The following is a 273,872-nucleotide window of genomic DNA, read 5'->3' as shown; positions in this document are numbered from 1 at the left end:
AAATATATTCCTCCTAATATCGAGACCGAGCCATTTAGTACTTTCAGTACTTTGATTTCTGCTTATAGAAACATTTATGTGGGTCTCCAGTCGAATGAAACATGGAAAGATATTTTTTAATATGTTGTACAACGTTTTGTTTGACTCATTAATTGTTCACAACATTAAATATTTCATATTTATATACGGGTCTACATTATTATTTTAGATAAAAAAAAATTTGAATGTCAATTATATTCAACATTATATGTATAATATTCTTTATCAATTCTTCCCTATTCAAATAACTGACAGTGGCGTAGGAAGATGAAACGTAATGAGGGGGGGGGGGGGGGGGGGGGGGGGGGGGCAAAGGTCCTCAATATTTTGTAACCGCCCCCCCCCCCCCCCCCCCCACGCCGCACCTACAGGAGGAGATTAATAAGATTAATTCAACACACAACCATATATAGTTTATATACTTTTTTCATATATCATTAGATATAATCCTTGTAGTACACATTTATAGACAGTGGGGTCGCTAAAAGGAAATTAACGGATACGATAACTGGCCAAAATGGCGTGTGAGCGCCGAAGGCGCGTGATTTTGGGGTCTGGGGGTCTCCCCCGGGAAAAACATTACGATTTAGAATGGCTGAGATCAGTTTTACAATGTATTTTGATGATTTTGCGGGCGTCCGAAGGCGCGAGATTTTGGAGTTTGGGGGGTCCGGGGGTCTCCCCCGGGAAAAAAATTACGATTTTAGAATGGTTGAGATGAGTGTAACGATGTATTTTAGTGATTTTAAAGCGTTCTTACCATGGTAATTTTTCGATTTAAAGTAACCTGCATTTAGAAATGATAATTGTGATAATTGTGTCGTCATATCATTGTGCAGCCCTGCTCGATCTGAACATACCGGCTTCACACCATCGGCACATTGTTTTGTAACTCAAAATAATAATGAATTAATTGTCTTGTTAAGACATATAAACAAAGTAATTATTTTTTGAAATACAAATGCAGTACGTAGAATCCCCTAATGGACATTTTTAGTGTAGTTTATGTGTATTGAATTACTACTGTTAAAGGTTTGAACAATATGTGCTTGAACGTTTTAGGAAATGCGCCGCGCAGCGGAATTTTTTTTAGAATGAAGTACGAAAATTGTGCAGGAGGACCCTTTTTTCTTTCAAATATGCATTTTCAGAACATTTCAGTCGGCGAAAATGGGGGGGGGGGGCAAAAAGACATGTTTCCCCCCCTCGTCCTGGGGAACGGGGGGGGGGGGGGGGGGGGGGGGGCCCCCCCCCCCCCCCCCCCCCCCCCCCCCACCCCCCCGCCCCCGCTTCCTACGCCCCTGACTGATTACGACTAACAATTTGTTGTTGGGAGACATTTTTGCTGCGTCAAGCCAAGTATGAAAAAATGGCTAAAAATTACCATTTTGAGCTTAAAATCCTATTTTTTTTATTTCCTGCGTAAAATCACCACGTATATTGGATTATTTGGTCCTGATATGTATTTTAATGAGGAAAAACGGTATAAAGCTAGTATATTAATAATCCGAAATAAAAGGCCAAAATAAATTCAAAGTAAAATCAAAATCATTTCTATGGAATATATATTCAGCCACTATAGGGCCTTCTTCAGTCCGAAATAACACTATCCAATATATATGTATTTGTTGTTCCTTTGTGGTCATTTTGATACCTCATTTGTCTACTTCGGTTGAAAAAATGTCAATATTTTAAATATTTTTCAATTTTTAGTGAAATTCGAGATAGCGACCATCTTGATGACACTATAACCGGAAGTTCATGCCAACTTATGCAATGTTAACATTTTGATTTGTGATTTGTGGGTCTTTAGGGTTCAGAAATATATTGGTTCGGAGGTTTGGGGGTGGGGGTGCATGTGGGGCCATCCTAGCCCATGGCCTACCATTGAATGATTAGTTTTGTTTCCCAGTCTACTGTTGACAATTCACACTCTCATCTCCCTGCGATTATAAATTGAATGATATAGTGATTTAAACTGAAACTAACGCCAAAGAAAAGTTACAGATCCCGATCTGTTGAATTCAAGTTTACTAAACAAAAATCAACTATCCCCACACCAGCCTTATGCATCCTTCTCAAATGGCATGTTTCCTGATGCATGGAAAACAATGCCATAAGAATGATAGTAGTCACGGTAAAAGTTATCGCTCTATTTGTCTATTGGAAAAGGGATGGAGAGATATAACTTCAGAATAATTTGATAATTTGTTATACATGTATTTGTTAGTCCTTCGAACCTGTCTATCATAAATGCCTTTAATCATATAATCCGGCAGATATCCAGTGATTTCGCCCTTGTAATATTTTGCACATGTCACTAGTGTAATATGGTTTCGTCATGACAGAAATAATAAATTACGCCAGGAATTTTTTTTGAGGGCGGCAGGACAAAATGTCGGCCACCGCTGGATTTTAGCAATATATTTTGACGTGAGATTCTTCGAAATGAAGGTTGCTGTAGTTATGTGATAAAAAGTATCTTAGATTTGTGTTAATTTCATATGAGATTTTGTGAAACTCGCCTCGAAGTTATAATTTAAAACAAAAACTTCGTTTCATAAAATCTCATATGAAATGAACACTTATTTAATTTTTCCCTTTCTTGACAGAGTTTTCTCGCACCTCGGACAGGGAAATCTCACATGATACCCGGTGCTAGATTTTTCTATCTCGTCCGATCTGTCTGGTACCTTTACGCGAATTTTGGCGGAATTTTACGCCATTCATGTAACAGTCCGCGCATGTGACGTCAAACTCTTGAACCGGTGACGTCACAAGCGTCAGCTAGTCAATATTATTAGAAATATGTGCATTCAGTGATTTACCATGCATTGTTTGGTTGTTGTTTTTAATTATGAAACAGTATGTACCGATTGATCATCGTTTGTCTTTGATATAACCGAACTATAGTTTTATGCGGAATGACTGAAATCGAAGCGCAGATGTAATGGTTAATCGGCTTTGAACCAGGAGGCCCATGACGGGATAGTTTTACATTCGGAACGCGTATATAGATGGGTTTTGTTATATCTTAGAGGCACGAGAAAAAAAATCTATTACCTTTAAGTGATCGAGATCGGGTTATCTCAGTCTCGGGCTAAGATTTTGTAACATCCCAACCTCGGCTAACGCCTCGGTTGGGATTATGTTACAAAATCTTAGCCCTCGACTGAAATAACCCGATCTCGTTCACTTACAGGTAACAGATTTTATTAATCCCGTGGTTGCTAGGGGAAAGATAACTCTGTCTTGTACCGGGGTAGGGAAAAGACAGATCAATCGCGCTAGACAGTGACGTCATCAATACATGCGGCGACCATTTTTTCGCACATCGAAGTTCACCATTTCTCATGAGAGAAAAAGAATCAAACATGGGCCTGTCAGGTCGTCGGAGATTTCTTTCATACCTACGAGTGTAATACTGGCTGGTCTAGGACAATACACTCATGTCGCCTGAGGCTGTATTGCATGGCTACCCATCCAAAAAAGCCTCGTGACGTCATGGCGTTAACACAATCTCTATTTCCTCGGTTAAATTTTAACATTTTTTCCCCACAAATTTGACTTGTTTTACTATAAAAGATGCAAACAACAGAATTTGTGTTGAAAATATCACGTAGTTTTTCGTGTATGGAAAATTGACTTCGTCGTGGATTTCATCGCATTGATTTCAAAATGGCGGGATATTATAATTGTAATATCCCTCGGGATCACAAAATGTTGCAAAACCCTCGGCAAGCCTCGGGTTTTACTACATTTTGTGACCTTCGGGTAGAATATACCTTTCTACCACAATAGTCAGTGTTATTCAACTCTCAGGGTATCAAATAAACGATGCAGCTGTTGATTAACAATTTGTTTATACCACACGTGGTATAAACTCTGTACGCATTCTGATTGGCTGACACGGTGAACTTTGACCGAACTACGTCTTTCTGAGTGTCGTGTCATCATTTGTCAACGTCATCAATAATCGAGTGACGTCATGCTATGCTGTGATCGCCGCTTGACGCCAAAACTGCTGTTGGATAGCGTACTTATCCTCGTTGTATTTCTATCGGCTAAAAGCGAATATAATTGTGGTAGAAACAGGTCACACGACTCGTGGTTGTTGGATATGGAATTTATTCCACACTCGTAAGTTATTGTTTAAAAGTTACAAAAGACACTCGCTAAAGCTCGTGTCTTTTGTAACTTTTAAAAAATAACTCACTCGTGTGGAATAAATCCCATATCCAACAGCCACTCGTTGTGTAACCTCTATATCCTTCATATCCCATATCAAAGAGTCTCATAATTTCAACCCCCGTGAAAAATTTTGACCATCAACACTCGGCAATTATGCAAGCCTCGGGTTGACCAGCCAAAATCTTTCACTCGAGTTGAGATATTCCTTTCCACCTGACAGGCCCATGTAAGATTCTATTAGTCTTATATATATATACAATATAAACTTATCAATAATGGATTGACCGATAAAGTTATAAATTGTTTTAAAAAAACTGGCTATTTAATAGAAAACAAAAGGTTGTTATGGATAGGCCAGTTTGATTTGGTTTATATCAAAAGTGATGTTCCTCGGGGTTCTATTCTAGGAACTCTTTTATTTTTTCATATAATAATTAATTCATATAAGTGTTATTGTGAATGATATCTGTTCTATTATTGAATTATTTGCTGGTTTCCATCCTCAAAAACCTGAAAGTATGACTGTTTCTAGAATAGAAACTCCTGATATCCCGATTTTTATTTAGTCATAGTCGTACAGAAAATGTCTCATCATCATCATCATCATCAAACTTTATTTCCTCCAGGTGGAGATACAATATAAATCGACATGAAAAGAACAAAGAGAGAAGTTCAATTAGAATAAATTAAAGAGTAACAGGCAAGCCATTACTCTTTTGCGCGTATTTTTTTATCAAAGTCACTTTCATGGATGCAATAAACGCGAAGCGTTCAAGATGAACCGAGCCGATTTCATCAGGTATGTCTTTCTAGCAGCATCATCCATGAAAGGGATTCCTGCCATTTCGTCTAAAAGGGTTCCAGCAAATGAAAAGTCATATTTGCTTATGATAGTATTGAAGACACAGGGCCCAAATTTACTCTGGAATGATCACAGCTAGCACAGAAATGAACTATGGCGTCGTGGAAGGGCTGTAAAGGCACAAGACTGTAGTATTATAGGTGACTGATAATGTCAACGTGGAACACAAGGAGTAAATGACCTGAACATCCAATAAGGATGTTGCTGCTTGCAACATGACGTACGGTTTATAGGATGAATGACACAACCGAAACATCTCAAAATCTGAATCATTTGTCATACGGACTTTCAAGGCCGCGTTTTCGGTAGATGATATTGCGGTATTCACTATTGACTTCCATTTACATTTAGAGGGGAATGTATATGTCCTGAGGTACGTGTCAAGATATGAGAGTAGCTCGTATCTTTGAAGGACTCCAACGATATCTGGAAAGTATCCTTTGCCACAAGAAGATCCTGGTTTTACTACTTGTACATTCAAATAGGAATATAATCGTGCGGTGAAGATTTGCTTGATTAAAAACGACTGTTCTAAGGATATCAATTTCTGAGGAAACACAACTTTCTTCTGTCAATTTCGGCAGATATACGAAATAACCCAAGCATGGGCTCGATCATGTCCGATCTTGGTCGCCGGTGTGCACAAAGAATTAGTTTCGCTGCGTAGTGTTAGAAACGAGCTAGTTATGAAAGATCGCTCACACTCAACTGCACCCAATGTTCGCATCCATAGAGAACAGATGACAAAACCACTTTTTTGTACAAATTGTTCTTGACGAGCGGATTAATGAAATTGGATGGGCCAATGCCAATGATCGAGTGGATGGTTCTTCTTCCTTTACCACACGCTGCACGAACACGTTCCACGTTTTACATTCCGGCTGATACTAAAGTTCCAAGATGAACTTGAGATTAAGTTATACCTCTAGTTATATCGACAGAACCGAGCTCCCAATTGAGGTCGAGCTGGCGTGTGGTATTATTCCCGATTACAATAATTTTGCATTTCGTGCTATTGAATTCGAATTTCAACTTTTCACTGTAATCATGGCAAATATTCAGTAGACTTTGGAGTGAACGAGGCGACGTGCTTATCAGCGTAATGCCATCTGCCAACTTCGCTAGCCAAGGGTATTTAGCCGATTCTATGCTACTACAGCAGTAGCAGAGAATCGGCTAAATACCCTTGGCTAGCGTAGTTGGTCATCTGCAAGCGCTGAATTTCCAACATTTAGTGTTTCCACTTTCGCACCGTGGCTACTTTTTTCTAAACGTAAAAGTAGATTGTCGATAAATGTTTGGTATAAAAATGTGGACAATACTCCACCTTGCCTAACTCCCGATTCAATGGCGAACCACTTTGACGTCATTCCGTGCCACGTCTGAAACGTTGATGGACTTACAGATATAGTACATATCTTCAAATATAGCTTAAACTGGCATCAGACAAGATTGGCTGGTATCAGGAAAATTTACAGAAAATTCTTCTGTCAGTTATTTAAGGATGTACTCCCCTGAGAAGTCAAATTTTCTTGTTTTAAACCTTTTTTTCTCATAAACATTTTTTGAAATAGGAGTACATACCCTAAAAGAAAATGAAAAAAAAACCACCATATGTCTGCGTGCTCGTTTTTGAGCATTGTTACTCAAAGATGCCTAGTTGACAAAATATTGGATTTTATGGGAATTTTGCCGTTTTGACCACATACACGAGAGATTAAAGCCATAATTTCCTAATAAGGTGTTTGGTATGTATGGAGGTTTGTAGAATTAATTTTCCTGTAGTCTTCTTTAAAAATATACCAGTTTTAATTTATAAGACTAACATTGTTTTTCTCATAATAACAACATATGCTACCCCTACCCCTTGATGCTGAGCTAAAAAATATACCATTTTCAGTTATTTTTGCCAAATTAAACCCTTTATAGAAAAAAATCTGGTTTTAAGCTTCTGTTAATAAATATGTATTTTGCATATCAATAGGGTAAGGGTTGTTCTTTCTTAATCAGGCAGAAAAATGTGGGTTCCGTGTGCTATCTCAGTAAAAAATTGTAAAAACTGTGAAAAAAGACAATTTCAAAATGGCTGCCAAATGGGGCGGTTTTTTTAAATTCCCCGTATAAAAAATCACTAAAACAGATGTATTTTTTGGACAAAATTTGCAACTGGCAACTTGCTACAAATATTTATCAATGGTAGGGAATATTTGAAAATTTCATAACTTCTTTGATCTTTGTCGAAACGGGACTGAAACCTTAGAAGAATATATCCTTACAGAATGTATTTTTCAATGTTGAGGTTATGAGGGCATGCTGATAATGGAGCACGTGTAAATTATATAACAGCCGGGGTAACATAATTTATACTTTTCCTTAAAGACATACTTAATGTAAGAAAAACAGTCAATACATCTATGTTGTTTTTCGAAACTGTTAGATATTCAGTGTATGTTCAACGTAAGACAGCTGTTATGAAATATTGGTTAAAACTATTGAAAACAAACATTTGCATTCTGAAATCTTGTTATGATGCACTAGTCGAATTGAATAGCAGAAAACCTAATTGTAAAACGAATTGTGTCTATCATATTAAGCACGAACTTTGTAGTTTGGGATTTGGTAATGTTTGGAAAAATCGATGTGTTTTAAATGAAAATCATTTTTTTGCAAATATACCACCAACGTATTAATGATGTTTTTGTTCAAGAATTATATAGTGCGTTTGATGTATCTCCTAAATGTTATTTGTATAAACATATTGTTGATAATTTTTGTACACAGTTCTATTTAATTAAGCCTGTAAATCATAAATTCAAGAAGTTTTTAAGCCAATTCCGTATGCAATGTCATAGTCTTAATATCGAATCCGGACGTTATAATAATATTCCTAGAAATCAAAGGACTTGTTCATTATGTGATAAAAATGAAGTCGAAGATGAAGTACATTTTGTTCTTCTCAGTCCGGCATATTCTGAATTAAGAGAAAAATACATTAACAGATATTTTTATCATAGACCAAGCGTGCATAAGTTTATAGAATTATTCTCTAGTAAAGATGTTAAAATTTTGAATATGTTGGGTAACTTTTTGTTTCGTGCAACAGAGAAAAGAAAAACTCTGCTCACAATTAATTAAATGATAAAATTGCTTTTTATTTGCCGTCAGCATCAACGTGGGATCACGTTTTTTATACATATGTAGCTTATTAGCATATTGAAATATTGTCCTCCGCCATCTTATACTTGTATACATTGTATGTCATATTATAATGATAATAATTGTACTGTTCCCTATATGCTTGTTATGCATTTGGATGAAATAAAAAAAACTTGAACTTGAAACTTGAACACGTGCTCAAAAGTATCTCAGTCGCAACTCTATATGACGACTTCCTGAGTATTATAATATTGGATCTAGATCCATTCAAATTGTAGTTTAAGAGATCTCCGTTGCCCTGTACATCTAATCTTGCTGATAGTCCATGGTGTTTCTGTGGAAATTGTATAAAATGAAAATTCTCACTATTTGTTGCATTGCACAAATCACACAGCCGCACGCCAAAGTTTCGATACAAATTATCCTATGACCAAAATGTTATAATTGATAGTCACTCAATTTTTAATTCAAGATGATTCCAAAATGATAAATGATCAAAGTGGAGTCGTTTTGATTTACAGTGTAGGGCTATATCACTAACTTTCTACTATCTTTTCCATTTTGATTCTTTTATTATCATTTTTAATAGGATATAACATATTGACCTCCATTTTGTTTTCAATCAGTATATTTATAGGCCATGTAAAACAGATTACAGATGTATTGTCATTTAGTTTTACAACACGACCAGAAGGACTATGTATTCGTCATCTTTATGATATTTGTTTCTTATATCGTACATGTCGCCACTCAACGTTCAGCTGTACAAGAGTAGTGATTAATAGGTGTAGAAATCATAAATTTACATTATACACGAACATTATTTTACCTAAATAGAAACGTGTCCGTTAACTTTTATAACATTCATCAGAGCTTATTGAAATTATCAGTGGTATTACGAAAATGTGTTAAAATAATGATCCGTCTGCGTTATATATGCATACACCATATAAAGCCCGATGCCCTTTCCGTCGCCGCTCTTAAAATATTCATGAACACGTGTCCGTAACGAGAATTCCTCGTGACAAAAAGTCAAGCCATTATACAAATTAAATGATGATTAAAATATAATTTCTGAAAATGGCGTATCTTAGTATTAACCACTATAATTATACATTTTATTCAACATAACATAGGTCTTACTTGTTCGAGACTAGCAATACTGACATTTAGAGCAAACTGTTGTCAAAATGATGGAAATTGTAAGTGTCACAGAGAAGTTATTATTTTCTTGTTAATAAAACAATACACAGTAAGTCTGAAACCTATCTGTTTTTCTATGGCCATTAGCTTGAATCAAAGCTGAGCTGGCGTCTTGTTTTGTGGTATGAATACTATATTTACCTCGAACGTCTGGTGAGCGTTGTGACGTACTTGTCGTCTGCTCAGAACCGAGAACGCAGAAGACAAGCTATGGCTTACCAGCCTGCTGTCGGCTGGGTCCCAGCTCTATTGATTTTTACTAGCAGTTTTTTAAGTCCGCATAAATTGTGTATGTCTAACATAAGAGAAACCAGGTCTTAGTAAAAGGAAAATAGGTCAAAGGAGCCACGTCTTGTCTGAGAAGGGGAAATGTTGGTTCAGACCAGATCTACGTCATACTGTTATCGATCTCTTGCTTGGAACAGTGGAAACAGCGACATAACAAAATAATAGAACTTTGTCGTCATGCTGTTGTTTACACTCTTAGATGTCATAAGATGTCGACTCCTTTATTGTTATGGCCTCAATCAAACGTCAATATGACCAAGACAGAAGATAACGTAACATGGTATTTCAATGAATTATTTCACATCTGCTGTGAATAAATTATTTTATATCTGTGCAAATTGACTTGCATAATAAAAAGTTTTGTGTCCAATTTATCTTGTAAAATTTGTCAAGTTTCACGGCATCAATGAAAAATTCTGTATTTTTTTCACTGATATAATGAATGCGGTTTTTTGTGAGACATGTTGTTCCTTTTATATACTGGTTAAAACAGAACGCTAACTCTACCGAAACCCGTGGTTGATGTTTACTTGGCATAATGCAATTCTATACATTTGTTCAGTTTGTCCACGTTGCCGTTTTCTTTCCATCTGGGCCTACCCGGTAGTTTCATGAACATTCCTTAAAGATGCTCCACCGACGACAGAGAATAAATGATATTCATCCTTTGAACAATAATTGGTGTTTAATCATGTATATATATGTCTAATTAACACAAAAAATAACATGAATAATTTATTTCGCCTTTGGCGCATGCGGAATCATTACTTCATTCCATATAGGATATAGTGCAACGGAATTTTTTCGGGATGCAATTAATTATTTTTCATATTTTTAACCTGAAGTAAAATTAGAAGCTCAAACTTTTCAATGGTGGTAATGGTGTAAAGTAAGTAACTTTTGTAACTGAAGAAATATACTAAATCGTCTGCTTCTGTTTTTGATGGTTAAAAAATACCATTTGTCAGCGGTGGAGCATCTTTAACTTTAAGGAATTCCTTAACTTAAAATTCTCCATAGGAAAGCATTACAAAGGTTAAGGAAAAATCATTAAGTTAAGGAACCTTCCTTGAAATATGTAATGCTTTCCTATGGAAAATTTTAAGTTATGGAATTCCTTAAAGTTAAGGAATGTTCATGAAACTGGGCCTTGGGACAATGCTGCATGACATTTAAAACGCAAAGATTTGCTCTTAAATGTACATTTCATTCCTCATTTCAAATCGATAGACTATGGATAAAATGAAGTACGGATATATTAGCTAGTAGCGAAATTCTGAAATATTTTGTATCAATACCCGACACATTTGTTAATTCTGTATGCTAATTGTTATTAAATAATAATGACGCATTTCGTTTAAATATTTGTCATATCCTTGATGTGATGTAGATTGCTGTGACTCGGAGAACTCTTATTCTTCCGGAGCCTTTGGTTCGATCCTCTTCGTAACTTTTCAGATATTATGGTACCCCAAATCAAAAGTACATGTGTTGACAATGGTAAACGTAAGATGCTCTTTATATCATGTTGATTATTAACCCGCCTTAGTGTTAGCAAATGGTTGATGTAAATAATATCTGTTTTAAACTAGTTTTTGCTTCGATGATAATGTTAATATATATGCATAGATGATGTAATCATGTGTATGCAAAATGGTCGTCATCTGTACAGAGGTGAATGTTGAGGGACATGTATGTATAAAGCATGTGCATCTTACCGTTAATTGTCGTCGAATTTACATAAAGTATAGGTTGTTAAATGTGAGTTGTCACGTTGCCCCTTTCAATTAAAATACCAGAACAATGTAATTAATTGTGTAAGAAATGTCGAAATTCCGTCTCCATCTTACCTTGTTGTGGTAAAGACTTGTCAGTTAGCAGAAAACAAAGCAATATCAGATTGGTTTTTATACATTTTATGTCACAGAAGCACTCAAAATCGCGACACAGATTGTTCAAGTCATGGGCCAATAAATGTTGAATACTTACACGACAGAAACATACTAAAAAGTCAAATGGACGCAAGCAAATCTGGTCATTTCAACCTTAAAGCTTCAGGCGGTTATTTATTACCAATGGAAAATAAAGTAAATTATATCTTCATTACGATTGCTAACATTGACAGAAGTACAGTTTCAGCAACATAATCATTACATTTACATTTGTGACAAAATTAAAAATAAGAATATTCATACAATGGTTAATGAAATGTCTAACCATCATCCACAAAGAGCTAGCCATGACCTTACTGAAATGTCTAACCATCATCCACAAAGAGCTAGCCATGACCTTACTGAAATGTCTAACCATCATCCACAAAGAGCTAGCCATGACCTTACTGAAATGTCTAACCATCATCCACAAAGAGCTAGCCATGACCTTACTGAAATGCCTAACCATCATCCACAAAGAGCTAGCCATGACCTTACTGAAATGTCTAACCATCATCCACAAAGAGCTAGCCATGGCCTTACTGAAATGTCTAACCATCATCCAGAAAGAGCTAGCCATGACCTTACTGAAATGTCTAACCATCATCCACAAAGAGCTAGCAATGACCTTACAGAAATGTCTAACCATCATCCACAAAGAGCTAGCCATGACCTTACTGAAATGTCTAACCATCATCCACAAAGAGCTAGCCATGACCTTACTGAAATGTCTAACCATCATCCACAAAGAGCTAGCCATGACCTTACTGAAATGTCTAACCATCATCCACAAAGAGCTAGCCATGACCTTACTGAAATGTCTAACCATCATCCACAAAGAGCTAGCCATGACCTTACTGAAATGTCTAACCATCATCCACAAAGAGCTAGCCATGACCTTACTGAAATGTCTAACCATCATCCACAAAGAGCTAGCCATGACCTTACTGAAATGTCTAACCATCATCCACAAAGAGCTAGCCATGACCTTACTGAAATGTCTAACCAACATTCAGAGCATTCATTCGTTCATAGAACCATAAAAGAGTAAAGCTGTAAGTGCTACTATAATCACATATCGTATAAATATTCAACATCAAATGATCCTTTAACTTATAAAATAGTTCACATCTTCAATCACACACGCAGATATGCTGGGCCTAGTTCTCCAACCATAATTACAATAACATTTTCCGCTTTCCTGTGTATTTTCTCAGTAATGTATTTCTTTATCGTCATCTCTCGCTCCCTCCACCCGATGTACTTTCTCAGAAATGTCTTTATCGTCATATCTCGCTGCCTCCACCTGATGTCTTTTCTCTGTAATGTCTTTCTTTATCGTCCCCTTTCCCTCCCTCCACCTGATGTCCTTTCTCTGTAATGTCTTTATCGTCCCCTTTCCCTCCCTCCACCAGATGTCCTTTCTCTGTAATGTCTCTATCGTTCCCTTTCCATCCCTCCACCTGATGTACTTTCTCTGTAATGTCTTTACCGTCCCCTTTCCCTCCCTCCACCTGATGTCCTTTCTCTGTAATGTCTTTATCGTTCCCTTTCCCTCCCTCCATCCGATGTACTTTCTCTGTAATGTCTTTATCGTCCCCTTTCCCTCTCTCCACCCGATGTTCTCTCTGTAATGTCTTTCTTTATTGTCCTCTTTCCCTCCCTTCACCCGATGTACTTTCTCTGTAATGTCTTTATCGTCATCTATCGCTCCCTCCACCTGATTTCCTTTCTCTGTAATGCCTTTTTATTGTACTCTTTCGCTCCCTCCACCCGATCCATCACATGCTAATGTTCCCATCCTCTTCTTGCAAATTCAGCCTCTATTCTTCCTCCATTTTCTAACTATTTCCTTTTCTCCTCTATTACGGTTTTCCTTAACTTTCTTTTTTTCTCCTCCCTTTACCCTTGTTATGTCTTTTTCCTCCTCTTGTCCCTGTTCGTTTTTCTCCTCCCTTTACCTTTGTTATGTCTTTTTCCTCCTCTTGTCCCTGTTCGTTTTTCTCACTCCCTTTACCCATTATCTCATTACTTTTTTATCCCTTAACTTTTCTCGCTTCCGATCAATTCTCTTTTCTCTACTCTTTCCCCCTTTTTCTTTCCATTTTCTCTCATTCTCTTTCTCCTCCATTTCCCTTTTTCTTTGATCTCCTATATTTCTCTTATTTATTTCTCTGCTAGAGAACATTCATTATTAAAAAACCGTAAAGTTTCCAGATAGTGTCAAAATGTAATTATTGTTAACCATTCGTTTGACATATACAATATCGCAAAAAAAAATAATGTTAACCTTAGAACACAGAACATGACAATGAGCTATTACATATTATGTGTTGAAGAACTAGTCCGATTTCTGTTTAAACAAACGTATTTACAATTATATACTCTGTATACATGTCGAAGCATGGCTTCCCATGAGCAAAATGACACAAATAAAATGACAAAGATATATCATAATACTTAAATATGGTCACTTTTACATTTGTCTTTAATTATAAGATGGGTCTATACAGATGGTATGGAAACCTTAACGTAGCTTGTGTTCAATATTTGTAAGCTGGCGATCACCAACGTAAAGTCTACTGGAATTTAAAACGGAATGTTGTTACTTAGATTGCATCATAATCAATAAAACTCTTTAAAGTGTGAACATAATCATAGGTTTCAATGTATTCCGAATAGATACTTGTCTTAAAATTAAAGACTAGAATCGTTAACACATACGAGAACAATTAAAACATAAATATATATAATTATATAAACATTAATCTCCCAAGGTATACACTGGAAATAGAGGCAGCTATCAAGGCAAATACGAGCCCCTCACCCACATCCCATAACCCTCTGCCACTCCAAACATACTGTCTCCTTATCGACTCCATACCCTACCCAAACCTACCCTACCCCAAACCCCCAAACCTACCCTACCCAAACCTACCCCCAAAGCTACCCTACTCAAACCTACCCTACCCCAAACCTACTCACCCTTTACCCTTAGCTCCCTCCCTTAGCCAAACCCTATTTTGTCCCATTCCCACAACCCCGTCTAATCTCTGTATGCATATTACAAAAACACGTTTAATTTCCATCAAATTCCTATGGAAGAAATTCATCCTTTAGCTGTGGAAATGTTTGGCTGGAAAGCGTTTGGCCTTGATTCATGTAGTAACAAATACCCATGTATATATATACAAAAATCATGAAAATAATCGATTTGTCCATTTGCCTTTACTTAAATACAAGTATCTAAAGCGTTTCCGTATGATTCCGCCGCCTCACCAATACATTGTTATCAAACAACGGCATCTGAGAACCAGACAGCTACACAGTCTAGTACAATGTAGTACGGTAAAATCTACCCAGGATACTTATCAGCAGACAAGACGTGTGTGTGTGGTTCCTCGTCCAGGAACCAGCTAGAACACCGAACGCTGACATATATATAAACATCAAATCATCTTCCGCTTGACAGGACCGAGTAGCCAATATTGCACCCTCAACCCAAAGCTATCATAAAATGGGCAAGCGTCCAGAAAGTGTACTGTATCACATTTGCTGCCTTCTGGTGTATCCCTCTTTGACCTGAGCAGCGAAGGAAACACATGCTTAATATTAAAATTGATGAACGCTGGATTATCTTTACAATTTACATGTAGTTATGTAAGTCTATATACATGCACTTATACAAGTTATATAACTGAAAAATATCATGTATACATATATCTATGTGCAAATTATACGAGTTTGTCAAACCTGAGCCTCGCACAAGTTTATGTACAAGTCACTATCGTACGAAACTGTGGCTGTTGACTCTTTTTCCTGACTTGGCGGATCAAATAATTCTATCCGGACGTTATCCATGCTCTTTTTGAACTTCCGGTGTTCGCTGCGATGCTCGCCACGCTGTTCGCCGGAGCGAGATGAATTGCTCTCTGACTGGGCAGACTTACCCGTGTGGTTTGAATGTGTGCTATCACTAGGGAATTCCGATGTGTGAGCACAGCTTTGTGAAAGTTCTGAGCGTTCAAACCTGTCGCCCCGTCTATGGGAGTTAGACGATGAGCTGTCCGTCGCCTTGGAGGACAGCGAGGCGTGAGACACTTCGTTGAAATCGAGACGTAAACCTTCCTTCTCCTCTGTAATCTTAGATAGCAGTATCTGTCTGGGTCTCTCTTTTTCTTTGTGATGAATGAAACACTGCATTTGAATACGTCCTGTATCTTTGCCATTCTGTTTTAGACGTGAAGGTGACACAATGAACTGTACATTGTTAAGAGGCTTTGTAATCATAGCCTCAGTGAGGTCAAGGTCAAGTAATGCAGCAGCCTCGGCACTGTTCTTGCTGCACGTATTTTTCGCAATTTGGATAATTTCTTGGTTTGATTTATGCTTTTCAAACATTGGCATGAAAAAGAAGAGTAGTCCGCCTAGCAACATCGACACTCCAGAGAAAATATAACCAGCTTTTGGAGTGTCGTACGTTCTGTTGAGGTATACTGAAACAAAAGAAATCCCGGTAAATCTCTTATTTAGTCGTTTAAAGAAACCTTAGCAGTTATTAACTGTCTGATAATCTGTATTTTTACATTAATTTCTTCATATTTATTTACCCAAATCAACATGTTAACACAGCCAAAAGAAATAGAAGTGTCATCAAACACTTATTAATGTACGGTTACAATGAAAGACGAACAACAGCCAAAGGCATTTAAAACAAATGTCTTATAGTGTGCTTCTGATAACTATAACATGTTACTTGTGAATACTTGATATATGATTTATTTAATCCCATTTCCGTATCTCTCTATGGATTTTCTACTGATTTATATGGTATATCGTCAGCAATCATGAAATTACTGTACAGAAGATTAGTAGTACGCGTTAGATTACAATATAAAATTACACAAAGAAACTACAATACATCTACAAAGCTATGTCTGAGCTTACCTACGATGTCATCTAAGCAAATACGACCTTGCGACATACTTATTCGAAACAAGGCCATGATTCAACGAGATGGTCCCCAGAGAGTTACACTTACATGATATCCAAACATTCTTAAATCTTTGCAGATTTAGTTTCATCCACCAGGACTTATTAGAAAACTGATCATTTTTATAGACGAAGCGTCATACTTACACGAGATTGGCGATCCTATCAACACCGGGATACACTGTCCTACGGCTACAAAGGCCCAGGCCCTTTCCATTATTTTGAGCTTTACCAGTTCGTAAGTGTACATTTTGAGTGTGTAATGATAGCCTCCACAGAATATCCCGAACGCCCAGGCATACAGGGCGAAGGCATTGAAGTCTTTGGCCATGATGAGAAGAAGAGTGAGCACTCCACAGGCTATACATGAGGATTGACAGAGGTGGTGGGTGGATATTACACACTCCTTACTCTCCCGTATCACAATGTACCCGTGTATAAGACAGCCCAGCAGGAACCCCAGACCAAGGTACACGTTATACAATAGTAACATATCCTGATCGTAATGTTCAGACCCCGTCTTTATCTGAAAGAAGAACAAAATAAAAACACATATATATTGCTTATGTGTGAAAATATTTATTATCGTAATACCCTACAACCCCATAATTTGCAACTATTCCGACAATAATGTTCACCTTTCTCGGGTATCGTTAATTGTTTGATTTATTTAAGGACCAAGCGTTTCAAACAAACAGAAATATTTCTAGGTGTTATTTGCCTTTTCAGAATTGCTCCTCTTATACCATTAACCCATTACAGGGATGAAAATGTTCAGCCGATTTGCTGATTTTAGCCTTTTTGACTTTCAGAAAATAGGTTTCTGATTAGCGCAATAGGTAATTGTGACTCAAGATATAATACAGGCAACAAAATTTCATTTACCCTACATCGCAAGTTCTAACGAATAGGTACCGAATAAAAGATATTCTAATACCACCTATCTGACACCTACATGAAATGGTGACATGTTCTAGCAATGGAATGACTAGCATTTGTAGATAATCGATTGGATATTTCTGATCAAGAAAATTTTGGTTTATGGTTACTGTTAAACAATAAACAAAACAATAGTTACCATGACAACAAACGGTACATAGATGCCCAGGCCGACGATCCCTGTGATAAACATGAGAGCCTGGAGGGAGCGCATCCTAAGTGCAGAAAAGTCAAAATAGGATACACTGTGGCTATCCTCATGATCCCGCCGACCTTTCTTCTGGGACTTGATGTGGACGATAACCTTCCTCCGTGGGTGGTACATGGAGGCGGGGCGATACAAAGATCCCGCAAAGATAGTCAACACCAGGATACCAGCTAGGCACAGAAGGGCACTCCGCCATTCTAATTTTCTGGAAAAGAAATCATGACATTTATTTAACTTTTTTTTTCATTTACTTAGTCATTTGACCGGGTGGGTTGCCATGCTCGAGTTTAATGGGTGATATTTTCAGTTAAACACCACTGAAATATCAGTATTCCGTGACGAGATGTTGTGCTCTGTCACAGCTTCAGTGAGGTATTACCATAAAGGAAGCATAATGCGACAAGAGATCGGAGGTTCTACTGGATGTTTTTTTAATGTTGTTGGTAGGCCTAAGTCGGGTAACGTCATCTCCATAAGACCGGTCGAGAAGATGTCTTTTGGATGTTATCGGGAGTGCTGTACAACATGAAATATGCATGGTCTGTTTCTGTCTTGGTTTGGAACTGTAGAAATATTTGTGGTTAGCTGATGTCGCGACTTGCTTTCAATATATTCGTATTTTATTATCATCCACGAAGACAACATTTCTACACAGCGACTGTTTTATGTTCTACAGTACACTTCAGTGAGGCAGCACTATATAAGTCATACATGCAATCACTCCCAACTACTATCATACCTATTATCCCTATATCAACCTATATCTAAATCATCTTTATAACATTGGACAGGAAGTTCAACAATAGCACTTATAAATGTATGACACGACCTGCAGGGCTATAGTTGACAGTGTCATGGACCCATTGGTAAATTATAAGGGAGGTTTGTCAACCAATCACAATCAAAGACGAACGCAAGGTTGAGTATTTTTCAAAATACTTTGCTGTTTAATGAACAGTTCATTCATATTCAATATTCAAATATAGGGGCTTTTAGACGGACAATTTCCATTTGTATAGCAGATTCACTGCAGTATTTCGAAATGCTCAATTATGATTTATTTAGATCGGTAAATTTGTCACTCCATTATGTGAAAGAACAAAATGCGATACGTGCACACAGATAGGTGTGATAATTGTACAAGATAAACATATCTTAACCAAAACTCTACATTAAGCAGGACGCTGCATGTTGAATACTGCGGATCACTTCGTGAGATTATGACATGTAAGATTCTACAGTCGATCTCACTCCAGTCATCTAGTTGTTTCTCTCAGTGTTTTTTTATAAACACGACAAATCAATATCAAGGGTCCACAGAGGCTAGCGTTTCCTATAAATAGATGCATGCTTCTATTTTATCCTGATGCTTAAACTCGATGACGTCGCTATGTCGACAACAGTTAGTATCAAGAGATATTTTTCATGAGCTTTATTGGCATCAATGCGCTCATGGCACATTTTATAGGTATGTGCAATACAATGGACATAAAAGTACGAGTTCCCCATGGCCCTGATACTGCATATTCTAAGTGAATATATTCTGTTAATATAATACGATAAATATTTTTCAATTGAATTTGATATTTATTACAGCTGTTTGTTTTTTGACATAAAAAGGTAGTAAACATAGGTCCCGATAAACATAAAATGTCTGGTGTTTATATGGTTTCATACCTAAATCATTATAACATTATATTATTGATTTCATTTCATTTTTGATAAGATACATATCATCAATTATGAAGAGCCAAATAAAATAAAACAATTTATATCTGTTTTGAGACAAAATAGACAGGAGGTCCATGGGCCTTAACGGTCACCTAATATTTAATAGAAATTAGTTATGTAATTAACTAGCCAACTGATGTCTTTTGTTCACGAAATAGAAACATAAACATCCAATAGGTCTACATACAAAGTTTCATTAAACTTGGTGCATATTTACTCAAAACTCTGTAAGTTACTATTGAATCAAGCTGATGTTCTAAATCGTCCGAGATCTGTCCAATGTTAGTCTACATACAAAGTTTCATTAAGCTCAGTTCATATTTACTGAAGTTATCGTGTTTATAAGGTCCAATATTAATTATTAGTGCAAAGGGCAATAACTCCGTAATTTACCGTCGAATGTAGCCCTAGATCTTTCCAATGTTAGTCTACATATAAAGTTTCATTAAGCTCGATGAATATTTACTAAAGTTATTTCGTTCACAAGGACATATTTACGTACGTCGCACGACGGACGACGCACGACTCACGACGACGGACAAAAGACTATCGCAATAGGTCACCATGGCCTATGGTTAAGTGACCTAATAAAATTCAAGTGGTTAATACGGACGTAAAGAAGAGTTGGTAAGGAAATGTAGGATCCTACAGGAGGGGTATTACTTTAGTCCGTTTTACGGCCACTCACTGATAAGCAAAATATTATGCATGAAGACACATTATGGCCAGCTGTATATTGTATGCTATTCAGAATATCCGACTTTTACTGCACTCATGGTAATTTCAGAGGTCAAAGGCCAAAAGGGTGAAAATTCACATTTTCATTGTTTAAGTCCTGATTAATTAAATATTAGATTAGAGATAACATTTCTTGCAGGTTTTGCCTTTAAATATTGTGTTTGTGAAGTTCAGTTCATAAAACTGATGAAAAATTCAAAAAGTAGGTCACAGTGACCTAGTTAAGCATTTGTTCTATTTTAGCATTAATCATTTTAAAAAAAAATTGCTGAAAACTAGGATTTGATAGGTTGAAATTGATGTTTTAGTACTGCATAAGGATCTTGACATGATCTGCTGAAGATGATTACATCATAGAGTCACATTGGCTAGGTCACGTGCATAAATTAGGTCATATTCATGAATGGTATCATCTGTCATCACGTGCATAAATTAGGTCATATTCATGAATGGTATCATCTGTCAACTAAGCATATGTTGTTTTCCCATGTTTAAAGCAGAATTTTAAATCATTTAGACTTGTTTTATCACAAATTTTTAGACTTGTTTTATCACAAATTTTTAATTAATTAGGAGTTAAATAATGAAAATTTGAATTTTCACCCTTTGACCTCTGAAATTACCACGAGCGCAGAAAAAATCGGATATTCTGAATATCATACAATATGCAGCTGACCCAAATGTATCTTCATGCAAAATATTTTGCTTGTCACTGAGTAGCCGTAAAACGGCCTAAAACTTTCCCCCTCCAATTTAGTTGCTTCTTAGAACAACATGCGATTGCAGCAGAAGGTACAATTTCTTACGGACTATTAACATTTTTAGACATTTTTTCATCTAGGAAACGGCATTCCAGCGTATTAGATCATATGTGTCTCATTGAAATAACCACGTTATTATTATCCTTGCTGTTAATAGGACATTTAATAAACCAACCAAACTAGTTTGAAATCCAAAAATAAACTTTTGAGTTAGTAATAAAACATGTACTTACTTGTACAGATTCCTAAACAAAACGGACATTACAGCAGCGCCGAGGCCTGTACCGGAAATCATTATCATTTCCGCTAACTGTCGTTTCCGGCGGAAGTAACGCCCAACAACAATATTTGCAGAAGTTAGAGTAATTCCACTTCCCAATGAAAGCACGACACAATGACTGATAAATAACTGATCCATTTCTTTTGAGAAGGATAAAAACAAGCACCCTAAGGAGCAAATAAGGCCCCCAATGACGGCATACAGTCTAGGGCTTTTTCGTTGACAGATAGTAGCAATGATAGGCGAAAGGAAGAGCGTGATACTGACTCCGACACTCCCGAGCCATGCTGAAACAGATGAAATAAAAGACAAAAGTTAAAACATAGAGCATTATCATTAATTACTTACAATGTAGGTATCAAACAAATATAACGGATATCTTCAATTAAGCTATGGAATAAAAGTTGTTATTTACAAATTTTAATTCTATTTTGCTTCTGCCATTTTGCGTCTGTTGTTTACATAGGATGCAGTTATAATCCCACCGTTATGGCTCACTCCTCTCGTATCATTAGTGTGCAATGTCTGAATAAAAAAATGTTTAAAGCGAAGGCGTAAAGAGGTAGTTGTGTTTGTTTGTTGTTTTTTCTTTGATTGCTTTGTTTTGTTTTGTTGGGGTTTTATTCCGTTTCTCTTTTACAAAACCCATCAGGATTCTTTCTGGATGACCAAAAGCGTTAAGCAATCCTTTGTCGTATAGTCGGAAAAAACTGTCATAATATTCCTTATACTTTTTATACTTTCTATTTTTTCCTGCTTATACAACGTATCATGCATGCATAAAATGTCAATGAAGTTGGATAAAAGTAAGATCGATGGCACCGACGACCGTTTCTGCCATTGCCTTCTAGATATCGGAAATAAGATCTACACATAGAATCTGATAAACATTGTGAGAATGGGATATTATGAGCGACCAGATGCCGATCAAGTGGAGAAAGAAAACAATTGGTCTTGTAAAAAGTCTTAAGATTATGGTACAGTAAGGACATCAATGGCAATTTGTCGTTTCAAATTACTTTATATAGCATTTATTGCGCTTGGTTATTACAGAACAGAAACGGAATGGAGCAGTAGTGCACGAGTACCGGATGATCACTAAATCTATCGGTTGTGCATTTATTGGCGATACTAATTGTACATGAAATCAGCATACTATTGCAAATTAATTTGGGATAAATTGCATGGGAATTTGGCAAGAAATATACATTTAGCATACCAATTGTACGTGGATTTAGTATACCAAATGTATGTGGATTTAGCATTCTTGCCTAATCAATGGTATTTTTTTAAATTTCATTTCTGAATATTTATTGATAAATGTGATAACAACAGGACTTGTGCAACATGTCTAGAAAACAAAAGGCACATGGGTCTTAACGGTCTCCTGATATTTCATACATTTTTCATAAACAGTTATTTCATTTTACTAGCCAACGGTTGTCTTTTGTTCACGAATCAGGAACATAGATCTAATAGGTCTACTTACAAAATTTCATTAAGCGCGGTTTGTATTTACTCAAGTTATCGCGTTCACAAAGTCCAATAATAATCATTAGTGCAAAGAGCAATTACTCCGTATATTAACGTCAAATCACGCTGATTTTCGAACTCGTCCGAGATATTTCCAATGTCAGTCTACATACTAAGTTTCATTAAGCTCGGTTTAAATTTACTCAAGTTATCGCGCTCACAAGGAAATGTTAATGCACGACGCACGACGACGGACAAAAGACAATCGCAATAGGTCACCATGACCTATAATGCAATATTAATGATACATCTTTATGTCAATTATTATATTATCTACCTGAATTCGGTATGTATATGGATGTAAGCTGTTTGGTGGACTGACTAGAGTTTAATAGAGACATGCGATATGTACAACGATACTTATACTGCGTAGCATCACTCACATCCCCATGACAACAACTGTCAAATGTCCGTCAATTATCACCTTGTAAAAATGATAACGGTGTCTCGCTCTACACACCCCTGGCCAAACTGTGTGGCTGTCCGGTCTACTGTCCGGTCAGAAGCCTGATTTAGATAGGTTTAATAAGTAGATCTGAACCATCAGTGTTTAGCTTCGACCGATAACTTGATTTGGACGGTCAGATTTCAAATGAAGTGTCTGGCACCACTTGTATAAAACTTTCCTTATACAAGCGTGGTCTGGTAGTATCGACTCATATCCTATTGTAAACTACTGAGCATTCTATAAGCATGCACTGTACCTTGGGAATTGTGTTCAAACAGCCCCTGCCTGCATCGCCATGGGTTGTACTTGCCATCGCCATGGGTTGTACTTGCCATCGCCATGGGTTGTACTTGCCATCGCTATGGGTTGTACTTGCCATCGCCATGGGTTGTACTTGCCATCGCTATGGGTTGTACTTGCAATAAGTGCAGTAAGTTGATATAAAATGTATTGATCAAAATTTCCGATTCCGGTATAATTTTGCTGGAAAAGTCTATCAAAACCAGACCAAGCATGTGTGCCTGAGATATACAGCTGCACAATTACCAAATAAGATTATCTTTACCGTAAATAAACAATATTCCGTCACGTACTAAACTTTAACAAACATAGTGAGCTTAAATATGGCTTGATTATTTTTGTCTCTTCTACATGTCTGATTCCGAAGTTTCAAACTAGGGGGAGATGATCTAGTCAAGAAACTGCTGCGAAAGTTTTATCAACAACTCAGGGTCAGGTGGCCAGTCTCAATGTGCTATCTTTCATACATTACTCATAACAATATTGTTCATACCCCAATATCAGTATTTTCTACATATAAAAAACGCATTGTTTTGTGTTTACAAAGAATTACAAATGCGAAAAAATCAACAATATGATGTATGAATAAAGAATAAAAGCAATATGATGTATAGCAGTGTATATATATAATTCTACTAGACCTCAGTGATTTTCATTGATGGGATATCAACATTTCTTCAAACACACATCCATCAAACAGTCCTTTCTTAGCAGTTTATTCCATTTACTATATATTTGTTTGTTGAAAACTTCAATACGTCAAAAAATATGTTTCAGATCAACTCAGTAGTGCAAATAACATCGCCGTATAGCTAGCGAAAATGCATGTCAAATTTTAGCCAGTGTAAATACGTCAAAGTTTAGAATTAGTGCAATGGTTTTCAAAACTGCACTGACAAATATTCCGTGATTATATGACTGCAACATGAACATATCGTGTGTAATATGAGAGCGCACATCCTAGTGTCTGTCGGCGTCTTGGTACAAAAGGGTCGCGCTAACAGGCCATACTGGCGACAAATCGATAGAAAGCATCTTCAGATGGCGTGAGTCATGGCCTGCTCCTCAATTATGCATTTAAAGTTGTTACTCTTTTCACCTAAGCGCGAATTTCGAAACAAATTCGAGTGAAGTTGTTTCTGAACGACGCGTCTTTGGTATGTCTTAAAAGAATAACAAATACTTTTTCACATTTCCATACGTTAGACAGTAAACCGATCTGGGAGTATGATTTACCTCTATGCTTATTACATTGTACTTCGAAACAGTGCCCTGATTTGCGTTCCCAATCACCTGAATAGAAACAGTATGATTTGTAATCACGGTCTCCTGATCGTGCAGGTTCAGGTCATCTGACAGCCATACATGTACTTTTTCGAAGTAATTTGGCACTTCGGGGCTATACATGCTGATTTTCGAAGTAATTTGGCACTTCAGGGCTGTACTTGCTGAGTTTCGAAGTGATTTGGCACTTCAGGGCTGTACTTGCTGAGTTTCGAAGTCATTTGGCACTTCAGGGCTGTACTTGCTCAGTTTCGAAGTCATTTGGCACTTCAGGGCTGTACTCGCTGAGTTTCGAAGTCATTTCGCACTTCAGGGCTGTACATGCTCAGTTTCGAAGTCATTTGGCACTTCGGGGCTATACATGCTGAGTTTCGAAGTCATTTGGCACTTCAGGGCTGTACTTGCTGAGTTTCGAAGTCATTTGGCACTTCAAGGCTGTACATGCTCAGTTTCGAAGTCATTTGGCACTTCAGGGCTGTACCTGCTGAGTTTCGAAGTCATTTGGCACTTCAGGCCTGTACATGCTGAGTTTCGAAGTCATTTAGCACTTCAGGGCTGTACTTGCTGAGTTTCGAAGTCATTTGGCACTTCGGGGCTCTACTTGTTTAGTTTCGAAGTCATTTAGTACTTCACGGCTGTACTTGCTGAGTTTCGAAGTCATTTGGCACTTCAGGGCTTTACTTCCTGAGTTTCGAAGTCATTTGGCACTTCAGGGCTGTACATGCTCAGTTTCGAAGTCATTTAGCACTTCAGGGCTGTACTTGCTGAGTTTCGAAGTCATTTGGCACTTCAGGGCTGTACATGCTCAGTTTCGAAGTCATTTGGCACTTCAGGGCTGTACATGCTCAGTTTCGAAGTCATTTAGCACTTCAGGGCTGTACTTGCTGAGTTTCGAAGTCATTTGGCACTTCAGGGCTGTACATGCTCAGTTTCGAAGTCATTTGACACTTCAGGGCTGTACATGTTCAGTTTCGAAGTCATTTAGCACTTCAGGGCTGTACTTGCTGAGTTTCGAAGTCATTTGGCACTTCAGGGCTGTACTTGCTGAGTTTCGAAGTCATTTGGCACTTCAGGGCTGTACATGCTCAGTTTCGAAGTCATTTGGCACTTCAGGGCTGTATGACCAGAACCCGAACAACACACTAACCTTATCACAGAGATAGCAAGGCGAGCATCAATTACATGGAACCAAGCTACTAGTTTATTCTCTATTTTGCCTATTCGCTATAGGTAAAACCCGAGTCATCGAGTACGTTAATTAACCATAATCATTTATAATCAATTTCATCACTTGTTACCAAATACCATAACAAAGTACCAAATGAAACCCCCCTATCTCTCCAGTCACCACATTCATGTATATGTATTTTTACTCAATCCTGAGGTCCACTTGCTACAAATATCTCGCTCTCGTGTTTTGTGGGATTTTCATACCTTTCACACTACAAACATTGAACTTCGACCCTTCTTCTAGTGAAGTTTTCTTGTCTGTTTTCTACCTTACGCTTCCCTATTATTTAGCTCACCCGTTCAATAAACACTCGCCCATCTCCTCTCGTCATGCTTGTCTCTAGCGATGTCAAGCATGATGAGTCGATGTGATGGAACTCAAATGCACGACTTGAGAGACTCGTATCATCTTAAACGGAGACTAAACGCTACTGATGATATCTAGGTTAGTTGGTCACAGAATCGATCGATATTTCCACAAGATACGGAATTTTTAACGCCCTAGTATATATCAGTGTGCAGACTAGTCTGATCAGCTTTCAAATAAACGCCTGCTGACGAGGGTAACGAGAGAACTGTCGTCACACAACAGGCTATCCACGTATACATCTTCACAGCCAATCCAATGCTTGTTAAAATGTCGACAATAGGAAAAGAACTATGACGTTAATAACATCCAAATCAATGTGGTGAGTGCACCGTGCCTGTGACAGCTAGGCTATGTTAGATTAAACACACACAAAATAAAGAGAGGTCGGGAAAGAATGAAAACAGATTAAGGTAAAAATTAGTGGTATAGAGCAGAGGAAAATGTGTTTCCTTCGACGACGAAAAATTAAACAAAATCTCAACTAAAACTTTTGTATGGAACAGTCCATTTTGTTCCAGCAATATGCGCTTATTGTATGTATTAATTAATGGTACCAAAGCAAATACAATTTCCCCGTCCATTTTATTGTAGTATGCAGTGCTTAAAAATAGATATGCATAGCAATAAATAAACATATAACGATTTTCTTTACTTCTTCCAAAAGATGAACATTTTACGTTGCACTATTTCTGTGCAAAATAGCACGTCATCGCACCATCAGTTTATAAAACTGGTGGTGCGATGATGTTTGACCCAGAAACGTCCATTTGGTATCAAAGCTGTCAAACCAAGATAGAATGGCAACTTCACAAGTAACATGTTGATAATGCACCCTGTCGCTTCATCGATGACAGACAACTGGTAAATACAGGTTTCTATGGTTTTCAACTGGTCATTAGGTCAATATGCCCATACTGATTTAGTTACAATGACCAGTGACCACGAACTGGTCAACACCATATCGAGGTCCGGTAAAGTACGACCCTGAAATTCGTGACCTTTACTGACGTCTCCCTTTGTATTGGTTAGTCCGACCATGATGACGTCAATCGTGGCTATTTCTGATTCTTACAAAGTTCGTACATCAGATCACTTTGGTCTACAAGTTCACGTCTATTGCTCAGTATCATGATATACATCGCTTCAAAAGTTATATTAGTAAACATTTGGTATATGACTTTCAAAAGCTGTCTATTATGAGTGTTAATTACCTGTATGTGTGTACCCATAAGGACAGTTGTACCCATCCTCGCAGGAATTAGCTGGTACAGGGCTCATTTGCAGCTCATGTGTAACAGTGCGCCGTGTCTAAGTTCTGAAAAGCCGTTTTTATAACAACATGGTTGCCTTTCATTCTGTATTAGTGAACATGGCAGAGGAGGTTATCAGAAGGCAATAGATGGGAAATTATCGGAATTAATACGGCAAGAATGTCTTCGCGAGTTATTGAGGCTGTCATGTACGTCTCTCATTCTGTTTTGTCCTATCTAGGACAGAAATTTCATCAGACTGTCAAGATCGGGACGGCAAAAAAAAAGGAGCAGGAAAGGTCATGTCCTTGTTTATTACACTCGACGATATCCTCGCTTCAATAAAGTGATTCTTCGTCATCAATGGAGGTTGGGTAACAGGTTGTCTCTTCGTACAGTAGGCACAGACGACAGCATGCACTTCTCATCTCACACCTTTGTTCAACACGTCATTTTAAACTCATCCAGAACGTCTAGCAAACTCTCAAAATTACTTACAAAGGTATTCGTATATACTAGCATCATAATATACAAAGTAAACGCATATTCTAAATACAATGTAGTAAATCATCGATATGGTATACCAACATCACTACCACATCTACATCCTAACAATAAGACTGAAGACATCTATTTTAAGCAATGCAATGTCCAGTTGGTAGACTAAGGTCAGTTTGATCATCCCTCGACAACTGTTTGTTCCAAAACAGAGAAGAATTCTTGTTTGTGGTTGGTCATATTTAAAACATAAAAGAGTTCTCGTTTGTGGTTGGTCATATTTAAAACATAAATGAGTTCTCGTTTGTGGTTGGTCATATTCAAAACATAGAAGAGTTCTCGTATTTTTGTGGTTGGTCATATTTTAAAAAAAAATAGAAGAGTTCTCGTTTGTGGTTGGTCGTATTCAAAACATAGAAGAATTCTCGTTTTTTTTTTTTTTGTGGTTGGTCATATCCAAAACAAACAAAAATAGGTGGCAACGATATTTGGTTTATTATCGAAAAAGATATGTTCATGACGACGGCTCTTCTTTTTTAATCAATCAACCGAAAGCAATGACGTCATATTTACTGGACTTATTTAAGACAAAGAGATACGATCTTAAAGACGTGTTTGTAGTATCTTTATGGGGTATAATATATCGCAATCGTGTTTGTCTTATTTTGATTGGATACTAGAATCGTGGTTTCTATATTTAGGCAGACGCGGTAAGGATTATTTACTAAGTAAGCGTATCACCAGCATTGTATAAACAAGAGGATAAGTTAGAGCAATGACGTCATTGCTCGATGGCAGCCACAACAATATCGATCCGTTTGTTCTGAAGCATCAAGCGACCGGCATGGCCACCGATCGTGACTGTATTATCAAATCTAGATTACTGCCAAATATACATTTAGGCCAATAATGGCGTATTTCAATTAACAATAGAATAACAACTAAAAGTACTGTAACTCGTGTACCGTTGTGTTTCAGCACAGCTATGATGGAAATGTTTTGGTTTATTTAACACATTCGCATATGTAAACTCCAACCCAAATGCACATCAAAAGGAAAATCATGAAAAATATTGATATAGAATTGGTTCAACTCCCTTTAGGAAACTTGAGTTTTACTAGGCTTAGTATGCACGTGTAGCACCAAGAAGAAGAGACTATGAACAATGTTGAAAGTTATGAACTGTGATCCTAGAAATTCGCTTTCACCACCAGCTATGGCACAACAACTACAGTCATTTACAGCTGGTAAGCCTGCAACGAAACAAGCGTTAACCAAACAGCCACCTCCATAAGGATAGATACAGTCAAAGCCAAGGAAGAGTCATGGAAATTCAAATCTCCGCACCAACATTGCGACCCAATTACGAAATAAGGATTCAGATACAGACACAAAACAATCAATATTGACCGTAACTCCCAATTCGTCAGCATGTCATATGAATCAAGTGATTTGATATCAGATTACAAAATGTCAAAAAATTAATTTATACCTGTGTACGAACCTCGAGATAATCAGTAATATGTATCAATATAATAAAATATCGAACAGTGTTGCACAGCTGTTCCCCGCCTATAAAATTACACAGGGATTATATTATTATGATATATTCTAAAATGGGAATTCGCAAGAGTTTGGCATACCAAATTAATGAATTCATTAACTGAAGGCTTATGATAAAAAGAAGTAATTATTGTAATAGTTCTTTCAGTGCATTTGCAGTTGGATGTCTCTTCCTTCGCCGAATTCTATTCCAAAAAAAAAGAAAGGTTTTAGCAATATCGAAGTCACAAACTTTTTACGTGTATTAGCATGTGAGGTCACTCCAGTAAGTGCATGACGTCGTGCCGCCATGTAAATGTGGCGTGACTAGGATAACGTCTATAAATATCTATAGATTTTCATTTCTGTCATCATTCCATGTATTAAGTAAAGATAAGTTTGTAATGTTTAATCTACGATGACATGTTTACGTTTACAGTACAACCGGCCATGTGACTGGATGAAGTTTGTGAGATTGTCGTATTTATCTGCGGTAACAAAACGTGTTACGATAATTTTGGGTTTTAGCGGATAGCATCTTATTTACGCGATGTCGAGTTTACCTACATTACAGTCTTTAGAGATGCTCCACCGCTGACAAATGGTATTTTTTCACTATCAAAAACAGGAGCAGACGATTTAGTATTTTTCTTCAGTTACAAAAGTTACTTACTTTACACCATTACCACCATTGAAGAGTTTGAGCTTCTAATTTTACTTCAAGTTAAAAATATGAAAAATAATTAATTGCATCCGAAAAAATTCCGTGACACTATATCCAATATGGAATGAAGTACGGATTGCACATGCACCAAAGGCGAATTAAATTATTTCATATTACTTTTTGTGTTAATTAGGCATATACATTCACGATTAAACACCTATTATTGTTCAAATGATGAATATAGATCATCTTTAAGTGATGTTATTTGCCGTTTCAGGCATCGTAAATCTTGCAAACTTCAGACAGCCTTTTCCGCTACTACTATTGTGTTGCCAGTACCAGCACACGAACTCGGGGCATCTGATGCCCTCTGGTCAGTTGTGCCCCTGCAGTCGATGAGGTAATTCGTGTTCTCGGTCTCAGAACCGATAACCTAGGTCTACGCAACTCAGCCCCTATCTTCCCATGCAATAAATCTTATGTATTTGAGTGTGATGTCATAGTTAGGCTATTTATAGAACAGGGGTTTTACAGATTGTCTATTCAGTTTATTTACATTAGCAACTCTGTCAGGTCGTAGACTTACGGCTTCCAGGTAGTGTGGTACTACGATAGAGTTCAGTAGAAATAGAAATAGTAGTGATCTGTTGCGGGATCTTACTATAAAGGAAATAGTATTTATCTGTTCTAAGTGATGTATACCCGCACATACAAAAATGTATAATGAACCAAAACAAGATGGCGGACGCGATCGTGCAATACGTCTATTGAGATCTATACTACTGCATGTAGCTGTAATGTATTATAACTGTTAGATACTGTGCTGTGTGTAATCTGTAATCTCCTGGTTGTTGATATGGCCTGGGGGCCATGTAAATAACAATACAAATACTGAAACTTGATAAACTGAGTTTGTCAATTCTGTCACTGAGTGGTTGAACTTAAATATTGATAGCCTTTCTACCAAAGGCGGAATAGTGATACCTCGCTACCAGAGGTTTTACCTGTAGAAACCTTGTTACCAAAGGTGTTAAAGTAGTACCTCGCTACCATAGGTTTGAACCCGTACCGACCTTGTTGCCAAAGGTCATAGTGCATCTTGCATACCAGAGGACAATATTATTTAAGTAGACTCGAGCACGTTAAATTGTAGGCCCAGATTATTGGTTCTGAGATCGAGAAAACGACTTACCTTATCGATTGCAGGGGCGCAACTGACCCGAGGGCATCATATGCCCCCGATGCCCGCGTGCTGGTACTCCGTCACGCTGATTGGCTTACCAAAATAACCAAACCGGAAATATGATTCCCGGCCGCAGACATGCGCAACACAATAGTAAAAGCGGAAAAGGCTGTCTGAAGTTTGCAAGATTTACGATATCTAAAACGGCAAATAACATCATCGCGTAATATAGGTAAACTTGACATCACGTAGATAAGACACTATTCGATAAAACCTAGAATTATCGTAACACGTATTGTTACCGCGGGTAAATACGACAATCTCACAACTTCATCCAGTCACATGGCCGGTTGTACAACTGTAAACGTAAACATGTCATCGTAGATTAAAACATTACAACCTTATCTTTACTTAATACATGGAATGATGACAATAATAACAATCTATAGATATATGTACAATAGACGTAATCCTAGACACGCTACATATACTTTATACTACAGTAGTGGTGTAGTTTTCTCTTTGTTTTAATTTGTGAACATTTTACTGGTGATCTACTTTTTAATAACGATAAAGGAGTGGTAATGACTATATCTGCCTCCCCTCCCAATGTCTTCTTGGATTCATCACCATGAAGTTACCTAAGGAATCATCTATTTACATAACAGAACAGTATTGATCTGTACTATGGCTTCATCGTAAGGCAGACTGCAACTAGGATATAAAATATATCAATATCTAACAAAGTCAATAATATGCAAATGTAGTTTATCTCGAGCAACGTCATGTTGCATTAGCACAAAAAGTTTATGCTGGCAGAACAAATAAACCTGGTTCATTTAAGTAGTACAAAAGACCCAGAGGGCCTTTATCGTTCACCTGTTTTTTCTTTTTTAGTAATTCTGTAATTTATTAATAAGTGATTCAAAAATCACGAAGGCAAATTGACCCCACGATTTGTTTAATTTGAATCCAAACCATATAATGATGATATACATGTACTTACCATACGAATATGCTATCCAATACATATTTTCAGATAGGAAGTAATTTATATGAAAATAGTAGCCCAACCTTTTTGACCCTGCCTCTTAGGCCCCATCATTTGTACAATTTGAATCCCCACCCTATAAGGATGCTACCATTGCATTATGAGTGCTATGACATGCTTAGTTTCAGAAAAAAAGGTCATTTATATGGAAATAGCCGAATTGACCCCTTTTGACCCCGCCCCAACAGCCACCGGGGGGTCAGCCCAATTACTTTTTCAATTTTGAATCCCCTTCCTATAAGGATGCTACCATTGCATTATGAGTGCTATTATATGCTTAGTTTCAGAGAAGTCGTTTATATGAAAACAGCCAAATTGACCCATTTTGACCCCGCATATCAGGCCCCTGGGGTGTCAGTCCCATAATATGTACAATTTTGAATCCCCACCCAATAAGGATGCTACAATTGCATTTTGAGTTATCTCCCATGCTCAGTTGCAAAAAAATCATTTATATAGAAATAGCCAAATTGACCCCTTTTGATCCCGCCTCTCAGGCCCCCCAGGGGTCAACCCCATCATTTGTACAATTTTGAATCTCCCTTATAAGGATGCTACCATTGCATTATGAGTGCTATCCCATGCATGCTTAGTTTCAAAGAAAAAGTCGTTAATATGGAAATAGCCAAATTGACACCTTTTGACCCCACCCTTCAGGCCCCTGAAGGGTCAGCCGCATCATTTGTACAATTTTGAATCCCCATCCTAAAAGGATGTTACCATTGCATTATAGGTGCTATCCCATGCTTAGTGTCGGAGAAGAAGTCGTTTATATGGAATTAGTCAATTTGATCCCTATTGGCCCCGCTCATCAGGCCCCTGGAGGGTCAGCCCCATCATTTGTACAATTTTGAATCCCCATCCTTAAAGGATGTTACCATTGCATTATGGGTGCTATCCCATGCTTAGTGTCGGAGAAGAAGTCGTTTATATGGAATTAGTCAATTTGATCCCTTTTGGCCCCGCTCATCAGGGCCCTGAGGGGTCAGCCCCATCATTTGTACAATTTTGAATCGCCATCCTTAAAGGATGTTACCATTGCATTATGACTTTTCTCCCATGCTCAGTTGCAGAGAAGAAATCATTTATACAGAAATAGCCAAATTGACCCGTTTTGACTCCACTCCACATTACCTAGAATGTTGGCCATATTACCAGGAAGGTTAACCACATTACCTAGAAGGTTGGCATCATTACCTAGAAGGTTGACATCATAACCTAGAAGATTGGTCACATTATCTAGAAGGTTGGTCACAGTATCACATTGACCACAATACCTAGAAGGTAACCCACATTACCTAGAAGGTAGGCCACATTACCTAGAAGGTTGGCCACATTACCTAGAAGGTTGGCCACATTACCTAGAAGGTTGACCACATTATCTAGAAGGTTGACCACATTACCTAGAAGGTTGGCCACATTACCTAGAAGGTTGGCCACATCACCTAGAAGGTTGGCCACATCACCTAGAAGGTTGACCACATTATCTAGAAGGTTGACCACATTACCTAGAAGGTTGACCACATGGCCACATCACCTAGAAGGTTGGCCACATCACCTAGAAGGTTGACCACATTATCTAGAAGGTTGACCACATTACCTAGAAGGTTGGCCACATTACCTAGAAGGTTGGCCACATTACCTAGAAGGTTGGCCACATCACCTAGAAGGTTGACCACATTATCTAGAAGGTTGACCACATTACCTAGAAGGTTGGCCACATTACCTAGAAGGTTGGCCACATTACCTAGAAGGTTGACCACATTACCTAGAAGGTTGACCACATTACCTAGAAGGTTGACCACATTACCTAGAAGGGTAGCCACATTACCTAGAAGGTTGACCACATTACCTAGAAGGTTGGCCACATTACCTAGAAGGTAGCCACATAAACCTAGAAGTTCCTAGAGTTGACCACATTACCTAGAAGGTGCCACATTACCTACACATTACCTAAGGCACTACTAGAAGGTAGCTCTACCTGACCACAATTACCATAGAAGGTAGCCAGTTCCTAGAAGGTGCCACATACACACGAAGGTTAGCCACATACCTAGAAGGTTGACCACATTACCTAGAAGGCTGACCACATTACCTAGAAGATTGACCACATTACCTAGAAGGTTGACCACATTACATAGAAAGGTAGCCACATTACCTAGAAGGGTAGCCACATAACCTAGAAGGTTGACCACATTACCTAGAAGGGTAGCCACATTACCTAGAAGGTTGACCACATTACCTAGAAGGTCGGCCACATTACATAGAAGGGTAGCCACATTACCTAGAAGGGTAGTCACATTACCTAGAAGGTTGACCACATTACATAGAAGGTTGACCACATTACCTAGAAGGTTGACCACATTACCTAGAAGGTTGACCACATTACCTAGAAGGTTGGCCACATTACCTAGAAGGGTAGCAACATTACATAGAAGGTTGACCACATAACCTAGAAGGTTGGCCACATTACCTAGAAGGTTGACCATATTAACTAGAAGGGTAGCCACATTACCTAGAAGGTTGACCCCATTACCTAGAAGGTTGGCCACATAACCTAGAAGGTTGACCCCATTACCTAGAAGGTTGACCATATTAACTAGAAGGGTAGCCACATTACCTAGAAGGTTGACCCCATTACCTAGAAGGTTGGCCACATAACCTAGAAGGTTGGCCACATTACCTAGAAGGTTGACCCCATTACCTAGAAGGTTGGCCACATAACCTAGAAGGTTGGCCACATTACCTAGAAGGTTGACCATATTAACTAGAAGGGTAGCCACATTACCTAGAAGGTTGACCACATAACCTAGAAGGTTGACCACATAACCTAGAAGGTTGACCACATAACCTAGAAGGTTGGCCATATTACCTAGAAGATTGACCATATTAACTAGAAGGGTAGCCACATTACCTAGAAGGTTGACCCCATTACCTAGAAGGTTGGCCACATTACCTAGAAGGGTAGCCACATAACCTAGAAGGTTGGTCACATTACCTAGAAGGTTGGCCACATTACCTAGAAGGGTAGCAACATTATCTAGAAGGTTGACCCCATTACCTAGAAGGTTGGCCACATTACCTAGAAGGGTAGCCACATAACCTAGAAGGTTGGTCACATTACCTAGAAGGTTGGCCACATTACCTAGAAGGGTAGCAACATTATCTAGAAGGTTGACCACATTACCTAGAAGGTTGGCCACATTACCTAGAAGGGTAGCCACATAACCTAGAAGGTTGACCACATTACCTAGAAGGGTAGCCACATTACCTAGAAGGTTGACCACATTACCTAGAAGGGTAGCCACATTACCTAGAAGGTTGACCACATTACCTAGAAGGGTAGCCACATTACCTAGAAGGTTGACCACATTACCTAGAAGGTTGGCCACATTACCTAGAAGGGTAGCAACATTATCTAGAAGGTTGACCACATTACCTAGAAGGGTAGCCACATTATTTAGAAGGTTGACCACATAACCTAGAAGATTGGTCACATTATCTAGAAGGTTGGTCACATTACCTAGAAGGGTAGCAACAATACCTGGAAGGTTGACCCCATTACCTAGAAGGTTGGCCACATTACCTAGAAGGTTGGCCACATAACCTAGAAGGTTGACCACATTACCTAGAAGGCTGGCCACATTACCTAGAAGGTTAGCAACATTACCTAGAAGGTTGACCACATTACCTAGAAGGCTGACCACATTACCTAGAAGGCTGACCACATTACCACATTGGGCACATATTTTGGTTGAATTGCTTAGAAGGGGGACTATGCAGTCTAGTCAATTTAATTTGGTTAAACAACTTATGCGCGTTGGAATATTCAAAGTAAAAGACATTCGCGCGTAATTGGCGTAAATATATATAGCCCTCACGTGAACCACGTGTACAGCATGCCTTTAATAACTGTTGTAATCTTCGTCTGGATTAAAAATAGACACAATGGCGCCTAGGTGACATTACCAGATATAAACCTGACGAATCATGTTCTATCCACGTGTACACCACAACGGACAGTGAACCAGACTGATGTGAAGAGAACGGTCAGGAATCACCGCCAATTATACATGACAACAAATAATGGTGAACGCCAAAGGGTGTCCTATTTCACTTATGTAAAACTGTCTTCAATAACAACCAAAGGAACATGTGTCAACAGTGACGGCCATTAGAGCCGAGTAAGGTCGTTGTCGCCAAGCCAATGTAAGGACGTAGCTACAGTGACGAGTAAGGTCGTTGTCACCAAGTCTATGTAAGGACGCAACTACAGTGACGAGGAAAGTCGTTGTCACCAGTCTATGTAAGGACGTAACTACAGTGACGAGTAAGGTCGTTGTAACCAAGTCTATGTAAGGACGCAACTAAAGTGACGAGTAAGGTCGTTGTCACCAAGTCTATGTCAGGACGTAACTACAGTGACGAGTAAGGTCGTTGTCACCAAGTCTATGTAAGGACGTAACTACATTGACAAGTAAGGTCGTTGTCACCAAGTCTTTGTAAGGACGTAACTACAGTGACGAGTAAGGTCGTTGTCACCAAGTCTTTGTAAGGACGTAACTACAGTGACAAGTAAGGTCGTTGTCACCAAGTCTTTGTAAGGACGTAACTACAGTGACGAGTAAGGTCGTTGTCACCAAGTCTTTGTAAGGACGTAACTACAGTGACAAGTAAGGTCGTTGTCACCAAGTCTTTGTAAGGACGTAACTACAGTGACGAGTAAGGTCGTTGTCACCAAGTCTTTGTAAGGACGTAACTACAGTGACGAGTAAGGTCGTTGTCAGCAAGTCTATGTAAGGACGTAACTACAGTGACGAGTAAGGTCGTTGTCACCAAGTCTTTGCAAGGACGTAACTACTGTGACAAGTAAGGCCGTTGTCACCAAGTCTATGTCAGGCCGTAACTACACTGCTAGTAAGGTCGTTGTCACCAAGTCTATGTCAGGCCGTAACTACACTGCTAGTAAGGTCGTTGTCACCAAGTCTATGTAAGGACGTAACTACGGTGACGAGTAAGGTCGTTGTCACGAAGTATATGTAAGGACGTAACTACAGTGACGAGTAAGGTCGTTGTCACAAAGTCTATGTGAGGACGTAACTACACTGACGAGTAAGGTCGTTGTCACCAAGTCTATGTCAGGACGTAACTACAGTGACGAGGAAGGTCGTTGTCACCAAGTCTATGTAAGGTCGTAACTACAGTGACAAGTAAGGTCGTTGTCACCAAGTCTTTGTAAGGACGTAACTACAGTGACGAGTAAGGTCGTTGTCAGCAAGTCTTTGCAAGGACGTAACTACAGTGACGAGTAAGGTCGTTGTCACCAAGTCTATGTAAGGACGTAACTACAGTGACCTTATTGAGACGTGGATCGATTACACCACCTAGGGGATTCAGGCAAATAAACAATCGTCTTAAAGCTGGTGACACTATCAAGATAAACAAGGACATAAAGAAGTAAAATATTAAATTGTTACTTCATTTGCCTAGATAAACTTCTGATATCATTCAAGAACCAGAAAGTCCTTACTTGTTCATACCTTCAAACCATTAACCATCAATACCCTCTCACCATCACTGGCCTTACACCCATCAACACTCTCACCATCACTGGCCTTACACCCATCAACACATTCTGCCCTGCTGGAGGTAAAGAATTGTGCCTGCTTTCCTAACAGCATGATCGACAGAGGCGACACACTTCTGGTTCTGTCTTAAGTTGTATGTAACAGTAAAATGATATAATATTGTCCACATCTATATTCGGTAAAGCAGCGGAATGCCTGGAACATGTGACAATTTACACTGTAAGAACTGTATTGAACTTTTCATAATACTTATCCCGCACGCATATGTTAGTAAGTATTTGCAACCATGGATGTTACATTTTAGCCGAATCCAGATCATTTACAGCGCTTGTCAAGTTAACATTCCATTTTACCGATGAAACTCGTGTGTCTAGAATACCTCAAATCTCCACAATAGTCGAATAAGCTCAAGGCAAGTCTTTTAATAAGGAAGTCCTTTAACATATACTAGACTTTTAATATGGTTATCGTGAAAACAGTTTGTCTTTAATTTTCAGATCCAGGCCACTCATTGAGATTGTTATTTTTGCCTCTCTGTCGTTGTAAATGAACGTTTAACGAAAATGGTTCGGATGTAGCTCCAAACGACTTAATCGATACAACAAGAACACTGTAATTAAATATAATTTATTGGCGTATGAAATCCATGGCCACGGATATCGGTGAGTTACACAGCAGTATCAGAGTTGTATGTTGTCCGCGTTCTATATCGCAATGCTTGGCCTGGTTAGGTTTGATGTAATGTTGTGCATATCTATACAGTGTTTTATAATTACTCCTTATTATCCATGCTGTACATTCCTCTTATCATACGAAGCTTCCACCCGCTTTCAATTCTAGAAAACAACTACTGGTAATCCTTTTGTTAATTTATATCACTTTTTACCATACCATACGTAACAGAAAGTCGAATTAGCTCTATTATGTCCCTAACATCACTGACAGTTCTGTATAGGCTCTTTTCATATTTTTATGAAATAAAATTTGTTGAAATTGAAAAATGTTCAATGACCGTTAAATTGGCTAGAAATAACTTAAGTTGCCCCATGACTTAGTAAAAGCCAAATGGTGACGATTGTGTGTCGTGATAAGCACTGAGCACACTTATGTAGGATGTTTTAAAGAAAATCCAATAGATCGATTTTATATGGATGATAACATAACGGTATAGAGCTATATTGTTAACGTCTGAAAATGTTACATTGTTTACGTCTGAAAATGTTACATTGTTAACGTCTGAAAATGTTACATTGTTTACGTCTGAAAATGTCACATTGTTAACGTCTGAAAATGTTACATTGTTAACGTCTGAAAATGTTACATTGTTAACGTCTGAAAATGTTACATTGTTTAACGTCTGAAAATGTTACATTGTTAACGTCTGAAAATATGTTACATTGTTAACGTCTGAAATGTTACATTGTTACGTCTGAAAATGTTACATTGTTAACGTCTGAAAATGTTACATTGTTTACGTCTGAAAATGTTACATTGTTAACGTCTGAAAATGTTACATTGTTAACGTCTGAAAACATTGTTACGTCTGAAATGTTACATGTTAACGTCTGAAAACATTGTTACGTCTGAAATGTTACATTGTTAACGTCTGAAAATGTTACATTGTTAACGTCTGAAAATGTTTTTACAAATTGTTAACGTCTGAAAATGTTACATTGTTAACGTCTGAAAATGTTACATTGTTAACGTCTGAAAATGTTACATTGTTAACGTCTGAAAATGTTACATTGTTAACGTCTGAAAATGTTACATTGTTAACGTCTGAAAATGTTACATTGTTAACGTCTGAAAATGTTACATTGTTAACGTCTGAAAATGTTACATTGTTAACGTCTGAAAATGTTACATTGTTAACGTCTGAAAATGTTACATTGTTAACGTCTGAAAATGTTACATTGTTAACGTCTGAAAATGTTACATTGTTAACGTCTGAAAATGTTACATTGTTAACGTCTGAAAATGTTACATTGTTAACGTCTGAAAATGTTACATTGTTAACGTCTGAAAATGTTACATTGTTAACGTCTGAAAATGTTACATTGTTAACGTCTGAAAATGTTACATTGTTAACGTCTGAAAATGTTACATTGTTTAACGTCTGAAAATGTTACATTGTTAACGTCTGAAAATGTTACATTGTTAACGTCTGAAAATGTTACATTGTTAACGTCTGAAAATGTTACATTGTTAACGTCTGAAATGTTACATTGTTAACGTCTGAAAATGTTACATTGTTAACGTCTGAAAATGTTACATTGTTAACGTCTGAAAATGTTACATTGTTAACGTCTGAAAATGTTACATTGTTAACGTCTGAAAATGTTACATTGTTAACGTCTGAAAATGTTACATTGTTAACGTCTGAAAATGTTACATTGTTAACGTCTGAAAATGTTACATTGTTAACGTCTGAAAATGTTACATTGTTAACGTCTGAAAATGTTACATTGTTAACGTCTGAAAATGTTACATTGTTAACGTCTGAAAATGTTACATTGTTAACGTCTGAAAATGTTACATTGTTAACGTCTGAAAATGTTACATTGTTAACGTCTGAAAATGTTACATTGTTAACGTCTGAAAATGTTACATTGTTAACGTCTGAAAATGTTACATTGTTAATGTCTGAAAATGTTACATTGTTAACGTCTGAAAATGTTACATTGTTAACGTCTGAAAATGTTACATTGTTAACGTCTGAAAATGTTACATTGTTAACGTCTGAAAATGTTACATTGTTAACGTCTGAAAATGTTACATTGTTAACGTCTGAAAATGTTACATTGTTAACGTCTGAAAATGTTACATTGTTAACGTCTGAAATGTTACAAATGTTGTTACATTGTTAACGTCTGAAAATGTTACATTGTTAACGTCTGAAAATGTTACATTGTTAACGTCTGAAAATGTTACATTGTTAACGTCTGAAAATGTTACATTGTTAACGTCTGAAAATGTTACATTGTTAACGTCTGAAAATGTTACATTGTTAACGTCTGAAAATGTTACATTGTTAACGTCTGAAAATGTTACATTGTTAACGTCTGAAAATGTTACATTGTTAAAGTCTGAAAATGTTACATTGTTAACGTCTGAAAATGTTACATTGTTAACGTCTGAAAATGTTACATTGTTAACGTCTGAAAATGTTACATTGTTAACGTCTGAAAATGTTACATTGTTAACGTCTGAAAATGTTACATTGTTAACGTCTGAAAATGTTACATTGTTAACGTCTGAAAATGTTACATTGTTAACGTCTGAAAATGTTACATTGTTAACGTCTGAAATGTTACATTGTTTACGTCTGAAAATGTTACATTGTTAACGTCTGAAAATGTTACATTGTTAACGTCTGAAAATGTTACATTGTTAACGTCTGAAAATGTTACATTGTTAACGTCTGAAAATGTTACATTGTTAGTCTGAAAATGTTACATTGTTAACGTCTGAAAATGTTACATTGTTAACGTCTGAAAATGTTACATTGTTAACGTCTGAAAATGTTACATTGTTAACGTCTGAAAATGTTACATTGTTAACGTCTGAAAATGTTACATTGTTAACGTCTGAAAATGTTACATTGTTAACGTCTGAAAATGTTACATTGTTTACGTCTGAAAATGTTACATTGTTAACGTCTGAAAATGTTACAATTGTTAACGTCTGAAAATGTTACATTGTTACATTGTTAACGTCTGAAAATGTTACAATGTTAACGTCTGAAAATGTTTACATTGTTAACGTCTGAAAATGTTACATTGTTAACGTCTGAAAATGTTACATTGTTAACGTCTGAAAATGTTACATTGTTAACGTCTGAAAATGTTACATTGTTAACGTCTGAAAATGTTACATTGTTAACGTCCTGAAAATGTTACATTGTTAGTTGAACAGTCTAACGTCTGAAAATGTTACATTGTTAACGTCTGAAAATGTTACATTGTTAACGTCTGAAAATGTTACATTGTTAACGTCTGAAAATGTTACATTGTTAACGTCTGAAAATGTTACATTGTTAACGTCTGAAAATGTTACATGTTAACGTCTGAAAATGTTACATTGTTAACGTCTGAAAATGTTACATTGTTAACGTCTGAAAATGTTACATTGTTAACGTCCTGAAAATGTTACATTGTTAACGTCTGAAAATGTTACATTGTTACGTCTGAAAATGTTACATTGTTAACGTCTGAAAATGTTACATTGTTAACGCTGAAAATGTTACATCTGAAATGTTACATTGTTAACGTCTGAAAATGTTACATTGTTAACGTCTGAAAATGTTACATTGTTAACGTCTGAAATGTTACATTGTTAACGTCTGAAAATGTTACATTGTTAACGTCTGAAAATGTTACATTGTTAACGTCTGAAAATGTTACATTGTTAACGTCTGAAAATGTTACATTGTTAACGTCTGAAAATGTTACATTGTTAACGTCTGAAAATGTTACATTGTTAACGTCTGAAAATGTTACATTGTTAAAGTCTGAAATGTTACATTGTTAACGTCTGAAAATGTTACATTGTTAACGTCTGAAAATGTTACATTGTTAACGTCTGAAAATGTTACATTGTTAACGTCTGAAAATGTTACATTGTTAACGTCTGAAAATGTTACATTGTTAACGTCTGAAAATGTTACATTGTTAACGTCTGAAAATGTTACATGTTAACGTCTGAAATTTACATTGTTAACGTCTGAAAATGTTACATTGTTAACGTCTGAAAATGTTACATTGTTAACGTCTGAAAATGTTACATTGTTAACGTCTGAAATGTTACATTGTTAACGTCTGAAAATGTTACATTGTTAACGTCTGAAAATGTTACATTGTTAACGTCTGAAAATGTTACATTGTTAACGTCTGAAAATGTTACATTGTTAACGTCTGAAAATGTTACATTGTTAACGTCTGAAAATGTTACATTGTTAACGTCTGAAATGTTACATTGTTAACGTCTGAAAATGTTACATTGTTAACGTCTGAAAATGTTACATTGTTAACGTCTGAAAAATGTTACGTCTGACGTCTGAAAATGTTACATTGTTTACGTCTGAAAATGTTACATTGTTAACGTCTGAAAATGTTACATTGTTAACGTCTGAAAATGTTACATTGTTAACGTCTGAAAATGTTACATTGTTAACGTCTGAAAATGTTACATTGTTAACGTCTGAAAATGTTACATTGTTAACGTCTGAAAATGTTACATTGTTAACGTCTGAAAATGTTACATTGTTAACGTCTGAAAATGTTACATTGTTAACGTCTGAAAATGTTACATTGTTAACGTCTGAAAATGTTACATTGTTAACGTCTGAAAATGTTACATTGTTAACGTCTGAAAATGTTACATTGTTAACGTCTGAAAATGTTACATTGTTAACGTCTGAAAATGTTACATTGTTAACGTCTGAAAATGTTACATTGTTAACGTCTGAAAATGTTACATTGTTAACGTCTGAAAATGTTACATTGTTAACGTCTGAAAATGTTACATTGTTAACGTCTGAAAATGTTACATTGTTAACGTCTGAAAATGTTACATTGTTTACGTCTGAAAATGTTACATTGTTAACGTCTGAAAATGTTACATTGTTAACGTCTGAAAATGTTACATTGTTAACGTCTGAAAATGTTACATTGTTAACGTCTGAAAATGTTACATTGTTAACGTCTGAAAATGTTACATTGTTAACGTCTGAAAATGTTACATTGTTAACGTCTGAAAATGTTACATTGTTAACGTCTGAAAATGTTACATTGTTTACGTCTGAAAATGTTACATTGTTAACGTCTGAAAATGTTACATTGTTACAAATGTTACATTGTTAACGTCTGAAAATGTTACATTGTTAACGTCTGAAAATGTTACATTGTTAACGTCTGAAAATGTTACATTGTTAAACGTCTGAAAAATGTTACATTGTTAACGTCTGAAAAATGTTACATTGTTAACGTCTGAAAATGTTACATTGTTAACGTCTGAAAAATGTTACATTGTTAACGTCTGAAAATGTTACAAATTGTTAACGTCTGAATGAATTGTTAACGTTGAATGTTACATTGTTAACGTCTGAAAATGTTTACATTGTTAACGTCTGAAAATGTTACATTGTTTAACGTCTGAAAATGTTACATTGTTAACGTCTGAAAATGTTACATTGTTAACGTCTGAAAATGTTACATTGTTAACGTCTGAAAATGTTACATTGTTAACGTCTGAAAATGTTACATTGTTAACGTCTGAAAAATGTTACATTGTTAACGTCTGAAAAATGTTACATTGTTAACGTCTGTTGTTACATTGTTAACGTCTGACAAATGTTACATTGTTAACGTCTGAAAATGTTACATTGTTAACGTCTGAAAATGTTACATTGTTAACGTCTGAAAATGTTACATTGTTTAACGTCTGAAAATGTTACATTGTTAACGTCTGAAAATGTTACATTGTTAACGTCTGAAAATGTTACATTGTTAACGTCTGAAAAATGTTACATTGTTAACGTCTGAAAATGTTACATTGTTTAACGTCTGAAAATGTTACATTGTTAACGTCTGAAAATGTTACATCTGTTAACGTCTGAAAATGTTACATGTTAACGTCTGAAAATGTTACATTGGGTGTGTAACGTCTGAAAATGTTACATTGTTAACGTCTGAAAATGTTACATTGTTAACGTCTGAAAATGTTACATTGTTAACGTCTGAAAAATGTTTACATTGTTAACGTCTGAAAATGTTACATTGTTAACGTCTGAAAATGTTACATTGTTAACGTCTGAAAATGTTACATTGTTAACGTCTGAAATTGTTACATTGTTAACGTCTGAAAATGTTACATTGTTAACGTCTGAAAATGTTACATTGTTAACGTCTGAAAATGTTACATTGTTAACGTCTGAAAATGTTACATTGTTAACGTCTGAAAATGTTACATTGTTAACGTCTGAAAATGTTACATTGTTTACGTCTGAAAATGTTACATTGTTAACGTCTGAAAATGTTACATTGTTAACGTCTGAAAATGTTACATTGTTTACGTCTGAAAATGTTACATTGTTAACGTCTGAAAATGTTACATTGTTAACGTCCTGAAAATGTTACATTGTTAATTGTTTACGTCTGAAAATGTTACATTGTTAACGTCTGAAAATGTTACATTGTTAACGTCTGAAAATGTTACATTGTTAACGTCTGAAAATGTTACATTGTTAACGTCTGAAAATGTTACATTGTTAACGTCTGAAAATGTTACATTGTTAACGTCTGAAATGTTACATATGTTAACTGCTGAAAAAATGTTACATTGTTAACGTCTGAAAATGTTACATTGTTAACGTCTGAAAATGTTACATTGTTTACGTCTGAAAATTGTTACATTGTTAACGTCTGAAAATGTTACATTGTTAACGTCTGAAAATGTTACATTGTTAACGTCTGAAAATGTTACATTGTTTACGTCTGAAAATGTTACATTGTTAACGTCTGAAAATGTTACATTGTTAACGTCTGAAATGTTACATTGTTAACGTCTGAAAATGTTACATTGTTAACGTCTGAAAATGTTAAACGTCTAAACGTTACTTGTTTAACGTCTGAAAATGTTACATTGTTAACGTCTGAAAATGTTTGTACAAAATTGTTAACGTCTGAAAATGTTACATTGTTAACGTCTGAAAATGTTACATGTTAACGCCTAAAAAATGTCACATTGTTAACGTCTGAAAATGTTACTATTGTTAACGTCTGAAAATGTTACATTGTTAACGTCTGAAAATGTTACATTGTTAACGTCTGAAAATGTTACATTGTTAACGTCTGAGAAAATGTTACATTGTTTAAGTCTGAAAATGTTACATTGTTAACGTCTGAAAATGTTACATTGTTTAACGTCTGAAAATGTTACATTGTTTAAACGTCTGAAAATGTTACATTGTTAACGTCTGAAAATGTTACATTGTTAACGTCCTGAAAATGTTACATTGTTAACGTCTGAAAATGTTACATTGTTAACGTCTGAAAATGTTACATTGTTAACGTCTGAAAATGTTTACATTGTTAAAAGTCTGAAAATGTTACATTGTTAACGTCCTGAAAATGTTACATTGTTAACGTCTGAAAAACATGTTACATTGTTAAAGTCTGAAAATGTTACATTGTTAACGTCTGAAAATGTTACATTGTTAACGTCTGAAAATGTTACATTGTTAACGTCTGAAAATGTTACATTGTTAACGTCTGAAAATGTTACATTGTTAACGTCTGTTAAATGTTACATTGTTAACGTCTGAAAAATGTTACATTGTTAACGTCTGACAATGTTACATTGTTAAACGTCTGAAAATGTTACATTGTTAAACGTCTGAAATGAATACATTGTTAACGTCTGAAAATGTTACATTGTTAACGTCTGAAAATGTTACATTGTTAACGTCTGAAAATGTACATCATTCGTTAACCGTCCTGAAAATGTTACATTGTTAACGTCTGAAAATGTTACATTGTTTACGTCTGAAAATGTTACATTGTTAACGTCTGAAAATGTTACATTGTTAACGTCTGAAAATGTTACAATGTTAACGTCTGAAAATGTTACATTGTTAACGTCTGAAAATGTTACATTGTTAACGTCTGAAAATGTTACATTGTTAACGTCTGAAAATGTTACATTGTTAACGTCTGAAAATGTTACACTGTTAACGTCTGAAAATGTTTCATTGTTAACGTCTGAAAATGTTACATTGTTAACGTCTGAAAATGTTACATTGTTAACGTCTGAAAATGTTACATTGTTTTTACGTCTGAAAAACATTGGTTACGTCTGCGAAAATGTTATACATTGTTAAACGTCTGAAAATGTTACAAGTGTTAACGCCTGAAAATGTTACATTGTTAACGTCTGAAAATGTTACATTGTTAACGTCTGAAAATGTTACATTGTTAACGCCTGAAAATGTTTACATTGTTAACGTCTGAAAATGTTACATTGTTTAACGTCTGAAAAATGTTACATTGTTAATGCCTGAAAAATGTTTTACATTGTTGCCTGAAAATGTTACATTGTTAGTCTGAAAATGTTACATTGTTAACGTCTGAAAATGTTACATTGTTAACGCCTGAAAATGTTACATTGTTAATGCTCTTGAAAAATGTTACATTGTTAAAGTCTGAAATGTTTACATTTGTTAACGTCTGAAAATGTTACATTGTTAAACGTGAAAATGTTACTCATTGTTAACGTCTGAAAATGTTACATTGTTAACCGTCTGAAAAAGATGTTACAATTGTTAACGTCTGAAAATGTTACATTGTATAACGTCTGAAAATGTTACATTGTTAACGTCTGAAAAATGTTACATTGTTAAACGTCTGAATATGTTACATTGTTAACGTCTGAAAATGTTACATTGTTAACGTCTGAAAATGTTACATTGTTAACGTCTGACAATGTTACATTGTTAACGTCTGAAAATGTTACATGTTAAACGTGTTACTGAAAATGTTACATTGTTAACGTCTGAAAATGTTACATTGTTAACGTCTGAAAAATGTTACATTGTTAACGTCTGAAAATGTTACATTGTTAACCGTTGAACGTTCTGAAAATGTTACATTGTTTAACGTCTGAAAATGTTACATTGTTAACGTCTGAAATGTTACATGTTAACGTCTGAATTGTTACATTGTTAACGTCTGAAATGTTACAATGTTAACGTCTGAAATGTTACATTGTTAAAGTCTGAAAAATGTTACATTGTTAACGTCTGAAAATGTTACATTGTTTACGTCTGAAAAATGTTTACATGTTAACATCTGAAATGTTAATTGTTAACGTCTGAAAATGTTACATGTTAACGTCTGAAATGTTACATTGTTAACGTCTGAAAATGTTACATTGTTAACGTCTGAAATGTTACATTGTTAACGTCTGGAAAATGTTACAATGTTACACGTCTGAAAATGTTTACATTGTTAACGTCTGAAATGTTACATTGTTAAGTCTGAAATGTTACATTGGTTAACGTCTGAAATGTTACATTGTTAACGTCTGAAATGTTACATGTTATAGCGTCTGAAATGTTACATTGTTAACGTCTGAAAAGTTACATTGTTAAGTTGAAAATTTAACATTGTTAACGTCTGAAAATGTTACATTGTTAACGTCTGAAATGTTACATTGTTTTAATTGTTTTACGTCTGAAAATGTTACATTGTTAAACGTCTGAAATGTTACATTGTTAACGTCTGAAAATGTTACATTGTTTAACGTCTGAAATGTAACGTCTGTCACATGTTAAACGTCTGAAAATGTTACATTGTTGTTAACGTCTGAAATGTTACATTGTTAACGTCTGAAAATGTTACAATTGTTAACGTCTGAAAAATGTTACATTTGTTAACGTCTGAAAATAGTTACATTGTTAACGTCTGAAATGTTACATTGTTTAACGTCTGAAAATGTTACATTGTTTCTGAAAATGTTACATTGTTAACGTCTGAAAAATGTTACATTGTTAACGTCTGAAATGTTACATTGTTAACGTTGAAAATGTTACATTGTAGTACGCGTCTGACATGTCAACTGTCTGAAAATGTTTACATTGTTAAGTCGGAATCCAGAAATGTTTACATTGTATAACTGAAAATGTTACTTTGTTAAAGTCTGAAATGTTACATTGTTAACGTCTGAAAATGTTATCATTGTTAAACGTCTGAAAATGTTACTTTGTTAACGTCTGAAAATGTTACATTGTTAACGTCTGAAAACTGTTTAATTGTTAAGTCTAAAAATGTTACATTGTTAAACGTCTGGAAATGTCAGGAAAGAAATCCCCGAAATCTATCCGGGTCGTTGTTTTAATGGTCGGGGTCGAAATGTACCTTCCGGGGCTGAAAATTTTACATTGTGAAAATGTTGATGTTAACGCCTGAAAATGATGCTCTCCCTTGTGGCAGGGTTAAAGGGGATGCATTTGACCCCTTCGTCTACTGTGTGCCGTCTGAAAATGTTACAATGCTGCTGTGTTACGATATAAAAAACTGAAAAATGTTACACGACGTCTGAACCCTTGTTATATGATTGTGGTTCCCCTGTGTGCTAGCTTGCATTATATAACCGATCTCTCACAAACATGCCAATGTTTTCCTCCTCAGACTATACATACAATCATGGATAAATTTGTTGCCGTTGGTGTTGGTGGCGAGGCTGGAAAATCCATACTGACAATGTTATTGTTTTAATGTTGCACTGCCGCCAATGCTTTGTAACGAAGATGACGACAAGAATGATAAACTGACAATGATGACACGGAAACATGGACAACACACACGCTATCACTAAATATTGTTCCTTTTGATGTTGATGATGGTCCCTAGGTGTAATATGTTACATGTTCCTCGTGTTTGTTCCATCTCTCCTGTCGTCAATGTTACACACTGAAACTGATCCATTATCCAATGACACGGTGCTGTATTAATAAGTGTAAAATTACATGATATTTTACGGGGATTTACACTGTTAACGCAGTGGTGTGGGAGATCGATCAGGTGGTGGCCATTGTGCTATGAAAAACCATGTTGTGTGGTATGTACATGAGTTTGAAATTGTAGTGACGGACGGGCCTCGTACACGTCACACAATAGCCTGTGTTACCACTGGTAAATGTGGTAGTTAAGTCTAAAGCACGTTGGTTGTCATGGTAACGTGACGTAGCCAAATTTGCAATAATATATGAGATAAAAAAATTGTTAAAGTCTGTAAACCCACATAGACAGCTTCTGGCTACAATGAAAGCACGTGTGGCGCGACAATGTTTCGTCATATGGCTGTGTTAATGCTGAGTTACACTGTTAACTCTGTTACATGGTATAAGGGAAGCAACTTGTGCAATGGCATATATTACATTGTGAAGTCTGAAAATGACCTTTATTAAACAAAGAGAATGTTGTCTGTCTTGATAAAATCATGTGAATGTACAGTTAACTCAGTTAATACTCAAAGTTACTCCCTTCTCTCTCAATGTTCAGAAATACCTGGTACAGTCTGGTACATTGAATACACGTAAATGTCGTAATCGAAACAAGGAATGCGTCCCTGTAAAGCAATTGTTAACGAAAATTCATATCAGGGAATAGTAGTTGCTAGCATTGGACATAGTACTCAAACTGTATTCAGGGTACAATGTGATGTTACATGAAAGTTGAACAGCGTTTATCAACAACTTCTTACAATTCAATGGTCAATTATATGTATTGCTGATGTGACATCATACATGTGAAACTGTGAATGCCATCAGTACAGCGCAGGGAAGTCTGTCATTATATGTCAGGGAAAGTGTGAATGTGTCTGTCCTATCATCATACACTGAAAATACAATGGGAATACAGGGATAATGAATGCCATCTTACACAGGGGAATATTATATGTATGGGAATGATATGTGATACGTCATACAGGAATATGTATGTGATAATAAGTGAATATGCCTCGTCTGAATTACACAGGGAATTATATGTAAAATGTTTTCACGTCTATTTACATAATAATACGTGACGGTGGTGACCATCACATACATGTGTACATAATGTGTGTACTCACAATTAGAAACAAGGCCCTGTGGCCAGGCGGGATCACTGTCCAACAAGATAAACACACGTGCATGTCACAATCATTCAAGAAATACACATGTGTATATCACAATCATACAACTTCAAGAAAAGCACACATGCGCGCGATTGTCCTCCATAGAATACACATGTGACATATATGTGTATCTGTCATATAATGCATATAATCACTGTTACACAAGAAAAGCACATGTGATGTCACTTTCACATAAGGAATACACGTGGAAATAATATTACACAAAGAATACACGTGTGTTGGTCATTGTCACATAAGGAATTACACTGGCATCGCACTGTTTATATATTATATTATATGAACACAAAGTGTACGTCGACTCGTTGTCACTCATGCCATACGTAAGCACCATTTATATACGTGTGTGTGACATACTGACATAGTTACACAAGGTATACGCATCTTTATTTGGCTGATATTAATTAATTGCATACATACGTCTGTGTCACTGTGCAACAAACTGAGCACAATACTTACAAATCTGTCTCTATATATAATAAAAAAATGTATTGATATATGACTATTTCACTGTGACTACCATACACAATATAATTGTGTACTTCGAGTCACACATACGATTGACAGTTGCAATATCATACCTGTATTGATGGCATCTGCTCGATGTTTGAGTTCCTTCTGTTCCAATATACAGAGGTACAGTGTTCCAAAGGCGTAATGGAATCCATTGCACAAAATATTAACCAGAGTTGCGGCCCCTGTAACTACCCAGCCCCAACCGCCGTCAGGAAAGAAATCCCCGAAATCTATCCGGGTCGTTGTTTTATGGTCGGGGTCGAACCCGTCCTTCCGGGGCTGGGTTTTCATGGTGATGGAGACGCCACTGATGCTCTCCCTTGTGGCAGGGTTAAAGGGGATGCATTTGACCCCTTCGCTACTGGTGCCGCTTTCACTGCTGCTGTGGCGATATAAAGAAGACGACACCCTTGTTATATCGGCAGATTGTGGTTCCCCTGGTGTGCTAGCTTGCATTATATAACCGATCTCTCACAAACAGCCAATGTTTCCTCCTCAGACTACATACAATCATGGATAAAGCCGTTGGTGTTGGTGGCGAGGCTGGAAAATCCATACGACACTTTAATGCACTGCCGCCAATGCTTTGTAACGAAGATGACGACAAGAATGATACCGATGACACGGAACATGGACAACACACACGCTATCACTGTTCATTGTTCCTTTCGATGATGGTCCCTAGGTGTAACGGTCCTCGCTGTTCCATCTCTCCTGTCGTCAGTTACACTGATCCGTATCCACTGACACGGTGCTGTATTAATAAGTGTAAAATTACATGATATTTTACGGGGATTTACACTGGCAGTGGTGTGGGGAGATCGATCAGGTGGTGGCCGTGCTATACCGGTGTGTGGTATGTACATGAGTTTGTAGTGACGGACGGGCCTCGTACACCACACAATAGCCTGTGTTCCACTGGTAGTTAGTAAAGCACGTTGGTTGTCATGGTAACGTGACGTAGCCAAATTGCAATATATGAGACCCACATAGACAGCTTCTGGCTACAATGAGCACGTGTGGCGCGACAACTCGTCATATGGCTGCTGATGCTGAGACACTGCCTGTCACATGGTATAAGGGAAGCAACTCTTGCAATATAAACCATGACCTTTATTAAACTAGAGAATGTTGTCTTCTTGTCAGATCTAAGACTCCCTTACTCTCTATCAGATCCTGGTACAGTCTGGTAGTAGCAGTAAATCGAAACAAGGCCAGCTCCCTGTAATAGCAACCCGAAAATTCATATCAAGGTCGAGTAGTTGCTAGGGACCATAGTACAGAACTGTATTCAGGGTAAATAGATTAAGAAGTATTTTTTTCAGCGTTTATCAACAACTTCTTACAATTGGCGCCTATTCACTGACAACAGTCAAACCAGACGTCATGACTTCAAGAGAAAATGTTGTTAGACAAATCGTGAAGTCTTAATTTGTCTGGGAAAGTGAATGTCCAAAGTCTTCCTTACATGTACATAATAAAAATCTTCACTAAATGTCAATGGGATATATATATATATATATATATATAGATATGTTTGTAAGCAGATGTCACTCAGAGAAAAAATAGGAGCATAATATCTTATACGGCCAGGTCACAGGGCCTCGTTCCTAATGATGAGAATAGATATATATATAATACACGTAGGTCACGTCTATTTACATACATAATACGTGACGGTGGTGACCTATCTTACATGTATTTGTATCTCATCTTAGAAACAAGGCCCTGTGGCCAGGCGGGATTTCGAACTTGAGACCTTCCGATAATCTACCAATACAATTAAAACCTGGTCGTCGGTAATCGATCCGGTGCAGGTGTCCATTCCCGTTTCAGATTAGCTTCGAGGTCAGAATGGTCTTCACGACAGCTAATTCTGTAATCGGAAAGGCGTTTATGTGACTAAAGACGTCCTTGATGCGACCATATTGTCACATATTCTGGCTATTTCCCATTCGTTTCCCTCCATCAGTAATACTAAGAGAAGCAACTCTGGTAAGTATATCTTCAGAAGTCTCAGACGATATTTAAAGACCATGTGCTTAGAAGTGGTTCTCATAGCGACACACGCGCGCCATATACGATGTAGGTCAAAGTGGCCGGTGAAAAGAGAATTGAGGGAATTGAAGAGTATAACGTGCCGTCACGTTATCGTTTCTGGGCACGCGAAAAGATAGGAAATGGAGTAGGAAGAGCAACGTATATAGAGAAAGCATAGAGTGAGGAGTCGTCTGATATACCTATATATCTATTAATTTGGAAGACGACTCCTAGATCCTAAAAGGTCCTATCATGGCATCGTCTATCTGTAACTATAGCCCATCAAGAGCTGGGGGAAAGGAAGGAACCTAGCTTATCAATTTGGTATGTAGATTCTACAATTTTGAAGCCCATCTAATTTATCTATGTAAAAATATCTAAACTATATCTTTTACCTATACCTATCCTCTGGGCCGGCGTTATCACACCTACTCTTCATCGAAAGACCTCAGAGGGGTTTTTATCGCGCAAGGCTGGGCATCCTCACACGGGACACCATCCGATAGACTGTGGGCGAGTTCACTTGAAACTCTAGAGTTAACACAAGCGGTGCGTATGACGTAATTTGAACTTTGAACTCTACCCGTGTCTAACCCAGCTGAGACCCAGGGTTCGGAGAGTTTCTCTCGGAGTAGGCCAACGCGTTTTGTTCACGACTCTCGAACTAGGGTTTATAAATAGGGTTTTACGTCACTCAGCTCAACCCGCGAGTTTCACGTGAACTCGCCCTAAGTGTTAGTAGTTAGTGGTTGTCGTGCGCATGCTCGTGAGTTATTTTTGGTGTCCCTACATTTAAACAGAAACTATTAAACTTGCCAATGTCTCTGCTTTCTGTATAGCCATACCTTTCCTTCGACACATAATACTGTACATTCCGACGTTTTTAAAGTATGATTGTACATATCGTGACGTTAGTTTTGTGAGGGAGTAGAGAGTTTTAGTAGGGCGACTATGGGAAGTTATTATAGAAAGAGGAAGTTGAGCCGAAAGTGCATGTATGGGTATTTTGGAAAATAGATAGATAAATCATCCTAGGCTATATAGCGATTGTGATCTAGATCATTAACAAAAGAAGGTTAAAGTGACACCCGCTATACCAACATAAGCCACAAATCTTGGTCAATGCGACACCTTGGCCTTGAAACTCACAAAAATCCGACACAGTTTAGTTTGTGTCATTATGTTATAAACATGATGTGCATGAATGAGCCGTTACCTTCCTGACAATTATCTTTAAAGGATTTGTGCAGTCAAAAATGATAATTTCAGTTTATGCTCGAAATAGCTTTATTAATACGTGAAGAAACCTGTACGTGTCGCGCGCGACCGGAATAACCTGTAAGCCGTCGATATCGAGGTCAAATTTTCTGACCGCCCGATTATGCATATTTCTAGCCTTAAACCGGAAGTGACGTTATAATAGTCCGTGGCTTTATAGCTGTGCTATAACTGATGTGCTGTCACTTATATCGACGGTCACAGGAAAAGCCGATTAACTATTTTTTTATGATTACTTTTGAGGGAAGTTAATCGTACGATAGCTTTGGCTCGAATGTAAGTAACTAAAAGTGGGAAATTCGATGTTTCAAATACTCTAATTTATGCTCTAATTGCAGGTATCTTCGTGTAATTATGAAAGAAAGGATTTTTATTGGTCTTGGAGTTCAGTAACGAATAAGTTTTGATAATATAATATTTTTCTGTAGTCTGTATCATTGATACATTGTGAATTGCAAAGTTTGTGACTGTAAAATGAAATTGTATGTAACAATTAAAGAAATTCTTGATTATTAGTAAGCATCAAGGATATGGTGCTTAACGTACGTACACACCGATGATTGATCATTACAAACATTGTGCTGTGTGTTGCTAACCGAATCAATTGTGATACATTTATAATTCGTTTCGACATGTGGTAGACAGAATTTATTTTTGATTTTATAAAATATTGAGATATTAAGCAAAACAGACAAACTATTTTTTCAGACCGTGCGGTCGCTTTCAAATTTTGATCGGTATACGAGTAGATACACCGATATTGATAATTTATATTTGAACACTAAGTCTTGTGTTAAAAATTGAAGCGAAATGTCAGATTTTTTCATATGTAATGTCGGAGTAAAACAAAGTGAAAATTTATCTCCGATTTTATTTTCCTTGTATTTAAATGATTTAGAAAGTTTTTTAAGTGAAAATAATGTAAATCCATTGGAAGAAATTGAAACTGCATGCGTTACACACATTGGATAGTATCTGAAACTTTTTATTATCTTGTATGCCGACGATACTGTTCTGATGTCGGAATCAAGAGATGGTCTCCAAAAAGCTCTTGACAGTTTCCATAGATATTGCGAAACATGGAAGCTAAATGTAAATAAAACAAAAGTAGTGATTTTTGAAAACAAGAAAAGTAGAAGAACACATACATTTACTTTTAATAATGATAGGCTAAAAATTGAAGATTCCTACTCATATCTTGGTATCATATTCAATTATAATGGAAAATTTTGCAAAGCTAAAAATAAGTTAATAGAACAAGCGAATAAAGCACTTTATGCTCTATACAGGAAAATTCGAAATGTTTCTCTTCCGATTGATATCCAACTTAAATTGTTTGATTCACTTGTGGCTCCTATCTTACTGTATGGTTGCGAAATATGGGGATATGAAAATACTCAAATTATTGAAAAAATCCATATGCAATTTTGTAAAAATATCTTAAACTTAAGAAATAATACACCACATTTCATGGTATATGGCGAATTGGGACGATATCCATTAGGAATAGAAATTAAGATAAGAACTGCGACTTTCTGGCACAAGCTCATCACAGGGGGTGAAAAACTATCTAGTGTATTATATACTCTTGTTAATAAACTTCATTCACAAGGTCAAATTGAGTACAAATGGCTGGCTTCTGTTCTATTCCGGAATATTATTACAATTGCCCAAGTGAATCTAAAATGAAAGGTATGTTCTCAATATGTAATGTTGCACTTCTGAAAAAACTTGTCAAATTCATATCTAAATTGGAAACCCTATTAGTCTCTTAATAATGTATACTTTTTTTCTATATATTTCTTACTTTTATGTGTTTTGGTATGGATATATGTACAGATATATGCATATCACATACTTATACAAATATATCCATGTATGTGTGTTTGTACGTATATGTACGTGTTTATACTTGTTTCATACTTATATACATGTATGTGTGTTTGTACGTATGTGTACGTGTTTATACTTTTTTCATGCTTTTTTCACATGTATGTGTGCGTGGCCGTAGGATATGTATAGTGTATATGGGTGTATGTATGCATTGTATATAGGCCTATGTATCGTTCGGTAATGTAATGTGACATATGTATGTAATGTCTTTATGTATAAAAAGTGTGAATTGCAATGTAATGTATTCAGGTATTTTAATAAATGTAATGTTTGTATGTAATGTGTATAATACATGTAATGTAATGTATCTATGTAGAACAATGTATGTTTGTAATGTGTATAATATATGTAATGTAATGTATTTATGTAGAATAATGTATTTATGTAATGTGTATAATATATGTATGTTATGTGTATAATATATGTAATGTAATGTATTTATGTAGTTATGTAGAATAATGCATGAATGTAATGTGTATAATGTATGTAATGTAATGTATTTATGTAGTTATGTAGAATAATGCATGAATGTAATGTGTATAATGTATGTAATGTAATGTATTTTTGTAGTTATGAAGAATAATGTTTGTATGTAATGTGTATAATATATGTAATGTATGTAATGTATTTACACAGGTATGTAAAGTATGTACGAAAATATATTACATATTTATGTAAAGATGTATGTTATGTATATATGTAATGTATGTATTATTGCTAAACTTGTAGAACATTAATATGTAATTGATGTATCTCTGTTCTGTCATGTATTTCTTCGATTGACCTCCTGTTACACACAGATCGTGTGTTGATGACAAACAGTGGTAATGACAAACAAAGACAACCAGCAGGCAATATTAGACACTATAGAGGACATACAGTGTCGATCAATGAAACAGAACCTGGTATTCCATGGACTACGGGAAGACAAACACGAGGACACTGAAAGTAGACTGAAAGACTTTATCTACTATGAACTATGTGTCGAGAAAAACATTGAATTCACAAATGTCCATCATTTTGGCAGGCATGTATTTGGCAAATCGCGGCCGATCGTAGCAGTGTTTATGTACCAAAAAGACCTACAGCTAGTTCGAAAAAACGCACATTATCTTAAGGACACAAACTTTTGGATCAATGAGCAGTTCCTCAAAGCTGTAGAACAACGGCGTAGAGAGCTATACCCTATTCTGCGATCGCACAAAAGAGTAGGCCACCAAGTTAAACTTGTGAGAGACAAACTTTACATCGACAATCAACTGTATGATGGTCAAGAGACACCTAGTAGATCTTTTAGTGAAGTTGTTCTATCATCCAATGTTAACAATGGTAGAATTGTTAAAAAACGATCACGTGTTCCCTTTTCCCCATCTATGCACAATAATGCCCCGTTATCCAGTCGGCTACGTTTGTCATCTGATCGTGAGCCAGAACAGTCACGTGTGCCTCCTAGTACTCCTGGGCAACCAGTAGAGGAACGGAGGGTTAGCGAGGGTAACCTCGTCCAGGCCCAGTCAGGGCAGTCACGTGTGCCTCCTAGTACTCCTGGGCAACCAGTAGAGGAACGGAGGGTTAGCGAGGGTAACCTCGTCCTGGCCCAGTCAGGGCAGTCACGTGTGCCTCCTAGTACTCCTGGGCAACCAGTAGAGGAACGGAGGGTTAGCGAGGGTAACCTCGGCGAGGCCCAGTCAGGGCAGTCACGTGTGCCTCCTAGTACTCCTGGACAACCAGTTGAGGAACGGAGGATCATTGAGTCTCGTGAGTCTAGTACCCAGGACACCTCGAGCTCCCAGTCAGTAGGGGAACAGAGGTAGGACGGACAGGAGAGTGAGTTGTCGGTCCTGTCATGGAACATTGGTAAAGGGCTCATTAGTAAACTCACCGACGGAGATTTTTTAGAAATATTATATAAATATGATGTCATATGTCTGACTGAATGTTGGATAACGAGTAATGACGTAGTTGAGTTGAATGGATTTTGTACATATGTTTTTCCCAGACCTACTGGAAAAGGGGGTGGTGTTGTGCTTCTGCATAAAAACCATTTAAAAAATATGTTTTCTATAGTTGAAAATATTGTTGATTGTATATTTTGGGTAAGGATTTACTCTGGTAATAAGTCAATTTTTTTGTGTTTTTGTTATTTTCCTCCGGAAAATAGTATCTTTTATAATAGTTGTGATATTGATATATTCATGAGTCTAGAGGAGTCAATAAGCCGTTACAAAACAAATGGTAATGTGTATGTAGCCGGTGACTTAAATGCTCGCACAGGAACTAGGCCAGATTATATTGTAAATGATGGGCTTGATGATGAATTGTTTGATGATATGTTTTATAATAACGATTCAACTAGTTGTCCTCGTAGTAATATGGATAAACATGTGTAAATACATATGGTAGAAAATTACTTGCATTGTGTAAATCTACAAGCATGCGAATAGTTAATGGTCGTCATACAGGCGATAAAAATGGAAATTATACCTTTTGTAACAACAACGGAATGAGCCTAATTGATTATCTATTAGTTGATTGTGATTATATTTCAAATGATTTAAAATTTGGCACGGGCGAGTTCAATACTATGTCTGACCACTCACCGTTGAGTTTTTCCTTCAATATGTGTAACACTAATATAATTGATGACCGCAATAATGTCTTATGTAGTGGTAGTACAACAAAAACTGTGAGATGGAACAAAGACAATGTAGATAGTATATGCAATGACCTTCAACCAATAGTTCAAGACCTTCTTAATATATGTGATATGTCGTTAAATTCTCAAGAAAAAATTGATGAATGTGTAACCAAATTTTGTGGTGATATAAATCATGTTGTTTTACCAAACTGTAATGTTAGAAATACAAGTAATAAGAATCAATACCCGCAACAGTATAAAGGTGATAAAGAGGACAAACCATGGTTTACTGATGAATGTAAAAATAGATATAATGAGTATAAACGTGCATTATTTAATTTTAATGTTAACAAGACACATGATAATCATGCGGTTCTTATAAGTAAAAAACAAACTTACAAAAAGTTGGAATATAGACTTAAGCGGCAATACAAACGACAAGAAGGTGATATGGTAGAGTTTCTCAGAAAGAATAACCCCAAGAAATTCTATAAATATTTTTCAAAGCGTAAAAATCATGTATCTCAACCACATATTAGTATGGATGAATTTTTAGACTATTTTAGTAATATTAGTAGTAACATTGATACAGATGACACTAGTGACGAATTGTCGCATAACGATATAGATTCAACAAAATTTAATGAATTAGATGAACCATTTACTGAAGAGGAGATACATTTTGCAATTCGTAAAGAGATAAAAGTTGCAGTGAAGATCTAATTTTAAACGAATAATTCTTAGATTGTGAAGATATTTTGATACCTTGTATCAAGGACGTATATGAGAAGGATAAGTCACACTGGGTTTTGGGGAGTACAAGGCAGGAGCTTTTGTGTTTGTGCACTGACCGTGACGTTGGGCGACGGATGATTTTCCTTTGATATCCGCCGGCGCAGCCTTTGATGTAGCTTGCTGGTGCGAGGGTTACCGTCTTACTTTCTGAAGCGGGCCGTCATTTCATGAGCTGTCGTAATTTTTAACGAAAATTTAAGACATATCCTCTAAATCTTCTGTCCTTAAATCAAGTTATAAACGTTGTGATATTTAATAAACTTTACATTGGTGTTTCGTTTGACTCGATAAGACAAGTATTTGTTGAGAAAAACGGTTTTTATTCCCGGTTCATAGGCGTCTCGCGTCGTGTTTTAGTAATGTAAAGAGACAGTCACGAATCCTTCTCGCTTATAAATCCTTGCTTGTATACAAGGACGTATATAAGAAGGATAACTGCGTTTTGGGGAAGTCCAAGGCAGGCGCTTTTGTGTTTGTGCACTGACCGTGACGTTGGGCGACGACTGATTTTCCTTTGATATCCGCCGGCGCAGCCTTTGATGTAGCTTGCGGGTGCGATGGTTACCGTCTTACTTTCTGAAGCGGGGCCGTCATTTCATGAGCTGTCGATCCTTTTTAACGAAAATTTAAGACACATCCTCTAAATATTCCGTCTTTAAAGCAAGTAATATACGTCGTGAAATTTAATAAACTTTACAATGGTGTTTCATTTGACTCGATAAGACAAGTATTTGTTGAGAAAAACGGTTTTTATTCCCGGTTCATAGGCGTCTCGCGTGGAGTTTAGTAATGTAAAGAGACAGTCACGAATCCTTCTCACTTATAAATCCTTGCTTGTATATCAAAACTCTTTAGTAGAATTTTTGAATCCGGGTTCTTTCCAGAAGTGTGGTCACGTGGCTCCATTGTCCCAGTACATAAAAAGGTGATATAAATAATGTCAATAATTATAGAGGTATAACTTTAGTCAGTTGTATGGGAAAGCTATATACCGCAGTGTTAAACAGAAGGCTGATTAAGTGGGACAAGGATTTATAAGTGAGAAGGATTCGTGACTGTCTCTTTACATTACTAAACTCCACGCGAGACGCCTATGAACCGGGAATAAAAACCGTTTTTCTCAACAAATACTTGTCTTATCGAGTCAAATGAAACACCATTGTAAAGTTTATTAAATTTCACGACGTATATTACTTGCTTTAAAGACGTCCTTGAGTGGGATAAGGAAAATTCTGTTATAACTGATGCTCAATTTGGTTTTAAAGCTGGTCACTCAACAGTAGATGCAATATTCGTCCTTCAATCACTAATTAATAGAACTCTTAATAAAAAGAAACGTTTGTACTGTTGTTTCATTTATTATAAAAAGGCATTTGATCTCATTGATAGAGGGAAACTTTGGTGTTAACTTATAAAACACGGAGTTCAAGGAAAATTTTTAAAAATTATTAAGTCTCTCTATGAAAATGTAAAATCATGTGTGAAATACAATGGTCATATATCAGAATATTTTGATAGCAAAATCGGTCTCTTCCAAGGCGAAGTTCTCTCACCAATTTTATACAGTCTTTTTGTGAATGATTGTGAAATGAATTTTATAAAAGAAAGTTGTCAATCGGTTGAAATTGGTATGATATCCCTTTTTTATTTATGTACGCGGACGATACAGTGCTTATTGCAGAAAGTCCGCATGCTTTACAAACTATGTTGGATGCAATGTTTTTGTATAATAATGAATGGAAGCTAACACTTAATGTAGAAAAAACTAAAATTGTAGTTTTTAGAAATGGTGGTATTGTAAGACAAGAAGAAAAATGGTTTTACAACCATAAAGAAGTAGAAGTGGTAGATGATTTTAACTATCTAGGTATGTTTTTTAATTATAATGGTAAATTTAACAAAACTCAACAACATGTAGCTGAAAAGGGAAGAAAAGCATATTTTGCATTATCAAATAAATTAAAAAGTCATTGTTTTAACACCGAAACATTGTGTACAGTGTTTGACACTTACGTAAGTAGTGTATTAGGTTATGCATGTGAAGTATGGGGTTTTCATAGAGCACTTGAGGTTGAAAAAGTACATGTTACTTTTTGTAAAAGAATTCTAGGCGTCGGTAAAAACACTTGAAACGATCTTGAATACTATGAGTTAGGTAGATTGCCTATGCATATTATCCGGAAAATGAAAATATTGAAATACTGGGTAAAACTTAAAGAAACCGATAATTGTATATTAAAAGCATGTTATGAGCAAAGAATATTAGATAATGATGATTGGATCATGAATGTACAAGCCGAACTGAATAAGCTAGGATTGGGGTATTTGTGGAATAGTACGTATGAGAGTAATATTGTATATAAACTAATTGAACAAAAATTTTATGATGTATGTACTCAAGAAATTTTAAACAGGATACAAAATTCCTCAAAAGGAATTATATATCAACATCTAGTAGACAATTTTGGTTTACAATATTATTTAAAGAAACCCATTGATCAAAAGTATAAAAACAGTATTACAAGTATACGATTAAGTAGTCATAAGTTAAATATTGAAAGTGGTAGGTTTCAAAATGTAGCACGACCTAATAGAATCTGTACAGTTTGTAATACCAATGATATAGAAGATGAGTTTCACTTCATCCTTAAATGTCCTCTTTATACCCAACTACGAGTTAGATATCTGAAACCTTATTATTTTTATCATCCAAGTCTGTTCATACTTGTTCAATTACTCAGTGTAAATAATGTTAAAGTTTTAAATAATCTCGGAAAATTCTTAAAACTTGCATTCCAGAAACGCTCTCAGTCTCTTAAAGGGACTAAATCGCTAAAAAATCATGTAATAAAAGATAAAAAGAGTTATAGGACTAAAATTAATTGTAAAAGTTGTGTACTTTGTGTTAATAACAATAGTTAAAAGTTTGTATAACAATTTTGTTCAAAATGGAGAAAAACTGAAAATAAATAGGACCGACCTAGTCACTATTTCATATTATTATCTTTCGGCGAGTGTAGACAACTCCTATGTGCATGCGCGACGCGTGAACATTCCAAACATCCGATCGAAGGAAATTTCATCTGTCTAATGGACATATCTACTATCGACTGAAAACACAAATTTATCGACTACAGGTTCCTGATTACTGTGTTAATCTAATAAACGTTGAAACGTATGCAAAAGTTTTGTGAAGAGTTTCTAAGTGTAAATAATCCTATACTGTACAGGTTTTTGTAGCCATAAAGAAGGGTTTTCATTATATTATATGGTTTTATACTTGCTTCTACCATTATTTTATTTTCATTTGTCATGATATTATGTACTATTCCGCTAAACCTGCCAATATTATTAGGCTTTTAAAAAATGGCCTAATATATAGACTTTATAATAAGGAAAAAATGACGAAAAACTAATATTATAGGCATGTTTAGCGGACTAAGTAAGTACGTGTATTTCTTTTATCATTATATCAATATTTGACATTCCATATACATTGTATATCCTTAGTTATAATGTCTATCCGTCTAATGGGCATTCCCTATATATCTCTAGTTATAGTCTTTGTCCGTCTAATGGACTTTCCTTATATAGCCCTAGCTATAATATATATCCGTCTAATGGAAATTCCCTATATATCCTTAGTTATAGTGTCTATCCGTCTAATGGGCATTCCCTATATATACCTAGTTATAGTCTCTATCCGTCTAATGGACATTCCCCTATATGTCACTAGTTATATAACTTTTTTACACCCGATTTACTTAAAAAAAAATCAGCCTAACTATGTACTTTTATGTATTCAAAGCAAAAATATACCTTACATATACATTGTAGACCTATGTACATATATGTTTGCTTAATAATGTACATGTACACCTGTATTCATGTATAATATATACATAATTAACGGGTGAAAATACCTCTCACTTCTTGTCATATTTCCATCAAATACTCTAAAGCTTCATAGAACTATGCTGTTTTATTTGGCAATGTAGATACAGGGGCGTAGGAAGCGGGTGTGGGAGGTGGGGGCGGGGTTGGAGGGGGTCAGGGGGGGGGGGGCAAGGACGAGGGCATACATTTCTTGTTTTCGCCGACTGAAATGTTCTAAAATTGCACATTTGAAAGAAAAAAGGGTCCTCCTGCACATTTTCGTGAACTAGACTTAAAATGTCAATCAGGGGGTTCTACGTACTATTTAAAAAAATGTCTCTTAAAAGATTCATCTGTTTATATGACTTAGCAAAACAATTAATTCATTATTATTTTGTGTTAAACAACAATGTACCGATGGTGTGAAGCCAGTATGTTCAGATCGAGTTGCATATATATGACGGCATTCACAATTACCAATTCTTAATGCAGGTAAATTTAAATAAAAAAGTATTATGTTAAGAAAGCTTTAAAATCATTAAAATATATCGTAAAACTCATCACAGCCATTCTAAATCTAATATTTTACCCGGGGGAGACCCTCGGACCTCCTCAAACACCCAAATCTCGCGCCATCAGGCGCTCCCACATTCATCAAAATGCATCGTAAAATTCTAAATCGTAATATTTTTTTCTCGTAGGAGATTGCCACCCCCCCCCCACCCCCCCCCCCCCCCAACACCAAAATATCGCACCTTTGGCGCTTGCATGGCAATTTGCGTATTCATAAGTTTCCGTTTATCGACGCCTCTGTCTATAAATGTGTACAAGGATTCTACTCAACGATATATGAAAAAAGTTTATAAAGTATATATGGTTGTGTGTTGAATTAAAGAATCAATCTCCTCCTGCGGGTGCGGGGCGAGGAGGGGGGTCCAAATATTGAGGACCTTTGCACCCCCCCCCCCCCCCCCCCCCCCCCCCCCCCCCCCCCGCCACTTAGATTACGCTGTAAATGTATCGGCTATTACGCTTAATCAGGCCAATGTAACCGATAAAATATAAGTTGCCTCTTAGTGGTGTTATTACATCTATATCCATTAGCCGGATGAGATTTTCAGCGACCTCGATTCCGAACTCAATGATGCACTCGGTTCTTTCCGTTGTAAACATTCAATGCCGACAGATACAATTTCTTGTTGTGTTTGGCGATATTTTAACGTTGATAAACATTGCCAATAGTTCAAATTAAATGTTGTAATTTTGAAAACTTTCTAATTTCAGGTATAAGAACGTTTGAAGGAAGTCAAAAACCCTAAGAAATCTATGTAAATCTAATGATTTAGTAACTTTAATACACCGTAATTGTATAGTATCTGATGTATGATAATTGTGTACTAATGTTTGTGTTTTATTGTATACAATCACTCTCCTGTACATGTTTAAATTGTTCAATATGTATTAAAATTGTACTTTGTGTCTTATAAGCCGCAAGGCTTACGGAAATAAACAAATTGAATTGAATTGTGTCTGGAGTGAATAAAATGAATTGAATTGAATTGATATATAATTAGCCATGCCTTTGGTTTGTGGTTATGTAATACCTGAACCCGGATGTTGTTTACCTGTACACAACGCCTTTCATCGAACTCACCTGTAATTACCTGGCCGCGGGCAATTTGCGGTGGACTGTATCGGGTATTTGTTATTGTCTTACTGTCAATCAGGTTATGACATCAGATAATTGGATTGTAATTTGAATTATGGAAACCCCGTACATCTATGCTCTAGGTTTTTTTATTGTCACCTCCATTTTTAAATGAAGATGTAAAAGCAAATGGAAATGAAATATCCTTCATCATACCTAGGAATATATATTACATATATATTTATATGTCGTACACAGGAAAAACAATAACGGAAGTTTCGAATCTACATGTATAGTCATACACGAAGGGTTACAGCATTACCACACTAAATATACTTATTTAAATATCACTAAATATATTTTAAAAGGTACAATATATTATATCTATTTATAATGCCTGTATACAAGTATTTTCATTTTAACACTTTATGTGGTTACTTTTTGGATTATACGATAAATGTTCATATATCATACTATTTAAATCTCGGTATGATGTACAAAAGGATCGACAATGAATATACTGTTTTAAGGATTTAGTATAAGTTTGAAATAATGAATTTAAATCTACACTTACACTTTAATTTAGAAACATACAAATGTATATCAGAATTATCATTGATGTATTTCTGCTTTTTAGTAAACGTTATGGATAAAGTTTCTAAGATATAGATATACATATTATTTTCGGTATAAGTTCGGTACTGTTACTCAAATATGACATAACAGACAACCGTCCACATTTTATTTTTACTCAAAAACTTGTTATGGCAGAAGTTTGAAATAAAAGCACGCATTTTAGATATGTTCATGCTTATTTTTGTGATTTTACTCGTAAAAAGAAAGTGTTACATTATACTATTTTTATTACACAGAAATTTACATAATATGCTATCTTATTCTCAGTCCAGACTGATCAAGTTTCAAGTTTCTTTATTAGTTCTCTTTGACAAATACATTGTATAGAGATACATAATATATAAATATCAATTTCAAAAATTTAACAAATAGAAAATATGTACATATAAGGAAGGACAAATCATAAATTCTTTTGGAAAATAACCTTGATAAATTTACATAAATTTCTTAATGTTTTGATATTAACAGAATTCATAAGTAGTGAGAATTTTAGAATATTTGTTTGCGTATAGTAGTACTTGTTAATATATAACCTTCTTTCCAGCGTAAAAAAATGGACATTTTAGTAAATAATGAAATTCGTCACCAATATCGTTTGTATCACAAAAAGGACAAATTCTGTTTTGATATTCTATATTATTCCACCTACCAGTTTCAACAATAAATTTATGGTTTCTTGTTCTTAATTTACACATTAATAATCTTTCTTTATCATTCAATAATTCAAGATATTTTTCAAAATTACACTCTTTTTTATATATTCTATAGCATACTGACATTGAAGAATGAAAAACGTCATGATTCCATTTCTGTAAAAATTGGTCATAAAATATTTGTTTCACTTGCACTTTTATCCATTGTGGATTCAAGTTATTTTGCTGCAAGTTCCATATATATGTATATATATAAGACCACACTCATTTAAAATGTTTTGTATAAAAATTAAGTATGGAACTGCTCTGTTTTCGTTTGTAAATACGTGGTATAGCACATGATTCAATATAACATTCATTTTACTTTCTTTAGATATCATCATAGTCGACCAGTAGTTAATCATCTTTATTTTTATATCAATTATAAGTGGTCTTGTACCCAACTCTCCATAAACCATGTAGTTTGGTGTTTTTTTTCTTCAAACCAAGAAGTAGTTTACAAAATTTTAAATAAAATTGTTCAATAGATTGCATATTTGAAAAACCCTATATCTCACAACCATATAACAGAATTGGTTTCACTATTTTTTTCAAATAAATCAAAAATACACTTAGTCGATAGATTTAACTTTCTACCTTTTTTCAAAACATCATACATAGCAATTGATGCTTTTTTAGTATTCTGATTAATAGCGTCTTTAAACGAGGCTGTTTTTGAAAAAACAGTACCTAAATACAAATTATTCACACATTCAATAATTCGATTACAAAATTCACTAAAAATATCAAGCTGATCCGAACATTATTTTGATATCGCTATCAAATTGGACTAATTAATCTAAAGTTAGATATATATATATATGCTTGTTTGGATGTTTGAAATGGTGTAAATTAAATGTTTGGAAACTGAAAATATCTACATTATAAAGCTAGAATAACCATTTAATCGAAAAGCTCAAATCGTCGATCATCGAAAAGCTCAAATCGTCGACCTAACGTATACGTGTATGTGCTGTATACTAGGCTTACCTTGTGTAGCCGCGGACTACTGTTTTTTTCAAGTTTCAAGTTTTTTATTTTCCAAATGCAATACAGCATATAGGTTTTAGCCGCGGACTGCTGTGACACCACAAGACCACGTGACCGCCTAGCTCTCTGAACCGTAGTCGACGCGGTGTGTTCCCGCTACGCCTACATTCTATAACAATAGGTAAAAAGACAGTGGCAGTATGGGCAGTATAGGGATTTGTTCCTTTACGGCATCATGATCTTCTTATCAAAATTTATACATGTAAATCTTATTTTTACTGAATGCTCGATATATGTAAATGAAATTACGTTAAATCCCTTAGTCGCTGCCATCGGTTTTATTTCGTTTTTATTTTTATTTTGTTAACAAAAAAGTATAAGTTCTCCTTACGAAGGTAGTTTGCTGTCCATGTTATCAGAAAATAGACATTTTATAAAAATCTGTATATTTTGCCATGTGTTGCATCACTTATGAACTTCGTGTTCATTAAGGACTAAACAGTGTATGTATGGATTGTGTCTTTTTGACCCACGAAATACGTCTTTTTTAATTTGTTAAAGGTTGAAATTCAGGAATATCGAGTGAAAATTCCTTGATACAATAAATACAACGATTGTACAGCTTAAAAAAGCATTGTGGCTGTAGTTGTTATGGTAACCATCTTAAATATGCATAGATTATATAAAAACAGAAACTGGTTTTATAATTATTTGCTAGATTTTTCATACAGAAACTCCATTGGTGTCAAATAAGATACGAAAAATAAAATAGTTTTGTGAATAAATGCAATACTTTTGCGAATTAACGCTAAAAATGTTTGCGGAGAAATGTAATAATTGTGTATTGCGTTTAAAAGATTTGCGCTCATCTAAGAAGAGAACTCTTAGCTCGCAAAATTATTGCGCAAATGGGCTTCTGTAGTATGAAATACTATTAGCAAAGTCTGGATTGTCTAACGATGTTAAAATCAAAACCCTTTGGATCACTAAAAACTGAGACATTTGTAATTAACCACAAAATCTATCTCCATCTGTGTTATACGGTGTGATTTACTTGTTTCAAACAAATCCATCAATCCTGCATGTGGTTATCATCTGAAAACCATTATTTGGCGAGTTTTTTTAATTCCCGAAAGTATGGGAACTAAAATCATCTATTTTTAGTTAAAAGGGATAACATGTACATTGTAAGTAGTTTTAACTTTTCGAGACCATTTCAATCACAGACTGTGACAGATTTCCTCACCGATAAAAAAAACCCTCTGATAGTGTACGTCTAATATTTTTCGTCTGAAACATGTAAGATATATATTTTGTCGGCCTAATATAATGATTTAGAATATGTTTTTCTAAGTAAAATGTTTAGAATCTGTCTTGATTTAATGGCCGGAATCCAGATGTTGATTATTAATTGTATAACGATTATTAGGCATGTTTTTAGTTTACCTTCATATATATGATATGTTATATAAGGCAAACTGAAAAAAATTGTTTAACGGACTAGTGTAGGCCTAATGTACATGTCTACATAATTTAACACTGTAAACGACATGCGTTAGAATTATAACGGTAAGCAAATTACATTCATGAACATTGTAAAAAAAGTTATATATAACGTTAACGTAAAATAAAGTTACATGAATTAGTCCGCTAAATCTGCCTATACTATTAGAGTTTTTTTTTTTTTTTTGCCTCAGGTTTAGCGGACTATACATGAATATGCCACTATCAAATTGATTTGACCATGAAATATTTTGTCTCACAATTTATTTACTCGTATTTACTTTTTGCTACCATCCCATGTTCATAGGCATAAAACTCGACTGACAATATATGTCGATATGTGATAATTCAAATTCAATTATTTGCATTTTTACATCCACAAACAAGGATCGATAGCAAATTACAAAGATAATGTAATAAGAACAACTTATGCATTCAGCAAGCCCGCTTTCCTCAGTTCAAACGACTTTTTAATAAAGAGGCCTGCAGAAGTTGTGGTTCATTAGATGACAATAACTCTATTAAATTTTCATAGTCTGTGAACAGTAGAATTACTATTGAATTTAGATAAGAGCGTTTTTCTTTCAGTATAATTGGAGGATGAAGCTCGATGAAGTGAGCTTCCTCCTCTAAATATTGCAAAATTTGCATAACCGGTGCTGGCGAGGAATATTTTTTGTCCTAGCAGCGTCAATTTCTAGGTTGTGATTGCTGATCCGAAGTTTTGCCAACAATTTTCGATATTCAAAATTTTGCAAAGAAAGATAATATTCCTCTTTATTGTTTTGTTTAAGTTTACTGCATGTATAGACTATATAGAAATAGCTTATTACTACACTCTAAAGCTGCATTTTGCTTGAGAAAATAATTTCAAATCTGCCATGTATGAATCTTTTTAATGACCGTTTTAATCTGGCTTGTTCTTTCCTACTGAAGTTTCCCCTTTAAATAATGTCAATTAAATGTGATTTTATTTTCGTTGATAATACTTGATACGTATGAAAACCACGAATATGATCCACTTTCATTAATATTTTTACTGACATACAAAGCTTCTTATACAAGATTATTAGTGTCATCTTGTGATATTCTAGCCAAAGAACACAATGCTTGAGTATTAATGAAACAGTCTATAGTGTATACTGTCCTATTTCAGCCCTGGAAGCAACATTTACTGCATCTTTTCAACTCCATGGGCCATTTTGCAAATTCTAAATTTATTTGTTCAAATGGCATTTTATCTATTATTGAAAATTCGTCAAATGTTGAATTATTCACACAAGCTATTTTACTTGCATTTGCAATTTTACTGTAAAAGATATATTGACATGTGTATATTCTCAGATGAGTGCCCAAGTCTGTATAAGAGTTATCGCCCTTGTGAGACGTCATAGACTATTATGGGATAGAATTTGCACAAGAGATTGTAGACTCGGGCACTCTCAAACAAACCGAGAAATTCTAAAGAGGATAGCTTGGATTAACTACGTGGGTTTGTATATCATATTTTGAATATTTATTCTGTCATTTTTTACGAGAACAATAATTTGAATATATGACGAAAATAAGTACGACATTCGCATTCTGCCCGAATACTGCCCCGTGCTTTCTAATTTGCATAATTTATTCTTCAAAATACACTTCGAGTTCAGCAATGTTTGGCGCTATTTATCCATTCCGTGTGATAAACTTAAATAAACAGTGTTGGTTATTGATCAATAGACTTTAAAACTAATTAACTGTTTTTAATTAGTTGAAATATATATCACACATTGTCACTGCGTTGCCGCGGTCTTCATTGACCGGGGCGCCATTTTTGAAATAACAAACATGTTTCACACTGACAGAAGCTTGAACCTAACCTCGAGACCATTTCCATATTTCCTGGTAATATTTTAAACCCTACAACACCAAATGATTATTTCGTAATATGAGAGAATAGTTAAAAGTAATAACGCCACTCACCAGTGTATTTTAACCCCGGTTGACCTGATAATGCAGATTAAAACTTCAACTCATGATGGTAGGCCTAATGTTAGGGGGTTAACGTTCATGTAAAGGCTTTAACCAGTGATATTTTGCTAGCCTATAACACATTACTGTTCTGCAATTGAACAAAACTAACTTCATTAATTGTTGGTATGTACCCTGGCTAACTGTCAGTCTTACTAGCTGTGGATATGTAATTTGTGAAGCTGCCTGTAAATTTCAGTAAAAGAAGAGAAAAATGTATATTTTTGGAGGAGACATAGAACTCGTGTGAATTGCATTGATGGCACCAAATAAGCATGCTATAGTGTTCAGTAGTGACTATTCCAGGTACCCAAACAGTTTGTTTGGCAAAATCGGACCAGCGAATAGCGCAGGAGCCTATTGTTGTAAATGCAAATGGCTGCTTTAAATGGTGGATCAGAAATATAGCATATAAGAAGACATTTTAATTGATACAAGTGCTCTTATATACACTATAAGGTACTCTGAACATGACAAGAAGACTATTTACGAAAAAAATAGTTAAAATGTGGACTTTGAGGCTCTTTCCGGAAATTTGCATTTTTCGCCCCAAACAAATCGGTTGAACTTTTTTTTTCGTGAAGAGTCTTCTTTTCATGTTCAGAGTACCTTTTTGTGTCTATAAGAACATTTGTATCAATTGAGATGGCTTCTTATATGTGATATTTGTGATCCGCCATTCATAGCAGCCATTTGCATTTACTACAATTACTCCAACAATGTTAGAGGTATAGCACGACGAGACACTTTTGATCATTACGTTGTGTATCAGAAGTTTCTCAATATCGAGATCTAATATTATTGGATTATTACTACAATAGGCACCTGCGCTATTTGCTGGGCCGATTTTGCCAAACAAACTGTTGGAGTACCTGGCATATTCACAACTGAACACGATGGCATGATTATTTGGTCCCATCAATGCAATTCACACGAGTTCTATGTCTTCTCCAGAAATATACATTTTTCTCATATTTTACTGAATTTTACAAGCAGCTTCACAAATTACATATCCACATAGCCCGAGATACTCTGTCCCTGACACCAGACGTAGACATAAATGACAGATAGATGTCTGGTTTTGGGCCAGAGCGCAGTCCTATATCAAAACGCGGAATAAGCCGACACCGTTTGGTATCGGGCCAGGTCATCTCCGATTCAGACTGACCACTGAGAAGCACCACTAACCTTTGTCTATTCAACAAATGAATATTATATCTACCCAAATATAGCAATCCGTCAAGATTAAAGGTGATTTGCATACTACGAGAAAATGGCGACGATGACGAGGGAAATTTAAAGTTGTGAAAAAGAAACTACTGTGGTGACACATTAGAACGTGCATGCGTGATGAAATGGATGGCTATGAGTAGGTAAATTATTCATTTGTTGTAAAGACCAAGGTAAGTGACGATTCCGGGTGGTAATAATTTGTAAGTAGTCTAAATCGGAGATGACCTGGCCCGATACCAAACGGTGTCGGCTTATTCCACGTTTTGACATAGGACTGCGCTCTGGCCCTAAACCAGACATCTATCTGTCATAATGTCTAAGTCTTGTGTCGGGGCCAGAGTATCTCGGGCTAATATCCACAGTAAGACTGACAGTTAGCCAGGGTATATACCAACAATTAACGAAATTAGTTCTGTTCAATTGCAGCACAGTAATGAGTTTTAGGCTTGCAAAATATCACTGTTTAAAGCCTTTACATGAACCTTAACACGACGAGATGTCCCAACATAACAAAATAACTGGATTAATAAGCTAACATCGCAGTGCCTTCGCTATTGTTTAATGTATTATTGGTATACAAATGTATATTGCATAGTACAGTAGTCATGGTTTCATTTGTAAATAATTGTAAAGATTAAGGTGACGCTACCCAATTTGGAACGCTACCCAAAATGAAACACTTTTTAATGTGACACAGAATTTTCAATTTACAATCTAAACTAACAATAAAAGTCCTGAACAAAAATGATATGGTGACTAATAACTGTGACAATTGTAATATGTCATTTTCTTTTCAGTTGCTTATTATCTGTATCTAAAAATGAAAATAATGAAATTTTGAAAAACTCCGGGAAACAACTTCGTTTGACAACCCTAAAAACACCATATATTTTAAAATAAGAAAAATAAATGCTGAATGGAATATTTTTGAAAGACATTTTTTTTTTGTGACTTGAATAAACTAAAAAATGTTTGAACTTTAATGATTTAATGTTTAATGAATTCAAACATTTTTTATCATGCCTGGGCATTTATTAATCAAACTTTATTTAGGAGGTGTTCCATTTTGGGTACTCAAACCTGCTGAAACGCAGGGCTGGACCGGGCATGCTTCCAAGCTCTGTATTTATAAATATATGCACTGCTGACAAGTAAACAAATCATGAAATTAATGATAAAAGCATCTATTTGTGGAATGTTAAGAAATAATCTGGATTCAACCACATGTAAGAAAATTTTTACAATAATCTTCAAAAACTGTTCCAATTTGGGTAGCGTCACGTTAGATTGTGAGAGCATGCAGAGACATTGTATAATATGATAATCTAATATGATGTGGATAAAATATGATTCACTGTCGATAAATCTCACCTTCCATTATGATGATGATGTCACCAAAATCACATAAAAATATATGATGTCACAATCACAGGAAGATGGAACTATTCGACGGTTATAATCACACTTTATCCACATCGTATTGGGATCTCGAATACACCCCTGTATTACAGAAATTAGAAAGACACCAGTATTGAGAAGTGTCATATTTTTAGCCCACCATCAACAGATGATGGGCTATTCAAATTGCTTTTTGTCCGTGGTCTGTCATCCGTCCTTCTGTCCGTCCGTCCATCCATCCTTCCGTCCGTTAACAATTCTTGTTGCCGCTATTTCTCAGAAAGTACTGAAGGGATGTTTCTCAAATTTCATATGTGGGTTCCCCTAGGGCCCTAGTTGTGCATATTGTATTTTGGGACTAATCTGTCAACAAAATGGCCGCCAGGCAGCCATCTTGGATTTTGATAGTTAAAGTTTGTAACCGCTATTTCTCAGAATGTACTGAAGGGATCTTTCTCAAATTTCATATGTAAGTTCCCCTAGGGGCCTTGTTGTGCATATTGCATTTTGGGACCAAACGGTTAACAAGATGGCCGACAGGCCGCCATCTTGGATTTTGATAGTTTAAAGTTTGTTACCGCTATTTCTCAAAAAGTACCAATAGAATTCTTCTCAAATTTCATGAACAGGTTCCCTTAGGGCCCTAGTTGTGCATATTGCATTTTGGGACCGATCCATGAACAAGATGGCCGACAGGCCGCCATCTTGGATTTTGACAATTGAAGTTTGTTACAGTTATTTCTCAGAAAGTACTGAAGGGATCTGTCTCATATTGCATGTGCAGGTTCCCCTAGGGGTCTAGTTGTGCATATTGCATTTTCGGACAGATCGGTGAACAAGATGGCCGACAGGATGCCATCTTGGATTTTGATAGTTGAAGCTTGTTACCACTATTTCTTAGAAAGTACTGAAGGGATCTGTCTCAAATTTCATGTGCAGGTTCCCCTAGGTCCCTGGTTATGAAATTGCATTTTGGTACTGATCGGTGAACAAGATTGCCAACAGGACGCCATCTTGGATTTTGACAATTGAAGTTTTTTTCCGCTATGTCTAAGAATATACTGAAGGGATCTGTCTCTAATTGTATGTGCAGGTTCTTCTAGGGGTCTAGTTGTGCATATTGCATTTTAGGACCAATTGATGAACAAGATGGCCGACAGGTAGCCAACAGGACGCCATCTTGGATTTTGACAATTGAAGTTTTTTTCCGCTATTTCTCAGAATGTACTGAAGGGATCTTTCTCAAATTTCACATGTAAGTTCCCCTAGAGGCCTAGTTGTGCATATTGCATTTTGGGACAATCGGTTAACAAGACGGCCGACAGGCCGCCATCTTTGATTTTGATAGTTTAAAGTTTGTTACCGCTATTTCTCAAAAAGTACCAAAAGAATTCTTCTCAAATTTCATGTACAGGTTCCCTTAGGGCCCTAGTTGTGCATATTGCATTTTAGGACCGATCGGTGAATAAGATGGCCGACAGGTAGCCGTCTTGGATTTTGATAATTGAAGTTTGTTACTGTTATATATTTCAGAAAGTAGTCAAGGGATCTTTCTCAAATTTCATGTGTAGTAATATGTAGTAAAAGCTTGAAAAGCAGAGAAAAGATCCCTCTTTCCTTTGTCAGACAAAGATCGTTCTTAGGTGGGCGCCAAGATCCCTCTGGGATCTCTTGTTTAATGAAAGTTTAAGATACATGTAGTTCTTCTAAATTTTCCGTCCTTAAACCATTGACTAGAAATCGTGAAATTTATTAAAGATGCTCCACCGCTGACAAATGGTATTTTTTTCACTATCAAAAACAGGAGCAGACGATTTTGTATTTTTCTTCAGTTACAAAAGTTACTTACTTTACACCATTACCACCATTGAAAAGTTTGAGCTTCTAATTTTACTTCAAGTTTAAAACATGAAAAATAATTAATTGCATCCCGTAAAAATTCCGTGACACTTTATCTTATATGGAATGAAGTAATGATTGCGTATGCATCAAAGGCGAAATAAATTGTTTCATGTTTTTTTGTGTGTGTTAATTAGGCATACATATACACGATTAAACCCCAATTATTGTTCAAATGATGAATATCATTTATGCTCTGTTGGTGGTGGAGCAACTTTAAGCTTTACATTGCTGTTTCTTTTGACTCTATAAGACAAGTATTTGTTGAGAATAATGTTTTTTATTCCTGGTTCATAGGCGTCTCGCATGGTGTTAAGTAGTGTAAAGAGACAGTGACAAATCCTTCTTACTTATACATTCTTGATTATGACAATAAAATTTTTATTATATATATTCATGGGTTTGTTTTTCATCCAAATTTCGTTTGTACGTAGAAAATTTTTGCAGATTTCCAGCATACAAACTTTGGCAATTTCAAGAAAATCTGATGAAGATAGCATCATGATAGTAAATTGAAAATTTGTTGAAATGTTTGACATACAATGTAAATATATTACGTTTCTCAACACTTTTGTCCCTATATAGCTAACTGAGGACTTCAAAACATATAACAAATTAAAGCACCTGAAAATGAAAAGTTTTAAGTATAGACCAAAAAGAAATTATATGCAAATTAACATTGCATGTTTCAGGTTACATAACTGAAAAAAATAGTGAAGGTTGGTCGTGATTTTTTGTGATTTTATTTTTTTATTATTTTTTTTTAATACATGTACAGATGTACCTGAATTTGTTGAACAGCTGCATGTAGCTAGCTATAGTTAGACAAAAAGTACAAAGTTTTGGCTGGTATTTTCCAATATTAATTTAATATGTTTATAACTAATGTTACATTTATTTGTTTCAGATGAATGGAAGGAGTAATTCAGGACTTGGAAAACACAGAAACCATAACCATCAGCTTGGAAGATGCTGCTCAGATTATACTCCAGGAGCAGGGTATACCTATGGATGGATCGGGTACCGTACACATCCCTCCAGGCACCTACCATATCCTCACCCAGGATGGGGCACACATTTCCTCCGATGGCACCCTTCTGTCGGAAGGAGGAGCTATGGATGCTGTTGGCATAACTGTCATTCAATCTGGTGATGACATTGCTGGCAAGTTAAATTCAGATCAGAGTGAATTTCTCTTGGGGAAAATCAATGAAAGTAAACAAATGACTTCAGAATCATGAACAATTTTAGACTTAGCCAATCAAAAATGACTTAACTTTTTAGCCCACCATCATCAGATGGTGGGCTATTCAAATCGCCTTTCGTCCGTGGTCCGTCGTCCGTCCTTCCGTCCTTCCGTCCGTCCGTCCGTCCGTCCGTCCGTTAACAATTCTTGTTACCGCTAATTCTCAGAAAGTGCTGAAGGGATCTTTCTCAAATTTCATATGTAGGTTCCCCTAGGACTCTAGTTGTGCATATTGCATTTTGGGACCGATCGGTTAACAAGATGGCCGACAGGCGGCCATCTTGGATTTTGATAGTTAAAGTTTGTTACCGCTATTTTTCAAAAAGTGCTGAAGGGATCTTTCTCAAATTTCATATACAGGTTCCCCTAGGACCCTAGTTGTGCATATCACATTTTGGGACCGATCGGTGAACAAGATGGCCGACAGGTGGCCATCTTGGATTTTGACAGTTAAAGTTTGTTACCGCTATTACTCAAAAAGTACTGAAGGGATCTTTCTCAAATTTCATATATAGGTTTCCCTAGGGCCCTAGTTGTGCATATTGCATTTTGGAACCGATCGGTCAACAAGATGGCTTGGATTTTGATAGTTAAAGTTTGTTACCGCTATTTCTCAAAAAGTACTGAAGGTATCGTTAACAAATTTCATATGAAGGTTCCCCAAGGACCCTAGTTGTGCATATTGTTAATTGGGACCGATCGGTAAACAAGATGGCCGACCGACGGCCATATTGGATTTTGATTGTTAAAGTTTGTTACCACTATTTCTCAGAAAGTACTGAAGGGATCTTTCTCAAATTTTATGTGTAGGTTCCCCTTGTACCCTAGTTGTGCATAGTACCTTTTAGGACTGATGCATAATGCCTTCGGGACTGATCGGTAAACAAGATGGCCAACCGGCCGCCATCTTAGATTTCATTGTTGAAGTTTGTTACCACTATTTCTTAGAAAGTACTATAGCGATCTGTCTCAAATTTTATATGTCATGTGTTTGAAAAAGTTTGAAAAGCAGGGAAAAGATCCCTCTTTCCATTGTCAGACATAGATCTTTCTTTGGTGGGCGCCAAGATCCCTCTGGGATCTCTTGTGATAGTCTAAAGTTTGTTACCGCTATTTCTCAGAAAGTACTGAAAGAATTTTTCTCAAATTTCATGTACAGGTTCCCCTAGGGCCCTAGTTGTGCATATTGCATTTTGGGACCGATCGGTGAACAAGATGGCCGATAGGCCACCATCTTGGATTTTGACAATTGAAGTTTGTTACAGTTATTTCTCAGAAAGCACTGAAGAGATCTGTCTCAAAATGCATGTGCAGGTTCCCCTAGGGGCTTAGTTGTGCATATTGCATTTTGGGACCGATTGATGAACAAGATGGCCGACAGGCCGCCATCTTGGATTTTGATAGTTAAAGCTTGTTACCACTATTTCTCAGAAAGTACTCAAGGGATCTGTATCAAATTGCATGTGCAGGTTCCCCTAGGGGTCTAGTTGTGTATATTGCATTTTCGGACTGATCGGTGTACAAGATGGCCGACAGGACGCCATCTTGGATTTTGATAGTTGAAGCTTGTTACGACTATTTCTTAGAAAGTACTGAAGGGATCTGTCTCAAATTTCATGTGCAGTTTCCCCTAGGTCCCTGGTTATGCATATTGCATTTTGGTATCGATCGGTGAACAAGATGGCCGACAGGACGCAATCTTGGATTTTGACAATTGAAGTTTTTTTCCGCTATATCTAAGAATGTACTGAAGGGATCTGTCTCAAATTGTATGTGCAGGTTCTTCTAGGGGTTTTGTTGTGCATTTTGCATTTTAGGACCGATCGGTGAACAAGATGGCCGACAGGTAGCCATCTTGGATTTTGATAATTGAAGTTTGTTACTGTTATATATCTCAGAAAGTAGTCAAAGGATCTTTCTCAAATTTCATGTGTAGTAATATGTAGTAAAAGCTTGAAAAGCAGAGAAAAGATCCCTCTTTCCTTTGTCAGACAAAGATCGTTCTTAGGTGGGCGCCAAGATCCCTCTGGGATCTCTTGTTAGAATGTCATCTTTGATTGGCTAAGTCTTAACTTCAGACTTTTGGATTTAAGACTGTTTCATGATCTTGGGGCCTGATTTGTAAATCGTTTTTTTCAACTCAAGAACTAAAAGTCGAAATCGGATTTATTTGCTATAAAAGGGGTTAAAACATATGACATTCTTTAATACTCTTTATGTTTGTGTTCACTTCTAAATTTGATTATTTCATTTGAGGTTTTAATCTATAATTGTTTTGTATATGTATTTGAATGTAAAATATAAAATTTATTTGAATATGAATTTGTTTACCAGGATTTGGAACTGAGGCGTCTGTTTCTGGCGAGTTGACAGGGGGAGATGAAGCTTTGCAGGTACAAGCGATTGGGGATGGAACCGATCTGGAACAAGAGAACAGCACCATACAGTTAATAAACATCCAGCAGGCCGAGTCTGATGGTGGTGACCAGGTATACCAAGTATATAATCAGGAACAGCCTGTCACAACTCAGATCTTAGATCCTACATCTATCGTCACACAGACCCAAATATTACAGTCCCAAGCCAATCTTCTACAGTCATCGTCAGTCGCTCAAATACTACAGTCAGAAGCCAATCTGCTACAAACATCCTCAGTCCCTCAAGTATTACAGTCGGGGGTGAATCTGTTACAATCATCCTCTGTTGCTCAAGTTTTACAGTCTGAAGCCAATCTTCTGCAGTCATCCTCGGTTGCCCAAGTTTCACAGTCTGAGGTGAATCTTCTGCAGTCATCCGCAGTCACCCAAGTATTACAGCCGGAGGTAAACTTGTTGCCAACATCAACAATGGTATCACAGACACTGGAGTCTGAGACCAATCTACTGCAGCCGTCAACAATGGTGACAGAATCAGAGGTAGTGTTTAGTAGGTTATTGATTATCAGTCAGCTTGAAATATTGAGTAATTGTCGAAATTGCTCAGTTCTGTTATATTTTAGCTATACATAAGTTTATTCTAGATTTTCAGTCAAATTAATATCATGTGATATCTGATAACACTTACAAACCTTAGGATGATTTAGCTTTCTACATCTGATAACACTTACAAACCTTAGGATGATTTAGCTTTCTGCATCTGATAACACTTACAAACCTTAGGATGACTTAGCTTTCTACATCTGATAACACTTACAAACCTTAGGATGACTTAGCTTTCTACATCTGATAACACTTACAAACCTTAGGATGATTTAGCTTTCTACATCTGATAACACTTACAAACCTTAGGATGACTTAGCTTTCTACATCTGATAACACTTACAAACCTTAGGATGACTTAGCTTTCTACATCTGATAACACTTACAAACCTTTAGGAACTAGCTTTCTACATCTACGACTTAGGCTTTTCATCTGATAACATCATACTTAGATGACTTACTTCACTCATACTCTACATACTTAGTGACTTAGCTTTCTACATCTGATAACACTAACAAACCGTAGGATGACTTAGCTTTCTACATCTGATAACACTTACAAACCGTAGGATGACTTAGCTTTCTACATCTGATAACACTTACAAACCTTAGGATGACTTAGGTAACTTAGGATTTAGCTTTCATCTGATAACTCTTACATACCTTAGGATGACTTAGGCTTTCTACATCTGATAACACTTACAAACCTTAGGATGACTTAGCTTTCTACATCTGATAACACTTACAAACCTTAGGATGACTTAGCTTTCTACATCTGATAACACTTACAAACCTTAGGATGACTTAGGCTTAGGCTTTCTTCATCTGATAACTCTTACATACCTTAGGATGACTTAGGCTTTCTACATCTGATAACACTTACAAACCTTAGGATGTTAGCTTTCTACATCTGATAACACTTACAAACCATTAGGATACTTAGCTTTCATACATCTGATAAACTTACAAACCTTAGGATACTTAGCTTTCACATCTGAACAATTGATAACACTTAATCCTTAGATCACTTTTCTTATAACCTACAAACTGATAACATTACAACCAGGAACTTAGCTTTCTACATCTGATAACACTTACAAACTTAGGATGATTAGCTTTCTACATCTGATAAACTTACAACATTAGGATCACTTAGCTTTCTACATCTGATAAAACTTACAAACCTTAGGATGACTTAGCTTTCTACATCTGATAACACTTATAATCCTTAGGATCACTTAGCTTTCTACATCTGATAACACTTACAAACCGTAGGATGACTTAGCTTTCTACATCTGATAACACTTATAATCCTTAGGATCACTTAGCTTTCTACATCTGATAACACTTACAAACCGTAGGATGACTTAGCTTTCTACATCTGATAACTCTTACATACCTTAGGATGACTTAGCTTTCTACATCTGATAACACTTACAAACTTTAGGATGACTTAGCTTTCTACATCTGATAACACTTACAAACCTTAGGATGACTTAGGCTTTCTACATCTGATAACTCTTACATACCTTAGGATGACTTAGCTTTCTACATCTGATAACTCTTACATACCTTAGGATGACTTAGCTTTCTACATCTGATAACTCTTACATACCTTAGGATGACTTAGGCTTTCTACATCTGATAACTCTTACATACCTTAGGATGACTTAGCTTTCTACATCTGATAACACTTACAAACCTTAGGATGATTTAGCTTTCTACATCTGATAACACTTACAAACCTTAGGATGATTTAGCTTTCTACATCTGATAAGACTTACAATCCCTAGGATGAAATTCTGGAAATGGTAGAATCAAATACTTTTCATAAATAGAAAGGTCTTAAGGTCCTTTACAAAAAATTGTGAATTATATGACCCTGGGGTCTCTAGTTTCCCCCTGGGAGGGGGTTAAGTTTACTATAGTTTATATTGGGAAAACACATTTTTGCCTATTATTTGGTCATTTGTAATAGGAAATGAGTCAAATGTTGTCAGAATTATCAGTATGAGAAGGCCATTTAATCCTATTAACAAATTTTCAATTACTGACCCCCAGGGGCCTTAGGGGCGGGATCAAAATGGGTCAAATAGGCTAAAACTTCAAAAATCTTCTTCTGAAATTCTGGAAATGGTAGAATCAAATACTTTTCATAAATAGAAAGGTCTTAAGGTCCTTTACAAAAATTGTGAATTATATGACCCTGGGATCTCTAGTTTCCTCCCTGGGGAGGGGGTCAATTTTACTATAGTTTATATAGGGAAAACACATTTATGAGCATGTTTTGCTCAATTTTCATTGGAAACGAGTCAAACTTGGTTAGAATTATTAGCCTGAGATAGCATTTTCATATCATAACCATATTGGCCCAGGCCGACCCCCTGGGGGCAGAGAGGCGGGGCTAAAAAAGGGTCAAATAGGCTAAAACTTCAAAAATCTTCTTCTGAAATTCTGGAAATGGTAGAATCAAATACTTTTCTTAAATAGAAAGGTCTTAAGGTCCTTTACAAAAATTGTGAATTATATGACCCTGGGGTCTCACGTTTCCCCCTGGGGAGGGGGTCAAGTTTACAATTTTCATTGGAAACGAGTCAAACTTGGTTAGAATTATTAGCCTGAGATAGCATTTTAATATCATATCCATATTGGCCCAGGCCGACCCCCTGGGGGCAGAGAGGCGGGGTCAAAAAAGGTCAAATAGGCTAAAACTTCAAAAATATTCTTTTAAAATTCTGAAAATGGTATATTCAAATACACTCTATAGATGAAAAGGTCTTAAAGTTTGTTTATAAAAATTGTAAATTATATGACCCTGGGGTCTCCTGTTTCCCCTTGGGGAGGGGGTCAAGTTTACTATAGTTTATATAGGAAAAACACATTAATGAACATTTTTTGCTCAATTTTCATAGGAAAGAGTCAAACTTGGTTAGAATTATTAGCCTGAGATAGCATTTTAATATCATATCCACATTGGTCCTGGCCGACCCCCTGGGGGCAGAGGGGCGGGGCTAAAAAAGGGTAAAAATGATTAAAATTTCAAAAAATACCTCTAAGTTCACAGGTTTGATGGAAGCAAATACTCTTCATAGTCTAAAAAAACAAATTTATAAATCACTGACCAACTTCAAGGCCCAGCATATGGTGTTTATATGTCTTTAATTTGTTTCATTATTTGTTTCATTATATATTCTAACTCAGGTGACCGTTAAGGCCCATGGGCCTCTTGTTTATTTTTATTCATTTTGGTGATAAAAGTAGGTGGTGTGGTCATAAAAAATACATGAGGCAGAGCCTGAGAAACTCATAACTAATTTTTTTTGGCCTAATATATGAAGTAAACTTATGTCAGTGCAATGTTGATGTGGAGTCAGATACAATAAACAACATTTTCTATCAAGTGCATCTCTTTGATACCCCTACAGTAAGTTATCAACCTTCCTGAACCGTACCAGAATAAGGGTCTGATTGCCAATGCAGAATGAAATTTTATTGTTTGAATATTGTTATGGAGATTATATTTATTTTTTTCTGATACTTTGCTGCTCACCTTACGTCACGGTTACCAAAATATCACTTGTTACCATAAAAATGGTGAAATTTGGACTACAGTGAAATATGGACACCCGTTATAAAGGGAAGATCTGTATTTTAATCTGGTTGACAATTCTTTCTACCATAATAATAACAGAATTATTGCTAATTGATAACTGATCAAGATCAGTTGATTTCATTTAATATTCGGTTATCTTCAATTATAGTATCATTTTTAAAATGTCTAACACAGCTGTTTTTGTTGATTTTCACAGGCCATGATGCCCACCAATGTGACTATATTGCAGCCATCTGCCATCATCACACAACCACAAACATTGTCGTCAGCTACTACACATTTACTACAGTCATCAGCACTTGTCTCAGATGCTAGTGAAGCACAGTCATCAGCTGTTGTGACCGAGGCTCAGATACTACAGCAGAACACGGAACAGTTAGACAAGATACCAGGACACATTTCTATATTACAACAGACCACACAGCAACAAGGTAAGAACATCTGTGATTCCACTTCAGACTTTGTTTGGTTGATCGTTGTTGAACAGGTCTGTGGCAGTGATTCCACTTCAGACTTTGTTTGGTTGATCGTTGTTGAACAGGTCTGTGGCAGTGATTCCACTTCAGACTATGTTTGGTTGATCGTTATTGAACAGGTCTGTGGCAGTGATTCCACTTCAGACTATGTTTGGTTGATCGTTGTTGAACAGGTCTGTGGCAGTGATTCCACTTCAGACTTTGTTTGGTTGATCGTTGTTGAACAGGTCTGTGGCAGTGATTCCAGTTCAGACTATGTTTGGTTGATCGTTATTGAACAGGTCTGTGGCAGTGATTCCACTTCAGACTATGTTGGTTGATCGTGTTGAACAGGTCTGTGGCAGTGATTCACTCAGATTTTGTTTGGTTCATCATTGTTGAACATGTCTGTGGCAGTGATTCCACTTCAGATTTTGTTTGGTTCATCATTGTTGAACATGTCTGTGGCAGTGATTCCACTTCAGACTTTGTTTGGTTGATCGTTGTTGAACAGGTCTGTGGCAGTGATTCCACTTCAGACTTTGTTTGGTTGGTCGTTGTTGAACAGGTCTGTGGCAGTGATTCCACTTCAGGCTTTGTTTGGTTTGGTTGTTGTTGAACAGGTCTGTGGCAGTGATTCCACTTCAGACTTTGTTTGGTTGGTCGTTGTTGAACAGGTCTGTGGCAGTGATTCCACTTCAGACTTTGTTTGGTTGATCGTTATTGAACAGGTCTGTGGCAGTGATTCCACTTCAGGCTTTGTTTGGTTGATCGTTATTGAACAGGTCTGTGGCAGTGATTCCACTTCAGACTATGTTTGGTTGATCGTTGTTGAACAGGTCTGTGGCAGTGATTCCACTTCAGACTTTGTTTGGTTGATCGTTGTTGAACAGGTCTGTGGCAGTGATTCCACTTCAGACTATGTTTGGTTGATCGTTGTTGAACAGGTCTGTGGCAGTGATTCCACTTCAGATTTTGTTTGGTTCATCATTGTTGAACATGTCTGTGGCAGTGATTCCACTTCAGACTTTGTTTGGTTGATCGTTGTTGAACAGGTCTGTGGCAGTGATTCCACTTCAGATTTTGTTTGGTTCATCATTGTTGAACATGTCTGTGGCAGTGTGATTCCACTTCAGATTTTGTTTGGTTGATCATTGTTGAACAGGTCTATGGCAGTGATTCCACTTCAGACTTTGTTTGGTTGATCGTTGTTGAACAGGTCTGTGGCAGTGATTCCACTTCAGACTTTGTTTGGTTGGTCGTTGTTGAACAGGTCTGTGTCGTTGTTGAACAGGTCTGTGGCAGTGATTCCACTTCAGGCTTTGTTTGGTTGGTTGTTGTTGAACAGGTCTGTGGCAGTGATTCCACTTCAGACTTTGTTTGGTTGGTCGTTGTTGAACAGGTCTGTGGCAGTGATTCCACTTCAGGCTTTGTTTGGTTGGTTGTTGTTGAACAAGTCTTTGGCAGTGATTCCACTTCAGACTGTGTTTGGTTGATCATTGTTGAACAGGTCTGTGGCAGTGATTCCACTTCAGATTTTGTTTGGTTCATCATTGTTGAACATGTCTGTGGCAGTGATTCCACTTCAGATTTTGTTTGGTTGATCATTGTTGAACAGGTCTGTGGCAGTGATTCCACTTCAGACTTTGTTTGGTTGATCGTTGTTGAACAGGTCTGTGGCAGTGAGCCGTTAAGGTTTTTTTCCATAATATAATGATCCATCAGGCAGCTTCATGTAAATTAATCATTACATGATTTGTTTTTGTGTCCAGACTTCAAACCAATACTGAGGTTCAATGAATTTGTAACACAGAGGATATAGCCCTTGAAAAAATATTTTGCTTTAACAGAAAATTCTCTCACTTCAACGAAACCTACATATGTTAGCATTAGAGAAGAAAAGCTAGCCTTTATCTATGATTAGGTCATTTGACCCAAAGGGTCAGGATGACCTATAGTAATCATGCACCATCCGTCGCCATGCGCCTTGCGTAAACTTTATATTCAAATGACTTCTTCACAATAACCGAAAGGCCCAGGATACTGATATTTGGCCTGTAGCATGCTAGGATGAAAGGCTACCAAGTTTGTTCAAATGATTGACCGTGACTTTCGTTCAAGATCAGGGGTGAAATAGGCTGAAATCTGTAAACAACTTCTCATGAATAACTAAGAGGCCTAGAGATCTGATATTGGACCAGTGACATGCTGAGATGAAGAGCTACGGAGTTCAAATGAATGTTTCTATTTCAATTCTTGATATTTATGGTATTAAATAGTTCATCACACTGATTCCGTTGATTACAGATGTTCTTACAAATGAGGAAAAAAACAATAAAAGAAAATCTACAGAATCACTAGTATCACAACATGTGGAGAGTTCTGTGGTCCTAGAAGGTTCAGAGGTCACTCCATCCTCAAAGGTCAGTGAGATTACGCCTCGGGCCGATATCTGTATAGATCCTGAACAATCTGCTAGTGGAACCACCCAGACTGCATCAGAACTAGTTAAGGAAGAGTCTAAACAACTTGATCTGTCCAAGCCAATTGCAGTGACCGACAGTACTGAGGTGATGATCAATGGAAAGAAGTGTATTTTAATGGCTAACCCTACCACCGGGGAGCTATGTGCCTACCCAGTGTTGCCACCTCCTGGTAGGTAAAAACAATATCTAGACTTCTGTGTAAGCTGCATGATGATATCAAAGTAAATTGAAGTTGTTAAATATTAAAATCATGTCCCTTAGACCATAATATTATTTTGAATTTGTTGCACAAAATTTTTCTTTGGCTTCCTCTGGAAATAAATCAACATATATGCATTTCAGATCAAATGTTTTATTTGTATTAGAAAGAAAAAGAAACTAAAGATGTTGCATTTGATATCCTCTAGCCGTAAGATATTGCTTTAACAGTTGCAAGAAATACCAACTGGATAACAGATAGATATCGCTGGCTATGGCCATAATGTCATCTAATGGATTGTATGTGGCCATTATGGTCTTATGCATGTAATTTATATTGAGAAAACATTTGGACATAAAATGAAATTCCTCTGTAGTATGTATTAAACTTTCTTATGGCAAGAATTTAGTGTTTAACAAATCAGATGTTCATTGTTTTTCAGGAAAGAATTTAGTGTTTAACAAATCAGATGTTCATTGTTTTTCAGGAAAAAAGAGACGTGGGCGACCACGAAAAGAACATAGAACGGAAACTCAATTAGATTCCTCAAGATCAGCATTAGCTCCAATCCAAGCTGCACCAGCTCAGGACAAGGACCAGAACAGTGCTGCAGAAGGCTTGCTTGAACTAGGCAACACTGGTAGGGTACTATAGGGTTAGGGGATACAGAAAAGTAGTCTGAGAAATTCGATTTTGTTATAATATTTATTTCTATTTAATGTATAAAACTGTGTACATATTTTATTTTTATTTTTTTTATCTTGATGAGGGCTGGAGATTGTATTAAATAATACCCCGTTAGAAATGTCACAGGTCTTAATGCTTATTTGTTATTGTCCTTCCAATATTCTAATTATACAGGGGGGACCCAATTTTATCTGAGAAGGACAACATATATGGAATATTCAGTGCAGACCTTGTTAGTTTTAATACTGAAAGCTTGTAGTAAACTATTATTGTCACATTTAGGTTAAGGATTTGTTGATCAATCTGACAGAAAGCTGTATATATATTTTGTTGCAGATCCTGACGGTGTGAGGAGGAGTGGGCGAGTGAGGAAGCAGGCTTCTTCACTGAATGGTTTGTAGATCCTAAAATTGATGTTTGGTAATCTTAAATCATGGTAATATCAACAATTCAACGTACATAAGGACATCAGATAGCAGAAAATAATTCATTTCCTACCTTTAAGAAATGATTGAAACTCTCTCGATGATGTGTTTCTTCACTATACTGATAGACTAGTCCGAGTGAGACAACTAGGAAGTTATCAGTCCCATCACTTGAATAATGATTCCATGTTAAGAGATTTATTTTTTCTGTTGCAGACTATGAAGTATTGGAGTTATCCAGTGATTCAGGAGGGGAAGGCGAGGAAAATGAAACAAAGAGAAGAAAAATAGACGATAAAAACTATGTACCCTTGACACCGTACTTGGTACCAAATACAGGTAAAAAATAAACTCTTACCATCGTATACTCAATTAGTATGTCAGTACGCAAGAAATATATGTAGATGTCAGTTGAATATATGTACACACTATACAGTAATTTATTATTAGAATTTGGAAGCTCTACAGAACTAAGTAAATTAATTTGAATGTGACTTGTTTACTGTGACAGGAGTAAAAAGAGGGCGTGGTCGTCCACGGAGGTACCCACCCCCAGGGCAGACCAATACTAACACCCAGATACCAGCTGTGATCATTCCTGGAGCTAATGGCCAAACCATCATGATGGCTCCAATACAGGTAAAGGACAAATCTCAGTTCATAGAATCATGATAGTCCAAATACAGGTAAAGGACAAATCTAAGTTCATGGAATCATGATAGCCCAAATACATATAAGGGATAAATCTCAGTTCATAGAATCATGATAGCCCAAATACAGGTAAGGGATAAATCTCAGTTCATGGAATCATGATAGCCCAAATACAGGTAAGGGATAAATCTCAGTTCATAAATCTCAGTTCATGGAATCATGATAGCCCAAATACAGGTAAGGGATAAATCTCAGTTCATCATGATAGCCCAAATACAGGTAAGGGATAAATCTCAGTTCATAGAATCATGATAGCCCAAATACAGGTAAGGGATAAATCTCAGTTCATAGAATCATGATAGCCCAAATACATGTAAGGGATAAATCTCAGTTCATAGAATCATGATAGCCCAAATACAGATAAAGGACAAATCTCAGTTCATAGAATCATGATAGCTCAAATACAGTAAGGAAAATCTCAGTTCATAGAATATGATAGCCCAAATACAGGTAAGGACAAATCTCAGTTCATAGAATCATGATAGCCCAAATACAGTAAGGGACAAATCTCAGTTCATAGAATCATGATAGCCCAAATACATTAGGGATAAATCTCAGTTCATAGAATCATGATAGCCCAAATACATGTAAGGGACAAATCTCAGTTCATAGAATCAGATAGCCCAAATACATGTAAGGGATAAATCTCAGTTCATAGAATCATGATAGCCCAAATACAGGTAATGGACAAAGTACAGACAAATCTCAGTTCATCATTAAAGCCCAAATACAGATAAGGGACAATTCTCAGTTCATAGAATCATGATAGCCCAAATACATGTAAGGGATAAATCTCAGTTCATAGAATCATGATAGCCCAAATACAGGTAATGGACAAAGTACAGACAAATCTCAGTTCATCATAATAGCCCAAATACAGGTAAGGGACAAATCTCAGTTCATAGAATCATGATAGCCCAAATACATGTAAGGGACAAATCTACAGTTCATAGAATCATGATAGCCCAAATACAGGTAAGGGAAAATCTCAGTTCATAGAATCATGATAGCCCAAATACAGGTAAGGGACAAATCTCAGTTATAGAATCATGATAGCCCAAATACAGTAAGGACAAATCTCAGTTCAAGAATCATATAGCCCAAATACATGTATAGGACAAATCCAGTTCAAATGATACCCAATACAGGTAAGGGACAAATCTCAGTTCATAGAATCATGATAGCCCAAATACAGGTAAGGGACAAATCTCAGTTCATAGAATCATGATAGCCCAAATACAGTAAGGGACAAATCTCAGTTCATCATGAATACATGATAGCCCAAATACATGTAAGGGACAAATCTCAGTTCATAGAATCATGATAGCCCAAATACAGGTAAGGGACAAATCTCAGTTCATCATGATGGCTCCAAATACAGGTAAGGGACAAATCTCAGTTCATAGAATCATGATAGCCCAAAAACAGGTAAGGGACAAATCTCAGTTCATCATGATAGCCCAAATACAGTAAGGGACAAATCTCAGTTCATATACATGATAGCCCAAATACAGTAAGGGACAAATCTCAGTTCATAGAATCATGATAGCCCAAAAACATGTAAGGGACAAATCTCAGTTCATCATGATAGCCCAAATACAGGTAAGGGACAAATCTCAGTTCATCATGATAGCCCAAATACAGGTGTAAGGGACAAATCTCAGTTCATTATGATAGCCCAAATACATGTAAGGGACAAATCCAGTTCATAGAATCATGATAGCCCAAATACATGTAAGGGACAAATCTCAGTTCATCATGATAGCCCAAATACAGGTAAGGGACAAATCTCAGTTCATAGAATCATGATAGCCCAAATACATGTAAGGGACAAATCTCAGTTCATCATGATAGCCCAAATACAGGTAAGGGACAAATCTCAGTTCATAGAATCATGATAGCCCAAAAACATGTAAGGGACAAATCTCAGTTCATCATGATAGCCCAAATACATGTAAGGGGACAAATCTCAGTTCATCATGATAGCCCAAATACAGGTAAGGGACAAATCTCAGTTCATCATGATAGCCCAAATACATGTAAGGGACAAATCTCAGTTCATCATGATAGCCCAAATACAGGTAAGGGACAAATCTCAGTTCATTATGATAGCCCAAATACATGTAAGGGACAAATCTCAGTTCATTATGATAGCCCAAATACATGTAAGGGACAAATCTCAGTTCATTAAATCTCAGTTCATGATAGCCCAAATACAGTAAGGAAAGTGATAGCAAATCTGTAGAATCATCATGATGCCCAATACATGGTAAGGGACAAATCTCAGTTCATCAGAATCATGATAGCCCAAAAACATGTAAGGGACAAATCTCAGTTCATCATGATAGCCAAAATACATGTAAGGGACAAATCTCAGTTCATCATGATAGCCCAAATACAGGTAAGGGACAAATCTCAGTTCATTATGATAGCCCAAATACATGTAAGGGACAAATCTCAGTTCATTATGATAGCCCAAATACATGTAAGGGACAAATCTCAGTTCATTATGATAGCCCAAATACATGTAAGGGACAAATCTCAGTTCATAGAATCATGATAGCCCAAATACAGGTAAGGGACAAATCTCAGTTCATCATGATAGCTCCAATACAGGTAAGAGACAAATCCCAGTGCATAGAATCATGCAGGGCTTGCTCTGGGTCAAAAATTGGATTCGCCAATTAAAATTTGCGTGTTGATCTATCTGGGTATTCTTCACGGGGACAATTTTTTATATCTTTTATAATGATTAAAAGAAGGGGAAACAATGCCAATTAAAAATGTATTTCAATCCTAATACCTTTATATCTTTTATTGAAATATATATATATAAAATACTGGGCTTAATTGAATGGAAATATTTACTTAATTTTCATCACAACAGAAGTACTAAATTAAAGATGCTCCACCGCCGACAGAGCATGAATGATATTCATCATTTGAACAATAATTGGTGTTCAATCGTGTCTATGTATGTCTAATTAACACAAAAATAATATATATTTTTTCACTTTGCCTTTGGTGCATGCGCAATCAGTACTTCATTCCATATAGGATATAGTGCGTCGGAATTTTTTCGGGATGCAATTAATTATTTTTTATATTCTTAACTTGACGTAGAATTAAAAGCTCAAACTTTTCAATGGTGGTAATGGTGTAAAGTAAGTAAGTAATTTTTGTAACTGAAGAAAAATACTAAATCGTCTGCTCCTGTTTTTGATAGTGAAAAAATACTTTTTGTCGGCGGTGGAGCATCTTTAAAAAAAAAACTGTGTCAAACCTGTTACAGTATCAGTTGAAATAATAAAAAAAATAGATCTAATTTGAGAGAGAGAGAAAGTGAAAAATTTAATTGATTAAAATGTAATTCTATTTACTATTTTTTTCATAATGTATTTTTTTTTTTCAAAAATGTACACAAAAATTCTGGAAAAAAATTCCCTTTCTATTTTTTTTAAACATGATTTTTAATGAAATCCTGAAGTTTTACCGATCTGGGCCGACTATTACAATTATCCAAAATGGCGGCCATTACGATTGCAAACTTTGTGACTTGGGGGACAGTTAGGCCTATTAAACATTAAAAACGTGAGTAAATCATTTACAGTTGTAAGCTGTGTTTGTTTTTGATGTAATGCTCACTAGCTGTAATCACAAAATGCATTGAAAGGCCAGGTAATTGCTTTCTAATGGTGGCCAATCGGCCGATCAACTTCAGCCGTAGGCCTAAACATTGGGTTTATGAAAAATTCTTCTTTCGTCAATGCTGTTTTTAAATCGCCAAATGCATTTCAAATTCGCCATTGGCGCCTATGGCGACTGACAGCGCGAGCCCTGATCATGATAGCCCAAATAGAGGTAAGGGACAAATCTCGGTTCATCATTATGGCTCGAATACAGGTAATGAAAAAATCTCAGTTAAGGGACAAATCTCAGTTAAGGGACAAATCTTAGTTCATCATGATGGCTCCAATACAGGTAATGACCAAAGTACAGACAAAGTACAGACAAATCTATCTCATGTTGGTACCAATACAGGTAATAGACAAAGTACAGACAAATCTATCTTATATTGGTACCAATACAGGTAATGGACAAAGTACAGACAAATCTATCTCATGTTGGCACCAATACAGGTAATAGACAAAGTACAGACAAATATATCTTATATTGGTACCAATACAGGTAATGGACAAAGTACAGACAAATCTATCTCATGTTGGTACCAATACAGGTAATGGACAAAGTACAGACAAATCTATCTTATATTGGTACCAATACAGGTAATGGACAAAGAACAGACAAAGTACAGACAAATCTATCTTATGATGGCTCTAATACAGGTAATGGACAAAGTACAGACAAATCTATCAAATTATGGCACCAATACAGGTAATAGACAAAGTACAGACAAATCTAACTTATGTTGGTACCAATACAGGTAATAGACAAAGTACAGACAAAGTACAGACAAATCTATCTTATGTTGGTACCAATACAGGAAATAGACAAAGTACAGACAAAGTACAGACAAATCTATCTTATTTTGGTACCAATACAGGTAATAGACAAAGTACAGACAAAGTACAGACAAATCTATCTTATGTTGATACCAATACAGGTAATAGACAAAGTACAGACAAATCTATCACATTATGGCACCCATACAGGTAATGCACCAATACATGTAATGGACAAAGTACAGACAAAGTACAGACAAATCTATCTTATGTTGGTACCAATACAGGTTATGGACAAAGTACAGACAAATCTGTCTTATGATGGCTCCAATACAGGTAATAGACAAAGTACAGACAAAGTACAGACAAATCTATCTTATGATGGCTCCAATACAGGTAATGGACAAAGTACAGACAAATCTATCTTATGTTGACACCAATACAGGTAATAGACAAAGTACAGACAAAGTACAGACAAATCTATCTTATGTTAACACCAATACAGGAAATAGACAAAGTACAGAAAAGTACATACAAATATATCTTATATTGGTACCAATACAGGTAATAGACAAAGTACGGAAAAATCTATCTTATGTTGGCACCAATACAGGTAATGGACAGAGTACAGACAAAGTAGACAAAGTACAGACAAATCTATCTTATGTTGGCACCAATACAGGTAATAGACAAAGTACAGACAAATCTATCTTATGTTGGCACCAATACAGGTAATGGACAAAGAACAGACAGATCTCTCTTATGTTGGTATCAATACAGGTAATAGACAAAGTACAGACAAATCTATTTTATGTTGGTACCAATACAGGTAATAGACAAAGTACAGACAAATCTATCTTATGTTGGCACCAATACAGGTAATGGACAAAGTACAGACAAATCTATCTTATATTGGCACCAATACAGGTAATGGACAAAGAACAGACAAATCTATCTTATGTTGGTATCAATACAGGTAATAGACAAAGTACAGACAAATCTATCTTATGTTGGCACCAATACAGGTAATGGACAAAGTACAGACAAATCTATCTTATATTGGCACCAATACAGGTAATAGACAAAGAACAGACAAAGTACAGACAAATCTATCTTATGTTGGTACAAATACAGGTTATGGACAAAGTACAGACAAATCTGTCTTATGATGGCTCCAATACAGGTAATAGACAAAGTACAGACAAAGTACAGACAAATCTATCTTATGTTGACACCAATACAGGTAATAGACAAAGTACAGAAAAGTACATACAAATATATCTTATATTGGTACCAATACAGGTAATAGACAAAGTACGGACAAATCTATCTTATGTTGGCACCAATACAGGTAATGGACAGAGTACAGACAAAGTACAGACAAAGAACAGACAAATCTATCTTATGTTGGCACCAATACAGGTAATGGACAAAGTACAGACAAATCTATTTTATGTTGGTACCAATACAGGTAATAGACAAAGTACAGACAAATCTATCTTATGTTGGCACCAATACAGGTAATGGACAAAGTACAGACAAATCTATCTTTACCAATACAGGTAATAGACAAAGTACAGACAAATCTATCTTATGTTGGCACCAATACAGGTAATGGACAAAGTACAGACAAATCTATCTTATATTGGCACCAATACAGGTAATGGACAAAGAACAGACAAATCTATCTTATGTTGGTATCAATACAGGTAATAGACAAAGTACAGACAAATCTATCTTATGTTGGCACCAATACAGGTAATGGACAAAGTACAGACAAATCTATCTTATATTGGCACCAATACAGGTAATGGACAAAGTACAGACAGATCTATCTTATGTTGGTATCAATACAGGTAATAGACAAAGTACAGACAAATCTATCTTATGTTGGCACCAATACAGGTAATGGACAAAGTACAGACAAATCTATCTTATGTTGGTATCAATACAGGTAATAGACAAAGTACAGACAAATCTATCTTATGTTGGTACCAATACAGGTAATGGACAAAGTACAGACAAATCAATCTTATGTTGGCACCAATACAGGTAATGGACAAAGTACAGACAAAGTACAGACAAATCTATATTATGTTGGCACCAATACAGGTAATAGACAAAGTACAGACTAATCTATCTTATGTTGGCACCAATACAGGTAATATACAAAGAACAGACAAAGTAAAGACAAATCTGTCTTATGTTTGCTCCAATACAGGTAATAGACAAAGAACAGACAAAGTACAGACTAATCTATCTTATGTTGGCTCCAATACAGGTAATGGACAAAGTACAGACAAATAGAATTTTACATGGGTCTGAAGTGGACAGCGATATCTCATCCTGAGTGAAAGATTTTGGCAGGTCAACCCGAGGCTTGCCGAGGGTTGACGGCCAAAATCATTCACTCAGGTTGAGATATCCCGGTCCACTTCACAGACCCATGCAAGATTCTTTTTCTCTAATACTAAGTGGTAAAAAATTGTGAAATTCCACTTTGTTTCCAGCTTTTTAATCGTGCCATTATCGCAAGAATGTCGTTATGTGTCAAAATTGATGACATCATTTACAATGCGCGCCGCAGTTACGCTGCATGTAGTGATGATGTCACATTATTGTCTAGCGCATGTGAGCTGTCTTACACACCCCTGTGTAAGATAGAGAAATCTTTTCCCTAACAACCACGGGATATCCCTGTGAAGTATGGGAGAAAAATCTATCTTAGGTTGGCACCAATACAGGTAATAGACAAAGTACAGACAAATCAATCTTATAATATAAAATTAGACTTGTAATTCCGCTCCACTACGATTTTCTACAATACTGTCTGATAAAAGATCTAACAACTTCCGTTCGGGGTCACCTCATCATGATCCCTGTGGTTCGCCAATCAGCGTCTTGCCTACGGAAGCTTCGGTGTGGATAATTTTGTCTGAAGTATAAAAGGCTAACAATACATCCCATTGTGTTCCGATTCTAGGCCAGGGGTGATGCTGAGATAACCCTGAACAAGAAGTTGTTAGATCTTGTATTTGATGAGTGTATCATACAGCATGGTAATGAAGTGGAATTACATTTTTAATTTTTAGCTCACCTGGCCCGAAGGGCCGGTGAGCTTATGTCATGGCGTGGCGTCCGTCGTCCGTCGTCCGTCCGTCCGTCTGTCCGTCAACATTTCCTTTAAATCGCTACTAGTCATAGAGTTCTGCATGGATTGTAACCAAATTTGGCCACAAACATCCTTGGGGGAGGGGGGAACAGAACTTGTATAAATTTTGGCTCTGACACCCCGGGGGCAGGAGGGGCGGGGCCCAATAGGGGAAATATAGGTAAATCATTTAAATCGCTACTTGTCATAGAGTTCTGAATGGAATGTAACTAAATTTTGCCACAAACATCCTTGGGGGAAGGGGAACAGAACTTGTATAAATTTTGGCTCTGACCCCCCGGGGGGAAGGAGGGGCGGGGACCAATAGGAGAAATAGAGGTAAATCCTTTAAATCGCTACTAGTCATAGAGTTCTACATGGATTGTAACCAAATTTGGCCACAAACATCCTTGGGGGAAGGGGAACAGAACTTGTATAAATTTTGGCTCTGACCCCCCCGGGGGCAGGAGGGGCGGGGCCCAATAGGGGAAATAGAGGTAAATCCTATAAATCGCTACTTGTCATATAGTTCTAAATGGATTGTAACCAAATTTGGCCACAAACATCCTTGGGGGAAGGGGAACAGAACTTGTATAAATTTTGGCTCTGACCCCCCGGGGGCAGGAGGGGCGGGGCCCAATAGGGGAAATATAGGTAAATCCTTTAAATCGCTACTTGTCATAGAGTTCTGAATGGAATGTAACAAAATTTGGCCACAAACATCCTTGGGGGAAGGGGAACAGAACTTGTATAAATTTTGGCTCTGACCCCCCGGGGGCAGGAGGGGCGGGGCCCAATAGGGGAAATAGAGGTAAATCCTTTAAATCGCTACTTGTCATATAGTTCTACATGGATTGTAACCAAATTTGGCCACAAACATCCTTGGGGGAAGGGGAACAGAACTTGTATAAATTTTGGCTCTGACCCCCCGGGGGCTGGAGGGGCGGGGCCCAATAGGGGAAATATAGGTAAATCCTTTAAATCGCTACTTGTCATAGAGTTCTGAATGGAATGTAACAAAATTTGGCCACAAACATCCTTGGGGGAAGGGGAACAGAACTTGTATAAATTTTGGCTCTTGCCCCCCCGGGGGCAGGAGGGGTGGGGCCCAATAGGGGAAATAGAGGTAAATACTTTAATTCGCTATTAGTCATAGAGTTCTACATGGATTGTAACTAAATTTTGCCACAAACATCCTTGGGGGAAGGGGAACAGAACTTGTATAAATTTTGGCTCTGACCCCCCGGGGGCAGGAGGGGCGGGGCCCAATAGGGGAAATAGAGGTAAATCCTTTAAATCGCTACTTGTCATAGAGTTCTACATGGATTGTAACCAAATTTGGCCACAAACATCCGTGGGGGAAGGGGAACAGAACTTGTATAAATTTTGGCTCTGACCCCCCGGGGGCAGGAGGGGCGGGGTCCAATAGGGGAAATGGAGGTAAATCCTATAAATTGCTACTAGTCGTAGAGTTCTGCATGGATTGTAACCAAATTTGGCCAGAAACATCCGTGGGGGAAGGGGAACAGAACTTGTATAAATTTTGGCTCCGGCCCCCCGGGGGCTGGAGGGGTGGGGCCCGATAGGGGAAATAGAGGTAAATCCTTTAATTCGCTACTAGTCATAGAGTTCTGCATGGAATGTAACCAAATTTGGCCAGAAATATCCTTGGGAGAATAAGAACTGAGTTTGTAAAAATTTTGGCTCTGGTCCCCGGGGCAGGAGGGGCGGGGCCGAATAGGGGAATTATAGGTAAATTCTATAAATTGCTACTTAATTGTCCAAGAGTTTTGTATGGATTGCAACTAAATTTGGCCACAAACATCCTTGGAGGTAGGGGAACAGAACTTGTATAAATTTTGGCTCTGACCCCCAGGGGGCAGGAGGGGCAGGGCCCAATAGGGGAAATAGAGGTAAATTCTATCAATCACTACTTGTCCTAGAGTTCTACATGGATTGTAACAAAATTTGGCCACAAACATCCGTGGGGGTAGGGGAACAGAACTTGTATAAAGTTTGGCTCTGACCCCCCGGGGGCAGGATTGGCGGGGCCCAATAGGGGAAATAGAGGTAAATCCTTTACATCACTTCTTCTCATAGAGTTCTGCATGGATTGTAACCAAATTTGGCCAGAAACATCCTTGGGGGAAGGGGAACAGAACTTGTATAAATTTTGGCTCTGGTCCCCCGGGGGCAGGAGGGGTGGGGCCCAATAGGGGAAATAGAGGTAAATCCTATAATTCGCTACTAGTCATAGAGTTCTGCATGGAATGTAACCAAATTTGGCCAGAAATATCCTTGGGAGAATAAGAACTGAGTTTGTAAAAATTTTGGCTCTGGTCCCCGGGGCAGGAGGGGCGGGGCCCAATAGGGGAATTATAGGTAAATTCTATAAATTGCTACTTAATTGTCCAAGAGTTTTGTATGGATTGTAACTAAATTTGGCCACAAACATCCTTGGGGGTAGGAGAACAGAACTTGTATAAATTTTGGCTCTGATCCCCAGGGGGCAGGAGGGGCAGGGCCCAATAGGGGAAATAGAGGTAAATCCTTTAAATCACTTCTTCTCATAGAGTTCTGCATGGATTGTAACCAAATTTGGCCACAAACATCCTTGGGGGAAGGGGAACAGAACTTGTATAAATTTTGGCTCTGATCCCCCGCGGGTAGGAGAGGTGGGGCCCAATAGGGGAAATAGAGGTAAATTCTTTAAATCGCTACTTGTCATAGAGTTCTGCTTGGAATGTAACCAAATTTGGCCAGAAACATCCTTTGTGGAAGGGGAACAGAACTTGTATACATTTTGGCTCTGACCCCCAGGGGGCAGGAGGGGTGGGGCCCAATAGGGGATTTAGAGGTTAATATTAAAATTCCTTCAGAAAAGAAACAATGAACCTGTATTCAGAAAATTATTTGGCATTACAAACCAGGTGAGCGATACAGGCCCTCTGGGCCTCTTGTCATAAGATTGATCATGATAGCCCCAATACAGGTAAGGGACTAAGTAGAGACAAATATCTGTTTATTTTTTTTTTATTGAATAATTATTGTACCAAAGAGCCTTGGAAATAAGATAAACAAAAATTGTACTAGAAAATCTCTTTGGTATGAAAATCTCTACAGAACACTGCACATGACAATGTCTTGGAACCAACTTACTGACAACTGTTCCTCCACTAAAGTACACTTTTACTTGTTCTACTGTGTACTTGTAACGTGGTGATCTTTTTATAGGGCTTGTCCAATCTCCAAGCATTCCAAGAACAGGTGAAGGCTTTACCTAACCTTGTGGCTCGTCCAGAGGACACTGCAGATGAGGAAAATGGCTCCCAAGAGGTCACTCTAAATGAATCAGACCTCTCTCTGGACACAGGTCAGTAATAACTAGAGAGAAATAAAAAAAAAGTGTATATCAGACTTAGAGCCCAGATGTCAAGCTTCACATCATTACACCTTTAAAAAGTTTGAGCTTCTTATTTTACTTAAAGATAAATGATTAATAGTGACTAATTGTATCCTGAAAAATAATCCATTGCACTATGCCCTATTACTATATGGAATGAAGTATTGATTACACATTCACCAAAAGCAAAACAAATTATTTTATATGTATTATTGTGTTAATTATACACATATAGACACAATTAAACATCAATTGAATTGGAGCATCTTTAGATACTTTATATTGCTCATTGCTTTTTTTTTTTTTTTTTTTGTAATTTTTGATGCAAGTTCCAAATTATAAGGAGTTGCCTACCCTTAGACCAGTAATCTTGATAAATTTGAACACAATTTTTATTGTTCACTTGATATAACTTATTAAACCAGAGCTCTTAGAAAGAGTTATCTGTCCTTAGACCATTGCTGAAATGTCCCAGCTTATCCTGCTTTTTATCTTGTGTAACAGAAGAGAGTACCCTGGCAGATGTTGCTGCCTCAGCTGAAGCTGCTTCAGTGAACTTGGCCACCCCAACATCAGAGGCTAGCAGTGAGTATAATTTTATATAATATAAAAAAACCTCAAAAAAAAAAAAAAGCTTTAGTAAGCTTGGCCACCCCAACATCAGAGGCTAGCAGTGAGTATAATTTTATATAATATAAAAAAAACTCAAAAAAAAAAAAAAAAGCTTTAGTAAGCTTGGCCACCCCAACATCAGAGGCTAGCAGTGAGTATAATTATATATAATATAAAAAAAACTCAAAAAAAATAAGCTTTAGTAAGCTTGGCCACCCCAACATCAGAGGCTAGCAGTGAGTATAATTTTATATAATATAAAAAAAAACTCAAAAAAAAAAAAGCTTTAGTAAGCTTGGCCACCCCAACATCAGAGGCTAGCAGTGAGTATAATTTTATATAATATAAAAAAAACTCAAAAAAAATAAGCTTTAGTAAGCTTGGCCACCCCAACATCAGAGGCTAGCAGTGAGTATAATTTTATATAATATAAAAAAAAACTCAAAAAAATAAGCTTTAGTAAGCTTGGCCACCCCAACATCAGAGGCTAGCAATGAGTATAATTTTATATAATATAAAAAAAAACTCAAAAAAAAATAAGCTTTAGTAAGCTTGGCCACCCCAACATCAGAGGCTAGCAATGAGTATAATTTTATATAATATAAAAAAAAAATCAAAAAAATAAGCTTTAGTAAGCTTGGCCACCCCAACATCAGAGGCTAGCAATGAGTATAATTTTATATAATATAAAAAAAAACTCAAAAAAAATAAGCTTTAGTAAGCTTGGCCACCCCAACATCAGAGGCTAGCAGTGAGTATAATTTTATGCAATATAAAAAATAACCAGTTATAGAGGTCATGGTATAAATAATCTCAGTTGTAATGTAGAAATGTAAAATGTAAACTTGTTGTTACTGTGTGTATAGTAAGTTTATTATGGTTGGCAGGTAAAACTGGAGGAGCTGAGACTTCAGACCAACAAACCATTATACAGATACCTGAAAACATGCTGTCAATGTTTTTACCGAAGAAAGATCCTGTTAAAATAGGTAAGTAATATTGCACAATAAATGTAACTTGCTGGTAAATTATACTTTAGATATGTATCAACAAACAATGGATCTTAAAAAGATCATGTATGGGGATGTGAGAACAAAAAATCTCATGTATCTTGATGTGAGAACAAAAAACTTCATGTATCGTGATGTGAGAACAACAAGTCATTTCCCTTGTTTCTGAATGACCCTGGCTGTTCATAGGACGTAAACATTCATGTGATTATTGATGTCAATCAGAGTGTAAGCAGGTGAGCCCAAGGACAGCAAATCTAGATATCAGAAGCTGGTATTGCAATGACACCAGCTTATGTACAGTATCACTTGTCAGTTAGGGTATTGATCAAAGTTATCTCAGAACCACTGATGTATCTTAATGTATGTCACAGATTCTTTTGCTAAACATACTCTGGGAAATGGCTTTAAAATCTATAATTTTGGTGCCACTTTGAAAAAAGCAATGCTCATGATCAGTCAGAATGCTTTTATGGAATATGAATGGGCGTATTTTGACCAAAAAAAGAAGAAAAGAAGTACTTACATGTCTACTGTTGACAGATGGTTCCAACTGTCCATGTCCTTGGTATCCCTCTTTCTTTGTTCCTTGTGTGTATAAAATTTAGAGACCTTTTGAAAAACAAGTGAAATCCAAGAGAAAACTTCCAGAAAAGTTAGTTGAAGGTAAGATCAGCTATTATGTTCACCAATGAGCTCTAAGATACACAAAAGTAACTACATCACTATTCAAACATTACTTGGTAGGACTTGGTTATCATTTGCCTTTTTCAAATGTGTTTCATTGTGTCTACCACAATATATATACTGAAAAATATAATGAAAAAGTGATGCAGTTTGAACAGTTTTCATTTAAGCATTGGTATTTTTATTCCTAATTCTATGGAAGTATGGAAAAATGAATTTGCAAAATGTGTGAATCAACATAGCATAATTGTACATACATGCTGGTTTCCCATCCTGTCTAAAACATGGTATCATAAACAATATATCGCTACCCCTCATTTATATATTATGGAAACATGTTTCGTTGACAAAAAATAAAGGAGAAGAAAAATAAATGAAATGTTCCATCTCGCTATCTAGTCCAAAACTAAGAATTCACTGTAATATTGTTTCTGACTGCTGAAAGAAGAAAAGAAAAAGATGTGGTTAATTTTGGAGACTGCTTTTTAAAATAAAAACATTTTAATTCATGTTTTTATTTCTAAATTCATATACAGTGTCTCTATTTTGAAATTACAATAACGTCACATTTTCCTTGGCATTCCCAGATTTTATAGAAGTACAAAAAAAGAAGAGAAATCTGATTTAGTTTGAAAGCTTATAATTATAAGGAAAAAAACTACTTATGGTAATACATGTATTAGATTGATTTGAATAAAAGTCTTTACTGCTTTCAAAGACATGACAAAATTTGGTCAAAAATGAAATAATGCAAACAACATAATAATTGGTTTGTGGTTAATTTAATGTTAGTGCATGTTAAGGTTTTGAAATCCTACAATTAGCTGTAGTGAGTAAAATACATTGAATGCATTTAGACCAGCACAATATATTGGCAGATTGTTTGAATAGCCACTCACTTATAAAATTGTAATACTGTGTAACAGGTTTTTTTCGCCAGTGTCTAATTTTCGCTATTTTCGTCATAACATTGTTTGGTGAAATTTAAAGTGACGAATATTACATGTTGTTGAATAGGGATATATGTTTATATTAGCTGATATCCCATAATATACATATATACGTAGTCGATATACCTGTGGACAGTCTGACAACAGCTAAGACTCGCGTAATTGTTTTGATTACAGTATAAACTAAGCATGCTGCGTCATCTGTGACTAATCTGAACATTGTTCATCTCACTAAAAGCAATATATAATTACCCACGTTTTTATTTTACGTTATACACTGTAATCATACTTTGGATATAGTGGTCAGTGCCAATCAAGTCTCTGCTACAAAACAGCAATAAAAGGAAATACATTTAACACCTAGCTATTAGAAAGGGAACACTATTCTCGTAGTGTGCAACGGCGAAAATATGAGGTGGTGAAATTCTGTTTTCCGGTATAAATGGCAAAATTTGCGCTTAGTGAAAAAACACGTTATGCGGTAATTCAGCGAAGATATATTTTAAACTCTATATCTACATGGTTATCTTAGTAAATTTAATGTTTTTATGATCTGCGAAATGTCATTTCATTTTATACATATTCATAGCTTTTAAATAATGAGATGATATAAGCTAATTTTGTTGCTTTTTTCGGAACTTTCAATGAATGATTCTATAAATTGCCTCGTCAGCAGTTTTTACAGATTTTTATCTCGGTAGGGGGAGGAAGAGGTATGTAAGTTTTGGAACAAAAATGCTATAATCTGTTATACAGATCATTTACTCTTGTTAGTTCAAAACCGCTTCATTTCCTGTTGATGTAACTGTACTAATAAATGGTGTAAAGTTCATTATCGAATCTCTTGACGACTTTTAAATTACCAAGTGAGAAATTCTCACCAGGGACACTGTTAGTCATCCAGATAATTTTCAATTAGCAGTCACGACCCCAATATCTGTGGAGCTTAGTTGTTACACTGTCATAATTTTCACATCTTTTTTGCTCTCTTTTGTAAAAATAATGTTATAAACTTTGGGTAATTATTCCATGTTCAGAAAAAGTGGTAGAATATAGTTTTGTTTATATATCAATAGAAAGTGAAATGTTTTTTGAGGGCATAAAACATGTAGTTTGCCCAAAGGAAGCTGACAATGTGATCTGTGAAATTGGGAACAGAAGCACAAAGTTTTTTCATGGAGAGAGTCTGTGTAAAGTGTCAGGGGATTGCAGTAATAGTAGGGAGCTGGTGAGGCCTGGGGGCTGTGGAGGGGAGGGGGGGGGGACACCGGATACCCCTGATGTGGGGGGCCACAGGTTGGCACACTTGTTGAAATCATTGACCACTTACCCTGGTCCATTAACACTGTACTAGGTATCTAGTGATTCCTCCCTATCCCATTGTAAACTCCCTTATTCTACCACTGTTAGGCTAAGATTCTTACAGATTATTCCCCTCCCAACCCATCACCCATACTTAAAACACACACTTTTATCTGGGCTGATTTCAAACAGATTTTCTAGTTCTCATAGGACTTTTGTAGCTAGCAGCTGAGTTCAACCAGGCCACACCGATACTGTCAAAACATTGGCCTGATAAAGATTTTAACAGATGATTGCTTCTCAGGTTTTTTAAGGACAAAAAAAAATGCTATTTTTAGACTTAAATAAAAGAAAACCAGAAGTGGCTTGAGGTGCAGGTTGATGTTGATAGTGTTATATACAGAATGTTTTCAGTATAGCCCTCCATATATATTTTTATCTTAATGTGTTAAGTTAATTAGGCTTCAAGTTGTGTTACTATATCGTAGCTATCATTAACAGAATTTGCATTTCAGGCATACATGTGTTGCAAGTATTCCAAATGAAATATTTGAACCCCATATCCCTGCATTAAATGATAAAAAAATAATCATTGCAATTGAGCTGACCATCTCAAAAGTCATGCAGACCTTCCTCGCCCAAAATGATTGCTTAGGATTTTGACAGGGTCAAAGGTCAAGGTCACTATTTCCATTGTTTCTATCCATTAATCCTATTTGCAGGTGACGTCCACTTTTATGCAAGCTTGTTTCATAATTCATATAGATATTTTTATGACAGAAAAGTATCAATACTAAAATTTTTTTAAGTAAATGTGTCTTAATGTGATTTGTGGTGAATGAAAAGAGGGTTATAAAGAATGGGAGGAGTACATACAACAAGTCATGCATGTAAGATATATGGATAAGGAGGCATAGGAGGGTCTAGTCCCTATCTAACCTCTAATACAGGTCTCATGTAATCATCACCAAGGCTATCGCTCCATAATTTGGTGGTGAAAAACGTGGGACTAGTGCAAAATTTTATGAATGAAATGGTTGAACTTGTTCTATCAAGTGTGAGCCTGGAGCCTAACCACAGGCATTTGTTCGGCAGTTTGTGGTCGGCACGGCACGGCAACAGATGGTGGCCTCACTCTGGCACTTCTCTCTTCAAGGGGCAGAATGGTGTACCTTGGGACGTTTATGAGAACATATATGCCTATATAAATAAAGGGGGAAAAATATGAACCATCAACAGTTATGTATCGTTTTAGTTCAGTGAAACTACGGTAGATATAGATACATTTGTATATAAACTACATGTTAATGTTACACCTTTTTGATACCTTCAGTATGAAAGTATTCATTACTGGACCAGCTGTAAATAACCAATATTTATCAATGGAATTTCATTTGATTTTGTCCCTCTCTGCTTCTGACCCTGTATGCAAGTTCATCTGAGACTTATGATTTTAGCCCTATTTCTACTATACAGATTCTTGGCATTTCTATTTGTAGTTTTGTGAGACTTAAAATATGTGTCAAAATAAAATAAATCGGATATATGGTATTTATGTTGCATCAGCATAAACCATTTAATTTTCCTTCAGTATAAATCCTATTACACTTTTGTGTGACGTTTGACCCACCATTGTCCCAGAAGTACACTCTACTCCTGATCAGTCCTATTTTCGTTAATCCTGTCCTAATAATCATGTCCTTAGGACAAGTCTATGTAGCTAATAGTCACAGTGACATATTGGTTAAGCTCCCCAGCGTGGTAAGACGAGGGCATTTGATTATAGGATTACCCGGTGTGGAGTATATATGAATATATTTTAATGGTAAGCATACATAACCCGGAGCTGTAAGTCGCTGGGGTTTCCTCCCCCCATTCCCATTTAAACCCCAAACTTTCCAAAGTGCAGTGTATCGGTCCCTGAACATCAAAGAGCCTTTTCTCTGCGGGATTAATGTTTCTGGTATAAAAAATCGCTGAAATAGAAAGAGAGAGAGTAGCAATGCTACCCCCTATGGTACCCTTGACATAATTCACCATGGATTAGGCAATTCTGGGACTAATGTTAATAATATCAGTGCCACAAGGTTTTCTTTGTGAGGACATTCTCTTCCTCTTGGCTTGTGCTAAATATATAGAGGTCAACTGGTGGGGACATGTAGAGCCAGAGAAATTGTGTCAACTCGATGAGCAAGCTATTAAAAATGTTATACACAAGAAATTAAAGAAAATAAATAGTTTGACACTTCACCATAAGCTTGATATAAATATATATGTAATATTTTATTTACACTGTATCGTTGTGCAATGAAGCTGTGAAAACCAGATTTACATAGGATTAATCTGGCATAATGTGCCATTTCAACAGGAAGTAGGGTCACAGCATACAAAAGGTCACCACTACCCTGACCTTGAAATGAGGTTCATGGAGGAAAATGAGTTTTCTTTAGCAAGGTATAAGAAGAAACATATTTCATGCAGCCCTCTCTTTATTTGTAATTAACTTATAAAGGACCAATATGTGTGGAGAATTAAGTTGGTTAGGTAGGGCAGTGAAGTTGAAGCACCGGGTGGCCTTATTTACATATTTTACTGGTAATAAAAAAGAAGAATCACTAAAGTACTGTTATCTTAATCCAGCTATCTAAAGCCAACATTGATCCTTGTTCTTAGTTACCCATGTGGCAGCAGCTAAAAAACTTCAATGAAAAAAAGTAAGAAGAAAAATATGAAAATACTGATAATCTGTTCTTTATAAAGGACAAAAGTTTTAACTTTCCTATCAATAAACGTGTGAAGCTTCTCGTTCTTGTTAAATGCATTAATGTTATTATCAGGTTGCCAAACTGCAGTGTTCATAGCTAGGCTGCAAGCACCTGTTTTATAGAATAGTATAATAATGAGTTTCATTATGGTTGGTTTATGTACTAGCTCTTCCTGACAATAATAGGTAGAGGGCTCGCTGGTATCTCTGACCAGTCATGCACATGAACACTGGTACACTTTATTAAGGGATAATGTTTGACTGAACTTTGTCACAGCAGGTAGAGTTTATATAAATTCTACACCTGACTCATCTCTCCTGTCAAATTTTTTTTTTTTTTTTTTAACATTTTGAATATTGGCTTTGTCATGTAGAATAAAATTGTATTTCATATCACATATAGAATTATTCGCAGTTCAATTGTTAATAATTTACTTGCTATTTGATAAAGTCTACCAGCCTGTAGACACATATTTGTTACTACATGTATATTTAACTACAATTCAGATCTGATGCTACAATATCTCTGAATCCAATGGTCATTTATATATAACTTTCAATAAGCCACTATGTATATTTTGTACATAATTTGATGTGAACTTGAGTCATCAGAATCAGATTTTCTGTCATCATGCATTTAGGTCGCTGTCAATTGTTAACTTCCTGGGGTTTTATTTTCTGTTGAAAAGGAAGAAGACCTCTTTATTGCCCCTAGCAGACCACTTTATGTTCATATGAGCACAGTGACCCTCCTAGATCTGCTCCTATTATAAGTCCTAAGGATCAGCATATGTAATAATATATAATACTATCTATGAACTTCTTCTTTTGACAGCAGCCTATTGTTCTACTATGATTCCGCCAACTTTAATTACCAGCATTATTGTAATTGATTTATTACAATTACAGGAGGGGGAGGGGGCGTTTAAATACAATTACAGGAGGGGGAGGGGGCGTTTAAATACAATTACAGGAGGGGGAGGGGGCGTTTAAATACAATAACAGGAGGGGGAGGGGGCATTTAAATACAATAACAGGAGGGGGAGGGGGCATTTAAATACAATTACAGGAGGGGGAGGGGGCGTTTAAATACAATAACAGGAGGGGGAGGGGGCGTTTAAATACAATAACAGGAGGGGGAGGGGGCATTTAAATACAATAACAGGAGGGGGAGGGGGCATTTAAATACAATAACAGGAGGGGGAGGGGGCGTTTAAATACAATAACAGGAGGGGGAGGGGGCGTTTAAATACAATAACAGGAGGGGGAGGGGGCATTTAAATACAATAACAGGAGGGGGAGGGGGCGTTTAAATACAATAACAGGAGGGGGAGGGGGCGTTTAAATACAATAACAGGAGGGGGAGGGGGCATTTAAATACAATAACAGGAGGGGGAGGGGGCATTTAAATACAATAACAGGAGGGGGAGGGGGCGTTTAAATACAATAACAGGAGGGGGAGGGGGCATTTAAATACAATAACAGGAGGGGGAGGGGGCATTTAAATACAATAACAGGAGGGGGAGGGGGCGTTTAAATACAATAACAGGAGGGGGAGGGGGCGTTTAAATACAATAACAGGAGGGGGAGGGGGCATTTAAATACAATAACAGGAGGGGGAGGGGGTGTTTAAGTACAATAACAGGAGGGGGAGGGGCGTTTAAATACAATAACAGGAGGGGGAGGGGGCGTTTAAATACAATAACAGGAGGGGGAGGGGGCGTTTAAACAGAACCACTTATTGCCTTATACGTAGTGAGTGCTTTATACAATCGAAATATGAAAGTTATAGGCCTAGGCTATAATAAGTCAATTTTAAAAAGTTAATGATATTAATTTGTTTCACGCTAAAGGGAGAAAACTTATGCAACAAAAGTTTTTTTTTTTTGGTTTCATGGAGAGAACAAATGGCTTATTTTTGTAATACCTAGTAACTATCCTTTGTGGGCATTTTAATATTGATAGACTGTCATATACTTGAACAACTCAGCCTTAACAGATTTTGGAAAATTGTAACTTGAGAATGATTTTGGATATAAAAGTATCAGTAAAAGACAAACTTAACTGGAAATCAAGGATATGTGAAAATAGAAGGATTTAAGAATGGCAAAACAAAAGGAAACATAATTAATTTCATAATATGAAAAAAAAAAAAAACTAATTTTGAATTCTTATTATGAATGATAATAATATCTCTATTCATGGATGGTTGTGGTCTTTACACACGGTGACATGTGCTATAAGGTATAACTAGCTATGATGTATATATAATATAGTGCACCATCTCTGCCTTTGTATATGAGTAATTTTTGCTGGATCAGCATCAGCGTGTTTCCTGGTTCGCCAGTCTCGTGCCAGGCGACAGCGGACCACAGCTCTCCCTCAGATCGGCATCATACCAATCTGTATGCTCATTGAAATCACTTGAGATCCATTAAAAAATCCCTTTGACTCGGCCAAGCAGGCTAGTATGGCTTTTCTAATGTGCTCCAAGAATGACAATTTCAATTAGATTTTTATACATTTAGTGAAAATGTGAGGAGGAAAAACGCTGGGGACAAGATGAAATGAACAGCAGGAGAAAACTAAACATGTTGCTTTTATTAACGTAAATCTGTTTTTATTACTATATATAGCAAAAATCTGTATTCACAATCTTGTTCAGAACTTGACAAAGCGACTGGTACATTGATGTTAGAAGTCGTCAGCTACTAGACCTGACAACAAAGAAAATGTACAAATTACATATCCATAGTTAGCACATGCTAACCTCATCACTAGGCTTAAAACAACTCGGAAACTAAGTCAGCTGAAAGATAATAGCAGTTTGTTTTGTAAGGATTAAGTTTAACTTTGAACATTAATTGTCTTTTTGTACTTCAAATGGTGATAAGCATAGGAATATGCATCATGACATGTTTTGTATTTATAAGTCTCTGGCTTTACGTACATCGCCACAATTAAGGAATGGTTTCAAGTAAAAGAGAGCATTGCTATTCAAAAGAGCAATTAGAAATGTTAATGTCATTTAAGAAGCAATGTTTGAACAATGACATGGTTAAATTTCTATTAGAAACATCAAATGCTACAGAGTTAATTATATTTGTTAGGAACATGAAAAGCTGATAAAATATCAGCAGAGAAAATGGCCCACCAACACCAACGACTGCTTTACAAATAAACAGTGGCTAGCAATAGTTGGCTGTGACTGGTGCTGATGTTTGACTTGGCATTTCCTGGTTTTGGGTGACTTGATTAGTTCATGTGTTGATACATATGATAAACGAATGTGTGGGGGGCACTGGTCCGTAGTCTGACCTTGTGATGAGGCTACCGTCTGACCTTGGTGGTACTATTAGGGGACATCCAGGCACATCTGTGTCCCCCTCCCAACACAGGATGACAGTTGGGTTTTATGAAGGGAACTATGTGAGGAAGCTGTAGAGCCTGAATGGTGTGCAGCCTGTAGCCTGAGACTGGTGGGAAAGTGTGGGAGGCAGTTCAGTAATTAGGCCATCAAAGTCAGCCAACTATAGTCTGTTTCATAATTTCAAAAGCAAAAAATTGTTACATCTTTGTACATTCTTAACCTCAAGACAAACCTATTGTGTTTCAAAACAGATACATTTACACTCTATCCAAACCTATCTAAATTACTTAAATTTTGAATTCATTAAATTTGAATATCTTGAATTGATGAGAGAAAGAAATCAAGCATATTATTTACAGTTTTGTGGTTTGATAGTTTTACTTCCTATACATAATGCTATGTAAGATAAAGATGCAAAGTTAATTCAAGTAACAAAATTATTGCCTTTACATTTTAGATTGTACCTTCTTGATTAAACCTTCCTGGTTTTTTCTTCAAAGTTTAGATTTTCAAGAACTACTAAAGAATGTCTTTCATATTGAAGGAACAGTAATTATTACCATGAGAACTATTTTCATTGTAGGTATTATTAGAACATCAGGTTAAATTTTAAAATCTTAAAGTGTTTAATGTTACTCGAAGTTCAGTTTGTGTAGAAAAATATGCTGTTTTCTCTTGAGAAATGAAGTCATGATACAATACTCCCTTTCGCCAAGAGCAGATAATTTAAATACACAAGTACAGATAACACTGATTGAACTTGGTGTAATGTTTGTAACATAGAATTATTTATGTGAGCAACACAGCTATTTCTTCACAATACGTAAAAGAGAAGGTGTTTGGTCGTTATAGCAGTATAATTTAAGTTATACTGTGCATCTTGGTCTATTGTTAACATATAAGAATGATTATCAAATTCAAGCACTCATATCAAATTAAAGTGACTGAAATGTCTATTACATGCCAGGTATATATACATAATACAAGTTGTTTTAGCTAAAGACACATACACTCCACAGCAAATGGACATGGTCATCAGTTTAATTCAGCTAATCAATTTATAACAAAGTATTGAAAAACATAATCAGTATGAAGTTCCTAGTCTGTATTATAGTTAAAATTCATTTTTGAAATCCTTAGTAACTTAAGAGTTTTAACTTGCTATTATAACCTTTCTTGTATCCATATATTAGATGGTTTGAGTTTTAACTGGCTATTATAACCTTTCTTGTATCCATATATTAGATGGTTTGACTTTTCACTGGTTATAATAACCTTTATTGTATCCATATATTAGATGGTTTGAGTTTTAACTTGCTATATAACCTTTATTGTATCCATATATTAGATGGTTTGATATTATAACCTTTATTGTATCCATATATTAGATGGTTTGAGTTTTAACTTGCTATAACCTTTATTGTATCCATATATTAGATGGTTTGAGTTTTAACTTGCTATTATAACCTTTATTGTATCCATATATTAGATGGTTTGAGTTTTAACTTGCTATAACCTTTATTGTATCCATATATTAGATGGTTTGAGTTTTAACTTGCTATATAACCTTTATTGTATCCATATATTAGATGGTTTGAGTTTTAACTTGCTATTATAACCTTTATTGTATCCATATATTAGATGGTTTGAGTTTTAACTTGCTATATAACCTTTATTGTATCCATATATTAGATGGTTTGAGTTTTAACTTGCTATAACCTTTATTGTATCCATATATTAGATGGTTTGAGTTTTAACTTGCTATTATAACCTTTATTGTATCCATATATTAGATGGTTTGAGTTTTAACTTGCTATACCTTTATTGTATCCATATATTAGATGGTTTGAGTTTTAACTTGCTATTATAACCTTTATTGTATCCATATATTAGATGGTTTGAGTTTTAACTTGCTATTATAACCTTTATTGTATCCATATATTAGATGGTTTGAGTTTTAACTTGCTATTATAACCTTTATTGTATCCATATATTAGATGGTTTGAGTTTTAACTTGCTATTATAACCTTTATTGTATCCATATATTAGATGGTTTGAGTTTTAACTTGCTATTATAACCTTTATTGTATCCATATATTAGATGGTTTGAGTTTTAACTTGCTATAACCTTTATTGTATCCATATATTAGATGGTTTGAGTTTTAACTTGCTATTATAACCTTTATTGTATCCATATATTAGATGGTTTGAGTTTTAACTTGCTATTATAACCTTTATTGTATCCATATATTAGATGGTTTGAGTTTTAACTTGCTATAACCTTTATTGTATCCATATATTAGATGGTTTGAGTTTTAACTTGCTATTAACCTTTATTGTATCCATATATTAGATGGTTTGAGTTTTAACTTGCTATTATAACCTTTATTGTATCCATATATTAGATGGTTTGAGTTTTAACTTGCTATTATAACCTTTATTGTATCCATATATTAGATGGTTTGAGTTTTAACTTGCTATTATAACCTTTATTGTATCCATTATTAGATGGTTTGAGTTTTAACTTGCTATTATAACCTTTATTGTATCCATATATTAGATGGTTTGAGTTTTAACTTGCTATAAACCTTTATTGTATCCATATATTAGATGGTTTGAGTTTTTAGATGGTTTGAGTTTTACTTGCTATATAACCTTTATTGTATCCATATATTAGATGGTTTGAGTTTTAACTTGCTATATAACCTTTATTGTATCCATATATTAGATGGTTTGAGTTTTATAATGTGCTTATTAACCTTTATTGTATCCATATATTAGATGGTTTGAGTTTTAACTTGCTATTATAACCTTTATTGTATCCATATATTAGATTGAGTTTTAACTTGCTATTATAACCTTTATTGTATCCATATATTAGATGGTTTGAGTTTAACTTGAGTATCCATATATTAGATTTTGAGTTTTAACTTGCTATTATAACCTTTATTGTATCCATATATTAGATGGTTTGAGTTTTAACTTGCTATAACCTTTATTGTATCCATATATTAGATGGTTTGAGTTTTAACTTGCTATATAACCTTTATTGTATCCATATATTAGATGGTTTGAGTTTTAACTGCTATAACTTTTGTTCATGATGTTTGAGTTTTAACTTGCTATTATAACCTTTATTGTATCCATATATTAGATGGTTTGAGTTTTAACTTGCTATAACCTTTATTGTATCCATATATTAGATGGTTTGAGTTTTAACTTGCTATATAACCTTTATTGTATCCATATATTAGATGTTTGAGTTTTAACTTGCTATTAACCTTTATTGTATCCATATATTAGATAGTTTGAGTTTTAACTTGCTATTATAACCTTTATTGTATCCATATATTAGATGGTTTGAGTTTTAACTTGCTATAACCTTTATTGTATCCATATATTAGATGGTTTGAGTTTTAACTTGCTATAACCTTTATTGTATCCATATATTAGATGGTTTGAGTTTTAACTTGCTATTATAACCTTTATTGTATCCATATATTAGATGGTTTGAGTTTTAACTGGCTATTATAACCTTTATTGTATCCATATATTAGATGGTTTGAGTTTTAACTTGCTATAACCTTTATTGTATCCATATATTAGATGGTTTGAGTTTTAACTTGCTATTATAACCTTTATTGTATCCATATATTAGATGGTTTGAGTTTTAACTTGCTATAAACCTTTATTGTATCCATATATTAGATGGTTTGAGTTTTAACTTGCTATTATAACCTTTATTGTATCCATATATTAGATGGTTTGAGTTTTAACTTGCTATAACCTTTATTGTATCCATATATTAGATGGTTTGAGTTTTAACTTGCTATTATAACCTTTATTGTATCCATATATTAGATGGTTTGAGTTTTAACTTGCTATATAACCTTTATTGTATCCATATATTAGATGGTTTGAGTTTTAACTTGCTATTATATCCTTTATTGTATCCATATATTAGATGGTTTGAGTTTTTAACTTGCTATTATAACCTTTATTGTATCCATATATTAGATGGTTTGAGTTTTAACTTGCTATTATACCTTTATTGTATCCATATATTAGATGGTTTGAGTTTTAACTTGCTATTATAACCTTTATTGTATCCATATATTAGATGGTTTGAGTTTTAACTTGCTATTATAACCTTTATTGTATCCATATATTAGATGGTTTGAGTTTTAACTTGCTATTATAACCTTTATTGTATCCATATATTAGATGGTTTGAATAACCTTTATTGTATCCATATATTAGATGGTTTGAGTTTTAACTTGCTATAACCTTTATTGTATCCATATATTAGATGGTTTGAGTTTTAACTTGCTATAACCTTTATTGTATCCATATATTAGATGGTTTGAGTTTTAATTGCTTATAACCTTTCATATATTAGATGTTTGATTTTAACTTGCTATACTTATTGTATCCATATAGATGGTTTGAGTTTTAACTTGCTATTATAACCTTTATTGTATCCATATATTAGATGGTTTGAGTTTTAAACTTGCTATTATAACCTTTATTGTATCCATATATTAGATGGTTTGAGTTTTAACTTGGTTTTATAGAGTTTTTTAACTTGCTATAACCTTTATTGTATCCATATATATTAGTTATATTTGAGTTTTAATTGCTTTTATTGCTATAACCTTTATTGTATCCATATATTAGATGGTTTGAGTTTTAACTTGCTATTACCTTTATTGTATCCATTATTAGATGGTTTGAGTTTTAACTTGCTATAACCTTTATTGTATCCATATATTAGATGGTTTGAGTTTTAACTTGCTATAAACCTTTATTGTATCCATATATTAGATGGTTTGAGTTTTAACTTGCTATTATAACCTTTATTGTATCCATATATTAGATGGTTTGAGTTTTAACTGGCGATACCTTAATTGTATCCATATATTAGATGGTTTGAGTTTTAACTTGCTATTATAACCTTTATTGTATCCATATATTAGATGGTTTGACTGCCTTTTTGTTTTGGTACACAGTAGTTGTCCTTCTTAGGCTGCTGATACAGATATATGGAATCAATGTCCAATTTCTAACTCATTTTGTCTGATTTAGGTCTTAACCACCAATAGACATTCAGTGTACCATCTAAATCTTATTAAACCTAACCCATTCTATCTAATTCTCAATTAAACTAGAAATATTTCCAGTACTGAAACCCATTATGAAATCCAATTATACAGTCACATGGTTTTGAATGCAGTTATCTGAAATAGACTATAGTCTGTTTTTTGGTCAGGTCAAATCAGTTCTGTTGAGGAATGTTGAGTTAAAGCAGCCATCTGGCTCCCCATTCAACCATCACTTTGTTTTCCTCAAAAAAACGCTGAAATCATCAAAGGCCAAGACCCACAGCCTCTGCTTGTAGACTGCTGTGTGAAGTACCTACATGTTTAATTCTAGTGTTGCTTTCAGATTTGTCTTTATACAACTGTAACATATCTTTGTTATGGTAATCTTACCACACACATCTTCAACTGTACTGTAGATAGAAATGTATTTGACATTTTCCTGTTAAATGGAAATACACAGTAATACCGTAATATATCAAATAGGACACACAGGAACTCAGTTTGTTTTATCTTCTCTTGTATTACAGGGTTTAGTCAGGTGTCAGTTAAGTAAGGTTTCAGTAAAGTCAGGTGTCAGTTTAAGTAAGGTGTCAGTAAAGTAAGGTGTTCAGTAAAGTCAGGTGTCAGTAAAGTCATGTGTCAGTAGTAAGTTAGGTGTCAATAGAGTCAGGTGTCAGTAAAGTCAGGTGTCAGTAAAGTCAGGTGTCAGTTAAAGTAAGGTCAGTAAAGTCAGGTGTCAGTAAAGTCAGGGGCCAGTAAAGTCAGGTGTCAGTAAAGTTAGGTGTCAATAGAGTCAAAGGTCAGTAAAGTCAGGGGTCAGTAGAGTCAGGGTCAGTAGAGTCAGGGGTCAGTAGAGTCAAAGGTCAGTAAGTCAGGGGTCAGTAAAGTCAGTGGTCAGTAGAGTCAGGGTCGTAGAGTCAGTCAAAGTCAGGTCAGATCAGTAAAGTCAGGGATCAGTAAAGTCAGGGATCAGTAAAGTCAGGGGTCAGTAGAGTCAGGGGTCAGTAGAGTAAAGGGTCAGTAGAATAAAGGGTCAGTAGAGTCAGGGGTCCATACAATCAAGTTCCATAACTGTCAGATGTGTTTTTTCAAAAGGTAAATAATTGTATATTAATGTGAGTTTCAGTGAAATTTCGTACTGATATTTCCTTCCGGACTGGAATCTTGAAAGTATAGTTACCAGCCTATAGGTTGATTTGAACACACCCTGATAGTCATAGAACCGTAACCACATAATTATCTATACAATTAAACATCAGTAATTCTACAATTACCTAACATACACTGAGAGGATAATTCACAGAACATGTTTATTTTTAAAGGATAGGCCATTGTATTGCCACAGAAGATGTTTAGCACCAGAACACCCATTCATAAATATTTGTGGTTTCATTTTATTATTATCATATTTCATTTTTTTTAGAAAATGAGAACAATTATCCTTTCCTTCAATTTGATTCAATTTTTGATGCACTTAGTTAATGCTTTCTTGTTGATAGATATTTATCATGAACCCGTTTTCAATATAATTTGGATAGTTAAAGTTTTATTTTTTCATGCTGTATTGGAAATTAAATTTTCCATGAAATATTAGATAAACAAAAATCAAACATTTCAGAATTACTAATGCAACTATGCATCTTGTGAAAAAAGTAGTGTTTTAAAATTCACAGGAAAAAAATTGAGAATTTTTACTTAGAAGAAATAATAGAAAATAATGTACATAATTTTTTGTGTCGCCTGCAAGGCATGTAGGACACATAGGTATCACTATGTCGGGGTTAACAGTGTCAGCGACGGCGGCGTCCAGAAAGCGGTTTCCGTGCGATATTTTAAGTATTGATTGTCCGATTTCAACCAAACTTGGAATATTGCTTTATAACAATGAGATCTCTGATGAGTTCGATACTGGTGAAAATTTGTCAATATATGACAAAGTTACGGGACTTTGAAATCGTCAAAATAGATAAAGCCATGGTTTTCTCGCTTGATAACTTTAGTATTACTTGTCTGATTTCAACTGACTTTGGTATATTTCTTTATATTAATGAGATCTCGGATGGGTTTGATATTGATTAAAATCCGTCAATATAGTTTCCGTTCAATAACAATAGTATTTATTGTTCAATTTCAACCAAATTTGATATCAATGAGATCTCCAATTTGTTTGATATTGGTCAAAAACCGTTAATATTTACAAGAGTTACGGGACTTCAAAATCATTAAAACATAATTTCTTTAATATTTATTATCCGATTTTAACCAAATATTGTATATTGGTTGATATCAATGAGAACTAGGATAGGATTGATACTGGTCAAAATCCGTCAATATTTGCAAGAGTTACAGGACTTGATAACTTCACTTAGTTATTATCAATATGTTCAACTGTAAATAACAATTTTTTGTGATGTTTAAACTGCTGTGCAGGCGAAACATCCATTTCCATGGAACTCTTGTTTATACATTGCCTTACTTTGATAGAGGGAAAAGGAGTTAATAGTTAATTTTTAAACTCTTTTCCACAGCTTCAGATGTCATGTAGATACAGAAAAACCATGGTTATAACCTGAATTATAATTAGTATATAATAAAACATCTTGGAATGCAGTATGACAAGTACATTTTAGACAAGATGAAATTCTAATTCAGTTCACCCTGGATCTTGTGTACAAAGCAATAAATTTCAATAGAGTACTGATTATACAGTCATTACTGAGATTGATCATCGCTATGACAACCCTAACATTGCTTTTTTGAGAACAAATTTTCATATATAATCGCTGACTCACAGAAATGTGTCGGACGATTACCAGGGGAAGAGTGGTTTAATGAAATTGGACGGATATTTAGCAGAATAAGCAGTTAAGCATATATCCTCTATGAGATTGAACATTCCTGTGAGATCCTGATCAAACTTAATCCTTGTCCAAATGATGCATCGCTCCCCCAGAGGTGATAGCCTTGAATACATATACACACTCCACTTTTATTGCCTCTATGTCTAACAAACCTTTCAACATATGATTTTCTGTTTTGATAATTTTGATGATAGGAGAACATTAAATTGAAATTTCTTGAATTGACACAACACAAATGATTTATATATGGATATGAAAAGTGATGTTTAGTTCATTTATTTCCTTTCTACACTCTATTTCCTTTCAAAATTATGCAAAATTTTATTTAGTGTAATTTTGAGTAGATGTTTTTTGCTTAGATATTTAATTCTGATGTTAATCATTGAAATAATGTCATCCTGTGTGATTTCATTCTTGCTTGAGTTAATGTCAGTTATTCTGAAGCATGCCAGTGGAGTTATCATATATTTCACCAACTTTCAATTATCGTTTCAACTTTGGCAGAAAAGTGTTATCTTATTGGTTATCTGTGCTTAACAGCTTTAGGGTTCAAATGAGGGAGAGAAAAATACTCTAAATAGCATTTACATAGGCATACCAGTACAGTCAAATTATAGCTCAACCTTTTCATTGTATAATGCTTGTGGACTAAATAAAATGTTTTTGACTTGTTTTAAACTCCTCAACCAATAAATAGATTAATACAATATTTGTAGAAACATTTGCCCATGATGAAGGTAAAAGAACATTTGAATAGGATTTTACAGGAGTGTGTTGTAACATAATGTAGTTCCAATTTGTAACAAATAAGACAATGTCCATGTATTTTATAGTCACTTTAATTCCATGTTTTCAGATATTTGCGTAGGTATATCATCATGTTGAAGCTGCAATATGTAAGCACTTGACAAACAAGTTGATCCTGCATGAGAAAAAAACATGTTTGCAAGATGATGGTCTCATGGAATGGAAGAATAGATGCTGTCTTGTTTCTACTTAGTGTAATCTTTAGTTCTACTAAAGTTGTACGGCCCACATTGTTACTGAGGCGTTGTTCATCCCAAGAACAAAAATATAATTTTCTCAGGAAAACACCACAAAGGTCATATTAGTTCTTTAGATTGTGCATAAGATTTGATGTTAATTTCAATAGCCATTACTCAATTATGTTGTATTCTACAATGGTTGGCCACTTTTGGTTTTCTCAGGAATCATTCAAAGGTCAGCTTAGGTTTATAAGTTGATGATAATTGCAATGGCCGTACTATTTGGTTATGATCTAGTTAACAATGGAAGCCTGGTTTTCAGCCACAAGCCCCTGATTGTGTAGATATGTAATATATACATCTGCTGATCAACATCTACATTATGGGTTTTGATTTAAGTTAAACCTAATTAGTTTTAACAGCAACATTTGCTAGGAAATATCAAGTTTTTTTATCAAAGAAAAATGTCAAGTTTTCTAGATGAAAGAGTTGAAATACTGTATAAATGTGATAAGTCGCCATTAAGATAAGCTACAACTCTGCCTTCGGATCAGTCAGCGATAAATCTCAGCCTGAAATGCAGATTTAATGTTTAAGTGAAACTGGTTTTTGTACCATTTCTATGTAACATTGCCCTAAATGAGCAGGCATGCTATGCATATTTTGTGGTGTACTAATATAATCGTGTCAAAACCTTAAAAAAGGAAGTAGGTTATCTAAATCTTCAGGTTGTTCCCTAGAAATGTTACTACAAATGCATGTAAAAGAGGAACTTTTGATTCCAAATCAAAGTTTTATGTAGTTGGTGTATTAAATTATTCACTATGTTTGTCAAGCAACAAAATGCACTTTCAGTACCCAACCAATTCTCTTTATTTTTAAGTGATCATATTAGTTACTACACAGTTTTACATTCTCAAAGCAAAGACTTCTAGAATCTCTAAGCCCTTTTTGGGTGAGATAGGGAATTCATAATCCTAAGGGCAAGATTTTGGTGTCAAACAAAAGGGACATTTTGTATTTCTGATTTCCATATGATTTTAATGAGATATGATAAACTTTAATTATACAAATCACTTCTGATGACCCAGATGAAAGCACGCTAGGAGTAGGGGAAAGGTGACAGGCTTAACGCTACACCACGATTCCCAATCACCCATATAAGATTGGGCAGAATATTTGTTACCAAGTGAATTTCCACACTTTGGATTTCTCACTTAATTTGGCTAAGAGTTCATATCAATTCATTAAGATGTATGTTTGAAATTTATTTTCTAATTTTGTTGTCTAATAAAAGAATTTTATTCTTCTGTGTTGCCAGGCCTAAAGGCGTCCGAGAGTGACCTAGAGAAGATGAAGTGTTCCAAATGTGATTTCCAGGCGTATTACCTTCAGCAGTACCAGACTCACATAGCGTCACACACGGACGACGTTCACAAGTGTAAATGTTGTAACTACGTCACATTTGACATGAATGATCTCCTGTCTCATTTTAAGGTAAATATTATAGGTATTAAAATGAAAGTTGATTGGTTTGCCAAGTGTGAATGTACTCTGCTGATCTCTCCAGTCAAGTGTCTGACAGTACTTTACAGTGAGATAACACTATAATGTTAGAAACGAGACCTGCTTACTGTCTTGTTGTTTCTTTTAACTAAGGTTATTTCTCTTTAGTGAATTAATCTACAGTAAACTTCTTGATCTTTTGACTTGTGAATGAAACCTAATACAGTATTTCAGGTGTTTTAGTAGAGAGATGTTTGTTAGGCTAAAAGGAACAGTAAACAAATAAACATAGGTCATCTTAAATGTCAAAATTCACAATTATAAACCAGCAAATGAAATCATGAATTTTGATTAAATCCGTTTCTTTGGCATTAATTTCTGCAGTATAGTGATTGATTAATCAATGAAGTATGACGTAATGTGTGTGTATTACTATTACAGTTCAGGACCATTTGTCTGTGATAGATATACATATATCTGTGGTTCAGTTTCATGCAGTATTAAATCGTTCCTATCTGGAACCTAGTAAATGTCACATTTCCTGATAACATAGGGTTAACTCTTTATCAGCCGTTACGTCATTCTTAAATTAGAAAACTTCACATTTCCTGACCTTTTCTCATACCCCTTTATTAAGTAATTTGAAAATTTGGATGACAGTGTGCAATAATTATTAATCATAATTAATAACTACAGTTAATTTCAAGGTGATTAGCGAGAAATTAGATGACGTGTTTTCAAGCCTAGTCAATCCCATTTATGTTGAATTCAAGGTTACTATATATCATTAACATAGTTTTTGCACATTGATCTACCTCGGGTTGATAGTAACTGGGAGCTGATACTGTTTCCTACCATGGTGTTTGATGCATTGTGATATCATTTAAAATAGTGCCCTCTATATCAAAGATTGATCCTGGTACAAGAAAACGTAATAAAGAAAATGTAATACTTTCAATAATTCGGGGCCTGTTGGTCATCCACAATGGTTTTCCGAAGATTTCCTTTCAAACGAAACTACACATGATAATAGCTGATTTGTAGATGTGAAATAGTGGTTTGAAAACTGCAGTATCAGTTTGAAATTTTCTCAAGAAATCCCTGATGGGCATGATAACCCTTAAATAGCCAAAATTTTAAAATCATCCAATAACCTGTAAAAATTGTTAAATAGGGTTTTTGGGGGTTACACTAATTATCATATGATTTTAATTTTGAACAGAAAATGAAAATGGCGTCAGTAAAGCTTAAACGAATCAATTTCAATGAAAATTTTTATACAGGGGTATTTGGAACCAATGAATACAATGTTTCCAGAATGTTGATGTGATGGTTTGGTGGTTTACTCACTGCAGTCATAGTGTGATACTTAGCTGAAACAGGATCCAATGTGGAATCTTGACACCATGTGTAAGATATGCCCTCTCATGCCCAGAAAGTGTGACATGTATAGTTATAGACTGACTCTGTATGTAGCGTATGAAGGGATCTGTTGGGCACGTCCATATCATAGTGGATATCTGTCACACACCTCATTCTGGGACAAACACTGCTGGACAGCACTTACGGTAAAAGTTCTGGAAATTTGGGAAACATCAGAAAATTATTCTAATTGAACAGGCTATACAAGATACCTTTCAAAATACCAAAAAATATAAACGGGTTTATGAAGATTTTTGGTGAGAAAAAAACATCTTAACCAGTTGGTCTAACAGATAAAGACCTAGTGGTAGAATGTCAGACACATTAACCAGTCAGCCATGACAGTCCAGAGATGAAGACCTAGTGATAGAATGTCAGACACATTAACCAGTCAGCCATGACAGTCCAGAGATGAAGACCTAGTGGTAGAATGTCAGACACATTAACCAGTCAGCCATGACAGTCCAGAGATGAAGACCTAGTGGTAGAATGTCAGACACATTAACCAGTCAGCCATGACAGTCCAGAGATGAAGACCTAGTGGTAGAATGTCAGACACATTAACCAGTCAGCCATGACAGTCCAGAGATGAAGACCTAGTGGTAGAATGTCAGACACATTAACCAGTCAGCCATGACAGTCCAGAGATGAAGACCTAGTGATAGAATGTCAGACACATTAACCAGTCAGCCATGACAGTCCAGAGATGAAGACCTAGTGATAGAATGTCAGACACATTAACCAGTCAGCCATGACAGTCCAGAGATGAAGACCTAGTGGTAGAATGTCAGACACATTAACCAGTCAGCCATGACAGTCCAGAGATGAAGACCTAGTGGTAGAATGTCAGACACATTAACCAGTCAGCCATGACAGTCCTGAGATGAAGGCCTAGTGGTAGAATGTCAGACACATTAACCAGTCAGCCATGACAGTCCTGAGATGAAGACCTAGTGGTAGAATGTCAGACACATTAACCAGTCAGCCATGACAGTCCTGAGATGAAGGCCTAGTGGTAGAATGTCAGACACATTAACCAGTCAGCCATGACAGTCCAGAGATGAAGGCCTAGTGGTAGAATGTCAGACACATTAACCAGTCAGCCATGACAGTCCTGAGATGAAGGCCTAGTGGTAGAATGTCAGACACATTAACCAGTCAGCCATGACAGTCCTGAGATGAAGGCCTAGTGGTAGAATGTCAGACACATTAACCAGTCAGCCATGACAGTCCAGAGATGAAGACCTAGTGGTAGAATGTCAGACACATTAACCAGTCAGCCATGACAGTCCAGAGATGAAGACCTAGTGGTAGAATGTCAGACACATTAACCAGTCAGCCATGACAGTCCTGAGATGAAGGCCTAGTGGTAGAATGTCAGACACATTAACCAGTCAGCCATGACAGTCCAGAGATGAAGGCCTAGTGGTAGAATGTCAGACACATTAACCAGTCAGCCATGACAGTCCAGAGATGAAGACCTAGTGGTAGAATGTCAGACACATTAACCAGTCAGCCATGACAGTCCAGAGATGAAGGCCTAGTGGTAGAATGTCAGACACATTAACCAGTCAGCTATGACAGTCCAGAGATGAAGGCCTAGTGGTAGAATGTCAGACACATTAACCAGTCAGCCATGACAGTCCTGAGATGAAGGCCTAGTGGTAGAATGTCAGACACATTAACCAGTCAGCCATGACAGTCCTGAGATGAAGACCTAGTGGTAGAATGTCAGACACATTAACCAGTCATCCATGACAGTCCTGAGATGAAGGCCTAGTGGTAGAATGTCAGACACATTAACCAGTCAGCCATGACAGTCCAGAGATGAAGGCCTAGTGGTAGAATGTCAGACACATTAACCAGTCAGCCATGACAGTCCAGAGATGAAGGCCTAGTGGTAGAATGTCAGACACATTAACCAGTCAGCCATGACAGTCCAGAGATGAAGGCCTAGTGGTAGAATGTCAGACACATTAACCAGTCAGCCATGACAGTCCAGAGATGAAGGCCTAGTGGTAGAATGTCAGACACATTAACCAGTCAGCCATGACAGTCCTGAGATGAAGACCTAGTGGTAGAATGTCAGACACATTAACCAGTCAGCCATGACAGTCCAGAGATGAAGACCTAGTGGTAGAATGTCAGACACATTAACCAGTCAGCCATGACAGTCCTGAGATGAAGGCCCAGAGATGATGAATCATGCATACTGAATGGTTCCGAAGAGTGTGAGAACCAGTGATAAAATGTTAACTCCTGAACCACAGGGTTGTCATGGCTTAGAGTTGGAGGACCTTAGGACACTTAGTCCTCTATGGAGACTGAAAACTCCAGAAACATGTTTACAATAATTACACACATGCATAAGTGGTCATCCTGAAATAAACGTAAATTTTGAACCTAATCTGACAATTTTGTGTGCGGAAACAAAACTTCATGTCCTCAGCTTGGTTTGATTGAATTCTCATCTTTATTCTACCCATTTTTTCAATAATCAACTTACCTAGAGGTTTCAGACCTGACATTGAAGTAACAGTGTTAGCTCTATACTCTAATGATTGTTTGAATCCAATGATTAATTTTTGATATATTAGTTGCCTTTGAGATTTAATTGAAGCAGCTGAACTCGAGTCCATTTACCGTATATGTAGCTGTATAGTCTTTACACACTTGTTCTTCATTACAATGCATTCCTTCTTCACACCAGAAATGTGCAATAATTACAAAACCTACGAGGAATGTATAATATCTCCTCATCACTGCCTCACATTACACATTACAAGGACACTTTCTCCATCCAGACAGAATTGTGAAATAAACGTCATCATTTAGAGTCAGACATGATGTCAAAATTATTTTCTTGCAATGCTTTGCAAAAAGCTTTGTCACAAAAATATAGCCAGCTGAACATTACAAAAAGAGTGTTTTTAATTTCTGCTTATTTTCCCATTTTAAACAATGTGTATTCATTTTGTGTTTCCTGTTAGCTCGGTCTGTGTATTGCCATAAAATATGTCCGTTCATCTGTCTGTTGAAACCGCCCTTTTCTACAGCTGTGATAAAGTCAAAATAGAACACCATATGGCTATAATGACATTTCAAAGCACTCTTTTGGTCAGCACAACAACTGGAATGACAATTTCACTGGCTCAGCAGAATTTACTTATTGCATTTTGTTGCTTTGTAATTCATCAATGGATCTAATGCTTTATGTCAATTGAAAAAGAAAAGTAAAAAGCTATCCTCTGTAAAGACCATGCTAAATCAGACCACTGTAATAGGGTCTGAAATGACCATGTGAATTTCAAAACAAATCAACCTTTGTATAAAGCCCAATGGCTATAACAGCCAGTTTTTCTCAGTCACTTGGGTGGTTGCTATAGACAGGGTTGACTATTTTGTACTTTATCATTGAGATAAGAATGCAGATAAGAAAATAGAAATTGTAAATTGTGAATGGCTTCATTTCAGGCATATCATTCAGGAATCATTACTATAGTGATGAAAAGCAATTTCCATATTTTCTGAAAACTTTCCATTTGATGATACTAATTTTATTTTCTAGTTTCAGGATTTCAAATTATGAAATGACTTTGTTCTTTTTTCAGATTTGTTAATTGCTTGTGAAATATTTACCAACCTTTATATTTTGTCTACAGTTTTTTTTTTATGTTATTTTAACAGGAAAACCATCCAAGATGTATTTGCACGGAGTGTGACTTTATGGCAGAACATGCCTACATCATCAAAAGACATATGATGCGACACAGTGCCAATGGCTGTACATGTGACTTGTGTGGGCGGGTATACAAGGTGGGTAGACATATGATGTGACACAGTGCCAATGGCTGTACATGTGACCTGTGTGGGCAGGTATACAAGGTGGGTAGATACATGATGTGACACAGTGCCAATGGCTGTACATGTGACCTGTGTGGGCGGGTATACAAGGTGGGTAGATATATGATGTGACACAGTGCCAATGGCTGTACATGAGACTTGTGTGGGCAGGTATACAAGGTGGGTAGATATATGATGTGACACAGTGCCAATGGCTGAACATGTGACCTGTGTGGGCGGGTATACAAGGTGGGTAGATATATGATGTGACACAGTGCCAATGGCTGTACATGTGACCTGTGTAGGCGGGTATACAAGGTGGGTAGATATATGATGTGACACAGTGCCAATGGCTGTACATGAGACTTGTGTGGGCGGGTATACAAGGTGGGTAGATATATGATGTGACACAGTGCCAATGGCTGTACATGAGACTTGTGTGGGCGGTATACAAGGTGGGTAGATATATGATGTGACACAGTGCCAATGGCTGTACATGTGACCTGTGTGGGCGGGTATACAAGGTGGGTAGATATATGATGTGACACAGTGCCAATGGCTGTACATGTGACCTGTGTGGGCGGGTATACAAGGTGGGTAGATATATGATGTGACACAGTGCCAATGGCTGTACATGTGACCTGTGTGGGCGGGTATACAAGGTGGGTAGATATATGATGTGACACAGTGCCAATGGCTGTACATGTGACCTGTGTGGGCGGGTATACAAGGTGGGTAGATATATGATGTGACACAGTGCCAATGGCTGTACATGTGACCTGTGTGGGCGGGTATACAAGGTGGGTTGATATATGATGTGACACAGTGCCAATGGCTGTACATGTGACCTGTGTGGGAGGGTATACAAGGTGGGTAGATATATGATGTGACACAGTGCCAATGGCTGTACATGTGACCTGTGTGGGCGGGTATACAAGGTGGGTAGATATATGATGTGACACAGTGCCAATGGCTGTACATGTGACCTGTGTGGGTGGGTATACAAGGTGGGTAGATATATGATGTGACACAGTGCCAATGGCTGTACATGTGACCTGTGTGGGCGGGTATACAAGGTGGGTAGATATATGATGTGACACAGTGCCAATGGCTGTACATGTGACCTGTGTGGGCGGGTATACAAGGTGGGTAGATATATGATGTGACACAGTGCCATTGGCTGTACATGTGACCTGTGTGGGTGGGTATACAAGGTGGGTAGATATATGATGTGACACAGTGCCAATGACTGTACATGTGACCTGTGTAGGCGGGTATACAAGGTGGGTAGATATATGATGTGACACAGTGCCAATGGCTGTACATGTGACCTGTGTGGGCGGGTATACAAGGTGGGTAGATATATGATGTGACACAGTGCCAATGGCTGTACATGTGACCTGTGTAGGCGGGTATACAAGGTGGGTAGATATATGATGTGACACAGTGCCAATGGCTGTACATGTGACCTGTGTGGGCGGGTATACAAGGTGGGTAGATATATGATGTGACACAGTGCCAATGGCTGTACATGTGACCTGTGTGGGTGGGTATACAAGGTGGGTAGATATATGATGTGACACAGTGCCAATGGCTGTACATGTGACCTGTGTGGGCGGGTATACAAGGTGGGTAGATATATGATGTGACACAGTGCCAATGGCTGTACATGTGACCTGTGTGTGGGCTTGTATACAAGGTGGGTAGATATATGATGTGACACAGTGCCAATGGCTGTACATGTGACCTGTGTGGGCGGGTATACAAGGTGGGTAGATATATGATGTGAACACAGTGCCAATGGCTGTACATGTGACCTGTGTGGGTGGGTATACAAGGTGGGTAGATATATGATGTGACACAGTGCCAATGGCTGTACATGTGACCTGTGTGGGCTGGTATACAAGGTGGGTAGATATATGATGTGACACAGTGCCTATGACTGTACATGTGACCTGTGTGGGTGGGTATACAAGGTGGGTAGATACATGATGTGACACAGTGCCAATGGCTGTACATGTGACCTGTGTGGGCGGGTATATACAAGGTGGGTAGATATATGATGTGACACAGTGCCAATGGCTGTACATGTGACCTGTGTGGGCGGGTATACAAGGTGGGTAGATATATGATGTGACACAGTGCCAATGGCTGTACATGTGACCTGTGTAGGGGGTATACAAGGTGGGTAGATATATGATGTGACACAGTGCCAATGGCTGTACATGTGACCTGTGTGGGCGGGTATACAAGGTGGGTAGATATATGATGTGACACAGTGCCAATGGCTGTACATGTGACCTGTGTGGGCGGGTATACAAGGTGGGTAGATATATGATGTGACACAGTGCCAATGGCTGTACATGTGACCTGTGTAGGCGGGTATACAAGGTGGGTAGATACATGATGTGACACAGTGCCAATGACTGTACATGTGACCTGTGTAGGGCGGGTATACAAGGTGGGTAGATACATGATGTGACACAGTGCCAATGGCTGTACATGTGACCTGTGTAGGCGGGTATACAAGGTGGGTAGATATATGATGTGACACAGTGCCAATGGCTGTACATGTGACCTGTGTGGGGGGTATACAAGGTGGGTAGATATATGATGTGACACAGTGCCAATGACTGTACATGTGACCTGTGTGGGCGGTGTATACAAGGTGGGTAGATACATGATGTGACACAGTGCCAATGGCTGTACATGTGACCTGTGTGGGCGGGTATACAAGGTGGGTAGATATATGATGTGACACAGTGCCAATGGCTGTACATGTGACCTGTGTGGGCGGGTATACAAGGTGGGTAGATATATGATGTGACACAGTGCCAATGACTGTACATGTGACCTGTGTAGGCGGGTATACAAGGTGGGTAGATATATGATGTGACACAGTGCCAATGGCTGTACATGTGACCTGTGTGGGCGGGTATACAAGGTGGGTAGATATATGATGTGACACAGTGCCAATGGCTGTACATGTGACCTGTGTGGGTGGGTATACAAGGTGGGTTGATATATGATGTGACACAGTGCCAATGGCTGTACATGTGACCTGTGTGGGCGGGTATACAAGGTGGGTTGATATATGATGTGACACAGTGCCATTGGCTGTACATGTGACCTGTGTGGGCGGGTATACAAGGTGGGTAGATACATGATGTGACACAGTGCCAATGGCTGTACATGTGACCTGTGTGGGCGGGTATACAAGGTGGGTAGATATATGATGTGACACAGTGCCTATGGCTGTACATGTGACCTGTGTGGGTGGGTATACAAGGTGGGTAGATACATGATGTGACACAGTGCCATTGGCTGTACATGTGACCTGTGTGGGCAGGTATACAAGGTGGGTAGATATATGATGTGACACAGTGCCTATGGCTGTACATGTGACCTGTGTGGGTGGGTATACAAGGTGGGTAGATATATGATGTGACACAGTGCCAATGGCTGTACATGTGACCTGTGTGGGCGGGTATACAAGGTGGGTAGATATATGATGTGACACAGTGCCAATGGCTGTACATGTGACCTGTGTGGGCTGGGTATACAAGGTGGGTAGATATATGATGTGACACAGTGCCAATGGCTGTACATGTGACCTGTGTGGGCGGGTATACAAGGTGGGTAGATATATGATGTGACACAGTGCCAATGGCTGTACATGTGACCTGTGTGGGCGGGTATACAAGGTGGGTAGATATATGATGTGACACAGTGCCAATGGCTGTACATGTGACCTGTGTGGGCGGGTATACAAGGTGGGTAGATATATGATGTGACACAGTGCCAATGGCTGTACATGTGACCTGTGTGGGTGGGTATACAAGGTGGGTTGATATATGATGTGACACAGTGCCAATGGCTGTACATGTGACCTGTGTGGGCGGGTATACAAGGTGGGTAGATATATGATGTGACACAGTGCCAATGGCTGTACATGTGACCTGTGTGGGGGTCGGGTATACAAGGTGGGGTAGATATATGATGTGACACAGTGCCAATGGCTGTACATGTGACCTGTGTAGGCGGGTATACAAGGTGGGTAGATATATGATGTGACACAGTGCCAATGGCTGTACATGTGACCTGTGTAGGCGGGTATACAAGGTGGGTAGATATATGATGTGACACAGTGCCAATGGCTGTACATGTGACCTGTGTAGGCGGGTATACAAGGTGGGTAGATACATGATGTGACACAGTGCCATTGGCTGTACATGTGACCTGTGTGGGTGGGTATACAAGGTGGGTAGATATATGATGTGACACAGTGCCAATGACTGTACATGTGACCTGTGTGGGCGGGTATACAAGGTGGGTAGTGGGTAGATGCAAGGCTGTATGTGATGTGACACAGGTGCCAATGATGTGAACAGTGCATACATGTGACCTGTGTGGGCGGTTATACAAGGTGGGTAGATATATGATGTGACACAGTGCCAATGGCTGTACATGTGACCTGTGTGGGCGGGTATACAAGGTGGGTAGATACTATGATGTGACACAGTGCCAATGACTGTACATGTGACCTGTGTGGGCGGGTATACAAGGTGGGTAGATATATGATGTGACACAGTGCAATGGCTGTACATGTGACCTGTGTGGGCGGGTATACAAGGTGGGTAGATATATGATGTGACACAGTGCCAATGCTTACAACCTGTGTGGCTGGGTACATGTGTGACACAGTGCCAATGGCTGTACATGTGACCTGTGTAGGCGGGTATACAAGGTGGGTAGATATATGATGTGACACAGTGCCAATGGCTGTACATGTGACCTGTGTAGGCGGGTATACAAGGTGGGTAGATATATGATGTGACACAGTGCCAATGACTGTACATGTGACCTGTGTAGGCGGGTATACAAGGTGGGTAGATACATGATGTGACACAGTGCCAATGGCTGTACATGTGACCTGTGTGGGGTGGGTATACAAGGTGGGTAGATATATGATGTGACACAGTGCCATTGGCTGTACATGTGACCTGTGTGGGCGGGTATACAAGGTGGGTAGATATATGATGTGACACAGTGCCAATGGCTGTACATGTGACCTGTGTGGGCAGGTATACAAGGTGGGTAGATATATGATGTGACACAGTGCCAATGGCTGTACATGTGACCTGTGTGGGTGGGTATACAAGGTGGGTAGATACATGATGTGACACAGTGCCAATGACTGTACATGTGACCTGTGTGGGCAGGTATACAAGGTGGGTAGATACATGATGTGACACAGTGCCATTGGCTGTACATGTGACCTGTGTGGGCAGGTATACAAGGTGGGTAGATATATGATGTGACACAGTGCCAATGGCTGTACATGTGACCTGTGTGGGTGGGTATACAAGGTGGGTAGATACATGATGTGACACAGTGCCAATGGCTGTACATGTGACCTGTGTGGGCGGGTATACAAGGTGGGTAGATACATGATGTGACACAGTGCCAATGGCTGTACATGTGACCTGTGTGGGCAGGTATACAAGGTGGGTAGATATATGATGTGACACAGTGCCAATGGCTGTACATGTGACCTGTGTGGGCGGGTATACAAGGTGGGTAGATACATGATGTGACACAGTGCCAATGGCTGTACATGTGACCTGTGTGGGTGGGTATACAAGGTGGGTAGATATATGATGTGACACAGTGCCAATGGCTGTACATGTGACCTGTGTAGGTGGGTATACAAGGTGGGTAGATATATGATGTGACACAGTGCCATTGGCTGTACATGTGACCTGTGTGGCGGGTATACAAGGTGGGTAGATATATGATGTGACACAGTGCCAATGGCTGTACATGTGACCTGTGTAGGCGGGTATACAAGGTGGGTAGATACTATGATGTGACACAGTGCCAATGGCTGTACATGTGACCTGTGTGGGTGGGTATACAAGGTGGGTAGATATATGATGTGACACAGTGCCAATGGCTGTACATGTGACCTGTGTGGGCGGGTATACAAGGTGGGTAGATATATGATGTGACACAGTGCCAATGGCTGTACATGTGACCTGTGTGGGCGGGTATACAAGGTGGGTAGATATATGATGTGACACAGTGCCAATGGCTGTACATGTGACCTGTGTGGGCGGGTATACAAGGTGGGTAGATATATGATGTGACACAGTGCCAATGGCTGTACATGTGACCTGTGTGGGCGGGTATACAAGGTGGGTAGATATATGATGTGACACAGTGCCAATGGCTGTACATGTGACCTGTGTGGGCGGGTATACAAGGTGGGTAGATATATGATGTGACACAGTGCCAATGGCTGTACATGTGACTGTGTGGGCGGGTATACAAGGTGGGTAGATATATGATGTGACACAGTGCCAATGACTGTACATGTGACCTGTGTGGGCGGGTATACAAGGTGGGTAGATACATGATGTGACACAGTGCCAATGGCTGTACATGTGACCTGTGTGGGCGGGTATACAAGGTGGGTAGATATATGATGTGACACAGTGCCATTGGCTGTACATGTGACCTGTGTGGGCAGGTATACAAGGTGGGTAGATATATGATGTGACACAGTGCCAATGGCTGTACATGTGACCTGTGTGGGAGGGTATACAAGATGGGTAGATACATGATGTGACACAGTGCTATTGGCTGTAAATGTGACCTGTGTGGGTGGGTATACAAGGTGGGTAGATATATGATGTGACACAGTGCCAATGGCTGTACATGTGACCTGTGTGGGCGGGTATACAAGGTGGGTAGATATATGATGTGACACAGTGCCAATGGCTGTACATGTGACCTGTGTGGGCGGGTATACAAGGTGGGTAGATACATGATGTGACACAGTGCCAATGGCTGTACATGTGACCTGTGTGGGCGGGTATACAAGGTGGGTAGATATATGATGTGACACAGTGCCAATGGCTGTACATGTGACCTGTGTGGGGGGTATACAAGGTGGGTAGATACATGATGTGACACAGTGCCATTGGCTGTACATGTGACCTGTGTGGGCAGGTATACAAGGTGGGTAGATATGATGATGTGACACAGTGCTGTAATTGACTGTGATGGACTGTACATGTGACCTGTGTGGGCAGGGTATACAAGGTGGGTAGATACATGATGTGACACAGTGCTATTGGCTGTAAATGTGACCTGTGTGGGCGGGTATACAAGGTGGGTAGATATATGATGTGACACAGTGCAATGGCTGTACATGTGACCTGTGTGGGGGGTATACAAGGTGGGTAGATATATGATGTGACACAGTGCCAATGACTGTACATGTGACCTGTGTGGGCGGGTATACAAGGTGGGTAGATATATGATGTGACACAGTGCCAATGGCTGTACATGTGACCTGTGTGGGCGGGTGGTATTATGATGTGAGGTGGTAGATGTGGGGGGGTTACATGATGTGTACACAGTGCCATGGCTGTACATGTGACCTGTGTTGGCGGGTATACAAGGTGGGTAGATATATGATGTGACACAGTGCCTATGACTGTACATGTGACCTGTGTGGGGCGGGTATTACAAGGTGGGTAGATAAATGATGTGACACAGTGCCTATGGCTGTACATGTGACCTGTGTGGGGGGGTATACAAGGTGGGTAGATATATGATGTGACACAGTGCCAATGGCTGTACATGTGACCTGTGTGGGCGGGTATACAAGGTGGGTAGATATATGATGTGACACAGTGCCAATGACTGTACATGTGACCTGTGTGGGCGGGTATACAAGGTGGGTAGATATATGATGTGACACAGTGCCAATGGCTGTACATGTGACCTGTGTGGGCGGGTATACAAGGTGGGTAGATAATGATGTGACACAGTGCCTATGGCTGTACATGTGACCTGTGTGGGTGGGTATACAAGGTGGGTAGATACATGATGTGACACAGTGCCATGGCTGTACATGTGACCTGTGTTGGCAGGGTATACAAGGTGGGTAGATATATGATGTGACACAGTGCCAATGGCTGTACATGTGACCTGTGTGGGCAGGGGTATACAAGGTGGGTAGATATATGATGTGACACAGTGCCAATGGCTGTACATGTGACCTGTGTGGGCGGGTATACAAGGTGGGTAGATACATGATGTGACACAGTGCCATTGGCTGTACATGTGACCTGTGTGGGCGGGTATTACAAGGTGGGTAGATATATGATGTGACACAGTGCTATGACTGTAAATGTGACCTGTGTGGGTGGGTATACAAGGTGGGTAGATACATGATGTGACACAGTGCCAATGGCTGTACATGTGACCTGTGTGGGCAGGTATACAAGGTGGGTAGATACATGATGTGACACAGTGCCAAGGGCTGTACATGTGACCTGTGGACTTAAATGATAGGTATGTTTAACTTGATAGAGGTATGGTACGGTATGTTTAATTGATAGCGACTGTAAGGTACGGTATGTTTATTGATAGAGACTATTGAATATAGAGGACTGTAAGGTACGGTATGTTTAATTGATGAGACTGTAAGGTACTGGTTATGTTTAATTGATAGAGACTGTAAGGTACGGTATGTTTAATTGATAGAGACTGTACGTAAGGTACGGTATGTTTAATTGATAGAGACTGTAAGGTACGGAATGTTTAATTGATAGAGGACTGTAAGGTTCGGTATGTTTAATTTGATAGAGACTGTAAGGTCCGGTATGTTTTAATTGATAGAGACTGTAAGGTACGGTATGTTTAATTGATAGAGACTGTAAGGTACGGTATGTTTAAATTGATAGAGACTGTAAGGTATGGTATGTTTAATTGATAGAGACTGTAAGGTACGGTATGTTTAATTGATAGGGACTGTAAGGTACGGTATGTTTAATTGATAGAGAGACTGTATGGTACGGTATGTTTTAATTGATAGGGACTGTAAGGTACGGTATGTTTAATTGATAGAGACTGTATGGTACGGTATGTTTAATTGATAGAGACTGTAAGGTACGGTATGTTTAATTGATAGAGACTGTAAGGTACGGTATGGTTTAATTGATAGAGACTGTAAGGTACGGTATGTTTAATTGATAGAGACTGTATGGTACGGTATGTTTAATTGATAGAGACTGTAAGGTTACGGTATGTTTAATTGATAGAGACTGTAAGGTACGGTATGTTTAATTGATAGAGACTGTAAGGTACGGTATGTTTAATTGCATAGAGACTGTAAGGTACGGTATGTTTAATTGATAGAGACTGTAAGGGTACGGTATGTTTAATTGATAGAGACTGTAAGGTATGGTATGTTTAATTGATAGAGACTGTAAGGTACGGTATGTTTAATTGATAGGGACTGTAAGGTACGGTTATGTTTAATTGATAGAGACTGTATGGTACTATGGTATGTTTATTGATAGGGACTGTAAGGTACGGTATGTTTAATTGATAGAGACTGTAAGGTACGGTATGTTTAAGTGATAGGAACTGTAAGGTACGGTATGTTTAATGATAGAGACTGTAAGGTACGGTATGTTTAATTGATAGGGACTGTAGGTACGGTATGTTTAGTTTAATTGATAGGGACTGTAGGTAAGGTACGGTATGTTTAATTGATAGGGACTGCAAGGTACAGTATGTTTAATTGATAGAGACTGTAAGGTACGGTATGTTTAATTGATAGAGACTGTAAGGTACGGTATGTTTAATTGATAGAGACTGTATGGTACGGTATGTTTAATTGATAGGGACTGTAAGGTACGGTATGTTTAATTGATAGGACTGTAAGGTACGGTATGTTTAATTGATAGAGACTGTACGGTACGGTATGTTTAATTGATAGGGACTGTAAGGTACGGTATGTTTAATTGATAGAGACTGTATGGTACGGTATGTTTAATTGATAGGGACTGTAAGGTACGGTATGTTTAAGTGATAGGGACTGTAAGGTACGGTATGTTTAATTGATAGAGGACTGTAAGGTACGGTATGTTTAATTGATAGAGACTGTAAGGTACGGTATGTTTAATTGATAGAGACTGTAAGGTACGGTATGTTTAATTGATAGGGACTGTAAGGTACGGTATGTTTAATTGATAGAGACTGTAAGGTACGGTATGTTTAATTGATAGGGACTGTAAGGTACGGTATGTTTAATTGATAGAGACTGTAAGGTACGGTATGTTTAATTGATAGGGACTGTAAGGTACGGTATGTTTAATTGATAGGGACTGTAAGGTACGGTATGTTTAATTGATAGGGACTGTAAGGTACGGTATGTTTAATTGATAGGGACTGTAAGGTACGGTATGTTTAATTGATAGGGACTGTAAGGTACGGTATGTTTAATTGATAGAGACTGTAAGGTACGGTATGTTTAATTGATAGAGACTGTAAGGTACGGTATGTTTAATTGATAGGGACTGTTTAAGGTACGACTGTATGTTGTTTAATTGATAGAGACTGTAAGGTACGGTATGTTTAATTGATAGAGACTGTAAGGTACGGTATGTTTAATTGATAGGGACTGTAAGGTACGGTATGTTTAATTGATAGAGACTGTAAGGTACGGTATGTTTAATTGATAGGGACTGTAAGGTACGGTATGTTTAATTGATAGAGACTGTAAGGTACGGTATGTTTAATTGATAGGGACTGTAAGGTACGGTATGTTTAATTGATAGAGACTGTAAGGTACGGTATGTTTAATTGATAGGGACTGTAAGGTACGGTATGTTTAATTGATAGAGACTGTAAGGTACGGTATGTTTAATTGATAGGGACTGTAAGGTACGGTATGTTTAATTGATAGGGACTGTAAGGTACGGTATGTTTAATTGATAGGGACTGTAAGGTACGGTATGTTTAATTGATAGAGACTGTAAGGTACGGTATGTTTAATTGATAGAGACTGTAAGGTACGGTATGTTTAATTGATAGGGACTGTAAGGTACGGTATGTTTAATTGATAGGGACTGTAAGGTACGGTATGTTTAATTGATAGAGACTGTAAGGTACGGTATGTTTAATTGATAGGGACTGTAAGGTACGGTATGTTTAATTGATAGAGACTGTAAGGTACGGTATGTTTAATTGATAGGGACTGTAAGGTACGGTATGTTTAATTGATAGAGACTGTAAGGTACGGTATGTTTAATTGATAGGACTGTAAGGTACGGTATGTTTAATTGATAGAGACTGTAAGGTACGGTATGTTTAATTGATAGGGACTGTAAGGTACGGTATGTTTAATTGATAGAGACTGTAAGGTACGGTATGTTTAATTGATAGAGACTGTAAGGTACGGTATGTTTAATTGATAGGGACTGTAAGGTACGGTATGTTTAATTGATAGGGACTGTAAGGTACGGTATGTTTAATTGATAGGACTGTAAGGTACGGTATGTTTAATTGATAGGGACTGTAAGGTACGGTATGTTTAATTGATAGGGACTGTATGGTACGGTATGTTTAATTGATAGGGACTGTAAGGTACGGTATGTTTAATTGATAGGGACTGTAAGGTACGGTATGTTTAATTGATAGGGACTGTAAGGTACGGTATGTTTAATTGATAGGGACTGTAAGGTACGGTATGTTTAATTGATAGGACTGTAAGGTACGGTATGTTTAATTGATAGGGACTGTAAGGTACGGTATGTTTAATTGATAGGACTGTAAGGTACGGTATGTTTAATTGATAGGACTGTAAGGTACGGTATGTTTAATTGATAGGGACTGTAAGGTACGGTATGTTTAATTGATAGGGACTGTAAGGTACGGTATGTTTAATGATAGGTGTAGGTACGGTATGTTTAATTGATAGGGACTGTAAGGTACGGTATGTTTAATTGATAGGGACTGTATGGTACGGTATGTTTAATTGATAGGGACTGTAAGGTACGGTATGTTTAATTGATAGAGACTGTAAGGTACGGTATGTTTAATTGATAGGGACTGTAAGGTACGGTATGTTTAATTGATAGGGACTGTAAGGTACGGTATGTTTAATTGATAGAGACTGTAAGGTACGGTATGTTTAATTGATAGAGACTGTAAGGTACGGTATGTTTAATTGATAGGGACTGTAAGGTACGGTATGTTTAATTGATAGAGACTGTAAGGTACGGTATGTTTAATTGATAGGGACTGTAGTAGTGTTAATTGATAGGTGTAGGTACGGTATGTTTAATTGATAGGGACTGTAAGGTACGGTATGTTTAATTGATAGAGACTGTAAGGTACGGTATGTTTAATTGATAGGGACTGTAAGGTACGGTATGTTTAATTGATAGAGACTGTAAGGTACGGTATGTTTAATTGATAGAGACTGTAAGGTACGGTATGTTTAATTGATAGGGACTGTAAGGTACGGTATGTTTAATTGATAGAGACTGTAAGGTACGGTATGTTAAATTGATAGGGACTGTAAGGTATGGTATGTTTAATTGATAGGGACTGTAAGGTACGGTATGTTTAATTGATAGGGACTGTAAGGTACGGTATGTTTAATTGATAGGGACTGTAAGGTACGGTATGTTTAATTGATAGGGACTGTAAGGTACGGTATGTTTAATTGATAGGGACTGTAAGGTACGGTATGTTTAATTGATAGGGACTGTAAGGTACGGTATGTTTAATTGATAGGGACTGTAAGGTACGGTATGTTTAATTGATAGGGACTGTAAGGTACGGTATGTTTAATTGATAGGGATGTATGGTACGGTATGTTTAATTGATAGGGACTGTAAGGTACGGTATGTTTAATTGAATAGGGACTGTAAGGTACGGTATGTTTAATTAATAGAGACTGTAAGGTACGGTATGTTTAATTGATAGGGACTGTATGGTACGGTATGTTTTATTGAATGATCTTGACCTTTAAACAGTCTATCAACATCACTCACATGAATTACACAGAATTAAGATTATATGTTACATATTTACAAGGTCAGTAAAGTGAAATTTTTAATCTGTAACAAAATCTTCAACAGTGAAATTGTGTTTGTTTAAATCATCTGTAGGTGGTTGCTTTCAAAGGCAACATTTTAACTCTTTTATTAATGATTCATTTCTACATGTATATATATTTTGAATATTTATACAATTACATAGTTATACATCCCTGAAATGGGATGGGCATAGAAATATCTGGAAGAATCATGAGGATTATATTACTGATTTTGTTGATATCATAGATCATTAACTACATGAAGATATTGTACAATTTGTGAAAATTTTGTTCCCAGATAAATATTCAGGTTGATGTATTCCGATTAATATGTGAAGCCTCTGTTTACACATGAAAAAACTACAGAAAATAAAATCTTAGATTTTATCTGCAATATGTATTTTGAACAACGTTTCTCAAGGTATCAATGTTTCTTAGCTATATAGCCTGCTTGTAACTTCTACAGGTTAGTTTACAGCAGAGACTTGTATTAGACATGAATATGTATACCTAATATACATGTAACGTGTTACATAAAAATGTAAACTTTATTATTTAAGGCTATTTATTTACCCTCACAGGTGTTTAGTCTGGTTTAGTGATGGTCACAACAATCATCCGGAGCAAGGACATTATGTTGGGGAACAGTCCTAAATATTACAGTGTAAAGCTAATACTTCTCATTAAATATATCTGTTTTCACTGTAAATTTAAAGTGTAGAATAATGCAATGTTTTGTTCAAGGTCAAGGTCGCAGTCAGAAACTATTTTAAGAGAAATTGCCACACATCAATTAGATACATGTACATTTATTATATCAGATTGTGATTAACATTCAAATGTCACGCATGTTAACCTATTCTAATTAAGGTCACTGCATTAAAGGTCAAGGTCATCATATTGAGAAATGGTTCATCAACACCTTAAAGATTTTTTTTCCAAGTGGAAATAAATGTTGTCGTTTATTTGTATCACATGTGCATGTATTGTTTATACATATAGTGGTGTGTGTTGGAGACATTATTTTTAACTTGAATATTTAGTCTGACACTCCTCACTCTAACAAGCTAACTTAAATGTCACCACACAGCCTAAATATGTATACACTGTACCTTTATGATATTTGATTGATAAGTTCGTGCAGTGGTAAAAACTGACAGACCTATATAAACGTTCAGGATGAAATGTTAGGAGTGGGCTGTCAATCTATTGTCTCGATTTCTTTGGCAAAGTGGCTCATCACCCATTGGAATGAAAATATGATGTTGATGAAAATAAAATAAACAATGTGTATCCCCAATACATTAATGGAAGAATGATGTAAATTGATGTTTAACTAGGCACCAAGAAAGCATCTGTCAGTACTAGGTTTGTCTTGATCCTTGTCGTGTCCTGATTGACTTATTTGACCATCGGCTAAAAGGATCAGCATTTAATTTATTCATTAAAGCTGGGAAAAAATAATTGTTATCATTTCTGCTAGTTTATGTAAATTATGCACATCATATCATCCAGCTAAAACAGAGTTAATTTGTTAAAAGCTTGAGCATCAATTTCATTCTTTTTAGGTCATCTGACCGCCGACAGAGCATAAATGATATTCATCATTTGAACAATAATTGGTGTTTAATCGTGTATATATATGCCTAATTAACACAAAAAATAACATAAAATAATTATTTCGCCTTTGATGCATTCACAATCATTACTTCATGCCATATAGGATATAGTGCCACGGATTTTTTTCGGGATGCAATTAATTATTTTTCATATTTTTAACTTTTGTACTCGAAGAAAAATACTAAATCGTCAGCTCTTGTTTTTGATAGAGAAAAAATACCATTTGTCAGCGGTGGAGCATCTTTAAAACAAAGTTAACAATGTGTTAAATGTTACTTTTGAGCATTCCCTCCTTTCAGACTACTTCTGGAAATTCCCTATCTATTTTTAGATATTACACGAAAGCTTATTCTTAAGAATTCTGCATTGTACACTTTAACTCATGGCATAAAATGTCACCTATTAAATAAAAAAAAACCCAGTGAGGTTGAAGAATATATTGTCACATACAAATTTGAGATGAAATTTCATATTTATCAGGTCAACAAGTATAAATGTCTTAGTGTAAATGTGATAACACAGAGAGGTTGTGTGTTATAAGGCTGTAGTGCACTTTAGTGCTTTGTCAAGTTGGAATGTGACATTTAATATACAAAGGGTGGTTTTTTCTTTCTTTCTTTTTTTTTTGTTTTTGGAAGTTATCATGTAGCCTGCTCAACTTAATGTTAAATTTCATTGAAATTTAAAATGAAAATATTTGAAATGATGACTTCGATAGCTGTCAGATTTATTTAAATTACCTTCCCAGTGATGACTGTATTGTACAACAAAAAACAATTGTACTTTTGTTTTATTTAACACCACAGTTTAAACATTTTGCTGACGAGACAGGGGATGTAGGTTATACACTGTAGTAATGTGGAATTATAATGGAGGCTGTTAGCCCTTCTACTAATGATGGCCATATACATATCATTATTTCGATGAATCAGCTCACAGGAATTTGTTGTGTATTCAAAATTTTAGCTTGGAGATGTCGTCTAGTAACATTCTGATAGGAACTTAAGGCAGTATGTCACATTTTCGTGTGTTATATTACACTATAAAAGCTTATTGAATTTAAATAGGCTGAACTATACATTCATAGAAGCCATAGAATGCCTGAAATTAATATCACATCTTTTCAACTGATATCAAGTTCATTCAAAAAGGAACATGAACTGATTATATAAACATGAAGAAAACATATGATTCATTCTTATATTTTCCTAACATGAAATAATATATAATGTATAGTCTGGTACTAACTGGGAAACAAGACTTTAGACTATATGGGAGGGGGTGCTATTACCCCTGACACATCTAAACTCTCATTTGAACAAAAAATAAATAGATCTGTCTTTGTAATACTCAAGGGCCAGATCCATCCAGCCATTCACTTAAAGGCGTTATTCATTATTCACAAATTGATAGACCTAATCCATCTCCTAGCTATTTCAAAGGCTTGTCAACATATCTTCTGGTCCATCATCACAATTCCCTTTCTTATCATACAAAATATTCGATCCACTGACACTGATCCACGAGCCCAATTAATTCACTCAAAGATCCAATCCACTGACACTGATCCACAAGCCCAATTAATTTACTCAAAGACCCAATCCATTGACCCACTGATCCAGAAGCCCAATTAATTAACTCAAAGATCCAATCCAGCAACCTGATCCACGAGCTCAATTAATCTAAGATCCAATCCAACAATTTACCCAAAGATCCAATCAACTGACCTACTGATCCACGAGCTCAATTAATCTACTCAAAGATCCAATCCATCGATTTACCTAAATATCCAATCCACTGACCGACTGATCCAAATTCAGTATATTCTGATTGCTAACGTTTCAAAGCTCATTACTCTATAGAACCAAACATTCGGTTTTCTGATCCAAAGGGCTTATCCATCTACCTTATAATGATCCAAAGGGCATATCCATCTACCTTATAATAATCCAAAGGGCTTATCCATCTACCTTATGATGATCTAAAGGGCTTATCAATCTACGTTATAATGATCCACAGGGCTTATCCATCTACCATATAATGATCCACAGGGCTTATCCATCTACCTTATAATGATCCACAGGGCTTATCCATCTACCTTATAATGATCCACAAGGCTTATCCATCTACCTTATAATGATCCAAAGGGCTTATCCATCTACCTTATAATGATCCAAAGGGCTTATCCATCTACCTTATGATGATCCAAAGGGCTTATCCATCTACCATATAATGATCCACAGGGCTTATCCATCTACCTTATAATGATCCACAGGGCTTATCCATCTACCTTATAATGATCCACAGGGCTTATCCATCTACCTTATAATGATCCACAGGGCTTATCCATCTACCTTATAATGATCCAAAGGGCTTATCCATCTACCTTATAATGATCCACAGGGCTTATCCATCTACCTTATAATGATCCACAGGGCTTATCCATCTACCTTATAATGATCCACAGGGCTTATCAATCTACCTCATGATCATCCAAAGGGCTTATCCATCTACCATATAATGATCCAAAGGGCTTATCCATCTACCTTATAATGATCCACAGGGCTTATCCATCTACCTTATGATGATCCAAAGGGCTTATCCATCTACCTTATAATGATCCAAAGGGCTTATCCATCTACCATATAATGATCCACAGGGCTTATCCATCTACCTTATAATGATCCACAGGGCTTATCCATCTACCTTATAATGATCCACAGGGCTTATCCATCTATATGATCGGCTTATCCATCTACCTATAATGATCCAAGGGCTTATCCATCTACCTATAGCCAAGGCTTCATCTACTATCCAAAGGGCTTATCCATCTACCTTATAATGATCCACAGGGCTTATCCATCTACCTTATAATGATCCACAGGGCTTATCCATCTACCTATGATGATCCACAGGGCTTATCCATCTACCATATAATGATCCACAGGGCTTATCCATCTACCTTATAATGATCCAAAGGGCTTATCCATCTACCTTATAATGATCCAAGGGCTTATCCATCTACCATATAATGATCCAAGGGCTTATCCATCTACCTATATGATCAAGGCTTATCATCTACTATATGATCAAGGGCTTATCCATCTACCTATAATGATCCACAGGGCTTATCCATCTACCTTATAATGATCCACAGGGCTTATCCATCTACCATATAATGATCCACAGGGCTTATCCATCTACCTTATAATGATCCAAAGGGCTTATCCATCTACCTTATGATGATCCAAAGGGCTTATCCATCTACCATATAATGATCCAAAGGGCTTATCCATCTACCATATAATGATCCAAAGGGCTTATCCATCTACCTTATGATGATCCAAAGGGCTTATCCATCTACCATATAATGATCCAAAGGGCTTATCCATCTACCATATAATGATCCAAAGGCTTATCCATCTACTATATGATCCACAGGGCTTATCCATCTACCTTATAATGATCCACAGGGCTTATCCATCTACCTTATAATGATCCACAGGGCTTATCCATCTACCTTATAATGATCCAAAGGGCTTATCCATCTACCTATAATGATCCACAGGGCTTATCCATCTACCTTATAATGATCCACAGGGCTTATCCATCTACCTATAATGATCCACAGGGCTTATCCATCTACCTATATGATCCAAGGGCTTATCCATCTACTACCATATAATGATCTAAAGGGCTTATCCATCTACCATATAATGATCCAAAGGGCTTATCCATCTACCTTATAATGATCCACAGGGCTTATCCATCTACCTTATGATGATCCAAAGGGCTTATCCATCTACCATATAATGATCCAAAGGGCTTATCCATCTACCATATATGATCCAAGGGCTTATCCATCCAACCATATATGATCCAAAGGGCTTATCCATCTACCTATATGATCCAAGGGTTATCATCTACCATGATCAAAGGGCTTATCCATCTACCTTATAATGATCCAAAGGGCTTATCCATCTACCATATCATCACCTAATGATCCAAAGGGCTTATCCATCTACCTTATAATGATCCACAGGGCTTATATCCATCTACCTTATGATGATCCAAAGGGCTTATCCATCTACCATATAATGATCCAAAGGGCTTCTCCATCCACATGTCAAAGTCCAGCTAAATTCTTTGTCCAAAGGAAATGGAGGAAGAAATCTTTCAATACCAGGGCATATGAATGTCATGATGTTAGTTAGGTGATTTCAAAGTTCCATCAATAGGAAAGGGACATAGCTGTGTTTAACCTATAGCTCTTTGTGTTCTTATAGGTGTCATTCCAACAATGACACCGCTCTTCTTCTTCCTCAATAACAAAATGCTATATCTTTTGCAGGATCATTATATCCTAAAAATGCATATCAAGATGGTTCATATGCCAGCCGAGGTTCTCTTTGAGTGTACAGTTTGCTCTAAGAAGTTTACCAGGAAGGCCCACTTGAAGCGCCACTTACGGATCCATGAACCTGAAAAACCATTCAAATGTCCTCACTGTGATTACAGGTAAGCAGGTGTAACAGTGACTAAAACAGATGTATTCTACTATTCATCTTGATGTAGACATGTACCTAAAGAACTTACACATTCGTCATCAGTCATTTCTGTGGGAAACCATTTCTTATTCTGATTTTATACATCTTTATACTCTTGCTATACTGTAAGATAGAGCAATGTTTCAATGCATATAATGTCTAACAATGGAGAAAAAAATCTTTGACTTCTGCTTTTGACCCACAAACTTTCATAAGATAAGTTAATTCCTAGTACATTTGGAATTGTGTATGTATACATAAAATACTTATGACAGACAAACCAGTCTAAAAAGATCAACCAAGTTACATGATAAAAGTCCTAATAGCCAAGTGGTCTAGGTATACAAAGATCAAATACTTGGCCATTTGGGTCCCAAGTTGTCTTACAAACAGGTTTTACTGTATATTGCCCACTGGGTTCAATGTTAATACAGGTTTTAGTGTATTGAGCACTGTGTTCAATGTTAGATTGACTTGTGATGGGCAACATCTGTAAAACTATCTTACTTTCATGATTTTCACTTCTAAGATTAATTCACAAAAATTTATTTCAGCAAATTACTATTTACTTTGATAATATTGAAAGCTTTTTCAATTCAGGTTTCGAAAATAAATCTTCTCAAACTTCATTTGAAAATAAAATGGTGAAATTTAGTAGTCGTGAAAGAAGGTTTATAGTAAATGTTAATGGTAGGTAAGGCCAGATATCTATGTGATATTTACATTCACATCCGATAAAGAAAAACAAACGTGTTCCCAGCTGATGAGGAATGCCGACCTTTACCTTGCCATTTACCTGCTCAGAATGAGACACATATTTTTTATCAAACAAAACAAGTGTACTAGTGACTGGGTGCAATGTATGGGTCGTTGTTATGTAACCTTAGATATATCTAGGGTTTTTTCTCCACCTAATACTATACAATTGTCATGTTTCCTGTTGCATCAATTGTTAAAAATGCAGCCCAATATTTCAGCCTCATCTTGATAAAACTGCACAGAGCACAGAGTATGTAGTGAATTGGCACGCAACAAGGGGCATGTCTCAGAAAACACAGAAGAAATTGCTTATAAATAGTAAAATTTCATAATCATATTATAGCACAGTGGGCTGTGAAAACCTTATGAAAACAACTGAAACATATTCATATCTTACAATATGAACCGTTTTGTTCTATTGAAGCTGTTTTCAAAGTGTCTTGATGTCAGAACAATAATTACTTCTTCAATGTCTAAAATACTTATTATTTTATGCTGAAGATCTACAATACTTCATTCTATGGAATTTTAAAAATGATGTAAACAAAAATATTCCATTAATGTAACTTTACATCAACTTAATTGAATATTGAACTGACCAGGTTGTAAGATGTGTGTTGATTATGTTTACTTGTGTAAGTATATATAAACAAGGAAATAGATAGGTATACCTGGTGTGATTAATGGGCCCTACATGTTTCTACCTCTCATTCAATCTAGCTGATACCTGGTATTTTAAGGGCCTGAGAGGAAACACAATATGGTTTTTAGGTTCAATGTAATTGCTCTAAGTACCCTTCCTGTGTGGCTAGCTGGTACAGCAGAGGTCAGAGGTTAGTGGTCAGTGGACTGGACACAGGTTAGGGCAGTTATTACCTTGATAGGGAGGCCAGGTAAGCAGGAAGGCAAAGATAATGTTACATGTCACTAGGGTGAAATCAGGCCACACTAAAATAATCTTAGTTAACAGTCCTGGCCAGCAATAGTGAAATCTAGCCACACTGCAATAATCTTAGTTAATTGTGCTGGCCAGCAGAGGTGAAATCAGACCACACTAAAATAATCTTAGTTAATTATGCTTGCCAGCAGAGGTGAAATTAGACCACACTAAAATAATAAAATAATCTTGTATGCTTGCCAACAGAGGTGAAATCAGACCACACTAAAATTAATCTTAGTTAATTGTGCTGGCCAGCAGAGTTGAAATCAGACCACACTAAAATAATCTTAGTTAATTGTGCTCGCCAACAGAGGTGAAATCAGACCACACCAAAATAATCTTAGTTACTGTGCTGGCCAGCAGAGGTCAGGGCTCCACAATTACATTTGTCTGTCAGACAAGTACATCATGATATACACTTGCCAGCTCGGGCAAGTGATTTTTAGCTGAAACTTGTTTCTCAAAAATGACAAAAAAAGATTAAAAATGCCTGTCTTGCAGAAATAAAATATGACTTCTAAAATATCAATTTAACTACAATGATTTTCTGAGGTACGTTACTGGTACGTTAGGTAGAAGCCAGATGTGTTCCGATCACGATAATCCGGATTTCTGTTGAGTTTGCATGTAATGGTCACTCTAGTTCTATTGTAAGTGCTGAATTGACATATACGGTTGAAATACTGTTAAAAAAGAAAAATACCTGATATATCTGACGAGAAAGGATCACTTACTTTTGTAACTTGCTTTAAGTCACAAGTGAAGTGCAATAATCAGTGAACAAATCATAATAATAAAAACAACTTTTGACACATTTTTTAAGAGTAAACTTTATTTATTTTAATAGTAATATGACATTATGAAGTTAGTGTTTAAAGTTTGGACAAGTGGGTTTGGCTGTTGGACAAGTGGATTTTAAAATCACTGGACAAGTGTGAAAAAAATGATATTGTAGGGCCCTGGAGATGAAGGCCATACTAAAAAAATCTTAGTTAACTGTACTGGCCAGCAAAGGTGAAATCAGGCCACACTAAAATAATTTTTGTTGCAGATGAAGTCACCAGATGTGATATTGGCCACATTAAAATTAGCAGGTGAGAAAAGTTGAAATCAGGCCACAGAGATAAACTCTAACTTAATTGCAATACAGGCCAGAAGAAGTGAAATCAGGCCACAGAGATAAACTCTAACTTAATTGCAATACAGGCCAGAAGAAGTGAAATCAGCCATAATACAATAAACTCTAACTTAATTGCAATACAGGCCAGAAGAAGTGAAATCAGCCATAATACAATAAACTCTAACTTAATTGCAATACAGGCCAGAAGAAGTGAAATCAGCCATAATACAATAAACTCTAACTTAATTGCAATACAGGCCAGAAGAAGTGAAATCAGGCCACAGAGATAAACTCTAACTTAATTGCAATACAGGCCAGAAGAAGTGAAATCAGCCATAATACAATAAACTCTAACTTAATTGCAATACAGGCCAGAAGAAGTGAAATCAGCCATAATACAATAAACTCTAACTTAATTGCAATACAGGCCAGAAGAAGTGAAATCAGCCATAATACAATAAACTCTAACTTAATTGCAATACAGGCCAGAAGAAGTGAAATCAGCCATAATACAATAAACTCTAACTTAATTGCAATACAGGCCAGAAGAAGTGAAATCAGCCATAATACAATAAACTCTAACTTAATTGCAATACAGGCCAGAAGAAGTGAAATCAGCCATAATACAATAAACTCTAACTTAATTGCAATACAGGCCAGAAGAAGTGAAATCAGGCCACAAGAAACTCTAATTATTGCAATACAGGCCAGAAGAAGTGAAATCAGCCATAATACAATAAACTCTAACTTAATTGCAATACAGGCCAGAAGAAGTGAAATCAGCCATAATACAATAAACTCTAACTTAATTGCAATACAGGCCAGAAGAAGTGAAATCAGGCCACAGAGATAAACTCTAAATTAATTGCAATACAGGCCAGAAGAAGTGAAATCAGCCATAATACAATAAACTCTAACTTAATTGCAATACAGGCCAGAAGAAGTGAAATCAGCCATAATACAATAAACTCTAACTTAATTGCAATACAGGCCAGAAGTGAAATCAGCCATAATACTTGGTCAGTTGCTTGAGGTCCTGGTGAAACTAAGCCACATAATAAAAAAAACTTGTAAATTATGCTGGTTCAGTAGATATGGTTTTATTGTGAGATATGTTATTAATCTGAAAATTATAAAGAAATTAATCAGATCATTGCTATATTTATAGTAAGGGAATTCAAAATTTAACAAATGAAAAGAATGATGAAAGCATGTTTCTTCGACAGACTAATTATGTGTTGTATATATATGTTTTAGAGTAGAAACTAAAAATTAATACCTTTGGCCTTACTCATTCATTCATGCAGGTTGTGGGAAAATGAAGGGGTGTAAGTGGATGCTTCATTGAGAAGATTTAAATCTGAAGGTTGTAGGGCAGATTAGGGATGGTCACTCAGTGTAATAGCCTTTCCAGAGCTGGTCAACTTTTTACCCTATAAAACACATCCTTGAAAACATAGATCTTATTTTCTAGTCTCTGATTCTCACACCAGTGGCTATTTAAAGTGAACAACCATACCACATGTACTCCTAAAACATCTTTTTTCACATTGGCTCAATTACATACAAGGGGTACTTGACCTGAAATGACCATAGCTGTTGATAAGATATTTGGGAAAAAACAAGACCATTGACATTATTAAGGCCCTTATGGTCCAATAAAGAAAATATCACATTTTTAAGTCCAATTCATAAAATTTCCGAATTTGATTCAAGACACTGTCTAATTTATTTTAGTCCACTTTCAGTAGATGTGATTTTACATTGACATTTTTAGTGATGAAAATGTAATATGAGTGATTGACAAAAGGTTCACGTGAAACAATTCCATTTTATTTAAGCTACAGAATATATCCAGTCATGTTTTAGCCAAATTGGAATGTTTGTGGGGAAAAAACTTTATTTAGATTAATTGCAGTTCAATGAAAAAGTAGTAGCACTTCATTGAGATTTTCAGCATCAGCCATTCAAGTTTCTTACACAGAAATTTTCTCAAAAAAACCCACTTAGTTTTAGAGTGATTGAAAGCCACTTGTATAAAGAAAAGTATTTGTGGAGGATAGTTCCTGTTGAGCTTTGGAGAGTCAGGTGAAATAAGTACAGATGACTGTTTTTACAACATATGTGTGTTGAATTAGGAGTATCCTGTTAGGAGGGCGAGAGATTCTCACATACCAGATACAATTTGGGGCGAGAATTATGATATTGATGTTCTTCATTTCTTTTTGCCTTTACATCTCTGTGTTAAAAAGGGTGAACGTAATATCCTAATTATGTTTATGATGTGACAAGCCTTTTGATTCCCTTTTAAGGATTCCGTGCTCCTTTGTCGACACAGTTATTTGACCATTAAGACAAACGGAAGGGAATAAATGCTGTGTTTTTCTGGAGCCACCCGTTAACACTTATCTAGCTGCTGCTGTTAAAAATATTTTGTTTGCCAATTTCACTTGATGTTCTGCATACAGTATTTCCTCAAAACAATGCTAGAAAAATGAGATATAACATTTGAGAGAGAAAAAGAATGCATACAAAAAAATTTAGTTGCACATTTACACTTCAAAATGTTTCCAACACCATTTGAACGTTAAAATATGGGAATTTTTAAAAATTAGTTTGAAACTCTTTGCAAAGACTTCACAATTGTGCTTCTAGAAAAATTTAGCTTGGACCAATAATTAAATGTTCCTGAATGGTATAAACTGAACTATTATTATCTAGTGCACTGTGAGGTAAAGTTTAATACTTAGAAAATCTTCTGCTGCTATCTCTATTACATAATTGAGTGGAGAGCTGGTTTGATTAAAATCTTCAGAAAAAGTCCACAAATGTGCAGTTTTGTGCGATTTGATCGGTTTGTGCCCTGGGGAGGTATTCTATGATAAAAAACATTTTTTATGACATCGTGCGACCAATTAACGCCAGATCATTGTAAAACCTTGTAAAAATCTAGTGTATTCCACCCGAGCCTAATTGTGGTTCGTGCTGGGGTTTATAGACGGGAGGTAGGCAATTGCTACTTGATTAGCTAAGTTCACTGTTCAATGTAACGGTCTGCTTGGCGTGTACAAGGTGTTTTTGCTTTTCACCGATGTAGGTAAGACTTGAGAGGGATTGGCTGACCTCTCATCATCATTCTCTTTCACTCCGATTTGTCAGCTTACAAACTGGAAAAGAAAAAGAAAAAAATGAATTTTGAATAACATACATAAAAAGACGTCGTCAGCTGGCATGAACATTAATTTCAAAGATATGTTACAGTGGTATTTCAATTGAACACCATGCAGATCAATTTCTTCTCCATTCTTAAAATCCATTGCTAAAATATCGCAAAATCTTACAAATCTGAGCTTTTGTTGAAAAATTTATCTCTAATTTTATTTTTATTTCCTGGTTTACTAATCGCAATGTGGTAGTTAATATCATTTTTAAATATGGATATATAATATCTATGGTTGATTACAAAGGTACTTTAAAACCGTCAGTCTACTGTACTAAGATTCGGGGTAGAGGACTAGAGGTACTCGGAGGTGAGAACTGACCGGGTAGGTAGCTTTCCTTAGTCACGTCGCGATAATAGCACAGTCAAATCGGCTAATATGTTCCTTCACGGGGTGTCATAGGTTTGTGGACAAAGACCGCAGGGTCACAGTGTCTGTCATATTTATAGAAATGTCCAAGACAAAGGTAATACACGAATGTACCGGTAACCACATCCGAATTATATCAATAAAACTGCTTCATCACATGATATTATTGTGTACACATTCAGATGTTTACTTTGTTTCTGTCACACGCAAACTTACTTTTACTTGAGGTTTGGTTGCTTTTCAATTAAATTGTAAAATAACAGGTCACAAAGGATGTGTGTCTTATTTGTTGCAGTCAACTTATAACCATCAGTCCATCTCTTTGTGTTTTACAACCAGAACTCTATTTTAGGTTACCTAGGGAAACAATAGTTTTTGACCATGACCTTATATGTGCAAATGCTATAGGATTAGTGTCTCAAATGATTGACCTTGACCTACATTTAAGTTAACATGGGTGAAATCTTCAGACAGCTTTTCTGTAATTCATTATTTATGCACCATGATATTGCACTAATAACACATTTAAATGAAGGATTATTTAGTTTATAAAGTTAATGATATTGAACTCTCATCTCTAGTTTGGTCTATAACGTTTTACATCTTTGTCACACACTGGCAGTTCCTAGTCAAATGTTCTTGAATTGACACATTTGTGTCATGCATTGCCTAATACAAGTGCTGTAATTGTTGTACACGTATTCATGTTTATACACATACATATTAAGATCTATGTCGCACATGTTTGAAAGTGTGTTACACATAGTTTGAATATCAGTGGTTTCGAGTGTATTGAATATGTCTTATCCATGTTTAATTGTTAATGTTAATATTGTTTTAGGGGCTGTGAGAGATGTTTATAATTCTCTGTCATTTCAATATTTGTATGTTAATATTGTTTTAGGGGCTGTGAGAGATCTGACATTTCCAAGCACCTGCTGATCCATGAGGAACCTAAACACGTGTGTGAAGTGTGTAATAAGGCTTTCCGTCACATGAAGAACAAAGAACTACACCTCAAAAGGTCAATGTTCCTTTGATGACACCAAAATAAAAAGTCATCATTTTATTTCCTGGCACTTGACTAAAGTTTCTCTACCAGCATTGATGAAATCTATGAATTTGATGTATTGGCCATGTGTTGCTAAGTGCAATATGAAGCTAATGACATGTATGTTAATCAAGTCTTATCTACCTTTAGTGATAACTTCTGTGTGTGACTAGATAATGAATATAACATATGATTTAACATCTAAGGCATTATGTTATCCTACCTTGTCAGATTTAATCTGACATACTTCATAATCTGATTTCATGATGTGCTCACTACCATGATTATGGTTGAATCCAAGTTAAAATGTAACATTTGTTTATATTGCAGACATAATGGTCAACGAGACTACAAATGTGGGGTGTGTGACTTCTACGGGTACACATTTACTGATATTAGGAAACACATTGAACGGAAACACGCTGACATCAAAACTCTTGTCTGTGATAAATGTGGATCAGCATTCAAATCCGAAAGCTTCTTAAGGGTATTTATTGTCTTACCTTTTCACTAATACAGTAAAATCTGTTCCGAATCAAATGGCACCAAGAAATTAATTTGTATTGGCCAAACTTTTTCATGGAATTATAAAATGTTGAATGGGTATTTCTATTTACAATATGAATCTTCCAAGCAGATCTTGGCTATTAGTATGTTTTTATGTATCATGGTGATATGTCAATAGTGACGCCGTCCTCTTGCCTTTTAGGAGCACCAAAAGCAGCAGTGTGAGGTGTTTATGATAGAACAAGCCTTGGCCATTGCTAACTCTGGAGGCGGCACAAGTCAAGCTACCATACAGATTCCGTCGTCCTCCTTCACTGTCGACGGTTCACAGATCCTCATTGATGGACAACAGATAGTGAATGAAGGCGGAGAGCCTGTCAATATTACAGTCAAACGCATCTCTATGCCAGGTTAGTAGATTTCACATCCACACTTCTGTTTTAGACATGCTTTGTATCATTATCACTGTTTGAGCATTCTTTCCCATTTCTCCAAGACAAGATTCCTTTTCATTGCCCCTTCACTGTAAAATGTCATACTCTTTTACTGAACTGTATTTATTTATTTTTTGTCCTATCTACGTTACAAGATCCCATTTTTGCCCTTTTTCCATGACAATCTCCTTTCTTCTTTGCCATTTCCCAGTGACAATGTAAAGTTCTTTTTGGAAAGGTCAAGTCCTTTGCCTTTTATCTGTGACAAGGCCATTCTTTACCCTTTAACAATCACAAGGTTACCTTTTTCTACCTTTTTTTTTCCTATGACAAGGTCATGTCCTTTGACGTTTCTCCATGATAAAGTCATGTTCTTTGACCTATCTCCATGATAAGGTCATGTTATGTGACCTGTCTATGTGATAAGGTCATGTTCTTTGACCTGTCTATGTGATAAGGTCATGTTCTTTGACCTTTCTCCATGATAAGGTCATGTTCTGTGACCTGTCTATGTGATAAGGTCATGTTCTTTAACCTTTCTCCATGATAAGGTCATGTTCTTTTACCTTTCTCCATGATAAGGTCATGTTCTTTGCCCTGTCTATGTGATAAGGTCATGTGGCCCTGCAGATAGGGCGTAAGAATTGTACCAGGTGCCCCTATTGCATGATCATAAATTTAGGATCTTATCTTTTCTCTTCTTCCTAACTACCTTTCTTCTTCCTAATGCCTCCTTTGACACGTCTCACTTTTTTTTTAAAGTGGTAGTTTCTGCCCCTGCTTAATGCTACGCGTACTGGGAATGGGACGATGGGTTCACCCGTTGTCAGTATAATGTGACCAAATGGTGTGTGTTGTTTGGTGTCATTGGCTGCATTCTCCAGTGATATAGCATTATAAGAAGACACATTATGTATATACCAGTCTCCCAAAACACCCACCTTGCACTACATACACACTATACACTGCATACATGGGAGGCCATCCTTACATGACAGAAAAAATTGAAGCGGACCACCTATTTAAAATCCGGTCCGGACCGACCGTCCAGCAATCATTGAGTACTTGTAGTCGGTAGAAATGGCATCTCTGAAGTATTACTTAAGTTCCAAACCTGGCAAAATTAATGTAGAATTCAAACTGCCCAAGATAATCATGAAAGCAGCTGCCTGAACACTTAATAGCAGGAAGTTATATTTACTTTAAAAAGTTACATTAATGTTCGGTTCAGCAAAATCTTGTTTGGTCCGGTTACTCACAGTCCTTGCCGGTCCGAATGCCCAGACATTTTTTTCAACTTTCCCGATGTCTGTAATAAGGTCATGCTCCTTAACCTTTCAGTTTCTCTATAAGAATATTACATCCTTTGCCCCTTCTAAATCTATTTACGTCCTTCTATCCTGAATTATTACACATGTAGTTGGTTGTATAGAGTTATTGTAAGATTTCTAAATAAGACGAACATAAAAATATATGTTCAATGCAATGTTTATGCATTTTAGGGCCAAAGGTACTTGATGCATAAGATAGTTTCAGGAAAACTTCCTACTTATTTCTGAATCAGAGTCAGTATTTATAAATGTGTTTCAGCAAGGCAAAAGTACTTCTTTTGAGTGTTGTCCACTCAATGCAATTGTTTCTTTGTAAACTATTAAAGGTTGTGTGTTTGTCTGGAATTTAACTGCTTTGTTGTTAGCTCACCTGGTCCGAAGGACCAAGATGAGCTTATGCAATACCGTGGCATCGGGCCGTGGCATTTCTCGTCCAACTGTCTGTCAACATTCAATTTCTTCTCCATAACCGCTGGTCGGAATTTAACAAAATTTGACTGGTAGTGTCCTTATGGATTCAAAATTGTACAAATGATGGGGCTGACCCTCAGGGGCCAGAGGGTCGGGGTCAGAAGAGATCAATTTGGCTGTTATCATATAAACGACTTCTTCTCTGCAACTAAGCATGGTATTGCACCCATAATGCAATGGTAGTATCCTTATGGGGTAGGGAGTCAAAATTGTACAAATGATGAGGTTGACCCTCCACAGCCCTAAGGGGCTGGGGCAAAAGGGATCAATTTGACTATTTCCCTATAACTGACTTCTTCTCTGAAACTAAGCATGGGATAACACTCATAATGTAATGGTAGCATTCTTATAGGGTGGGGATTCAAAATTATACAAATGATGAGGCTGACCCTTTCCCACCCCCCCCCCCCCCACCCCCCAAGGAGCCTGAGGGGCAGGGTCACAAGGGGTCAATTTGGATATTTCCATATATATAACTTCTTCTCTGAAACTAAGCATGGGAGAGCACTCATAATGCAATGGTAGCATCCTCATATTATTGGGATTCAAAATTATACAATTGATGGGGCTGAACCCCTGGGGCCATAGGCGCGATGCCAAAAGGGGTCAATTCGTCTTTTTCCATATAAACAACTTCTTCTCTATAACTAAGCATGGGAGAGCACTCATAATGCAATGGTAGCATCCTCATATGATGGGGATTCAAAATTGTACAAATGATTGGGCTGATCCCTCAGGGGCCAGAGGGTCGGGGTCAAAAGAGATCAATTTGGCTTTTACCATATGAACGACTTCTTCTCTGCAACTAAGCATGGGATAGCACCCATAATGCAATGGTATTATAGGGTGGGGATTCAAAATTGTACAAATGATGGGGTTGACCCCCCGCAGCCCTAAGGGGCTGGGGGCAAAAGGGGTCAATTTGACTATTTCCCTATAACAGACTTCTCTGAATCTAAGCATGGGATAACAGTCATAATGTAATGGTAGCATCCTTATAGAGTGGGGATTCAAAATTGTACAAATGATGAGGCTGACCCCTCCCCCCCCCAGGAGCCTGAGGGGCAGGGTCAAATTTGACTATTTTCCTATAAATGACTTCTTCTCTGACACTAAGCATGGGAGAGCACCCATAATGCAATGGTAGCATCCTTATAGGGTGGAGATTCAAAAATGTACAAATGATGGGACTGAACCCCTGGGGCCAAAAGGGGTCAATTCGGCTATTTCCATGCAAACGACTTCTTCTCTGCGACTAAGCATGGGAGAGCACTCATAATGCATTGGTAGTATCCTTATAGGGTGGGATTCAAAATTGTATAAATGATGGGGCTGACCCCCGGGGCCTTAGATGCGGGGACAACAAGGTCAATTACGCTACTTTTTTCATATAAATTACTTCTCCCTGAAACTATGTGTTGGATAGTATATTCATATGGTATCTATAGCATCATTATATGGTTTGGATTCAAAATTTTAAAAAATTGTGGGGTCACTTTTGCTATTTTTTCTTATTGTAAGAGTCTTTGTAATAATTACTAAAAAAAACAAGGTGAGTGATACAGGCCCTCTGGGCCTCTTGTCATAGCACATACTGGGGTCAATTTTTCAAAACACTTTAGTTTGAATTTACTTATTTTATAACAAGATGAGTTATATATCATTGTTGTTATATTAATTTAGCTGTAGATTTTGAATGAATATTTTTAATGATGTCTATATAACTTTATACATTGCTTTGTATGCTGAAATAAAGAACGAAGGTTTCACCTAATAATGTAAATGCAGGAACCAGTAGAGATGGTCAAAGTATTTTATAAGAGTTGTCTTTCCTTGCACTCTGTTGACATACATGTGTCTGCCTCCTACGCTGATAGCAGTACATATGTTTAAAATGAAAGTAAATGCACCTTTACACTTCACGTACAAAAATCCTCAGTGCAAGATGATAAATTAAAGTTCATAAATATTTACAGGTATAAATAGTGTGTTGTCATAGCAATTGTGCACACGAGCAGAATTCCCATGACATTTAGAAGATCTACACAATTTTCCCTTTGAAATTATGAATGAGTAAGTGTTTCTGAGAGATGAAAGCATTTTAGAGAGAGCAGACACGTCACGAGAGGGGATGTGTGTATTACATAATATACACACAACATGTTACCCTATTAACTTTACATGCAATCCAGGAGAAAAGAATTTAAAATCAATTTAACAATATTCAAATGAGTCTTTTCGTCTCTTGGCCCTGTCTGATACATTTATCACTTAATTTGTGGAAATGGCAATGTATTTTTCATTGCGGTGATAAATTTGTGTTTGGGAGTAGTAAGCTGATAAAGCATTATTGTGCAATGCTGGTATCTGTAAGTGGGAGTAGTGTTTATATAGAGTCTGACACAGATAGTGGTAACACTCCCCTTTCTGGGAACACTACAAAAATAGAGCACTCCACTTACATAGGTATTCAGCAGGGATATACATGTAGCTATATCATGTGCACGCATTTTAAACAGGTAAAGTTTACATTGGAATAAGGAATAAAACTGCATTAGAATAAATCTCTCATCAATGATTGAAACAAAGAAATTAGAAACACTATGTGATTTTGTATAGATGATAATAATATAATGTAATGATATATAATATGTAAATATATTATTATAAAATATCACTCATGAAACAATCCACAGAGATGTGTTACCATTATAATATATTTAATATATAAAGATATTTTTTTTATCAAGTTTTTTCATTTATTTTTTATTTCTTATTTTTTTATTATTCGTCCAAATGCATGGAATGTAAAGTCCTTAAAAATTCATGCGAGTATTATTATCTCACAAAAAACAAATTCTGCAATTGTCTCAATAGGTAATTTAAAGGTCACAATGAAAGGTCAAGCTTTTCTTGCTTGGTCCAAATTCTTAATACAGATAATTTTGAGCACTTTGAGATCTTTTCTGGTGAAAATTATTTTATTTATTTTAATAATTTATATTAGTTGTTACGATTGTTGTATTTTATTGATGACAATGTTGGAACAAGTCTTATAGAGTTCATAACATTTAAATTTTAAACACGTTGAAAAATGTGTACAAATTAGAGGTTAAATGTGCATAACATCACATAACTAATGATCTGGTTTAAGTCATTTCTGGTTTTCCCCAATTACCTTGGCAGATAAAAATTGGGCCCACTAACCTAGATTCTGACATATTTAGATGCACATGATTTGCGCTGAATGATGTAGTATAATTATTATACTGTCCTAATAAACATACCTGAGCTAATACTAGTCCTTGAGGTGATGTTGCAAAATCAATATAAATCTTATCAAATAAGGACAAAGCTCTTGGTTTAATAAAAAAAAAAAAAAAAAAAAAACGGCCCATTATCAGGAAGATTGTAGAGGTCGGAGGTTTGTTGTCGGTGTTTTCTCACCATTTCGTTGGGATAGATTAGATCATTGATTGACTCCTGTGATAGCTATAGATCAGTGTTAGGGACCTACTGTACAAACATATCTCACCTCTACTCTCCTCATTTATATCTCTTACTCTAATTCACATAAGGAAGTATTGGGCAGGGCGTTTTCATTACTTTTCCCTGTAAAAACAGGTATGTTTCAGTCTTTGTGTCATTCATATCTCAATAATGACATAATGTTGTGCTTTGTTGCATACTTCTCTGAAGAAATTTAAGTCTGATTTCTATTTACAGCAAGAGTAAATAGGTTTAATTCAGATGGAATATCTCCGTGTCCATGCACCAAGTAGAAATATCTGGCGTAACAATTCACCCAAATGTCATTCTATAGCTTTTAAAAATACAAAAATGATTACAGTTATTTGCAGAGCTACCTACCCACACCCTAAAGTATTGACAATATACAACTTCTCATATTTAAAACATCAGATTTTGATCGAAATGCTTCAAGATTCTGCACAATGATTACCTGGGGGTAGCAGCCATAGAGCCGTTCTAAGAGTATATAACTGATTCTATACAATAGCCCTGTGGTGTCAGTAAATTTGTGTCTGCGTGGTTCAGTGAGATCACACTATAATTAAGTTTTGCTTAAAACAAGTAGTTTCAATGACTTAAAAATTAACTTTATCAACCAATAAAAGAAATAATAGTGTCATAGTTTGTACCGTCGCTTCTGATTGGCTGAGATAACAGCATAATGATTTCATAGAAGAAGTTAAAAAAAAAAAAAAAAAAAAATCCTAAAATTAATTTGGAATTTTGAAATTATCATTTTTGTAAATTGAATCATAAGAATTAAATACATGTTTTATTTTGAAAAGATATAACACAAAAATTTGAGTGTACCCTGAATATACTGCAGCCTCCAGTACTCCCCCACCAATCACACGTGATAGTGTATAAAAACTCTAGTTGTTGATTATATATAAAAACCTATAAGATGACTTCTATGTAAGTTTAGCCAATAATATTTACTGAGATAACTTCAGAATGATCATCTGATTCTAAACCACTTGTTGCACTTATAAAAGTGCTTATTTAGCAGTATATCTAAGCAGAGACGTTCCTCCTACTACCAGAAACCTATTAATGGGTGGAGTTTGGTTTGTGGCTTTAACAACAGGTGTACTTTATCTGTAAAATACAGGTAACTAAACAGGCCATTAGTCAAGTAGATTTATATTGATGAAGAAATAGAAAGAACGTAGAAAATGTCAATAAATTCTTCTTTCATTGTATTTGCCCCAGTAAAGATGTATATAAATGTTTTCTCATAGTAAGCTAACTGTAAGTGTTATTAAGTGAAAATTGAAATAGAAAAATATGTGATTCATTAACGAGATAACCTAGGTAGTGACATCCACCTGACACTGCCAATACATAGGCCAGATGAGGCAATTATCAGTGTATAAATACATCGGTAGCCAGGTACCAAAAAACAGCTAGAAAAAACAGATGAATTAACAAGTATTTAAACAAATATTTAAAGCTGTTTTCCCATTGCCATGCTTCAACAGACATGAAGTATTCCAATAAGTGGTTCATTGTGATTCCCCCAGCTAACTGTCAGGAGCAGGCTACAAGTACCTGACCTTGGACTAAAACATCAACCTGAAATCAGATCAGTAAACAGTCAAGGTATAACACTCTACAGGTACCGTAGGAAATTAGGCTTTCCTGCGCCATTAATTTGCCATGTGCATTCTGTGCATGTCCGTTATCTAATCAGATAGATTAGGATAATCCACTTAATTCTTTTAATTGCATAAATGAACTACCGTCCAAAACTTTCTTCCCATCTAAACCAAAAAGATATTTTCCATCCAAAAAAGATTAAATTTGGCCAGGACACTTTAAGAGCAAAAACCATTATATGAAGTTTCCTTTAGTGTTGACAAGTATTTTACCAGGATACTACAATTAGGTGAGTCCTGTACTGATACAGTAGGTTTCCTTATACCATTTTACAGAGTTATTGCCCTTTGTATTTGCCTATTCCTAACGACATTATATGGGATGGGTGTCTGCAGAGAATTGAACAATTCAGGGTCATTTCCCCAAGCCTTAACTTACCCCTTACACAGGTATGTTGTGTGCATACATAAGTAGGCTGATTGGTGAGAACAATATTGGTCAATGTCTTCTTATAAGCTGTACAATAATAAAAATCCCCATTCACACCATTCTAGTCATCTTAAAAGGGGTGATGAGGATGTGGAATCTGACATGGCTCTATTGCCCAGACAGTGTTCTGAGTAGATTTCTTTATTATCTTCAATTTTGCCGAATCATCACTTTTATACATACCAATTCAAAGGTACTACACCAAACAATATACATGTACTCTTTTTAGGCTTTATGCAAATTTGCCTTTTTTAAGCCATAAAAAAATCACTAAAAAAAGATAGATAAACAAGTAATATAAGATTTGTTTTGTCTTGACCACCGGAGATGACCATCTGGGATGATAGAATGATTAATAAGGACAGGAAATCCTAGCCATTAGTGGTAGAGTGTGGCCCACTAACGGCTCCCCATAGGCATGTATGTGTGGAATTTTATCTCCGTATTTGAGTACATCAGGTGAAAAATTACCGTGATTCTATTTACAATGATTATACTTCACCATCCATGTTAGACATCCCTACCTGTTAAGTAAAACGTGTTGGTAGTCAGATTTTATCACTGATGAATTAAAGATCTTTTTTACTCTCGCCAGTAAAAACTTCTCCATTTTTTCTTTGCTATGTAATGTGAATTCAATAAACCTTAACGAGGGGAAATTTGAGATTTTATTGATAGACAGGTACATAAAGACTGACTCCCTTGTACTGTACTATAGGGACCAGGGCCAGTGTGTGGCTCACTGAGCTATAGATAGGGAACTGTAGATATCATATGTAGATGACGGCCCCATTAGGGCTTATTACCGAATATGTTGGTCATATTAGGAGATATTTTATGATACACAGGATTTAAGATGATAATCAGAGTATCTGGGATAAAGCTGGTATCAGTTAAGGCTGAGTACCTTAGGGCCCTTAGTTCACTGGAGGAGCACTGTAATCGTCCAAATAAACACCCTGGATCCCTGCCTTTTTTGTTAGGATGAGCGCTCACCATGGACATAGTCATTAGATAGAAAAAAAATCATTATACCGACCACATTATCTGTTACAATCTTATAGATAAGGATATAGTTATTACAACTGTACATGTATTACACCACACTGGCGGTTTATTAGCTCTAATATGTTACATCAGAGCACTGATCCTACCAGGTAGATAGTGCGGCTAGAAAGGTAGGGCTCAATCTATATATAGAATTAGGGATACAGAAAGTCCCTAATGCTTCCAGGTAAATGTGGGTGCAGTGTGGGATACACTTGAGTTATACATATGTCCATTAACTAGAGTATGACAAAGGCTCCAATCTCCATCATCTAAGCAAAAATTACACAAATTTAACATGTGACTTTTTTTTACATGGCATCAGATAAAACATATACTGGAGTGAAAATTCTATCAATTGTCAGCAATGTGAACTCAATGCAGTGATGATAATGAGGATTTGTTCCCTTTTATTCCAATACAGGTATAGATAGACATCAATGGAGGGGACCAGGTATACCATACTTGTGGGGGAGGTCATGTCAGCTCAGTACAATGCAGTCGTGTTCAATAGATAGAAATTATGTACGGAGTATTAGACCCCAGAGATAGACCTGTGACCATGAGTACAGTCAATTATAACACACAGCAAGTTAACCATGGGTATCAAACTAGGCCCCTGGCCCCTTTGGCTGGGAGTTCAGCACCCTAGGAACCTGCATTAGGGACCCTGGTCACTAACCATGGGTATCAGACTGCCTAGGTGTGCCCTTTAACCATGACCTGGGACTTGACACACACTGTAACTCCTTATGTATAATAATCTCATCAAAAATTAAACCTTAAACACTGACCTCTGGCCAGCTTGACCTGTCTTTTCACACACAAGTCAATGGTTAGAGATTTCAGAGTAAAGTTCCATTGAGAAATATTCGGATGGCCACTAATCTGTGGGAGCCCTGGGATCGGCCCCTTGTCAGGGACATAACTGACATTCCTTTGGTCCCAACTGGTCTTTTATTGGGGCTGGTCAGTGTGTTTTGGGAGGCGATGACCACAACACACATGGGCTGATGTGAAGGAGAGCTTTCCCACCCGCTATATAATGTTTTCCATTTCCTGTTCATTGTGCTGAAGAGAATCTGTCGAAAATTGAAAACACATCAGTGGGTCAGATCAATTTTGCCTTTGTCCAGTATAACAGTACCTGTAACGGATGGGTCCCGCTATCTGTACCGAAGCATATAACAGTAAAAACTAATAAATACTTAACTTAGCATAAGTAGCCTACTCACCTCAGAATGGTTTTGTCAAGTTTTATGGTGCTCTATTTAATGGAAAGAAAACTCATCTGTGTTGTTATATGTCAAAAATTTTATGGAAATTTAATGTTTTGTTGAAATTCATTTTCATGGTCATTGAAGTGGTTTTTGTGTGAGTTTTTCTTGGGGTGGTCAAGATTGTGATCATGATATTAACATATTTTCTTTTATAAATTTATATATTTATAGAAATTTTGCCATCTTCCTGACTGCCTCACTGTATGAGACCAGTAGATATCATAAAGGGTTAAATTCCATTGAAGGTGAAAAACCTATGCATTCCTTGGTATGAACCGTTACCGAGACCATATACTTTTTCAGGCCTAAGACAGCAATCTTTATACTATTTACACGACCATATACTTTTTCAGGCCTAAGACAGCTATTTACACGACCATATACTTTTTCAGGCCTAAGCTGCTATTTACACGACCATATACTTTTTCAGGCCTAAGACAGCTATTTACACGACCATATACTTTTTCAGGCCTAAGACAGCAATCTTTATACTATTTACACGACCATATACTTTTCAGGCCTAAGACAGCAATATTAAGACAGCTATTTACACGACCATATACTTTTTCAGGCCTAAGACAGCTATTTACACGACCATATACTTTTTCAGGCCTAAGCTGCTATTTACACGACCATATACTTTTTCAGGCCTAAGACAGCTATTTACACGACCATATTTTCAGGCCTAAGACAGCTATTTACCACCAATATTTTTCAGGCTAAGACAGCTTTTACACACCATATACTTTTTCAGGCCTAAGACAGCTATTTACACGACCATATATTTTTTCAGGCCTAAGCGCTATTTACACGACCATATACTTTTCAGGCCTAAGACAGCTATTTACACGACCATATACTTTTCAGGCCTAAGACAGCATCTATTTTCAGGCCTAGACCATATACTTTTCAGGCCTAAGACAGCAATCTTATACTATTTACACGACCATATACTTTTTCAGGCCTAAGACAGCTATTTACACGACCATATACTTTTTCAGGCCTAAGACAGCTATTTACACGACCATATACTTTTTCAGGCCTAAGCTGCTATTTACACGACCATATACTTTTTCAGGCCTAAGACAGCTATTTACACGACCATATACTTTTTCAGGCCTAAGACAGCTATTTACACGACCATATACTTTTTCAGGCCTAAGACAGCTATTTACACGACCATATACTTTTTCAGGCCTAAGACAGCAATCTTTATACTATTTACACGACCATATATTTTTCAGGCCTAAGACAGCTATTTACACGACCATATATTTTTCAGGCCTAAGACAGCAATCTTTATACTATTTACACGACCATATATTTTTCAGGCCTAAGACAGCAATCTTTATACTATTTACACGACCATATACTTTTTCAGGCCTAAGACAGCTATTTACACGACCATATATTTTTCAGGCCTAAGACAGCAATCTTTATACTATTTACACGACCATATATTTTTCAGGCCTAAGACAGCAATCTTTATACTATTTACACGACCATATATTTTTCAGGCCTAAGACAGCTATTTACACGACCATATATTTTTCAGGCCTAAGACAGCAATCTTTATACTATTTACACGAATATAAAGGTTAAAGAGCCCTATATGTAAGCATGCAAAAAATAATAGCACTGAAAAAATCTGTTTTATCAGGACCACACCTCTCTCATTGGCATATTGTTGTAATTTAATAACACTTATTTACATTGGCTGTGGACATATTGGTTTTCTTTGATGGCTTACAAGATGCAATATTAGTTATTGCTGTACAATATTCTCATTCTTTCCATGATTGAGGTTTTACTATTATATATTGCCCTTTTTAGCAAAATTTCCCCTTTGCTTTAAAATCTCAAAAGGGGGTAAGGAGTTAGACTGGATCCTATCAAAATTAAATTGATGTAATCCCTTATGGTAATTAGGGGAAATTAATGCATGTAATTAATCACAATTAGCAGGTGCCCTAGCTGTCATAAGGGATATTGAGTGTCCACTCCCTGGTGAGATGGACAGTCCCTGTTTCCTCAGCTGCAAGTCCTCATACCTACATTTCCTCATACCTACATTTCTCATCTTCACCAATTAGTAATAATATTATCATAACATTTTCTGGAGAAATCTTCTCCACTGTTTTAAGTGGCCAATCTTTGATATTTTTATCCCCACTGTTTTAAGTGACCAATCTTTGATATTTTTATCCCCCCCTGTTCATATCGTGCTGTGTCTTGTAGGTGGCCATAAATTGACCTTTATTAGACAATGCTACATTTTATCAAAACCTTTTCCCTGATATGAGAAATGTATGTAAAACTCCTAGTATATGGAAGAATTTCTTCTGATTACAGCCAGAAGGGGCTGGGTGGTGAGACTGCCCTGCTATCTCTGATTGGAACCACCTTATGCACTGATGGACCAGACTGTAATAATGACTTGCAGTCTTGGTCAAAAATCAGGAAAACTAATCATTTTGGGTCAGTGCAAATTTTAACTTATTAGAGACCTTGAAATTGGTAGGCTTCAGTGTCAGTATGGAGTGCCCATAAATCTTCATTTGTAAACACATGAAACAGTTTCCTGTGTGTTGTGGTCACAAATCCGGTCATCCCATTCCAAACAAAGAACCTGCACTTACACCAATGACCTTAACTTTGGCTTCCTTTCTTTGTAAAACTACAGCAGTGTCTTTGATTTCTGAGCTGTATAAATGTTTGGAGAAATATGTATTCAAGGCGATATGGAGATGAACCTGATCATTAAAATTCATATACAGCTGGTTTTTTATGCTAACACAATAATACCAATGTTCTCACAAACATTGCTTTCTGAAATATAGTCTTTATTTAATGTCAAATGTTACTTGAAGACTTCACATTTTTGTTGAAAATTTTCAGCTGTGATATTTGAATTTAACATGGATTTGCTTCCATTTTCCATTTCCCTATTCCTAAATTCATATCAATGTACTGTTTATTACAAAAACTTTCCTTGAAAAATACAAATCATCACTGCTTTCTGGGTTTCTTTTTCTTTGCATTATTAAAAAGATTTACTCAAAATCTTCCAAATCACATGAAAACACAACTTCCATTGTTCTGGACATTTAGTTGGTCAGTGTCTGGACAGTTTGATGACCTTAGCAGGACTGATGTGAGTTTGAGGTTCATTTGTCTCCCACATAGGGTCAGGTCTTGGCTGACCACCAGGATTGATGTGTTTGTAGATAAGGCAGGATGACCGGTCACCTGTATGGCTCATTTTCCATCCACCGTATCTACATTAATGTAGCAAGACCATGTTTTATCAAAAGGCCAGTCATTAAACCAGAAACCAGTCCCATGGAGATGAGAGTCTCCAAGGTCTAGAACACCCTTCATCAGCAGCCTGGGGTACTGTGGGGATAACAATGTATTCCCTGACCAGTGGTCACTTATCATCAAGTGGTCATTGTCTTTCTGTACAGTGGTCAGTCTGACACCTATGTAACATCAATATTTCTTCTTATTGCTTTTAAATGACATGTTACAAAAGATCAAATAAATTCTAAGTAATTTCATTAATTAAAATCTCATTTCAGAAATCATTCAGCTTTTATTTTTAATGACCACTTGATTGAATGCTTTTCTTGTGCAACACATGTATAAAGGCTCTCCTTGTTTAGTAAATAAACTTGGGGAATTGATATAGCTAACTGCCCTTTGATCACAGTTATCTGCCATTTTGGGGAGGTCTTGCAGGATATGTTAAGATGAGGAGTGTGGGCAAATTGAGACACCAATAAAATGATCCTAAGTTGATCAAGTTGATCAAGTTGATCATCATTTTGGCAAAGATTTACCATTTCATTGTTCATGGTCTCTGATGGTGTCATTTACCCTACTCATTGTCCAAGTCAGAATTCTCTCAATGTCTAATATATACAATACATTATCCATTAGATGGGAATTTAAAAAATTTCAATATTTTCTGAATGTTGATATCTATGGATATTTTATTACTTCAAATATCTCCGAAGAATGTATAAATCAATTTTGTATTGTGACTACGTAGCTACTTTATAGCTCTTCATTCTGGTGTCCAGCTAAGTCGGAGATGACAAGCTGAAAGCATCAATGATAGTGAAAGGGAATAAAGGTAAAGAATTTCCACCTGTTTTTGTCAGTTTAGTTAGGTACCTGTTAGGCTATGAAAATGTACAATTAGGTCTGTCAAACATGTTACACCTTGTCATTTGAGGAAGTTTTACGAGAAGTCTGCTCTGATACCATCAGAGTTACTTACTCTCTCAAGGCTACAGTTTATACACATATTTTAACGACTTAGTTTTTTTCATACGGAACGTATTTATTAATTACTGTCTGTTGGTTTGCGTGACCTTTTAGCCTCCTCTCTGACTGTCCTCTTTGGACAGAGTGAGATAGTCAGGTGACTAGAGGTTCCCCTGTTGTACTGTTTACCAGGTACACTGTGTATACAAACATATTCACCTTGAAGGGGGAGAGCCCCAGCCAATATGCTTCACCTTTTTTGTTATATTGAATTACCCCAGAAATACCAGGTCAGTTTATTTTCATCACTTTTCTGTACAGGCTAGAGGTAGGTTTCCCACACAGAGAATATATTTTTAGAGGCTTGATGACAAATGGACCAAAAATGTCTCTCAGCCAAGTCATCCAGGGCATTTTTATGAATGAGTGAATGGATTTGCTGATCTGTTCTGGTGTGAGCCAGCTATCATTGTCACATACTGTCATAATGTGCTATACACATCCGACTATGATACCACTAATGGGTACACCAGATATACTTGTAGCTATACCCGGTAGGGTGAGGGGGGACCCACCAGCCCACCCTGACGAGAGGTCACGCGAGGGGTCGTGAGGGGTCCTTGGGCCAGACTATTTTACCTAGGGTATAACATTTGTCACTTCACCCAACACAATGAACCTGCTCTCCCATAACCTTAGCACAATACCATATAACTGCCCTTATGCCATATGAACTAGGATGACATTTTCCGTCATTGTTTTGTATTGTCAATAAGAAAAATATACTTACCTCCTTACGGGGTGTCCTGTGTCTCCATCGCATGTGTTTGGGTATATGGTGTGGGGAGCCTTACTTGACATTATACATTGAGGGAATATACTATCTCAGGTCGTACCCACCCTTCGTTAAACAATGCACAATATGTGCAGTGTTATTGCAGATATTGTTTGGCTGATCTTAGGCCAGATAGTGGTTCTTCTGTCTTAACTTACCTATCATTTCAGGCACATTCATATTGTGTTGTGCAAAAAATTTGAAGAGGCAAGTGAAATCAAAATTTCTGTGACAAAGACATAAAAAGTTTTCTGCAGATAAATAAGTTTTAAATTGCTCCAGAATGTGCATTTGTTGGTTACAAAGAGACAAGAATGTTTTGTCTGATGTTACATAAACAAAAAAAATGTTTTATGACAAAAACTATTCGGATTGGAATTCAGAAGAAGGTTTAGCTATATTCTTGCAATCTCAAGAATTATTCAAGATGTTGTTTTGTTTCATTCACAAGTGGTAAAATGTTGATTTGATTAATTAGCTAAAATTATAATAATTCTTTATCCTTTGTGGTATAACTTAGGCAATGCCATCAAGTTTAGGCAAAGATTTATTTTGGTAGAATTTATGATCAGCCAATGTGAGTACACAAACCATCAGTGTAGCCATTATCAATAAAATTTGGCTGAATAAAGTTTATTTCTGAAAATTCATCTGATTCTCAGTTTTAAACTAAGAGGAGGTAATTTAGGACAATTTATAAGTTTGGGTCAAATGATAGCTAGCTCACATGACAGTCAAAAATTCCCTTTATTAATTTCATTTTCAAAGATTGCAACTCTAATTGAAATGCAATAATAGCTGTCCCAGAATCGAAGCTAGTTTGCTACTTAGTACACGCAATGGTTTTATTATGCTATTAGCCAATCTGTATTTTGGACACAGTGCCCCAGTCTTCTCGGACACTAACATTTGGTGTGGTTAATTAACCAGATTGATTTGACACATTATAACTGTATAGCTATATTAGTCCACAATCATTGTAAATCACTGGTTGACATGTTTTCATTTCCGGCATAAAACCTGGTACCCTCATCAGGTCCCTTAATCTAATGACCATTAGCATGGCGACAGACACTAACCTTCTGCTATCTACCCACCAGATGGATTGGACTAACTTTACGCCTATAAATAATGAATTGTCCAATTTTTCTCACTTTATAATTGTGTTCATTAACATAGAGGCTATAACTGGACTAGGGACAGGTGCTGTCACATTAGGGGCTATATCTGGGTTCCTAATGAACACACATGTTGACAGCCCTAACAGGGCTCCAGTGTTGGACAAGTGTCAGTTCCTTGTAACCCCTTGGGTGACCTTTTCTACCTCCATTGCTAGCTGTAAGGGCAAACACCAGGTTACTTGGCCCCTTATGTAACATGTCTGGTGAAGCTGGGGTCAGCTTAACTCTTTAAGGTTAGGTTTTAAGATGGAGGGAGTATTTTACAATTGGACGAAATACAATTCTTTTTAAGTTAGAAATGTGTCTTTTTGGAAGTGATTTGAGAAAGAAGCCATTTCCTGGAGGCTAGTTAGTATCTGATAAAGGATGTAGTTAACTACAGGGGATTCTCTGGACATAGACTGGACACAGGTATCAAGTGTCACAGTAATGGCCACTCCAACCACAAATTATATGGTAGTTTTGACTTCTGAAAGTAAACTATTTGACTAGACTGGGGATTAACTGTAAATGTTTACTCATCAAAAGGCTATTAGTACAGATAGTCATAAACACATTTGGCTGCCATCAGTTTCTACATTTGTGTAAATAATTGAGATATAATTTGTTGTGAATTGTGTCTATTGAGACAGAGGGATGCCTGGCCACCCTGACTGCCTGTCCGGCTCCCCTTGTCCTCCTGTCCTTGATATCCTTGTAATAGCCATAGAATCATGTCCATGCAGGCCAGGGTGTATTAATGTAGAGAGAGAACAAAAAGAATTTGAAGGATCTTTGAGCTTTTGTGTTTGTTTTTACAAGCATGCCAATTTGATGATGGTCCTAGGGACAATGTGTGAACATTGATACATCCAAGTTGGTGAGATTCCAGGATGTACAGTGGGAAAGACAGACAAACTGTTTCTCAGATCGCTCTTTATTGCCCCCTGTTTACATAAGCTACACTACAGAGCAGTCCCATCCGTGTGATTGATCTCGCACTGAAAATATTCATCATGCAAATTTATCTGAATGTGGAATGAAGTTGGTTGGAAATGTGGTCAGTGATCAGGTTGTCCTGACATTATATAGCAGCCTGTTGACCACATGTTTATCTAGTATGGCCTGGACAGCCCTTTACAGACTGACCACTAACTATCTTAATTACAGTTGACCAGTGATTTTGGCCATGTCAAGATTTTAGGAAATCTGAAGTATCATGTCCTTTTAATGACTTTACATCCCCAGTTTGATAAAGGGTCCCAACAAGGCTCTAGATATAGGAGTCCTCAGGGACTGGGAAGGTGTCATCCACTATAGCAGCCACATGCATATTTATGTATTGAAATGATGATGTAAAAGAAAAATTTGATGGAATACTATGATTGTGCAGTAAAATCAAATGAAAACCTTGCAGTTGTACCATGTTATAAGTAACAAAGGCAAAAAAAAACATTTGAAAACTACAGCCTTCTTTATTGAAATAGAACAAAATTCATCATCTGATTTCTTTTGTTCTTTTGCTGATATTTTTTTCTTCTTTTTTTTTTTTTTTTTTTTTTTTCTTTAAAATATGTAAAAATTTCAAGAGAGAGAGAGAAAATGATATTGCATTTTTGGCTCTAAGATTACAGCTATTTACATACAAACATGTAATCTAGTGTTACAGTAGCATGTTGACATGATTTTATCATCTGTCCTTCTTGGCTATTTTTACTTTTGTTAAAAGGCTTCCATTGTGATATCTGTAGGACCTTTGTCCTTGATTTTATTTTGATATCTTATCAAAATGTTTTTAATGAAGTATATAACAACATGGGATCTCTCCATGCCTAATATAATTACAGAAACCTTTAGTTATATTTCTTGGAATTTATATGATTTTACCCAGTTTCTGTGAACAAGGAAGCAAACATGTACTCATTGTGAAATTGGCATACAGGTGTATATGACATAGGTATCAACGCCTGCTCTCATGGTTTGTCCAGGTTACTGTTGCATCAGAGATGTAGAGAGGGTTCAAACGTCTACCTCAACAGGTCAGTCAGAATAATGTCAAAAGGCCTGCATGACCTGAGGTCAGAGAATTAATATGATGAAAACATCTTTCAAGTAAATCAGTCTATGAACATTCGATGTCATTAAAATGAAGCATAGGCACTTGATAGGCATAGTTAATTCTTCCTTATCAGACCCAAATAATTACTCACTGATTTGGACAGTCTGGAATGGTCAGGCTTTATCAGCTGGACATGCTTGACTACAAGACATCAGCCTGTAGTCCTGAGCCCACTGTCCATGTTCCTGTAACTGACCCCTAGAAGGGTTACCTCCCCTTCCCCTGGACTATCTCCCCCTCCCCGTTATCAATCATGTCTCTAATCCTCCCATTAGCTTCACCCCCAGTCCGGTCCCTGCTGGGCAGCACCATGCCTCCTCCCATAGACCTATACCCAAGAGGGCTGACTTCCTCTCCCCCTCATCTGCTCCCCTCTATATTTGATCAATCATTATCTCCAATTAAGTATTGCCCTAGTCTTGGTCCTGCTGGGCAGCACCATGCAGCCTCCCAGGGGACATATTATACTCTTTGTGTTTGTTTGTTAATTACAAATTAGAACAGTGCTTGAAATTATTAAAGTAACAAGTGTTGATTTGGTGGCCCAATTTTATTGCTTAATTAAAACATCATATTTGTCAAAATATCAGCTGTTTCCACTGACTTCTCAGCTGTCAGTGTGTAAACCAAACATTGGAATCTGTGTGTATGGTTTAATGAGTAGAAGGAGCCTACCAAACATTTGTACTGTCAGATGATGTTCTGTTAAAGGATGTTTAGTCTAATCTATCTTGGTTTTGTCTATTCAATCTTTTTTTTTCAGTTGTAATATGTTTGATTGCAAGTTATATTTAAGAATTAGCAAGTACATATGAAAGCAAGCAACAGGTAGATTAAAGGAATGGAAACCCCAATTTTCCCCTGTAACAATAAGGCTTAGCATGAACTGTTAGCTGTTGCTACTTGTTAAGTCATCATTCTAGGTGAGGACAGTTTGCTGGATGGGCAAATGCATTAAAGACAGTCCAGTAAATTTCACATTGCATCATTTGTCATGGAGCAATAGCTTGGAAAACTTATCAAAGGGCTACCAGGTTAGCTTAAATAAATGACCTTGACCTTGATTCAATGCTGCAGGAGTCAAATAGGATAAAAAATTATATTTGAAATGGCTAGGATAAAAAATTAATCTGACTTTTTGTCAAAAACAAATAGACTTCTATCAGACTTATAGCATGCTCAGATGAAGGATGTTTGTAGGAAGGCATTACATTGGCATTCTTTCAGTGTCACATGAGTTAAATAGACGAAATTGGTCACATAGATCCAATATCATGTAATTTCCTTGTCACTACTTAAGGGACTCAAAAGACATGTTATTTGGTCTGTAACATGCTGGGATTAAGGGCAACTGACTTACTTCAATAATGTTAAATTGACCTTCATTTAAAGTCACTGAAGACAAATATGGCAAAATCTTTAAAATTCAGATCTCAAGGTTAGCAGGTAAGGGATTTTGGTTCATTTGGGACCTTGGGACCTTGTCATTGAAAGTCATCATGGAAAATTTCCAAGTCAGATAACATGGCTACCATTCCAAAACCACAAGAGCTATATAATGATGGGTTCAAACAGAATATAAATGTACTCTTTCATATGATGTTCATAATCATAGAAATTTAATTGACTGAAGCTGATGGCAGTTCAAAATACTAGTTGTCAGTGGTCAAGTGGTCATACCATGATAGAAGCACTTACTTATGTCATCAAGGGAGATAAATGGGAAAGCCATGTCTACTGTGATTGGTTATGATAACCAGCCTGTATGGAATATATCAATAAAGTGTGATGGTGCTGCAGTATTTCTTAGTGAGTTTTATTTACTGGTGACGGTTCTCTGGTACAGATAAGACTAATAGAACACCCAGAGTTGGACAGATAAAATTGATCCTTATATCCATATGCTTCCCCATGAAAGGGCTGACCCCTAACATCTGATGCAGTAAGGGGTGTGTGCTCTGCACTAGATATGGAAGCCATTAAGGGTCATTAACCTATGTTTCATCAACATGTATAACTATCTCATGTATGTTCTCACTTAGCTTGTTTGGTAGCCTCCTTATAGAATTAGTGGAAGGGGTACATGTTTGTTTATACAGACCAAAGTTATGGTGATAAGGAATGTAGGTAAATGTTTGATGACCAAAGATGTAAGTTAATTTCCTGTTTGGGAGGGATTCCCTTACATATATAGCTACTGTTTGTTTTCACTGTGAAGTATATCCAAGCTGTTATTTAAGGGCACCTGCTGAAAGTTCACTCTCAAATGTCCAGCAGGTGATATTAATCTTTGGATATTAAAGTGTATACCTGATTAATATCTGTAGTAATTGTGTACTTATAGCAACAAGTCAACAACATTTACTGTATAATTTACATAAGTAGTAAACATGATATATTTAAGGGGTTTATATGAATTGCCATTGCTAACAATGTCATATAGTTTACATTATCCAGATGTATAAATTATTTTTTTATTTGTCATGGACTAATATCCCCTGAATTGGTACACCATCTGTACTCTTATCAAATTCTGAATTTTCCTGGTCATTTCTAGACTGTAAAATGTTTATATCTTTTGCGATAAAATTCTTTTAAAGGTAGAAAAGTGAAAAAGTGACGATGTTATGGATGTTTTTGTTGGGTGTAAGTACCATGGTGATTATTTATTTATGGTAGTGGGGATTAGGGGCCTAATGCCTGGGCCAACAACAGGGGATGGTTGTGTGACATGTTTATGGTGAGATGTGACAGGGGTTATAGCTAGGGACCAGGACCTCCATTACTACAGGCCATTCCCATAGCTGACCTCCCAAGCCAGACAAACACCCTTAAATCATAGAGTCCCACATAGTAACATATTCAACCAGAATTCCTCATCCCTATTGTTTTATCAGAATGGTCAGTCTAAGTTTAGAAACTGATGCCAAGCTTACTGCTTGATGACTTCCTATCTCTTTAACAACACATGTATTGTTGCAGTTTAATCTTTGTTTCTGTGGAGATAAAATTCAGAACCTCTGGCATTCTTTGCTGAGCTTGAAACAGAAGGTCTCTCTTGCTTAAGATATATATAATGTGATTAGTATTTACTAGCATAACCCATCATAAATTTCTTGTCTAAAGATTGGATTATGGTTTTGAAGACTTCATTGGCTCTGATAAATGCCCATCTGCTTACTACAAACATTGGTTTGTTTGAGTGATATAACTCTACAGGAAGACTTGTCATGAGTCCCAAACAAATTACATCTGATTGTACCCTATTTAGTGACCATTGACTGGATTTGGTAGATCCTGATGTCCATTAGATGTTGTACCCTATTAAGTGACCATTGACTAGATTTGGTAGATCCTGATGTCCATTAGATGTTGTACCCTATTTAGTGACCATTGGCTAGATTTGGTAGATCCTGATGTCCATTAGATGTTGTACCCTATTTAGTGACCATTGGCTAGATTTGGTAGATCCTGATGTCCATTAGATGTTGTACCCTATTTAGTGACCATTGACTGGATTTGGTAGATCCTGATGTCCATTAGATGTTGTACCCTATTTAGTGACCATTGACTAGATTTGGTAGATCCTGATGTCCATTAGATGTTGTACCCTATTAAGTGACCATTGACTGACTAGATTTGGTAGATCCTGATGTCCATTAGATGTTGTACCCTATTAAGTGACCATTGACTAGATTTGGTAGATCCTGATGTCCATTAGATGTTGTACCCTATTAAGTGACCATTGACTGGATTTGGTAGATCCTGATGTCCATTAGATGTTGTACCCTATTAAGTGACCATTGACTAGATTTGGTAGATCCTGATGTCCATTAGATGTTGTACCCTATTAAGTGACCATTGACTGGATTTGGTAGATCCTGATGTCCATTAGATGTTGTACCCTATTTAGTGACCATTGACTAGATTTGGTAGATCCTGATGTCCATTAGATGTTGTACCCTATTAAGTGACCATTGACTAGATTTGGTAGATCCTGATGTCCATTAGATGTTGTACCCTATTAAGTGACCATTGACTGGATTTGGTAGATCCTGATGTCCATTAGATGTTATACTCTATTAAGTGACCATTGACTAGATTTGGTAGATCCTGATGTCCATAGGTGTTGTACCCTATTAAGTGACCATTGACTAGATTTGGTAGATCCTGATGTCCATTAGATGTTGTTACCTAAGTCTGTGACACCACTGACCGCTGTCCTAGTGTTGACATGGTTACAGTACGGTGTAAGAGTCCATTTACAGTGTTAGCTATTGAGTTACTATTGTCAATAGATTTTACACTCCATCTACGATTACCTGACATCTCTGACATATTGTATTCAACTTTACTCCATATGTCCACACCCTCTTTAATTTGAATCATCCTTTTAAAGTTAAACAGTCAATTCATTCATTCATTTCTGTCTAAATATTATCAAATACATTGACCAATCAGCAAGTGCCCCCTTGAAATTAGAGTGAAGCTGTCACTTTGTTGTTTTCTGGATTATGTAGATTCAGAATCTTGTTTTCTAATGATATTAGTAGTTATATAGAAGAGGGGTATATTGAGTCCTTGATGGCTGTCATCTATTGTAGAAATGGTGTAACTCTACTCCAATTAGAATTAGGAGTAGTATCCTTTTTGGTTTAAGTTGGATGAATTGTGACATTTCAAAAAGCGAGGTTTTGACAAATAGAGGACAAAAGAAGATTCAAATTGTCTTAATAGAAGATTATTATTATTTAGAATTCTGAATTTATCAAGAAGTTTTGAGACTCAAAAGTTTTTCTTGGGTTCTTTTCTGTTAATTCTAAATTGAAATGGTCATAGTGTTTTGCTTGAAAGAAGTGAACAAAATTAAGAAATGCTTTAAAATTATGGTGAGGGTATTTCTTGGTCAGGTTATGCTGAATAAATTGGGTACAGTAAGCTAGGGGACAGAAGGTGGTCAGTCTATAATCGACAAACTGACCTTAAGGTTGTAAGGATTATCACAGCGAGAGAAACCATTACATAGATTTGTGTGATGGTCAGTCCTGCTTACTGGAGCCTTTTATTTCAGAATTGACCATTACAGAGCTATTGACCACTAACTTTAATGAGTCACCATATGTCAACAGAGCACTATTACATAAACATGACACACCTTGACTAGCCTATTGGCCGCACTGTTTGAGATGTATATATATTAACAGATTTGTAATTCAGACTGAATATAACATGTTTGGTAATAATGAAGTTTCTAATGATAAATCAACACACACTGGCCTGGACACCTGGTCAGTAAGGGTTTGGGTAGTGTCTGTGGTCAGCCAGAGTTTAGACAGAGTGTCCAGGGAGCAACCAGCTCTATATACACACTGAAATTAATACATAGCCTATTAATGGAAGTAAACAGGCTAGTGAAATTAATATATTGGAAGTTAAATAGAATAAACTGTGAAGTGAAATTAACATATTAGAAAGTAATAAGAACTGACATTAAAGTGAAACAAAAGTATCGGAATTTAATGAGATTGCAGGAAAGGCTAGTCACCTAATTAGGACTCAGTGGAATAGAATTCACATGGTGCATTGTGTGCTGGTTTTGTTGTTTTCACTCTCATGTTACTGGTCCTCTATCAATAACTCAATACAAGCCAGTAATAAGCCAGTGTGGACAACAGAATCCACACTTGCTTGAGTCGCAATCTGTGGTGCCATGATGTAAAAATGTATAAAGTTCTGGCTTGCCTCCCCTTAGATCACTCACCTTTAGTACCCAACAGCAAAGGTTAGGGGAGCATAGAGTCCAATCAATGCTCTAAGAAATCTATCGTGTAATTATCTTAATTTATTGCATTGTGTTAGTGGCCAATTTGTTTTTGAATATCAAAAGATTCTTTGCTCGGGTTATGAAAAACATGAGTTCCTCGCTTGACCTGATTCCCAGATAAAGAGTATTTGATTATAGCTTTTGCACTTGCTCAACTGAAAAGTTCACAAGCAAGGAGAACATAATGCAAGATTAGTTAATGTGAGAGGCCATCATTTTCCAGTGGTTAGAGGCATCATACAAGTTCTCACTTTTGTCAGCTGAATTTCTTCTTTTTCTTCTGAAAAAATGTTGTGTATCCATTTAAAATATAGGTTTGAGCTATGCATTAAGAAAAAGTCATCATGCATGAAAGGAAATCGGCTTATAATAAGTGTTCTGGGAATCTGTTTGACCTTTGGATGGCTTTAGCGTGTAGTCGGACTTGCTGGACAGGTTTAGTGGGGAGGGTAGGGGATCCAAATGATCTCAACAATTCCATTGTACCACTATCTACAAAGTTTTATATAGCTTTTGTCTACATCAGAAAAACACACATTCATCATCTGAATTTAGATCAAGGCTATCTATCCTGTTTTGGTCAGCAAAAGAAGATTTCTTGCCTGTAGGGTTGGTGACAGGGGAGGTACCGCTCACAAACAGCATATGGAGCTAGCTTTGTCCTTTGTACTACATAATCACAATGCTGTAGCAGAAAAATTGTTTGATAAATTCACAAATTACAGTAGATTAGATATGATGAAAGTGCATTTCTCAGCTTGAGTGTTTGAACAGAGAAATATGGCTTTGATTTATTGGTTTTGGAGGTGACAGTGCCTGGTATTGTTAGCACTGTCCTTGTGGTGGGCTCAGTCACCCTTCTAAGAGACACTTGTGAATGGAATATTTGTACTGGCTCTCTCTCACTGGTTTCATTCACACATTCAAAATACCAGGCAGACAATATCACAACAAACAACAAGTTTTATTTTGCAGATATCCTCTTGCCTGCTAACCTAGTACAGCCCTTTATAGTTCTGACCCCTCCCCAAAGGAGGAGTTTCTTCCTCTCACCGTATTTATAACCCGTATTCAGTCACATGCCTTTGTAAATTTGACCCGAAATTTATAAAAATGTCCACTGCATATGAGAAGAAGACAGGGGGAGATAACAGAGAGATAAAAGTGTCTCTTCTCCGATGTTTGTCCACCCTAACTGTCCTTTATGATTGGTTGTTGGCTGACGGTCATTTCGGACGTTCTATTGTTAAAAAACGTTAACAAAAGTCACACTTGGAATTTTAATTGAGTGATACAGTTAGATGGAACATGTAACAAGAAAGGGAAATTCCTGAAGAAAGCCGCAAACTTAAAATTAATTTACTTTGACGGTTCAAGAGGACATGTAAGGAAGAAAGGAACATTTTCAGTGGAATTTTAATTTACTCCAAACTTTGAAAGAAACATGAAAACAAGAAAAGAATTATTCTAAATGAATTTAAATACACCATTTTCCTCTGCTTTGATCCTGGTCTAAAAATATAGCTTTGTATTATGGTCACATAGATATTTTGATTTGAAATATTCAAGGGCACGTTATGTATTCAGATCTGTATGCTATGATCTAAATTTATTATATTCTAACTATGGAAGACAATTAATTGTATCCTTTTGACAAATGGTGCTATGATAATAGGAATCGTGTGTGACAGTCGTGCACATTCCATCAATGATGTGTATTCACCTTAGGTGTAACTCTGGTGATGAAACAGACCTTTATAACATATCCTAACATGATGGACATGTATGTAGATACAGCAGTATGAAAACCAAATCTAATTGTTATTAAAATGACCAGGTAATGCAAGTCATGACAAATGAGCACACTTAGATGACAGTAATCCTCCCTAAAAGAGTCCGTGCTGAAAATAAGGGTTAATAGACTGATGAAAACAAAATTAACATGCAGTCAGTGGCCATAATACAGTAACCTAACACTAGTATTAAGTTATAGTAATTTTATTGAGACAAAGAAGAGAATGTCAGCGACATTGTTGTTTACTTTCAACTCAAACATATTTCATTAACATATATATTAATATAGGCTAAAGATAACAGGCTCTTAACTTTATATTGCCATCAATAAAGAAAATATTACATTAAAAATTGATTTTAGAGGTATAGAGGGGATGAAGTTTAAAAATGAAAAATTTAGTAAACAAATTCTTACTATGTAACTTCATTGAGGCCAATTATTTAAGTATTATATTATTCTTATTGAAGTTTTTGCTTATTCATGTAACAAAGTGTAAGTGTGTTCCTAGGTAAGAAAAGCTAGGACTTTATTGTTCTTTATTGTCATTATGTTAAACTTACCTGTCTGTCTAAAAAAACAAAACAGTGGAATACCTATATATATTTAAATTTCACATCCAGAATCTGTTATAGGTCAAACCAATCTTACAAACAAATGATATTTATGTGTAGATTTTAACTGTTTTAAATACACATAAATGTTTCAAGTCGGCAGGTGAGAAAGAATTTGCATCGTTAAAGACTGGAAATGATATTTGAATTTCAATGTGACAATTTGAATTTGAAGATATTTCATACAGACATTGGACATAGTATTGTATGGTCCTGTGTTACATTCAAAATTATATTCTAAACTCTGTATTATTTATCAAATAGACTACAAGAGATTGTTGACTTCAAATTGAAAGTACATTTATTAGTAATGAATGCATGCATAGTGATTCACACAGGAAACAAACTATCAAAAATTATTACTTCCATTACTGCTGAGTACGATTCTGTGAGATAGCACTATAAATATACTATAAAATATTATGAAGCATTAGTTCTGTACATACTATCACAAGGAGACCAACATACAAATATCACCTCAGTCTTTTGAGTAATGGACAAACATATGAAGCACAATAAATATAGGCAGTCACCCGAAATACAAACTCGATAACCACATGCACTCATATTGTATGAACGGATTAAAAATATTGATTGATAAATAAATCAGAAAAAAGATTAATAAATCTGTTTCTCTTTTTTTTGTGTTTACTTTTGTATGTTTGACCTATTTGAGTATTTATTTTTGCCCCTCTGACCCGCCTACCCTTTGACTATTAGGCCTTAAGCTCTCCCCACACCTAGATGGTGTTACTGGTAACACCTAGTATATTTTGTCACTGTACGATGGCCCTGGGCCGGGACGTGACATTTGCCTAAATAACCTTCCCTTCTGTATATGCCCCTTGTAAAACAATTTAGCCACAATAAGCACTCTGATGTACAGGAAATTATCTTATAATTAAAGGATTGAATCATACGTCAATTGTATTTATTTGGTCGCTTCAATAGGAAATAGACCCAAATTTGCACACTTTCAAGGCCTTGGGGTCACATATCGGGCAGTGATTATAGATTTAGTATGTCAAAAAGGGGAAGTATTCTATCTGATAATAACCCTATTATGCAAATCAGGGTTGATTCACATTTAATTGCCTATATACTGTTTTATCATTTGTCTGTCAATATACTATCCTACCTTGGCTCTAGACCAACTGTAGTTATTGTTCCCAGCTTATTTTACTTATATCTCTCACATATCAGATTTTAATTTTTCACTTTTTTTTTAACATTTTGTTTCTTTGATTTCCTAGTTGTGATTCTGTAAATATGCAGCTTTGTCATGTTAATCTCGTCCTGTCTTATAATTCATCCAGTTGTCAGCACTTACACATCATTAAGTCAATCCGTTAAAGTTCACTCATTAAACTTTCTTTAGTTAACATTATTCACCCTAAAATGATTATAGAAGAGTTATTCATTGAACTTGTAGGCCTGACATGTTATATGGGAGAGAGTTACTGTAAGAGGTACCAGGAGAACACTAGGAAAGTCATGATAGGGCAGGTCACCTATATATGTATACAGGTACCAGGGGAACACTAGAAAAGTCATGATAGGGCAGGCCACCTAAGTATACAGGTACCAGGGGAACACTAGGGACGTCATGATAGGGCAGGCCACCTATGTATACAGGTACCAGGGAAACACTAGGAAAGTCATGATAGGGCAGGCCACCTATGTATACAGGTACCAGGGGAACACTAGGGAAGTCATGATAGGGCAGGTCACCTATGTATACAGGTACCAGGGGAACACTAGGGACGTCATGATAGGGCAGGCCACCTATGTATACAGGTACCAGGGGAACACTAGGAAAGTCATGATAGGGCAGGCCACCTATGTATACAGGTACCAGGGGAACACTAGGGACGTCATGATAGGGCAGGCACCTATGTATACAGGTACCAGGGGAACACTAGGGAAAGTCATGATAGGGCAGGCCACCTATGTATACAGGTACCAGGGGAACACTAGGAAAGTCATGATAGGGCAGGCCACCTATGTATACAGGTACCAGGGGAACACTAGGAAAGTCATGATAGGGCAGGTCACCTAAGTATACAGGTACCAGGGGAACACTAGGAAAGTCATGAATAGGGCAGGCCACCACTAAAATGTATACAGGTACCAGGGGAACACTAGGAAAGTCATGATAGGGCAGGCCACCTATGTATACAGGTACCAGGGGAACACTAGGGACGTCATGATAGGGCAGGTCACCTAAGTATACAGGTACCAGGGGAACACTAGGAAAGTCATGATAGGGCAGGCCACCTATGTATACAGGTACCAGGGGAACACTAGGGAGTCATGATAGGGCAGGCCACCTAGTATACAGGGGAACATAGGAGTCATGATAGGGCAGGCACCTAAGTATACAGGTACCAGGGGAACACTAGGAGTCATGATAGGGCAGGCCACCTAAGATCAGGTACCAGGGGAACACTAGGAGTCATGATAGGGCAGGCCACCTAAGTATACAGGTACCAGGGAACACTAGGAAGTCATGATAGGGCAGGCCACCTAAGTATACAGGTACCAGGGGAACACTAGGAAGTCATGATAGGGCAGGCCACCTAAGTATACAGGTACCAGGGGAACACTAGGAAGTCATGATAGGGCAGGCACCTAGTATAAGGCCAACCTAAGTATACAGGTACGCAGGGGAACACTAGGAAAGTCATGATAGGGCAGGCCACCTATGTATACAGGTACCAGGGGAACACTAGGGAAGTCATGATAGGGCAGGCCACCTAAGTATACAGGTACCAGGGGAACACTAGGGAAGTCATGATAGGGCAGGCCACCTAAGTATACAGGTACCAGGGGAACACTAGGACAAGTCATGATAGGGCAGGCCACCTAGTATACAGGTACCAGGGGAACACTAGGAAGTCATGATAGGGCAGGCCACCTAAGTATACAGGTACCAGGGGAACACTAGGGAAGTCATGATAGGGCAGGCCACCTAAGTATACAGGTACCAGGGGAACACTAGGGAAGTCATGATAGGGCAGGCCACCTAAGTATACAGGTACCAGGGGAACACTAGGGAAGTCATGATAGGGCAGGCCACCTAAGTATACAGGTACCAGGGGAACACTAGGGAAGTCATGATAGGGCAGGCCACCTAAGTATACAGGTACCAGGGGAACACTAGGGAAGTCATGATAGGGCAGGCCACCTAAGTATACAGGTACCAGGGGAACACTAGGAAAGTCATGATAGGGCAGGCCACCTAAGTATACAGGTACCAGGGGAACACTAGGAAAGTCATGATAGGGCAGGCCACCTATATATACAGGTACCAGGGGAACACTAGGAAAGTCATGATAGGGCAGGCCACCTAAGTATACAGGTACCAGGGGAACACTAGGGAAGTCATGATAGGGCAGGCCACCTAGTATACAGGTACCAGGGGAACACTAGGGAGTCATGATAGGGCAGCCACTAAGTATAAGCAGGCCACAGTATACAGGTACAGGAACACTAGGGAAGTCATGATAGGGCAGGCCACCTAAGTATACAGGTACCAGGGGAACACTAGGGACGTCATGATAGGGCAGGCCACCTAAGTTAGATACAGGTACCAGGGGAACACTAGGAAGTCATGATAGGGCAGGCCACCTAAGTATACAGGTACCAGGGGAACACTAGGAAGTCATGATAGGGCAGGCACCTAAGTATACAGGTACCAGGGGAACACTAGGGAGTCATGATAGGGCAGGCCACCTAAGTATACAGGTACCAGGGGAACACTAGGAAAGTCATGATAGGGCAGGCCACCTAAGTATACAGGTACCAGGGGAACACTAGGAAAGTCATGATAGGGCAGGCCACCTAAGTATACAGGTACCAGGGGAACACTAGGAAAGTCATGATAGGGCAGGCCACCTAAGTATAAGGTACCAGGGGAACACTAGGAAAGTCATGATAGGGCAGGCCACCTAAGTATACAGGTACCAGGGGAACACTAGGAAGTCATGATAGGGCAGGCCACCTAAGTATACAGGTACCAGGGGAACACTAGGGAAGTCATGATAGGGCAGGCCACCTAAGTATACAGGTACCAGGGGAACACTAGGAAAGTCATGATAGGGCAGGCCACACTAAGTATACAGGTACCAGGGGAACACTAGGAAAGTCATGATAGGGCAGGCCACCTAAGTATACAGGTACCAGGGGAACACTAGGGAAGTCATGATAGGGCAGGCCACCTAAGTATACAGGTACCAGGGGAACACTAGGGAAGTCATGATAGGGCAGGCCACCTAAGTATACAGGTACCAGGGGAACACTAGGGACGTCATGATAGGGCAGGTCACCTATGTATACAGGTACCAGGGGAACACTAGGAAAGTCATGATAGGGCAGGCCACCTAAGTATACAGGTACCAGGGGAACACTAGGAAAGTCATGATAGGGCAGGTCACCTAAGTATACAGGTACCAGGGGAACACTAGGGAAGTCATGATAGGGCAGGCCACCTAAGTATACAGGTACCAGGGGAACACTAGGAAAGTCATAATAGGGCAGGTCACCTATGTATACAGGTACCAGGGGAACACTAGGGAAGTCATGATAGGGCTGGCCACCTAAGTATACAGGTACCAGGGGAAAACTAGGGACGTCATGATAGGGCAGGTCACCTATGTATACAGGTACCAGGGGAACACTAGGAAAGTCATAATAGGGCAGGTCACCTATGTATACAGGTACCAGGGGAACACTAGGGAAGTCATGATAGGGCTGGCCACCTAGGTATACTTTTGCTACCATCTGAGATTATCAACAACAAGAATATGTTAATACTATTTCATCAAGTCATTTCGAATCTCGTATGATAGGTGATAGGAGATTCTATAGCCTATATAATTTAACACAGAATTTTCCAAGTCAGATAAGAAAGAAACCAGAAATTGTCATTGAAAGCAACTGTTTGAAATGACCTTCAGAGTGCATAAAATTTAAAAAAAATTGCTGTTTCTTAGAGTTCTGGGGTTCTTGTCTTTGTACTGCTACCATATACTGTATATTGTTTTGAATGTCATCTGAGTGAACTACAGAAATCTGTCCTATGGCTGAAGGGCCATCAGCTTGGTTACAGTTAAACATTAGCTTGATTTTACAACTTTGTAAGATTTGCTAAAAGTGTAAAGACATTAAAGAAAAAGTATATTTCCAGTTGAAAGTGACTTGGCAAAACAATTTAGCATTATTAAAAAGTGCTATAAATGCCATATGTCCAATGAACCCTGTGTCCACTTCAGGCCTATCTAGTTTCATGGGAGTTTTATGGCAGATTCCTTGTCACCCGATGATGGCCAGAATTTCACGAACATTCAATTAACCCTGATCTCTATCTGACTGAAGGGACTCAGTGACTTTTTAGGCCAATCTTAATTCCAATGGTTTGATGTGTGAAATGAGAATTCCAGAGCTCACATGCTTGTCTGCATTGATCAAAAGAAAACCACCTACAATTTGCTATGCCTGGAGTGAAGTTGTGCAGAGGTGAAATTCTCTGCTGACTATTGATGGCAGTATGTTTTCTATATTTGTTTGATATATTATTAAGAAAGAAGGCTCACACTAAGATATTTCAATAGATCTGATGTTCATCCCATGTTAAACAAAAGATTAAAGTTGCTGTTCATTTAGATATTTTTCATCAATAGATAGATTCTCATTATCACTTTAATTGGATTTAAAGGGTCATGGTATTCTATAGTTAATTTTCACCACTCTGGAAAGTTGGTGAGCTGTTGCTGTCAAGTACTTTCTGTAGGTCAGTGGGTTTTCCCCTGGGACTCTGATTTTCCTCTACATCAAATGTCTTATTTCAGCTTAGTGTCTGTTATTTTCAAATATAGGGTTAGGCCACACCAAATTAAATTGTAGTTCATTGGGAACAGCTCATGTAAATTTTCGGGTTCGAGAGAGAAAAAAAATTTAAATGCGACCACAAATAAAAAAAATCTAAAAAGTACCTGATTTATTTTTCCGTCATGCGACTCTCATTTGATTCTCATGAAACATTATTTGTATGTGTTGCGCAAAAGTAGATGATTTTCCTGGTCAATTGTATTTATTAGATTTTCAATTGAAAGTTTGAGTTCATTCTGATATTTTTGTCAATGATACATACATTGACTTTTATGTCTTTGATATCCATGGATTAGTGCATGCAGCAAATTACTGGATAGTTTGGAAAATCATGGGTATTTTTTCCTTGTAGAAAAATGCCTTTATATAGTTATATTATACTTTGAAAAATGATGGTAGGTGATCATGATGTTACTATATCTGATGGAAAGGAAATTTATAAAATCAAGTCAATTTGGTGTACCTTTCATGTCCATGTGTGATTGTTCTAATGATATTTTTAGAATGAAGGGATAAGAAGCGTGGTATTTCTTGGTTTGGCCTCAGATACTTCGGAATGAAGGAATAAGAAGCATGTGTTTCTTGGTTTGGCCTCAGATGCTCCACCATGAAGGGATAAGAAGCATGGTGTTTCTTGGTTTGGCCTATGATGCTTTGGAATGAAGGGATAAGAACTTGGTGTTTCTTGGTTTGGCCTATGATGCTTTGGAATGAAGGGATAAGAAGCATGGTGTTTCTTGGTTTGGCCTATGATGGGTGAGGTGTGGATCACATGTCAGCAGTGGTGTCAACATGCCCACACCTGTAATTTAGCCAGCCACAATCCCAGTCATTCAATTTGTACCAGTAATTACACATAAAGGCCTCAAATAGTCTCCCTTTGTCAACAGACTCCGAAGGTCTAACCTGTGCACACCAGACTGCATAATTATTGCAAGAATTCCACCAGTTTGTTCCAGTGTACTGTACATACAAAGAATTAAGTCGACTAGACACGGTCTGCCTGATGTTGATATAATACCGTTAGTTTTAGCATTCTTGTATCATTTTCCAATCACAATCTACAATGTCTGCTCTCGGAATGTTTATATTTGTAAAGGTATGGCAAAAAATAAATCTGCTTTATTTACACCAAATTACATACTCAAAATCTGACTAATTTGTGTTTTTGTTGGGGTTTTTTCCCCTTAAAAATCTGTCAGTGTTGATTGTCTTGGCTTTGAATTGTCTTGCACATAGAGTTGACACCTAAGTTCTGTATGCATGCCTGCTTCTCTTTAGCAGAACGTAACATCATGACAATGACATAATCAGGGGATCTCCTTGAGGACGATAAGGGACCAATTCCTATTGTTTTCTACAGATGATAACCTTCCAATGACATTGTTTTTACCTGGTCTTGATTGTCTTGGTTACACTTGTCTGTAGAAATCCTGTACAGGTGTACCTCAAGCGTACAGTGGTAATGAGTACACAGTAAGGGCCACACAACACTAATGATAAACAATACATAATCTCTCATGTCATTGTCACACAAGTTATCTCCCCTTTTGGGATTTTTTCTGTTCTATTTATATTTAATTCCCATTATCATGGTTTTCAGTTCTCGTATTAAGATAAGAACATCTTATGATTATGATTGCTAAATTAACATGATGGCATCTTTAGATAAATTGGTGAATTATCATTGAAGAAAAATCTGGGTAATATGTCAACTATGTAGAATCTAAAAATGTTGAGTTCTAAACAAATTGTGTGCTGCTACCAAAACTATGCCTCAAATTTCTTTGTTTAAGGAGTTGAGAGTGTTTTTGAGTCTCGGAGATTTTTGTCCTTCTTTTCCTAATACATTGTATTTTGCAGAATAGAACTTCATCTGAGTATTTTATTATATGTTGACTCCCCTACTTGGCTGTGGGACATTAAAATGTGATTTATAGTGCTGTATTTTTATTGTTAGGACCTGCTGTGCATACAATTGTATTTTCATCATGTCAGCTGTGTATAAGAATGTGATCACCTATTTCTGTACTTCATTTAAAGTCATTTAAACGTACTGTACCAGAAATGTTTTATCATTTTTACTGATAGTTCAAAAAGGTTTCAAAACATATTATGTATATGGATGGTAATGTTCTTGTAATTTATAACAAGTCCTTTTTGCAGACTACTGAGATAATTATAGACTTTTCAAAACTAACTGACATATACATTTCATTTAGATGATCTCCCCTTTACCATGAAGAATTTGTTATAAAACTTTATAAAATGTTATGAAATTTATTTTATTTATTGTCTCCCCCTCAGGTTAAAGCTGTCTTTTTACCATGATTGTTAGTGGGAGAGCTATATATAATAATCTCTTTTGGTAATACATTGTTACACATTATTTCTTAGTGTTATGTCATAACTTTGTGAAAAAATAGGTTTTTATGTTTTCAATGCTTTGTTGAGTATTAATGTCTAAATGAACTTTTCAGTTCTAATGACAAAATGCCTGTTAGAAAAAATCAATGACTGGCAATTACTAGGTACAAATAAAGTCCAATTACATATAGGTACAAATAGAGTCCAAAAGTTGTCTTCCCTTAGTTCCCACTTTGGGGCTAATTGTTGATGGTATCCTTAAGATACAGCATGGTTCATTTAGGCTGTGGGAGTTGTATTCCAGTTCTAGCTTCGTGAGTAATGAACAACATATAAATGTACAGGAGTTTGTTTCTTGTAAATAACACACCTTATTACAAAGACATGTTGCAAAGTGAATGTTGAGATTCTGGCACCAAATATCTGTGACACTCCAGTAAAAACAGGATCATTTGTGGTCAGAGCAAGTATCCCAACATTTCCCAGGAGCAAGTATCCCAACATTTCCCAGTGACCACAAGTGTCTGTAAGGAATGCCGAGTGTCCTTGTGGTATGTCCAGTTGCCACCGAGATGGATGCATCAGGTATTAATTTAGTGTATTGGTTGTCCAAGGCGACAAATTCCAAACTCCCAGTGTCACCAAGTTTATGTCCAATCCAATGTTGATGGTTCTTTTATATGCTGTATATACAGAACACCCACGGGAAGAAAATGTCTTCTGATGACCAAGCAATACCAAGTCCCCCAGAAAGAATCTGTTAATCATGTACTCGTACTACATTATATAGCTATGTCATAGCTTACTTATATAGGACATATGATGAGACAGTCATCACCTTATTTTCCCATAGTATGATTTGGTCATTTTCATTCAAGCTATATTTCAACTATTTTTGTAAAGTTAACTGCTTTGGGAAAATTTGAATGATTCATATTGATAGGTCAAGAAATAAATGAATTATTAATGAATTGATACGAAAAGCCATTTGGAGAGCCATTTCTCCTTCATGAGGAGAACAAGAGGTACTCCTATAGCTTAAGCCATAGTTGTGGTTTTTTAGTTGCCTATTCGAAGAATAGGGGGAGCTTATGTTGTCACGTCGGCGTCAGCGTTGGCATCCCATTTCACGTTAAAGTTTTTGAGCAAGTTTCTGTTTCATCAATTGTTTAAGCTTAAGTCATCATAAATGTTTATGATTTTATTTTCCTAATGTGTATGGATGCTGAACGTGATAATACAACCAATTTGGGGCCCTTTAGGGTTTTTTTTGAGTCTGTTAATTTGTCATATTTCCATGTTAAAGTTTTTGAGCAAGTTTCTATTTTGTCTGTTGTTTAAGCATAAGTCATCATAAATGTTTATGATTTTATTTTCCTTATGTGTATGGATGCTGAACGTGATAATACAACCAATTTGGTGCCCTTAAGGTGTTTTTTTAGTCTGTTAATTTGTCATATTTCCATGTTAAAGTTTTTGAGCAAGTTTCTATTTTGTCAATTGTTAAAGCATAAGTCATCATAAATGTTTATGATTTTATATTCCTAATGTGTATGGATGCTGAACGTGATAATACAACCAATTTGGGGCTCTTTAGGGGTTTTTTGAGTCTGTTAATTTGTTATATATTCCATATTTAAATAGTAAATACTCGAACATCAACTTCTTCTGAATAGGTGAGCTTTGCTGTTCTCCAACAGCTCTTGTTTCTATTTTGTGTCATTTTGATTTTCTTAAACCTACCTGCCAGCAAAGCCAGCAACACACACAAGAAAATAAACACAATGTTGTGCTAAGCAATTATAGTATTTTGGGGGTTCAATTTGATACTGATTTTGTATATTTTTCCACAAAAAAAGAGTTTTCATTTTATAGATTTTATATCTGCAAATTTTAGGAAACATTACTAACCCTGTTACACACCTCTTTTATTGCCCAGTTTGGAAAAAAATGTTTGTGTTTATTTTTTCACTCAAGAGACCTAAAACCTACTATCATGTCAACATAAAACACACAAAAAAAACACAACTGGCCTTACCATGTGATCAACATCTCAGGGCATTAGATCTACAGTTACACTGTTGTGTCCCTTGACAAGATAACCTACCCAAGATCACAGTAAACCTGTTATTCTGATACTGTAGGAGCTAGCCATCAGCTACTACTTAATGTACCCAGTCCCATGGAAACCTAACAGTTGACATGGAGATGATCATTCTTATAAACTGATCATTCCTATAAACAATCTTCAAAGACTTGATGGATCTGGTCACTGTGACCTACTCTTACTTCATTGATTTTGTCGGGATTACTTTTTGATTTGTGGTATTCATTCTTAGGACAAATGAAATTTTCATGTTTGTTTTTGTATAATGGGGAAATAAGTTTCAAGTTTGTTATTTTTGATGATCATGAAAGTATGGTATTGTTACCAGAGTATTAGTTTACATAAGGTATTAGGTATAGTCTACAGAACCCTGGTAAACATGTTTGAGGCCTGGGAAGTCTCTGTAATCCTGTACAGAGTGTCATGGAGGTCTACCTTGAAAGAGTTGATTAGAGTGTTGTGTTACTAATAAGAAAAGGTGAGCTGGTCACAATGAGCTCGTGATGATGGCTACATTCTTTACCCACCAGAATATGCTTTAATCTCCATGTAGGTGAAAACAGTGGATAAAGGATGTAGGTAACAAAAATTACTCCAGCTAAATCTTTATCTCTCAACGTCTTAGTATATTACACTCAGGCAGAAGATTTTTAACGAAAATAAACAAAATGGCATTGTGGCATTCAAAGTTTAAACTGTTATGCTTGTGTAATTGAATACTGTTCATTGTGCTGGGCTGTGACAATGGTTGAGGAATGTGTCTCTGTCCGCGGAGATTACAAGTGTCTTTCAACTTCTTGTCTCTACCACTCAATTTTTCCCTCAAAAAATCTATTGAATCATTTGTTGCCTTTGACTAACTGTAGTGGGCAGAAGGTTGGCACACATTTCCAGGTTGCAAGGATGAAATGGTCGTAACTGGGGCTGGAATTTTAATGCATTCAAGTCTGAAAGGACAGGAAGTATTACTGTTGCAATTTGTTCACCGATCAGATGTTCTCTGAATCAATCAAATTACAGTCCACACTATTACTGCCTCAAGTTGGACTAGTTTTTCAACTCCCAAATAAAGTATTGGGACAGAATCATGTCCAGGGATATTTTAGCTTTTGTCTGGTCAGCATCTACTGTGTGGTCAAGAGCAGAGAGGTTGCAGGTCATGCACCCCTAGGTTGAAGGTCAAATGTTGTCACTGCCCACTTGGACAGAAGGTCTATAAATCCTCCCTCTATTAATCCTGTCTGTCACTTGTGTATTCGTTTTATCTTGCATATTTTTGAGGATTGCTCCAAACAAAAGAACAGGTGAAAAAAGCAATAAAATACAGGTATGTGTATAATTTACATTCAGATTAATACAATCAAGGATTTGATTGAGATATTGGAGAAGAAACCGGTTTTGGGGCATTTGCATTCCAGCGAAATTGAAGGTTAGAGAGAGAAAACAAAGCTACAAGGTTACACATGAAATCCTTCTGTTTTGTTCAGGAGTAGATGAGCCTATACTCGTATAGAAATGTCTAGTTACCATAGTACACATGTAACATGCACACTTGACAAAAGAGGGGATGTTTTCCTGGTATTTGATCCTTTTGTGATGATAAAGACCAGTGTGTACCAATAAATGGTAGAGAATGAAGGATCTGAGAAAAAACTCTAACCACCGTGCATATCGATTAAAGTATACATGGATTTAGTTTCATTGCATGTAGAACTCTACCATAATCTCTAATCTCCACTTGACATTAGTTTAGGTAGGGTGCAGATTAACTATCCCTGATTGGCTCTATAGGCAGGCTCACATATTCTTAAAACGGAACATCTTTAAATTTTCAAAAATTAATTATAAATAAAAATCTCAACAACAAAAAGCTGACCCCGTGTGAGTTGTAAATTCAATTCAATTTAAGCTATCAAAGTTGTTGGTATGATGAACAGACACAAAGATATGAAGGTAAGATTTCTGTAGTTAGTCAGGTATATCTAGGTTATCGGCAAATAAAGGGGCTGATCACGGCCATGTTATTTAGTGCAACCCTTGCTATCCTACAGAAAACAAGCACCTTCCAAATTTTGAGGTATGCCATTCATCAGTGGTTATAACCCTTTAGCAAATATGCTAATTCATCATGTTATCCAATGTCACAGGTCACCAGGCCCTTTCAGTCCTATTAAAGGTTTTATCGGGGCCCCATCATTCAACACACCACCAGTATGTTGACATAAGCTATAAGATATTTTGATCGACATGTTCTGAACTGCATGAAAAGTCCCTCATCATAGTATTCACTTCTTCATTTCCTGTCGAAGAAGAAAAGTAATATAGAAAAGACCTGATCTACAAGTTATGTTATAATGCTGGTGCAGTTTTTTACCTTGCTCATTTAAGGTTGAGTGGAGAAGGCTATGCATCCCATTGACTTTTCTATTTAGAAGTGGTGGATTCTCGGTTTTCACATTGATTGTTCTGATCTATTGTTAGGACATAGAGCCACAATAAAGACACTATAACGGACTGAAAGGCTTTGATGATCCCGTATTGGGTATCCACCTGGGTAGGGACTATCTGGTAAAGCTTTATCCTGTAATCCCATGTCTATAATGGCTAGATCTCACAAAATAATGCATTTTACAGTAACATTTTGAAGAAGTAAAAATCATCAATATTTACATATTTGTAAATTTTTCTTTTGATCAATAGTAATTTGTGAAATCAGAGTTAGGCAAAAAGGCTTGCTTTCTTTATGTTAAGCTTACCACTGAGAAATGCGACACCAATCGACATATACCGTTATTGCCTTCAAGTGTTTACCAATGGAACCATCCAACACAGATTGGAGATCATTGCATTGAACATTAAAGTTAATCGGGCCATGAAAGACACTAAGGCGGTCTCTGATCTGTTGAGATAATCTCTGATGGGCTTCCCTGTGTACAAAGTACATATCTCAATTTCTTGGGTTATTAGGGATAGTTATAGTTACTGTGGGAAAACTCCTCGGAGTTACCTGTCTATATCATATAATAGCATTGTCAGCAGTTATCAAAAAGAGTATATCATATTCTTTATTCAAGCATTTCAATGGAATTTTTCTGGGCAACACCTTTTAGTAAAGAAGAAAAATAAAAACCTTAGGTAGAAAAATATCTATCTTTACATAGTCGCAGCAGCCTAGGTAAGCTAATGAGTACAGTACTTCAGATCAAGTATAATGATGGACCTTTAAATAAAAAGCTACGACAAGGACAATAACACTTGTTTATGAATTGATACAAGTGACCTTAGAAACAATGCTATTGATATTTTTACTTACATTGGAGACCAAAAGATTGGTTTTCATATATAGGAATAAGCTATGCCGTTTACTTTGATGTGATAAACATTCCAATCACATTTACATGAGAAGCTACCAATGACATATACATCTGTATGAGACAACCTTCAATTGTTTATGAGAAGCTAAAAAAAACAACCTCCACATCAGATCTATATGAGAAGTATTAATGACCTTTACATCTGCACAAGACACCAAGTCATTGAGTAAGGCTGTATGAGAAACTATCGATGAACTTGGATCACCAAAGTATGAGAAGCTGTGTCAATTCCAAATAACTATTCATTTGTATGATCAAATATTTCAATGACCTTCACACTTGTATGAGAAATGGAAAGTGACCTTCACATTTATATACAGTACTAATAGGATATGCACCCAATATCTATCCTATGTCCTTTCCGTCTTTCTATAAGAGACCATACTTTGTGTTGTATTATCAACTTTTAGTCATTGCCAGTATCATTTTATTGACATGCAGATATCTAACAATTATATCAAAATTTCGTTGAAAGAAAATTAAAAAAAAAAAAACCATCTTTTAATATTTTATGTTGACATAATCATATAAATGTGTTTTCCCACAGATTTTTTTCTCAAAGACATCAATTTCTAGATTAAATATTCAAGTTTGTGTGGGTTAAGTTTTACCTGATGTATTTGGCTGGTGTGTGGTTTGTATATTGTAATGTAGGTATAAAAGGCCATGGGAAAGGCCTCCACATTTACTCTCAACCGAAAGCCAGGATAAAATACAGACGAGGTTTCACACTTCAGATGCTGGATAAAAGCCAAATTTTATAAAACTCTGCTGACTCCGTAGATCCATTTAGAGGTTAACAAAGCTTTTATGATTTAGTCAATATCACAAGATAAATGTATAAAATGTACAAATGATTTGTGTGTATAAGTACATATTTGTGTGTGATGATCGGGTGATAGCCGTTCCTGATCTGTACCATCACAATACATTAACACAGACAGCCTTCAGGTCCTCTCTCAATAGCACAGCTCCATTACACACGGATTTAGCATTTTTAAGGAGATATGGATGATCATTTATAAACAGATAGAATTCCTTATTCTTTTTTCCAATAAATAATGTTCAAGGATAAATTGAAAATGGCTGTCTGAGGCTTGGATACCAGCCTGATGGCTAATCATCATTGTGTGTGATAATTACCAGCGAGTCAAATATATTGTTATCTACCAGTAAAATTTAAAAAAAAAAAAAAAAAGTTTTTCAGGTCCATCTGTTGAGACATCTTCCTTTCTCTAAAAGGCAAAAGCTGACATGCAAAAAATGTGTTACCTTGAAAATTTCTGTCAAATTTCTATTTAGTAGTGATTACAAGGACATGTTGCCAGAGTTCAGGTTAGTTGAAGGCTATCATTTGTGACTAAGATGGTACAAGGACATCTTGCCAGAGTTCAGGTTATCATTTGTGACTAAGATGGTACAAGGACATCTTGCCAGAGTTCAGGTTAGTTGAAGGCTATCGTTTGTGACTATGACGGTACAAGGACATCTTGCCAGAGTTCAGGTTAGTTGAAGGCTATCATTTGTGACTAAGACGGTACAAATTCAGTCTAGATTCTTAAGGAAAACCTTGACCTCTTCACCAAATTAATACATGCCAGAGACGAAAACATATGAAGTGTTCTGATCATTGAGCTAAAAGTTACGAGTCGTTTTTATGTCCATGAATCTCCTAGGACATTTTAATTCTTCATTACAGGTACCACTTTGTTTTATCTTTTCCATCCAAAAAGAATGTTAATTTAGAAAGTAATCATCTTATGAAAATTCCAAGGGATACAGTCACCGATGAAATGTCTTATATAAACATACCATATAAAGCTTTAGATATCAATACATTTAAAAATTAGAAAAATGAATTGAAGGTAAATAAGTGAAAGCTTTTATTCTAACTATGATGTCACATATCTCTCTGGAGCCGATACTTGGTCTTAATTACCACACATATTTGTAAAGGTTCACCATATTCCTGAACTTTTTATCAAAAATGTATATGGATTAAGGTGTAGGATTAAAACTTAGGAAAAGCTGCATGTAGTGTTGGAGAATACAATATATCAGGAAAACTGATCGGTGTAAGCTTTAATTAAACTGGAGATTTTAATTAGGTCACATTTCTTTACATTTATGGGGACTTTGTACAAAGACAAAGATTTTAAGAATTACCTTGACATTTTAAAGCTTGTTAGCGGTCCAATATATTAAAATGTGTTGAGAAATACATTTGATTGTAATGTATGAATTACAAAAGGTTTATTCAGTTTATATATGTGTATATATTACTACAAAAATAAATGAAACCCATGAGGGTAACGTTTACTAAAAAAAGTTTATAAAGATAATGAAACCAATATTTTTCCTTAAATGGCTATTTTAGCATAAGAGGAAAACTGAAACAGAGATTGGATTTATAATGTTTGCTGTGAAATATAGTGATAACGAAAACTTATTTAATTGAAACCTGAAATATGAAAAATGCATAATTTCATAGATTGTCAAAAATGCATTGTAACTCTTTTACTATAATTTCAAAAGAGGACGTGGCCAGAATCAAGGTGACAGTTTTTTGCGCTGAAAGGTTTCAGTGGAAAAAAAATGTACAAAATGGTTTGACATGGTTTAAACATTAAATATTTATATTCATACTCAGATTATCATCATCACCTGTATTGATGAAGAAACTTTCCTATATTGTGTCAGTTTCTTTAATTTATACACACAAAAGCTTTTATTTAATTGGATAATCTTTTGTATTGCACAAAAAGACAAGTTTAAATTTCATATAAGCAATCAGTTATTCGCAATAATTGTTGTTTAGTAGGTGTTTTGTCCATGTTTGACATAGACTTTATTACTTAATGTCTAGGATTTAAAAACATGTTTACAAATGTACTTCAACTGTGATATGTCAGCAGTTTTTTCAAGGCAATAAATATTGCTTTATGTATGCTATAGAATTCTTGTGCATGTTATCTATATATTGTGTCTGTCCATGGTTTTATTTTTTTAACACAGTATGAAAGAAATCAGTTATAAAGGTTGTTCACCCTATGTTGTCCATTATACATTGTAGTACCATATTGTACCTGTAAGTACCAACATTTGTAAAAAACATCCAGAACATAAAAAACATTTGAATGGCAGTCCATGAAGGAATTCAATGTCATATATGAAAAAAGACTGTGTATGATGGGAAAAAAATTTGAAAAATGATTCTCTCAAGATATAGGTTCCAATGACTCTAGGATCTATTGCCAGGCTATCGTTGTCAAAAATGCATTGTATACTCCTCAAAGGTGACAGTTGTTTAAAGAGGTATTACATGGTCCATGTACAAAGTGGTTAATCCATTTACAATTGACTATTTTTAATATGGTAATGTATGACATTTTGCTATCATAATCCTTGTCATGGTAGGAATATCCTAATCAGAGGTGGTCATGTTGTTTGGTAACGATTTAGGTAATATAGGATCATACCATTCTAATTACTATATAGCAGCATCTTTTACATTCTTGTTCTTCGGATAAATTTAATATCATTTCTTGTGTAATTTTATCTTATGAAGTTATATCGTTGAAAAAATCAACTCAGATTCGATGAATGACGAAAACTCGATTCAGAGGCAATAGAAAACTTATGTCTTGCTGTGGTTTCTCGGCTTCTTGGTATTTATTGGTAAATTACCTTTTGTAATCAAGCTACAAGAAAAATCACCTCATATACTTGTCTCACAGATTGTCTACATCACCTCATAACTCTGAAAGTCTGTTTCTAATCAATAATCTGAAACTGTTGACATGTTTAAAGGATTTAAAAACAAATTCAAACATGTTAATAGCCAAACAGAATGAGGACCTGGTGGTTTGATTAAGATTGTTCCAATGAATGACTTTGACCTTCAAGATTACTGGAGTCAAATATAAAACCTAAATATCCTGGAAGTATAGTTTCACTAATGTAATTGGCAAAAAGCATGCTGGAATGAAGATCTATTAAGATTGTTCAAATGATTGACCTTGGCATTCATTCAAGGTCATATATTTGGTTAAACATCACCTTTTTAACAATTTCTTCTCAATAGCAAAATGCCTAAATAATCAGTAGCTTTCTGGAAAAAATGAGTAAGCAGATAAAGGACAATGATCTTATTTTCAAGGTCAAGGATGTTAAACTTGCACAATTATGATAACTCAGGTCTGTGTGCCTCTTGGTGTCTAAAATGAGGAAATCTGTGTGTATTAGGAACTGTGTATCAGGTCTCTGGTAAAGTAAATTAGACTATGATGAAATAGGCAGTAAATTGTCACCACACCAGACCCCAGTGATTCAAAAAGCAGAATAAAGGTGACATTTAAAAATTCACTAGCAGTTTAACAAAACATACCAGAGCTGCATGTCTGACATGTGAGAGGGCCAGAGCACAGGAATTAATTAAATATTCATTAGGTGGACAGGTGAGAATGTGTAGCTGGCGACAGGTAAATTGTTGCACTCCAGGATCCCACTTACAGAAAATGAAACATGAAGATGTACTTTTGTATTAAGTACAGTTATACCAAACATTATCACTGTTAAGATAAGGGTCACAAGGCCCAAATATTTCCATATATCACAATTTTATGTTTTGCTGGTGATGAGGTGGGCTTAATTGGGAGGTTTTTGTCAATGAAGTTAGCCAAAATGTTTGCTGGCAATAAAGTTAGCTTCTTTTGGCAATGTGATTGACTGAATCTGTTGGCAATGAGATTGGCTGAACTATCTGTAGGCAATAAAGTTGACTGAACTAACTTCTGCCAATGAAGTTGAATAAACTAACTATCTGCTGCCAAGTTGACTAAATATCTGCTGCCAATGAGGTTAGCTGAATTATCCGTTGGCAATGAAGTTGGTGAACTAGCTATCTGCTGCCAGTGAATTTGAATAAACTAACTATTTGCTACCATTGAGGTTGGTGAACTAACTATCTGCTGCCAATGAAGTTTACTGAACTAGTTATCTGCTGCCAATGAGGTTGGTGAACTAACAATCTGCTGCCAATGATGTTGTGAACTAACAATCTGCTGCCAGTAAGGTTGTGAACTAACAATCTGCTGCCAATGAGGTTGTGAACTAACAATCTGCTGCCAATGAGGTTGTGAACTAACAATCTGCTGCCAATGAGGTTGTGAACTAACAATCTGCTGCCAATGAGGTTGTGAACTAACAATCTGCTGCCAATGAATGAGCCAATGATGTTGTGAACTAACAATCTGCTGCCAGTAAGGTTGTGAACTAACAATCTTCTGTCAATGAGGTTGTGAACTAACAATCTGCTGCCAATGAGGTTGTGAACTAACAATCTGCTGCCAATGAGCTTATGTGAACTAACAATCCTCTACCAATGAGGTTGTGAACTAACAATCTTCTGCCAATAAGGTTGTGAACTAACAATCTTCTGCCAATAAGGTTGTGAACTAACAATCTTCTGTCAATGAGGTTGTGAACTAACAATCTGCTGCCAATGAGGTTGTGAACTAACAATCTGCTGCCAATGAGGCTGTGAACTAACAATCTGCTTCCAATGAGGTTGTGAACTAACAATCTGCTGCCAATGAGGTTGTGAACTAACAATCTGCTACCAATGAGGTTGTGAACTTACAATCTGCTGCCAATGAGGTTGTGAACTAACAATCTGCTGCCAATGAGGTTGTGAACTAACAATTTTCTGCCAATGAGGTTGTGAACTAACAATCTGCTGCCAATGAGGTTGTGAACTAACAATCTGCTGCCAATGAGGTTGTGAACTAACAATCTGCTGCCAATGAGGTTGTGAACTAACAATCTGCTGCCAATGAGGTTGTGAACTAACAATCTGCTGCCAATGAGGTTGTGAACTAACAATCTGCTGCCAATAAGGTTGTGAACTAACAATCTTCTGCCAATGAGGTTGTGAACTAACAATCTGCTGCCAATGAGGTTGTGAACTAACAATCTGCTGCCAATGAGGTTGTGAACTAACAATCTGCTGCCAATGAGTCTGTGAACTAACAATCTGCTTCCAATGAAGTTGGTGAACAAACAATCCGCTGCCAATGAGGTTGTGAACTAACAATCTGCTGCCAATGAGTCTGTGAACTAACAATCTGCGGCCAATGAGGTTGGTGAACTAACAATCTGCTGCCAATGAGGTTGTGAACTAACAATTTGCTGCCAATGAGGTTGTGAACTAACTGTCTGCTGCCAATGAGGTTGGTGAACAAACAATCCGCTGCCAATGAGGTTGTGAACTAACAATCTGCTGCCAATGAGGTTGTGAACTAACAATCTGCTGCCAATGAGGTTGTGAACTAACAATCTTCTGCCAATGAGGTTGAAGAACTAATAATCTGCTGCCAATGAGGTTGGCTGAAAATATCTGCTTCCAATGAAGTTGATGAACTAACTGTCTGCTGCCAGTGAAGTTGTTTGAACTATCTGATGGTTACGAAGATTGATGAACTAACCATCTTCTGCCAATAAAGTTTGTGAACTAACAATCTGCTGCCAGTAAGGTTGTGAACTAACAATCTGCTGCCAATGAGGTTGTGAACTAACAATCTGCTGCCACTGAGGTTGTGAACTAACAATCTGCTGCCAATAAGGTTGTGAACTAACAATCTTCTGGGTGAACTAATAATCTGCTGCCAATGAGTTTGGTATGTCTGCTGCCAATAAAGTTGGTGAACTAACAATCTGCTACCAATGAAGTTTGCTGAATTATCTGATGGTTATGAAGATAACCAAACTATTTTTTGTTAAGAATAGTCCTTTATCTCTTTTTTTTAAGATTTTCTGTTATGCTTTTCTATTAAGAACTTTATAAGTTATGGAAATCTTAAGTAATATTGATGAAACTGGACTGGATATATGTGATCCAATGCTTGCTGATTACATGACATTGTAAGGCAGTTGGACAATCGAGAGTTACCAATACATACATGTATTGTCGCTGCACTTACAGCTAAGAACACTCCATCGTACAACTGGTAGTGAACAGTGCCCTAAAGGAGGAATGACCAACTATGCTAAGTTTCTTATCCTGCTCACTGACCACATGTCCATCATTAGCTGGACAGGACAAAGCACTTTATGCTAATTACAGAATTTATATGGTCGTCTGTCAGAGTTTAAAAAACGGTATGTGTTTTATCGTAAACAAAATGATAAAACAAGCATTAACAGTGTGGATTACAGCTGCCTATACTGTCATATATGAGGTTAGGTGTAAATATTTGGTTCTTTCTTCACTGTAACTTTAGACTACATATCCTGTTTCTGATTTATATGAGGTAGATGATAGAATACACACTATTTCACAACCTCTTGTCTGTTGCCATGTTAAGTTGTGGAGTGTATACTTAATGCATTATTGCCTAATGAAGAAGTTTTGATAAATATAGGTACAATATCAATATGAAGCATCATGCTTTTAAGAATAAAATGGCAACACATGTCACCTGGTGTCTTAGACACATGCACTCTCCTTTTGTAGCATGTAGCCTGACCCGCTGTCGTTCCCCCACATTTCGTAGGCCACCCTCCCACTCATGAAAACATTTTTGGTAGTGTTGCTAGGCAGATTGGTTATAAAGCATATTTGCTTCCTTCCATGTCGGCTAAATATATCCACCTACCAGCCTGTGATCTCGTAACAAACAAAGGTATGCAGCAAGCAGGCAATTCAAAGATATCGTATTGACAAACTGACAAGGTCACCACCTTTAAGTTACATTTTTATAAGTTATGCGCTTTTCTTGAGGAGTCCCAATATTGGTTTACTTCATTTGAAGTATCAGTTATGTTGTGTTTATAGGTATAAAACACAGGTTCTTTCTAGCTCGTCTCGGTTCAATTAGGAGAATTATAGTTGTGTAAGAAGAATGAGGAAAAAGCCTGAAGGTCATTGATATTGGATTGAAAATGAAACAATATAATTCTGTGTAAGTATTTGTCCACACCCACGTCCAATAGTTTGACAGATATCAGTAAACAGGATGTGGTTATTGACTTATTCAAAGCCGGAGGTTCTTGGAACTTTTCTTACTCTGATCACTTTCATTTTTGGTAACCTACTTACTTTCAAAGTCAAGAGCCATGTTGTAATGTGATATGGTATTATACTTTAAAAAAGATTTTCTTTTATTTTTTATCTGAGAAAATATGCACCATGCTTCTATTTATAGCTGAAGTGATATCTATATCTGTACATTATGTGTAAAGTTATTGGAGCCCTATACCTCTCAATGGTGCTTACTTAGAGAAATTGGAGTCCATTCATTAGATATATTGGCTGACTAACACCATAGGTATATATCAGTAAGTGGTTTTCCCAGATTTGACCAAGAATCTGCTGATATAAGACATTACTTTGTAAGGATGGGTCCCTTGTAGGGCAAGTCTCACCACTATCGTAATTAATTCAATTCTGATGTTATGTATGTGTATCGTGAATTGAAATGAAGTAATCAAGATTTGTGGATAAGATACAGGTGTCGGTATGGAGATATGTATAGATTAGTACACCTTAATGACCAGTTTTCCCAGGACCACATATAGGAAAAATGATTATTTCTCAATGGAAATATTAACTGTAGTGAGTAAGATTGATGACCTGACCCCAATTAACCTTTGAGGTGTTATCTCTTTGAAAGGTGGGAGGCAAGGTGAAATCTAACCATGTGATCAGATATTTAATTATCATAGATTTCTCCCTGCCAAAAAATTCATATCAACCCATTCAGGACTTTTGATTATTTTCAAAATATGAATCAATACATTCATATGCTCTGTATTTACACTTGCATGCATACTATTTAGTAATAAACCATGGCTATAGTTTGATGAAGAGGAACTAAGGATGAAGTTATCTACAAATTAATGCACTGATTGATTTACAGGATAGCCAAGGGATCAAGGAAATTTAAGTTTAAAAGCTTACAACTTAAAACATGTGATTTATATTATAGAGAAATAGATTACAAGGGCAGAGATATTCTCTCTAGCTTGAATAAAACATTTGATGACATATATATTCTATGAGCTCTTGAGCTATACATTTGATGTTAATGGAGAAACACTAATTATTTATTGTGATAATGCAAAAAAGAAAGCATGACAATGTTTGAGGTGTAGACAGAAAGTTACATTTAAATCATACTGACATCAAACGGGATGGGGAGCCGTTAGATTGTAGTGGTAAAGTTGTTGTTTGTGACAGTCAGGGATAGGTCGTGGGCTAGTGGATGATTAGGGAGGCATGTTTGATTAAGGTTGTCAGGAGATGGCGGTAAATATTAAATGTAAAGAGATAATTATAATGTCTTTGATTGATTCACTCATTTATTCATTCATTTGAATAAGAAAGGCTGTTTGGGATATTTTACTAAAACTATCATGTGTAACATGGGACATCACTGCCCATTGAACAACTTTGGCTACTCATGATCATTTAGGACCAGATAGACATTTGAAGACAAAAGAAGACAAAAGTAAATATCATACACGAATTACCGCCCCATCCCTGTAAGCACCCCTCCTCTGTTTTTGAGTCTCAATTTTATTGACCTTGAATTAAATTGGAGACTGAAAATATGAAGATCATTGGATTCTTTATTCAATTTCTTTTGCAAAACTTTTTATGGCTTACATTGTGCAATACTTTAGTGAAAGGGTATTCCAAATTTGGTCCCATGATGCTCCCCCTAATCTTTTCAGCTCTCTATTAGCACCCGAGAGGCTTAATGGGCCAAATACTGTATGCTTTTGTTTCAGTAAATTAATGTTGTTTTTAAGGGGATATGTGCACAAAACTAAGGTACCCTTTACATACTGTGAAGTCCAACAATGATTTTGTTATGTCTTTTATCAAAGTTGACCTTTAAATAATTCGGTGATATTTTTCTTTGACAAAAAATATCAACTTAACCCATATTGTATTTTTTTCAAAGGCAAACATAAACAAAAAGTAAAAGTGAAAAACGTTTTATTTGTTGATGAGAAGATTAAAGCGTGTTCCTTTTGTTGTTAGTTACACCTGCATCCTGCACCTCGGGCTGTCCTGAAATCAGGTCACTGCCAACTTGACATTATGATTTACCTAATTGTTTATCGCTTTATAGAGCAAACACATTTGTGTTTTGTAGTTTCTTATTTAACTGGATTGTCAAGCTTTGATATTTTTGTTCTTTTCAAGGCTGAAAGTAGTTATAATAATGTTATATTATATTTAAGATAGGATTGTTTTCTGAATGATAAACTAACCAGACGGTGACCAGAGATCATATTTTGTTTGTGATGTAAGATATAGGTATATTATATTGCTGTATTTGACCCCATAATTTACAAAACTTTTATCTTATTTTACATATCTTCCCATTGTTTGAAACTTCAAACCTCCAGATATGGATCAGATTCTATTTTAAGATGTGTATACTGCCTTTTATTTTGATGCCTATAGATATATATTTTAATTTTGTGCTCAATCCATTTCCTATGCATTTGTCATCAGAGTCTTACTAGGAATATTATTACAATGCATATGTTTTATTAAATATCAGTATCACATAAGTTATGAAGGGCAGCATAAATTTTGCATATTTTTATTCTTGTTATGTAATATATGAAACACCTGAATTTCATTTTTTGTTAAATTATGTTGTATGACCGATGGCACTTTAAAAGATCCAAGGTCAATTTTAAAGTTGAGGTTAGCAAGTTGTTGATCTTATTATGATGGTTGTCATCGCGTGAAGAAAAATGGTTACTGATTTAAGATAGATGTTGGATGGATTAAAGGACATTGTAGGACCAGTTGGGACAAATGTAGCATTGTAGGACATTGTAGGACCAGTTGGGACAAACGTTGGATTGTAGGACATTGTAGGACATTGTAGGACCAGTTGGGACAAATGTTGGATTGTAGGACATTGTAGGACCAGTTGCAATTTGGGACTAATGTTGGATTGTAGGACATTGTAGGACAAGTTGGGACAAACATTGGATTGTAGGACATTGTAGGACCAGTTGGGACTAATGTTGGGTTGTAGGACATTGTAGGACCAGTTGGGACAAATGTTGGATTGTAGGACATTGTAGGACCAGTTGGATACAAATGTAGGATTGTAGGACATTGTAGGACCAATGAGGACAAATGTTGGATCATAGGACATTGCAAGACATCATGGACAGATGTTTGATTTGTAGAACATGACAGGAATCCTATACCTCTTAACATTCCCTTTCATTCACTTATTGACAAATATTGTTCCTGAACTGTTGGAATTTCATAAATCTTTTTAATCATTGTTGATGTGATATGTTTAGTGGCCTTGTACAGTGGTTATCAAGATGGCTATGTGATGGAACACCACGTTTATTAGCCCCTTTAAACATAGCCATATGACTTTAGACCTTCCGGCTTTTACCTTGCCTAATGATAATGTTTGCTTTGTCCAAAAGTTCATTGATAAAAATGAAGAACATCTATTCTTGTATGAGGGATAGAGAAAGAAGGTCAGTGGTGACTCACATTCGACACCAGCTAAGGACCTCTAAGTAGAACCGTAGCATACTTCAAAGGGCAAGCTTTTGTTATAAATTCATCTAGTAATCGTCCTGTGACTGGCAGCTGGAGTTATGATATCTCCCGTCCTAGCACCTCCCACACTTTACATACCTGTGATACCTGTGGTTTTTACCTGCTGATCAGGCACATATCTCTGGCCAGCCAGGTATACAAACATCACTTTGTATACGTACACAGCTTCTGTTGAGATCCTGCTAAAACCGCAGCTCAGAGAAAGTGTTTGTAAACACGGAGAAATATATAATATTGTATATTTTATATACACTGAACCGAGCTGGTAATTTCACTTGGAAATATATAAAAATTGTTGATATTTATATATACACAGTGAACCAAGCTGGCAATTTTACTGAGAAATATATCAATATTGTATATATTTATATACAATGAACCGAGCTGGAAAATTCACTGAGAATGTATAAATATTGTATATATTTATATACAATGAACCGAGCTGGAAAATTCACTGAGAATGTATAAATATTGTATATATTTATATACACTGTAAACCAAGCTGGTAATTTCATTGAGAAAATGTAAATATTGTTTTTATTTATATACATTGAACCGAGCTGGCAAATTCAACGAGAAATATATAAATATTGTAAATATTTTTATATATTTATAAACACTGAGAACCGAGCTGACAATTTCAGTATACTCCATACAAAGTTAAGGTTGGATTTACAGGTTACTAAGTGACCATTTGAGTTACTGTTTTTACAAAATTAATAACTTTTGTTTATTGTTGATCAGATTGGCTATTCAGGCAAAAAATAAACACATTTAGTTTCAAATCATATAAGGAAAAAATAGTTTTATAATGAAGGTTATCATTCTCGTTAATTATCCTTGCTGACAATAGGTACCAGGTATCCACCTCATTGTCATTGTATTATAACTAACAACAGGTTCATATTATACAAAATCATTTATGTAATCTCACGAGTTATCAATTACCATTAAAAAACAGCTGGAAGAAAAGATGTAATTTAACTTATAATGGATCATTTCTTCCCATATCTTAAATACACTGAAGTGTAAATCATGCCAAATTTGATGAATGAATTTCCTGAGGTATTTGTGATATTTAACATCAAACTAATAATGGTGTAAAAAAACGTTTTCAGATCTAGTCCTGATGCATCCTGTATGAAATGATACAAATTATTTCCTTTGACTGTGTTGTTGATGTCAGTGTGATTGTTATCTCCTCCATTTAGTTTGTATTTACTATTTGTCACTATTCACTTCTAATAACATCCTCTCAGAGATTTTAGAAATTGTTCTAATTACGTTTTTGATAGGTAAATGTTATATATGATTCATATATAAAATATAAAAGTCACTTTATAAGATCTCATGAATAGTTATTTCACTGGTATGTGTATCTTTAGCTGAAACCCAGAATCAGTAAGTTTTTATTTCATTTGTTGGAGTAAATATATTTTTAATCTTACCTGAAAAAGTAAAAAATGAGATTGTTGAAGAGATTTGTTAATGAAATGTAATTTTTGCCGAATTTATTCTTTTTTTCCAATGATCAATTTAGCATTTTTTTTTTATACATTTGAACTAAATTCTGCTAATTGTATGGTCTGTTCAGTCACTACTCAATTTTGTTTGAATTGATTACCTCCCCTTGTCCACATCAGCTTCTGTGTTTAAGCTATAACTTCTACTGTATCACTATATGTGTATTTACAGCAGGATACATAAAAAAGACTGATAGCATCCATTCAATACCACAAACAACAAAATTAATTGTTACAATACCAGGAATACTCAAGTTATATCAAGTCAGCAGAATATACGACAGATTGGTATCTCCTTTGACGCTGAGTTGGCCAGTGCTGGTTATCTAAGATAAAAACATAATCCACAACAGGAAGGACCAGTTAATTTCTCATATTATCAGTGATAAAGAAGGGAGGAGAGGGACTTCTAAAACTTATTTTAGATTTATTTTAATTGACAATAAATTATCAGCTGGATCAGTTTTAATATCAATTCTGATACATTATTCATGGAGTGCTTTCTAGGAAATAGCTGCACAACTATCGTTTTGATGTGGAGGTTTTTAGGGTGACATGTCAGATACAGCTGCATAATGCCATAGTTTGTCATCAAGGTCATGTCAAAACCTAGTAACAATAACTGCCATTTGTTAGTAATATAGAGAAGCTGAAGAGCTCAGTATCACCATGTTAGGAAGACAATAGGTCTCTAGCCATGTCCCTCATCAACTCTATAGCAACTTACAGATTTAAATTGGATAAAATCTTCCATTCATCCATCTTGAATTAAGGTATTGTTCTCCAAACTGGCAGATAAATGCAAATGACTTGTTTAATTTTGTTGGCAGCAGAAAAAGGCTTTAGTAATTAATTATTCAGTTACTTTAACACATATTCCTGGAGGCCATCTTGAGTCTGTTGTATAGAAGAATGGAGTTTTTCTTTAGTTAATGTCTTAAAACATTCAATATTTTATAACCGCGCTTTTATCACTATCATCATGTGGAACCAACACACTAATTCACTTTTATAGGGTCTTTGGCAGATTTTTCTTAGAAAGGTTCTTTTTTTCTGTTTCATGTTCAGGCATTTAACAGATACATTGAGTGAGTGGTTGAATTTCACATCAACAGGTTCTGGTTGGTTAAATAATGGCTATTAACTTAAGATTTCCAACATTGATAATGCATTTAATATTTACACATTAAATGTTGTAGTAATTGTTTCATTTGCACTGCCTTGTTTGCTGTAGATGAATAACCCACCTGTCCCTAGAATAAACTATGTCATTGGTTACACTTACAATGTTTTCACAATCTGAAATTTCATTAATAAAAGGATAAATCTCATTTAAGCTTTAACTGTTCATATGAGCAAGAGATACAAACTTAGAGGGCAATAAAAAGAAACGTTCTTTCCTGATTCCCAAATGCCTTAGAAGACCTATCTTTGATTGTCATTACACAAATTTCCTATTGCCTTTACACTATTTAATTTGTTGTCTTTTCAATATTTACTACATCCCTGATTCAACTATAATGAATGTTTTCTAATATTACAGATGTAGTCGCCATGGTAACCATCCAAAATATGCATAAATTATCAAAATGTGGAAATTTTGACAATTTTTGTCCATGAAACTGTACTGAGAATATTATGCACTTCCAATACATCTTTAGGTGAAATAAAAAGTTTGTTCAAGGTTGCGCTCTATGATTTCTAAAACAAAAAGCAATGGCCATAATTATCAAAATTTCCACATTTTCATAATTTATGCATATTTTGGATGGTTACCATGGCGGCTACAGCTGCAAAATTAGAAAAACTATCATTACACTTATATTAGGGATGTACTGTACTAAATTAGGGATGTACTGTACTCAAATTAGGGTTGTACTATACTAAATTAGGGTTGTACTGTACTCAAATTAGGGATGTACTGTACTAAATTAGGGATGTACTGTACTAAATTAGGGTTGTACTATACTAAATTAGGGTTGTACTGTACTAAATTAGGGATGTACTGTACTCAAATTAGGGTTGTACTATACTAAATTAGGGATGTACTGTACTAAATTAGGGTTGTACTATACCAAATTAGGGTTGTACTGTACTAAATTAGGGATGTACTAAATTAGGGTTGTACTGTACCAAATTAGGGTTGTACTATACTCAAATAAGGGATGTACTGTTCTAAATTAGGGATGTATTGTACTAAATTAGGGATGTACTGTACTAAATTAGGGATGTACTGTACTAAATTAGGGATGTACTGTACTAAATTAGGGATGTACTGTACTAAATTAGGGATGTACTGTACTAAATTAGGGTTGTACTGTACTAAATTAGGGTTGTACTATACTAAATTAGGGATGTACTGTACTAAATTAGGGATGTACTATACTAAATTAGGGATGTACTATACTAAATTAGGGTTGTACTATACTAAATTAGGGATGTACTGTACTAAATTAGGGTTGTACTGTACTAAATTAGGGTTGTACTATACTCAAATTAGGGATGTACTGTACTAAATTAGGGATGTACTGTACTAAATTAGGGATGTACTGTACTAAATTAGGGATGTACTGTACTAAATTAGGGATGTACTATACTAAATTAGGGTTGTACTATACTAAATTAGGGTTGTACTATACTAAATTAGGGTTGTACTATACTAAATTAGGGTTGTACTATACTAAATTAGGGATGTACTGTACTAAATTAGGGATGTACTGTACTAAATTAGGGATGTACTATACTAAATTAGGGATGTACTGTACTAAATTAGGGTTGTACTGTACTAAATTAGGGATGTACTGTACTAAATTAGGGATGTACTGTACTAAATTAGGGTTGTACTGTACTAAATTAGGGATGTACTGTACTAAATTAGGGTTGGATGTACTGTACTAAATTAGGGATGTACTGTACTAAATTAGGGATGTACTATACTAAATTAGGGATGTACTGTACTAAATTAGGGATGTACTGTACTAAATTAGGGATGTACTGTACTAAATTAGGGATGTACTGTACTAAATTAGGGATGTACTGTACTAAATTAGGGTTGTACTGTACTAAATTAGGGTTGTACTATACTAAATTAGGGTTGTACTATACTAAATTAGGGATGTACTGTACTAAATTAGGGATGTACTGTACTAAATTAGGGTTGTACTGTACTAAATTAGGGATGTACTGTACTAAATTAGGGTGTACTATACTAAATTAGGGATGTACTATACTAAATTAGGGTTGTACTGTACTAAATTAGGGATGTACTGTACTATACTAAATTAGGGTTGTACTGTACTAAATTAGGGATGTACTGTACTAAATTAGGGTTGTACTGTACTAAATTAGGGATGTACTATACTAAATTAGGGTTGTACTATACTAAATTAGGGATGTACTATACTCAAATTAGGGATGTACTAAGGGTTGTACTAAATTAGGGATGTACTGTACTAAATTAGGGATGTACTGTACTAAATTAGGGATGTACTGTACTAAATTAGGGATGTACTGTACTAAATTAGGGATGTACTGTACTAAATTAGGGATGTACTGTACTAAATTAGGGATGTACTGTACTAAATTAGGGATGTACTGTACTAAATTAGGGATGTACTGTACTAAATTAGGGATGTACTGTACTAAATTAGGGTTGTACTGTACTAAATTAGGGATGTACTGTACTAAATTAGGGTTGTACTGTACTAAATTAGGGATGTACTGTACTAAATTAGGGATGTACTGTACTAAATTAGGGATGTACTGTACTAAATTAGGGATGTACTATACTAAATTAGGGATGTACTGTACTAAATTAGGGATGTACTGTACTAAATTAGGGATGTACTGTACTAAATTAGGGATGTACTGTACTAAATTTGCCAAATCCAACAATTCAAATACTAAATAACCGTTTTGAAAATTTGATGAATTTGGGTTCAAACCACACATAGTCCTTTCACATTGTCATTCCCTCTCTGTCTTTCCAGGTTTTTGTACGTCTTTACACAAATTTCCCATTGTCATTCCCTCTCTGTCTTTCCAGGTTTTTGTACGTCTTTACACAAATTTCCCATTGTCATTCCCTCTCTGTCTTTCCAGGTTTTTGTACGTCTTTACACAAATTTCCCATTGTCATTCCCTCTCTGTCTTTCCAGGTTTTTGTACGTCTTTACACAAATTTCCCATTGTCATTCCCTCTCTGTCTTTCCAGGTTTTTGTACGTCTTTACACAAATTTCCCATTGTCATTCCCTCTCTGTTACACAAATTTCCCATTGTCATTCCCTCTCTGTCTACACAAATTTCCCATTGTCATTCCCTCTCTGTCTTTCCAGGTTTTTGTTCGTCTTTACACAAATTTCCCATTATCATTTCCTCTCTGTCTTTCCAGGTTTTTGTTCGTCTTTACACAAATTTCCCATTGTCATTCCCTCTCTGTCTTTCCAGGTTTTTGTACGTCTTTACACAAATTTCCCATTGTCATTTCCTCTGTCTTTCCAGGTTTTTGTACGTCTTTACACAAATTTCCCATTGTCATTCCCTCTCAGTCTTTCCAGGTATTTGTTCGTCTTTACACAAATTTCCCATTGTCATTCCCTCTGTCTTTCCAGGTTTTTGTACGTCTTAACACAAATTTCCATTGTCATTCCCTCTCTGTCTTTCCAGGTTTTTGTACGTCTTTACACAAATTTCCCATTGTCATTTCCTCTCTGTCTTTCCAGGTTTTTGTACATCTTTACACAAATTTCCCATTGTCATTCCCTCTCTGTCTTTCCAGGTTTTTGTACCTCTTTACACAAATTTCCCATTGTCATTCCCTCTGTCTTTCCAGGTTTTTGTACGTCTTTACACAAATTTCCCATTGTCATTCACTCTCTGTCTTTCCAGGTTTTTGTACCTCTTTACACAAATTTCCCATTGTCATTCCCTCTCTGTCTTTCCAGGTTTTTGTACGTCTTTACACAAATTTCCCATTGTCATTCTCTCTCTGTCTTTCCATGTTTTTGTACGTCTTTCCAGTGATGTTTTGTTCTGCTGAAATACTTGCTAAATAGCTTGATAGATATGTTTTGTTGCGGTTGTTTCAGATGAAGATGAAGAGAACATCACGCTGACTGAGGTAACGGAGGAACAACTTCAGGGTACTCTAGACGTGTCCAACATCTCCGTATCACAGGCTCAGGTAATCACAGGCGAGGAACTAGATGGAGACTACATCGAGGGCGTGGAGGAAATCTCAAGGGAGGGAGAGGAAGAGATCCCTGGGGAGGGGGAAATAACAATGGCGGAACTGAGGGTAGGGGCTATAACAGTGGATGGGGGACAAGTCATTGAGGCTCACGAAGTGGAAGGGCTGGTGGAAAGTGAACTGGAGGAAACAGCCATGAATATCTCACAGGAGGAAGAGGAGGTAGAGGAACTCTCCATCGCTATGGTGTAGGTCAGTACTTTGTGTGAATAGTGGACCTGGATGTTACATAGGACTTAAGGAACTCTAATGCGATGATGTAAAGTCGTGTAAGCCAGCATTCTGTGTAACAGTACCATTTATGGAAGTCCCACCCTCTACTGTTTGTGACACTGGTGCAGTGATCAACAAGAATGTTTGTCTCTTACTGATAATGAGATAATGGTAGGAATGTTATGGTGTCAAATCATCAGAATTTTGTCATAACAGAATTACAGATGACCATTTTTCCACAATCTGTTTTTGTTTGGGGGAAATGTTTTTCTTCTTTTTAGACTGAAAAACATTTTCTGGTAGCCTTCCATAATGTTTCCAAAATACTTGTGATGTTGAACATTCATTTTTCCCCAAATTGCCCAAATAAAATTGTGATATGTTCAATGATTTTGGTATTATTTCCTTTATTTCCTCCAATAATGAAGAGTTACTTAAAATCTAAAACCTTGATAAAATAGAGTCAAATTATATGGCAGCGTTGAAATAAAACATTAAAGTACAATCAGGCCCCGATTTCTCGAAACAAAAGTACAGACTTAAGGAGAAAAACTGAACTTATGTGAATCAAATTGACTTACGTCAGTTTATGACTTAAGTTTGTTTCGGGAAATCGAGGCCATGTTCCCTGTACTACCCAGAGGGCACACTTGATACATAACAGCCATTTTGTTATAGATTTTTGTTGTAATTACATTTGGTTATGACAGTAAAGAAAATGTAGGTCTAGCTGTACATGTGCATTAACTAGTCAATCAAGTTCAATCTCCTTAAAGGTATTATGACTGCTTCCATTGACAAGCTTATAATGGTGGTGTGGAATTCACTCATCATAATTAACATAGAGCCTACAGCAAAAATACATTGTAAGGTAATTGGTAAAAAAAAATAGTTTAAATAATTGAAATTAGCCGAAGGACATAATGTTGTGCATTCTATGAGAGAATTAATTCCATTTTCGTGAATTTAGGCTATATTGATCTTTTTAAAGAAATAATTGTCACGTAAGACTGACTAATGACACTGTTGTGATTAACTGTAATAAGGTAAGTGTTGTGTCTAATATAACAAATATATAAAGGAGCACTTATACAACACAGTCAGACCAATACGGCTGACACCATCCTCCAAAGGCCGCGGTCCAACTCCATCCTCCAAAGGCAGCAGTCCAACTCCATCCTCCAAAAGCCGTTGTCCAACCCCATCCCCCAGAAGCATGGTCCAACCCCATCCTCCAGAAGCATGGTCCAACCCCATCCCCCAGAAGCATGGTCCAACCCATCCTCCAGAAGCATGGTCCAACCCCATCCTCCAGAATCATGGTCCAACCCCATCCCCAGAAGCATGGTCCAACCCCATCCCCAGAAGCATGTCCAACCCTCCCCAGAAGCATGGTCCAACCCATCATGGTCCCAGAACATGGTCCAACCCTATCCTCCAGAATCATGGTCCAACCCATCCCCAGAAGCATGGTCCAACCCATCCCAAACTGGTCCAACCCATCCCAGAACATGGTCCAACCCCATCCACCAAAGCATGGTCCACCCAGAACATGGTCCAACCCATGGTCCAACCCATCCCAGAAGCATGGTCCAACCCTATCCTCCAGAAGCATGGTCCAACCCTATCCTCCAGAAGCATGGTCCAACCCTATCCTCCAGAAGCATGGTCCAACCCCATCCTCCAGAAGCATGGTCCAACCCCATCCCCCAGAAGCATGGTCCAACCCCATCCTCCAGAAGCATGGTCCAACCCCATGCCCCAGAAGCATGGTCCAACCCCATGCCCCAGAAGCATGGTCCAACCCCATGCCCCAGAATCATGGTCCAACCCAATCCTCCAGAATCATAGTCCAACCCCATCCTCCAGAATCATGGTCCAACCCCATCCTCCAGTAGCATGGTCCAACCCCATGCCCCAGAAGCATGGTCCAACCCTATCCTCCAGAAGCATGGTCCAACCCCATCCTCCAGAAGCATGGTCCAACCCCATCCCCCAGAAGCATGGTCCAACCCCATCCCCCAGAAGCATGGTCCAACCCCATGCCCCAGAATCATGGTCCAACCCAATCCTCCAGAATCATAGTCCAACCCCATCCTCCAGAATCATGGTCCAACCCCATCCTCCAGTAGCATGGTCCAACCCCATGCCCCAGAAGCCATAATAAGGTCCAACCAATGCGTCCTGCAACACCCAATAAGGACCTCTCCTGTAGGCTTACAACAAAGACCATGTACCTTATTCTAGTTTCCCTGATTTTTTGGATTCCCCTTTCTATTTCAGTAAAGAGAATCTGTGGTATTCTGAGAATCACCATCCCTGTGTAAGGTTTAAACTACTGGTAATCTACACACATGTAAGTGACATAATATTTTCTGCACCTGAGCTTACATCTAGTTGATTAAGATGGAATAACTCAGTATATATAGCCACACAGGATTTATATATAGTAACAACATGTAATGAGACATGCATGGACACCTAGTGAATACATAATCAATCAAACGTTGATTTTCAATTATTTGAGTATCTGTCAGTCACTCACCTACCTATGTATCACTTATACATAGTTTACATACTTACATAGTCTAGTTTACATCATCATTTGGAGGACTTGTGAAATTTGTGAAATTATGTCGATAAATGAAAATAATTGTTAATTTTAAAGATGAATATGTTGTTAACTTTCTTATTTGTGTCTAGATCATAAAGATTTCTTAATAATCTTATATTATTTCTATACAGTAAAACAATGGTTATAACGAACCTTTGGGGACCAACAAACAAAAATCATTTTGTTATAAGCATAGGTCGTTATGTACATATCCCATGTATCTTATAGGGACATTGAATGAGAATGAAAATTAATACATTATTTAAGCATTATTCTCAATATCTTTTGGGGCTATGAATCATAGACAAAAAACGGAAGGACAGTCTATGAAAAAGAATGTCCACCCGTTTTTTGCCTATGACTTCATAGCCCCAAAAGATATTGAGAATAATGCTTATAATTTAATTCAGATAACTCAATCAAGTACTAATTAGGCATAAATTTCCGTAATTTTACTTACTTTTACAATAAAACAAATTGAGTTGTGGCGCATTGATATCTTATCAAATAATTCAGGTTGGCCAATGACTGTGCCGCTTTTTAAATTCCCTGCGAAAACTTTTTGTATTTATGATGTCATAATACATGAGATACAATTCTTTCGTCTATGGAAAAATAACCTCAAAGATCTAACCAATAGAAATGAGTGTAACATATGAAATTAAATTATAATCATGTAATCCTTGTAAGCATGTGGTTATAAGGTATTTTACTGTATATAAGTATCACTATCCTGATAAAAGAAATCTTTGTTGATAGAACTATTTTCTAGGAATGGAGATGTTGTGTAAAATTAGCTTCATTTCTGATGGATTAAAGATATCTATCATAAACACACGAGAGTCCTTGAATAATTATGGAGGTTAATGTGCATATGAATGATTTTTCAATATTTTGTAAGCAATTTGTACATGAACTAAAGAGTGATGCAATAGTCTTATAATGTATTGAATATAGATGATCTAAGTACAATTAGGTGACTGTGTCTGAGGGTCAACACAGATTTAGATATAGCAGTGTACTAAAGGTGATTCTTACTGTAACAAGGAGGAAAAAACATGCAGATTCACTTTTAGATCAAGTGCTGTTTGTTGCAAAATCATGCTTTTATTGTTAAACATGCAAAGAGTATTTGTGAATTGTGCACACTTTGTGTTAACAAAGTGAGCATCCTCACAAGGGCTGCTAGCTTCAAACACCATCGAATGTGAAATTGGAGCTGATGAATTTAACAATCAATGCAGAAACATATTTGTAGAAGTGATTAAGTATTATTTAATGAATATTTCACTACCTTAATTTATTATCTGTGTTATGTAATTGATGTTGCCCATATATAGAAGTGTGGGTCGTGTGGTATGGATTGGTATGCATGGATGACAGATGAATGACTATTTCCCCAAATGTATTCCAATAAATTAAAAATACAAAAGTAGCTTATTCTTTTCTTGTCATTTAGATTTGGACCTGAACTTTAATTTCTAAACTTGTGAGTAGGTGAGAAAATTTTGTTGTTTTCTCACATATCAATAAGATTTCTGTCACAAATAAAACATGATATAATAGAGGTGTATTATAAAAATAACAACTTACGTTTAGTCTTGAATACAATGTAGCTGCTTTGAAACCACCTGTTTTCTTGGGGGGGGGGGGAGAATAGTATTGACAACATTAGCGGCACCTAAATCATTAGAATTATTCCCGAAAACAAAGTAAACTAAGACCTCAGATTTATTAAAAAGTGTTTCTCTTCCTAATACAGGTTGGTAAGTGAAACGAAAAGTCTTTTACTTTAAACAATACCACGGTATTGCCTTGCCTATTGGTGTGCGATTTCTTTCGTGTCCAGTGCCAAAAGCAACTGGAATCCTTTCCTTGTCCAGTGGCAATAGAAATTGAAAGATGTAACTTATCTATGAAGCATTTTACTTTATGTAAGAAGAACGTTTTTTGCAACATACAATTTAGTGATCTCAATGTATTTTGAAATTGAATATAAGCGCTTTTAAATATCTGTTAATCAATTAAGAACAGACATTTTAAAAGTTCCGAGTGTTTGTACCCTTTCTTTACACTTCGTTCCGCACACTTAGTTCGTGACAGACTTTTGAAACGGCCCTTTAGACATTTTGTTCCGGAGAAAGCGTTTCTTGTATACCATTTTGCTTTATTCATATACGCGGTGGGAATGCTGTGCTGAAAAATATATAAATAACCCTTTACGTATGCGTATAGATCACAAACTAATTTTCTTTGAAGTTTCTCCTCATAACGATGACAGTGCTGAAGTATTTGCATTGCCGCATTTAAAGCTCAAGTATTACGCTTGGTCAAAACCGCAGTACTGGCCTCGGGGTTCTTTGTGAAAACATCTTGCGATTTGTACAAAATAAATGTATCTTTCAAAAAGAATTTGCGAGCAAAATACTACACATTCAAACTGAATGAACGTTATCATCTTGTGTACCGGTGAAACCCGATATCAAGCCGTTCTCTATTCTATTTTGTAACTTGCATTTCTAGGGTCTGCCTATCCGTTAATCAACATAAGGGCTGAGACACGGATGATGAGGTGCCATCATCCTGTCCTGCCTGGGTCTGCCCCGGTAATAAGACCCTGTCTGATTCCTATCTATAGAAAGCGAATCCTGTCTTTACATATTAGATATAGGGATAAGACCTGACGAGAAAAGACTGGGGTCGTAAGGTAATTTTTCTGCATCCCTATTATTCCTGAAAAGAGAGTAGATTCGTGAATAAGGGTCGGATGAATATATCCAATACGTTTTAGGGTCGTGCTCCAAAAGAGAAGTCCCACAAAGAATCTACTTTGTCAGCAATATGGAGAAGGTCAAGAGCTATCTGGTCCAGGATCTGATGACTGAGATGATTAATTCGCCGTGTCTATGTTGATGTGACAGTGTTGGGACTTTCTCTTTGTTACAGACAATGTTCTCCATGGTATATAAGATTCTCCCGTATTCATCTCTGACCCATCGTATGTATTTACAAATGGTTTCTTTGTGTGGGCTTATGACTAATTCTTACTCTGAAATTCTACCATTCACATATATAGAATACCTTATATTTCATTTTCCCTCGTGAATGAAGATCATAAACATGGGAAAACAGCGGAGTAAATAAATACCTTGTATTTGCGTGTGTAGTAAGGCGTTATGAAGAACAGAGCATCACATAAAACTGAGTTATTATTTGGTGCTGGAGAGTTTCTGTTTCTGATGATGTTTCATAGATATTAAAGTATCATTGGCAGACGAAATTTAAAGTTAAACACAAGGAAAGGGACGACTTTTTGAAAATCAAAAATAACAATCTGGCGTAACCTTTTTCAAAACAAGCAGGTGATCAAGGGTTTTAGTAGTAAACGTCGTCTTTCACTTGTTAAAGGCGTTCGTTAGGAAATCTAGACCAATAACAATATAATTTTACGAAATGGATGGTAATCCCTTAAAGTCCTCTAAAAGAACGATAGTTTTCGATGTTGTCCACGCCGAAAGTGGCGACTCTCTTTAACTCTTATTAAAGGTTGCAAAATCCTACGCCTTGTACCTGGTAACTATGCCAATACATATTGATGGAGATCTTTTGGTACCAGATACCCGAGTCTACCGTCTTTGTTGTCATGTCCTTATATATATAGTTTCAGATGGAGCGGGACGATGTAAATCCTATATATTCGTGTATCTAAACTGGAATATTTAATATGTTTCATGATGAACTGAACAATGTGCAGAAGAATCAACCAAGAAAATAGAAGATAGCTATTCATTACCACGGATGTACAATTTATCTTTCGAAAGATCTTGAACCAAACTTTAATCATCACGTTTCCATCTTCATTTTGATAATCATTTGAACTTTATTTCTGTTCTTAGTTAATGGCTTGCTTAGCCTTAATCGCTTGCGTTTTCCCATTTCGTGATGTTTTGCAGACTACGCGGAGACGGGACATCCAGCATCACTTTGTTCGAAAGGTGCGAGAGAGTGGGTTGGCTCTATTCTTGAAGCTTTGCATGAAGACTAAGCAGGTTTGCGGCATTCGTGCAACAGATGCATATGTGTTACACTCTTTGCTACATGTGAGTTATGTTGACGTACAGACGAAATGTTACAATAAGTTGAAGAAACGCTCTTGCCTTGGGGTTTTTTTTTCTCTAAATATTGCAATAAGACCTTATAGTTTCTGAATAATAAGTTTAATGTGAAAGGCAAATATACAATAGCATATCTGGGAAGTGTTGGGTGTAATTGATATATTAGAATTTATCGTGATTTAAGACATACGGACAACATTAATTCACAACTGTTTAACTAGCATAACAAACTGTGGACTAAAACATTTTCCCTTAATTTGGATTGGTCACGAAAAATAAAGTTCAGACCTCTTAGAGAACAATTACGTAACTCTAGACCCCCGGTAGTGATTAACATGCTTTGTGACACAGGAAGGAAAACAATGGATGAATCAGATTGTTTTGATGTCCAGTTAAGTTTGTCTCGATACTCGTGTGAAGTTCGGGGCTAACACATAAACACACTATCTTTATTTCGAGGCCAGAGAGGGGACGAACGGTGAGAGAATTAACGGAGAGATACGGATCAACTATTTGACATATTTCCTATATACCGTCTTTATCATGTATAAAATAAAGTCGGAGAGAAGAATGTGGGCATACGAGATCAAATTCGGTGAATATGGGTATGAAATGGCAGAATGAAAGACAAGCGTTTATGTATGAATACAAAGCATCCACCCGTGTAGGCTTCGATAAAAACACGAGGAAGATGATCCGACTCGAACGCACCCTATAACACCCAAAGGGCCTACCACGATGGTCTTGAAGTCACTTAGGGCCCTAGGTAGCAAGAGGTTTGGAGAGGTAGAAGGGTTGTAGGGGAATCATGCCTCATTGATACCCAGTTATCTACAATCTGCTCGCAAATGATAAGTGTTAAAATCACAAAAGGACCCTTCTTTTTCATCAGTAGAATTCATTGGCAGTCATTATTGAGCTTAAAATACTTGTCAGATAGTCCGGAGATATAGCCTGTCGTTTGTATAGACAAAATATGTTATGTCAGCCTTTTCTGTTTACTTATCTTGGCTATTACAGAAAAACAACGGTATTTAAAGTTTCTATTTTCACTCATTATCGTGAAAACATTTAGAATTCTTAGTCATAGCTGTAGTGACTTGACAACTTCAATCATATTTTGTCGCCACTTGTTAGATTGTATACAAAATCGGCAGCACCTTAACAGAATTAGTCCTATCTAATATGATAGAAAAGGTCTGCTACGGCCTGTTGAATTTGAAGAAATCATAGTAACGACGGAAATGATTGTATTGCCATGGAAATGATACCTAGAAAAACCTCTCGTGACGTTTCAAAACATGTCAGTTTAATCATTTAAGTTCGAAAAAAACATTTGTAGTTGTTTAATGTTGCGAATGAATTTCAGAAACGGGGTTTGGGATGACATGCTCGTGACATGCAAAATAAAAGAAATTGTTTTAATTTGGACAAGTAAACAAGCTAACATCTGTCACAGAACCACGCCAGAGAGGACAATGAGAAACAGCTGTATTTGTAAGGAGCTGAATTCCACGTGTTTGCTGATTATTGTGACATAGGAGGAATCTGAGATTGAGAAGACACTTGAATCTGACTACAGGACTTTACTTTGCTGTATCGCTTGGTGTCTTCGGCAATATGTTTCACAGCAACAGCAATCGCGATGTTGCAAGATGACCAATATAGCCATACCGCAGCCTTCCAAATAGACCATGATTAGCAGAGATGTTTGCAAGTTTAAGCAACTATTTTCTGAAGCGGAAATATGTCCTACGACTTGCAACAAGAGCTTGATTTTAATACATATACTCTTCGTTGAAGTTTTGAGGTTACGAGTTCGAGTCTGTGAATGGTCATTGCGTTTTCCCTTGACACTCATATAATTAGGCCATAGTATTAATCAAAAGGCTAATTTGGCATTACACAACACACTCGAACCTGTCATCAAACCACACCGAGCTAACCAAATATCCTTATAATAACTGCCAACAGAATAGGCTCTAGGTGGCGCTGTGCTGTATGGAAACGTCACAACAGGAAGTCGATGGACAGCCAATCAACAAAACGCCTTACACTGTCCAATTAATGGCCACATCGGTCAGAATCGTCACTCCGGACGGTAGTGTCAACACGCATTGCGTATGTCCAGCTAATTTGCCTTAATGCCGGTCATTTTTCCCAAGCTGGTCACCTTCCGGTCATTGGTGACAGGTACTGTAATAGGGACATGGTCTTTCTCTCCCTATGGTCAGTCCACACTCTTCCCCTGTGGTCAGCCCAAAGATTAAGGTGTTACACCACATGATTCAATAAGTCACTGTCCGTAATTCAATTGTAAATCCAACTTGACAATCAAACGTTACTGACAGTTCACCTGGCCTACAGGTAAATTATATAGTCATTCTGTCCGGAATTGAGCCATTATTTCCAACCATGTTGGCCATTCCTCACCCCCGAGTACAACTTATGGTGACCTGTAAAATTATGGTACCCAATTATGACCGAGGGGTATTATACGTAACATAAAAATGAGCAATATGTCAAACACAGGTACTATAGGGGGTAATCAACGTTATTATGAATCAGCTGGCTCTCACCAGACATCGCCACAAACTCCTGACAAACCCGGGGACCTCTCTGTCTCCTAACTACACGATTAACTTCAGCTACACTTGATTAATTCAAACTGACAACGAAAACCTAACGAAGATAGACGAGAGGAGAAAGTACAAATAACTTTGGTCTAAGTCATACTTATAGGTACAACGTGTCCCCCTAACTCGACATTCTTTGTTTGGAAATAACATCTATCTCTCATCCATCACATTTATCATTTTTGAATATAAAATGATGATTTCGAATTAAATTGTTGATGAGAGGCCTGTGTGAGGTCTACCGAGTGACAGTTCTTCACTTAAAACGTGTCAGTTGAAAAGTTTACACATAATAATTACGGTATATTTCGACAGCAAATCGGCGCTCGTCAATAAAAAAATTTCCGCAAACAGCACAGCGTTAAATTACTGTTTTGAGAGTTTCCAGTAACAATTAGAATTTTTGTCAATTTTGTCAGGTACGTTTTTGGTTTCTAGGTAAATCAAAATGTTAGCGATTGCTTTTGACAATGAATGTATTTACCAATCAACAAGTAAACACATTATGTTATATCATTCGTTGATTATCTCATGTTATGCCTTCCGGAAATATGTGTGCGGAATAGTTTCTGTAAGTTAGTAATCGCTTGGTGCTTAAGGCGGAATTTGCTGTCCAATATATTGATGAATTAATGTTGTGGTTTCTAATTGATTATTAATTATCCGGGTCCTATTTATGTCCACCAGTTGTATAATCACTGTCAATGAAATTAATATCAGCCTTGTTTACTGGTAAACAATAAATAGATAAGCTTAGAAATCCGGTACACAAAATCAGTAACATTATCAGATTTGTACATAAAATACATTATGTGGCACCAGGATACCCCACTGGCTGGAATTAACATAGTCCGTACTCTCAGACCAAACTATTCGATGTCTATGCATGATTAGAACGTGTTTAAGTCTAAGCGTCGTATGATGATCCTGTAAAACTAAAATAATAAACTTCTGTTGTGATGATGTCTACAACACTGAAAAATGTGTGTACAACTGAGCAAGGTTCTATTTTATCGCCAATGATGTTTGTATGTAGGTTTTCGCTAAATCTTGTCAACATAAGATGAAACATAGTTTCCCCCATGTCCGCCATATAAATCCTGTTGTTTGTACCTACTCCATACCTGTTTACAACATGTGTGGTATATTGTCACAATTCTGTTATCAGAGCAAACCTCATGTTCTGCATCGTATTGTATTAGCTAACCAAAAGTCGGATTATAGTTCAAATTAAGGTTAACCATGCATGTAAGTTTCACCAGTTTATTGACAATTACTATAGAAATACATACGTTCGTTTGATAAGTGTCAAGTGAAACTACATTAAAGTTAAAACTCGCGATCTGATTATAACACACCATTAAAACACAACGCGATTAGTGTGGAGCAATTTCCTTGGACATTTATATCGTTTAATTAATTATCGTTTGATTTTATGACTTTTTTCACTAATTGATATTAGCGCAAATATTTTTACCTTTAAATAGAAACCAAATCTTATGATAATTATAATAGAATATCTATATAATAATAAATGATATTGCTGAATGATGTATTACTGGTGTGTACGACCTACAAGATTTATCAATGTGAACATTGTTTTGTTAGGAAAGCCATATATTATACCCTATCGGAGTTATTTAGTCTGTTCATTAAAGTGCTCATAATTCAAATACCTCATATCATCAGTGAAAGTGCACTAAGTTTGTTGCCTTTAGAGCCAATTTTACGCCATAAAGATCAAAGCTGCAGCTTTACCGATACAAACCGGAGACAATTATATCATCACACTTAAAACAGGAAAGAATTATCCGGATTGGGTTAACACCATCTGAACGGTCCACTATAAAATGTCCTATACTTGTATGTTTCTGTCTTTAAAACAATAATTTTATCTCACCATTAGCACTGTTTTTCCGGTTGTCAGGATATATTTTGCCAACATCACTGTCCTTAATGTCACCAGCTTTTATATCTGTGGCGGATTATCGATACCACAACAGGATTATCTCTGTTTATGATGCGTTTTATGTTTTTATCATCTCGTCGGTAGCGGACAAACTCGCGTTGTTTCACGAGTTTTGACTTCCGACAGACAGGCCGTTAAATCTCCCCAGTAAACTTTCAAGAGTCTCTAAACTAGAATATTAAAACGGAGCATTTCTTTTAGAGGTATCTTGGGTGAAGATAAGGGGCAGTTATTTTACTGCCTTGGCTTCCTGTTGCTGGTCGTAAAATGTCCTTTTGGAAAGAAATTAGGTGATTAGACGAAAATACTGTGACCCATTCGGTCAGACTGGCCCAAATGAGGGCTGGAAGTTTCGTTGTCCTGTCTACATCCGTTTGATCAATGCTAAGTATAATGATGCCATATCAGTTCCTAGTTAGGTGATTTGAATCAATTCTGTCCGGCAGAGCCCGGCTTTGATTATTGAATTATCTGTAATGTGGAGGTCAGTTTGGCCAGATTCATGAAATGTCCTGTTTTACTCTTATTTTGTGTCTCTGGTATGTGATAAAAGACATAATGAGCATCGGATTTGTGATCCTTTTGTTTGAGTCGCACTCATTATGGAATTGCCGGTACTGCGCATGCTTTGACTTCGCCTTTTCCTTCTCTGATCTCAGATATCTGTTAATTTGCATTTTGGATCTAATTTTGAACTCAGCAAATGATTAGTCTGAATGTGCTACTTTGACCTTTGGTCATAAGCATGTAGCACATGGTTCTGTTTTTGCATGGTTGGTCCCTAGTCGAATTCAAGAAAAACAGGTACGACTGTTTCCAATAACATCTATATAGACATCTTAGACTACATGTATGTAGTATCTTAAGGACCTGTTCCTTCTTTTCAAATGTTTTTTCACATTCTCATCCTTTGCCAGTTAACACGTTTTGAACGGCATTTTATTGAAATTAGACAAATAATAAACAACAGATAGGTAAAAAAAGTACAAAAAAGTCTTCAATGAACAGATTTTAGATAATGCCGATTTTCAACGAAATTTTACATATGGTTATTGGATCTTTTACAAAATGTAACATTTAAATGGAGTTTACCCCTGACACAAAGAACATTAAATACAAACCGTTTTTAGGGGCCAATACAGCCCTACATTGTATGTAGCGTTTTGGAAGGCGGCTACATCGCGGACAAAAGCTGAGACTAGGATGGACCACCGTCTGGGAGAATTGACAAAGGAACTGTAGTCTGAATTCCTGTTTTATGCATTAAAATGTCATTAGACTGGGGTTGTGTAATGCTATTCGGTCAGCTGTTACCACGAACCCTTCCATCAGTACCCTACATAGGGAGGGACAGGTGAGCCCTACACGAACCTACTGACCTAGATCTTACGTGAATATTGAGTGGAACATATCATTTATAAAAGTAAATTAAAAAAAACGAGTGATTTCATATAAAAATGCACAGCTTGTTAAATATTTGCCCTTTCTATAAATAAACCTGTATGAGGTGTGGGTGTAGAAATACGTCTGATTTGCATTTATTGATCAATAGTGTTGGGTAACAACAGGTACAAAGGTATGTATACAGGTAGCTGTATGTGGGACAGGTGCAAAAGTAGGAACACTCGAAACACTTTCCACTACGGAATGCGGCAACCTTCAACAGAGATTCATTCATTCATGGACATGAATTTTATAATAAAGGGAATGTCAAAAGCTTATTGACGATATGATATGTTTCTGTTGCCCAAGACATATAGCAATGTATAAAAATCCTTCTTATGAACTGTCTTCTTTTTCCATATAAGGATAATTAAGCTTTATATAATAGAGTACGATACTTTTGTTGAACGTAAAGATAACTTTTCTTCGATGTCCTCACAAAGATACTAAGCTATCTTCCTTTTTTGAGTATTCATTGCCAATGATGTAAAGTTTATTTTTGATATTTACTACATATTATTATTTTTTACATTATGACTCTCGGAGCGAGCTATGTAAACCGTCCTTGTACAAATGTATATGCATTTTATTGTTCTATAAGAAACTTATAATCTTTTTACAAATTCATCCACATTTGTTGTTTGCCGTGACCTTGAAGATAGGGCCCTAATTAATTATTTGAACTTGAACCTATAAATTAAGGTAATGGTCACGTGTTGTTAATTATTTGCAGATAAACGTAAAGGTGTATATAAGTTAACGTTGATGGGTTGCCCGCGGCTACACGTGTGTTTTACTGACCACAAACGATCCACATACCGATATGACACGTTACATAGCCAATAACATGTTTCTCATAATGTATATTGCAATAACAGAAATATATATCGATGTACATTTCACAAACTAACTAATACACAATGTTGATATTAACCTCGACCATAGCACAAATAGACCGTGAAAGGGATGTGTCATAAATACACATCTTAAAATGATTAGCACAAAATTATCATTGCATATTACACATTGTGAAATAAATAGCACAACAAAAGAGGTAGTGCAAATAAACAACGAAATATAACTGAAGACGCTCGTTATCACACAAGTGTCTCATTATCACACAAATGTCTCATTATCACACAAGTGTTTCATTATTATACGAATGTCTCATTATTACACAAGTGTCTCATTATCACACAAATGTCTCATTATCACACAAATGTCTAATTATCACACGAATGTCTCATTATCACACAAATGTCTCATCACACAAGTGTCTCATTATCACACAAACGTCTCATTATTACACGAATGTTTCATTATTACACGAATGGCTCATTATTACACAAATGGCACATTATCACACGAATGTCTCATTATAACACAAATGTCTCATTATTACACGTATGTCTCATCATTACACGAATGTCTCATTATCACACACGTGTCTCATTATCACACAAGTGTCTTATTATCAAACAAATGTCTCATTATTACACAAGTGTCTCATTATCACTCAAATGTCTCATTATTACACAAATGTCTCATTATTACACAAATGCACATTATCACACGAATGTCTCATTATAACACAAATGTCTCATTATTATACGTATGTCTCATCATTACACGAATGTCTCATTATTACACGAATGTTCATTATCAACAAGTGTCTCATTATCACACAAGTGTGTTATTATTAAACAATGTCTCATTATACACAAATGTCTCATTATTACACGAATGTTCATTATCACACAAATGTCTCATTATACACAAAGTGTCTCATTATTACACATGTCTCATTATACACAAATTCTTATATTATTACACAATGTCTCATTATGACACAAAGTGTCTCATTATTATCACACAATGTCTCATTATTACACAAATGTCTAATTATCACACAAATGTCTCATTATTACACAAGTGTCTCATACCAATGTCTCATTATCTCACAAGTGTGTTATTATCAAACAAATGTATCATTATCACAAAATGTCTCATTATCACACAATGTCTCATTATTACACAAGTGTCTCATTATCACACAAATGTCTCATTATTACACAAATGTCTTAAATCATCTCACAAATGTCTCATTATTACACAAGTATCTCGTTATCTCACAAGTGTCTCATTATCACACAAGTGTCTTATCAAACAAATGTCTCATTATCACACAAGTGTCTCATTATCACACAAATGTCTCATTATCACACAAATGTCTCATTATTACACAAATGTCTCATTATTACACAAATGTCTCATTATTACACAAGTGTCTCATTATTACACAAATGTCTCATTATTACACAAATGTCTCATTATTACACACTAGTGTCTCATTATCACACAAGTGTCTCATTATCACACAAATGTCTCATTATCACACAAATGTCTCATTATTACACAAATGTCTCATTATTACACAAGTGTCTCATTATTACACAAGTGTCTCATTATTACACAAATATCTCATTATTACACAAATGTCTCATTATTACACAAGTGTCTCATTATCACAAGTGTCTCATTATTACACAAATGTCTCATTATCACACAAATGTCTCATTATCTCACAAATGTCTCATTATTACACAAGTGTCTCATTATTACACAAAGTGTCTCATTATTACACACAATGTCTCATTATTACACAATGTCTCATTATCACAAATGTCTCATTATTACACAAATGTCTCATTATCACACAAATGTCTATTATTACACAAATGTCTCATTATCATCACAAGTGTCTCATTATTACACAGTTTCGTATCCAGTGTCTCATTATCACACAAGTGTTTTATCAAACAAAGTGTCTCATTATCACACAAGTGTCTCATTATCACACAATGTCTCATTATCACACAAATGTCTCATTATTACACAAATGTCTCATTATCTCACAAGTGTCTCATTATCACACAAGTGTGTTCATTATTACACAAATGTGTCATTATCACAAAAGTGTTTCATTATCACAAAAGTGTCTCATTATCACACAAATGTGTTATTATCAAACAAATGCCTCATTATTACACAAATGTCTCATCATTACACAAGTGTCTCATTATTACACAAGTGTCTCATTATTACACAAATGTCTCATTATTACACAAATGTCTCATTATTAAAAAATGTCTTCATTATTACACAAGTATGTTTTCACAAGTGTCTCATTATTACACAAGTGTCTCATTATCTACACAAATGTCTTCATTATTACACAAATGTCTCATTATTACACAAATGTCTCATTATTACACAAATGTCTCATTATCACACAAATGTGTCATTATTACACAAGTGTCTCATTATCACACAAGTGTCTCATTATCACACAAATGTCTCATTATTACACAAATGTCTCATTATTACACAAATGTCTCATTATCACACAAGTGTCTCATTATCACACAAATGTCTCATTATTACACAAGTGTCTCATTATTACACAAGTGTCTCATTATCACACAAATGTCTCATTATCCACAAGTGTCTCATTATACAAATGTCTCATTATTACACAAATGTCTCATTATTACACAATGTCTCATTATTACACAAAAATAATAAATTATTACACAAGTACCTCGTTATCACACAAATGTGTCTCATTATCACACAAGTGTGTTATTATTACACAAATGTCTTATTATTACACAAATGTCTCAATTATTACACAAGTGTCTCATTATCACACAAATGTCTCATTATTACAAAAATGTCTCATTATTACACAAATGTCTCATTATTACACAAGTGTCTTATTATAACACAAGTGTCTCATTATTACACACAAATGTCTCATTATTACACAAATCTCTCATTATCAAACAAATGTCTCATTATTACACAAATGTCTCATTATCACACAAGTGTCTTATTATCACACAAATGTCTCATTATTACACAAATGTGTCTCATTATTACACAAATGTCTCATTATTACACAATGTCATTATACACATGTCTCATTATTACACAAATGTCTCATTATTACACAAAGTGTCTCATTATCTCACAAGTGTCTCATTATCACACAAGTGTCTCATTATCAAACAAATGTCTCATTATTCAAAAGTGTGTCATTATCTCAAAATATCTCATTATCACACAAATGTCTCATTATTACACGAATGTCTCATTATTACACAAATGTCTCATTATTACACGAATGTCTCATTATTACACAAATGTCTCATTATTAACACAAATGTCTCATTATTCACAAAAGTGTCTCATTATTACACAAGTGTCTTATTATCACAAATGTGTCATTATCACAAAATGTCTCATTATCTCACAAATGTCTCATTATCACACAAATGTCTCTTATTAACAAATTATGTCTCATTATTACACAAATGTCTCATTATCAATTTCATTAAATGTGTGTCATTATTACACAAATGTCTCATTATTACACAAGTGTGTCATTATCACAAAAGTGTGTCATTATCACACAAGTGTGTATCATATTACACAAGTGTCTCATTATTTCACAAATGTCTCATTATTACACAAAATGTCTCATTATTACACAAATGTCTCATTATTACACAAATGTCTCATTATTACACAAATGTCTCATTATTACACAAGTGTCTCATTATCACATAAGTGTGTCATTATCACAAAATGTCTCATTATTACACAAGTGTGTCATTATCACATAAGTGTGTCATTATCACACAAGTGTCTCATTATTACACAATGTCTCATTATTACACAAGTGTCTCATTATTACACAAGTGTCTCATTATTACAACAATGTCTCATTATTACACAAGTGTCTCATTATCACACAAATGTCTCATTATTACACAAATGTCTCATTATCACACAAGTGTCTCATTATTACACAAGTGTCTCATTATTACACAAATGTCTCATTATTACACAAATGTCTCATTATCACACAAGTGTCTCATTATTACACAAATGTCTCATTATTACACAAGTGTCTCATTATTACACAAATGTCTCATTATTACACAAATGTCTCATTATTACACAAATGTCTCATTATTACACAAATGTCTCATTATTACACAAATGTCTCATTATCACAAAAGTGTCTCATTATCACACAAATGTCTCATTATTACACAAGTGTCTCATTATTACACAAATGTCTCATTAGCTCAAAAGTGTCTCATTATCACACAAATGTCTCATTATTACACAAGTGTCTCATTATTACACAAGTGTCTCTTTATCTCACAAGTGTCTCATTATTACACAAGTGTCTCATTATTACACAAATGTCTCATTATTACACAATCTAAAAAGTGTCTCATTATCACACAAGTGTCTCATTATTACACAAATGTCTCATTATCACAAATGTCTCATTATACACAAAGTGTCTCATTATCACACAAGTGTCTCATTATTACACAATGTCATCATGTCTCATTATTACACAAATGTCTCATTATTACACAAATGTCTCACAAAGTCTATTATCACAAGTGTCTCATTATCACACAAATGTGTCATTATTACACAAATGTCTCATTATTACACAAGTGTCTTATTTTAACACAAATGTCTCATTATTACACAAATGTCTCATTATTACACAAATGTCTCATTATTAAACAAATGTCTCATTATGACACAAATGTCTCATTATTAACAAATGTCTTATTATTACACAAATGTCTCATTATTACACAAAATGTCTCATTATTACACAAATGTCTCATTATTACACGAATGTCCATTATTACATAAGGTCTTATTATTAAACAAATGTCTCATTATCTCACAAGTGTCTCATTATCACACAAGTGTCCTTATTATCAACAAATGTCTCATTATCACAAAAGTGTGTCATTATCTCACACAAATGTCTCATTATTACACACAAATGTCTCATTATCTCAAAAATGTCTCATTATCACACAAATGTCTCATTATTACACCAATGTCTTATTATTACACAAATGTCTCATTATCACATAAGTGTGTCATTATTACACAAGTGTCTCATTATCACACAAGTGTGTCATTATTACACAAGTGTCTCATTATTACACAAATGTCTCATTATTACACAAGTGTCTCATTATTACACAAATGTCTCATTATCAAACAAATGTGTCATTATTACACAAATGTCTCATTATTACACAAATGTCTCATTATTAAACAAATGTGTCTCATTATTACACAAATGTCTCATTATTACACAAATGTCTCATTATCACACAAATGTCTCATTATCACACAAATGTCTCATTATCACACAAATTCTCATTATTACACAAGTATCTCATTATCTCACAAGTGTCTCATTATTACACAAAATGTCTCATTATCACACAAATGTCTCATTATTACACAAATGTCTCATCATTACACAAGTGTCTCATTATACACAAGTGTCTCATTATTACACAAATGTCTCATTATTACACAAATAATAAATTTATTACACAAGTACCTCGTTATCTCACAAGTGTCTCATTATCACACAAGTGTGTTATTATAAAACAGATGTCTTATTCTTACACAAATGTCTATTATTACACAATTCTATTACACAATGTCTCATTATCACACAAGTGTCTCATTATCACACAAATGTGTCATTATTACACAAATGTCTCATTATTACACAAGTGTCTTATTATAACACAAGTGTCTCATTATTACACAAATATCTCATTATTACACAAATATCTCATTATCACACAAATGTCTCATTATTACACCAAATGTCTTATTATGTCCAATAAGTTGTTATTATCACAAAAGTGTTCATTATTACACAAGTGTCTCTTTATATCACAAAGTGTGTCATTATCACAAAATTGTCTCATTATTACACGAATGTCTCATTATTACACAAATGTCTCATTATCACACAAATGTCTCATTATTTCACCAATGTCTTATTATTACACCAATGTCTTATTATCACATAAGTGTGTCATTATCACAAAAGTGTGTCATTATTACACAAGTGTCTCTTTATCACATAAGTGTGTCATTATCACAAAATTGTCTCATTATTACACGAATGTCTCAAAATTGCACAAATGTTGGTTATTACAACAATGTCTTATTATTACACAAATGTCTCATTATCACATAAGTGTGTCATTATCACATAAGTGTGTCATTATTACACAATTGTCTACTTATTACACAAGTGTCTCATTATCACATAAGTGTGTCATTATCACATAAGTGTGTCATTATCACACAAGTGTCTTATTATTACACGAATGTCTATTATTAACAAATTCATTATTACATTATTACAAATGTCCTATTATTACACAAGTGTCTCATTATCACACAAGTGTTTCATTTTTACCCAAATGTCTCATTTTTACACGAGTGTCTCATTATTACACAAATGTCTCATTATTACACAAAAGTCTCATTATCACATAAGTGTGTCATTATTACACAAATGTCTCATTATCACAAGTTAGTCATTATTACACAATTGTCTCATTATCACACAAGTGTCTCATTATTACACAAATGTCTCATTATCACACAAATGTCTCATTAGCTCAAAAGTGTCTCATTATCACACAAATGTCTCATTATTACACAAGTGTCTCATTATTACACAAATGTCTCATTAGCTCAAAAGTGTCTCATTATCACACAAATGTCTCATTATTACACAAGTGTCTCATTATTACACAAGTGTCTCTTTATCTCACAAGTGTCTCATTATCACACACATGTCTCATTATTACACAGATGTCTTAAATTATCACACAAATGTCTCATTATTACACAAGTATCTCGTTATCTCACAAGTGTCTCATTATCACACAAGTGTGTTATTATCAAACAAGTGTCTCATTATTACACGAATGTCTCATTATTACACCAGAATCTCGTTATCTCACAAGTATCTCGTTATCTCACAAGTGTGTTACTATCAAACAAATGTCTCATTATTACACAAATGTCTCATTATCACACAAATGTCTCATTATTACACAAGTGTCTCATTATTACACAAGTGTCTCATTATACAGTTGTGAATCCATCCCACGACAAATATTGCTAAAGCTGTAAATCATGAATACTTCATTTGAATTGGAAAATAATGATGATAAAACATAAAAAACAGACATATAATATCTCAAACATTCCTCGGTAATCAAATATGAAGTGTTGATGATGCGTTACCTACACTCTGTTTTTATTATTTTGTTGTGATCAACATCATTAACATAAATTAATATTTCATTATAAATGTCGACTGGTGTATGATTTTCATTACTTCTGACGACGCCAACTTTGTCTCGACCGCGAGGCAGGTTTCACAGCTAGATCAGTTTCCAATGTGTGAATGCAGACTCGCTTGTTGTTCTATCGATGGTACTCTTTAAGATTACCTGTAACTTATTATCTCTCTTATAAGTTTTATGTGACCTTACATTTAACTAATTGTTACTCGGGAATTTAGTTGTCAAGGAAATTGTGGTACCCCACCTGCAATTCAATATCTAGTGCATTTTATCTCGATGTATAATTTACGGCGTTTATTAACGAAACTCAGCCAAATGTTTGGTCTTTTATCGGGCCGCCATGCGTTATCGATATATTTATGTAATACATGAAACAAAATCATTTTTCTACGTTGGTCATTGGTACATGTACATTTTGAAAATGTTTAATATTCTATCAGAATCATTCCTAGTGCTCCACTTATGTCAACGAAACATATCGAGTACTTTACTTCTTATCTCGAACGCATGTTATCTCAAGCGCTCGAGACAAATTAGTAATTAACATTAAAAATAACATTGTGTGCGTGTTCTTAATGTATGTGTGTAACTGCCGTATTAATTAAGGTTCGTTTGTATAGTTTGTATAGTATATAAAGGAAATACTAGGTTAATATCGCTAAGCTTAATGTCTCCTAAAATACCGAACATTCAATTAAATTCAAACGAGAACACGAGATCGTGGATTGTCATTTAACGTCTTATAATCGTGGAGGTAACGACCTTGCTGACACCGGCATTTTTTCAGTGTATATCATTAGCTATTATATACGTGATCTATGATGGCTTTGAGCAATCATTTAAAACGTTTACAAAACACTGAGGTCTCTAGCGGGACAATAGGTTAACAAACATCTAAAACATTACACCTGTGACGAACTAAAACAATAACCATGGAAACAATAGGTTAAAAGGTTGTGAACCACTCAAACAAAAACAGATCGGGGTAGCCGACCACCAGTAAGATCTGCTCCTGATCATCATAAGCCAGTAGATCGTAGTGGAGCAATAAGTCGGCAATATCTCATCACAACAAATAAACAAACATGGCGAGGTCCGACGTCATAATAGTTAAAATTATTAATGCCTTTGTATGATGGAGGAAACTGAAATCTAACTATTTTATTCTACTATTTAATGTACAGGGGATACGAAAATACGAAGGAAGAATATCCGGAACCCAGTTTCACGAAAACATTCCTGATTTTTTAGAATTCCTTAACTTAAAATTTCCTATAGGAATTACTGGAGTTAAGAGAAAAACTTTAGTAATGCTTTCTACATTGTAGGTTCGTTGAATGTTCTACACTTTATCTCGCCGATTCCTAGCACGATGAAACATTTCTCATTTTTTATTCAAATAACGACAGCGTAATCGACATTAGTTCAACTTAAAGACCTAAGAAATTATAGTACATGTAGCATGTTCTTGTTGAATAAGAGCAAAGATGTTTTGTAGGACCCCAGTTGAACCTTTCGGTCTAAGTAGAGGAAGAGTAAATGTATATACGACCTCGCTAGTATATATAAACATTATAAATCAGTCCTAGACACACAGTCATATCACACTATATACATTATATCATTAAAGTTTAGCTTCTCCATGGTACAACGATCAAAGGACCAGCTGACGTCTTCCTCACTCCTGACCCCGTCACATTGCTAAATGTTCCGTAAGTGTCGACCATAACGGTACACACTGTCGATCGGCCGTCTTCGGTGGGGATAACATACCATTTGAAATTCAAATAAGAAACCTGAATCATGTGTCGGGAAGTATGTTAAGCTTGATTCAAACACTTTTTACGTAAGAAAATATATATATTTCTTTTTTTTAAATTTTAATGAAAATTATATTGATTTGGTTATTCGCTATTTTTCACTTATTGTTTTCGTTTAAATTCACTTTCTTTCTCCCCGATTCTTTTGTGACCCTTTCCGGCTGGTGATGAAACTGAGTGTTGTCTAAAGTCTTGGTGACTAACAGGTATACTGAAATTATCTCGTGGTATCCCGCCTCCTGTCATCCTAGCCCTATACGGCGGACTGGCGAGGCGACAGTGCGGCTCCTCGCCGCATCCAGTCAGAATTCACATAAATGTACTGTAGGTATATAAGGTATAACTATTTTATCGTAATATAAATGTAATGAAATCAGTCGATCTAGGTTTTCGTGGATAAAGTTTATACGGACGAGCAGTGATGAATCATTGGGCCCGGATTTCCAGCTGACGGAGGAGCCCTAGACCGTTACAACACATCAGCCGGGGACCTGTATATAAATATTCCATTGATAAATCCTTTATTCTCGAGTTTATCATGGTCATAAATGTCCACTTTAGTAATGTTTTCTGACATTTTAACCAGGCCAATTCCATTGTCTCCTGTTAACAGTCGAGAAGCATTGCCGAACATCCAACAACACCTGGACCCACACCAACTCACCATTGTACGCTCTTGCGAACCTGTATGATTTCAGTTCCATTTTCAAATTCGTATTTTTTATTGACAACTGATAAGTGAAATGGTGTTGATATTTTACGAAGTTATGAATGCTTACCGCCGTATCCTGTGGGTACAAGTTTGTCAAGAGGCACACTTACGGTTGTGAACGTCTGAGGACAATCACGTACAACCTTGACCTCACTTTTGGTCAGTTGCTCTGTATTAATCAGTGTTGTGACTGATAGATACGTCGATTTAACACTGACCATTAACTCCAAAAGTCTCTTCGGCAGCGAATTCAAGTCAATTTCTTCATTTTACCTAAATTTCTCCAGACACTGTTTAGATGTGGCTTTGAGTGTCATTAATTGCTTGTATGATGAGTCCAACAAAGTGTCGTGTAAACGATGAATGGATAGAAGATAAAATAAAACGTGCTTAATCATGAGTAGACTAGACCCTTTTCTTTCTCGCCAGATTCTGGTACATAAAAGTCGGCATAACCTGTGACTCTTTTGTCCATTTCACGAAAATTAATATTATAATTATCTGAAGACACCAATAACTCGACAACGTTTGCTTATTATATACCAATATATAGTTCACATTTTTTTTATAGATTTAACGTTAGAATATAAATATATAATGACACATTTTTGGACATTTTAATTTGGAATTGATGTAGGTCATATATAAAATGATAATATAGCTGAAGGTAAACGTGATATATCGAAACACCTGCCATCTACATTCCTGTCTGATTGTGCCCACTAAACCATCTGCTGTGTTCCCTCAGCGGAATTTCATACTCTATTTCCTGCAAGTCAAAAGGGTTCATCTTAACTGTTTACCTTTCCGAGCAGGTGCTTTGTACTTACCTGTTACCTATACACCTACGTCACAAAACAGCTGCTGTCTCGAGCGGGCGTGACTTACGGGTCACGTGCCGTCGTGTACCTTGTGTGGCCACGCGAACAGGTAATGTTGGAGGATGTGTATTGCATGTGGGCATGCGCCAAAGGACAGGTGCGAACGACGGCTGTGTATTGGGCACGAGCTAGTGACAGGTGTGCACTAGAACTTACCGGTAATTAATGGGTTATCACCACATCAAAAAGTGTGATAAAGAAGTCGAGGGTGTACGGCGAAGATAGAGCTAAACTTACATCCTTCAACTAACGTCGTGATTAATACGGGTAAAAAGAAACACAAACACCCGACAGCTGATTGAAATTGGACAATTGATCAGGAAATATTTGACAGGTAATGGCAATCTAGTGTTACTGACATCCTTGAAGAAAGGGCTTCCAAATACCTTTGGAAGACGGGGCAAATAATGGAGGAGATAGGCTAACGGAGACAAAGAGGATAGTCGGTACAAGGCCATCTCTCGCTAAACACCTGTCGTCCGAATTCCTTAATACACATAAATATCACGAGATGGAGATTTAATTTTATTAAATGCACATATACGATAAAGCGTGAAGAAATTCTAAATGTCGCTTATCTAAAATTTCATATACATAAAAGCTTAAAGTGTGCGATGGCGCTTATTTGAAGCAAGCTTGGGGACACTAGTCATAAGCTGATTTTTCAAGACAATTTTGAACAAGGTATTTAAAAAAATTATTTTATTCAATCGTGTATATCCTACTCTACAGAAGTCAATCAGTGCCATGCTGCTGTGAGTCAATAACTACTTGTTTATCAATTGATTGATATTTGTAACATTAACGGTGTTTCTGGTGGCAGGCTACAGGGAGAACGACATGACCATACTACAGCCTCCCAAAACACGATCCTACAGTACTTAACATACGTATAGACGGTAATCTAAAAAAAACACGCACACACTTCACATACGTATAGACGGTAATCTAAAAAAACACGCACACACTTCACATACGTATAGACGGTAATCTAAAAAAACACGCACACACTTCACATACGTATAGACGGTAATCTAAAAAAACACGCACACACTTCACATACGTATAGACGGTAATCTGAAAAAACACGCACACACTTCACATACGTATAGACGGTAATCTAAAAAACACGCACCCGACTTCACATACGTATAGACGGTAATCTAAAAAAAACACGCACACACTTCACATACGTATAGACGGTAATCTAAAAAAAACACGCACACACTTCACATACGTATAGACGGTAATCTAAAAAAAAAACACGCACACACTTCACATACGTATAGACGGTAATCTAAAAAAACACGCACACACTTCACATACGTATAGACGGTAATCTAAAAAAACACGCACCTACAGTACTTCACATACGTATAGACGGTAATCTAAAAAAACACGCACACACTTCACATACGTATAGACGGTAATCTAAAAAAAACACGCACCCACTTCACATACGTATAGACGGTAATCTCAAAAAACACGCACACACTTCACATACGTATAGACGGTAATCTAAAAAAAACACGCATACACTTCACATACGTATAGACGGTTATCTAAAAAAACACGCACACACTTCACATACGTATAGACGGTAACCAAAAAAAACACGCACACACTTCACATACGTATAGACGGTAATCTAAAAAAAACACGCACACACTTCACATACGTAATAGACGGTAATCTAAAAAAAACACGCACACACTTCACATACGTATAGACGGTAATCTAAAAAAAACACGCACACACTTCACATACGTATAGACGGTAATCTAAAAAAACACGCACACACTTCACATACGTATAGACGGTAATCTAAAAAACACGCACACACTTCACATACGTATAGACGGTAATCTAAAAAAACACGCACACACTTCACATAACGTATAGACGGTAATCTGAAAAAAAACACGCACCTACAGTACTTCACATACGTATAGACGGTAATCTAAAAAAAACACGCACCTACAGTACTTCACATACGTATAGACGGTAATCTAAAAAAAACACGCACACACTTCACATACCTATAGACGGTATCTAAAAAAAACACGCACACACTTCACATACGTTATAGACGGTAATCTAAAAAAACACGCACACACTTCACTATTACGAATAGACGGTAATCTAAAAAAACTACCGCACACACTTCACATACGATAGACGGTAATCTAAAAAAACACGCACACACTTCACATACGTATAGACGGTAATCTAAAAAAACACGCACACACTTCACATACGTAATAGACGGTAATCTAAAAAAAACACGCACACACTTCACATACGTATAGACGGTAATCTCAAAAAACACGCACACACTTCACATACGTATAGGTCGGTAATCTCAAAAAACACGCACACACTTCACATACGTATTAGACGGTAATCTAAAAAAAACACGCATACACTTCACTTACGTATAGACGGTTATCTAAAAAAACACAGCACACACTTCACATACGTATAGACGGTAATCAAAAAAAAAAACACGCACACACTTCACATACGTATAGACGGTAATCTAAAAAAAACACGCACACAACTTCACATACGTATAGACGGTAATCTAAAAAAAACACGCACACACTTCACATACGTATAGACGGTAATCTAAAAAACACGCACACACTTTCACATACGTATAGACGGTAATCTAAAAAACACGCACACACTTCACATACGCTAATAGACGGTATAGATCTCAAAAAAACACGCACGCACTTCACATACGTATAGAGACGGTAATCTCAAAAAAAAACACGCACACACTTCACATACGTTTAGACGGTAATCTAAAAAAAACACGCATAACACTTCACATACGTATAGACGGTTATCTAAAAAAACACTGCACTCACTTCACATACGTATAGACGGTAACCAAAAAACAACACGCACACACTTCCACATACGTATAGACGGTAATCTAAAAAACACGCACACACTTCACATATACGTTATAGACGGTTAATCTAAAAAAAACACGCACACAATTCACATACGTATAGACAGTAATCTAAAAAAACACCACACACTTCACATACGTAGACGGTAATCTAAAAAAAACACGCACCACACTTCACATACGTATAGACGGTAATCTAAAAAAACACGCACACACTTCACACAAACGTATAGACGGTAATCTAAAAAAAAACACGCACACACTTCACATACGTATAGACGGTAATCTTAAAAAACAACACGCACACACATTCACATACGTATAGACGGTAATCTGAAAAAAACACGCACACACTTCACATTACGTATAGACGGTAATCTCAAAAAACACGCACACACTTCACATACGTATAGACGGTAATCTAAAAAAAACACGCAACACTTCCACATACGTTATAGACGGTAATCTAAAATAAACACGCTTACACTTCACATACCGTATAGACGGTTATCTAAAAAAAAAAAACACGCACACATTCACATTACGTTAGACGGTAACCAAAAAAAAACAACGCACACACACTTCACATACGATATAGACGTAATCTAAAAAAAACACGCACACACTTCACATACGTATAGACGGTAATCTAAAAAAAACACGCACACACTTCACTCATACGTTTAGACGGTAATCTAAAAAAACACGCACACACTTCACATACGTATAGACGGTAATCTAAAAAACACGCACACACTTCACATACGTATAGACGGTAATCTCAAAAAACACGCACACACTTCACATACGTATAGACGGTAATCTAAAAAAACAACGCACACACTTCACATACGTATAGACGGTATCTAAAAAAAAACGCACACACTTCACATACGTATAGACGGTAATCTAAAAAAAACACGCACACACTTCACATACGTATAGACGGTAACCAAAAAAAAACACGCACACACTTCACATACGTATAGACGGTAATCCTAAAAAAAACACGCACACACTTCACATACGTATAGACGGTAATCTAAAAAAAACACGCACACACTTCACATACGTATAGACGGTAATCTAAAAAAAACACGCACACACTTCACATACGTATAGACGGTAATCTAAAAAAAAACACGCACACACTTCACATACGTATAGACGGTAATCTAAAAAAAACACGCACACACTTCACATACGTATAGACGGTAATCTAAAAAAAACACGCACACACTTCACATACGTATAGACGGTAATCTAAAAAACACGCACCTACAGTACTTCACATACGTATAGACGGTAATCTAAAAAAAACACGCACAACTACAGACTAAAAAAAACCCACATACATACGTATAGACGGTAATCTAAAAAAAACACGCACACACTTCACATACGTATAGACGGTAATCCTAAAAAAAACACGCACACACTTCACATACGTATAGACGGTAATCTAAAAAAAAAACGCGCACACACTTCACATACGTATAGACGGTAATCTAAAAAAAACACGCACACACTTCACATACGTATAGACGGTAATCTAAAAAAAACACGCACACACTTCACATACCTATAGACGGTAATCTGAAAAAAACACGTACACACTTTACATACGTATAGACGGTAACCTAAAAAAACACGCACACACTTCACATACGTATAGACGGTAACCTAAAAAAAAAAACACGGACCACTTTACATACGTATAGACGGTAACCTAAAAAAAACACGCACACACTTCACATACGTATAGACGGTAACCTAAAAAACACGGACCCACTTTACATACGTATAGACGGTAATCTAAAAAAACACGCACACACTTCACATACGTATAGACGGTAATCTAAAAAACACGGACCCACTTTACATACGTATAGACGGTAATCTGAAAAAAAACACGCACACACTTCACATACGTATAGAACACGCACCCGCTTCACTTACGTATAGACAGTAATCTAAAGAAATACGCACACACTTCATATACGTATAGACGGTAACCTAAAAAAACACGCACACACTTCACATACATATAGACAGTAATCTAAAATAATACACTTTATATACGTATAGACGGTAATCTAAACAAGAGGCCCATCGGCCTTACTTGTCATCTGACTATAGGCACAATACAACATAGTCGTTAAAAGATTTTAGTCATTTTGACCCCTGTGATCCTGAATGAAGATCAAGGTCATTTTTTTAAAACAAATATGATAGCCCTTCATCCCAGCATGTCACAAACCCAACATCAGATCTCTAGGCCTTTTAGTTATTCACAAGCTTATTTGACCCAAATGACCTTGAATGAAGATCAAGGTCATTCAATTGAACAAACTTGGTAGCTCTTCATCCCAGCATGTCACAGGCCCAATATCAGGTCTCTGGGCCTCCTAGTTATTCTCAAGAAGTCGTTTAAAGATATTAACCTATTTGACCCCTGTGACCTTGAAGACAGTCTAGGTCATTAATTTGAACAAACTTGATAGCCCTTCATCCAAGCATGCTACATGCCCAATATCAGTACCCTTGGCCTTCTGGTTCTTGAGAAGAAGTCATTTAAAGATTTTAGCTAATTTGACCCCCGTGACCTTGAATGAAGGTCAAGGTCATTCAATTGATCAAACTTGGTAGCTCTTCAGCCCAGCATGTCATAAGCCCAATATCAAGTCTCTGGGCCTCCTAGTTATTCTCAAGAATTAATTTAAAGATTTTAGCCTATTTGACCCCTGTGACCTTGAATGAAGGTCAAGGTCCTTTATTTGAACAAACTTGGTAGCCCTTCATCCCAGCATGCTACGTGCCCAATATCAGTACCCTGGGCCTTCTGGTTCTTGAGAAGAAGTCATTTAAAGATTTTAGCCTATTTGACCCCCGTGACCTTGAATGAATATCAAGGTCCTTCATTTAAACAAACTTGGTAGCCCTTCATCCCAGCATGCCACAGGCCTAATATCAGGTCTCTAAACCTCTTCATTATTCACAAGATGTTGTTTAAATGATTATAGCCTAATTGACCCCTGTGACCTTGAATGAAGGTCAAGGTAATTTATTTGAACAAACTTGGTAGCCTTTCATCCCAGCATCCTACGAGCCCAATATCAGTACCCTGGGGCCCGTCTGGTTCTTGAGAAGAAGTCGTTTAAAGATTTTAGCTTTTTTGACCCCTGTGACCTTGAATGAAGGTTAAGGTAATTTATTTGAACAAACTTGGTAGCCCTTCATCCCAGCATGCCACAGGCCTAATAATAGGTCTCTAGGCCTCTTAGTTATTCACAAATAAGTTGTTTAAAGGATTTTAGCCTATTTGACCCCTGTGACCTTGATTGAAGGTCAAGGTAATTCATTTGAGCAAACTTGATAGCCCTTCATCCCAGCATCCTACAGGCCAAATATCAATACCCTGGGCCTTCTGGTTCTTGAGAAGAAGTCGTTTAAAGATTTTAGCCTTTTTGACCCCTGTGACCTTGAATGAAGGTCAAGGTCATTCATTTTAACAAACTTGGTAGCCCTCTATCCAAGCAACCTACAGGCCAAATATGAGTACCCTGGGCCTTCCGGTTATTGAGAAGAAGTCTTTTGAATGAAAAGTTTACGGACGGCGGACGACGACGGACGGTGGATGATGACAATAGGTCAGATGACCTAAAAACACGCACCCACTTTACATATGTATAGAACACGCACGCACTTCACATACGTATAGACGGTAATTTAAAAAAAAACACGCACACACACTTCACATAAGTATAAACGGTAATCTAAAAAAACCCGCACACACTTCACATACGTATAGAACACGCACCCACTTCACATACGTATAGACGGTAATCTAAAAAAATACGCACACACTTCACATAAGTATAAACGGTAATAAGACAAAACACGGACCCACTTTACATATGTATAGAACACGCACCGTGCCACTTCACATACGTATAGACGGTAATCTAAAAAAACACGCACACCACTTCACATACGCATAGAAACACGCACACACTTCACATACGTATAGAACACGCACGCACTTAACTTACGCATAGAACACGCACACACTTCACATACGCATAGAACACAGTAACATACATACATCACATACGCATAGAACACGCAAACACTTCACTTACGTATAGAACACGTACATACTTCACATACGTATTAGAACACGTACATACTTCACATACGCATAGAACACGCAAACACTTCACTTACGTATATAACACGCACATACTCCACATACGCATAGAACACGTATATACTTCACATACGTAATAGAACACGTACATACTCACATACGCATAGAACACGTACACATCTTCACATACGCATAGAACACGTACATACTATAGAACACGACATACTTCACATACGTATAACACGTACATCTCACACGAACATACATACTTCACATACGTATAGAACACGTACATACTTCACATAAACGTATAGAACACGTACATACTCCACATACGTATAGAACACGTACATACTTCACATACGCATAGAACACGTACATACTCCACATACGCATAGAACACGTACATACACATACGTATAGAACACGTACATACTTCACATACGCATAGAACACGTACATACTTCACATACGCATAGAACACGTACATACTTCACATACGTATAGAACACGCAGAACATACTTACGTATAACACGTTTCAACATTCACTGTATATAACACGTACACTTTTTCTAGAACACGCCACACACTTCACATACGCCATAGAACAGTACATACTCACATAAGTATAAACGGTAATAGAACACACGAGACAAACTACATGTATAGAACTTCACATACGTATAGAACACACGCAACACTTCACATACGCATAGACACGCACACACTTCACACATACGTATAGAACACGCACGCACTTCTTAACTTACGCATAGAACACGCACACACTTCACATACGCATAGAACACGTAAGATACATCACATACGCATAGAAACACGCAAACACTTCACTTACGTATAGAACACGTACAATACTCACATACGTATAGAACTCGTACATACTTCACATACGCATAGAACACGTACATTACTTCACATACGCCATAGAACACGTACATACTTCACATACGTATAGAACACGTACATACTTCACCTTACGTATAGAACACGTACATACTTCACATTACGAACACCATAGAACACTCGTACACATAACTATCACATACGTATAGAACACGCAAACACTTCACTTAAACGTATAGAACACGTTCACAACTTCACTGTATATGAACACGTTCATCACTTTAAGAACAAACGCACACACTTCACGCATAGAACACGTACATACTTCACATAAGTATAAACGGTATAAGAACAAAACACGGTCCCACTTTACATAGGCTATAGAACACGCACCGTGCCACTTCACATACGTATAGACGGTAATCTAAAAAAACACGCACCACTTCACATACGCATAGAACACGCACACACTTCACATACTATAGAACACGCACGCACTTAATACGTACGCATAGAACACGTACACACTTCACATACGCATAGAACACGTACATACTTCACATACGCATAGAACACGCAAAACACTTCACTTACGTATTGAACACGTACATTCTTCACATACGTATAGAACACGTACATACTTCACATACGCATAGAACACGTACATACTCCACATAGCATAGAACACGTTACATACTTCACTTACGTATAGAACACGTACATACATACTTCACATACGTATAGAACACGGTACTTACTTCACCATACGTATTGAACACGTCCATACTCCACATTACGTATAGAACATTCTATCATTACTTCACATACGTATAGAACACGTACATCACTTCACATACGTAAGAAACACGTACATACTCCACATACGTATAGAAAACACGTTACCATACTTCACATACGCATAGAACACGTACATACCTACACTCCACATACGCATAGAACACACGTACATACTCCACATACGTATAGAACACGTACATACTTCACATAACGTATAGAACACGTACATACTTCACATACGCATAGTACACGTACATACTTCACATACGTATAAACACGCCAACACTTCACTTACGTATAGAAACACGTTTCACACTTCATCACTGGTATATAGAACACGTTCACACTTTAGAAACCACGCACACACTTCACATACGCATAGAAACACGTACATACATTCACATAAGTTATAAACGGTAATAAGACAAAACACGACCCACTTTACCATATGTATAGAACACGCACCGTGCCACTTCACACACGTATAGACGGTAATCTAAAAAACACGCACAGTACACTTCACATACGCATAGAACACGCACGCCCACAGACTTCACTATACCGTGATAGAACACGTACGCACGCACTTAACTTACGCATAGAAAACACGCACCGGACACTTCACAATACGCATAGAAGAACACGTACATACATGCACATACGGCATAGAACACGGTAAACAAACACTCTGCTCACTTACGTTATAGAACACTCGTACATACTCCACACTACGTATAGAACACGTACATACTTCACATACGCATAGAACACGTACATACTCCACATACGCATAGAACACGTACATACTCCACATACGTATAGAACACGTACATACTTCACATACGTATAGAACACGTAACATACTTCACATACGCATAGAACACGGACATACTTCACATACGTATAGAACACGCACCCACTTCACATACGTATAGACGGTAATCTAAAAAAATTTACACGCACACACTTCACATACGCATAGAACACGTACATACTTCACATAAGTAATAAACGGTAATAAGACAAAACACGGACCCACTTTACATATGTATAGAACACGCACCGTGCCACTTCACATACGTATAGACGGTAATCTAAAAAAACACGCACACACTTCACATACGCATAGAACACGCACACACTTCACATACGTATAGAACACGCACGCACTTAACTTACGCATAGAACACGCACAACACACTTCACATACGCATAGAACACGTACATACATCACATACGCATAGAACACGCAAAAACAAACACTTCACTTACGTATAGAACACGTACATACTTCACATACGCATAGAACACGTACATACTTCACATACGCATAGAACACGCAAACACTTCACTTACGTATATAACACGCACATACTCCACATACGCATAGAACACGTATATACTTCACATACGTATAGAACACGTACATACTTCACATACGCATAGAACACGTACATACTTCACATACGTATAGAACACGTACATACTTCACATACGTATAGAACACGTACATACTTCACATACGTATTGAACACGTACATACTCCACATACGTATAGAACATCTACATACTTCACATACGTATAGAACACGTACATACTTCACATACGTATAGAACACGTACATACTCCACATACGTATAGAACACGTACATACTTCACATACGCATAGAACACGTACATACTCCACATACGCATAGAACACGTACATACTCCACATACGTATAGAAACACGTACATACTTCACATACGTATAGAACACGTACATACTTCACATACGCATAGAACACGTACATACTTCACATACGTATAGAACACGCAAACACTTCACTTACGTATAGAACACGTTCACACTTCACTGTATAGAACACGTTCACACTTTAGAACACGCACACACTTCACATACGCATAGAACACGTACATACTTCACATACGTATAAGAACACGTACATACTTCACATACGCATAGAACACGTACATATTTCACATACGTATAGAACACGCAAACACTTCACTTACGTATAGAACACGTACACACTTCACATACGTATAGAACACGCACATACTTCACATACGCATAGACCTAGCTTGAAAATTGAAATAAAAAAGATATTGAGAGCAGCATGAGAATGGTTTGTAACTTTCCACCCTTCTTACCCAATGAACTGTTGAAGTATTTTTAATGGTATACATATAAACATAAAACAATTTATTTGTTGTAGGGATTTTTTGAGTGTGTATTTCATATATTACCATAGAAAAAAATGTTTATGTCTATAAATAGCTCATATGCGACCTAGAAATCGGGCGTATCTGCGAACTTACTTCCGGTTGTGGCTACTGTGCCGGAATGGTGACGTAGCCAATTATGACGACTAGACGGAAGTCAGTGCTGACAATCAGTCCGTCTGTAGCCGGCAGGACTTGTTCTCAAGGAGAAATGTACGTCATATAGGCAACCACCGGAAGTACCATCAGTCTAGCAAGCGGTAACTTAGAAACTCACGGGCATTGTTCCAAAACGCAAATCATATACATACATGATGTACACAAATCGGGAACACACGAGAATATATAGATATAATTATATATACACATGTAAATGTTTAATAATTGTGTTTCTCACGGTGTGTTTGTAAATATCTAAGGACATCTATACGATTATCAAGAAAGGTCCACTTTAGATTCAATCATCACTGACCATCACATCTAGGAGAGTAGCTCTCTAGTTCCGCTTATTATAACATTGGTCTTTCTTTTTCGCAAGTCTCAGCCTCTGGAATACGACTGGTTCACATACTGCTACATAATGTTGTCACATGCTAGTAAATACACACATCTGTGTAACATAATGTACTTAATGCCTCGTTTAAAAAGACAACACTTTATATTCACTCTTCATAGATATTGGTGCACGAATCCTCTATTAGCAGTCACAATCTTGTCGAATCTCGACAAACGCTCTCCCTGTCGTCTGTTTCATTGTCCATTTACTTGTAGTCATCTATTAGTTCATCGGCAACTATATATATACCGAATCATTACTGTACCAATCTTAGTCTAACAAAACTGAAAGGTCTTGCCTCACTGTGTATGTACGTGTTCTTTCTCATCTTAGTAGGTTTGCAGAAAAAAATTACGGGAAAATCGTATTGATAAGATTGATTACTTCACTCGTCATGCCAAAGTTATATCTTTTATCCATTGCAACTAATATGTTTATTTGGCAGAAGAAAATAGTGTAACAAGGGGTGTATGTCTGCATACCGCCGGTCAAGGTCAGTAAAACTCGCTCACTCTCTTTAACAGCTAACAGAGTAATTATACTAAAATTTCAACAAAATGAGGGAAAAATGAGGATTTCAATTTCATTTTCTTGTAAAATTTGTGCATCATTAAAATATTGTTTCACTCAGAAACAAGCACAAACATGACCTGTGAGGGTCTCAAGCTACAATGGACAAAACAGCTTCGGTACCCAGAATTCTGAGCGCTTCCAAATCCTGTATGGCCCCAGGTTCCTGACTGAGACTTGGCGACCCCTAAAGGGATCATGATTTCATATTACAAAACCTAGATCAAACGAGAGAATTATTCCGGGAAAGTATGTAACTGCCCAGTTACACAAAACAAAGGACACGTTGATCGCAGATTGCTCATTTCTGAATTACATGTTTCTATGTTCATAACACGGACATCCCACTTAAAACCGAGCGACCTTGGCCCCGGATGATGTTAAAAGTTAAGTCGTAGCAAACCAATCAAATATATCGTATTTACCTTGTGTTTGTGTTGGAGCCCCTATTTGTCTTTGATCTCGGTTATATGGTCAAGTTCTTAAAAGAATATTCATAACTTAATTATTTGGGTGTTGCATTGATATCCAAGACTAATATAATCTGTTCAGTGAGTTTTGTCCCATCGAACTGAACTGCTATTTAAAGTTGCGTAACTGTTGTTCTGGAAACATTTTGTTCTGGAAGTGAGCAGTTTATTTCTTCCTAATTCAGCGATTGGTTGTCTTGCAGATATGTTTGAGTACTTTGGTTCTGCGTCCTAAAGTACTGCTTTGGTCGCCATTTCTTTTTATAAAAAGTCGCGTTCAATATGATCTTTGGAAATGAAATAGAGAACTGAATATATACCTGCTAGATATCGCTGAATATATCTTTAGATATCAATCCTTCTCCGATCGTTGGCTATATATCTTTAGATATCTCTTCTGTCGTTGGCTAGACGTTTAGATGATTTATAGAGAGGAGTCGTTTTTTCTGCCTATGGTTGTACAAATCTCTGGTCTACCTTTATTTGACCGTAATCTTTTCAAAAGTTGCCTGTAATGATATATATGTTTGTATACATGTGTACCTGCATTCCTGACATTACTTACATACTAATAAGCTGTCTCGCCTTTGGTATGTATGATAAACAACACTGGCGATCAACATAGTCAAATAGAAATCCAGTTTCCTTGTTAACACACAAGATAAAAGATGGCATTTTATGGTCAATATCACGTTGTTTGGAAAAAAAGTCCTTATTTTTTATCACAAGCTGTTGAAATGATAATGACCAGCCACAAGGACACCAGGTTTATAAAAGGGCACAAATTATTTTTACAATAACGAAAACAACTGGAAAAAATAGCTCTTCACGAGTTGACTTTTGTTCTTCATCATTTCTACATTTTCTACGCTGTGTAGATTTTTTAATCTAAATGTATATCATTTTTCCTTTGACCCATATATGCCGATGAATCATGTTCGAAACGCAGATGAAGCTATTGATATATGTATTACATGTTTAAGAGAGATATTCAGTGTTGGCTAACTATGGAAGTTTTACTATTAATACATTGTAAGGTTCCTTATGTGATAAGAGAGAATTCGTCGACAACCAGTGGATGTCGGGGATAAACTGGTGACTCGAGTTCATACATTCCAGTCTATTTCTGTCCCCTCTCCGACTTCCTGTGTTTTGTGACCAAGTAATACCCGTTCTAAGTCAATCCAGAGCTTAACGGGTTCGCCGATTATTATTAGCTTAAGCCGTGCGGTAGAAAAAGAAAATTAAATAATATTTCTGGCGGTTGCTAAGTGACAAACTCGAGTCTGACCCCTGCTAGACTGGATGGTTACTGAATGTGTGATACGTACCCGCTATAATGTTATATCTAATGAAGATAGCTTTGGTAAAACAATCGGAGTTTGTTCAAGCTTAATATACCTTAACTATTTGGTTCCGCTTTCACTAGAAACACATTCTTACATAGCGGGATATCGACAGAAACTGGTGACGTCACAGGTTCCGTACACTAATTCCCAGTTAACTACAGATCGGAGTAGAGAAAGTGGCATATGTGTTTGAACATGGGATTACAAGAGATTTATCAATTCATCTGAAATGACGACCCATGAATATCAATTCGAACGTAAAGTGCTGACGAGTTCAAAATTTTTCGGCGGCTGGTAATCCGTCAAGGTCAACTCCTCGGAAAAGGGACTAGAAAGTACACATAAAGCTTTTGAAAGAACCATAAATTGGCCCTCACCATATGTCGGTGGGGCTAATCTGGTCCCCGGCCAGCTGTTACAGGCGGGGCCGTATCCTGTCCCCGGTAACAGGTGGAAATATATATCTATAGAACAAATCAATTAAAAATCAGGTACCGATAATTTGCCAAATATTTCATTTCTGTATGTTATATTGGGATTGTTCTTCAAATAGCATCGCCGCTTTTATGATTCTAATTATGTACATTTGATATTTTACCGTATTAACCAGAAACATTACACTAAATCATTTCAGATTTTTACTTCTTCATTTTCAGATTACGCAATCTTTGTCTAACTACCATATAGTTAACCTAACAGAGGACAGAAACCATTTACCTTAGATTCGTAGATTTTTCCACCAGTCTTACAATACTAGATTATATCCCTCTAGTTTGAAAGTAATGATTAGACATATCGTAGAGACAAAAATATCAAGACGAATTCTAGTGATGTTTCAATATTCTAGAGACTTGTGGTCAGTCTAACACAGACTGAGCACCGCAATCAAGGTCAACTTGCGGTCAGTCTAACACGGGATGAGCATCACAACCAAGGTCAACTTGTGGTCAGTCTAACACGGGCTGAGCACCACAATCAAGGTCAACTTGTGGTCAGTCTAACACAGGCTGAGCACCACAACCAAGGTCAACTTGTGGTCAGTCTAACACGGGCTGAGCACCACAATCAAGGTCAACTTGTGGTCAGTCTAACACAGGCTGAGCACCACAACCAAGGTCAACTTGTGGTCAGTCTAACACAGGCTGAGCACCACAACCAAGGTCAACTTGTGGTCAGTCTAACACGGGCTGAGCACCACAACCAAGGTCAACTTGTGGTCAGTCTAACACAGGCTGAGCACCACAACCAAGGTCAACTTGTGGTCAGTCTAACACGGCTGAGCACCACAACCAAGGTCATACTTGTGGTCAGATCTAACACAGGCTGAGCACCCACAACCAAGGTCAACTTGTGATGGTCAGTCTAACACAGGCTGAGCACCACAACCAAGGTCAACTTGTGGTCAGTCTAACACAGGCTGAGCACCACAATCAAGGTCAACTTGTGGTCAGTCTAACACGGGCTGAGCATCACAATCAAGGTCAACTTGTGATGGTCAGTCTAACACGGGCTGAGTATCACAATTAATAGGTCAACTTGTGATGGTCAGTCTAACACGGGCTGAGTATCACAATTAAGGTCAACTTGTGATGGTCAGTCTAACACGGGCTGAGCATCACAATCAAGGTCAACTTGTATGGTATCAGTTCTAACACGGGCTGAGTATCACAATTAAGGTCAACTTGTGATGGTCAGTCTAACACGGGCTGAGTATCACAATTAAGTCAACTTGTGGTCAGTCTAACACGGGCTGACACAATAAGATCAACATGTGATGGTCAGTCTAACACGGGCGGGTGAGCATCACAATTAAGGTCAACTTGTGATGGTCAGTCTAACACGGGCTGTTCACCACAACCAAGGTCAACTTGTGATGGTCAGTCTAACACGGGCTGTTCACCACAACCAAGGTCAACTTGTGTGGTCAGTCTAACACGGGCTGAGCACCACAACCAAGGTCAACTTGTGGTCAGTCTAACACAGACTAAGCACCACAACCAAGGTACACTTGTGATGGTCAGTCTAACACAGGCTGAGCACACACAACCAAGGTCAACTTGTGGTCAGTCTAACACGGGCTGAGCATCACAATCAAGGTCAACTTGTGATGGTCAGTCTAACACGGGCTGAGTATCACAATTAAGGTCAACTTGTGGATGGTCAGTCTAACACGGGCTGAGTATCACAATTAAGGTCAACTTGTGATGGTCAGTCTAACACGGGCTGAGTATCACAATTAAGGTCAACTTGTGATGGTCAGTCTAACACGGGCTGAGCATCACCACATTATAAGGTCAACTTGTGATGGTCAGTCTAACACGGGCTGTGCACCCACTAACCAGGTCTCAAATTTGTGGTCAGTCTAACACGGGCTGAGCACCACAACCAAGGTCAATTGTGGTCAGTCTAACACAGACTGAGCACCACAACCAAGGTCAACTTGTGATGGTCAGTCTAACACAGGCTGAGCACCACAACCAAGGTCAACTTGTGGTCAGTCTAACACAGGCTGAGCACCACAATCAAGGTCAACTTGTGGTCAGTCTAACACGGGCTGAGCAATCACAATCAAGGTCAACTTGTGGTCAGTCTAACACGGGCTGAGCATCACAATCAAGGTCAACTTTTGATGGTCAGTCTAACACGGGCTGAGTATCACAATTACGGTCAACTTGTGATGGTCAGTCTAACACACGGGCTGAGTATCACAATTAAGGTCAACTTGTGATGGTCAGTCTAACACGGGCTGAGTATCACAATTAAGGTCAACTTGTGATGGTCAGTCTAACACGGGCTGAGATCACTCACATCAATGTGGTCAGTCTAACACGGGCTGAGCACCACAATCAAGGTCAACTTGTGGTCAGTGTAACACAGGCTGAGCATCACAATTAAGGTCAACTTGTGGTCAGTCTAACACGGGCTGAGCACCACAACCAAGGTCAACTTGTGGTCAGTCTAACACAGGCTGAGCACCAAAACCACGGTCAACTTGTGGTCAGTGTAACACGGGCTGATCACCACAATCAAGGTCAACTTGTGGTCAGTCTAACTAGGACTGATCACCACAATCAAGGTCAACTTGTGGTCAGTCTAACACAGGCTGAGCACCACAACCAAGGTCAACGTTGTGGTCAGTCTAACACAGGCTGAGCACCACAACCAAGGTCAACTTGTGGTTAGTCTAACACAGGCTGAGCACCACAACCAAGGTCAACTTGTGGTCAGTCTAACACAGGCTGAGCACCACAATCAAGGTCAACTTGTGGTCAGTCTAACACAGGCTGAGCACCACAACCAAGGTCAACTTGTGGTCAGTCTAACACAGGCTGAGCACCACAACCAAGGTCAACTTGTGGTCAGTCTAACACAGGCTGAGCACCACAATCAAGGTCAACTTGTGGTCAGTCTAACACAGGCTGAGCACCACAACCAAGGTCAACTTGTGGTCAGTCTAACACAGGCTGAGCACCACAATCAAGGTCAACTTGTGGTCAGTCTAACACAGGCTGAGCACCACAATCAAGGTCAACGTTGTGGTCAGTATAACACAGGCCGAGCACCACAAACAAGGTCAACTTGTGGTCAGTCTAACAAAGGCTGAGCACCACAACCAAGGTCAACTTGTGGTCAGTCAAACACAGGCTGAGCACCACAATCAAGGTCAACTTGTGGTTAGTCTAACACAGGCTGAGCACCACAATCAAGGCCAACTTGTGGTCAGTATAACAATGGCTGAGCACCACAACCAAGGTCAACTTGTGGTCAGTCTAACACAGGCTGAGCACCACAACCAAGGTCAACTTGTGGTCAGTCTAACACAGGCTGAGCACCACAATCAAGGTCAAATTGTGGTTAGTCTAACACAGGCTGAGCACCACAATCAAGGTCAACTTGTGGTCAGTCTAAACACAGGCTGAGCACCACAATCAAGGTCAACTTGTGGTCAGTCTAACACAGGCTGAGCACCACAATCAAGGTCAACTTGTGGTCAGTCTAACACAGGCTGAGCACCACAATCAAGGTCAACTTGTGGTCAGTCTAACACAGGCTGAGCACCACAATCAAGGTCAACTTGTGGTCAGTCTAACACAGGCTGAGCACCACAATCAAGGTCAACTTGTGGTCAGTCTAACACGGACTGAGCACCACAATCAGGGTCAATGACCAGTATTAGTTTATGTTCATACACGACATACGAAATTATGTCATTTTTTTATCCCGGCTCAAAGTACACATGGCGTTCTTCATAGTGACGTTATTTTAATGGCCTTTTGCAATAAAAATAAACAACCAGGCCGACAACATCGCGCTGGTCAGTCAAGTTACGGACACGCCAGTCAGTTACACTACGGCCATGTTGCTGATCACGCCAGAAATCATTAGACTGTGAGATCAGTAGAAAGTATTCCTCTCACTATCTCTAAAGAATTTCTCTGATCTTTATTTGTTACAAAAATATTTGTCCGGCCTTATCTGCCTTGTATTGACCACACAAAGAGTGAACGTGATGGTCAGTATTATTATGGCTCCGGCCTATGGTCAGTTGACTCACGAGTGTCCGTTATAAGACTAGGTCGAGTCTGGCCACCCTAGACAATGAAGCTGTGATTATGTTATCAAATGTGTGTATCCGGTGTTTAGGTCAAAAAGGCCTCAGGAGGTCAAGATGGCCAGTGGTCAAATTGTCCGGAGGTCAGTCTAACTCGGTAGCACTACGTCAAATATCCAAATTGACATTTGATAAAACTAGAGAAGTCTTTGTTAGTTTTCGTCATATCTTTACAAGCACATTATGTAATGTTTGTTGGGCAGTATACACGCATCTACGTGTATAAAAGACACGTGAGGGCAATAAGACTGTAAACATAAACGTATCAAAGGTACTAGAGTCATACAGATTGATTCTATTTCCTAAATACTCAAATATTCGGATACATGTGTCATTTTGTTGCAATAATTATGCAAAATGCTTATTTGATAAGTCTTGTTTTTGATAATTTTGCCAAGTTAACTCAGGTTTTATTTTTGTCAACTGTTCATAGACTCACATTTGATATGATAACACTTCCAAGGTAAGTTGTTGTTCATTAAAGTTCTGGTCCCCACCGTAGATGATCGGTCATAGATTGTGTACTCTGAGGAGTTCCGGCGTGAGTAATTAGACCAAATCTCGTTCCCATGGTGGCGCGGTAATTAGTGTACTGCTATTTATGTGGTAACTGTGACCTAAAAAGGATGATAATGGAAGTCGGCATGGACAAACACCTCAATATCGAACCGACATTTATCACATACTGTGAAGTACGGAAGGTTAGTGTCCCAAGCGGAAAATGTCGGGAGCTTAAAAAGAAGACTTTTCGTCCATGTCCATGATACCCGAAAAGGGAGCAAGTTTGTGGTCAGAACTAACCAGCATTAATGACTATCCGCTTTGGCATATGTTCTGCATTCGTTTTAGTTGAACGCTTGGCTTTGTGTTTGGTTGACAGCTTGGTTTTGTGTTTGGTTGACAGCTTGGCTTTGTGTTTGGTTGACAGCTTGGCTTTGTGTTTGGTTGACAGCTTGGCTTTGTGTTTGGTTGATAGTTTGATTTTGTTTTTGGTTGACAGCTTGGTTTTGTGTTTGGTTGACAGCTTGGCTTTGTGTTTGGTTGACAGCTTGGCTTTGTGTTTGGTTGACAGCTTGGCTTTGTGTTTGGTTGACAGCTTGGCTTTGTGTTTGGTTGACAGCTTGGCTTTGTGTTTGGTTGACAGCTTGGCTTTGTGTTTGGTTGACAGCTTGGCTTTGTGTTTGGTTGATAGTTTGGTTTTGTTTTTGGTTGACAGCTTGGCTTTGTGTTTGGTTGACAGCTTGGCTTTGTGTTTGGTTGACAGCTCGGCTTTGTGTTTGGTTGATAGTTTGGTTTTGTTTTTGGTTGACAGTTTGGCTTTGTTTTTGGTTGACAGCTTGGCTTTGTGTTTGGTTGACAGCTTGGCTTTGTGTTTGGTTGACAGCTTGGCTTTGTTTTTGGTTGACAGCTTGGCTTTGTGTTTGGTTGACAGCTTGGCTTTGTGTTTGGTTGACAGCTTGGCTTTGTGTTTTGGTTGACAGCTTTGGCTTTGTGTTTTGGTTGACAGCTTGGCTTTGTGTTTGGTTGACAGCTTGGCTTTGTGTTTGGTTGACAGCTTGGCTTTGTGTTTGGTTGACAGCTTGGCTTTGTGTTTGGTTGACAGCTTGGCTTTGTGTTTGGTTGACAGCTTGGTTTTGTGTTTGGTTGACAGCTCGGCTTTGTGTTTGGTTGACAGCTTGGTTTTGTGTTTGGTTGACAGCTCGGCTTTGTGTTTGGTTGATAGTTTGGTTTTGTTTTTGGTTGACAGCTCGGCTTTGTGTTTGGTTGACAGCTTGGCTTTGTGTTTGGTTGACAGCTTGGCTTTGTGTTTGGTTGACAGCTTGGCTTTGTGTTTGGTTGACAGCTTGGCTTTGTGTTTGGTTGACAGCTTGGCTTTGTGTTTGGTTGACAGCTTGGCTTTGTGTTTGGTTGACAGCTTGGCTTTGTGTTTGGTTGACAGCTTGGTTTTGAAGTGTTTTGTGTTGTGACAGCTGGCTTTGTGTTTGGTTGATAGTTTGGTTTTGTTTTGGTTGACAGCTTGGCTTTGTGTTTGGTTGACAGCTTGGCTTTGTGTTTGGTTGACAGCTCGGCTTTGTGTTTGGTTGATAGTTTGGCTTTGTTTTTTGGTTGACAGCTTGGCTTTGTGTTTGGTTGACAGCTTGGCTTTGTGTTTGGTTGACAGCTTGGCTTTGTGTTTGGTTGACAGCTTGGCTTTGTGTTTGGTTGACAGCTTGGCTTTGTGTTTGGTTGACAGCTTGGCTTTGTGTTTTGGTTGACAGCTTGGCTTTGTGTTTGGTTGACAGCTTGGCTTTGTGTTTGGTTGACAGCTCGGCTTTGTGTTTGGTTGACAGCTTGGCTTTGTGTTGTTGCAGCTTGGCTTTGTTTTGGTTGACAGCTTGGCTTTGTGTTTGGTTGACAGCTTGGCTTTGTGTTTGGTTGACAGCTTGGCTTTGTGTTTGGTTGACAGCTTGTTTGTTTTTGGTTTGTGTTTGGTTGACAGCTTGGCTTTGTGTTTGGTTGACAGCTTGGCTTTGTGTTTGGTTGACAGCTCGGCTTTGTGTTTGGTTGAAGTTTTGTTTGGTTGACAGCTTTTGTGTTTGGTTGACAGCTTGGCTTTGTGTTTGGTTGATAGCTGGCTTTGTTTGGTTGACAGCTTGGCTTTGTGTTTGGTTGACAGCTTGGCTTTGTGTTTGGTTGACAGCTTGGCTTTGTGTTTGGTTGAAGTTTGGTTTGTGTTTGGTTGACAGCTTGGCTTTGTGTTTGGTTGACAGCTCGGCTTTGTGTTTGGTTGACAGCTTGGCTTTGTGTTTGGTTGACAGCTTGGCTTTGTGTTTGGTTGACAGCTTGGCTTTGTGTTTGGTTGACAGCTTGGCTTTGTGTTTGGTTGACAGCTTGGCTTTGTGTTTGGTTGACAGCTCGGCTTTGTGTTTGGTTGATAGTTTGGTTTTGTTTTTGGTTGACAGCTCGGCTTTGTGTTTGGTTGACAGCTTGGCTTTGTGTTTGGTTGACAGCTTGGCTTTGTGTTTGGTTGACAGCTTGGCTTTGTGTTTGGTTGACAGCTCGGCTTTGTGTTTGGTTGACAGCTTGGCTTTGTTTTTTGGTTGACAGCTTGGCTTTGTGTTTGGTTGACAGCTTGGCTTTGTGTTTGGTTGACAGCTCGGCTTTGTGTTTGGTTGACAGCTTGGCTTTGTGTTTGGTTGACAGCTTGGCTTTGTGTTTGGTTGACAGCTTGGCTTTGTGTTTGGTTGACAGCTTGGCTTTGTGTTTGGTTGACAGCTTGGCTTTGTGTTTGGTTGATAGTTTGGTTTTGTTTTGGTTGACAGCTTGGCTTTGTGTTTGGTTGACAGCTTGGCTTTGTGTTTGGTTGACAGCTGGCTTTGTGTTTGGTTGACAGCTTGGCTTTGTGTTTGGTTGACAGCTCGGCTTTGTGTTTTGGTTGACAGCTTGGTTTGTGTTTGGTTGACAGCTCGGCTTTGTGTTTGGTTGACAGCTTGGCTTTGTGTTTGGTTGACAGCTTGGCTTTGTGTTTGGTTGACAGCTTGGCTTTGTGTTTGGTTGATAGTTTGGTTTTGTTTTTGGTTGACAGCTTGGCTTTGTGTTTGGTTGACAGCTTGGCTTTGTGTTTGGTTGACAGCTTGGCTTTGTGTTTGGTTGACAGCTTGGCTTTTGTGTTTGGTTGACAGCTTGGCTTTGTGTTTGGTTGACAGCTTGGCTTTGTTTTTGGTTGACAGCTTGGCTTTGTGTTTGGTTGACAGCTCGGCTTTGTGTTTGGTTGATAGTTTGGTTTTGTTTTTGGTTGACAGCTCGGCTTTGTGTTTGGTTGACAGCTTGGTTTTGTTTTTGGTTGACAGCTCGGCTTTGTGTTTGGTTGACAGCTTGGCTTTGTGTTTGGTTGACAGCTCGGCTTTGTGTTTGGTTGACAGCTCGGCTTTGTGTTTGGTTGACAGCTCGGCTTTGTGTTTGGTTGACAGCTCGGCTTTGTTTTTGGTTGACAGCTTGGCTTTGTGTTTGGTTGACAGCTCGGCTTTGTGTTTGGTTGACAGCTTGGCTTTGTGTTTGGTTGACAGCTCGGCTTTGTGTTTGGTTGACAGCTTGGCTTTGTGTTTGGTTTACAGCTTGGCTTTGTGTTTGGTTGACAGCTTGGCTTTGTGTTTGGTTGACAGCTTGGCTTTGTGTTTGGTTTACAGCTTGGCTTTGTGTTTGGTTGACAGCTTGGCTTTTGTGTTTTTGGTTGGACAGCTTGGCTTTGTGTTTGGTTGACAGCTTGGCTTTGTGTTTGGTTGACAGCTTGGCTTTGTGTTTGGTTGACAGCTTGGCTTTGTGTTTGGTTGACAGCTTGGCTTTGTGTTTGGTTGACAGCTTGGCTTTGTGTTTGGTTGACAGCTTGGCTTTGTGTTTGGTTGACAGCTTGGCTTTGTGTTTGGTTGACAGCTTGGCTTTGTGTTTGGTTGATAGTTTGGCTTTGTTTTTTGGTTGACAGCTCGGCTTTTGTGTTTGGTTGATAGCTTGGTTTTGTGTTTGGTTGACAGCTTGGCTTTGTGTTTGGGTTGACAGCTTGGCTTTGTGTTTGGTTGACAGCTTGGCTTTGTGTGTTTGGTTGACAGCTTGGCTTTGTGTTTGGTTGACAGCTTGGCTTTGTGTTTGGTTGACAGCTTGGCTTTGTGTTTGGTTGACAGCTTGGCTTTGTGTTTGGTTGACAGCTTGGCTTTGTGTTTGGTTGACAGCTTGGCTTTGTGTTTGGTTGACAGCTCGGCTTTGTGTTTGGTTGACAGCTTGGCTTTGTGTTTGGTTGACAGCTTGGCTTTGTGTTTGGTTGACAGCTTGGCTTTGTGTTTGGTTGACAGCTCGGCTTTGTGTTTGGTTGACAGCTTGGCTTTGTGTTTGGTTGACAGCTCGGCTTTGTGTTTGGTTGACAGCTTGGCTTTGTGTTTGGTTGACAGCTCGGCTTTGTGTTTGGTTGACAGCTTGGCTTTGTGTTTGGTTGACAGCTTGGCTTTGTGTTTGGTTGACAGCTTGGCTTTGTGTTTGGTTGACAGCTTGGCTTTGTGTTTGGTTGACAGCTTGGCTTTGTGTGTTTGGTTGATAGTTTGGTTTTGTTTTTGGTTGACAGCTTGGCTTTGTTTTTGGTTGACATCTTCGTTTTGTTTTTGGTTGACAGCTTGGCTTTGGTTTTTTGGTTGACAGCTTGGCTTTGTTTTTGGTTGATAGTTTGGTTTTGTTTTTGGTTGACAGCTTGGCTTTGTGTTTGGTTGACAGCTTGGCTTTGTTTTTGGTTGACAGTTTGGTTTTGTTTTTGGTTGACATCTTGGTTTTGTTTTTGGTTGACAGCTTGGCTTTGTGTTTGGTTGACAGCTTGGTTTTGTTTTTGGTTGAACGCTTGGTTTTTGTTTTTGGTTGACATCTCGGTTTGGTTGAATGCTTGGTTTTGTTTTTGGTTAACAGCTAGGTTGTGTTTTTGGTTGATTAACGATCATACACCCTCAAGGATGTGTCGGGTTTTAAATGTACATAGAAATGCTGGAGTACCCGAAGCAAAAACAACATTTTACGGTCAGTAATAGGCTATTTTTCGGCTTGTCTTGAACACACAAACTTGAGGTGATGACTAATGTTTGGTTAGAATGTCGAAATGTCCAGCAACACAACCCATAATGCTCTTTTTGAGAATAGAAGAATAGTACACGAATAATACTTCATCGTAGTACTAAGTATTGCGGTATGATGATTTGCGAAATATAGCATATTGCTTACAATGGCAATGTAGAATGGCACATGGAATGACAAATGCATATGTGGATAAGGCTCGCAGAATGTCGCGTCGCGCAAGGAATTGCATGATGTTTGAAGTTCTTGTGCCGTTGTCCAAGATGTCGGATGGCATTTATTTGACCCATTTGAGCCTCCATACCTTGCGCCTGATGCTGTGATTGTCATTGTTTTAACGCCATATAAACACAACATCAAAGCAGAACAGGTAGGTGTCAGGCTGCAAGTGTCGGGGCCGAGGACTTATCTCCTAACCTCTTGACCTTTGCTGTAACCACCAACACAGAAAGTGATATTTAACACACGGAGTACGTGGGAAAGAATGTGAGACCAGGCAGTCGTGTTAGGGTGGGTAGGTTTAAGCCTCGATGTGTATTGCTATCTCTAATGAAGTGTCTGGACCTATAGTACCGGAGTCTCTTGCTTCGTTTCATCGGCCCTTGTGAACAGGCTGATAATATTTCGCCATTGCCGTCCATCACTACAAAGCGTTATCTATCATCCACAGATGAATGACCACCCATCCCAGGTGAGCCTGGGCGTCTGGCCGTCAGGGGCCATACAACTAATAGACACGTATTGATGATATAAGTGACAAAATCTAATCAACCAGGTAATAACATTCATTCAACCATCGCAAGGTCAGCCGCTAAATGTCATTTTAATAGTACACCTAAGTCGCTAGAAGGGCAAGAAAACTTACAAAAGTCGAGAGAAAATTTTTTCTGTCAAATAAAAAAAATTAGGACTATATTAACATATTAAAGGTTTCAATGAATCGCGAGCAGTGTGATGGTCCATGTAAAACATCAAAGAATATGATTAGATGTCCCATAGTTAAAACCGAACCCTAGGAACTGCAGGATTCGACTACATTGTCCAAACAACTTAAAAGTGGACAACAGCAAAACATAGAGATATTATTTGGGGAGGAATCTACAGCTGCTTCATGCTCAGAACCCCCCTGCTTCAACCCCCCCCCCCCCCCCCCACACACACACACACACAAACAAAACCTTGATATAACACTTTTTTATATATGGAATGATTATGTAAAGCTGTCATTGTGATATACTAAATTAGCCAAATTAAGACCAGATTCAAGAATATTAATTTGTGTAAATTGTGGTGTCCGTCATGTATCCACAAACTAGTCGTAGAATCCAGCTGATGTTTGATAGGCAAATTTAAACTATATTTCTTTTTAACATGTCTTTCAGAACATATTTCCATTTTCAGCACAAAGAATAAAAACCCTCTGGTTTTGTAAGAATCTCAGTTACCTACATTGTTATTTGTTCTCTAAGCAAAGCAACACAAAAAAGACCTCGGAGACATCGCCTGCCATGTAAGGTAAATTTTTATAACTTTGCAATCTGCAACTGCAACGGATGAATTCCTCAACAGCGGTGTTTGACTAATTAGTAGATTGGTTCTAGCCTGTTCCTTAGTACTCTTACTTGATGTTACCAATGCTGCGTGACTTTTGTCTCTGTGTTACCAATCTACCCTTGACCTTGACCTAATGTTTGCGTGAGTTTCATTGCCATACGAAGCCATGTGAATGACTTGAGTCTATTTCCCCTGGATTCTGGTAATCTCCAGCGAACACTGTTTTGTACATTGTCTCCAGATGCCATCCATTTCAAGATGAGTATTTTTTCATGCACGAGATTTGCAGCACGTGAGCATGCAAACACCGCGTGGAAATATTAATAAATCGTGTGTGTAGTAAATTGCAGTTATTTCTAATTATCTCCAGAAAACCTTATTTAGCATATATGGAATCGAAGAGTAAAATTAAATGATAACATCTTTTACTATTTAAACTGTTCCGTGAGATAAGGTGCCAAGAATAGGAAAGTCATAAGAGGACTGCAAAAACCCAAAACAGGGGAGACAGCGGGTAGCAGTAACAATAATATATTTATACTAAATGTGAACAGATGGAAATCTGTGATTTCATTAAAAAGATGACAATTGATGACGTCGTGTTCATCCTACAGAACCACAAATGACACCAGACTGAATTAGAGTCATCAGTGTTTGTTCTGTATGACACCAGTCTGAATTAGAGTCATGGTTGTTCTGTATGACACCAGTCTGAATTAGAGTCATGGTTGTTCTGTATGACACCAGTCTGAATTAGAGTCATGGTTGTTCTGTATGACACCAGTCTGAATTAGAGTCATGGTTGTTCTGTATTACACCAGTCTGAATTAGAGTCATGTTTGTTCTGTATGACACCAGTCTGAATTAGAGTCATGTTTGTTCTGTATGACACCAGTCTGAATTAGAGTCATGTTTGTTCTGTAAACATCTGTACTCCTCTTTTATCTCTCTGATTCCTACTGACACGAGCTTATGTTCACCAGCCCTTGACTAATCACTCTAATTTGTCATATACTCTTTGTCTCTCCTTCTTACCAGCACGTATTACAACTAACCAATTACTTACACAAGGACCTTGGACCACGTGTTCTGGAATGTCAGCCAGGTATCTGTTGTCTTTGTTCGTCTTCTGATTGCCTTGGTTACCTGTAAAAGACGACAATTCCAATGTCATAGTGATTAGGTGATTAGCGGACACATTTGAGCGTGTTATCCCGACATCACGGTGTCAGAGCTAGTCTTTGTACCTAGCTAAATACACGTTAATGTATTTGTGCGTTGGAATGCATGTACGGATTTGCATGGTAAAGTACAATAAGTTATATTCAAAGATTTGTCAACGAAGCAAATATAATACTATCGATGTATTTCCGATTTTTGCATAACAGAATCGGTTATAAGCTTCACGAAGTAATTTGATTTACACGTATACCTTATGTAGATGCAAATTCACATTTCAAAACTTCAATTGCTGAATGGTTATAAGTTAGTTAAGACAGTAAGGTAAGTTGATCTATATCGAGGTATGTCGTCAGGTAGAAAGCCAGCTAAGTATATCACATAAAAAGAGATATTCGGTCAATGAGTTAGAAATACCTAGGATGTATATGACTGGGTTGTCCTTGATAGTTTGTGTTCTTTGTGTGGATATCAATGGGGAGATGACCTTGCGAGGAGGGGGGTCATGGGTAGGGATAATACCCTAGTATACCTGTGGGTGGGCGGGGTTCGGCCGTGAGGCACGGTTAGCTTACTACGAATGTGACATACAAAAATTGTTTTTGTTATTATTTCATAATCTGGGCAACAGCAATAATCTTGTGAGGACTGATAACATCGAGACAAATAAATGAATAAAAATGGAAATTTTGATAATGAAAAACTAGGACACCGTTTATAAAAAATAACTAATTTCTCTGGGTATTTACCAATGTTAGGATTTCCACTTATTCGAATGTGGGTGTCAAGTTTAATAAATCGTTTTTAGCATACAGAGTGGGACTACCCGTTGACACTAAGGTTTTGTGATATTGACAGACATGTATTGCTTCCATGGAAACGGTATACCTCAGTGCCAAAACCCTACACTGGACACACACCAGCCCACGTGTGAATGGCGTCACATACTTTGCCATTGTCAACACTGCAATATACTGCGGTCACTTGGTGTCTGGTTGATATAACGCACGTGCAGCCAGACATGGTCAACATGGGTATTGTTTGTGATAGGACATCACTAATCTGCCAATAAACAACACTGTTTTGGTGATAATATAGAGTATACATGAAGACGTGTAGTTGGTGTAAGATTATATATACAATGTAGTTTAAACCCTTCACAGCGCGTGCTTAACCTGCGCGACATCATCAGCCTTACAATGTCGTCTTGTTAAGGCTACGTTCGGAAATGATGTCTTCTCATCGCATCCTTTTAGGATAGACGGTCGCTGATTCGGCAGCGCAAACTTACGGTTTGAAAATATGCCCAACTTCATTATACAATGAAGCAATTCAAGGATACTAACTTCTTTTCGAAATAGTTCCAGAATTCAATGTGGGAAAACTGAGAGGAAATGACATCTTATCAAAATTTGTCTGCTTTACCTTAGAAATTCAAAACAGTTCGATAATGCTTCAGACGATAGTGAAATGTTCCATAACAACTTCGCTAGCCAAGGGTGTTCAGTCCGATGCTTTCCCTGCAACCCTTGGCGGATCTCGTGTCGAAATTGAAGTTCCCGCTTTCAAATTCTGTAGCATGAAACACAAAAACTGGTGTCCGAACTAATAAAGAAATGACTCACAAATGTGTTAATCTTTGGTATTTTGAATCTGTCGAAAAAAACATGCGTCTTTGATAGGGCGTTGCCATTTTTTCGACCATACAACAATGATACGAGCTTTTTAATTTGTTACTTATTACATAAATGGTAGGGACACATCTGCAGTGATCCAGCAGGTGGCGAAGTGCGGGAACTTCCATTTCGACGCGAAAACCGCAAAGGGTTGCAGGGAGAGCATCGGACTGAATACCCTTGGTTAGCGAAGTTGGTCCCATAACAGCTATTGTTTTATTGATACTATCCTCCTTTTGATTACCGTCACCAACGTCAACTCAGTAAGCATACCTATTGGTTGCTTCGCGACTACATCTCTAGATGTAGCCTGGTATAATTAATACATACAGCCGACTGATCTTTACAAGCGTTACATTTTCAGAAAAATTCTTTTATACGTTACAAAGGACATGGTAATCTTAATTTGATCACAGAAATTGCTATCATTGCTTGAATTTCAACTGATGTTTTCAGAAGCTGCGTTATCTTGCTCAGGTCAGATTATAACAAACATTTTCCATTTACAGCATTTTGACCAGTATCTTCAATGGTTATAGAGCAAATATTTAGTCACCAGACCTTTTGACAAAGAGCAGAATATCACACCAGAACCGTTATATAGAGCAGAATATCACACCAGAACCGTTATAGGAAGAATATCACACCAGAACCGTTATAGAGCAGAATATCACACCAGAACCGTTATAGAGAAGAATATCACACCAGAACCGTTATAGAGCAGAATATCACACCAGAACCGTTATAGAGCAGAATATCACACCAGAACCGTTATAGAGCAGAATATCACACCAGAACCGTTATAGAGCAGAATATCACACCAGAACCGTTATAGGGCAGAATATCACACCAGAACCGTTATAGAGCAGAATATCACACCAGAACCGTTATAGGGCAGAATATCACACCAGAACCGTTATAGAGCAGAATATCACACCAGAACCGTTATAGAGCAGAATATCACACCAGAACCGTTATAGGGCAGAATATCACATCAGAACCGTTATAGAGCAGAATATCACACCAGAACCGTTATAGAGCAGAATATCACACCAGAACCGTTATAGAGCAGAATATCACACCAGTACCGTTATAGAGCAGAATATCACACCAGACCGTATAGGAATATACACAGAACCGTTATAGAGCAGAATATCACACCAGAACCGTTATAGAGCAGAATATCACACCAGAACCGTTATAGAGCAGAATATCACACCAGAACCGTTATAGGGCAGAATATCACATCAGAACCGTTATAGAGCAGAATATCACACCAGAACCGTTATAGAGCAGAATATCACACCAGAACCGTTATAGAGCAGAATATCACACCAGAACCGTTATAGAGCAGAATATCACACCAGAACCGTATATAGAGCAGAATATCACACCAGAACCGTTATAGAGCAGAATATCACACCAGAACCGTTATAGAGAGAATATCACACCAGAGCCGTTATAGAGCAGATATCACACCAGAACCGTTATAGAGCAGAATATCACACCAGGACCGTTATAGAGCAGAATATCACACCAGAACCGTTATAGAGCAGAATATCACACCAGAACCGTTATAGAGAAGAATATCACATCAACACCGTTATAGAGCAGAATATCACACCAGAACCGTTATAGAGCAGAATATCACACCAAACCGTTATAGAGCAGAATATCACACCAGAACCGTTATAGAGCAGAATATCACATCAGAACCGTTATAGAGCAGAATATACACACACAGAACCGTTATAGAGCAGAATATCACACCAGAACCGTTATAGAGCAGAATATCACACCAGAACCGTTATAGAGCAGAATATCACACCAGGAACCGTTATAGAGCAGAATATCACACCAGAACCGTTATAGAGCAGAATATCACACCAGAACCGTTATAGGGCAGAATATCACATCAGAACCGTTATAGAGCAGAATATCACACCAGAACCGTTATAGAGCAGAATATCACACCAGAACCGTTATAGAGCAGAATATCACACCAGAACCGTTATAGAGCAGAATATCACACCAGAACCGTTATAGAGCAGAATATCACACCAGAACCGTTATAGAGCAGAATATCACACCAGAACCGTTATAGAGCAGAATATCACACCAGAACCGTTATAGAGAAGAATATCACACCAGAACCGTTATAGAGCAGAATATCACACCAGAACCGTTATAGAGCAGAATATCACACCAGAACCGTTATAGAGCAGAATATCACAAGACACCAGAAAATAAACCAAACCGTTATAGAGCAGAATATCACATCACCAGAACCGTTATAGAGCAGAATATCACACCAGAACCGTTATAGAGCAGAATATCACACCAGAACCGTTATAGAGCAGAATATCACATCAGAACCGTTATAGAGCAGAATATCACACCAGAACCGTTATAGAGCAGAATATCACACCAGAACCGTTATAGAGCAGAATATCACACCAGAACCGTTATAGAGCAGAATATCACACCAGAACCGTTATAGAGCAGAATATCACACCAGAACCGTTATAGAGCAGAATATCACACCAGAACCGTTATAGAGCAGAATATCACACCAGAAACCGTTATAGAGCAGAATATCACACCAGAACCGTTATAGAGCAGAATATCACACCAGAACCGTTATAGAGCAGAATATCACACCAGAACCGTTATAGAGCAGAATATCACACCACAGAACCGTTATAGAGCAGAATATCACACCAGAACCGTTATAGAGCAGAATATCACATCAGAACCGTTATAGAGCAGAATATCACACCAGAACCGTTATAGAGCAGAATATCACACCAGAACCGTTATAGAGCAGAATATCACACCAGAACCGTTATAGAGCAGAATATCACACCAGAACCGTTATAGAGCAGAATATCACACCAGAACCGTTATAGGGCAGAATATCACACCAGAACCGTTATAGAGCAGAATATCACACCAGAACCGTTATAGAGCAGAATATCACACCAGAACCGTTATAGAGCAGAATATCACACCAGAACCGTTATAGAGCAGAATATCACACCAGAACCGTTATAGAGCAGAATATCACACCAGAACCGTTATAGAGCAGAATATCACACCAGAACCGTTATAGAGCAGAATATCACACCAGAACCGTTATAGAGCAGAATATCACACCAGAACCGTTATAGAGCAGAATATCACACCAGAACCGTTATAGAGCAGAATATCACACCAGAACCGTTATAGAGCAGAATATCACACCAGAACCGTTATAGAGCAGAATATCACACCAGAACCGTTATAGAGCAGAATATCACACCAGAACCGTTATAGAGCAGAATATCACACCAGAACCGTTATAGAGCAGAATATCACACCAGAACCGTTATAGAGCAGAATATCACACCAGAACCGTTATAGAGCAGAATATCACACCAGAACCGTTATAGAGCAGAATATCACATCAGAACCGTTATAGAGAAGAATATCACACCAGAACCGTTATAGAGCAGAATATCACACCAGAACCGTTATAGAGCAGAATATCACACCAGAACCGTTATAGAGCAGAATATCACACCAGAACCGTTATAGAGCAGAATATCACACCAGAACCGTTATAGGGCAGAATATCACATCAGAACCGTTATAGAGCAGAATATCACACCAGAACCGTTATAGAGCAGAATATCACACCAGAACCGTTATAGAGCAGAATATCACACCAGAACCGTTATAGAGCAGAATATCACACCAGAACCGTTATAGAGCAGAATATCACACCAGAACCGTTATAGAGCAGAATATCACACCAGAACCGTTATAGAGCAGAATATCACACCAGAACCGTTATAGAGCAGAATATCACACCAGAACCGTTATAGAGCAGAATATCACACCAGAACCGTTATAGAGCAGAATATCACACCAGAACCGTTATAGAGCAGAATATCACATCAGAACCGTTATAGAGCAGAATATCACACCAGAACCGTTATAGAGCAGAATATCACACCAGAACCGTTATAGAGCAGAATATCACACCAGAACCGTTATAGAGCAGAATATCACATCAGAACCGTTATAGAGCAGAATATCACATCCAGAACCGTTATAGAGCAGAATATCACACCAGAACCGTTATAGAGCAGAATAATCACACCAGAACCGTTATAGGGCAGAATATCACACCAGAACCGTTATAGAGCAGAATATCACATCAGAACCGTTATAGAGCAGAATATCACACCAGAACCGTTATAGAAGCAGAATATCACACCAGAACCGTTATAGAGCAGAATATCACACCAGACCGTTATAGAGCAGAATATCACACCAGAACCGTTATAGAGCAGAATATCACACCAGAACCGTTATAGAGCAAAATATCACACCAGAACCGTTATAGAGCAGAATATCACACCAGAACCGTTATAGAGCAGAATATCACACCAGAACCGTTATAGAGAGAATATCACACCAGAATATATAGCAGAATATCACACCAGAGAACCGTTATAACCGTTATAGAGCAGAATATCACACCAGAACCGTTAATAGGAAGCAGAAGTCAGAGAATATCACACCAGAACCTTTATAGAGCAGAATATCACACCAGAACCGTTATAGAGCAGAATATCACACCAGAACCGTTATAGAGCAGAATATCACACCAGAACCGTTATAGAGCAGAATAACCACCAGAACCGTTATAGAGCAGAATATCACCACCGTTATAGAGCAGAACCCAGAACCGTTATAGAGCAGAATATCACACCAGAGAACGTTATAGAGCAGAATTCAACATCCAGAACCGTTATAGAGCAGAATATCACACCAAACCGTTATAGAGCAGAATATCACACCAATACCGTCCAATTGAGCAAAAAAAAATTGCCGTTTGTAGACCATTGAATCACGTCAGAACTGTTATAGAGCGAATGTCACACCAAACTGTCTTTTCAGAATATCACACCAGTAAACGTATACCTTAAAAGACAAAATTATCTTTTTCCTACCACCGCAGGATAACCCTGTCAAAATTTATGGGAGTAAATTATAGAAGTGGCTCTATCAATGTGATACATTCTCTGAAGAATGTAAGGACACCAGCGTAACCTATACCAAGTTTATCATTAAATAACTATATAATGAAACATTCATCCCGAACTGTAGTAAATTAGTCAAGTGTTAACACGTGAAAACTTTGATCCAATAGTCCAAAAAAATTTTCGTAACCATTTATTGCCAGAAAATAGAAACATGAACGGGTCATTTTATCTATCGGCGGATTATAAACAAAATATTAAAAATTGTAAACGAGAGTTAGCATTGCTTAAAAATTCAAAAATTTTCTCAACAATCTACGTAGACCACGGAGACTTAATGTCAGAGACCAGTGTGCGGTCCCTCTACCAAGTAGTGGCCCATATCCATATACATACGGTAACTATACCACGTTTTGGTCATGTGCGGTTACCTATACCAAGTGAGTGGCTATGTGCGGTAACTTCTACAAGTAAGTGGCAATGTGCGGTAAACTCTAAACCCATGTAGTGGAACATGTTCGGTAAACTATACCTAAAGAAGTGGGCCATGTGCGCTAACTATACTAAGAATGGCCATGTGCGCTTAAACTATACCAAGCATTGGCCATGTGCGGTAACCATTCCAAGTAGTGGCCATGTGCGGTAACCATTCCAAGTAGTGGCCATTGTGCGCATAACTATACCAAGTAGTGGCCATGTGCGCTAATCTATACCAAGTAGTGACCTTGTTTGGTAACTATACCAAGAAGTGCCCATGTGCGCTAACTATACCAAGTAGTGGCCATGCGCTACACTATACCAAGTAGTGGCCATGTGCGCTCAAGTATACCAAGCAGTGGCCATTGTGCGCTAATTAAAGCCAAATAGTGGGCCATATGTGCGGTAACCATACCAAGTAGTTGCCATGTGCAGTTAACTGTACCAAACAGTGGCTATGTGCGGTAACTTTACCAAGCAGTGGCCATGTGCGGTACCTATACCAAGTAGTGGCCATGTGCGGTAACTATATACCAAAGTAGTGACCATGTTCGGTAACTATACACAAGTAGTGGCCATGTGCGGTAACTATACCAAGAAGTGGCCATGTGCGCTAACTATACGAAGCAGTGGCCATGTGCGCTAATTACGCCAAATAGTGGCCATGTGCGGTAACTATACCAAGTAGTTGTCAATGTGCGGTAATCATACCAAGTATTTGCCATGTGCGGTAACCATTCCAAGTGTTGCCATGTGCGCTAACCATTCCAAGAAATTGTCATGTGCGGTAACTATACCAAGTAGTGACCATGTTCGGTAACTATACCAAGTAGTGGCCATGTGCGACTAACTATACCAAGTAGTGGCCATTGTGCGGTAACTATACCAAGTAGTTGTCATGTGCGGTAATCATACCAAGTAGTTGCCATGTGCGGTAACCATACCAAGTAGTTGCCATGTGCGCTAACCATTCCAAGAAATTGTCATGTGCGCCAAGTAGTTGGCCATGTGCGGTAACTTTACCAAGTAGTGGCCATGTGCGGTAACTATACCAAGTAGTGGCCATGTGCGGTAACCAATACCAAGTAGTGGCCATGTGCGGTAACCTATACCAAGTAGTGGCCATGTGCGGTAACTATACCAAGTAGTGGCCATGTTCGGTAACTATACCAAGTAGTGGGCCATGTGCGGTAACTTTATACCAAGTAGTGGCCATGTGCGGTAACTCATACCAAGTAGTGGCCATGTGCGGTAACTATACCAAGTAGTGGCCATGTGCGGTAACTATACCAAGTAGTGGCCATGTGCGCTAACTATACCAAGTAGTGGCCATGTGCGGTAACTATACCAAGTAGTGGCCATGTGCGCTAACTATACCAAGTAGTGGCCATGTGCGGTAACTATACCAAGTAGTGGCCATGTGTGCGGTAACTATACCAAGCAGTGGCCATGTGCGGTAACTATACCAAGTAGTGGCCATGTGCGGTAACTATACCAAGTAGTGGCCATGTGCGGTAACTATACCAAGTAGTGGCCATGTGCGGTAACTATACCAAGTAGTGGCCATGTGCGGTAACTATACCAAGTAGTGGCCATGTGCGGTAACTATACCAACGCAGTGCGCCATGTGCGGCTAACTATACCAAGTAGTGGCCATGTGCGGTAACTATACCAAGTAGTGGCCATGTGCGCTAACTATACCAAGTAGTGGCCATGTGCGCTAACTATACCAAGAGTGGCCATGTGCGCTAACTATACCAAGTAGTGGCCATGTGCGGTAACTATACCAAGTAGTGGCCATGTGCGGTAACTATACCAAGTAGTGGCCATGTGCGCTAACCATACCAAGTAGTGGCCATGTGCGGTAACTATACCAAGTAGTGGCCATGTGCGGTAACTATACCAAGTAGTGGCCATGTGCGGTAACTATACCAAGTAGTGGCCATGTGCGGTAACTATACCAAGTAGTGGCCATGTGCGGTAACTATACCAAGTAGTTGGCCATGTGCGGTAACTATACCAAGTAGTGGCCATGTGCGGTAACTATACCAAGTAGTGGCCATGTGCGGTAACTATACCAAGTAGTGGCCATGTGCGGTAACTATACCAAGTAGTGGCCATGTGCGGTAACTATACCAAGTAGTTGTCATGTGCGGTAACTATACCAAGTAGTGGCCATGTGCGGTAACCATACCAAGTAGTTGCCATGTGCGCTAACTATACCAAGTAGTGGCCATGTGCGGTAACTATACCAAGTAGTGGCCATGTGCGGTAACTATACCAAGTAGTGGCCATGTGCGGTAACCATACCAAGTAGTGCCATGTGCCTAGTTGTTGCATGTGCGGTAACTATACCAAGTAGTTGCCATGTGCGGTAACCATACCAAGTAGTGGCCATGTGCGGTAACCATACCAAGTAGTGGCCATGTGCGGTAACTATACCAAGTAGTGGACATGTGCGCTAACTATACCAAGTAGTGGTCATGTGCGGTAACTTACCAAGTAGTGGCCATGTGCGGTAACTATACCAAGAAGTGGCCATGTGCGCTAACTATACCAAGTAGTGGCCATGTGCGGTAACTATACCAAGTAGTGGCCATGTGCGGTAACTATACCAAGTAGTGGCCATGTGCGGTAACTATACCAAGTAGTGGCCATGTGCGGTAACTATACCAAGTAGTGGCCATGTGCGGTAACTATACCAAGTAGTGGCCATGTGCGGTAACTATACCAAGTAGTGGCCATGTGCGGTAACTATACCAAGTAGTGGCCATGTGCGGTAACACCATATGCATGTCGTAACCCAAGTAGTGGCCATGTGCGGTAACTATACCAAGTAGTGGCCATGTGCGGTAACTATACCAAGTAGTGGCCATGTGCGCTAACTATACCAAGTAGTGGCCATGTGCGGTAACTATACCAAGTAGTGGCCATGTGCGCTAACTATACCAAGTAGTGGCCATGTGCGGTAACTATACCAAGTAGTGGCCATGTGCGGTAACTATACC

General features: G+C 37.0%; 5 protein-coding genes across 8 annotated transcripts; 4 read left to right on the top strand and 1 right to left on the bottom strand.

The window, feature by feature from the left end:
* Nucleotides 1-11,639: 11,639 nt before the first annotated feature.
* On the bottom strand, nt 11,640-52,559 carry LOC138304913 (monocarboxylate transporter 2-like). Its single transcript, XM_069245308.1, has 5 exons — nt 51,535-52,559; nt 21,273-21,606; nt 17,741-18,014; nt 16,810-17,188; nt 11,640-16,166 (listed from the first exon to the last, which is right to left on the bottom strand). The coding sequence occupies exons 1-5, from the start codon at nt 51,923-51,925 to the stop codon at nt 15,418-15,420; spliced, it is 2,127 nt and encodes a 708-aa protein (XP_069101409.1). The 5' UTR covers nt 51,926-52,559; the 3' UTR covers nt 11,640-15,417.
* LOC138307042 (uncharacterized) lies at nt 11,979-12,713 on the top strand. The gene has a single exon (XM_069247698.1). It carries the CDS (start codon nt 11,979-11,981, stop codon nt 12,711-12,713), a length of 735 nt encoding a protein of 244 aa, XP_069103799.1.
* Nucleotides 52,560-70,839: 18,280 nt separating the features above from the next.
* LOC138304896 (uncharacterized) lies at nt 70,840-212,799 on the top strand. 4 transcript variants are annotated; one of them, XM_069245276.1, is made up of 19 exons: nt 70,840-70,946; nt 76,909-77,162; nt 79,579-80,162; nt 84,035-84,269; nt 86,601-86,948; nt 87,466-87,618; nt 88,002-88,058; nt 88,307-88,429; nt 88,602-88,729; nt 99,650-99,788; nt 100,323-100,403; nt 101,318-101,419; nt 120,784-120,959; nt 126,078-126,206; nt 145,112-145,278; nt 152,621-152,740; nt 153,098-153,254; nt 153,477-153,684; nt 212,039-212,799. In XM_069245276.1, the coding sequence occupies exons 2-19, from the start codon at nt 76,913-76,915 to the stop codon at nt 212,389-212,391; spliced, it is 3,510 nt and encodes a 1,169-aa protein (XP_069101377.1). In that variant the 5' UTR covers nt 70,840-70,946; nt 76,909-76,912; the 3' UTR covers nt 212,392-212,799. The 4 variants fall into 4 exon arrangements, with proteins under 4 accessions (XP_069101377.1, XP_069101398.1, XP_069101367.1 ...); XM_069245297.1 differs by having other exon boundaries at nt 70,860-70,950; nt 76,909-77,150; nt 79,582-80,162; XM_069245266.1 differs by having other exon boundaries at nt 70,860-70,950.
* An 829-nt stretch (nt 212,800-213,628) lies between these two features.
* Nucleotides 213,629-214,576, top strand: LOC138306965 (uncharacterized). The gene has a single exon (XM_069247601.1). It carries the CDS (start codon nt 213,629-213,631, stop codon nt 214,574-214,576), a length of 948 nt encoding a protein of 315 aa, XP_069103702.1.
* Nucleotides 214,577-221,142: 6,566 nt separating this feature from the next.
* On the top strand, nt 221,143-254,357 carry LOC138306889 (protein split ends-like). The gene is made up of 3 exons (XM_069247479.1): nt 221,143-221,262; nt 251,601-252,014; nt 253,875-254,357. Exons 1-3 carry the CDS (start codon nt 221,143-221,145, stop codon nt 254,355-254,357), a joined length of 1,017 nt encoding a protein of 338 aa, XP_069103580.1.
* The last annotated feature ends 19,515 nt before the right edge of the window (nt 254,358-273,872 follow it).

Source organism: Argopecten irradians, chromosome 1 (assembly GCF_041381155.1).
Source record: "Argopecten irradians isolate NY chromosome 1, Ai_NY, whole genome shotgun sequence".
In the NCBI taxonomy this organism is placed as follows: Eukaryota; Metazoa; Mollusca; class Bivalvia; order Pectinida; family Pectinidae; genus Argopecten; species Argopecten irradians.
This window is presented reverse-complemented; position numbering and strand designations above follow the sequence as displayed.

Excerpts from the sequence above, each read along its gene's own strand:
- LOC138307042 (XM_069247698.1), top strand. The coding sequence starts at position 11,979 with ATGACCTTACTGAAATGTCTAACCATCATCCACAAAGAGCTAGCCATG.
- LOC138304913 (XM_069245308.1), bottom strand. The coding sequence starts at position 51,925 with ATGCAAGCTAGCACACCAGGGGAACCACAATCTGCCGATATAACAAGG. Across the intron at positions 18,015-21,272 it reads TTGTTTAGGAATCTGTACAA|AAAATTAGAATGGCGGAGTG; the intron begins GTAAGTACATGT and ends TTTCTTTTCCAG. Across the intron at positions 16,167-16,809 it reads GATAGGATCGCCAATCTCGT|TATACCTCAACAGAACGTAC; the intron begins GTAAGTATGACG and ends CTTTTGTTTCAG.
- LOC138304896 (XM_069245276.1), top strand. The coding sequence starts at position 76,913 with ATGGAAGGAGTAATTCAGGACTTGGAAAACACAGAAACCATAACCATC. Across the intron at positions 80,163-84,034 it reads CAATGGTGACAGAATCAGAG|GCCATGATGCCCACCAATGT; the intron begins GTAGTGTTTAGT and ends TGATTTTCACAG. Across the intron at positions 145,279-152,620 it reads TGTCCTCACTGTGATTACAG|GGGCTGTGAGAGATCTGACA; the intron begins GTAAGCAGGTGT and ends ATATTGTTTTAG.
- LOC138306965 (XM_069247601.1), top strand. The coding sequence starts at position 213,629 with ATGGTCCAACCCCATCCTCCAGAAGCATGGTCCAACCCCATCCCCCAG.
- LOC138306889 (XM_069247479.1), top strand. The coding sequence starts at position 221,143 with ATGGAAACGTCACAACAGGAAGTCGATGGACAGCCAATCAACAAAACG. Across the intron at positions 221,263-251,600 it reads GTAGTGTCAACACGCATTGC|AGACTTGTGGTCAGTCTAAC; the intron begins GTATGTCCAGCT and ends TCAATATTCTAG. Across the intron at positions 252,015-253,874 it reads ACAACCAAGGTCAACTTGTG|GTCAACGTTGTGGTCAGTCT; the intron begins GTCAGTCTAACA and ends ACCACAACCAAG.